This window comes from Molothrus ater, chromosome 4 (genome assembly GCF_012460135.2).
Source record: "Molothrus ater isolate BHLD 08-10-18 breed brown headed cowbird chromosome 4, BPBGC_Mater_1.1, whole genome shotgun sequence".
Taxonomy (NCBI): Eukaryota; Metazoa; Chordata; class Aves; order Passeriformes; family Icteridae; genus Molothrus; species Molothrus ater.
Genome location: NC_050481.2, coordinates 64,078,514 through 64,366,871, shown reverse-complemented (window position 1 = coordinate 64,366,871; position 288,358 = coordinate 64,078,514). Strand labels below are relative to the sequence as shown.

General features: G+C 42.0%; 4 protein-coding genes and 1 long non-coding RNA gene across 7 annotated transcripts; 1 reads left to right on the top strand and 4 right to left on the bottom strand.

Moving 5' to 3' along the window:
- The first annotated feature begins 91,805 nt into the window (after positions 1-91,805).
- NAT8L (N-acetyltransferase 8 like) lies at positions 91,806-124,630 on the top strand. The gene is made up of 3 exons (XM_036382027.2): positions 91,806-92,253; positions 93,472-93,636; positions 117,376-124,630. Exons 1-3 carry the CDS (start codon positions 91,920-91,922, stop codon positions 117,741-117,743), a joined length of 867 nt encoding a protein of 288 aa, XP_036237920.1. The 5' UTR covers positions 91,806-91,919; the 3' UTR covers positions 117,744-124,630.
- A 17,068-nt stretch (positions 124,631-141,698) lies between these two features.
- POLN (DNA polymerase nu) lies at positions 141,699-230,193 on the bottom strand. Its single transcript, XM_036382401.1, has 24 exons — positions 230,121-230,193; positions 227,332-227,393; positions 223,664-224,149; positions 223,121-223,308; positions 221,236-221,348; positions 219,182-219,339; positions 216,557-216,625; positions 215,159-215,219; positions 214,885-214,949; positions 214,024-214,107; positions 213,536-213,625; positions 211,483-211,539; positions 210,613-210,666; positions 210,326-210,391; positions 195,175-195,232; positions 193,618-193,695; positions 193,081-193,195; positions 175,578-175,660; positions 171,285-171,416; positions 168,336-168,446; positions 164,228-164,306; positions 153,466-153,533; positions 144,684-144,745; positions 141,699-141,780 (listed from the first exon to the last, which is right to left on the bottom strand). Exons 1-24 carry the CDS (start codon positions 230,176-230,178, stop codon positions 141,712-141,714), a joined length of 2,466 nt encoding a protein of 821 aa, XP_036238294.1. The 5' UTR covers positions 230,179-230,193; the 3' UTR covers positions 141,699-141,711.
- A 1,538-nt stretch (positions 230,194-231,731) lies between these two features.
- HAUS3 (HAUS augmin like complex subunit 3) lies at positions 231,732-240,587 on the bottom strand. Its single transcript, XM_036383091.2, has 6 exons — positions 240,386-240,587; positions 239,392-239,451; positions 237,721-238,753; positions 236,242-236,678; positions 234,409-234,637; positions 231,732-233,077 (listed from the first exon to the last, which is right to left on the bottom strand). Exons 3-6 carry the CDS (start codon positions 238,633-238,635, stop codon positions 232,811-232,813), a joined length of 1,848 nt encoding a protein of 615 aa, XP_036238984.1. The 5' UTR covers positions 238,636-238,753; positions 239,392-239,451; positions 240,386-240,587; the 3' UTR covers positions 231,732-232,810.
- A 2,617-nt stretch (positions 240,588-243,204) lies between these two features.
- Positions 243,205-244,077, bottom strand: LOC118685980 (uncharacterized). The gene is made up of 2 exons (XR_004980075.1): positions 243,755-244,077; positions 243,205-243,442 (listed from the first exon to the last, which is right to left on the bottom strand). It is a non-coding gene; the product is annotated as an uncharacterized LOC118685980 (long non-coding RNA).
- A 4,349-nt stretch (positions 244,078-248,426) lies between these two features.
- MXD4 (MAX dimerization protein 4) lies at positions 248,427-288,113 on the bottom strand. 3 transcript variants are annotated; one of them, XM_036381843.2, is made up of 6 exons: positions 287,992-288,113; positions 287,303-287,471; positions 277,974-278,003; positions 255,820-255,934; positions 252,620-252,779; positions 248,427-251,224 (listed from the first exon to the last, which is right to left on the bottom strand). In XM_036381843.2, the coding sequence occupies exons 1-6, from the start codon at positions 288,053-288,055 to the stop codon at positions 251,076-251,078; spliced, it is 687 nt and encodes a 228-aa protein (XP_036237736.1). In that variant the 5' UTR covers positions 288,056-288,113; the 3' UTR covers positions 248,427-251,075. The 3 variants fall into 3 exon arrangements, with proteins under 3 accessions (XP_036237736.1, XP_036237737.1, XP_036237739.1); XM_036381844.2 differs by having other exon boundaries at positions 287,303-287,402; XM_036381846.2 differs by having other exon boundaries at positions 287,303-287,399; positions 287,992-288,104.
- Between the last annotated feature and the right edge of the window lie 245 nt (positions 288,114-288,358).

Below are 288,358 nucleotides of genomic sequence, written 5' to 3'. Positions count from 1 at the left end.
AATGGCATAATGGTGTTAGTGTGGTGCTGTCTCTGGGCAGGCAAGGTGACAGAAATCCTGGTAATGATCCCCACATCTCCAGAGCTTCTCATACCTGAGCCAGTGCCTTCTTTGGGTGTAATTCTGTGTGTATTCCAAGTCAGTAGTTTTGAGCTGAGTCTCAGAACAACTCTAGGAAGACATGTCTGGATTTCATTCTGGAAATGGAAACACAGTTTATCTTGCTTGTAATGTAGAACCCTGTTAGGTTACACCAAAGCTCAATAGTGTTATTGCTAGCTGAATCTAGCTGGTGAATGGACTCTCTGGAATACTCTGAAAATCCTGTGGAATGCCCTCTCCAGATGGAAACATCATATTTAGAAAGCAGTTATGTCTCTGTACCCAGAACTGTCTGTAGTAAATCCTGGGTGATCTGAGCATCTGATACACATTCCCCATTTTCAGAGAAATAAAGTGTGGAAGTATTTCCTTTAAGAGTGACCATGTAGTTTGTGTGCCCCAGGCTGGAAGCCAAAGACAAGAGCTCCTCCTGTAGCAGTGGGACTCATGGTTTGCACACAGATCTCACCCTGGTGAGACAAAGCACTTGCTGAGCTGAAGGAGGCTAACAGGAGTCCCAGCTGAGTTCAAAGTTTAGCTCAAATGTGTAATTTAAAAGCAGAAAGGCTCTGAGGCTGTTGAGCCTTTTGTAAGGCAGAGAAGCATAAAGGATGTTTTCCCTTTGGAACTGGTGCAAGGCAGGAAATTTGCCCTTGCCCCTCTTGGGCTGCAGAGAGACCCCCTTACCTGGAGCAATGCTCTGCTCAGTCCTTCCCTGGCCAGGAGTCAGGGCATGGGAGAAGAGGGGAGCAATGTAGAGGGGAAAAGAAGCTGCCCTTTGCAGCCTGGCTGAGTTCCTGGAGATCAGGGCTCCTGCCAGAGAAACCAGAGCTGCAGCCTCCCAGGGATTTATGTGCTGAGCATGGTAAGCAGGGGCTGCAACCCCCTGGCTGAGGGCAGTGCTGCAGACAAAGTATCACAGTGGGGTCAGAGCCAGGATTTGAAAAGGGGAGCCCAGAGATGTTTTGTGCACTGGTGCAAAAGAAGGGATCATTCCTCACACTCTCATCAAGCACAGCATGTGAAATTTCCAAACTTTCCAGAACCTGCTTTTGAGAGCTGTGCAATGAAATGCAGATGGAAGAGGTGGTTGCAAATAACCCTGTGCTCCTCAGCTGGAGCTGTGCAGAAGATGGGAAGTCTCAGGGAGGCTGTGTGCTCTACTTGTTCCCAAAGAAGACATGGAAGAGACGGAAGCATCTTTTGCAAACTGGTACTTGCTGATTTAAGATTAAGGGGAAATTAATTTGCAGGTGCTTTTACCATCTAAGGAGAAAGGCAACACTCACTTAAGGAGTGTTCTTTGCAGCAAACATTAAATAGAGATGGAAAACTAATATCAATTGCAAATATATATATATATGTGTGTGTGTGTGTGTGTATAAAATGTATAAAATATTTAGCCTCACTTTTGCTGTATTAAACATTTTGAATAAATAATTCCTGGCTGCAGTGGATGAAGCAGATGGGTCTGCTAAACTTCTGAAAAGTCACCATGATTTTCCAATATCTGATTCTGTTTCTACCTTGAACTGGCCTTGGGGTTCTGTTCAGAACATGCACCTCCACATAGGCAGAGGATGGAATTCATTTTACTCCATATGCTCATGATAATTTGTTGACTGCTGAAGGAGGATCCCCCAACAGAGGGGCCTTTGGTCCCCTGTGTACAAACTTCTGTGCTCTTGCTCTGTTTTCTATATATGTGGCTAGAAACAAGTTGAAGTTATTAACTCGCTGAATTCCAGGGGGGAGGAATGAAAAACACCAGAAGGCTCTTAAAAAAAAAAATCACTTAATCATTCTCATGATTCTTGAGGAGACCAAAACACATGGTAGACTTTGCATGGTCCACTTGCCTCAAACCTATGTCATTCCCTCCATTCCCGAGCTGGGTGGCAAAGGGGAGACAACTGGGTCCTTGAACCATGTCATTCCATCTGGGCATTGTGGTATTTTCAGGGTCCCCTGTCATTGGGAGGAATGATGAATCTGACTCCATGCTCTTAGAAGGCTAATTTATTATTATATTATATTATATTATACTAAAACTATACTAAAGAATAGAGAAAGGATACAGACAGAAGGCTAAAAGATAGTAATGAAAAAGTAGTGACTCTTTCCAGAGCCTCAACACAGCTGGACTGTGATTGGTTATTAAGTCAAAACAATTAACATGAAACCACTAAAACAATGACCAGTTGGTCAACAATGTCCAAAACACATTGCAAAGCAGCAAATCACAGGAGAAGTGTATGAGATAATTATTGTTTTCATTTTTCTCTGAGGCTTCTCAGCTTCCCAGGAGAGGAATCCTGGGCAAGGGGATTTTTCCAGAAAATATGACAATGACAGGCCATTAAGCTCAAAGATGTTGGAGAGAAAAAGCAAAAGGCCCAGTGGCAGCACAGAGCAGCCACCCATGATGGAGCTTTATACACTGGAGAACCCCAGCTATCTTCTTGCCCAGTCTGTGTCCCTAGCAGATAAAAAAGAATTCACATTGAAGGTGTTCATAAATGTCCATTATTAAATCTCAGGTCGCTGCAGCCATCATCATCTTTCCTGTGCTCCTTTCAGAGAAGTCTCCAGTTAATGATGGGCCATTTGTTCAGCCTGGCATGTCTCAATGCATTCTTTGGACTCCATATCATGGTTCTACTCATGCTGAAATCATCAGAGCTGTTTTCTCAAAACTGCAGCCTGAAGTCTACCCTTATATGCCCACATGGGAATCTCCATGATCTCACTGAAAACCACATGAGGTGACCCAGGCCTGTTTCACAGGACACACAGTTTTGTTTCCCCTCTGTGCCTAAACCAGCTGCCTTTTGGATCCCCTACTGTTCCCTTACAGCGCTGTAAAAGGTTTTCGTGGACAGAGCCAAGCTCCTGTGCCCCATCCCTAGAAATACAGAACAGGGAGGGGGCTGAGGGCTAAAGGAATTTGATCCTATAAATTGTGTTTCTCAAGCTGATCACAAGCTCAAGGTTGAATATTATCCATAGTTCAAGTACTGACCATGTGAAACAGCAAACAGAAGCTCAGCCTTTTTATAGTGGTGCAGAAAGTATTTCATCACTTGAAAGCATAAAGATACTAAAGATAGATGGTGCCTGCAGCACAGATTCCTGAATATATCTGTTTTTTCTAACTGTTGGTACACCAACCTGCTTTTACCAGTTTGTACATTATAGATGGGGACAGAATGACACATCTCAAGGGGACAGATTCTCTTTACATCATATTTCATTCCATATAAATAAATGAAAAAGGAGAGGTAAAACTATGGATCTACAATTTTTTTCCCCACAGAAACACAATAATGATAACAAGTCCATCTTCCCTGGTGTTTAATTCCTTTTCTTTTTAATTGCCTAAGAAAGTGTGCCTGCTCCTCATTACTCAAGGTGTGTGTGGGAGGTGAATGTATAGCAGACTGTACAGCATGTAAAGCTCATCAGTAGCAGTTTAGTACAAGTCTGAAGAGGAATTTGGAAGCCAGCAATTTTTGAGTTGTGATATAGCTTTGCCACTTGAGTGCTTTCAGGTACTGCCCATGTTTCATTTGTCATCTCTGGCCTCCAAATTCATCAAAGGAAAAGTATTCTTTCCCTAAGAAATCAAGCCACTGTACCTCAATTGTGGATGTACTAAAGACAAACATTATTGTGTATGAAAGTAGCAAATTCTTCAAGTTACAATTGTTTTAAGGTGAAATCAGTAGGCATCATAACTCTGTCTGATTTCTGGCATTAAAGATGCAAAAAAATTATTGTCTATCTAACTATTGGCTGTTTAGCTAACACTTGGGTAATATATACAGGCAATAAAGAGGTAAGTGTTATACATTTAAGCCATTTATCAAATCTCTGATTTTCCTACTTGGAAACTAATGAAAAACTTTTTTTCAAGCTCTGATGTACATTTCTAATGCCTCTTCCTGAGCTGTGCTTTTTATATTTCTTTCCCCCAAACAATCCCATCAGTAAGATTCAATACCAAGATGTGCAAGAGAAAAGAAATAACAAGGTTATTATTTGTGAGCATTCACAAAGGAGGACAAAGGAGAAGGTTATAAATTCCTGTTCAAAGGTTAAGATGTGATGTGCAAGGCCCATCATAACATGACCTCCTCTCTCTAAATAGACTGCTGCATATTGCCTGCAAAAGAAAAGTAGTACATGCCAAATAATGCATTGAATAATTGTGATTTTGAATCTGTGAAGCAATTCTGAAGAATGGATTGTAAGGACTGCAGAATACTTCATTGTTGTGCCAAAAAAAAACACACAACAAAAGCCAAGGAGAAGTGGCAAAGTTTAAAACCTTCTTCATTGTAAATAATCAACTATTTCCCATACATACAGTTATATAACAGAAACAAACAACTTTATTATGATGTTGTTTGAGTTGGATCTGGATGTAAAGGAATTCATTTGATTTAATAAGTGTTGTACCTTGGTCAGTTCTCTAACACCGAGTGCAAAGATGCAACACTTGAGGGAAAAAACCCCAAACAAAGTCATAGCAAAAATTTGGGAAGACAGATATGATAAACTTGGGAAAATGCATTAACTGCTTTCTATTTGACACGAGGCCTGATTTGCACCATGTCCATTTAAAACTTTAATTGCACATGGCATGTGAGCAAGGTTTTTGTATTGTCTCCTCAAGATCAATGCTGTGAGCAGAAGAAGCTTTGGACTAAGTTTATTAGAGAAGCTCTCCTGTTGAGTCACAAGGTGCAGAAAGGACTCCCTGTCCTTCTAAACTCCTTCTCAGAGAGGAGTGTGGATGTGGCTGGGTCCAATCCTAGTCCCAGACTTAGTCAAATGATTTTATAGATGCAATTGAATCTTTGTACAGCTTTGTTCTGTGGGATTAAGGATGGCAACCCAATATACTTATATTAATAAGATTAATTATTTATTTTATTGATGATTCTAGTGATAAACATTAGAATAAAATACCCTAATCAGAATTATTTACTGCACAGTTATAGTTATAGACAGTTGGTAGCTAGACAGTTATAGCTACCAGCATAGTGAGCTATTTTCTGAAGCAATATTGAAGCAATGATATTAAAGACAGTAGAATAATTATTAAGTAGAGACCGGATGTTATTCTCCCATACCAACAACTGTGAGCAAACTCTTTCACTTGGCCTTGAAGAGCATCCCCACTCATGGGAGAATCTCACAAATGCTTTTAGAAAAGGTTTGTTAGAAGTCCCTGCCATTAAAATGTGGGATTTTATAGTATAAAATTATTGACTCTTGGTCAGATGTTTGTGTGCCAGCTGTGTCAGCTCAGCAGCCTTTAGCTCAGTGGTTTTAGATAAATTATCAGTCCCCAAATTTAGTTTTGCCTGAGGCATTTGGCCCTTTATGGTGTTCCCCTACCCTGACCTGGCTCCCAGCAGCCTTTAATGAAACCTCAGCCTTGTACTTTCTGACATTCATTGCTCAAAGCCACCCCTTCACCTTGAGACAGCCATACTGCAGGATTTGGGATGATCCCAGCATAATCCTGGTGTATTGTTCATTTGGAAGGAAGGAGTGGATCTAAAATGCAGTTTGCTACTGTGTTACCTCAGTACCACCACTGTGACGAAATTACATGGGAACCACTGTGTGAAAGCCTCAAGGTCAGTCACAGAATCTTCCAGGCTATTTGGACTGACAAATACAGCAGTCCAGAAGAAGAAATCATGGGATTCACACAAAAAGCATAAAATGAAATTAATGCATCCAAATTGGTTCTTTTAATTTTGTGCCAATTTTCATGCTTCAAGTCATGCTAGCTGGAAATTACAGCAGGAAATAGTGAAGAAATTGTATTAAATCTGAAAATCTGATAACTCCAGAAAGCTGAGGTTTTTAATGAGTTGCCTTTCGTTGTTTCAGTAGATAAAACATGAAGAGCCCTACCACAAAGACCCCAGCAGCCTGCAGTCAAAGGACTCCACCAACTTCCTCTGAGTTCAGCTAGTGATTAATTTATGTGGTGAATCAAAGGTTGCTTCTACATCCCACCATTCATTACATTTTGATGTAGATTTGGGTGAGTTTGATGTGCCTCATTAGGCAAATCAGATACTGGGCTCACACACACAGATGGCTTCTCAAACGCTTCCCAAGGAAGTGACTGTGGAGCTCAAGGGCCCTGGGTATGATCTCAAAACCAAATCAATTTTGAGATGTTCTGCTAAGTTTTGCTTGGGAAGCAAGGCAGGAAGATGTGCAAGGATACCTAGAGATGTGCAGAGGGAGAGAGGCGGAGTGGATGAGCTGGCTGGAGCAGTAAGCCAAGATACAGTGCTCCAGATCTAATGCTCTAGAGGTTCTTCCTGTAACTACTGCTTCAGCTCTGCACACCCCAGGAATCAATATGTGAGTACAAACAATAAATCTTGCAAGGTGCTGCAATAGCAGCTTGCTTAAAACAACATACATCCATGCTTAACAGCTTTGGAAAATTGGACCTCGAGGGCTCAGCATGGCTTGGGATTCATTGCTTAGGGAGTTTTGCTCTCTGTTCAATGGAGCCATTATTCAAGCCATGACAGTATTTTCCATTATGTATCCATGTGTTTGGAGCCACTGAGAAAAAATCTCCTCCAGATGGAAGTGTAGTGTGCAAACTACCCAAATGCTATTTTTGGAAACAGCATTTGCAGAACAATTGTTTGGGACTTTATAACAGGGCCTGATGAAAAAGTGACACTCTGGCTGGGAAAGGTTGAAAGAAACACAAGGGCTCCAGCCCATTCTTTGAGGACAATTATTTCAAAAAGACATTTGGAAAAGCAAGTTGGGGGTATAACTTGAAGAACTTTTGGGGTGAAACATTTATAGCTGAATTTTAGTAAATGAAGAGATAAGCAGGTGCTGCTGTACTTAGCAGCCCAGGTCTATCCATGAGGAATCTCTGAGAAGTGGGAAAGGGCAAGGCTTCAGGCTGACTGCTGTCAAACCTGGCATGAAGTGCTGGAAACTGGGGCTGGGAAAGGTGTGGAGAGGGGCTGAACAAACCAACAGCTTCCTCAGCCTGCAGATTTCATAGACAGAGAGGGCATTCCTTAGGGTGTCCTTAAAAGGGTCTTCTTCTAGGGACTGAAAATATTGTGGATGAGACAAAAAGGGTCTAGGCAGACCACAGTGGGATTTAAGCTGTGTTAAGCTGATATATTTTCTTGGAAAACAAGTACTCTTTGTATCATTGTAAGTTAAAATGTTGGCATCTGCACAGCTTAGCTGGAATATAAACCATTTATTTTCTTTATTGTCTGGAAAAGCATGACTAGGCTATTGCCAGTTTAGGGTCTCTTTTGGGATGTTGGGAGTGGTCTTCTGAAATGGATTAACCTTTATTATGAATCAATTCCCTCACCATGCTTCTAAGATAACTGTAAAGGAATAAGCTCCTTAGTGGAACCAGATATCTGAAATATTAGGAACTTCCAGACAAAGCACAGATACCCACAATGTGACTGCCCCACAATAAAGCACATGCAAGATCACTCAAGAGTTTGAACTGTGTGAGAGGGGCTTGAGGTTGTCAATGTATAAATCTGGTTGTCAGTCATAGTCTGGTTTCTTTTTGTTTTAGAGTGATTTGTTTTGTCAATGTCTTGAGTACATTTGGACCTCTGAGTCCTTCCTGTGCCTGCTGTCTCTTTGGCTGCCACATTTGTGTAGACAACCGGCCTGAAACACTTGCAGACAATTATTTTACTTCTATGCATTTGTTAGCTTGATGCAATTTCACACTGCCCCCTGATATTTTACTACATTTAAGTTAGAATTTGACTCTTTGGGAGTTTGAAAACCCCATTCTTACAAAGTTCTAATGGAAAATAGGCAACCAGATCTTTCACCTGTCTTTCCTTTTCTGAGTCATCTAACTTTGCACAAGGCTCATCACCATGTGCAACCTGTGAATCTTTCATTGATTTCAGCTTCTTGATCAGCTCTCATCATCAGATTTCAACAGAAATGTAAGTGCTGAGCCTGGAAGTCTGTCACAGTTGTTCAAGGCTGGCTTGTTTTTCCCTTTGGCTATTTTCTAGAATATCTTCTTATACATAATGTATCTCTTTCTCTGTAGGCTTCTGTTTCACAGTTCTCCAAAGCCTTGGCTCTTCCTTGTCAATAAAGGTTGGCACGCTTTCAATCACAGTGCTTTGGAGCTTTATTCTTTTGTGCTGAAAGAGTCACTGCTAGAAAATGCCTGAGGAAAGCACAGCTATATGTGATAAGGAAGGTTTATGTCATTAGAAAGGGAAGCTTATCTTAAATACTGTTCTAATAATTAGCTTTTATTGGGTTTTGTTGTTTCTGCCCAAGAAGAGTCTAACAGTGGTGGTAAAGACTGAACTGGAAAACACAAATGGAAGTGCAGAAAGAAAATGGCATAGGTTTGCTCAGTTTGCTGGCAAGGACATCAGGAAGTTGAAAAAGAAAATTTGGTCAATGTTTTCAGCTTTAGCAACAACTTATGTTTTCATTGAGGAATACGATTTTTCAAGTTGACAATGTTCTATTGAGTTTCTGCATAAATAATAGTTAATGATCCAAGTTAAGGTCATTAATGATCCATTATGGTTGAGGGGGAATAGAAATGCCAGTGGAGGAATGTCCTGCAAGAAATGGCATCCAAGTAACCCAGGTGCCCACCTCCTCCTGGAATAGATGGGGAGAACTCAGTGTTCAGGGAACAAAATATCAGGAGGCAGTGGAAGTGATTGAAATTCCTGTGCTCTTGCTGGGGAACAGAACAGCAGCAGTGGGACAAGTGGAGTCCAGTCCTTCAGGACATGAAGTGGGCATGACTCATCAACCACATTGTTTGTGTATGAATGGTGCTAGTTTAGAGGCTGCAGCTAAACTGGGACACCCACACAAGAGAGGCAACCTGGAACATATTAAAATCCAGGGGCATGGAGGTAGAAAAGAAAGGATAAGGAGATCACCAGTGCATTGTCCCCATGCTGCCAGTGCTCCCAGCACAGGGAGGTTGGGGAGGCAAGGGAACACTCCAAATTCTGTCAGGTTTCTACCAGGGTACAGCAGCCAGTCAAGACCATTCTGGGCTCTCCATCCTGTCCCCCGAACAGCCAACACTGACTGTACAAAAGCTGGAGAAAGGAAAAGGAAGAGCTCAGCAATCCTGTGCATCTCTGTCCCTGAGCTTTGCAGTATCTTGAGAAAGAAGGGACCAGCTTCTATAGTTTTAGAAGAGGGAGTTGTCCCCCTTGATGGTGGGGAGGAACAGCATTTTATGTGCTCATAGGTTGGGTTGTTACAGTGCTTCCCCACTACTTCTTACCATTGCAGAAAATGCACATCTTTTAAGAGCTACTCCATCTAATGCTGTCTGAGAAATGAACTAATTTTATGACACTGGCATCCAAAAATATGAGGCCTTGCAGACACCTAAGGCACAACTGCAGGGCTCAGTTCAGATCTTAGTGTGTCAGTTCCTCTAAGGCAAGTGCAGTCAACAATCCAGTTCAGCCTCTCAAAGAAGAATAAGAGGTAGGAAGAGAAAAAAATGTATCCCTTTGGCCAGCAGTGACCTCTGTGGGCATTTGGGAAGCCAAGTTTGGTCTCAATGCTCAGCCTCAGTGAGCCAGCAAGACCAAACTGAATGATAGGAGAGAATGACATAAGTATGTCTATGTGCTTTTGGATCTCCAAGCATCTTTATATAAATATAATTCAGCTGTTGGAGGCTTTCAGGACATTATTTTTCATGGTACTATCTCTTCTGCTTTTAGGATCTGTTTGATTTCCTGCAGAGGACATGGGGGGCTGTGTCCTGCACTTAGTCCCTGCTTCGGAGCCATTAGCACACTTGATATAATTATAAAAGCACTGAGCCACAGTTCAGACCTTATGACATTTATTTCTTTCACCCTGGCAGGTTTCAGACATGGAAGTACAATATTCAGCCCCACATCTGAACTCCTAGGGTGATCACTTTTTTTTTCCTGGCTGGAATGACACTTTCAGCATGATCTGTCTCTCTTCAAGCAAAACAAACATTATTGGGTCAATAGCTCTTCAATTTGCAAATCTCAAACTTTTACATTTGTTTTAAGGAAGAAAGCTGCACAAACATGTATCCCTGCCAATTGCTCACACACCACTGTACTGTTATAGCATGCTATCTTGATGTCAGTCATCAGTTATAAGTAGATTTTGGCTTACAGGAAAATGTATGATTTGCTCTTTGAATTTCTACTTCTGGCTCACCAGTATCTGAAACCTTTGGAGTTTTTCCCCCTGAAGTGGTAAAACGGATGGTCAAGGTCAGGTTTGTCTGGGATACAGTCCTGTTTGCTTTACAAAAACTGTATTTAATGTCCTTTCTCATAATCTCCTTTTTCACTGAGCACTGCAGCGCTGTTATAATTCAAGGCCTTTTGTCTACTGCCATCTCTGAGCACCAGCTCCACATCTTCTGTTCCCTGGATGAGGAGCTCTGCTCATCTGTGAAGTCAGTGAGTAGAAAGTTCCATTCAATGGGTTGCTGAACCCATAGTAAAAACCACACTTCAAATCTGCTGTTCACATTATTTTAATTCTAGAAGGGTTACAGGAAGGCTGCAGCAGAAGACAGGAATGGGAAAGATAACACAGTTGATGATTCAGAAGCAAAATTCACCACTACAAAAGATCTGTATGCATTATTTATAGGGCAGGCTGGCACTGCTTCTTTGAAATCATTCTGCCCTCGTGTTTTGGCTGCTCTTCTATAAGTCTGCAGAGAAGTGGGAGACAAGATGATGCAGCAGAGGGGACGTGTGAGAGTCTGGGCAGAAGGCCATTTAGATGGGTTGCATGAATCAAGGGGAATAAACCCTGGATGTTTCCCTGAGTGCCATTTCTCAAGGTTTACCTGAGGTTAGCTAAACTCCTGGTCCCTGCACATGGAAATACAGCAGAGTTGGACAGGTACATTTCTCTTTAAGCAGGAAGGAGCTCTGCCTGGGTCTCATGGGATAGGTGTGTCCATAAATTCTTTACACAAGAAGGCAAAGGCTTTTTACTCTTAACCCAAGGCTTGCTTTCTGTGCCATGAGTTCAACACCTGCCAAGCTCCCTGCTCATCAGCACTTTCACTGAGGTCAGCCCATTTCCTGCTGGAGGTTCTGTGCATGTTGATAGGAACTTGCTTAGCAGCTCACTTGCTGTGAGATGCACAGCCTCTGGCTCTCCTGGAAGCAGGTACCTGCTATGTGCAGTCATTTCACTCGCCCCCCTCTTTGATTCCTGTGTTGAACTCTTGGTGTTGTTGACTTGTAGCAATTACAGAGTTTTCTGCCAATTAGGCAGTGGAGATGAGCAGCAATGGGCTCCCAAAGTGCCCTTCTGACACTGGCTGCCTGGTGCACTGCTGGGCTGCTGCAGGCTATTGCAGAGCTCTTGGCACCAGCATTTTTCTTCTGCCTGCTGAGGGCTTTTGGGTCAGCCTGCAGCCTCACAAAATCTATTCAAGGAAAAATTAGAGTTGAAGCTAGTTCTTGCATAAAAGCAGCAGAGAGAAAACAGCCAAAAAATACTCACTCTTCTGTAGCAAGTGTCAGGAAAGAGGAATTTTCTCTCTACATTAAAAACACCATTATAGTTCACTGGGGAACACGATGTGTTCACTTATGTAGGGCTCACAGATACAGCTTCTGGGTTTATTAGAAGCCAGCTCAGCCTCCAGAGCAGTCTTGGCAGCACCTGTAATCCCCATGTGCCCCACTTCCCAATCAGTTGACTGAAACTCAGGTTCCCTTTTTCTAATGCCTACCTGGTTTCTCTTGGAAGCAATTTGGGTTAATAGCTGCCCTATCAATTTGCAGTGACCTGTAGGAGGAGGGCACCAGATTTCAAACTTCTGTAGCCAAACTTCTAGTTTTCAGTAATAATACTAAAATCACTCTGCTGCAAACCCCAGTACAGACCAGTTTCCTCTGATTAAATGCCAGAAGTGCTCACAGCCAGCAGAACAGAGTACAAGGGCTACCAGCAGCTCTCACAGCTACCAGCAGAGCCCTGCACCATCCTGCCTGCTCTAGGAAGTGGATGTTAATGTTACCTATTTATGCTGTCTTCCTTTGTAGTTCTGTAGTCATCTGTCACCTGACTTAACCATGCCTTTTTTTTTCATTTCTTTCTTTTTCTTCATTTTGGCCGCTGTTGACAATTCTGGTAAATCAGAAGTTTCACAATTCTTCATACTGTTTTGCCATGTCCTGCTGGAGGTATCTCTCCTAAATATTGACTGGGTTTTGTGTAGCAAAATACTCACTTTATCCATGCTTCGCTATCTGCAATTAAATCTGCAGATAAGCCTTCTTTTATCTATTGATAACTTCTGTCTTGAGACTTGCCTGAAGATATCTTTGAACTATAAGCAGGCTGAACAAATGAGGGCTGGTTTTACTAGGAAATGGCCCTTCTCATTTATCTGGCCTTGTATTTTTTAGTTATGACCATGATATCTTTTATTTAAACATGCCTAAATAAACTGATGTGTCAGTTACCATATACCAAGATTGCCAAAATTCCAACAAGGCAGATAAATTCTCCTCAATATCAGGATGGGGAGAGAGGAATAGAAGCAGAGCAGAAGGTGTGATGACCATTACACACCTTGTGATGCATAACTGAAGTTGACACACATTACAGAAAAAGCCAGCAGCTAAACTCCTTCTGGAGAGGTTAGGCACAGACTAGATAGGCTTGTGGTGGTGTGGAACCTCCCTGGGCACATCCTGCACTCAGAGCAGGGCTTCAGACTTCCTGCTGGCACTGTCAGAGCTGTGGAACTTTGCCCTCAGGCACCAAAATCCATCAACAAAATGCTGAGCTAAAAATCACCCCAAATGCATCTTCTGGATGCTTTTCCTAGCCAGTCAGCATCACTCCAGTCTTATCAGGTGCCACCTTGCCTTCTCTGATTAGGCTCTGCTGTCCTGAGTAACCCAATGAGCCAAGCCAGGGAGGTCAGAGAAAATGGAAAAGTGAAACCGTGGCACTATGAGAAAAGGCTCCTCAAAAATACCTCAAGGGTGTGCTTAGCACAGGAGAACCTTCTAACCCTGCTAGAACTGGTAATGCAAGGGTTCAAGGAAAAAGAACGTGCAACTGGCATCATCCTCCATGAGATAAGTGATGTCAAAATTAGAAGCAATAATAATGTCTCTCTAACTTTCTGTCTCCTCTAGTTTGCTTTTAGAAAGACCCTCTTTAAATTTCCTGTCATCCCATAAGCCATTTTCTAATTTATCATGAACAAGAAGTAAATGTAAAGACCTCCTTGATTTCAGTGCTCCCTTGTGGAATTTTAGCACTGACATGAATTTCAGTGGCATTGCATCTTCAGAGGACATGAGGCATTCCCAGGCTCCACAATGTAGTTTGGATCTGCTCTGATCAAGGCTGGTCCTTCATCTCACTCATCTCCATATCAGCTCACACTAGTTAAGGCTGAAGTCAGGAAAGCTGGTCCAGACAACTGGACAATTAATTGGACAACTAATCCCCATCTAAGGACACTCCTATGATTTTTTCCCTAGTTCAGCTGGCACTTTTTAATCTGTGCCAGAGCCTGCCAAAAGGTCAGTACACCCTGCAGGCAGGCTTGTGCCTGTGCACACACTTCAATCCAGCACAGTGGAAGTGTTTGTTCCTCTCTCCATGCTTAAATAATGTCTGAGCTCTCCTGGACCCAAACAGGGTAAATTATCAAGGATTAAGCACATTTATTCGATGTAAACACTCCATGCAAATAGATGTTCCTGTTTACAAGGGCTCTTGGCTTTCTCCCCTACATAGGTAAATTTCACTCCTCAGAAGACAACAGTGAAACGTGATACTAGATTTTTAAGCATTTATTCATTTTAATTTTCCACAAAAGGCTTTCACTGTAACAATCTCAACAGGAACCAATAACACATGTAATCACAAGGCCCTTGATAATGATGGAAGTAGATTCACTGCCAGCAGCTATTATGCTCATTTAGGGACTGTGAAAAACACCACACATGCTTTTGTTTGGGTGAGATAAAGGGCAGGTTTACCCTGAAAAAGGGGTGTTAGGATGGCATTTTCTTCTTCAGTGCCTTTGCTCCTTGCTCGTGTCAGATGTGCTGATGTTAGGGGGGACAAGTAAAATTGTACCACCTCAGGGTTTTAACTGCTCTCTACCTTGCAGTGTGAGATCCACTCCATGGTTCATTGTCATCCAAACTGATCCATTACCACTCTCTGCTGGGCTCCTCAGACCTGCACCTCAGCCCTCAGGAGAAGTGCAGTGGATCAGAGGAGCTGGGAAACTCAGCGCGAGTTGTCTCAAGCTACATCAGGGAAGGTGTAGGTTGGATATTAGGAAAAAAATTTTCACCAAAAGAATAATAAAGTACTGGAATGCTCTTCCCAGGGAGGTGGTAGAATGACCATCTCTGGATGTGTTTAAAAAACGACTGGACATGGCACTTGGTGCTATAGTCTGGTTGAGGTGTGAGGGCATAGGTTGAACTCGATGATCTTAGAGGTCTCTTCCAACCTCAATATTCTGTGATTCTGTGTCCAGCCAGGCAGCTCCCTGCTGCAGCCAGCAGCCCACAAGGGTTAGTGGGGTTGTCCCTTCTCTGTGCTGTCACCAGAATGAGTGAGTGTCCCCACACGTGTCAGGGACAGCCAGGACAAGGAAGGGCAGCAGTGCTCCCCTGAGAAGCAGAAAATGTGACCCCCTGCACCCTGATGAGTCATTTGGACAAAGTAACGTCCTGGGGGTGTATTAAGGGGATCAGCTGCTGGTTTTCAATGTGTACCTAAGGGCAGCATGTCCCTTGTCATCCCCATCACTCAGCTCCCTGAGCCACCTGCTGATTTTCCTCCTAAAACATGGACAGAGAGGGAAGTGCTGGTACCCATGCGAGGAAATTCATCAGAAGTGTTTGACAGGAGAACTGAAAAGTGATCATATTCCCACCTTTCTCTCTTCATCATCAAGTTCATCCTTGTAGACCTTTAAAATTAATCTGGAATGTAAATACAATTGTACAATATTTACTTGTCTGCAGTGCTCATGAGCTAAAGACATTTTAGGAACAAGATAGAAATGGAATATCAAAGCATTAGACATCATCTTTCCAAGTAAGTTTTTCATCTCTTTATTAATACATCCAAAACCCCATTAATTTTATCATCGGCCAGAAGCAAATTTATTTAATAGCCATAAACTCATCCCTAAACGTTAATGATCTGTTTTTCACATTTGCAATTTCCTTTGAATTCACAGGGAATTTTAAAAACTCAGAGCTTCAGAAAGCTCAATATATCAAATCGTAAATATTTTTACATGTAATTATTTTCTTCTGGCTTTCATTATATAAAGAATAAAGCCTATTAATTCAACATCCTTTGAGGACTGGAACATCAGATATACAATAAGGACAAAGTTACATCTAAACTCCTGTCACTTGAAGAAACTGCATATTTGAGAATTAAAACCTAAGTCAATATACATTTCTTAACATTGTGTAATTTCAATCACGAAGACAGACAAAACACCACTGTACTTTTGATGTGGAGAAATTCCATAAAACTTAGAAAGAAAATAAGAGGAACAAAGGACATTGTATAAAACCTTTCCCCCTTTCTCCAGGTATTCAGTGGAATGAAAATTGATTTGCCTTAGGGACAAAGGATCACAGTAAGATAAAATCAGAAGAGGTAGTACCTAATAATAATGTAAAATAAAAGAGGAAAAAAAGAGAGAAAAAAATCAGCAGCATCCAAATGCTGTAAGTGTATTTGTTTCAATAAACGTCACCCTGCTATTTCACATATGATGACCTAGAAGCAAAGCCCACTTCCTTATGTCTGCCAAGCCTTTGTGTTCAGGGGAGCCTTTAAATGGTTCTCACTCGTAATGGTGTGAGAGCTCTGAAAACATCTCAGCTCACAGCTCCTGTCCCACAGTTCTAAAACTTACCCTATATTGTATGTGCTGTTCTGCAGCAACTGCACATCATTATTGACAGCTGTGGTACACAAATAAACCAGCCTGGTAGTGTCTGGGAAATCTGTCAGTACAAATCAAAAATTCTGTTTGATATTGAGGACTTGTTGTATGCTGCTTGAATTACAAACTCTCTTTTGAATGTAGGGCAGGTCTTACTTTTCTGTCTCTTTACATCTCTTTATAGGACAAAATAGTGTCCAGAGGGCATGACACAGTGCCAGAGTTTGGCAGTCACTGAATCTTGACAATCTTCTGATGGTATGGCAGTGTCCTTCCTACAATAACAAGTGATCTCTGGGCAGTCTGAGTGTTACATGTATTTTCATGCCATCCGCCTTGAAAATATAAAATCTCAACCAGAATGCCACAGGGATCACCAGGACCAATGCCACATTGTGATCACCAGGAGCTGCCATGCCCACACAATATTAGGTGTCACTTTCTCCTGCTAGCTGAAAATTGCCATGAATGCCAAGCTAGTACACCCAAGCACAGGACTCAGTGCAGCACAAACACTCTCTATTTTTTTCTATAATTTAAAGCAAAAACAAAAACCTGCTGCTTTGCTTTAGAGGTGGCTCCAAGTATCCAGCTTTAGACAGCTCCAGAAATGTAAGATGATTTGGGTTAAGCTTCCTAGTGTGAACATCCCTGGCTCAGTGATGCCAAGAATCAAAAGAGCACGTCTGCAATAAAACAGATCCAACAAAGACTGCTCCTGGCGATGCTCTGCTGTCACACCAGCACCAAATATCTTTTCCATTGTGTTTGAATCAGTCTCATTAGTTCAGTCAGACTTTATTTTTTCAATGCATGGGGTCTTCTTGAAGCAAGGCACATTAACTTCATCCTGATTTATAGCCCATGGGTTGGTTTCACTGGTTTGTAAACTGAACTCCTACACATTTTTCCTTCCTTATGGTTGTATTTTCTGTCCTCTTCTCTCCAAGAGCTGCCTGTCTGATCAGCCCATGTGCTGTGTAGGCTAGTAAAAGATTAACACAGCCAAACTGTGGCAGTGTAAATCTTGAACATGCATGGAAACATAGAAAACAGTTTTGCAAAACAAGTTACACAAGCACTTCATGAAAAAGGTTTGCTCACAACATTTCTTTTTCTCTGTTTCTATTATCAGTCAATAAACAGAGGTGTGGGCTGTTGGCAATTTTACCTTCTTGTAATTCAGTGTTAAACCTAAAACCCACATTGAGAAACCACAATATGCTCTCTCCAGTCATGCCCTGTACAGGAAGGAGGGATGGAGAAATGTCTGTAAGAATTTCCCCAACACTAAATCCCAACACTGGTCACTTAAATAGCCCCAGAACATGTTTTGCAGCCTGAAGAGGATGGTCAGTCTTTGTTCTTTGGGTGTTAGAGAATCAATCCTAAATGCTTAGAGCACGACCCTATGGGAAAAGCCTATGCTAATACAAGACTCTTGACAAGGCCTTGCCATGTTTTATGGTGAGATACAAGCTTGTCAGGACTGTTAACCATGGCACTTTGGCAGCACTTTTGCACAGCCTTGGAAAATCAATTCTTCTCTGTGTAACATCTGTGCAGCAGGAGATACATCTGCCTCAACAGGAATCCCTCTACAGATGGTGGAAAACTTGGTAGAAAACTTGGGTTGAAATGAAAAAAATTTATTTTTTTATTGAGCTATTCTGTATTTTATCATCCAGCCACGGTAATGTGTCAGTTTTTGGCTTTGTGCTGGTAACCTCAGAGCAAACATGGTCTGATAGGGTGTTATGTTGAGTCACAGGAGTTGTTCTCAAGACAGCCTCACACGTATTCAGTCTGTATTTGCTTTACTTCTGTTTGCCTGCTCAACGTGTGTCAAGAATCCCCAATGATGCCAGCATCTAAATCCACATTTTTTTCTCCACTGGTGAATTGCCTAAAGTAGACCTGCACTTCTGTGGGGCTGGCTGGGACTGTAACCACTGAGCTAAAATCTCCCCCCACAGAGAGACTGGGGCAGTTGGGGTGAGTCCTATGGATTTATGTCCTACAACAGCACTGCCAAAACTGGGAGAAGCATCCATGAGAGGGGAATTGGCTGATGCAGGGACAAGGCTGGGTCAGGCTGTTTGCACTGGGTTTGCACTGTGTTGTTGCTGAGCTCCAGCTGCTCCGATAAATACAGGAAAATTCCATAACTGCAAATCCAGCATAAGAGAACCTGCAGTTTCTGCCTTTCACCTGGAGATGCCATGTGCAGGACAGGACACTGAACCACAGCATCTCCAGCAGGGCTTCATCCTCCTTGGCAGAAGTTGAGGTGGGCATGGATCAAAGGACATGGCAGGAAAATGGAGCCAACCAATCTCTGACCTCTCCTGGGTCTGGGGGCTGCTTACCCTGGAGCACTTTGCCCTTCTGGCCATCTTTCCTCTCCACAGGATTTCCACCACAGTCTCCATGACACCACCTGGATATCTGCTGCAGAACCAGGCAGTTTTACCAGTGTTGTAAGTTCAGCTAAGGAATCTTCTGCAAATTCCCAGCTTATTATACCAAAAGGGAGGATGCCAGAAGATCTCATTTTCATGGCAGTGGGGATGAGCTGTGCACCACACTGCAGAAAAAGAGAGAGGGATTGGGCAGGGATTTCAGTTCCCAAGGGCAGACTGCCATCAGGAAAGGGTAAAATAGCAGTGTACAGAGACACTAACTCTCTTCAGCACCCAGTTGGGGACCAGGTGAATTGATTTTTCATCATTTTGGGCCCTGTCAGCTACAGACAAAACAGCACAAATGTCAAAATGTTAGTGGAAACCTGCAGCTTTCCAAAAGAAGCCCACAGCCATTTCTCTGACAGTGGCAGAACAAATACAAGTAGCTTTACTGCATGCCAATTTCTTCTTAAATCTCTTCCCTCAGGGAGCTGAGTGCTTAGAAAAGATTTAGGGGGACTGGAAGCTTGCCAGATACTCAGCTAATGTAGGTCTCAGAATCTCTGATGATGCTCCAAAGAATGTTGGGCTGCATTGATGGGCCACGTTCCTTTAGATTAGGCAGAAAATGATGTTTTGGCAAGAAAAACAGAGCTCCAACCAGGTGCCTCTGGAGAAGGAGAATTTTATATTCATGCTGTTTGTCACACAAATCCAGATAGGGTCGTCTCCAGAGCTGTGTAAATATTAAATTCAGCCTCAGAGCTGACAGAAGCAGTGAGTGCCTGCAGAGTGGGCGACTCTCCAGGACGAGACAATGGTTGGCTTTTAGCACATCCCACTTTTTTATTTCCTTAAACAACTTGACTTGTGTGTGCTGCCAGTTGCTTGCACTCAAACCCCTCTTTATGTCTCTGCACTCACTGAGACTCTCCATTCTCACGGGTAGGATGTAGTAGAGGCGGTTTTCTTTTCTCTCCTGCTCTCTGCATATGGGGGTAAACTGAGACAGTTAATGATGCTGAACTTCTCAGCTGATGCTTAGGGCCCTTCTCCTCACAAAGGTACTCAGATGCTTTTCGGTGCAAAATTTAAGCAGGGTTGGTTTGATTTTTACATTACAGCTTGCTGAGACACAGGAAGGAGTAAGCTGCAGCAAGCAAGTGAAGCTTTGGTGCAGGAGAAAAAAGTATTTCCAGTGTTTCCTACTGGATAAAACTTGCTGTCCCCCTCATATGGCAGAGGTTGGCCTCCTTTGACCCCACAGGATTTTTACACAGGAAGTTTGCTTCTGACTTGTAAATGCGAGAGATTGTTCCCAGGGTTATTGCTGACAACTCCATCCAAAATATTCTCTGGTTATTTTGTAGAAGCAATAGAAACTTGGTGGTAAGAACTGATCCAGCTGCTACTGTCCTGAGAAAAAGAGCTGCTCTGATTATAGGGAGAAAGAGATACTTTGGTCTGAGTGGATTTCTGTCTTTGTGTCAGGGTATTTGTAATTTTCACTGCTGAGTGCTGTGCTGGACACAGCTGGTCACAGGGGACAAGCAACTTCTGGAGTGAAATTCAGTCTCTTCAGTAAGGAAAACATGATATTTTGGTGCCATCCAGGAAAACTAAAGAGCTGTGTGTCTGTTAGCACTCACCTGCTGAACAAGATGGATTTTGTCAGACTGAGAACACTTTTACTTATCTGACTGATGACAGATAAATCAACCCCCTGGTGATAAACCTACTTTGTGGACTTCCTTTGCAGGTATGTCCCCTGCCCCTGTGTTATCTGTCAACATTTTTCTGCTTCCAGCAGGCAAATTGCATTGTTTGTCTCTTTTTGCAGTTAGAAAATCAAAGCACAAAGACCTCAGAGTTTAAATCCGCAAAGTCACTGAGAGGTCTGTTTTATTTTTTCTGTGGCTGGAGCTCTGAGTGCTTTCCCTGCAGTTATGAAAGAAATATTCTGTACATGGAGCAACAGTGAGAGCAGCACTTCCTGCTCTGAGCATCCCTCTTCCCTAGACATGAGGGTTCCCATTCCTTTCTCATCCCTGAGAAAGTGTCATGGGGTTTCTGAAGCTCTCAGCTCAAGAACACCACCAATACAAAGACAATTAAATCCAAGCATTTTCTAAATGGGGTTTTGCCCTTTCTACTGCCTCTTATACCTCTGAGGTTCAAGGGCACCTTGTATTTATGCATCAATATCCATTTGGAACTGCCTTCACACTCTGTACTCAGTGCAGTCAGCCTGCAATCCTTGCTTGTTGCTTCCGTCCCCTCGTTGCCACCTTTGATAAGGGAAACCATTTTCAGTGTTTCAGCTCTGCTGCTTGCCTCTAAAAGGACAGTGTTGTTCACACTGAAAAGTATTTCATAACCACAGTGATTTCTACAGCTAACAGTAAAGCAGGGAAATACTTGTTTTCAAATCAATGCCCTGCTGCTGGGATGCAGTGTGGAGGGCCTGAAAGTGAGATGAACGAGAATCAAAAATGGACCTGACTCATTGATTTTTATTCTTTAAAGAAAGAGAAAATCAAACCAGAATGGAAACATCTGCCTTCATTATGTGTTTGGATATTTAAATGGGGCTGTAGGAAACCTGGCTGGGAAGGGCTTCTGGTGGCCATAGGTATGGGTTAAGGGACAAACCAGGGTCCCTGCATGGCCAGGAGTCCCTGTCACTCTCACTCCCACGGTCTAATTGAGGTGTTAGGGCTGGGTTGGACTCGATGACCTTGAAGATCTCTTCCAACCCAGTGATTCTGTGACTTTGTGACTCTGTGATTCTCTGACTCTGGGATTCTGTGACTGTGGCTCTGTGATTCTATGAATCTGTGATTCTGGGATTCTGTGATTCTGGGATTCTGTGATCCTGAGATTCTGTGATTCAGTGACTCTGTGACATTGGGATTCTATGACTTTGTGACTCTGTGATTCTGGGATTCTGTGACTCTGTGACTGTGATTTGGAATTCTGTGATTCTATGATTTTGGGATTCCAGGATTCTGTTATTTTGGGATTCTGTGACTCTGTGACACTGTGACTCTGTGATTCTGTGACTCTGTGACTGTGATTTTGGGATTCTGTGATTCTGTGACTCTGTGTTTCTGTGATTGATTTTGGGATTCTGTGATTCTGTGACTCTGTGTTTCTGTGATTTTGGGATTCCAGCACTCTGTGATTTTGGGATTCTGCGATCCCGTGGGTCAGCGCCGCCCGCCGGTCTCGGGCCCGGGGCCGCCCCGCCGCCTGCTGGCAGCGCGCGGTACTGCGGGCGCCGCTCGGGCCGGGCCGCGCGGCGGGGCCGGGCCCACAGCGAGGTTACCCGGGCTCCCCTCACGCTCCTCAGGGCATCGCTTCCTGCTCTTGGGCGGCGTTCCGCTTCCAACGCGGCCCTTAATTGCCTTCTGCAAGGGCATCCCCTCCACCAAGGCTTGCCGGGCTTCAATTATCGACCTTACACGGAATTTTTGATCTCGTGGCCGTTTTGCGGCGAGTCAGCTTAATCAGTCCTAACAGCCGGCCTCATCTCTAGGCCGTGCTTGTCGTATTAGTGCGGGTCCTGGGGACTGGATCGCTGAGTCAGCGCTTCCTGATGTCATCCAAAGTCTTCGCTTCATACATTTCAGATGAGGCTCGAAGCCTGCTGGCTTCTCTCTCTTCTGATGTATTTTTAATTAGCAGTTTGGGGCCTTTGCTGATGGAGCCACGGAGGGTGATCTCGGTGGCACAGCCTCATCTGTCTGTGTGGGGATGCTGATGGCTCACAGAGCCTGTAACACGTTGTCCAGGCAACACTGAACTGGAGAGCCGGGAGCCCACGGACAGCCCTTGGGAAGGGACTTGCTGGATGCTCCAGCACAAGATGCCAGGATACCTAACTAGAGTGGCAGAATGCCTACAGAAAGAGGACAGGGAGCCAGTAATGGGAAACTTGTTACTTTTTGATGAATTAGCTCCAGAGCATGTCAGAAGGACTGTTGTTTTCACTGTCTGCAAAATCTGTGCAGAGCATTCAGGAGAACTGCAAGCTGTCAGAATAAGCCCTCCCAAAATGAACTGCTTCATGGTGTGGTATGCATAATTTCCCATTTTTCTTACTACAGGGATGATTTAGTACCCATGACTTGGTAACAGATTTCATCCTTCTTGATTATGATAGAGTTGCAATGCATCAGAGCCACATCCTGCAAGGGGCTGAGTATCTTCTGAAACATGCTGAGTGCCTTTGGCTCTACCCTTGTCACCAAGAGTAGACAAAAAGGCTCAGCACTCCCCACCAGCATTTTAGCAAGGGCTGGGACAAAGTCACAGAGTCCTTTGGCACTGTGCAGCCCAGAAGGGCACAGAGAGGATTATGGGGACTCTTCAACCCAGCCAAACCTGTGCAAAGTCTGGCACTTTTGCTTGCTGTCTTTACAAGAGATATTGTCATTATTTATTGATTTTTTTTTTTTTTTTATTGCAGTAGCATCTTAGATGGGAACCCTTAGGCCAGGAGCCATACAAAACCAGAATAGAAAGACAACCCTAGCTCCAAAGGAGCTCACAGTGAGACAGGAGACAGCAAATGACAATTACACACAGTGGCAAGGTAAGAGAACAAGGGACCAATACTATTAAGTGGGAAAAAGAATGAATCCACAGTCAGATACTGTTGCAAAAGAAAAGTCACAAAAATAGCCTATTTTCTTGCCTGTTTTCCCTCCCTAGCTAGATTTTCTGCAAAGCCGGAAACGTGTCTGTTGCTTTCAATGTGCTGGATTTGTTACACATCTTCCTCAGAAAGTTCCTGACCTAAAACACATGGAAAAAGATGGGAGTGTTTTTGCTGGCTTCAGTGGACCATGGATGAGCCAAAAGTCTTAAATGCAGAATACTTTAGTGGAAATGAGATATTATGTTTGCAGCTGAACTTTTGTCAGCCTAAAGCCTCATGCCTCAAAAGATTTATTCAGGGACTTCCTTGTTTACTAGTACTATTAGTTTAGTAGTTCCTCCCACTTTTTCCCTTTAAATGAATGTGTTTCAAAACCAACCTTTGCCACCTGATATTGGGATTGTTTTCTGCTTGAATCAAAACATCTTGTTCTCAGGTCCAGCTTGTGGAAATTCACATACATTAGGTAAAATGCAAATAATTTCATCTTAATATCACCACCAGTCTGACAGATATTTCACATGACAAGTTTTGAAAATCTGCTTCTCCAGCAAATGTACAGTCTGAGCAAGTACCTGGATGCTTCCTTAGATGATGGGTTTGTGCATCAGCAGTAGCAGAGGATACAGCAGTTATCTGGGGACTTGTACCTTATTTCTGTTTACAGCCATAAGGGTAGAAATGGAAAAATTTTAGAAATGGAAAAATGTGTGCATTTCATGTTTTTTTTTTTTTTTCAAAAATCTGTCCTCACATATTTTGTTGTTGAACTACACTGTGCTTTGGGATTAAAAATAGAGCTTCATGGCACAGGTTCTTCTCCTTCTTTGTTCTAGCCAACCCAGAAGTCTGAAGGAAAGGTGACTTTAATTGAAAGAGCAGGTGCCCCGCTGGTAACTACCTCTACTTGCCTGCCCCCTCTGTTGCATCACAGCTAGAAAAGCAGCTTTGATGGTGACAAGAAGTAGCAGTAATCCTGCTCACTGCTGCCACTGAGCACGCAGGGAGTGAGAACAGACCAGGAACCTGGGAGCAAAGCTGTCATTGTGCCATCAAAGGGAAAAAAAGTGACACAAACCCCACTCCTTTAGAGGAAAAGGCCTATCTTAAAAAACCACTTAGAAGGGGAATCACCTGTAAAAGGAAGGGATAAATTTAACAGGTACTTTCAAAGAGTATCAGGCCAGTTGAGGGCAAGAAGATAAATAAGCAAAGTGAGAAAAATGAAACTCAGAGCCATATAAACCTTTAGTAAGTGCTACATTTCTGTGGAAGAAGAAAATATTTCTCTTCAGGTTACCACAAAGAGTCAGAAAGTCACTCTGGCAGCACTTTGGTACTGCCATGTCTAGCAGATGACTGTAATCACTGAACATGAGACTGCAAATCACATGGGAATTTCTGTTTAATACTTTGCTAGCTCCAGCAAAAGGTCTGATTTACCTTGCTCACTGAGTCATTTTTAGAAAAAGCATCTTCCCAGGCACTCAGCATTCAGTAAACTCTGCAAACAGGAGTTAAAAATAATGCTAAACCCAGAAGACTGTGACAGTTGGCAGGAGAGGCTGTTCAAGTAATTGATAGGAGTATCTGGAGAAAGAGAACAGGAGGGGAGATGGAAATTTGTGATTCAGAGAGAGGGACAGCACCTTCCTGTACTGGGAGGAGTTATGCCCATTTCTTTTCGAAGTGAGCACCAGCCATGACAATGAGAGGGCAGTAGGCACAGGTCTGTCCCACCAAGATTGCTCTTGTGCTCCCCATACTGTGATCAACCCTCAGGTGGGGACTGTGAAGATACCTTGATCTGGCATCCAGGGCTACATGAGTGGAACTCTGCTCCACTGGTGGTGGAGTTCAAAGCACCATTCAAGCCATCTGTCAGCTGAGAGGGAAATTACCTCTCCACAGCTTGAAATGGGGACTTTGATGCACACCTGTAGATGCCTAAATGTGGGTGTCATTCTGTGAGCTGAATGCCAACAGTGGAAGCCAAGCCATCAGAGCTAGCCCAGCTGGCAGGAGCTATAAATCTGAGCCTATTATTTTCCTGGCTTCCAGCATATATATGTCCTTATTTGCATTAACCAAAGTTAGCAGACACAGTTTGCTAACGAATTCACTACTGGAAGCAGGATTGAAATGATTTTACAGATCCTCATAAAATAGATTGCTAACTATTCATGAAATATTCAATTCAGGGGCTTATGCCTGGAGTATTTAATGCAGTTAATGATGCATCTTTGACCTCCTTCGTGTTTTTGTGGTTTGGCCAAAGTGTTCATGCATCTGGAATTTGGCTTCTTCATAAAATATTAAGTAAACGCAGAGTTGTCATCACATACATGAGAAATTACAGAGCTTTTCTTTTGAAAATTCACCTTCACTGTGTCTGTACTTTTGAGTAAAATGCCACATTTTAAACATCTCTTTGGATGTAACAGGACATTTTCTGGTCTCAAGGAATGTAATGCTATACTTGCTTCAAGTTGAGGCAAGAATTTTCCTCTGGCTCTGTAGTGCAATGCACACATCTCCTTAAATGAGCTTGGTTTGCCTGCAGAACCCTCCTGCAGAGCTGTGCAATGGCATGGCAAGTAATAGCTTAAACCTGCCTAGAGCAGCATCTTTTAAGAAAAAATTTCCAGCCAGTGTCACATTTAGTCAGCACAGGAGATGCTGTCAGTGCTCTAGCTGAGACTGCCAAATTTTAGCCTTGAAAATGGTAAGTCAGCCTTGCTCTTGTGTCCTGCTCTTCCCACTCCTTGGGGCAAACAGCTGGATTCACACACAACCTGCGTGTGCCGGGACATGCTGAGAAACGGTGAACTGCAGTCAGTGCTTGCTCTGAGGAAGAGGAGCTCTGGAAGGGAAAAATATGCTAAAAATGTGCTAAAACCTGCCATTTGAAGAAGATACCTCAGAGTCTGAAGAAATATGGAAAGCATGCAATTATTTCTCATAACTGTTTTTCTCTCTTCCTACAACAAAACAAACAGACTGTTTTAAGCAATCTCCTGAGGTAATGATCTGCATTTCCAAAAGGGCTTTTATGGTCCTTTTCCTGTCTTCTCTGGAGCATGGTTATATGAATTTAAAGTTTATTCACCTGGGCTTTGACACAATTTGTTTTAGAGTTCATCTCTGTATCCTTGAATGGATTTTCCTCCTTCCCTGATTCATTATAGGGTATGGGTTTGAGTTCCTTATGCAAGATTTGCTAATGGCTATTTTCTCTTTCCATCTCTTCTTTTTATCAGAGATTTTGCTCAATGACTCAGAATTTGTATCAGCCATAAGAGTTCTTTCAATTCTTGGAGGAATTTGGGGAGAATTGAACTTGGCATTTTGTAGGTTAGTTGCTTAGCTACCTAGTGTGTTCCTAGACCATCTCCTTTTTTCTCCCTCTATATTTAGCATGTCCACAGTAGTCTGAACTTTCTTCTGTGTCTCCTTTCATTTTATACATTTGCAGGCTTTTATAAAGTTTTGCTGGCTAGTTCTGTGAGAGACTGAGAACACATTTTGTGTGTGCTGTGCTGTTCCTGTAGCTGGTCTTCAGCAATCATCCCTTTTGAATTGATTTCTATGATTTTGTGGTATCATTTGGTTAAATTTCCTTAAGGAGCTGTCAGAATTTCTACTTATACTGGCCAGTTTAGACTTGGTAGGTCATTTCAAATCTGGCCTGAGTACAAACAACTCTATTGACTCCACACATAAACATGGAGCAAGTTTTAAGAGTGTCTGAATTAGCTGATCTTCTGTATTTGTCACTTAATTCTACATTGTTTCAGGAAGCAACTATAATCATTCAAAAGGGACAAACTTGTGAACACATTCACACATCACAGTATCCTGAGCTCACCATGTAACCTCTCACCAAATAAGGAGCTAATCAACATGGATAGTACCTTTGGAAGATACCAGATCAAAAATACCTGAGCTGCCTTCAGCCTGCACGTTCCCCAGTCCTGCTCCTAAGGCTCCTTCACACAGACAAAGATTTGGCTCCAACACAGCTGCCCCTCACTGGAGAGGACAAGCAGTGAATTGACTTTGTTGTCTCAAAAGAACTGAGGCTTTCCAGGCTTCCACCCATTGCAGGGCTGGCTGTGACACAGAGATGTCTCACCAATCCCACTGCCCTTTCCTAGAGCCACTCACTCAGGGGTCACTCCTTCCCTAGCCAAGTCTGCTGGACATTTTCCTCTTGCTGCTCCCTCTGACTTTCCCTTTCCACTGCTGACTGCTCCTACTTGTCATCATTTATGTGTAAGTACCTGAAGGGAGGGTGGAGCCAGGCTCTTCTAGGAGCAATAGGACAAAAGGCAATGAGCACAGGAAGTTCCACCTGAATATGAGGAAGAACTTCTTTACTGGTCTGAGCACTGGAACAGACTGCACAGAGAGGGTGTGAGGTCTCCCTCACTGGAAATATTCAAGAACCATCTGGACACAATCCTGTGCCACGTACCCTGGGATGACCTTGCCTGAGCAAGGTGGTTGGACCAGATGATCCATCCATGCTCCCTTCCAACCTTTCCCATCCTGTCATTCTCTGGTTCTGTGATTTAGTGATTTCAACTCGACCATCCACCTCACACGACCATGTCCCCTCCTCTGCCTGCTCCAGCTCCAGCATTGCTCTTTCCAACCTTCCTCATCCAAGATGTCCCTCTGGTTTCAGGCAGCCCAGCTCTCTGAAAGGCCAGCAGAAGAAAATTCATTTTTCTTGTCCCCCAAAAAGCAGAAATGTAGTTGAAATCTAGTCAGTCAAAAAGGCTGTTTCTTGCCTCATTCTTTCAGCCTGACGAGGTTTCAGAGCAAAGATGTGGCAGCCAATCAAAGATGTGGACACTGCAGATTCTCAAAAATCAAAAGGAAAGGGGAGGGCATTGATCCAAACTGATGGGCATAACAATTGTTAGTGACAAGAAATACCACAACCTCACCAGCTGCAGCTGGCCAGCTTTATGCCCTCCACTAGGTCTAGCCCTCAGCTGGATTTATTCTAACCAGATTTGTGTCTGTCTTAGTTCTGGCTGCAAATCTGGATGCAGGAGTGATGGCTACACTAGGAAAATCAGAGTGGGTGGAAGAACACTGTCATGTGCCTTGAGGCTGTGCCCAATGTTAGATCTTGCTCAGAGGCAGTTTCTGGTATTAGCTCATGAATAAAAAAATGCCATGCACAGTCAGCTGCCAGCCACTGCGAGCTGTGGGGACAAGACAAACCAGTTTTAATGAGGAGATTCCTCTCATATAATTCTTAGCTGATCCATAACATGAAATGTTTCTGTTTCTCAGGTCCGCATGCACAGAAGAGTTCTATAGCAGCTGAGGTTCTTCTCTGAGATTCAGACTTTCACTAAACAAAGGAAAAAAGAAACATTTTATGTTTCTGGCCTTCAGAATAAAACCTTCCAAGCATGGAAAGAAAGGCATGTCTTGCCTGTGCATGGAAGTTGATTGCTTTAACCACTTTAAAAGGCAGAATGGAAGACATTAGCCTGGTATAAAGCTATTTTATACCAATGTAGCTAAATCCCATATGGCAGGGAAACATATGGGCACAGCTCTCAGACACTTCTATCCTAACAGAGGACCAAGCATACTAGAGGAGGCATTTTGGCCCATGTTGGCAATCAGGAACAACCCAGTTTAACACAAGTGATGCAGGAATGCCACAGCCACTCAGACCTTGGTTCAGACAGCGCCTCCTCCTGCACAGCAGTTACACCAACCCAAAACCCAGCTGTAACCTTGCTCTGAGCAAGGCTGCTGTGCTCAATCAGAAGGGATCAGTTCCAGAAATGTCTGACCATATCACAGCATTGTAGGGCTTTGCTCTTCCTTTTTGATAGCAGAAGCCTGCACCGGACATACCTCGGGTAGCAGACAAGTCATCTTGCTGGCAGAGCTCACTGTGCTCAGGAACTGTTCTGACCTTTCAGCAAAAGAAGACTCATTATATCTGTAGAAACTGAGTTTCCCCTATAAAGGATGGCTGTGAGAGTAGCAAGTACATCTTTGCAACAGAGCACAAGCCTAAATCTGCAGCTACCCTGAAATGTTTGTTCTGAGACAAGTGGGCGCTGTCCTCCTCTTTCTAGAGGGCAAGGACCTTAATGAATGTATCATCCCCTTGATGAGCTTTTTCTGAGCAGTGTAACTCCAAGAGGCTTCTTCCAATGCTTTTTCCTGGTTTTCCTGTGACCCTCAAAAATACTTTGTCTGCTTTTCAAACACCTGGAAAAAAAGGGCTTCTAATGGTTTCTGCAGCTTATGTGAGCTCCCTGGGGCCTGCAGAAGAAAGTCCTTCTGGTCTCTTCCTCCCTTGTCCTCCAGCTCAGCTCTGCATCTCTCTGTGGCAGATGGCAGAGCCTGATTTGTCCCAGGTAACTGCTTTGTGCCAGCACCTGGAACTGTGCCTGGAGGCTCTGGGCCCTCAGGGCTCTGCCCTTGGACCTGTGCTTCCTTTGCATAGTCATCTTCTCAAACAGTCTCAGGCTACAAGAACAGCTCATGTCAGTGCTCCAGCAGCCAGCCATGGACGTGGGCTATGGTGTAGATTGTCCATACAGTTACCAGTGCAGTTCAATAAACAGGTGTCATTACAAAACCCAGGTTGGCATCCAAATTTCTTGCCTGAGCTTTTAGATTCTGAATTTGCCTTAGTCTGCCTCTAGTGCAACACCAGTATTTTTAAGATAGCTGGAAGGCAGAAGCACATTTGTGTGGACTCTCAAAAAGTTCCTTACTACTTCCAAACTGGGGATGTTAATTTTACAGTGGACCTTTTCATGAGAAATATCTCTGTCATACCTTGTTCCAGTAAAGTGTTTCCTCTTGTAGCACCCTGCAAGGAGTTTCAAAGAGAAAAAACCTCTGGGCTGCCTGATGGAAAATTCTCACTGTCTTTTCATTGCCTGAGAGGGAAATTCCAAAAACCTGTGCTTAGATATTTAGTGATGTTTCCCTTCCATCTTTATGTCTGTGGGTTGTGTCTGTGATTATTTGCACAGATATAGCTCATTGTAGCATATGCCAGTCTCTGGAGATCCAATTTTTCTACATTATTGAAACAGTATTTTCTGGATCTGCACTGCCTTAGAGATCTAAGGGAATCTTCTTGTGCTGGAAGATGTCTCTGGCAGGTACAAGTCTAAAGATAGTTGTGAAAAGTCACTTTTTGAGGATAAGAGTAGTTTATACCCCTGAACAACATCCAATGGGCTTCTCAGTCCCCAGGACACAGGCAAAGGTAGTCAGGAGAGTGAATGAAGAAAGCAGGGAAAAATTTCTTCCCTCAGAGAATTTTTCTTGACCATTTGCTAACTGAATGCAAACAGACCAGTGTTTCCCAGCTCTTTACAGATTCACCACAAGCCTCTGCTGTTTTTCCCTGCTCTGCTGCAAAGCAGAGTCTGCAGGCTTTGCTATGAGGCACACTGTTGGCACATAGCTCAGGAAAACCAGCTCTTCATACTCAGGCACATTTCCCAGGTGCCACACTTCACCTGCTGTGGCCTTTGCCAATTAATACCCCAACGTGGGCCAGCCAGGAGTGGCCCCTCCTCTCCCAGTCCCTCCACCTGCAAAACCTCATACATCAAGGGCTGAAACCCACCAGCTGTCCCAACCCTGTACTTGTGGCAAACCCTAAGGAAGGGCATAGGGCTGGATACAACAGCAACAAGGGATTTCCCTTGCCATGGCAAACCTCCTCAAGCTGAGAAGCCACCTTCCTGCTTCTTTCTAGCATTCCCCACCCTGAAAATCTTCAAGGCCATGTTGGATGAACCCTGAACAACCTGATCAAGTGAGTGTAATCCCTGTCTATAGCAGAAGGGCTGTAAGTGGATGATCTGTAAGGTCCTTTTCAACCCAAATCATTCTATGATTTCCTGACTACCCCCTGAAGCCCAGGGCATTCAGCAGCACAGCTGGGGACAGGGTCTGTCCTTGCTTTCTCAGGGCTTGTTAAACCAGCAGAGTGTCTGCTCAGCAGCAGGTGAGAGGCACAGAGGCAAATGCTGACAAAAACAGGCCCAGAGGGACCAATTTCTATAGGAAATGCCAGAAGACTGGAGTGTATGAAGCACAGTTCATGACCTTTGGTGGGGAGGGGCAGCAATACCTTGCCAGGTGTAGGATCTGGAGAGGTTTCACACTCAGAGAGGACAGTGGAAATATACAGAGCAGCTTCCAAAGAAGAATTAGAAGTAAGCTTAGTCTGTACAATATGGAAGTGAGCTTGGAGCACAGCACTAGGACAGCTGGAGGATCAGCCTGTCCAGGGAAAATTGAGCTGCTGAGAGGGCTTGAGGTGTTCAAAGCCTGGCAGTGCCTTGGAGAGAGGTCTGGTAGCTTGGCAGCCACACTGTTCTGCTCTGAGTTCCAGAAGGAGAGAGAGGTTTAGTGCAGAGTTGATATTTACTCTGTGGTACTGCTCCTAAAAGCATTAAAAAATGCTTTCCTGTTTCATTTGGCTGATTTGTTGTTTTTCCTCTCTTTTCCTTCCCAGCCCTCTAGTAGTGGCTGGGCTTTGCTCTCACATCTAGGACTGTATGCTAAGCAGGAGAGACCTGTCAGGTGGGATGTGAGCCCAGAGCAGGGACAGCACCTTCCAGTTTGTTCTAGGTATAGAGACCTTTCTGCTTGGGATCCCTAGAATGTCTCTCTGCAACTGCTTTCAAATTAATCCAGGTGTTATGCTGTACCATGAAAAATATCATTCAACACAGGGAAGGAACCCCCACAGACCTACACATTTGCCTTTGAACAAACAAGGACTCCAGAGAGATGGAAATGTAAGTGATGTGCTGCATGCAGTCAGTGGGAAGCATTAGAAACACTGGGATTACTTTGCAAATCCTTTTTCAAAGCAGAAGCAGTAGGACACAGCCACATCAGACACATATCATTTTTCTGTTCACAAATGCTTTTAGACACTTAATCATAGCCTGTGGCATGTTCACAAGAGGATGTGCATTGGAGCAAATCCTTGGTCCATATGCTCTGGAGCAATCCCCAGTTCCTCCTCAGTTACAGCCAAAAGTGGCATGAGTTTTGGGAAAAATCATCTGTCTTGTTATCATTAGGAGGATGGATGTATTCCCTGCCATATATTATAACCAATGCTTTTTTCATTATTACTGTTTAAATGAGACCATTACTCCCAAATGCAACATCTTCCTTTAATAATATCAGATTTTCAGAGCTGCTCATCTCTGCACCCAGGCATTATTTTGTTTCAGTCTGTCCTTATCTGCAGCATGAAATTTGTCTTCTATTTCTCCTGCTTGGTAAATCACATTTTTTCATAGGCTGCCACAGATCCTCTGCATGGCCAGACATCATTCTTTTAATTTTCAGCTTCAGCCAAGCACTGCTTGCGTGAGAATTTTGGCTCTTATTTGGTATGGAGACTTACCAAGGAGAGGCATATGCCTGCCACTGGCTCATGCCCCATCTTTTGAAGCTTTAGCATCATTTAGTAAGAGCCTGGCAGGTCTGCAATGTGTTTGAGTACCTGGGAGCACAGTCAGAATTTCTCCCAGACAAGTGATTCCACCAGAATCCAGCCCTGCTGCCCAAGAGAGAGGGAAGGAAGAATCAAGGGGTCAGAGGAAAAGAGAAATTTCTTAGCAAGAGATAGATGGATCACTGAACAAGAAACTTTCAAATCTGCCAAGCTACTGAGCAAACTTGAACCATGCCAGAGAGTGAGCTGAAAAAGGGAGGAGGGAAGCCAGTCTCTGGGGATGGGATAATGCACGTCTGACATCCTCACCTGACTACAGGAACACTGCAGCAGATTGCTTGGGGAGGCTGCCTCCTCCCCAGAACAGGATATTTTGAGCAAAAGCCATCAATTAGGAGCAGTTGAAGGTACTGCCATACAGTACCTGTGCACAGGAATGACTGCAGGATCTTTTGAGGGCTTTCTTGTATTGTCTTGTCACCCTCCAGCTCTTTCCCACAGAGGGCACTGACAAAATATTTGCCCTTTATAAGGGCAGGTGGCCAGTATTTGAGTCTGGTACTTACTCAAAAAGTTATTGCTGTCCCCTTGGTTATCAGCCGTGGCCCTTCAAACAGAGTTTTACACTGGATCTTGTAATGCACACACCACCTCCCCTCTGCCAACTGAGGAAAAAGCTGACTTGGAGCCAAGACAAATGAAATGTTCTCTGCTCATTGCATAAGCTGAGTAAAGCACTGAAGATAAACAAATGTGTGCCTAGAACTGCTTGGATTTACTGGATTTATATCCCAGGTTAGATTGGTTCAGTGAGGATTCTCAGGGACATTTTTAACCTTGGCAACTTTAAAGGGAGAGGGAACATGGTGCCTAACACCCTTCCCAGAGGAAGGGAAATCTTAAAAGCTGCCCATGATCAACAGCCCAGCTTCTCAAACAGCACTAGATCTGCTTCAGCCAACAGTGGCCTCTGGGGAGTTCAGATCCAATCTCTGCCTGCTGGGCCCAGGTGCACATAAAGCTATCTTTGCCCACCTTATATGCTGTAGCTGTTTTGCAGGCAGATAGTGGAGAGCAAAGCCTGCATTTGGGGAAAAGCTCTTGATGGCTCTAAGGCATTTTTCATGTTTGGTAGCACAAAAAGCTGTTTATGTCTTTATGATGTTGCATGGCACTCAAGCAGGAAAGTGCTTAAAATTATAAAACTTCTTGTGAAGAAATTCATAACCTTTCTGTGTTCATCAGAGTATGGGTCTCAACAGAAGCTTCCCCCAAAGAGGAACCTGCAAGTCAGGGTGATCTTGCTGCTGTCTAGAAGGAGGAGATGCTATTGACAGAGGCAAGAACTGAGATCTCCTTGGTGTGCAGACTTGTCTGGTACATTGTGGGTTGACCCTCATTGGATGCCAAGTTCCCATCAAAGCCACTTTATCACTCCCCCTCCTCAACTGGATGGGGGAGAGAAATCTGGAGGGGAATAGAATATGAGAAAATAAAGGTAGTATAGAAAGTAATCTTACCCCTAAGGAGTTGCAGCTGGGCCAATTATTAAAGATTAGGAGCAGGCCTGACTTTAACAGGCCACATCTGTAACCAATGAGAAGAAGAGTGTTATAAAAGAGTGGATTGGTTGATTGGGGATTGGAGTTAGTTGGCTACTGTGAGAAGAAGAAAGAGTCAGTGCTTGGAGGAGCTGCCTATGAGAAACACCAAGGAGGTATGAAACTCTTGCAATAAGGAGACAACAGTATGGAACCCCTGCAATATAATGGTAACAGAAATCCTAACAGAAGCTTCATGGGTTGAGATGTGGACAGGAAGGATCACTCACCCATTGGTGTTATGGGAATAACAGACTCAGTTTGGGAAGAATTATTATATTATCAATTAGATCTGAGTAGCATAATAAGAAATAAAACTAAATCTTAAGACACTTTCCTCCTATCCCACCCTTCCTGCTGGTTTTAACTGTGCTCCTGATTTTCCCTATCTCCTCCATCCACCTTGGAGCTGGCTGGCATTGGCTCTGTCAGACATGGGAGAGGCTTCTGGCAACTTCTCACAGAAGCCACCCTGTAGCATCCCCACTATCAACACCTTGCATATAAACCTACCCCACTAGGTAAATGGGGGAGACAGAGATCTGTCCTGGCAGCACATGTGGGCACTGAGGGGGTTTAGTGCACTGTGATGGGCACTGCTGGGAGCCAGACTTTGATGCAGAGCAATGTGGAGCTGAAACAACCCCTGTGGGACAGAGGTACCTGGAGTGCCCTTCCAGGATCAGTCACCAGCACAGCTTCATCCAGGTAGGAGGGGCAGCGTTCTCCTGTGCACAGCGTGGACAAGGCTGGCGAGGAAACGCAAGAGAGAGCACAGAACAGTGTTTAATAATGAACATATGACTCTCAAAGCACAGCCTCAGAGGCTGATTTATCGACACCGAGACAATGGACTATTGTGCTGTGTCACAGGGACCATTCCACTGGCTCTATTCATTCCTACAGATATATGAACTGCCCATCTCTTATAAATGATCTCCTCTTGTCTTAGGTTGGTGCCTTCTCACTTCTTTTCTCTCCTGCTTTTCCTGGAGGGTATTTTTGAGCTGTAATATATAAATATTTGGCACCAGTGCATTATTTCTTTCCTTGGCTGTGGTCAATGGCAGCATGTAAGAGTGTTGTCTAAGGGGGATTTTGCTACTTGTAGCAAAACCAGATCCTCTCACTACAGTTTGTTCTGCTCTTTCATATTCTGGCAGGTAATGTGACCAGGCAATCAATGGTAATTACTATTGCCTGAGGACTGAGACACCAGGTAATCTGCTGCAAACTGCAAACCTGCTCTCCCCAGGTTCTTTATGAATGGTGCCACCAAGTATTGGTGAGGCCTTGAAAATCCCTCAGGAAAATTGAATTTGCATTGTTATTGTGTAAATAGGAAAACAAAAGCACAGTCATGTCCCAACACAAATTATGAACTGTGATTCTGGGACACCCCAGTTCCTGGCTTCCCAGTGCTGATGCCAAGGGCCCCATTCTCTTGTGTTGTGAGATCTGTGTTTCCCACCAATGTAGAGTGGAAGAGAATTGCTGTTTGAGAATAGAAGGAAACATTTACTATCTTTGTTCAATTTCCATTTCCTTTGGCCCAAATAATGCAGTGAAGTACAAGACTGGAAGAGGGAAAAGTGTGTTATAAAAGCAGTCAAAACTTAGCATTCAACTAAGGAAATGTCAGCACTAATAGTGTTCGTGCAGTGTTAATTCAGGCCCCTCCATGCACATGCATTTGAAGACAGATTATAGTTGCACACATTGTTTCCTCTAGTCCCCCACCTCATTTAGTACCCAGAAAGGATGATGCCCAGTTAGTGAGCAATTAGTCAATAATTTCTTCTACCCTTACTGTTGTGGAAGGGTCTAGTGTCTTATTTAATATCCATCTTTAAACACTGCTCTGAATACAACGTTACTCAATTTCTCCTGGGTATGTCTCTGGAACTCTTTGGTGTTTGGGTACTTCAAAAACACAAGTACTTCTTGTCACAGCCTGCAAATTAATTAGTGAGATCAAGCCCCTTGTATCAGGGAGGGAACCAAGGCACAAACTGAGGTTGGAAACCATTTTTAAATTGGGATGTTCAGTGGAAAGACACTGAGGTGTTGGTGTATAACATGAGAACAGAGCTGGGGGAGGGTCTGGAGCACAAGTCTGATGAGGAGCACCTGAGGGAGCCTGGGGGTATTTTTATCTGGAGAAAAGGAGGCTCAGGGGAGACCTTATCACTCTCTGTAACTATCTGAAAGGAGGTTGTAACCAGGTGGGGGTCAGCCTATTGTCTCAGGCAACAAGCAATAGGACAAGAGGAAAAGGCTTTCATTTGCACCAGGAGTGGTTAAGATGGGATATTACAAATAAATTCTTTGTTCAAAGAGTGGTCAAGCATTGGAACAGACTGCCCAGGCAGGTAGTATAATCACCATCCCTAGAAGTATTCAAAATAAATGTAGATGTGGTGTTTAGGGACATGGTTTAATGGTGGGCTTGGCAATGCTGGGTTATTGGTTGGATTGGATCATATTAGGGGGCTTTTCCAACCTTAATTATTCTATGATACCAATGACTGTTTCCTTTGTTTCTAACTGCTTGATCCAAGCTTATGGCAGAATGACTTCAGTTTAGGATTACCACTAATCACTAATTCAGGTCTTTCCCTACAAAACAGCCATGGAGGCCTCCCTGCTGTTTCCTGTGTATGAGCTGGGGAGGTGCTGTGCTGGAGCTCTGAGCCTTGGCACTCAGCAGTGACAGGTAGACCAGGCTAGTTAAACATGGAGTAAACCCAACAGATCTGCTCTGGCAGGTCCTGCCAGACAGAGCAGGAGAGTGTCTGAACCCTGCTGGCAGAGCTGCCAGGGCAGGCCGGGAGCCAGCAGCCTGGGCTCGGGCACGAGCGCTGTGCTGGGCAGAGACCGGACACACGGAGCAGAGCCTGCTCTGGGGGCTGATCTTGCAGAGCAGTACGGGCACAGCTAATACAGTCTTGGCCTCAGGTTTTCAGGATTAGAGGCAGCATTGGTGCTGCTGGAGCCAAGAGGAAGCATCAGTCTTCAGAAAGTGTCCCCCAAAAACTGCAGGCCAGTTTCAGAAATAATCTGCAAGCAATTTGTCCATGGTCATATGGGAAATCTGTGGCAGGCTGGAAATATGATGCAGACATCCATCTCCAGCCCAGTGTTTTAATAACAAAGCTGTACTTCCCAGATATCACCTACTTTGTTATTTTTTCCTCTGTCAGAAACATTCCTTATACATGTCTATTTTTTTTCCACAACAGCTTTATCAGGGTGGATCTCTGTTACAGACCATTTTTTTCACACTGAACATTGAGGATATTCTAATGAATTTAGTTGGTAGAGCCCTGTGAAAATATTTTTGACGATTAACATTCAAGCACTCCAAATACATTTGCTAGCCTGCAAGAACATCAAGCAGCAAGAATTTAATTCACCAGTGAGATGCAATGTAGGGGTGCAGCCAAAAGATACTAGCATTTTAGGAACCACAATCCAAGGGGAAAAATGCTATAGTGTGTTGTATTCCAAAATATCAGTGAGTTGGGGTAAACAGAAATGCTGTTCTGTAAAGTGATGCTTAGGGAATAACTAGTCAAACCTTTCCGCTTTGTGAAATTAATACTTCCAGGCACAAAACTGATCCCTTTGAAACCTTTTAGTCTTTTACATCTTCTTGTTAGTGTTCTTCTGTGCAAGTTAGACAAGACTTAAGCAGCTAATTTCAACTGGTGCTTAATTTTTGCAGAAACTGGATACCTGGTGACTCAGGGGCTGAGGTCAGTGAAAGGATCTGTCCAACCATTTGTCCAGGAGATGGTAAGGCCAGAGCCTTGTGGTTGTTCTTAACCAACTTAGTCAAAGATTGATGTATATCAAAGAAGACCACACTTCCCTCCACACTTCAATAACTAAAAAAAGAAATGCAGTTAGCTGAAAAGGTTATTGTGAGAAGCCCTGTTTAGACACTCGTTACTGTGTTTCTTTACCTGCATGCCACGGAGACAGTTTAAGAGCAAAGTCATCCTCTCCGCAGGGTGCAGAGCTCTACTGGCTATTTTAAGACACAGAGGCAGCAGGAGAGGAAGGACTACTGATGATTTGAGAAATGATAATCACTGTGCAAGGGCAAGATGCACAAGTGCCAGTGACTCAGAAAATTGTGTGCCAGCCAGAGGGAGGACTGCAGGGTGAAGGGGTGGTGGAGGAACAACCTCTGCACAGCCCAGGCTCGGGAAGCTGCTGTTCCTTTCAGGCACAAGCGTTCTATGGTGACTCAGTTCAAAGCTACATCAGCCAATTGTGAGATATTTCTGAGCAGTGAATTGTGAACAACTTATTCCTTCCAAAGCCTGCATCCACCTCTTTGAAATCACATTGCTGAGATTTTTGTGGTGCCAGAGTTCTGATTTAAGGACAGGTTCTGTTTTTGTGGCAGGGGATAAGAAGGGTCATTTCTGGAGAGTTGTTTGTGTAAGCTGCAGCAGTGAATTAATGATTAGATGGGGTAGAGCAAACTAAAAAACCAAGCCGTTAAACCTGTGGATATAGTTTGGGCCCCAGATTCTTCCTGGATTAACATTGGTTACAAGCACCTAAAGTAGCAAGAGACAAATCTGGTGAAATAACTACACATGGGGAAGTCTCCAAGACCATAGAGGGAACATAGCCAGGGAGGGTATCTAACTTGGACATCTGAGGTTTGGTATGATGCCATGAGATGGAGAATGTGAGGTCAAGAGGACCCAGGTGTCATTTCCTGATGAGGTGAAGGTGGGTCTCTGTGTTGTACAGAATACAGAAGCCTTTGCATAAAATGTCAGAGAAAATTCAGGAATTCAGATGAGCAACTGCAGAGATGTTTGGGAAGTACAGTAATACTTTTGATAATTCATGAAAAGGCTATTGCTAAAATATAGAGGCAGAGACAAAGATGATGAGAAACAAACCCACAGGCTGAAAAATGTTTTCCAGCACTATGAAACACATGGTGTCCTTTCAGCAGCAGAGCATGGGCCACTTCAATACTACCCAAAAATGTCAATTGCCTAATTGTCCTGTGCAATTCCTCATCCCAGTGGGGGCCTTGCCCTAGGTTCTTCACATCTCCCAAGTCCTGTCATTATTAGCAGTATGTGTGGCTTCTGGATCTCAGGATGAATCTGAAGGCCAGTGAGACCCCTTGGCTTCTTCATCAGTCTTTCAGCCAGACAGGGACCAACTGGCCTTGGTATGAGCCTGTGTCACTGCAGCCAGCAAAACACAACACTAAAACATGAAGGGCTTTCAAAAAGAATACTTGGGGGTTTTATTGGCATATTGTCCACGGGGAAGTGGGAGAGAGAGATTTGGAAGAAATGTTAGAGAAGTGTTAAGAAGCTGTCAGTGTAATGCTGTCATGTGTTAATTAATGCAGGGGAGAAGATGATTATACTGAAATTATACAAATAGCCTTATCTCAGGTTAGCAGCAATTGACTGGCATTTAAATCATTCACCAGAATTAATTAAACATTGCATCCAAATGCCTCAGAAATTATCATGGTGCAAATCATCCCAGAACAATAGCAAGCCTCACCATTAGTTGGTATGAGTTGGTTTACTCCACTGACTTCAAAATACCTTATCAAACCAGTCAAGCAATAGGAAACAATAATCAAAGGACTTATTTCAACCACTGAACAATTCCAGCAGCAGCTCAGAAGAAGAGAGGATATTGTTATCAATTTTCCCAGCACAATGTCTCAGACCAAAAGCCATTACAAAGAAAGAAAAATATCACAACCTGAGGGGCTGCCTCTCTGCTCCTGGAGAGATACTCAGAAACAGGCCAAATTTACCACTTTGTTTTGAGGCAAACTTAGCCACCATCTCCCCATGCACAGTAGGTCTGTGGATATTTGCCCATGTGGTTATAGAAGCCAGAGAAAATCAACTTCATCCACTCCAGGAGCAGTTGGGTGGACTTAGTTTGAGGTGAGGCTGTCAGATCACTAAGAGAGCATAAGTCACAAAGTTTTTTGAGACATCTGGGCTTCAGTAAGCTTTGGAGATCCCTCAGCTTCTGAGGTGACAAAAAAGTTTCTCCAAAGTTGGTGAGATTGCTCAGGGTGGAGAGCTGTATGTGTGGGAATGTGAGCAGTCCAGGAAAGGAGCAGTTCTTCCACCCTGCTGCCCACTTCCCTTCTTAAACCCCAGGAAGATATGTGAGCAGAAAATTCTTAATCTTACAAGTTAATCTGAAAAGCTTCCTGTAGCTGTAAAAGTAATTCCAAACTGCAGATGTTCACAGCTTGTAAATCTTATGACTGCATGCAAACAGAAGTAAAAGCACAGGAAACCCATGCACCCATCACCAGTGAATAAATTCAATTAACATCTAGCTTGTTACTCGAGTTCTTGTGCTACAAACCTGTCAAACACTCATCCCAGCAGAGGCAGAGGTGCCTTTTGAAGTGGCCCTGTGAGCCTCCAGCTGAGCTCGTCAGCTCAAATAAGCAAAGCCTTCAATCCTCTGCCCACCACATCACAAGCATGCCCTTCTCAGCTCATTGGATTGCTCTTGCTGGACTTTTTGACATAAGCTGCCTCTCTCCAGCTCCATTTTCTTCAACAGTGCCTAGGGATTCTCCTGTGACAACTGATGATAAGGTGAATTTGTTCTACATGAATTACAGTTGCTGTTTCTCCCTTCCCTGGGGAGAGCAGTGATTATTTCCCTCTCAGGAGTTGTGCTGGGTTTCTGGCATTTGCACTCTCTGGCATGTCAGTAGGAGATGGTGCAAACCTGTGTGGCTTCCAGTGCATCTCTTGGCTGCTGGACTCCCAGCTACTGGTCCCAGTCCTGTGGGTCTGGTCCTCAGGATATTGCAGGATAAACAACAGCCAACAGTCAGCTAATGCCTCTTAAATTAATTTTTTTTATTGTTACTCTGCAAACAGTGTATTAAAGACAATTTGAGTCAAGGAGGAAAGTCAGGATCACAATGACTTATTTTTTGATACAGGGCATATCCATGGCTGCCATCTGGCTGGGTTCTCTCTGAAGATCCTTTAGCTTCCCTCTCCTACTGCTCAGTGCTTGTGCTGGGCAGCATTTTAGCATCATGGTTTACTCCCTGCAAAGGGTTCATGGACTGTTTGCAAGCTGAGAAGCTTTCCTCCACCTGCAGTGGGGTTCCCCAGACACTCCCACTGGAAGTCACCCTCTTGGGGGCTACCTGGGGAAACCAGGCCCCTTTGCATTGCTACAGGGGTCTGCAATGCAACAGGGGACACTGTAGGGCCAGGGACTGTCACCTCCTAGCACTCACATCTCTGAGGTGCCTTTACTCATACTGTGGCCACGTGTACAGCTCTCCAGTGTACTCAGAGCTGCAGTCACAGCCCCAGGGTCTGCCCTAGAGGCAGTCAGGCAGGGCAGCTGCTGCCACACTGCTGCATTTCAGAGAGGCACAGGGAGCAGCCAGGGCTCAGTCATCCCATGTGTGCTTGTCAAAGTCAACACAGGAAGGCAGCCCTAAGTGAAAAACAGCCTTCCTCTTCACCATTCACCTTTGTCACCTCTTCTGCCAGTGATCAAATTCCCAGCTTTGCTCTGGAAACCTTCCAAAACTCCCCTAATCTCTGCAAGTTTGCTGTCTACCTTTTCCTATCTTTGTGGTGGTTGGCAATTTTCTCATCCAGTTATTAAAACATGATCCTAATATGCAAGGGGCACCTACAGAAACAACAGCAATAAAAAAGATGCTTTATGCATAAAGAAATGACAGCCATAATCTGGTTGGGGGAAAATGCAAAATTTTAATTGCTATGTGAGTGGCACACAGAGAAGGACATGGTTTTCACATGTGTTCAAGAAACCAACATATTTCTGATATAATTACAGACAGTAATTCTGTAAAAACCTGTAAATTCTGTAAAAAATTCTGTAAAACTGCAGCAGTCAGCAGTGTTAGGAAGTTTAGAAAAAGGAAATGTGATATCTAGATGGCTACAGTTCAGAATAATGCACCAGACAACAGATTATTAAAAAAACCACCCATATGTACCCAAAAATGGAACAGAAAAAGGAGTAGACAAAGCCACAAGATCATCTGAAATGGAACCAGGTAGGAAAACTGATGAGATCAAATCCCTCTGAAAATGGTTTTGTTTTGGTGCATGGAACTTACCTACCAGGAGGACAAGATTTGTGCAGCAGCCACTGCCCAGCCTGATGCAGGATGCCCAGGAGCATTTCTAACCTCCCAAAATACAGCAGAGCACAAGCCCTTATCCCAACACAAGTCTGAGTGCAAGCCTTGGTCTGCCCTGTCATTTCTGTATCCATAAGGTGAGCAGTGCCTCTTGTTTTGCTTATACTGTGGGCTGCTGTAATTGCTTTCATCAGATGCCAGACCTTGGTAGATCTCATTTAGGTTTGGGGGCTTTTTTTAGTAGCTGAAAAACTGGAAGTAAATTGGATTTTGTGTTTGCTCTGAAAGCTCTCCAAATGTTCATGTAAATGAAACATCTTTGTCCTCTAGACTCCTATGGTAAATAAAATTTGGGGTTTTTTTAATTTATGGTAAGACAAAGGAGTACAGCAACAGTAAGTCTTGTTTCCAATGATACTGGTTAGAAAGAGATGCTGTGATGCCAATTGTATTTCTTGTGCCCTGCAAGGCCTGCTAGTCTGCTGCAGTGTGAGTGGGGCTGAATGATGTGGGGAGTCCTGGATGGAGCTTGAATACCTGAGTTTCTTTTACACCTGCCCTAAGCCACACAAAGGGCAAAAGCAAGGTCTGTTTTCAGCTTTGGTCTTTCTTTTGACCCAGGCTTGGCAGTGGGGTCAGGCATCTGTCCTTGACAGGAAAGTGCTGTGGTGAGTTTTGCCAGCAGTCAGTGGTGAGCAGCAGTGCTAAAGGTTTCCACATCCATGAGGTTCAAGCCTCTCTCAGCAGGATGGATGCAGCATCTGCCAGTGAAAGAGATTACACTGAAAACACTTCTTTGCTCTTGACTCACCTTTATCTCTTGTGCAAAATACTTCACTTACCATACTGCCGCCATTAATTTATACAGAAACAATTACTTAGCAGGAAATACTGACTTTTCAAACTAGGGGGAGAGGGAAAAGAGAGTCTCTGGGCTCAGAATTTCCAGCAGTTTTTCACCTGTCTGCTCAAACACTGCAGGGAGCTGTACAAGTCCTCAGCAGCTTGGCCATGGGCAGACTCTTTGGACCAGGCTTTGTTAAAAGTTTCTCCCACAAGTAACCCCAGAGGATGTCACTATGGACATGTACAGCAAAGGTTGTTTAAGTTCCTCTCTCTGCCTCTGAGTGTTTCCTGTCTCAGGAGTGGGGATGGAATGAGCTTACATCAATTTCTCTTCGGCAAACGTGGAAGCAGCCCTGTCAAGGTAGAGTGCAAATATCCCTCTGTACGTGCCTTCTGTAACCAGGAAAAAAAGCAGCACTCATGACATCTTGTCAGGTTCCATAATATTGCTTGACTTTTCACTTCAAGTACCCTTTTCAGATGTTTAAGCCCATGTGAGAAACGTTTCATTCATCAAGGTACTTGGAAATTGTTAAGTATCAAAATCAATGGAAGTCTTTTGTTGGCTTAAGAGGAAGGCTGGTGGGTCACCTGTGATCCTGCATGTGGGACAGCTCAGTACAGCTCCTCCATCAAGTATCACAGGCTTAGCTCCTATTCAAGTGATTCTAAAGTCTTCAGGAGCAACCAGCAGGTGAACAAGCAGCTTTCTGACCTTGCAGACATTTGAGTGGCTCTATATCCCTGAGAAGCTTTGGCCAACAGCTCTGTTTCAGTTCTGTGGTGTGTTACCAGGCAGGAGGAGGCACAGAATGGATGCACCCCTGATACAGTTCATTCTGTTGGCAGGTGGGAGAATTCTTGCTTTCCAAAATGCAGGGAATAGCACATAAAGCCTTGTTCATATCTCCAGCTTTCTTTGATGCATCTGAAAAGAGACTGAAAGTTGCCTTTTCTGGGATTTACTTCCAACAACCATTAATGGCACTTTGGATTCAGCCTTCCTTGGTTTCCCTTCCTCAGACCTTTCCAATGTGCTGCCCATCTTGCATTTTATATAGTTTTAGGCAGAGACATGCCTTGGAGGAAGATGTTTTAAGAACAGCTTCCCTGTTTTTTATATCTGTAGCAATAAATCCTGTTCACAGGATAATGTGGTGCCCACTAAGTGCAGACCATTCTGGAACAGCAGTTTGCTGCAGCCTACAAATAAAATGGATTACTTCAGTTATTTTAAGGTATTTCCAGTCGCAGTTATTCCTCAACAACATGGATGGATATTTTTCCAAACTAGGACACAGCTGGTTTATATTATAGCTGCACTCACAGCATCTGAGAAGGAGTCAGATGAGTCATCCCAAGACCTTTCAGATGTGGGGTGGGAAATCTATTCATGTATTATCAGAAGCTGATCCCATATCCAACAGTCTGTTACACAGAGCAGATAAGCAATGGATCTGGTGAGAAAAGCTCAGCTTCTGATGCCCTTTCTCTCTTTCCAAAAAGAGAGAAAAAAATAAGATAGAGCCAAGCTTGACTGTTCAAAGAAGAGATATTTGGTGTGTTGCAGGGAGGAACACAGCACAAAGTTAAATCAAACTTCCAGCAAAACCAGCAACAGGTTTCAAATCATGTCTGTGGAGGTTGGAAGGGTTAGTGTGGGTGCTGGCAGAGCTGGGTGCTGTTGGGACATCTGTGCCACACCCTGCAGGGAGCTGCCAGGCCACCTGCCTGGCTTTGGGCACCAAGAGCCTGCTGGGCAGGAGGAGGTGTGAGGCCACCCTGACCAGCACAGGACTCAGCCTCCAGGGAAGAGGGAGATGCAATGGCCACAAATGAGCACTGGAAACCTGGCTGGTGACTTTGACCCTCAGTTGAAGGCCACCAGAGAATGTCACTATCATGCTAATTCATGCATCTAACCTGTAAATAAAAAATTCCCTGTGGCTGCTGTATCCTTCACCTAGGGAGAGGATTTTTGCAGGCCTGTGACTGACTATCTGCAGAGCCTTGGGGGAAGAGCTATGGAGAGCTTGTTAGTGGGCACTGCCTCCCTCAGGAAGTGAATGAGAGGCTGAGTGGGACATAATGTAAAGGCAACTGGGCAGATGAAAGCCTGGATGCTGCTCATGTCTTACAGCTACTGTCCACTGCCTGTCAGAATGTGTCTAGTAGAAAAAGGGCTTGGCAGACTAACAAGAGAAATGCCATGTTGTAAAAACACAGGCAAGACCTCAGCTTGTCTGTGTTCAAAGGAGACCAGGTCTCTTGTAGAGGATGTAAATGGCAGCTCCCATCCCTCAAGGGAACCATGTGTGCCCCTCTGTGTGGAAATCTCTTGTTCACTGCTGGCCTAGGGAAAGCAGCAAAGGTTCAGCAGGGGCCAGAGCAAAGGAAGCCTCCATGGTTCATGTGTGCAGCAAAGCCAGAGGATGGAAACTCTTACGTGGTGTTGCAGCATGACAGAAGTGCAGGTAGTCTAGCACATCTTCCCTTCCAGCTCCCCTGGAGATTGACTGGGGAAAGTGATTGGAGGAATCACCTTTCTGACATTGTATCCTTCTACATTATGGGATCTGTATCCTCTGGTCCAATGGAAGAAGGTCTTTGTTCTTGGTATATTATTTAAAAGTCCTTATTTTCCCACATATTTTTATCACACATTACCAATTCTTTAGGCTTCAGAACTTTGCATTTTATTAGCTCTGATCTGCTTCCCCTCTCTTTCTCTGTCATATGGTGCTTTTCTATTTCTGATTGGAGCCTTCACTTTGCCACAAAAACTGGAAGGGATTTTAGCCAATGTTGTCTTCTTTATTGATTGTGGGAATGTGATTATTTTGATATGAAAAATTGTTGCTTTCCATTAGCCTTCTGTCTTTGCCTTTCCTCCTGTTTGCTTATAATTTTCTTAGTCTGGAGGAATTAGCCCTTCTGAATCATGGCACTTGGGTGTCATTTATTAAGTGGGATTGTCCTCTTTCCCCTATTAAGCAGTGAGACTGTCACTCAGTGTCTGAGGTTTTGCAATGTGCACAAAACCCCAGGACCCAAATCTCTCCCTGGATGTCAGCAGCACCTTTTTGCTCCCCTCTTAAATGTGGTCAGACTTTGTATCTGAAGCCTCATGGTTTTCATGTCTGAGCTAAGGTGAAGGCCTGCACTGTTGCACGAGCATTTCTTAGCTTGAAATTACCTAAGAGATGTCATAACCCTGGGGAAAATGTATATTTACTAATTTCAGCCCTAGGGAACTGCTCAGCCCGTGGTACCAGCTCCCAGGTGAGGATATTCACATGATGCTGCACTCCTGAGGAGCTTTTGGGCCCTGCACAGGCCCTACATAAGCAGAGGCTACCTAATTTCACAGCCACTGTTTTTCAAACCTCCTGTACCCTCAGGGGCAGAGTTTCTTAGTGCTAGAAATTGTAATATGGTCTGTGGGCAGAGCAATTATCCCAAGGCAGAACTGCATAGCTGGAGCAAAGAAACTTTATCAGGAATCTGCAGAGCTTCTCCCTTGTGCCCAGAGATGTGGTGCTATCCCCACCCTTCATCCAGGACAGCTGAGGGTCAGGCAAAGGTTTTAAATGTATCTGCAGTTTAGACATAAGAAAACCTTAAACACATCTGCAGACAGCCAACACTGAAGGTCAAGCACAGAACAAGGGGAGTCTTGCTCAGAGCTGGCCCTGTGGGCACTGAGGGAGGATTGGCAGTGCAAAAAGCCCTCCAAAAGACCAATTGGACATGAAGGGGGCACAGATGCTGCAAACAGACTGAGGCTTCTGCAGCAAGCAGCCAGGTCTGAGCTTGACCCAAAGCTGCTGGAAGTGGGAAGGGTTCCACAGCATCTGCTCATGGTACCACTGGCAGCACACTGGGGCTGGCAGAGGTATCACAATCCTCCCCTCGACAGGCTGGGATGCTGGGCAGAGCAGGAACAGGAACAAACAAGGTCTCATCAGCTCTTTTTATTCTCACAAAACATTGTGTGAACCTGTGGGTTTGCAGCCAGCTTTGGCTGTAGGGCCACAGTGCCAGAGGCACAGAGATGAAGAGGGTTTGTGCATTCAGGAGTTCAGGGAAGGGAGTGGCTGAAGGCCAGTCACATCCTGGCAGTGAGTGCTTGGCTAGACTCAGACAAGCTGCAAGTGTTTCAGTCAGGCTTAAGTTACAAAGAATGAAATGGGGGGCAAAATCCTGGCATATTGTGAATGTCTTGACATATAATGTCTGCAAGCTCTTGATGCAATCCCTGCTAAGGAGATGATGTGGAGTGGAAACAGCATGGGCACTGCTGTTTAGCTCATTATTTAGACATATAAATGCCTCATGGTGCCATTGACTGTGCTTACACAGCCTCATTTTTTGAGGTAATTAGTTGTTGGATTAAACACAAATCAACTGTAATCTCTCTCATAGGAGAGAAAGGGAAGATCTTTGCATTGGCCACAGAGAAAGTAGGAGTGAACAGTAACAAAGGAGTTGTGCTGTCAGCAGAGAAGACCTGCTGGAAAAAAAATTAATATTTCAGAGAGGAGAAAATTTTCATATTTTTCTTCCTTATGGGAAGATATGAAGCATACCAAGGTTTGCAAGAACCTTGAATGACTTTTGTGGATACTTTTATAAAAAATATTATTACAAAGTCTTATTTACTAAATGCTTACTGTGTTAATAGACAAATTTGTGGCTAAATAAACATATTTTTCAGCAAAAAGGAAAAAAATATCTTGGTAGCTTTTCATTTTTTAAATTACTCTTTTATTTCCCCAAGAAAAATAATGAAATTCCCTGAATGCTGGCCAGTTCCACCTGGGCAGGACTGTGGGAGGCTGAGACTGGAAGCTGCAGGAATAAGTCACCTGCTAAGTCACACTGCTAGGCAAGTGTCACTGCCAGGAGAGGGTGAGCAGGGGCATATGGATAAATACCATTGTATACTGAATAGCAAAGCAAAGGAGACACTGGAAGGAGAACAGAAATGTTTATTTAGAAAGGGATGTGAATTTTCTGGTACAGAAGCAAAGAACACAGAAAATTCAGTCAAATGCCTGATATCTGCATCATCATTGCATTTTAAGTACTTTTGTACATTGTCTCTGCAGTAGAACAAAACTGAGCTAGGTCCAAGGATGAAAAAAGAGTATGTAAGGTCCTGTGCCATTTCCCACAGAGAATCATAGACTCAGAATGGTTTGGGTTGGAAGGGATCTTAAAGATCACCTTGTTCCAACCCTCCTGCTGTAGGCAGGGACACCTTCCACTAGACCAGGTTCTCAGAGCCCCACCCAACCTGGACTTGAACACCTCCAGGAATGGGGTACCTGCAACTTCTTTGGGGAACCTGTTCTCACCACCCCCACAGTAAAGTATTTCTTCTGAATACCCAATCTAAACCTTCCTTCTTTCCGTTTAAAGCCATTCCCCCTTGTCCCATCACTGCATGCCCTTTTGGAAAGCTCTTCTCCAGGTCTCTCGTAGCTCCCTGGTAGTGATCATATCTCAGCTTATCTCTGATGATCACTCTGATATAGCAAATTCACCATCTCTGCTTTAAACCTACTTGTATTTGTCAGGTGGAAGACACTTGTGCCCTCTCATCCCACAGATTAGGTAAAGGAGTTTGATGAGTAAAGGAATAAGTGATTTATAAATCTTTGGTTTGTGTTTTTTCTTCCAACTCAGTACCTGGGCAAGGGAGTTTGAACTTTGTATATCTTTGAAGGTCAGTTCTGAGGATCAGTCTGCTAATTAGATAAAAATACAACTTCATCATTATTGCAGCAACCAACATACACTGTTACATTTAGCAGAGAGGGGTTTCTGCTTCATTTTTTCCTTCACAGAGCTACATTGTAGACATAAAAGGTAATATTTCCAGCCTGGGAGTTGACTATGCGAGGGTGAAAGCTCTGTGGTTGCAACCTGGGTCTTCTAAAATGTAATTAAATCAGGGTTTTGAGCTCCACTGTATTGCACTAAAGCATGACAAACAAAGGGAAAGTTTAACAGTCAGAGAAGATAGAGAAGTAATGAGATTTGAAAGCTAAATTTGAATAGAAAAATGGATCAGAATAGAATGGATCAGAAAGGTGCCTTGAAATGTAAAGAATTAGTTTGCTTTCTTGGTTCACTTAAAGTATAAAAAATGTGGGTTTTCCCCCAGGAAGATTATTTAAATCCAGTATAATGCCAAATGGCATTAGTAACATGCTGTTTAATTAAACTTAATTTCATTTCATTTCATTTCATTTTGATGTCCTAAATACCCCACCTCAGTCACTGAAGATGTGATGGAATGGCTCATCCTGGAATCCTGTTCAGCCTTGAGAAGAGATGACTGAGGGAGGATCCTATCCATGTCCATAAGCATCTGAAGGGAGGGTGTCAAGAAGATGGAGCCAGGTTCTTCTTGGTGGTTCCAAACAATAGGATGAAAGACAATGGGTAGAAACTGGAACACAGGAAGTTCCTCCAGAACAGGAGGAAGAACTTCTTTACTGTGAGGGTGACTAAGCACTGGAAGAGGTTGCCCAGAGGCGCTGTGGAGTTTCCATCTCTGGAGATCTTCTAAAGCTGCCTAGACACAATTGTGAGTGATATGTCCTCAGGAGCCTTGCTTGAGGAGGCAGGCTGGACTAGAGGATCTTCAGTGGTTCCATTCCAAGGCCAACCATTCCCTGACTCTGACTCTGTGATCCTACACAGGAAGGGGCCCTCTTCCCAGCATGAATCCCTACAGTGCTCCAGTCTGACACACTGGGCTCAAAACCCATCCGCACTGACTGAGGAGTGCTGGTGTGCCCTGGTTATTTTCAAGGATGTGGCATGGTAGCAGCATCATGTTTCATGATGGCAACAAAGGATACCTACTAGTTGTTATGTTTGTCATCATCTGAAACAAGATACTGAAACACAAATAAGAATTTTGCCATGGTGCAGCACTGCCTGGACAAGCCCAAGGAGACTAATGGAAGATGTAGTTCAGCTGATTTTCCACTCCTCCAGATTTCCTCATATGCCAATACAAGCTGGAGGGATGAGATCAGTAAAGGCATTTAAGACACAAGAAGAGAAAACCTGGAAACACAGACAATCAACAGAACTTGATTTTCAGTCAATCACATTTTGGGACAGGATATTAAAGGATATAAGCCAGGAGAATTATTACAAGAGCATGACAGGGGGAGGATGGTGACATGTATGGAGGATTTGGATGTCAGCCCTCAAATAGTCAGAGAAGCTTACAGTCTGCACTGTCTACAAATGACAAGACCTGAGTGTGGGATCAATACAAGGCTGACATGCTAAATCAATGTAAAAGAGTATTCCTAAACCAAGTGTCACAAATCACATCTAAGTACAGACACTGGAAAATAGAGAGGCAAGTCACAGTGGCTGCACAATTACATTTCAATCTGATCTGTGTTTACTTACAAAAACATTTGTGCATGCTCCTACCTGCTGTGTCAAGTGTGAAGATGAGGGATTTGAAGGCACAGAGCAATAGAAGCATGACATGGACTGACACAGTAAGTCTGTGACCTCTCTGTGGCTAGTATTGAAATTGCAGCAGACTCACAGGCCCCATCTTCTGCAGACTGAATAGGGGCAGAAATTCACTGAAAAGAGTAAGACAAGAGAAGGATTTTTTTTCTTAGAAAAAATCCAGGGGTTATGGAGAAGTGCAGGGCCCTGGGCACAGAGGTCCAGGCTGAGGGATCTCAGTACTGTGTAACTAGTTTGTGGGAAAAACTAGAAACTAATAACTAGATTGTGGGAAAAACCTTGGTGAGAAAATGCCAGAATCTGCCAATTTATCCCTCTGAGGAGGGCTTTTGAAGTAAGGATATGGCAACCACAGCCTTGGTATTGGGGCAGCTGAATGCCTGAGACAGCACCGAGCATTGGCCCATCAGCCCAGCACAGTGTGTGAACACAAACATCTTCTAACATCAGCCTGAAATTATTGTTCCCTATGATGGCTTCCTGCTCCATCCAAGCAAGGATGCAGCTCTTCATTAGCAATTCCTGTCCAGTGGCTAACAACATGCTGAAGGAAGGGTTTAGCTTAATGGTATGTTGGTGCAACAATATAAACACAAAAAATTATAATAATTAGAAAAGGAAAGCTGGGTCAGGAAAATACCTATGGTCTGGACTGCAGCCAAAAACATTTTCTCCACTTCTGTTATGGTCTTCTGCTTCCAATTCTGCACAGTTTTGGCCTCATAAATGCCATTGTTAATTGTTATCTAATCTCTGCTGAGTGCATGGTTCATGGCCTGAGCTTCTCCTGAAGTTCCCTGACCTTGTGATAGCTCAGGGAGAGCCATGCCATGGAGAGCTACTCTGAAGATATTCATAGGGCAAATAAATTCCTATCTGAGTGACAGAGTTACAAGAATAAGACATCTATTGTCTCACTCACCAGGGGAGGCCAGGCCAGCTGCTCTGCATAAAACCTTCAGCATCCGAGGTGGATAAACACTGCCTCTTCTGAACAAACACCCACACTTTGCATCCTCTCCATTTTGCATAACATCTGCTGAAATCAGTGTTTGCTGCTTCACATGGGAAAATATGCACCTATAAACAAGGGAGCTAGAAGAGAAATTATTTCCAAACTGGCAAGAATGGTTTGCATCCACTTGCCTTTAGCAAAGGTGGGCAAATACCCCTTCAGCTCTGCTCCAGAGCTTAGTGGTACCACCAAACTTGCTCAGTCTGGTGGTGCCGTTTCCTTTGGGTATGCTTCACTGTCAGCTGTAACTGACAGAAGCCTGTGAAATAATGCACCATTTATTTCAAGATCAATTTTGAAAGGAATTTTTTGGCTCAGTGTTATCGGCTCAAAAGAAATATCTTCTCCAGAGAATGCACTTCCTCAAACCAGGCATCTTGGCACATGACCACCATGAGACTGATGCTTCTTTTTGTGGTAACTGAACACTCAAAAGAAGCCATGACTGGAGATCTGAATGATTTCTTTATTCATTTTAGAGCAGAACCTGGCCATGTTCAGGCTTCTAAGGAGCTCCAGTTCTGCACGTGCACCGTGCATTTTAGCAGTATCTATTTCAGCTGCATGCTGTGAGGACAGCAGTGTGCCTCAGTGCCAAAGATCAGCAAATGGAAATGCAGTCCTATGGAGGCACCTATCCAAAGGCCTTGTGGAGCTGTGCTTTCAGAGGAGCAGATTGCCCACAATGTCAAACTTCACCACAGCAGAAACAAGAAGCCTCTCAGAGACTCCCCAGAGCAGCAAGGTAACAACGAAGTATTTAGGAGCATAAAGACCTTTACAGCAGAGTTAAAGGATTTATTAATATCAGTCTGCACCACAAAGAATGCTGGGAATTATTGGCCCCAGATGTATTTTTTCAGGCTCAAATTGTAGACAGTGAGATGTTAAAACATGAGGTGTTGAACAAGCTAAAGAGCCACAAGCTGCTAGGAATGAAAGGTATATACCCCAGGAGAACTGGAGGAATTTAAGGAAAGAGGAGCTGAGTTGCTAACAAAAATATGCTGCCTCTCATTTATGTCATATCTGTGTTTTAGAGAGAGCTGATCCTAGGATGGGGGACCAGTGAGCCCTTCTCCAGTGCCAGCTGCATTGGCTGAAACTAATCAAAACCAGAAGTTAGTTGGATGAACATGACAGAATGGGGACGACTCAGTCTGGATTCACTGAAGGGAAATTGTCTCTAATCTACTAGTTTTTTTAATACATTGCCAGAAGAGTGGATGTGACTTTCTTAGACTTCCAAGAGACATAGGACAAAGTCCTCCACAGGAGGCAATCTGGGAAAAAAATACCCTGGTATACGAGACCAAATATTGTCACGGACTAGAAATTGCCTAAGAGAAAAAAAAGATAAGTTACAACAGGCCAAAGAATGTACATGAACCTTCCCCTACAATATTCTTCATAGGACTGATGTTTAGTATTTTTAATAAGGAATTAAAGAACTGAGAGGACTGTGAGATGTGTTGGATGTGCTGAAGTCTGTGAGGAGGGTCCCACCATTGGGTGTGCTCTGTCTCCTGCTTGGTGGGGTTTGGAAATGCTCCACACAGAGCAGTGCCACTGAGCAGCTACTTGCAGGTTTATGTGACACCTGTGTTGAAGAGACAAAATGCCGGCACAGCAGTTTTTGAATCCTTGTTTTCAGTTGCTTTGTAACTGAACCTGGTTTAAATTAGTTTTTGTCATTTCTAGGAATAACTACATCTTGCAGCCCTTTCTCAAAACCGGTGCCCTGTTAAAATCTCCATGCAGAATTCACCTTTCCTGCAATCCCATTGACATACATGTAATTATTCCATAAAGGACTGCAACCCAGTGGGGTAGCAGGATCAAGCTGTGATTCATCTCTTACCCCTTCTGAGCTGCTGTGCAGCATAGTTAACATTACAATTCCTCAAGCTCACTGTGTGGTGCTGGACATTGCATGATTCCCCATCAGTAGCAAAGTGGTCCTTCATCTGAAGTTTTTTTATATTTCTTCCATCTGAAAGATCTTGAGAACCAAGCATTAACAGAGCTCTTGTTTAGGAAGAGGAGCCATAATTTAAAAGGATAGGAAAACCTCCAAGATGTGTATCTCCTTATTCAAGATTGCTTATTTTCCTATTAAGTCATCTTTGAGTTGCATATCAGGTTCAGTTTCTTGATAAGGATTCTGCAGATGTCATATCTCCTGTTCCCAGGCACTTTTCTCTACACTGTGTTTTGTGTCTAAAGGCCTTTTTTCAGGGAGTATCTTGCTTATAGTAGACAAACAGCCACAATAAGGGTTTTTAAGGTACTGATTCTGTTATCAGCTAACTTTGCCAGTTCTTACAGTCTTCTACTGTTCAGACATACTATATTATTCCTTTCATGGTATCTCCTTCTCATCCAGAGATACTGGCAAATTAAAAAATGGCAGAAAAATACCCGTAATGAAACAGATGACTACTTTTACCATGGTTATAAATACATTATTTTAGCAGCTAAACTGCTCTGGAAACTTTTCCTGTGAAGGAAATCTAAGATTCCTGAGCCATTAAGCAAGCAGAAGAGAAAACTGTATATTTATGAAAGAGTAGCCAGATTCCACCAAGTTTTTTATTTGTGAGCTTTGACAAGTCAATTTGTATTCTCACTGAAAAAAAACCCCAACCCTGTAACCAGCCAAGTGCTTTAGGCCAAACAACTCATTTCATGTCTAAAATACAACTTTGCTGACCAACAGTATATAAAGAGAGATCATAGAATCATAAAATATTTTGAGTTGGAAGTGACCTTTAAGGATCATCTAATCCAACTCCCATGCAATAAACAGGGACATCTTCCACTACATCAGCTTGCTGGGGCCTCTATCTGATTTTTCAATATAAAATGCCTCTGAAGAATGTTTTTAAATGGACCCATGGATGCATTCTCAGCACCTCATCAGCACCAGCACTGTGACTAGACAGAAAAGGACCTTAATATTTTTAAGATACTTGTGTTTTCCCTGGAGATCTTCAGTGAGCTCTGATACCCACCACTCACCAGCTGACTTCTCACAAATATTTAAATTAAGTGGATTAAAGAAGAGATTTGGTTTTATTTTGCCTAATGCTCAATCACACACACACATCTACAAGACTTAGGCTCATATAGTTAAATTGAGTAAGGCCAGATAAATTTCTGTTGTAGTCCTTCCCCATTAATTCCCCACTCTTTGTCAGTTTACAAGGTACCTTCTTTTTTTTTTTTAAGACTGAGTCATTGATAAAATACTAAACTTGATGAACTCAAGAGAAGTATTGTTATCAGCATTCACAGACTTAGGGCACCTTATATTTCTGTGCCTCTTGCAAAAACCCAGGCAGTTTTGGGCAATGGAGATGATACTCATTACAGACGCAGAACCCTACCCAGCTGGGTTTTCAGATCTCTTTTGCAATAGCAGGATTGTACAGGAGCCTTGCCCTCTGGTCCCATAACAGGGGTGGAGATGAGTGAAAGGACTGTAGTTTTTAAATGTGTTTATCTCATTACAAAGGGTCACTTATGGTGCAAGAGTGCAAAGGTTTGCACTTCAACCATCACTCTTGAGTTAGGCAAAAGAGCACGTTCCCTCTTATGCTGTCAAACACAAATCATCATGAGAGGGCACTAAAGAGCTGTCAATAGCAACACACTTTGAGACAAGGGTTGTGGTAAGAGGTAATTGTCAAGTATGAAATCATTAAATATTTCCACTGAGATCTGAAATTGTGTGATTTCAAAATGCCTTCAAAATGCAGGGAAGCTGAGCCTTTCAAGATCCTGTTCTCAAACTTGAGCCTATGAAATATGTGGTGTATCAAGATGAGAGGGGATTTGAGAAAAGTGGGCAAGCTCTTTTAATGATGAATTTCAAATACTTCCTGTTTTGGAAAATATTCTGCTTGGGAGACTAGAGATATCATGAGGCCTTAGAACACCTGGCAGCACAAATGAAAAATGAATGAATGAAATGCAAATTGGACATCTTGACTAGTAAAGATGGACTATTTTCCTCCAAACACTGAGTTGTGAATTGAGTGCCAAAGCTGGTGCAGTTGGATTCAGCAGAGTCAACCCTGACAAATTGTAAAGAAAATCCCCTATCTCATAGACAAAGCAGAGGATTTTCAAAATTAAAATGGGCTGTTTCACAAGTGACTTGTGAGCATTCCTGTGGGACAGTGCTGCTAACAGATGTCCTCAAAATTCTCACAGGCCCCCTTGAAATGGAATGCACATATGGCACAAACTGCAACCAGACACTCGGCAGCAGAGTGCAGCACTGGCTGATCACTAATTCTGCAATCCTGGTTTAAATCTAAGCAACTGACTCAATGAAACAAGGTCACTTGACATCTCCCAAACCCCAGGAAAGCCAATAAGAATGTATTTGGGATTTAGATTAAGCATAGCAAAACCAATATCTGCTTACTTGCAAAATTAACTTTCCTTCTTAGACATTTCTATTCCTCTTTAGGGAACATTTGAGGGAAGAATAGGAAGATGATTCCAAGACAGGGGCATGCAAAGACATGTTTGATTAAAATCCACACTCTAAATTTGTTTCTCATAAGGCCAGAACTTTGTGACCCTAGTCTTCTAGTCCAACACCTCCCCAAAGGTGAGATGTGAGCCTTCTCAGAATTCTATTCCAGCAAGACTACCTTCTTAGAAAAGAAATCCCTTTCTCTTGATCCAAAGACTTTAAAGACAAGAAGCAATGAAATATGGAACATGTTTTTTTGTAAACTGTTCTAGTTGCCAGTTTCTATTGCTGGTAGAAACCTTTATTCTGAAGTTACCTGGCCTCAACTCCTCATGGTTGGACACCTGCACCTTTGTCTATAAAAATTAAGTCCTTTGGTTATCAGACTTCTGCTAGACAGTGATCAAAAATCTCAGTCACCTTCCATTTTTTTCATAAGTCACAGAGATGGTTTTTCTTATTGTTGCTTTTCCAAGCCACATGCTGAGTCAACTATTCCTGCCCAAATTTATTGACACTTTCTTGAATTCTGGACCCCAAAAAGGAGGACATCAAAAAGCAAGAGACATCTGGCATGGACATGCAGTCCCATTTGCTTTTCTAATCACTGCATCAACCCATAGACCATGGCTGGCTAAGCAGCTACTGCTACTTTTTAATGCTTTCCCAAGGCAGTTTTCCAAAGAACTGTGTCTTGGGCTGTGAAAATTTCTTAGAATCTCTCACTCAAAGTACAGTATTTGCATTCAGTCATGGTAAAAGTCATCTTATCCACCCAATTTCATGTTTGCTCAATACCTCCACTCTGTGGAGGTGCTTCTCAGGGCAACCTGTGCCAGCACCTCACCACTGAATGAGCAATAGAAACACATAATAGCATGGGGACAAGCCCTGTGCAGCCTTGGTAGAAATTTACTTCATTAATTATGATTCTTGTAATTCTGAGATTTTCTTGTTTAGCCAGTTTGCCTCCCTTTTTGTGTATGCTGAGTAGATTTTTTTAATCTTTTCCTCAAAATTTTTAAAATGATCTTTTGTTTCTATTGTCAATTGAAATTGTATTTATTCAAAAATGAACAAATTATTTTGCTTCTCAGTGAGGTTTTCAGAAGTTCTGATTCTTGAACTGCAGGGTTATGAATATTTTTTGACCATTTTAAGACAAATCTTTAAAAGCTTGAGCTAACAATCATATTTTCACATGCTTCTTTCAAAGTTATTTGGATTATCACTGTTTCCATTTGTAAAACACTTCTCTAAGGGATTGAAAATATGGATCAGTTCACTACACTAATCATCTGGGCTTCATTTTGCCTGTATACAAGAAATCCAATTAAGCATAACCATTTGTATCAAAGCCATCACTAAAATTAATTCTGTGGTCAGTTCTTCTTAGACTGTCAAGATGAGGTTTAATACTCAATTTCCTGGATTAGATGTAACAGTTTGAGTAAGGAGATTAACTTCTGCAATTTTTAGAAATTCTAAGGCTGTTTAGTTTTGGCAGAAAAATGCCTCCAGCATGTATTAGAATAAGGATCCCCTCCCTTTCCCTCCAGCTACATTTGATACTTGTGAATTGTGTATCTACAAGCAGATAACTGAAGTGTGAATGGCTGGTGTGTAGAAGACACCAACTGTTATCCTCTTTACTGGTTAGGACACAAATCACTGACTGTCAAGGACTTCTTTCTGAGCTGTCAGAAAGATCCCAGCAGTTCTGATCATGTCATTGCCTCTCCTTCTCTTGGCCACTTAATCCTTTCTCAATATAATTCTTCCCTTTGTATCTCTGATAATTTGACTAATTCAATTCTCCATATTTTGATTTTCTATTAAATGATTGCTGACTGTTTCCTCACTGCACCCTCTGCTTTTGGGTATGAGTTTTACAGTTAGTGCAGTCAGACCAGTTCTTAGAAAACTGCTTGTCTTCTTCCTTCAGTCTGTTCTTTGGATGAAGGATTAGCTGCTACAGTCATGGCCCTTGGATTTCTAACACTGGCTTGGCCGCTGATTCACCACCAGTTCTTCTCCATCTTGTATTGTTTACAGGAGAGAGAGGCTTTATGACATCTCCAGGTATTCCTGTCCATTAAGACCCTTTCAAGTTCCCTGAAGTATTGAGAAAATTTTCTCCCTGTTCTATTCTAAGGATCTTGCAATTTGGGGGAGTTTTGAAATCCCTCTGCTTCCTCCTTTCTGCAGGCTAGAGGGAGTCCAAAACACAGGTGGGAAATGAGTGTGATCTATCAAAAGAGGCCTGTCCTTTTAACCACATCATAGAGAAACAGAGTTCAGTTTTACATTTTCCTGCCATCAGGAGTGCCCTCACATCCATGACGTTCCCTCAGCAGCACATTCACTCATTGGTATTAGCTTAGCACCAAACCAAGGGCTTTGTTCTCTGTCTCTTCAGTCTTTTCATTCACAGAGCTAAAATTATAGTTTTGTAACTATGAAAAGTCCCACGAGGTAGATTTTGCATGATTTACAGGTATTAAATTGAGTGAGTTCAAATGCCTTCACCAGAGTAGCCACACCAGGTATAGTTCTGAAGATATAATTCTGATTTCTCTGAATTTTCCAAGCTCCTTCCCCACAGCCATGATCCATGCCTACTTCACCTATCTAAGTCTTTGTTGGCTGCCATGTCTTTAGTATCTTATAACCTCACTTTTCCTTATTCAGTCTTCCTGTTATTTCATAGGGATATAACTCAGAGCAGTCACTGCCAAGGACATTCTGATTTTTATCTATCTCATTATAAAATTATATTTGTCCTATTTCTTTTTTCTTCTTATGCACACTTAATATAGAAACTAGTAGAAGAACCTTACAATTAGCAAGGTGAGATGATTAGGTTGGTTAAGGCTACAATAACCTATTATTTTGGTGATGGTTGAATGATGCTTTATTGTAGATGAGGAATATAGTATTTGTTCAAGCCACGTGGAAGAAGTGGTCAAGCTCTGCTTAAAAAGAGCAAATTAATACAGCCTTTGGGCAGTCAACCCCTACAGCTAAAGTCATCTGTCATCAAGTAACATTGTGTTGTGTGGTTACAAGCCTTTGACTCCAGATTGGATCTAAATGCAGGGAGTTTGGCATTTTTCAAATACTTGAGTGAATGAGGAAGAGAACTAGAGGTATAAGTCACAGAAGCTGATAGAAAAGTCAGAAAAACTAGATATTTAAAAAAGAACAGTCAGAGAAGCTATAGAAGGAAATCTAAGAGATGTTGGTGGCAGACTTAAAATCATAGTTTGGAATATTGGCAGCTGGTGTATGTCCAGGGTATTTTGTGTGTTCATGTGCATTAACAAGATTATCCCATAGAAGGTCTATGTTACCCCATGGAGAAAAGCACCTAGGATCCCATTTATAAGGTATCTGCATGCATCAACAGAGTCATATTCAAAGAAGAACATACTTTAAAATATTACACATAATTTTGTCTGGATAATTATTTTTTCCCTCTAATCCTACATAGCTTCAGTTGTGGTTAGACAGTTGCTGTTTTTCAACCCAAATTACTCCAGCATCATTGTGAATAATTCCCATGGGTGTTGGAAGCTTTCCAGACAATGCTGCCCCAACTCTTCCCAGACATTCTCTGCTCCCAAGTGTCAGAGTAAGGTGCAGCAATGACTGAATGTGGTCGTACTGCTCTCACAGAAAAGTGACCCAAAGTCTGCCTTTGTTTGGGTCTGTAGGTGACTCATGTTCCAGCTTATGTTTTTACTCCACATTTTCAAACTGCTTCATGAACCCTGTGCAGGTCATGGACCCTGGGTGATTCTCACCTGCTCCAGATTAAAGAAACCAACACTGTAAACCAAAGATTACTATTATTAGCAACACGACTAATTAGTAACATATGTCATTTCCTTAGTGAGCCTTTCCAAGGGGGTTATAAATGTCCACAGAAGATGGCACACTATCAACCTACAGGGCTTCACATATTTTGTCTATGCATATATGATTATCACCATGCCTTTGGCATGATGTTGATTCTAAAATTATCCAGGCATTAAGGGGTATAAGGCATGGTAAGATGCAATCAGAGGGAGCAGAACCGGGCTAGTGGGAGAAGAGGCCAGGAAAGAGAGCAGGGAACATATTTCACATATCAGCATTCACTTGATCCAATTTAGGAACGAGCATCACCCCGCTGTGGTCATGGTCATACAGTATTTATAGAATGCCATCTCCTGCCTCACAGACATCTAATGGCAAATAAGCATTTACTCCAAGAGTAAATTTGAACCAGCTGGCCTTTGGGACCAATGGGATATTTTAGAGAAAATCAAAACAATTTGTTTACTTGTGTGATCACCTCCAAAACCAAGTGTTTAATCTTTTAGAGTCATTAATGGAAAGCTCATCAAAATCAATATTATTCCCTGGCTCAGGTCCAAAAAGGTACTTAAGTGAATACCAAACTTCATGTATGGAAATAATCCCACTGATGAGTGTTCCTGATGAATTGGGACTTTCATTTTAAAATACTTACCACTTTTTCACTCTATGGTGCCCGTCATAGCATTATTTAAGTCACAATTTAAATTAGCATATACATTAAAAATACTGCTCTCTATTGCATGTACTCTATATAACCTTTAGAAGAAAAGGAGATTGTGATTGCATGCAGGTTTTTGTGAAAAGCAACTAGGTATGCATGTTAAAAATTAATCTTCAACAGCATCTGGAAACATAAGCCCATCAGATCTGCTAGGCAGGCTCACAGTCCAAGGAAGACATTTCATTTTCAAGCATCACATCACGTTGTTTCAGAACTGCCATTTTCCAAGAATTTTCAGCTCGTGAAAAGCTTCAGACAGCTATAGCTTCAGCACACTTCAAACCACAAACTAATTTCCAGTGAGAACATCAAGGTCATTTATCATATGCTAGAAATTCTGCTTTCACATATGGTCTGGTATTCCAGGAGCAGCCCAAGGTCTCTATTAAGGTCAGAGAGACAGCCAGGTGGGACTAAGCATCTTTTATACCTTCTACAGCTAAGTCTAGCTTTTGGGATCATATTTGGGGGACACCTGAGATGGAATTAACTGGGCAGTTTTCACCAGCATTGCTCTGCTTCCTGAGGAGGTGAATACCCATACCCTGTGCCATGGGACAGGGTGACCCAAGGCTCTGGCAGGACAGTGGCCTTTGCCTGCCAGCCTCTCATTCTGTGCCCTGCAGAGAACTGAACACCACCTTATGAAGGTGCTGAGCATGCAGCTCTTGTATTTTAGTATTACCTTTTCATACGTACACATCTTGGCTAATATTTTTGTCTTCTTGTTCACCTCCTCCGCTGCTCAGCCACTGTTGGTCTAGGGTTGGTAGCAACACCCCTCCTGTAAGGGATGAGGACTGGCTGAAACACAGTCCCCATCCTGGCCCTCCCTTGCACTGGCTCTTCACCTGGCTCTGAGCACACCCCAGGAGCTGCTGCACAAATCAACACCAGTGCAGACCTGAAAAAAGTCTTCATTCTGCCCAAGTGCTGTTTTCCAGCTGTGGCACTTTCCTGGGAAAGCTCTGGTTTCTTGCAGCATGGCTCCACGCAGGCAACAAAGAGCACATTTAGGCAAATGCTGTTTGAGAGACTGTGGTTTTGCTCTGCAAAGGAAAGCAGGAACTAAGGTCCATGCACTTCACAGAAGTTATCTCTGTCTTCTATTAATATCTGTTCTGTTGCTGTTGGATAAAAATATATTGCACTCTGAATATTAAGTGTACCCTCAACCAAACCCACAAATTTACAGGATAGTCATTGTGGATACAGATATGAGATTTTGTGGAGAGGGACTCCATAGAGAGAAAATGAACAAAGCTACAAAACATAAAATACTAGAAATACTTGTTATCCAATGCAAAGCAGGATGCCATGTGATGCCTTTGACTGAAAGAGGTAATCAATATGATGGGTTTTTTTTAATCTGGTGGAATTACACTATCTATGCAATATCTGTGTCTACTCTTTAGGAATCTGGCTGGGGGAAATACAAATATAAGCACAGGCTAGAGGTTTCATACTCTCACATAAAATGTGAGAGTATGAAACCACTGGTATGGGAGACACAAGCACCAAAATATTCATGGTTACAGATTTCAAATTATGGTGCACCAAATTAAAATATTTCAAAATCATGAATCAGACTTCTCTAAAGCTTGTCTCAGTGTGACACTGAACAGTTTATGTGGAGGAAATCACCTATAATTTTAAGACTGACTTCAAAATAATGAGAAACAGAAAGAAGCATTCTTCCAATTTATCTTACCGTTCACAAACCATTGGGATATTTCAAATCTGAGTTTTAAATTTGTTTGTAACCCAGAGGACTAGAAACTTATTCTTTTGAGTAAAATGTAACTTTCTCATGTAATCAGTTGCCCTGGAAGCAAGATCTTTAAGATAAATGCTGAATTCTATGAAGCTTCTGATCAGCTCCTAAGAATTGGAGTCACTAAATCAAAGAATACAAAATGTAATCACAGGGTCATACTATAGGGCGCGTGAGAAGGAATTGAGTGATGTTAGAAAATCAAAGAAACAACTTCATCTTGCAAAATGACAATTATGGGTGCTTTCATCCATACAAATTGTTAAAATGTCACAATGTTGCAAGAAGCTTTTGAGATGTTGAGTACCTTAAAATGTCCTTCTCTGAAAATATTCTTATGGAGCAATTCCCCTTTGGAAAGAGTCAGTTCAGGTGACCACTGACAGACTTTTCAAGCCATTTGGGTGATTAAATTATGGATAATTATCATCCATCCATTTGTACAGAGGCTGTCCTCCAGATCAAGCACAGGAGTCTCTCTGTTGTGGTGGTCTACACCTTTTCTGACAATTGCACCAGAAGTGCTGGTGGTTCTTTTTGCAAGCCTGCTGACTTTGTCATTCTCTGTTATTCTGCCCAAGAATGAAAAATTGAGATGGTAAAATAATTGGTGAGGTTTTCAGCAATCATTCCTGAAAGCTGAGGGACTGGCATGAAGGATGACTGGAATGTTTTGGTGTTTTGATGCCACACATAGAGGAGTGCTGACTATTTCAATTTGCACTGGACAGTCTACTCTTCCTCTCAAAGTATTTTCCAGACTTGAAGTTTAGCATGACTGGAGAGGCTAAATTCAGGCAGGCATTATTGAGTGGAAAATATATTCTGGTCATGTATCACTTTCTTTCCCAGTTAGTTCCACACATACTTAGCTGGTTTCATCATTCTAGTGTGCTGACAGCTCCTCACAGGAGTAAAATTATTTGTCTGATCTAGTGCCTGGGCTGATTAATTGGTTCACTATGCAAAATGGCCCTGCTGAGATCTGGGTTTATTGAGAAAGAAAAGGAGGCTCATTTTGTCCCTGTTTCTGCAGCAACAGATTTCTACAAACACTACTTATGGTGTTGGTAGAGAGATTCAGAATGGTTCCTGCATCATTCTTGTTGGAACCATTTCCTTGGACGTTTCCTGAACCAAAGTGAGTGAAAATGCTTCCCTGTGGATGTACCAAGGTGGATTGGAGCTGCAGATTCCCAGCAAAGTGCTGTTGAGAGTTTCTGGTGCTATATCTTCTGGCTGTCATTTCCCAAGGAGGTCTTTGGGGGTCTGGAGAAGGCCAAAAACCCTGCTGGTCTTCACAGGGTGAGCCCATCGCACTAAGTTGGTGGAAGAGGGGTTGCCTCTGTGAGATGAGTTGAATGCACTCAAGATTGAAGATAATTCAGTCTGAAAGGGACCCCAGGAGGTCTCTAGTCCGACCTTCTGCTCAAAGCAGGGCCAGCTATGAGGTCAACCTGTTCCTCTGCTGTCCTCATGACAAAAGAATTTTTCCTTTTTCCTGGTCTGAACCTCTCTCATATCAACTTGTACCTGCTGCATCTCATCCTCCTTGCATGCATGGCAAAAAGCATGGATGTAGTTCAGCTGAAAGCTGGCTTTGAAGTGTACACAGAGCATAAGGAGAGCAAGTAAATGTAATGCATAAGGGAGACATTCAGATATTCAGTATTTCTTTCTCTGTTTGCACATTACTATTAACTGTTTTGTTGGCTAAGGAATGATAAGGTGCTCTCTGTCAGAGACTCATAATAGGCTGAGGTGCAAACACAGAACAAAACCAGCATTTTCAAAAATCTGAACCTATTTGTCAAATACAGAAATATGCAAAAGTAATAACTGACATTCTAGAACTAATTGACTGTAGTTTGGAAGCAAAATATGACTTCTAGAGTTTGAAATATATAAGTGCTTTTCCTAAGCATACAATTTTTTAACTACAACAGCTATTATTCCTGGGAGGACCTCACACCTAACTCATTACCTTGCCATGTCTGAGGTCACTGAGCTGCTGACAGGACCTCCCTCTCTGTCTCTCTCTCTCTCTCACCAACCTTGTCCTGGTGAGTGGTTGCTCACTGCCCCTTACGGAAGCCCTGCTCTTGCTGCTGCCTAAAACAATCTGAAATTAAAAAATCTGATTTTCATATGCAAATACCATATTTTTTTAAAAAATCAGCTGTTTGTATCTAGTGAACCCAACCTGACTGGTCCCATGCTGTTGGGCAAGAAATCTTAGATTGAGCTCAGAGAGACAGACTGGATGTTTGAAAAACACTTTGTTTTCTAAAAAATTTAGATCTGAGGATGAAATCTCCATCACTAAAGGGTTTTAGGTGTAGGTTTGACAGCTAACTGTCAGGAATGCATTAAGTTGCTTTTGTCCTGGCTTTGGATGAGGGGATGAACCCTTCTGGTATATTTCCTTTTGGTTATTCAGTCACTATGAGGCAGTGTCTACCTCTTATTTGACTATAAACAGAGACAAGGAGTGAGACTCCAAACTTGGGACCACAGTTCAGTGCCTGGAGCTAGGTGGGGTGAGCTCAGATTTTAGCTGCTCATCCTGAGCTCATTCCTTAGCAAGTTACTAAATCTGCCACTTGAATGACTTCTGGTAGGAACAAGAGAGACGGTGTCTGGTGACAGCCATTCATATTCAGCTCATGTTTGAACTTTTCTGGCTGCATCTCTGGATGATCCAGCTCACCAGCCTGTTTTATGGATGTCAGTCCGGCTCATTGGGATGACTACATGGACCCCAGGCTGTAACTTTCAGCTCTATTATATGAATATATTGGAGAATAGGTGAAGGCAGGGGAGGAATAGGACATGATCATCAGCCTTAGGTTCTGCTTTAACTTCATTCTCTGCTAATTCAATAGTTTTCCAGTTGATCTCAGAGAGAGCAGACAGAGATCATGTTTAAGAAAAAGTCCTCTTGCTGATGTTTATGACAAAGTGGAACCTCTGGTGGTTAGCTGTACCCAACCTATGTAGTTCATCTCTCCACTTCAAAGCAAATCTCAGCTGTTTGCAGAGGCCATTTTCATCATGCCCTTAGCATAGAAGTGACAGGAAGTTTCCTGTTGTATGTGTCAGAAAGCAAGCCCAGTTCCTCTGACAATACTTGATCAATCTTCAGAACTCCATATTGATGCTACCTGAAAAAGTGACATTGCTATTTATCAAATTTCTGCAGCCTGCATAACACAAATTGCTGGAAGACCTTAATACGTGAGGAAACCCATCTGAACCTATGGGGAAGCAATTTGTCTGAGGTTTCTAATAGCAGGGAAGCTCTCAACTTTTGCCACTTTGCACTCACCTAATTACCTCACTTTGTGCACCTAATTAACTTGCAATGCTGTCATCAAGGGAATCCATGATATTTCCAAACAATTTTGTGGCAGCCACAGATAAGCCCTCTGTAGAAAAGACACAATCTGCTTTTTAATTGTTGTGTCCATTTTTCTCTATTCCCTTTCTATATTCTCTTTCAAAAGAATCAGAAGTGAAGAGAAACAAAATTGAATGAAGGGCAGAAGAAATGCCAGGTACTCCTAAGACAGCATTGTGTAACACTGAATCCTAAAGAGATCATATGTACATGAAATGTAGGTTAAATTCCCTTCACCTTTCATTGCAGCAAACAGCTTTTCATTATTTAGCTTCCCTTTACATCTGATGGATTTGACCAGGGCATATGAATTTTCACATCATTTTTCCATCCTTCCAAGGATGGTTCCTGAGATTATGTTTTCTTGCCTGGCCAAAACATTTCAAGAACAACCTCCACTTGACATCTTCCAGGTCACTTATGGAGTCTTGTACTTGACTATAACATTGGGAGTGAGGAGTTTTGGGAACTATTTCTGTCTCTGGCACTAAACACTAGAGGAAGGACTCAACAAAAGGCTCTGACCTTTTAAAATACAAAGTTAAACTCAAGTTTTCACCTAGACCTCCCCTGCTGAGAGAAGGAAGAGAAACATGCTTGTAGATGTATCATTCCACACCAAATAAACATGTTTAAGTTAAGTTAAGTAACTCACCTTCAAGGTAAATACTGACTGTGGTAGTGCCTCTTTACTGCAGTGATATTCCATGTGGAATGGAGACAATAATGTTGTAAGGTATGATATGAGGGCAACCATGAAATTTTAGCTGCTAATTTATGACATATATTTTTAAAATCCTGTTCAGGAAGCTGAATTGAATTTATTGCCATTTTTACTCAATAAAAGAAAAAGCAACAACCTGTGCAAAACTTTTGTCCAATGAGAGAGATTTCCAGAGGAAAACTGCAAGTACCTCTTCTGAGTCCCGACAGTGATTATTCATTTAAGCGGGGAGCAGGAGGATGGAGAGCTCTTGTAACTTATGCATAGCTGTGTAGGCTGTTCATATTCACTCAAAGGTCTCAGTATTGCCTTGCTCCCATCCATTGGTGAGCATCAGGTGTTGTGGGTGGCAGTGTAGTTAATCCAAATGCAATGCTCTGTCACGCTCTCTGTGTCACTTTCCTTTTCCTATTTTCACTTTTTCAGCATTTTAATTCTGGTGCACTGATTTTGCTGCCCATGACAATGGCTTAATAAGTGTTTGTTCTGTCCTCTCAGCATTAGTCTGTATTTTTCTGTCTCTGCCACCTCTTTGCCTCTCACACCAATCTGCCTTTTTACTCTCGTCATACCTCTTAAGACAAGCTGGATGATAATAATTCCTGGCAGAACTGGATTCTTAAGTACTTTTCCCATGGGTTTGTATTAAATCTCCCATCCTGAACATTTTGAGCCAACGTTTTAGCTCCTGGCTGGGCAGCGGTAAGTAAACACAGCATCAGTCTGCAATACTGTCCTTGCAGCTATCCATGATTAATCTCTTTCCATGCTAAGAATTGCCCATTTGTTCCTACTCTTTGCTCCTTATCTCTTCTCCAGTTTTTAATCCATGACAAGATTTTACCTTTCACCCCTGGCCAAGTTTCTCAATAGGCTCTTGTGCAGGACTTTATCAAAAGCCTTTTGAGAGCCCTTTGAGTCCTCCCTGCTCTGCAGCTTTGTTAACCCTTTCAAGGGATTCAAGTTGTAAAAGAAGAACATGAGAGAAGGAAGATAATGGCTCACAGGCATTTTTCTGGTTGGCACATCTATCATCATTTTTGTGTTTTCTTGGCCAAATGGATTCCAGTTGCAGGAGGGATGTGAATCTGCTTTTATATGAACCTGCTTTTCTTGGAGGCAGTCTGGCTGTTTGCTCCTTCACCACATTTTGGGAGGGAAAGGCCACTCAAGAGTTTATTTCAAATCATGGACTTATTTTGGTCTCTAGGTGTTCATGTCAAACTCTGAATCGACTGTTCAGGATCCCCAGTCTTGGAAACAGACTTGTATGTATCCTGTCATGCCAAGTGTGTATCCAGTCTAAAGGCACAATTTGGCTGTTTGAATGTGGCCCAGTGCCATTTAAGATGGCAATGGGTAAGTGGTTGTGTGCATCATGGAACAGCTATGTAGGCAGGTACCAAATGGGCACCATGGGAGATCTGGCAGTGCTGGACAGACAGCTGGAAGTGGGCATTTCTGCACAGCCAGAGTACAAAACTTGCAGCTTGAGGCTGGGCAAGAGGCCTCCAGAGGTCCCTTACTCTACTCCATTTTCTTGCATATGCTCCAATACAGTCTTGGCAACACTTGGCACTCCCTGGCTCCTTGCCTTCCCTCCAAACCCTTCTGCAGAGGCGGCAGCAGCTCCCAGGCCTGCAGGGCCCTTCCCATTGTGCAGCCTCAGCGGGTGACTGGTGGGGTTGGCAGAAACCAGGCCCTTTTCTCTGTTCAGAAGCTTCTATTTGCAGTGACTTGCCATTTTGCATAATCTTACCAAGCCCCTCCTGTACCCTGTTTCACCAGTGCAGTGTGTTCTTTACTGTTACCCTGTAGACATTCCACTGATAACATCCTGTTTACTGTTGTTGTCATTTCTCTGCTTCCTCTGAAGCAGGCCCCTGGTGAAATGTCCCCAGCCCCACATGAACTAATCCTGGTCACATTAGTGTCCAGTCCTCAGTCAGCCCTGAACAGGGCTACCCTTCCTGCATGTTTGTACTGCCTCTGGCTGGGCCTTTGGAAGCTTCACCTGGCAAGATGTCCACTAAAAAAAAACTGAAAACTCTCAAATCTACAGCACCACCACTTCAAAGCAAGCTGGGTGCATTTACTAACTCTCAGGGCATAACTGACTGATGTCTCTGGCTTTTGCTTTCCTTTTTACCTGCCATTTTGTCTGGATTAACATCATCACAGCTGGACCTCTGTTTTCACTTGATATTGTTATCACCATGAAACTGGCTGACAGAAGAGAATATAGGCAGTAAGAGACTCTTGGTAGGTCTCGCTTTGCTCGTGAGAACCATGACCATTTCCTTAATCCCCTGCAGCTGTGATTCTTCTGCACTTGCTTCCTGCATCCATGCTCCTGGGAGTTCAGTCATACATGCTACAGAAGTATTCCTTTTTTGAAAAAAATACCAAAATTGTAAGTGCATCTAGACAGCATTTTGCTGGGTCCTTGGGGCAGGCAATGGAAATTTCACCATTTGCTTCCTTGATTTTTTACTTGATTTATGTTTTATATCTACTCCTGCATGTAATAGATACATTTAATAATTTTTTAAAAAAGTATTTTGACTACAAATAAATATACAGTTTTGCTTTCTGTATCACTGTCACCTTACAATGAATATAGCAGGATTTGCAGACCACATACTGAAATCTCTGGCTTTTGTGAGGCATCCCACAACTCCCAGAAGTAAAAAACTTTTTAAAAAAGGAGAAATACAATAACATTTTTCAGTCACTACCTGTAATCCTTAGGGGCATCAAAAGACTCTGGAGGGATCTGCTATATATACTGAAGACTCTGAAGAAATACTGTCATCAAGAAATCAATTCGCAGCTCGTAAACAAGCAGATAAAAGTTCGCAAAGGAACACTTTCAACAGGGATATATGACAGTCCTACAAAGACAGCTACCTCTCCTGAGGCAGCTGCATTAAGAAAGCTTTAACCCCTCAGGCAGTGATCAGAAAACCCAGGCAGTCTTTGGACATGTTTTTGTTAACCATTTTGTCTGCTTAGAAAGCAAACACCATAAACGTATTTCTTGGGAGAGAGCCAAGGGCTTGCTGAGGACAATGATTTTTATCCCAAAGCTCTTGTTCAGGACTCAAAGAAACACTGATGTTGTGTAAACACCATTTAAAGTTGCCACAACAAAAACCCTGAAAACCAGAGACAACATAGTATAATATAATATTCTATTATATAATTGCAATGTAACAGCAATAATAATATAAATGCAATGTAATGCCCTCCTGTTGGGAAGAAGGCAAGATGTTCAAATCAGTGATGTCGCTGCTCATTCCAGGTTGATTCCCTGAAGAAGAGCAAATCTATTATCACCAGAGCACAGGGAAATGCCCTCTACAACGCGACCTCCTTGTTCCTTTCACCTTTTGTCAGAGTGTGACAGCTTTTTATTAAATGTTGGCACTTAGCTAAATTCATGTTACAGCTGCCTTGCCTTTCTGAAACACTGCTGCTGACCAGGGGTACAGCAGGTCATCGATTTTGCAAAATACCAGAATTTTTGGTAGGATTTTTTTACAGGAAGTTTTCTGACAGTTGTAAAAACAAATTGTTCTGATTATGTTCTGTATTAACTTTCCTAACAGAATCAAAAGGGTTGATCTGAAGGAGAAGATTTGAAAGACTGGAAATACACTTGCATACCACAGCTTCTTGAAGCCAAGAAAGAATTAAACAACAAGGTATGAAACCTATAATGCTGTACTTACCCTGGCCAGTGAAGATTAGGAAAAAAGTAGGTAACATTTCCTGGAAGGGGAAAGGTTTTATACACAATGGGGAAACCAACCATCATTTCCTTAAATGTCAGCAGAGTGAATAATCACATAAAATAAAACTAAAAAACCCCAAACTCTTCTGCACCTGAAAAAATAGAATACTGCTGTGGGATTCCTGCAGGAACCATATGACTTAGGGTTAAATCTGAGTAAATCAGATTTTGCTCAGCTCAGCTTCAGAGCATCCAAAGAAAAAATGTGCTGCTTTTTTTTTTTTCCATAAAAACACAGATTTTCTTCTATTTAATTTTGAGACTGACAAAAGGGGAAGATTGTATGAGTCAGAAGTAAATTGCTTTCATATGAAATAATTTTTGTTAATCTCACTCACCTCAACTGTTTTCATTTGGCTTCCTTAAGTGTAGCACAGGGAAACCTTATCTAACCTTGATGCTCTGGTGTCCCAGGGATTATATATCAAGCTCATTTTAAATCACAGATTTAACACATCATGTGTTATCTTTCAGCACCTGATAAATGCTACGGTTTTCCTAATGAAGTTGCAGAACTGGAACCACCAAGCCATTGGTTGTCCAACTGTTGTTTGACTATGTGGCATTAAAGGCTGAATATTTTATTAACAAAAGGAAAACCACCCTTAAATTAAAATAAAATCCTCTACTCAAAAGCTCAGCTGCATAATGCTCAACCTCAAATCCAATTTGTGCTCCTAGCTGGCTTCAGAGTACACAAATTGGGTAGTTTTAACAACTAAAAGGGTTTTCTAGTGACATACCAAAGATGGATCAGATTCAATCACCTGCTACAATCCAAGGATGTCTTTTTAAGAGGAAAATAATTATAGCAAGATAAATCCAGAAGCTAAAATTATTAAATGCTGAACCTGAGTGGAAATAACCCTAGAACTATGGACACAGTGGCTGGAAGGGAGCTCTGGAGGCCTCTTGCCCAACCTCCTGCTCAAAGACAGACAACTGACAGCTCTAGATTAGGTCAGATGTGGCTTTGCTACCCAGATTTTGAAAATCTACAAAGACAGAGGCTGAGCTCCCTCTCTTCAACCTGTTTCAGTGCTGCACTACATTTCTCATGAAATTATGTTTTTCCTGCTGCCCTTCCCAAGCTGCAGACTGCTCATTCCCCTCTCTCACTGCCCTGTGCTCCTGAGAAGGTTTTGTTTCCATCATTTATCATTTACCATGTCTATCAGGAGTTGTGAACAGCTGCTGAATTTCTCCTTTCACTCTCTTTTTCCAGACTAAATGAGCCCACAAGGGCAGGAGGTCCCTGACCATGTTACTAGAAATGTGTTTTGGCACTGGGGACCTAAAGAGGTTCCCATTTGGAATGCAGCAGGCAATACTGGTTTAAGTCATGGGCAGAAGAAGATCTCATAGTCCTTTGGAGACCTGCCCAGGATGAAAACCTCCAACAGACCAAAAAAAATTGCACAGCCTTTTCTGCAGAGCAGGAATGAGGTTGCTTAATAGAGAAGGGGAAGAGGAGGGTTTGACAAGGCCATCTCCTCAGGAGAAATTGCCTCCTGCCAAAACTTTCATTTCTGTGAAAGCATTTCAGCCCAATTAGCTTGTAATTTAATCTCCTGTGTTTCATCTCAGGGTGTTTCAGCTGCTTGGGTTTTATTTGCACATACATGGTTTGTAGTTAGAGGGATGCCAGCTCTCTCTCTCTGAGAGGACTGAGAACCAGCTGAACATTAGTCTGGTGTAGGCAGGCACCTGCAGCACAATAAATGCATCCCCTGATTTTCTATAACTCCCTCTTTCATTCCCTGCTCTTTCCTCTTTCCTCACTAATTTTTCTGCATTTCTTTTTCTTTTTCTTTTTCCTGGCTCTGTGCTCCTCTTTTACAAACAAGCACCTCTTTTTCCATTCTTGGTTCCTTTCCCCATCCTCTCTGCTCCCTTCCTCCACAGCTGTGCATCAAGTCTTGGTGCCAACATTTGAGCCAGCGTGCGAACCCGTGCAGCTTCACATCCCAACTGCACTTGTGAGCCACAGGAAAAACTCCCACTCTCTGCAGCAAGCCTGTCAAGCTGAGGTGGATTTATAAGGAAGGTCTATGAGAGCAAATGACAGAAAGCACTTGCTACATGTGCACAAAACATCAAAGCAAGGGGAGGGCAGCCAGCTCTCCGTGTTCCTGGGGACGTGCTCTCTGTCTCAGCCATGGTGGTATTTGTAGATTGCAGCACATTTGTCCATAATTTACACATGTCAGGCAGCCTGACTGGGGCAGCCAATCTTACCAGGCAAGCAGATGTCCAGAAATCCTGACATACCCATGGAGCATGGGAACATCTGTGCTGTAGGGTCAGAGCACTCAGATGAAGGTTCCAGTAAGCCACGTGGGACCTGGGCTGTGGCAGTAACATCAGCTACTGCATGACCCCAGTGTGGAGGGTCTGGAGGGCACATCCCAGAGCTCCTACAGCCTTTTGCAGCTATAACAAGCAGACAGTGCCAGGGCAAAAAAGGAGACTGAGGAGATTTTGTCTGTGCCAGAGGCTCGTCTTGTTACTGTGGATGTCACTGCATTTTTCGTGCCTGGATTTGCTACTCTGCATGGAGATTGTGTTCCCTTTCTGCTTCTCTATTTAGATGATCAACAGTGATCCTGAGAATTTCTTGGTGTCCCTTAGCCCAGCAGAGACATAATCTTCAATTGCACATCCCCAGAGTGATGAGGGAAACCTGCAGCACAGTATGGAGGTACATGACATTCCTTATTTTTTCTGGACTGAAAATAAGCAGGTTTATTCATATAGATCTGAGGTTTTTTAACCATTGTGGAGGAAGAAACATGTCCTGAGTCTAAATTTCACCAAGTCCCAAGTAATTGACACACAACAGAAGCAACATGGTACCAAAGCCTCAGGATTGCTCTCAGAGTCAGTGGCACTCACTCTTCCTGCTCTGGTGTCCTGGCACCAGCAGCTCCTGTGCCGCAGGATCCTCAGTCCCTGCCCTCTCAGTCCCTGCACAAAGCACTCTCCCATCTCTAAAACCAGAAGGTCACAAAGGAGTCTTCATCCCCATCCTGTTCTCAGTTTTGACTGAAACTTTCAGATGTGGGGATTAGGATATGAAAATTCCAGTACTGACACTGATATCACATTACAGGATCTAAGGCAGGGCCAGTCTGCAAGGCACTGTGACATATTTACCCAATAGCGACAGCAAAGCAGAGGAATCAATGCATTGTTACCCTGTGGCTTCCTGAGAAGAGTCATGATAGTAATGGTGACATCCTTACAACCACTTCTGTGACAGCACACCAGTTACATAAGCTCCCACCTACAGAGAGGAAAGGAAACCTCTGGGAAAAGCTCAAGGAGAGCAGATTTCTACCTTCTCCCTACAGGAAGGGGAGAAGGGGAACCAGGCAGCTAGGAGTAAAACTTCACCATACAGCTGACAACACACAAGGAGCAATGCCCACCCCAAACTTCCTAAATCCAGCAGCTTTGATGATCACAATGGCTGTCACTGGAGAAGGTGGGAGACAGACCATGGCAAGGGCTAGGGGACACTGTTTCAGCCTTGCCAAGTGTTGTCACAGGCCATGTGTATCTCATGCTGTCAACACAAATCCAGTGCATTACAAGGCTCTGGGTTAGACACATGTCCAGGACAAAGAGAGACTGATCAGGTCATCTGATGCTGATGCCTCTTCTGTGATCTCATTACTGGCATCTGTCAACACCATACTCTGGGAAGTCCCTCACTGATTAAAGGTCTCCACTCCCATCATCCTTCCCAGGCCAGATGTGGGGAATCCAGCCTCCCCAGACTGGTTTCCTTGTTTAGTCTTACTGCAGTGGAAGAGGCTTTGCCTCCTCAAGGGAGCACTGGGTGGCTCTCCTTAGGTTGAGGAGCAGCCAGCAACTCCTAAATCAGAGAGAGCTAAAAAAAATGGCATCTCCAGTTGGAGACAAGCATTTATGTTTTCTTACCTGGGCCTCACAGACAGGTAGGATGCTCTGCCACTGACATGTAGGGCCCAAGTCTGATCCAGCTAAAATTCTCTTTTAACTGGCTTAAAGAAAATGTTGTATTTATTATAGATATAGCTATAGCTGTTTTTATTGTAGATGAAAAGTTATGTGTAACTTTGCCAATGTGGAAAAGTAAACATGACTTTGCCCAATTTTTTCTCTCTGCTTTTAATAGTCAGCCTTTGTATTCTTTTAGACTCTTGGAAGAAGAGGGAGTGGTTGTCCTGCATTGTGTCTCCAGCGTTTTGTGATGGCATCCTCTGTAGCATATTTGGGCCTCCTTGGAGGAAAAGTATCACATGAAGGAAACCACCTCAGACAGGGCTTTCAGAAAGATAGATGTGCCACTCTTAACAATGTCATATTAATAAATAGTCCCTTCCCTTCCTAGTCCCAGGGAAGAGCTCTTTCCTAGATGGGAAAGCAGCTTTCCGTGTCACAAGCAGAAGATCCAAAATTAGCTGAGGGGTTTGAAGTCTTTGCCAGCAGTGCTCAAGCAGCATTACCTCCTGGCAGGGTGCCTGGGCCCTCTCTGTCCCTGCTGGAGACCCACAGCTGGCAGGGGCTGTAAACCCTTGAGGCCATCCCTCAATCCCCCCACCAGCATGGGAAGTGATGGGGGGCCTTGGCTGGAGAGGTGGGCCAGTGTACACCTCCTCCAGTTCAGCAAAGCAAAGTGCAGGGTCTTGCATCTGGGTCATGGGAATTCAAAGCTGATAAAGGACTGGAGCAGCTCCCCTGCAAAGACAGGCTGAGAAAGTTGGGGCTGTTCAGCTTGGAGAAGAGGAGGTGCATGGAGATCTCATAGGAGACTTCCAGTACCTGAACAAGGCCTGCAGGGAAGCCAGAGAGGGACTTTTCATCAGAAACTGTAGTGATAGGACAAGGAGTAATGGATAAAAATTGAAAGAGGGGAAATTTAGGTTCGATATTAGGAAGAAACCACTTAACATTCTATGATTCTGTGTCCTCAGTCAAAGCCAAACCTGCCCAAGGAGCCCTGTGGAAAAAAGTTAAGCCACAACAGCTCGAGGAGCCCACAGAAATGCCAGGTCCCAGGAGGCCACACCAGAGCTACACATTCCTGCTGCAGTCAGAGAGACCCCAGAGGAGAATCAGGTCTGTGCTGCATTATGTGCTTTAGAGATGCAGTCCAGGGAATTTGTCATCCCAAAGACTTTAGCATTCAGGAGGAACTTATAAGTACTGCTGGGATCTCAACTTCACTTGATTCTTTTTTTAAGGATGAGGATTCTCCCCAAGAAGCATAACTTGAGTCACTGAGTACATCCTCAACAGCAACTAGAGATTGAAGGAGCAGTGGGAATACCTTTGTTTCTCCCCTTGCAGAGATATGGTTGGGATCTTTGCTCTTCAGCTCCCTTGGCTCAGTCACTGTTCCTGTCCCCTTCTGGGACTCTCTCCATGACTCTTGTGCCTGGCAGGACACAGGGCCTGACTGCCATGCACAGACTTCCTCCTTGCCTTGTCTCCTGTTCACTGTTCAATAATGCTAAATATTAACTCATCCCAGGAACTGATTTCATTCCATGCTTGACTTCACATCTCAGACCCAGGAGAAGCTTTGCAGGTCTCGAAGCTCATCAGAAATCCATGATCCTTTCAGATGCCTAATAAGAATGACTGCCTCTGTCTTGTTCCCTGACCAGACATTTTCCTCATGCACCAAAGTTAAATGCTCCCTCTAAAATACATCTTTATGAAATAAACTTCCAAGTGCCACTAACTCCTCTGTGCTTCTGGTTCCCCCAGCCTTGCTGTCCTCCTCTGATGTCTCCTCCTGCCGCAATTGCTGCCACAGTCAGAGCAGGCTGGTGGAGGTGTTGGCCTGACACTGCTGGGCAGGCAGGTGGGCTGACACAGACACTTCTTAGCCCCACTCCTGGCTCCCTTTTCCACACTCATCACAGTGACAGGTTGATCTGGTGTGGGTGGGCTGGGAGACAGCAGCACAGATGGGAGACCCAGACAGCCCATTCAGGAGCACAGCAGTAGGGCAAGAAGCAAGAAGATTCCTGAAGAGTGTTGAAACTGCAGGGGAACTGCAACCACAACTGGGAAACACAAGTGAACTTGCATAAATCACTCCACACGCCACATTTATTCCTCTAGTGCTCACAGAAATGGCAGAGCCTAGCTACCCTTTGGAGTTTATTGGATTGCTGCTGGGCTAACAAGATTCATGGGGAAATTAAAAATTGATCAGATGAGCTAAAAACATTGTGTTCTGCTGGAAAAAAAAGTTGGCTTTGAGTAATTTTGCAAGTTGGAAAAGTATTTTTTAAACCACACTTGACATTGTTGAACACATATTGTTTTGCAGCTGGAGTGGGGTGACAGGCAATTGCTGCATTCTTGAAATGGAAGTGAAACATTTCAGTTGCACATACTGGAATCTTTCTTCAGGTTTACAGCTGGAAAACACTTTGGTGATTGTGGCTTTTCATGGAAACTCATAACGGATTTATTATTCTTTTCTTTGACACCCTAACAAATTTCACAGGGAGAGAAAACCACACTCTGCTGAGCTCTGACTACACACACTTGGGGGTCAGGCATTGTTCTGCAGGGAAGGCTGTAGTGTGTGCAGCGAAAACAAGGGCTGCCCAAAGCCCAGTTGTGCAGCTGCCTGTTTAACCCAAACAGTCACAATAGCAGTCAATAATCAGATCAACTGGAGCTGCTCCAGTCTCAAACAAGGACATCTCGGAGTCTGGGTACAAGTGACCCCACCAGGCACTGCCTACCTGCACCAGGGTCTGGTTTTGCAAAGCAGAGCCAGCATGGGCCCCATGCAGCTGCCCATGCAGAGGCACAGAGCACCACTGAGGGTGCTCTGCAGGTACTGGACCATCTGTAGGGGAGTGGTGGCTGTGACAGGGGGCTTGGGGCAGGTTCCTCCCCATACAGAGCAGCTGGAAACCAGGTAGGCTGTGAAATGGCCTTACCTTCCTCTGTTTAGGCAAGAACACTATACTGTCCTCATCTGCTTAAAGAGAACATATTCTCTACCCAAATGTTACTGGGAGAATGAGATCATGGCTGTGTTCATACTCCTGCTTGTAGAGCTTCTCCCCACTGCTGAGGCAGTCAGGTCTGGAGGGTGGATCCCAGCCCTTTCCTGACATTAAGCACCGTGATTAAACTGGACACTTAATGTAAGACCTCTAAATTCAGACCAAAGTTCTTGCAGGGCCCCAGCACCTCAACATTCCAGCAGCAGAATTCAGTGGCTGACAACTTGATCTCCCCCACACAATGAGCCAAGGCTGGCTCAGGAGGAGAGGCAAAGGTTTGCAAAGTGCCTTGGGGTGAGAAGCACCAGCAGTCTTGGAACATCCCCTGCAATGGCCACCTGCCCCTGGGCTGAGGAGGTGGATGTCCCTGCAGGAAGCAGTACCCAGCATGATATTTACAAGGATTTACAACCAGAATTTACAACAGAAATTGCTTCTGGTAGAAAAAACTGAGCATTATTAGCAGTACAGTAAAATATTCTGGGAGTCTCTGAGGATCAGAGCAGGGCACAAGGGAGGCAGGGTGCTGGGTCCTTCAAACAGGTCCTTTTCTGTGAGGAGAATTGGTTTTTAAAATTGAGGCACTGACTTGCATTTGTCTCTGGACTTTAGCTGGTCAGAGCGACCCTGAGATGCGTTAGGAAGTCTCTTTTCCCAGCCTGGCGCTCGTCTTCAGTTCTTGGTTTCAAGGTTGTTTATTGTATCTTATCTATATCTTATTCTTTCTCCTGTCCAGCTGAGGTCTGCTCAGCAGGACAGTCCAAGGCACTCTGCCTGCCCCAGGGCGGTGTTATCTTTTTATACTAAAAACTACCTGTACATTATTTACAATTACTTTCCAATACCTATCACCTATGTTAGACAGTGAGCTTCTACTCTAAACCAGTCTAAAAGTGCCAACATCACAGCAGAAGATGGAGGCCAAGAAGAAGAAGGAGAAAGGCTGGACATGCCCAGATTCCTCCATCTTGCTCCCTGAGCCCCCATTCTAAAAACCCAAAAAAATCTATTTTTTTCACCCTGTGATAAATTCACTATCATTCTACTTAAACTGTCATGGCTTGCAGATCTTCATCTAAGGTCGGTAACTTGCTCCACGGGTCATAATCAAAACCACAGGCATCTTGGGCTCAGTGCCAGGGTCTCTGAGCCCCCTGGCAGGGCTCTTGGCAGTCCAGGACAGCCAGAGGGATGTCCTGAATTCCGACATATTTGCTCTCATCTGAGAGACTTGCTGGAGTGGGTCAGTTTTGGTTTGATCTGCTGGAAGGGCCAGGCAGGCTGGGACAAGCTCTGTTCAGTCTTACTCATCTGGCATCTCGCTATCGTGCTTCTCTCCTGGCCGGACCAGCTGTTCCCTACAATCAGCCCCTCTGAGATAGCAGAACGAGCCAAACGTGCTGTTCCCAGTGTGTCCCTCCAGCCTACAAAGTGCCTCATGCCTGCCACAAGTGATGGAGGGAAGTCCCTGAGCAGGATGTGGATTCCCCTTGGGGCCTCTGAGACATGCAGGGAATTATTGAAAGCAGCAATGAAGTGAAACTTCTCAAAACTTGTCCTCAGCACAGGGGACCCAGAGGGGCTTCAGTGTAGATCCAACCATAAGGAACCCAAACCTCACTTTGGTATGGATGTGGTGTCTGGGGGCTGACTTGCCTTCTGTCCTTCTCCTGTCCTCCTTTTCCCAGAAGGTGCAGGACATCTGGCCCAGGTGGCCTTCTGTGACAGCACACCAGTTATATAAGCTCCCACCTACAGAGAGGATAGGAAACCTGTGGGAAAAGCCCAAGGTGGACAGATTTCTACCTTTTCCCTACAGGAAGGGGAGGAAAAGTATATCCAGGCATGTTCCCTCAGAAAGATGTACTACCAGCCCAGGCTGCCTTGCCCCAGGAATGTTGCACAGGCTTTTGCACTGAGCAAAGACAAAGCAAAAGCCTTGAAGATTCTGCTCCATTTCCTTCCCTGTCCCCAGCACCAAAGCAGCCAAAACCACCAGCAAGTTCAAAACCAAGGACACAGGTTCAGGTTGTGTCCTTTCCTTAGAAGCCTCCTGAAGAAGTTGGGACATGGTACTGCCACTGGGAACCAAGGCAGACACACACTGCCAAACACAATGGTTGCAACAAGGAGATGAATCTCTGGGTTTCAGAAGGGTCTTGGCTTGTTTTGTCTAGAAAAGGAAGCTAAAATGCCAAAAGAGGATAATCATCCCACATGGAAAAGGTTGCTGTAGAGCTGGAGATGGTCAGACATTGTCCCTCAGCTCCTGACAGGAGAACAGATAATATCCAGCAAAAGTGGCTCAAGTTAGACAAGTAACTAAAAGGAGACAGACACCAGACAATAAAAACAGAGATGAAAGTACTGAAGAAAGCTTCAGACTCCCCATCTAGAAAGGTTCATAATGACAGGTCAGACTAACTTTGCCTAGAATAATATGGAAACACACTGTGCTTGATGAAGGAAATCTTCATAAACTCTGGCCTCATCTCAACCAGAAATGCTGTTTCAGAGGCTGAAGATGGGCAAAGAGATGAACAAAAATAAAAAATAAAGCTACTTGGAGAAATCACTGCCCAGAAGAGCAAGCCTTTCTAGGAAATATGACATCCCATCATTTTTTTCTTTGCTTACTTCCCATCTCCTATATTGCAGTTATGTGTATTTGTCAGCCACTCACCCTGTCTTTCTATCCTCCCCCCTTTCCCCAGCCCTGGCCATGCTTTCCCCCAGGGCTGCTACATATTTAATAGGTATTTTTAGTACATGCATCACTATGGCATCTCCTCCCACCAAACGAAGCTGAAGTCAGTACCTGGTCATGCTGTGATGTGAACCTGTAGTTCCCAAGAGTGGGGGAATGAGCTGCTGAGCTGCACATTCCAAATGACACAATTTACTAAAACTTCAGGGCTAGACTGATTTATGGATGCTTCCTGAAGCCTGCAGGTATGGCAGGGACCTTGTGCTGATAGCAAAGGCCAGCTGATCTTTCAAGGTGCTCACACTTGAAACAGGTGGATGAAATCCATCCTCACCCCAGCAGAATAGCTGTAAGCACTGAGCCTGTTTCAAAGTGGCATCCAGTAGCCAAGGGCTGAACCAGCTGAAAAGGTCAATAGCATATCAGCCAGAACAGCTGGATTTAATAGAAAATGAGTCAAGATGATACATAGCTGGCATTGCAGAAATAACAGATGTCATCTGGGTCGATTGTACCAGCGTGTTGATGTGCTAAAACAACTGAAAAGAGACTCACATGACCACAGCAAATCACCCTCTTCCCAGCCACTGAAACTGAGATGACCCACAGATGTTGCACACAGATTTTCTGGAGACCAGGTTTCTGCACATGGCATACAAGGCAGATCCCATGGCAAAGCATGGTCTTGAGAAGGGCTCTTTGCAAGGAGGGATACAGAGATGGAGCAGATTGCAAGGTAACAGATATCACCCGCAATATTAACTTACATTAGGACTCAAGTTTTCAGCCCCAGGCAATACTGCTGCCATCCTAGATCAGGCATACCCAAACGCCACATTTTCCATTTCACCTTCTCTGCTAGAGTTGAAGAGATGGTGATGTTTGCAGATTTAAAAATAATAATAGTCATAAAAAGCAGCTGCTTAGCTCAGAGCATCTTTTATTGTCCAAATTACACTCATGGGGGCTCATGGGGGCAAGGTGAGGAAAGCAGGTTGCAGGGAGTGAGGCTGAGAAGCCAGTAAGCCTTTCTGGGGGCCCTGCGATGCTGCACCTCGCTCCCAGAGCTGTAAAAAAAGGATTAAGTTAACAAATTTAGAAAGAAAAAGAAGGCTAAAATAGGAGTCTAAAATAAGAATCAGAATCCCTCTGGTAAATTGCTGAGTTCGCTCCCTGCTGTAGAGAGCCAGTGGTGTCGGGGGGAGTGAGCTATTTTCTGGAGATGTACTGGAAATAGCACGGGGTAGTCAGGGAACAGCAGAGGGTGAGCAGCAGCAAGGCAACTTGTGGACACTCAAAAGTTTTCCCACCAGGTAGGGGCACCCCAGAGTACAGTGGGAGGATACAGCAGGGACAAGGTGGAGTGGGATGGGATGGGATGGGATGGGATGGGATGGGATGGGATGGGATGGGATGGGATGGGATGGGATGGGATGGGGAAGGCTGTTCACTCAGTGCTGCTGATTCAAGGCTCCAATCCTCAGCAACCACAAGGCACTGAGCCTTGGTGTGCCACACGTGGAGTGAGTGCACGGCTGAGTGCAGGGCATGCTGACCCAAAAGCATGGGGCTTCTTGCAGCCCGTGTGACTTATGGCACTATCCCAGCACCACATCCCAGCTGCTCTGGCCCCCCAGCATGCAGGCAGTGATGAGCAGAGAGTTGTCTGACAAAGCAATTACTGCCAGGCCCAACATGCCACTGCCAGTGCAGAAATTGAATTTTAAAGCAGTCAGCAGCACTCCCCAGGGAGCACCAGCAGGTGGATGGGGGACAGCAAGGAAGGAGGTTTTTCTTACCAAGCTTCAGTCCTCGCTTGGACATGCTGAAATTAGACACTAAGCCTTGAACTCAAATCCTCTGATCTTCCCTTTTGTGTTCAGCACAGCTCTTGATTTTCCCTTATAAAACCTGTTTGTTGTAGCCACTCAAGATACCTTATTGGTATCTAAATAATTTGTCCTGAATTTTGAGATGATTCTGCCTCTTGCAGAGGGCATGATGGGAAGGTGATGGACAACAGGAAAATCAGAAAAAGCCATGGAGGAGACTGGGGCTAAGAAATTAGGTTAAGTAAAACCAACCGTGTGGTGCAAAGGGATCACAGAAGAAAAAAGCCTCAAAGCTAATTCCTTGGTCATTGTTAAACCCAGGAAATCATCACCAAACCCTAGGGGTTTGTACTGCTACTTTTTTTCCTCGCAGGAGCAGCAGACTGGCACGTAGAGCACTACCTTGTAAATGAGTAACCACTCTTATGGAGGTGTTTACAATAGAGGCACATGAAGAAGTGGTGGTTGTTAGAAGGGCTTTGATGAAATCACATGAAGCTGATGAGTTCAAGCCTTGTGCCTGTCTGGATGAGAACACCAGGAGGGAGGATATCCATGGGAAAGCCCCTCTGCATCTCAAAGAAGGAGGGAGTAAAGGGGAGGGAGGGAAGGAAGCCTGGAGGCACAGAGTTTCTGTACTGCACCCGTTCCTGTGGGTGGGAGGTTATGTGTGATGCTTGTCCCATTGATGCATTGTAAAGATCCTTAGGGCAGACCTTTTCTGGACCTTCAGTGCTTCCCACTGAGCATTCCCAAGCCCTGGTCCCTGGTTGTTTCCATATGGTCAAGTATGGGAAACGAAATCCCTGACTGTCTCACCTGCTCTCAGGTGTTTCCAAGGAGCAGCAGGGGCTGTAAGGAGCTGAGCCCATACCAGGTCCCAGAGCCACATTAGGACTGGGCAGGTTTATCTGCAATTCCAGGGGCCTGTCCCTGAGAGCACCCTCCCTGAGAGCACTCTCCCAGAGAAGCTGCAGGCTTTGGGCCTCAGAAGTGAGATGGAGCCAGGGCTGCCATGGGGCAGTGTCACACAGTGCTCCACTGCACAGGCACTGTCCTGTCTTCTCCCTGAGACCCGAGGCACAGCCTGCAGCCTCAGCTAACCTGATTTATTTAACCCTGAGGCACTGGCCACTTGTTCGGGATACAGAGTAGATGAGGTCGACTGATGAGGTGATTGAAGATGGTTTATTGCAAAATCAGCCCCATGGAAGGGTGAGACCGTAAGGTTGTTCCATCCACTGAAGCAGGGAGGACAGGAGTGGCTCCCCCATGTCCCTTTGCTTTCCTACAGGACCCCTCACTGTGCACATGAGCTCTTGTTCACTCACTTGCAGGGGCGGGGGAAGAGGCGCCTCAGGCGAGGTCCCCGTCCCTGGGGTGGCGGTGACAGTGACAGCAACAGTGACAGTGACAGCGACAGCGACAGTGACAGTGACAGTGACAGTGCCGTGTAGTACTCGGGAGGGCCACTGGAGGTCTGCGTGCATTCGCTGTCTCCTGTTCCCCGCAGAGCGCGGGATGAGCCCCGCTCGCTGTCCCTCAGCCCGGCCCGCACAGTGCGCGCAGCCCCCGGGCCAGCCCCGTCCCCCGGGGCGGCTCCGCTCCATCCAAGCGTCCCAGGGCAGCCTTGGGCTCCCTCTGGCTCCACGGTGGGGCAAAAATCCAAGAGCAGAACTCGAACGTGGGGAGATTAGCTCGTCTGGCTGCTCTCCACGCAGGAGGCACTTTGGGCAGCTGAAGCTGCACCGGCTCTCTGTTTCCCAAGGAACTTCTTGCACCTTTCCCGAGTTCGGAGTGAATTCATCCTCGGGCCAGACCAGCACGAAGCTCTCTACCTTCAGGACAAGAAAACCTCCTTTCTTTCCCTGGCTGGTGCCATTGACTGGGTGATTTTGGTATTCTCACAGCAATGCTCCTTTTTTTCCAGGGTCACAGGCTGCTATTTTCTGAAGACAGCTGCTGTCATCCAGCCCCTGCAGCTCCAGCCCTGCACCTCTTGCCTGTATCCATCATTGCTTCCCTGGCCCCTGCTGCATCTGATTTTGTTTTTAGTCAAGTTCAAATTCATTTGTGAGCTTCAGGATAATGGCATGAGTGTGTGTTTGCACAGTGGTTTCATTCTAGGAAGGTGCTCACCACTTTCCCAGCTGGACAAACAGACAGGCAGAGCAGCTGTCTGACACAGAGGGAGCAGCTCAGCGCCCACACTGAGGATGCAGGATCACAGGTGACTCAGGGCTGGCTCACTTGGGCTGTGTTTGAGCCCAGTTTTATTCACCCACAATGGCAGGATGGCATCTTCCCTGCCCTGGCCTCTGCAGGGTGCCAGGCTGTGCTCATGGCTCTGGGCTGTGGTGACATGGGAAGGCACTGTATTTTTTGAATTTGCCCAGTGCATTCAACATAACAACCTCACCACTATGAAAATGCCACCAGATCTTTCAAACTTCACAAGCTTTTAGGACTTCAGTTTTAAAGGAAATAGGGCACACAAGGATCAAAACATCCCCACTGCAGCAAAATCAGAGCAGAACACACAGAAAACCAAACTGGACTTCTCAGGAGAGCCTAGGCTGAAGCTGCTCTAGCTTCATCTACACAAGGAAAATGGGGACTCCTGGCTCTCTGGGCAGGTCTGCATCTAACACTGGAAACCAGCGTGTGAAACAGATTTATGGCTGTGTCCTCCTCCAGCAGGTCTATTCTCCTGCCCCAACAGTGAATTTGGGGTGGAACCTTCCTTGAGCAGATGTCCAGAATGCCCTTTGCAGGGGCACATGTGATCCCTGCTGCCTGGCCTGTGGCCAGCTCAGAGTTTGCCCAGGGCTTCCCCAAAACCTCTTTGTGGACCCTAACTGATGATGCCCAACACCTGTCCCCATGCTCAAACTGTCCCTGAGGAGGATGCTGGACTCCTGGATCTCTGTAGAGAAGAGCACCAAGCTCCAGGCAGCTGTGGGAAGTGTGATTTTAAGAACTTGAGTTCCCCAGACAGAGAAGGGAGGATCAGTCAGATGCCTCTCTCTGTGATAGGTGTTGCTTCTCCAGGTCCCTGTGTCATGTGGGGTGAGTGTCCCCCTGGCCCACGTACAGAGGGAAGGGGATGTGTGGTCCTTGTCTTGCAGCAGTGTGGCTTGGGGGCATCACTGAGCAGGAAAACTGGAAATACCTGAAAATTTGCCTCAGTTCCTTGCTGAAAGGCATTATGAAAGGAAGGGAAAATGCCAGCCTGGATCAAGTGCTGGAGAAACCAGTGTAAAGTCAGCTCTGACATGAGCCCAACTCATATAGGGGATGATCTATATTGCCTCCCCTGAGGCTACACACACACTGCTGGGGCATTTGCTGGACCTTGCAAGCATTACAGGGCAGCCTTGCAGGCCAAGCTGAAAATGTGACTTTCCTTTGCTCAGCAGCAGAACTGACTCTCAAATGTTGCCAGAAAAACTTCAAGTAACCTTGCCACATCTTTTCCTGCCTTATCATTGCAGAGCTCATCTTGAACCAGGGCATTTAGTAGTAGTATTTTGAGGTTTTTCTGCCTGTGGTTAGTTTCAAATCTAATTTTCCTGTCCTTGCTACAGAATATCCTCATGCCTTCTCTGCTCCAATTTTCTTCCTGTTTTCCTTTTAGCCTCCCCTTGGTCCTTTTCAAACTCCTTCCCCCCTGCCTGCTGTCAGGCTGCTGCAGTGTCTGCCATGTGGAGAGTAAATAGGATGCTCCTCATCCAAGTCCAATCATAAAGCTACAGCTGTGCTTTGGTGATCATTAGTTAAAACAATCATTGTTTAAAACACCAGCAAAATAGCTGTTGGTCAAAAGTACAGTCAATAACCTCATGTTCTCCCCTTCTTCCTTAGCAAAGATGGATACACATTGACAGAGTAGCTCATGATACAGCAGATTTTGTAATAATGCTACCCTGCTGACCCAAGCAGGTAGCCAAAATTCAGGTGGCTGGAGGTTATTTACAGCAAAAGAAGGAACTGACTGTGGAGGAAAGGTGATTTTCCAAAGTGGTGCTGCTAATTTACAGAGAAGGTGCAAAGTCCTGCACTGAAAACCCCAAGAAAAGAGCATTTCCTGGCTCACACCACCTGTGCTGTTCCCACGTGCATAAGGGCTCTCATGCTCTCAGCTTTTCTCAGGACACACATTGTCCTGTCCCTTCCTTCGTGGCTTCATGCTCCCAACACAGCCCCTGGACAGCCTCCCCCATTCATCACAGAGCTTGGTCTGCTTGCACAGCTCTGTCTCCTACAGCTAATTGAAGTGAAAGTTTCTGGTAATGTTTGGGGGAAAACCCAACCTTCATTTTAAAAAAAAAAATCTAAGCTTGCAGCAAAATATAATAAGGAAGAAAGATAGGTTGTCTCCCTGGGACTTCATATCCAGTGCCAGAAAATACTACTCCTTACATTAAAATGCTTAAAATCTCTACAGAATCATGGAATGGTTTGGATTGGAAAGGACTCTAAAGACCATCCAGTTCCAATCCCCTGCCATGGGCAAGGACACCTTCCACTAGACCAGGTTGCTCAGAGCCCCATTCTCTCTGAGCTTGAACACTTCTTTGTTGGAAAGTATTCTTGATGGCTGCACTGAGATGCTTTAGATAAATCTCCAAGTAATTGCTACATGGCTCAGATTTTAATGTTGCTTTGATCTAGAAGGGGTTTTCTTCACCATAGATGTTATTGTACATTTAATGTACATGCAAGTTCCAAAATCCCCATTCGACAGAGGATAAAGCCAGCCGTGGGCGTGCACACTGTTTGGGAAACATTCGTATTTAATTCACAACCCACAAAATTCTTTCAGCCCAAAAAATTTGTAGGAAGAGATTAATCTTCAGGGATCCCCCAGGGAGACTTACACAGCTAAGCTAGTCACCCTTAACTCTCTTTTATATATAAACTCAACTGCTTTTAGCACATGATTCATTCGATCTATTTGAGATCCACATTGGGTTGTGGGGCTCCATGACTCCAAAGGAGCCTGTTTTCCTACTTTGCTGTGCCCAAAGCAAAAGTCAGCCAGCTCCAACACCAGCAGAGATCTGTGTGTGTCAGCAGATCCCACCTCTGGCCCTGGTTACCAATTCATGGATTTTTACCAATTGGAAATAATTCAGCATGTCAGATTTATACTTATTCACAGCACCCAGACATGCAGGGAAGGAGGGAGCCTTCATCACTGCTGGGATGGGTCACAGTGAATGGCAGGACTGGGGAAACCAGGATGTGTGTGTGGTTACTGCCAGACACTCACACAGCAAAGGAGCTGCTGCCAGTGTTGGCTCCTGAGCAGGAGATTTGTGAATCCTCAGCCCTGGGGGTCTGTGCAGCAGGAAAGGGGCCAGCAAAACGCTCTCAGCAGGAAACCAGCGTCCCTAAGAGAAGGTGCTGCAGAGCTGCTGCAGTCAGAGGGAGTGCAAAGAGAAACCTTGGGATGCTAATTAATCCCCCTTTGGGAAGATATTTATTAGGCAAATGCCTCACATTCATATGCACATCTGCAGTCAACAAAGAGGCTTTTACTTTTCCCCCAGCCCAGCAAAGCAGAAGGGTGGGAGTTTGCTGTGACCAAACAGCCAGAGGTGCTGGGGTGCTCAGCCTGCTCTGGGCATCTTCGGTCAAGCATAGAAAAAACAGCTGAAATTACCAAGGTCCAGGTTAAAGGAGTACCTGGAGGCAGTTAAGAAGATCTTTAAACCTGAATATCTTCTCCCCTGCTCACTGATAGAGACATTGCAAAGGACAGGGTGGGAGCCATCCCTGATAGACAGCCTCATCCTGCTGGGATGAGCTGTTCCAGAATCACTGCATTAATATAACCTGGGGCAGCTTTTGCTGTCAACCAGTTAATTGCTGAGGTTGATAGATACAGCCCCTAATGAGCAAAGGATTGTGGCTGCTTGCAGCTTTTGCAGAAGAGGCAGCAGGGCCTCTCCTTTTCCAGCAGACACTGAGCAGTGGGTCACAGAGGTTTGCCTTGGTGTTCCCCACTCCTTAGGTATAGGTGCTTTGGGAGAGCAAAAATTCTTCCTGAATTGTTTCCCTGATCTGCAATCACACTGATCTCACTGCTTCAGGAGTTACAGTAAAATCTGGCTGGAAGATGTTTCAAGTCATGCAAAGACCAGGGTTGCACAGAAAACACAAAATTTCAGACAAAGAGCAGGGCACGATCTTGTCAGCAGGGGAATTGGTAATTCTGTTCTACATTTTCTGGGTGTTTCCTAGGGCTCATGGGAGGGAGTGACTCCCCTTGACCCAAGATGAGAGATGCTGATTTGGGAAGGATAAATAATGGCATTTCCAAGGCTTACTGGTTTGATGTGCTAATCCAAAGCAAAGTAAGCCTAAAGCAGACCTGCTGAAGGCAAAGCATGTTTCTTACTGAAATACTCAAACCTCCTCAGCCCCCAGAGTCACACAGCCTGCCCTCATTATCCCAGGTTTTTTCCCCAATGTACCAATGGATCAAACATCTGTACAATCTCCTGTTTTACACTGAGCAGTGAGAGCTGCTGAGAGCACTGGCACGACACTCAAACTTTAAACTGTCCATCTTAATTAAATTAGTTCTATCCGTGAGGTTCAGCAGTCGGTCATGGCATGTGGGAGATTTACCCTCAGGTCCTGAAGGAGCAGAAGTAAACTCAAGAGTAAAATCCTCAGTGACTTGGGATGACAACTGTGTCTTAAAGACTAAAAGCTCCTGGCAGAGCAGTTGCCTTGCCAGCAAGCTGCTGTTAACAATATCCTTTTCATTCCAGGGACCCAAATCTGCCGTCTGTGAACCTGACTGGCTTTTGCAATGGATTTCAGAGAGGCCCTTAATTTTCACTGACATTTGCTTCAGTCAGTCACAGCTTTCAGCTCCTCCTTCCCTCCTCCCCATTGTGCAGCATCCCCAGAACCTCCCCTTCACCCCTATTTACAGAGAAAGCTGAATCCTGGCTTTGCAATAATAAAGGCAAAGTTTGGCATTCATACAGTGAGGAAAGGCTCAGGAAATTTGGTCCAGTGCTTTGCGCCTTCTTTGAGTCATTGCATGATGGTGCACAAATCACTGCGTCCCTCTGTGCCTCAGTTCCCTTGCTGTGGCCAAGGATGAAACCCCCTTATCTCGGGGGAACACGAGATATTTATTACTGCTCATAAGATGCTCAAATGTGGCAGCATAAATAGTAAACAAGTATTTAGTACTTTTCTTAAGATTACTAAAGATTACTGCAAACCTGAGTGTTTGTAGATTACTCATCTGCAAACACTCAGGTCCACAGCCCAGAACTGGGAGCTCCCTTGGCTGTTACATAACTGCAGTAGGTTGTTTTTATTTTTTTTTTCTTAAGGAATGAGTTGTTATTATTACTGTAGTAATTTCATAAATAAAGAATACATCTGACTAGAAAGGATGAAACAAAAATAAATGCCTGCTTAACCCAGGCATATGGGAACTAAGCATTATCTTAATTATATTTCTGAAACAGCAACCTCCTATCTTTGGCCCAAAGCTTTCAGAATTCAAAGGCAAACACTGCCCTAATTTTTCAGCTTTTTTCCCCCATCCACAGACTCTTTGTGTAGGTGAATTTGGAGCTGCCAGGTATCTCCCAAGTGCAGGAGTCCAACTGCTCCTTCCTTGCTGAGAGGAGATGTGAGGGGGGATGCAGGGGTGCCATGTGCCTTGTCTCTCCTCATTGGGGTGATCTCCCTCCCAGGGGAGGCTCCACTTTAGAGCAGGAGATGCTCTTTTGGCCAACTCATCCACTATTGTACCTGTGCCACGATGCCTTTTATAATCCCGTGTTTTGATCTCCAGTGCAGAGGCTTTGGGACCTGGGGGTCTCTCTGGCTGCAGTTGCAGGTGATGCTGGTTAGAAAGGGGAGCTCTGCAGTGCCCAAGCAGCCTGGCAGCTCTGCAGTGCCTCGCCACGAGCAGGTCCCACAGCCACCCGAGGAGCGGCTTCTCACCAGGGATGCCCAGTGCAGTGCAAGCCTGTGGGGTGCTGGCACTGCTCCTCTGGGTGGGAAAGCTTCCAAGTCCTTATCTAAACCTTCCTCCCTCCCTCCTCTCATACTCCTGAACTATTTTTAATAGAAAAGTGAAGCAGTGAAACCACTATGAAATCATCACAGTGAAATAAATCTTTAGCTTGAAGCCAAGATCCAGTCACTGCATCTTCCTGAGGACCAAAGCCTGTGAGCTCCAGGAAGGCAAATCCCGCAGAGTTCCAGTGACACAGCCGCACTCCCTGACGGCAGAGTGCACCTCTCAGGACATGCAGGGACAAAACTTGCAGGGAGGGTGCCCGGGTGCATCTCACAGGGACATGTGCACCTGGCAAGGGGACACAGGGATGTTAACTGCACGGGGGGTGCACAGGAGCACCTTACCGGAGCAAGAGGCACAGATGAAACTTTGGTAGGGGTGTACGGGTGCACCATGAAGGTGAAGGCACGGCTGAGGCTCGCAGGAGTTGCAAGTCCCGGGGGGATGCACAGGTGAAGTTTGAGGAGAGGCACAGCTGCTACGGCTGGGGGCTGTCACCGGGCAGGGGGAGGCGCAGACGGAGCTCTCGGGGGATGCACCTCACGGGACCGGGGGGGTCCGGGGCCTCCCGCCTCCCCGCCCAGCATCCCCCGCCCACCCCGTCCCTGCACCGGCCGCACACGGCGCATGCCTCGGGCAGATGCCGGCCGGTTCCAACCGGGAGAGGCCGAAGCTTTTCGGGTCCTGCGAAGAGGAGGAGCCCGTCCTCCTCCCTGCGCATCCCCCTCCCCCTCCATCTCTTCTCACCGCCCCGCGGAGGGGCGCGGAGGCGGCTGGGCTGGCAGCGCTCTCCGCACCGCGCAGTGGCGTGGGCACGGCAGGAAAAGTTACTGACCGGGGGGCGCTGAGGGATGGAGACGGGGATTTACTTGGGTTTGGGACGAGCCAGGGGCCGCGCGGCTGCACCCCCCGGGCCGTTCCGCCCCCGCAGAGCGTTCCGGGCGGGATGCCGGAGCGGGGGCGCGCTCCGCGCCGGGGCCGCGCTCCGCGCCGGGGCCGCGCACAGACGCGCCGCCGCGGGGAAGGGCTCACGGCGGAGCAGCCGCGCCGCAGCCCGCGGGGACGCGGTGCGGAGCCCCGCCGGGACGCGGTGCGGAGCCCTGCCGGCCGACCCTCCCTCCCCGCGGCTCCGCGCTCCCGCAGCGCCCTGCGCAGCTCCGCGCACCCGCAGGGACTACTCCAGAAATCTGCTGAGTGCACAGTGCGTTCGCAGCAGACAAACAGACACATAAAAAATAAATTAATAACCCTCTTCTCGTGCACCGATGCATGCGGGCAGGGATGCACGGCCCCCGTCTCACCGCGCAACCCCGCGCCGTAGTAATTTGCAAGGGGCGGTGCAGGGATGGGGGGGGGGGGCAAGGGGGAGGTGTCCCGCCCCCCCGATCACATGGCGACCCCGCGCAGCCAATGCGGGGGGCTCTAGGACCCCGGGGACCCGCGGCCCCCCCGCCCTATAAATGCCTCTCCAAAATGCAGCGGGGCTCCTTCCTCTCGTCCCGCCCGGCCGCGCTGCTCTGCGCCCCGCTGCCCGCGGGTCTCCGTGCCGGCTCCGCGCCCCGCTCCTTCCCCCTCCCCTTTTTCCTTTTTTTTTTTTTTTAATCTTATTTTTTTGTTAATTTTCTGACACCTCCCCTCCCGTTTTTCTCCTCGCCCCCTCCCCGCGGCCGGTTTGCATGCATTGTCTGTCTCCCAAGATGGTTTGTGAGACCAAGATTGTGGCGGAAGATCATGAATCAATCCCGGGATCCAAAAAAGACACGATCATTGTTTCCTCCTCCCAGATGTGGCCCTCTTTGGCGGGCTCCCCTCCCTCACCCCCACCTCCCCTCACCCCACCAAAAGAAGACCCCAGGCGCGACAATGTCTATATCCGCGAATTCCACCCCTCTGAACAGGAGGTGGTGCGCCGCATCTTTTACGAGGGGATCATGGAGCGAATCCCCAACACAGCGTTCAGGGGGCTGAAGCAGCAGCCCCTCACTCAGCTGCTCTACGGGCTGCTGGCGGGTGAGTATCCGCTCCCTTTTGGGGAGGGGGGCGCCGGGTTTATTCGCCGCTGTGGGTCTTCACAAAATGGTCGGAGAGGCGGGAGGCGGCGGGACCCGCGGGCGCGGTGCGGCCAGGGAGCGCCGCAGCATCGTGCGGGGCGGCCGCGGAGCCGCAGCGCTGCGGCGGGGCCAGGCGGGCTGGGAGGGGAAGCCTGGCGCCGCCGGGGATGCGCGACCCTCGCGGGTGGAAGGGCGGGCAGCCGTGAAGGGGAGGTCGCGGCGGGGGTGAGGGCAGATCAGTCATTGTGGTTATTGCAGGGCTCGGGGGTGCGCGGAGGGGAGCGGAGCGCACCGCGCTCCGGCCGCCCCCGCGCAGCCCGGCGAGGGGGGCACGGCGTGCCGGCGTTGCCTGGAGACAGCCGGGCCCGCCGGTGAGCGGCCCCCATTCCCCCCCGGCGTGGGGAGGGGGTACCCCTGCAGCCGCACCGAGCCGCGGGGTCACCTCACCTCCCTGAGTTAAAAATAGCGCTTGCAAGGTGTCCCCTAGGCCGTGCCAATAATTAATAACGCGCGCCCCCCGCCCCGAGAGGGCTTTGGGGTGGTCTCCTGCCCCCGGCGGCTGCAGGCTGGTCGCACCCCGTGTCCCAGACACCGGGGCGGACGGGATCCCACGCTGAGGGGGACCCCCGGCAGGCGTCGGGGAGCTGGTGGATGCAGCCGGTGGCTCTGGGCCGTGCCGAGAGAGCCGCCGGCTCAGAGACACCCGCAGAAGCCCCCCAGGATGGGAAGGGGCAGGGTGGCTGCCCGGGGAGTCGGTGCTGATGGAAATAGCACTGCCGCAGTGGCGAACACATGGCTGCGGAGCGGTGCCCGCAGCGCGGCTCCTCCACCCGGCCGCGTTCCGGCCTCGCCGGGGACAGCAAAGGGGGCCGGGGGCGTGCGGGGCTCTCGGGGTCCCCACGGCCCCGCTCCGGAGGGGCTCGGTGGGCCCTGGCGCGGCGGCATCCTCCCCACCGGCTCCTTCAGGACCTCATAAACTTCTCCGGGTTGTCTCGTCGCGATACGCCGTCCCTTAACACGATAATCTCGAGAGCGTGAACTGTGTGTGTACTGCAAATGTAAATTTTGACTGTGCTTGTTTTATTGATTTATTTTTATAATGAGTTTGTATTCCGAAATCAACACTAAATTCTCTTTTCTGACAGGTGTCGTTTATTTCTCTTCCTTATCTCCATAGTAATGTGCTTTGTTGTGACCAAGTCCTTCCTGCTGACCTGCTGTTTGCCCATCTTTCTGATGGGCATGAGGTACTACTTCAGTAGAAAAGTTATCCTGCACTATCTCGATTGTGCGCTGCACACGGACATGTCCGATATTGAGCAATATTACATGAAACCGCCAGGTGAGTACGAATTCCCCGAGGGAGCCTTCCTCCCCCAGCCTGCTGGGGAACATGGCTGCTCCCTGCTGCTGGCGCCTTTTCCTCCTGTCAGCAGCACTGAGCAAGCTCAAAAGTCGCCAGAATGCAGCTCTTTAGCCACACCAGGCACAAAGCCATCTCTGGCTTTGGTTTGGGTTTGGTTTTTTTTTTGCTGATTTTGGTTTCTTTAATTTTTTTTTTTTCATTACTCCCCCTCCCCCAAGTGCCTAGTCATCCCAGGCAGGCTCTGTCCACCTCTGGAGCACTGTGCAGCATGCTGGGTCCCACGGCCACCCCGAGGGCTGGGCTGAGGTGCCTGGGGACACTGAGGCTGGAGGATGTTATTCTGGAGGATGCAGGTTATTCCCTGCAGCCTGGGCCCACCCCAGCCCTTACATCCTCAGCTCGGTGGATTTTTTGCTCCATGCATTTGGTATTAGCTCTGACTGTAGGAGGAGAGGGAGATGAAAGGCCTTTTAGCCCAAATGCTCAGAGGAGCCCATTTTAGCTATTGAGCCCATTTTCCCATGTCATTCAAGAACATTCCTTAATGCAGGTGTTTTGGAAGAGGCTTGGATCAGGTATGTAAAGGGCTGCTGCCACATAAGCTTGCCCTGATCTGGGTTCATCCCTTTGTTCCATATATGCATATAATTAAAAATACAGCATCCAATCATAATATTACCTTGTTAAGCTGTAAAAGATAACTTAGGTCATTAAAAAAAAAAAAAAGGGGTCTTTAGAACCTCTCAGGTGCTTTTTCCCTTTCTGTAGGCACAAATCCATATTTAGGACAAGAGCAGGGGGATGCCTGGGCAGTCAGTTGGGGTTTGAGGTTTGCTCTTGGTGGTCAGAGAGTGCTAGTGGTGAGCTGGAAAAGCAAGGCAAGGATGGTATCCCACCTGAGCTCCATCTTCTTGGGGTTCCTGCTCTCTTCTTGGGTACCTGCTGTGTTGTTTTTTCACATGACCATATTTTTGCTGTATCATTTGCTGTATCCTGTTCCCCAGGTGTGACAAACTTCTCCCTGGGCACTTCTAGAGAACTGCTAGGAAGTGTAATAGCCACAAGCCTTCCCTCACTTCTAATATGCAATGTTACATTTTGCTAAAATGTTGCTCCTCTTATGAAAATCGTTAACTAGCTTAATTTAGCTGTCTCTTCCCATCATAGTGCTTATCTTATACAGATATATCTATACATAGTGCATATCTTATGTGCCATCTTACACACAGAGTGTGTTTCATTTACAGAGCTTGTTTTTGTAAAAATTAAGTGATGTGTATTTAAAAACTCAATCTTCATTAAAGGTGATGTCACAGAAATAAAAGGGTTCATAGCAAAACATTTCTGCACCTCTGTAATGAGGCCTAGCAAAGTATTATGCTGGAGAAAAGAGCAGAAGATTCCAGTGGAATAAGAATGTGTGATATGGAGTTAATAGGTGAGCTGCTTAGCTTGTTAATGCTCAGGGCTCGTGTGGTCACAACTGAGAGGGATCACAGTGCCTGTGTTTATAACACTTGCAGACACAGAAAATAAAGGAAAGAGACTCAAAGTAATGCCCTCAATTTGTTTAGGGTCAGTAATGTAATTTAGTTCAGCTGTGTTGCCAACATGTCTTTGAAATGTTAGCATTGCTTTTATTTGGTACCTGAAAGAGCTAATTGCAATTTTAGAGCAAATGTGTGGGCTTTAATTTTTGACAGAATTTAATCATGTAATTAGGCTTCTGCCATGCCAAAAAAAGCAGATTTATGGGATTGTTGGTGCTTGTTAAAGGTTCTTGATGATAGTGGTGTTGGATAAAGGGACCAGGGAGGCTTTGGGGTCTGGAGAAGGGTGTCTGTGCATTGGAACCACCACTGTGTGCCCTAAATCTATGTGGTGCTATTTGGTGTCGCTGGCCACAAGGTATTAATCCAGTGGTTTGCTCCTGTTTCCTCCAAAAATGCAGTTGGTGGATTTTTTTCCTGTGGGACAGCAGTATAAACACAGTCATCCTAGAAAATGCCAGAGTTTTGTGCACGTTGAAGGCTGGCTGGCTGAACATCCAGAGGAAAGCAGCAATGTGTCCCGCTGGCATTGCCCGTCCCACCCAAAGGACACAACAATGGCAATAAAACAAATTCAAGCCCCAAGTTTGTCTTTTATTTGCCTAGTTTACAAATTAGCACCCAGGCAGAAATTATTGCAGTGGGAATGAGAAGGGCTCGTTGTATTGTGGCAGCTGAAATATTTGTGAGAGCTTTCTCAGTGAGGTGTTAAGAGAAGAGTAATGGGGTGTGGGGACAGGGTCCCAGAGAGGTTGGAGATGGCCAGAGCTTGGCCAGACAAGTTAAACCCAACTTGATATAACTGCAGCTTGGCCTGGGAGTATGACCAGGCAGCTTGCTGCTCCTTCTTTAGAGAATCCATGTTTTCCTCCTTCAATATCTTTTTTTTTCTCAGTACGGAAAAAAGAGAAAGGGACGTTTTTGTGGTGGGGTTATGAATTCCTCTTTCTCAGGGTGATGAATGCAAAGGTAGAACTGGGACATGGTTTTAAGGTCTTGGATAAAGATGTTGGTTGAGATTTTGCTGAGGTTTTTGCTCTTGGAATCCAAGATACCCAGGCACAAAAACCTGTTGTCTGCAGCCAGCTCTACGTGGTGCCTAGAGCTGGGGTACTGTTGTAGCGAGTATCTACAGCAAACAGCTTCTGGTGAGGCAAGCATCTACAGTGAGGGGATATTTTAACTATTAAAAAGGATGATTCTTGGTGGTATTGTGAAAGCATCTACAGAACATGTGGGTCAGTTTTATAACCAAGCCAAAAGCACCAGGTTTGCAGTGGGATACCGTGAGCACCCAGGTTAATGATTAGTGTTGAACAATTCCATGAGTTGCACCATATTAGGGCTTTTCTTCTGCAGTTTTTTGAACCTCTCACCTCCAAGTTAGTTATTGTTTGAATTTTCTTCTGCTGGATTTTGTATGAACTGAAAAATATGTGTTGACAGTGATTTTGCAGAAGTACACTAGCCAAAATTCAAATCTTTGTTTTCTATTGCCCTCCTACACTTATGCCAAGGGTCTGGCAGAACATTTGGGCCAGTGCTTAACTTGGAGCTTGTACACAGCAGTGTGACTTGAAATTGCTTTCAATGTGAAAGGAGTTGTTTGTGTTGTGCATGCTGGGGTCTTAAAACAGAAGGTTGAATGGTTCAAACACCTTCTTGAGCTCTTTGTAAACTCATATTTTTCATTTTAAAATAGCACTTATTGGAATTCACCTTTCTTTTTTTTTTCCTTCTTCAAAGGCTATGAAAAAAGACTAGTGGAATGATGAAAAAGAAAGGAATTGGATAATGGGCTTAATTGTCAACCAGAGTAACAAGCTCTAGTAAACAGAAAAAAACCCAACCAAAACCAACCAGAAAAAAGGAATTAATTTTAAATAGAGCCCTGCCTCTTGCATTTATCCACACAAAAAAAAGATGAGCACAGCTGGGAGCTTCTTTTATGGTCTGATGATTTTGATGACTAATCAATTTTACAGTGTCTCTTCAAGCTTCTGTCCCAGTTGGTTGTGTTGTATGTTTTTTTGCAGTGGTTGGTGTGTTAGAGAGATTCTTGTGAGGCTGAGGTCTCAGCTGGAGAGCTTATGGAAACCAAGACTCCTTGTGTCCCATGCAAAACTGCTGCTCCCCAAAGTGAAACTGGAACTGGAGCTTTGGCTGATGAATTTATGAATTTCCCTGTCTCTGTGGTTGTTCAAAGAGCTCCTGCTGGCTGTCCTGGCAGGGTTTGCTGAGGTGTGTGCATACCTGACCTGGTCCTGCAAAGACCTGGTGGTGGTGGTGGTGGCAGCTGGCCTGTGTCCGGGTTCTGGGAGCTGGTGACAGCTTGGTGGCTGCATCGCAGTGCCCAGTGCTGCAGGGGAGGGTGGACAGACAGACAGCACAGATGGGCACCCTGGGGAGCTGAGGCTGCAGCACCTGGGGGGTGTTGGGGGCCCTGGTGATGCAGCAGCTGAAGCTGCAGTGCTGCTGCAGGTGCTGGGTCCCAGCAGCCACCCACGCTGAGGGCTGTGGCAGCCTGCACAGCTCCAGCTCCCTCTCCGTGGGCAGCCAGGCACCTCTGGGTGCTTTGCTCTCCTGCCTCCATCCAGGGTGAGCAGAGCCTTCCTGTCCCGCTGCCCTTTGTCCCCTGTGTGTGACAGTGCACAGGAGGAGCCTGCAGGGACATCCTGACCCCCCTGGGGCACAGGGCCCTGAGGCAGAGGGACTGCAGGGGGGTGGCTCTTTAGGGTTTGGTTTCTGCTGCTCTTGGGTGGCACATTCCTCAGCTGAGCCCAAAGGGGCCATGTCCTGCCCTTCTTGGCAGAGGTTCTGGGATCATGCCCTTCTGCCAGAAGGACACCAGCTGAGGTGGGTCCAGAGCTGGGTTGTGAGCAGGTGAGGTCCTGTTTGCTGCCTCCACCTTTTGAGGTTTCCCTCACCTGCAGTGAGGTGTCTGTCTGGGTAACAAGTGAATATTTGTGTCTTGCATCAGGCCATTTGGCAGTGGGTTTTTTCCCTCTAGCACGAGGTTTGCAAGGTGAACAGCTGCTTGTGAGTCCTGTGGCTCCTGCTCCCTCTGCTCCATAAGTGCTGAGCCTTAAGGAGGCTCAGAGGTGAGCACCAGTGACTTTTGGGGTGCTGGGAAAATATAGGGTCTACCTTGGGAGGAGATCCTCAGCCCTGGAGCTGTGGGTGCTCTGCCATGCCTAAACCCTTCCAAAGACACAGGCAGAGGGGGTGGGAGGGGATTTCTCCCCACTGAGCCCCCGGGCAGAGAGGCAGCCACAGAGCCCAGTTCTTCCACATTCTGGATAATGCTCAAGCTGCTAGATAAGCAGGAGTAAAGCTGCCGAATGATAACATTGTTTGGGAAGAATAGAGCAGCTCTTGCTTTGCCATGAAACTGCTCAGTTACCTGAGCCAGAGAGGGCTCGGGGCTGCTGCTTCCCAGTGGAGGAATGTGTTTTTGGAGAGCCCTACCCCACTCCTGGTGCCCAAGGGGCAGCTGGAATCTGAAGCATCCCTATCTGCAACATTTCTTGCTGGTTCATGCAGTGCCCTGACCTCGTGTATCTGCCAAAGCCCTCAGCTGCCTGTCCTGTGTTGGGGTTTTCATGCTTGCCCTTCCCACAGTGGGGTAGGGTGGTGAGGAGTTCTCTGTGGGGCTGGGAAACCCACAGGAGAGGCTGTGTCCTTATCTCCTCCTGGGTGTTTCCCAGCTCTGCTTCCTATCACTGCTGGGAACTGAGGTTAGGTCTCCTCAGCAGAGGAAAGTCTGTCCTGTGAGCATATCACTGCTGGCATCTCTCTGCAATTCCATGAGAGTGCTTCCAGGGATGTGACCTCCATAGCAGAGAGATCCTAGAAGATTAGGATTACAGACTTTTAATACACTTTATGGTGGGAGAGTATTTTCAAAGTATTTGCAAAGCTGACCTCCTGCAAGTGGGACAGTCAGGGATTCTTCAGCTCAGCAATTTTTACTGTTGATTTTGGGTTTCTACAACCTAGCAGCATGAAACTGCGTGATTTGGCATCTCTCATCTCCAGTGCAGAGTTTTTTGGGAAGCAAGATAAAAACAACTCATGTTTCCAGGTGTTAGGGATGTGCTTTGTCCAGCATTTGTAATGGGCTGAAATATTTTGGTTTTATTTGAGTAATGTAAAATGTCTTTAGAGTGGGATTGCCTCCCAAACCCACCTCCTCTCACACTGGCACTCCATCACTCATGGCTGCCTCACTTTGCTGTGCTGGAGCCTTGGCTTTTCCATCTGGAGGCAGCCCTGTCCTGCAGGTGTGGGGCATGGGCACAGTGAGCAAGGCAAAGAGCTGCTGGCACCAGCCCTGCCCCCTGCACCTGAATTCCCAGAGCTGGCCAAGGGCTGTCCTGGCCCAGCAGCAAGCCCCATGCAGAACCCCAGTGCTGCAGCCCTGCTGATAACAGCTGGGGTAGATTGGGACCTGACACAGCTTGGGTCCCTTGCAGTGCTGAGCCACGTGGGCCGGCTCTGCTCAACCCACTGGAGGGCCTGCAAGGTCTTTCTACCTCACAAAATATTTCTTTTTTTTTTCCTCCCACTTCTGGGGGCTCAGGTAGTACAGAGTAGAAGTGCAATGCTCTTGGTGAAGGGCCCACACAGGAAAACTGGAGTTGCCTGATGAAGGGAGCAGTCTGTGGATTCAGGGCTGTGTCATCCACAGCCAGTGGAGTAAACATGTTTATGGGCAAGCAGCTGCAGCCTCCCCCCCTCCCTATTTATTTATCACAGGAGCAGGAACATTTGCAGCAAACCCATTACTCACTGTGCATACCCATGACATAAAAACAGCTCTCCCTTTAGATCCACAAGTTTGGCACAGTCCCATGTCAAAATTAGATGAAAATAGATTTTATAGTAAATTTTGCAGAGTAATGCATTCTGTCTAAAAGTAGCCAGTCCCTCATGGACATGACCATCACTCAGTGTTTGAGTTGTAGCCGTGACTGGGTGGATGTGATGCTGCTGAACCTGAGCTCAGCCTGCAGGTGTTGAAGATCCTCAGCACATGCCAGTGCTGGTCATTAATCTTCAGTACAAGAGGTAACCAGTTGTGTAAATTGAACATCAGTAGTTTTTTAGGCACAGTTAACTTCTCAAGACCAGCAAACACACCACATTAGGATTTAGGAATGTGATGGAGTCAAGGACATCAGGTGTTCTGGGTTTTTTTTCCTAGCTTTGAGTAATTTTTTTAATGTTTTCTCCAGTATTAAATGTTTTCTGGCATGGTTGTATGCAATTTTTCAGGACTGTCTTAGTGAATAAACCTAAACAGGTTCTGACTCCAGAATTTGTTCACAAGTTTAAATGCAAATTTATTACTCTTATAAAGGGGTTTTGGCAGCTCTTTTTTCCTCTTGCTTTCTTAGGAATGACCAAGATTTAAAACAATTGCCCAAAAGTGTTTCAGTTTAAGATTTCATAATAGCCTAAATTTAGGCTCTGTGTTGGATATCTGACTAGTGGCAGGAGTTTTACAGGTACAAAGCTTTGAGCCCCTCTTGACACTGAATTTTGGATGTAGGGACATGAACTGAAAAATCTTATTCTCACATTTTTGTATTTATTTATTATATTCAGCCTCCTAGGATTATCCTAGTGTGGTCATGTTGCTTCTCAATGTGCACCACCAGTGGTCTTAATACTTTAGAAATTGCCATGGGGGATTGCTCTCTACCTGAAGACCTCTAAATCTATTGAAAAAAAACTGGTTTTATGTAAAAGTCTAAATGCATGCCCTGATTATTCAAGAAGGCGAAGCATTCAAAATCTCCCTGAATTTCAGAGTAGATTTCTGAAATTCCTTCTGTAGGTTTAGATCTTGATTCAGGCAGGTTATATTTAATTTCTCAGGATGGGAATGACTGTTGGGGTGGCTGTGAGCCCCTCAGGGACTCTGGGAGCTCACAGAGTTGTTTGCTGGTGCATTGCAGAGTGCATGGCTTTCTTTTGGCAATGCACTGCTGGGGATCTGTTACAAATAATCACATACTTGGTGCTGCTCCCTTCCAGGCTACAGCAAAAAGAGACCTGGAGTGTTTTGCTGGTATCTGGTTCTGTGATGAGCTGAGGGATGTATGAGCCTTTGTTGTTACTTTCTGCATCAGCAAAACAGAGAGCTTCAAAGTGTATTTTTAGATTTTCTTTTTCTCTTTTCTTTTTTTTCCGTTCTGTAGAAAGCTGAGGCATCGTTTTGTTATCCTGACAGGTGGCTAATGAAAGGAGTCTTAAAGAATATCCAAAGATAGCAGCATGTCTTACCTACTTTCTATTGACAAATTTATTTCTTGTAACGAAATAATAGAGTTTAAGGGGGGGTTGAGGGGATTTTTTTGTTTTGTTTGGTTTTTTTTCCTTCTTTTTTTGTTTTTGTGTTTTGGCAAGGGGGGCACATGCAATCACCAAGAAGCCTCATGTCCTTTATTAAGGATGCATCAAAAATTAGTTCATAGTGGTCTGGTCAGAGCCAGGTACAAGCTGTGGTATCTGTTACAGATGGCTTTGAGCCATTCTTTTAAGTCATCTATTGACCCATTGGACCCCAGCAATCAATTAACAATTTATGACAGCACAGTACAGTATCATTCATTGTCTTCTATAACTGTTTGAAGAGTGTTTCTTTCAAAAGGAAAAAATTCTATTTCTTACAGGATAGTTCTAAAATGTACACCTGTACACCTGTAAAGCAGAGGCCCAGGGCTTAGTGCCAGGCTGGGCCTCTGCTTTAAAATGTGATTCTGGGAGTGAAAGGAGACATTTCAAAATTGGTAATGGGAAGCATGTATTACAGTTGTGTATTACACAATTTTTAAGTGGCTACATGAGATATTGTTATTTAAAGTGGGATTTGCAACAGTGTAAATGCTAATGGAATAATGCAAGGTATTAGTCCCACCACAGTGTGTCCTGCTTGAAATTGTAACTAGCAAGTCATATTTGTCACTTAAAATTCATGTGTTGTTTCTAGGGCTTATCCAAGTGGCAAAACTGAAAAACAGGTTTTGTGAGAAAATGATTTTTCATTTCAGGAACTGGAAAGTAAAAGGAAGGATAGTTTTGGTCCAAAGCAAGCTGATTTATTACTCCCTCTGTGTTTTTTCACTGTGATGAAGCAAGGATCTGTGTTTAGTGGGAGGGTGTAATGCTTTTTTCAGCCCAAAACAGAATGGTTGGTTGGCTGTTAGAGCTTTCCTTAAGAAGCACAGGTCAGACCCAAGTGCATACCTAGGAAATGCTGATCATGATAGAGCCATGGCATGGTAAAGTGTTTGTTACCCCTCAGGCAGGTCCTGCTTTGCATGGCACTGTTAAATCTATACTGAGTCAGTGCTGGCATTTCAGGCATCCCAGGCCCTGTTTGAATTACATATTGAGGTATTTTATACGGGTGCAGTAGTTGAAGAAGTGCTGTTGAGGGGTCCATCTCTGAAGTCCTGGCTGCTGGGGCATCCATCCCCTGTGATCCTTGGAGCACTGAGCTGTGTGCCTGTGTCCTGGCCATCAGTGCTGGGGGATGAGCTCTGTGCAGGACTTGTGGCAGCCTGGCTTTCCTCTGCCTTTCATTGTCCACCTTTGGTGATTCAGGACGAATGTGTGAATTGGTTTGCATTGACAAAAACTGCATTTTTAAGTAAGCTGCTTGCCTAGATTTACCCTCAATCACCAGTAATTGCTATACAAGCTGCTCCCACTCTCCCTTGCCAGTGTGCTTGAGTCCTGACTTGGAAGCCAGCATCAGCACTGCAAGTTTGTTTGCTTTTTACAGTTGCAACTCTTGGGCTCTGTGCTAGTGCTGCTAATTGAAATGGGGGTGCTGGACCAGCTGTCTGGTCATGTGCACCTTGCATTCAATGCTCACTTTAACAGGTATCAGATATCATTAGTGATTCCTTGAGTTATTTTTTCTTCCCATTTTTTACCCCTCTTCCATCCCCTAGCACAGTAGTTCTGTATCCCACATTTCCAGTCTTGGGTCTAACTGCAATACTTGCATTCCTTTGAGTTCTGTTCACCTCTCTTATCCATCCCTGTGTTGAATTCTCCAGTGATTTTTGGTCTGATCTACTTCTTGCTTTAGTCATCACTTCTGGCATTTCCCGTGGGTGGTGGTCCCCTACCCAGGATCCCTCTGTATCTCTGATTTTCCCCTTCCTTCCACCAAACTTTTCAATTTATGTGCCTTTATCTAATTTTATTATACATGTACTTTTTTCTCTTCTTAGTTTGTCCAGATGTGTGGTGAGTGCAAGTAAATACTTGCAAGTATCTTTTGGTAGAAGAGTGAGAATAACAAAGATGAGAAAATGAATAGAAGTCAGCAGCATGAGGATATTGTGTCTGCTAAGCTGCAAACAGTGCATAAACCCACATGTCACTGGTGGGGGGAGAACATTTTACCTAAAGGCAAATGAACTGCCAGCAAGATTTCTTACACCTTCTCAGAGCATCTGACCCACATCACTTCCAGATGTATCCATTGATCTTTTCCTCTATAACTTTTCTTACAAACCTAATCCTTCCCATTTTAACAATATATATAAAATCCTTATTGCATTCAGAGCGTGCAAGAAAAAAAATCCCAAATCCAACCACTTCATTTTCTGAGACCAGGGTTTTTTGTTCTTTTTTTGGAGGTGCCAAATCTGTTCATCCTCCCTGGATCTAGAGAACAGCATCAGAAACACTGTGTAACACTTCTGGTGGGAATCCAGGGAAGACCTAAATCTGTAGTCTTCCAATTTAAAATAATGTTAAATAGTAGAACTGAAAAGAGAAGCTTTTGAAAACAGCCTGGTTTGGAGCACCTGCCATTTCCAAGTGCTAATTCAGATGATGGTTAGTGAGAGGCAGAGCAATGAAAGCACAGCAGATACCTGGCTGCTGAGCAGCACTGAGCATCCTGATGAAGTCTTCCTTGGTGGAATTACATTGTTATTGTGGGATTTGTTAAAAAAGAGAGAAAGCAAGCAGTGAAAAAGTTACTGTACAATAGGGATGCTAATGAGAGGGTGTTTTTTTTTTAATCCAATCTGTTTAAAATGGGTATTTGTAAAACACCTTTTCAAGCTTTTGCTGCTTGTAAAGTCAATTAGATTCACTTAATGTCTCTGAAAATTTATGTCTGGTGGGGTTTCAGAAGCTGTCAGTGTTGAGAGGATAACATCAAGCTGTGCCTCTTGGACAGTGATTTTTGTCTGGGAATAAGCCATCGTCAGGTTTTACGGGGCTTTTTTTGAGCCATCAGTAGTCTGAGGAACATCAAAGCATCTGCAAGGATTCTCAAGAAGTGGGAATATTTTTCATGGATAACTCAAATAGCTAAAGAGGATTTCAATGAAATTCTAAAAAAAAATCTTCACATAACCCCCCACATTGACTGAGACTGAACTCTTGGGACAGTTTGGCTTAAAGATTCAGTGGAGCATTTGCTTTAGCTTAATCATGGGCTTAAATCCCTTGTCTCTTGCTGGGAGTTTAGCATATACTTAGGGGCAGTACAGGTCCAAGTGCTCTTTGGATAGTTACAGGGGATCTGTGACATAAATGGTGGTAAACCTTGGCTTTGCTGTATGTGCTATCAGCTGCCTGCAAGATGAATTTATGATGCTTTAGGGAATACTGGTGCACTGGAAAAAGGAGTTGTAGTTGTGAACCTGCCCTTGGATATATTCATCCTGCCCTGTCCTGGCATTGTGTGTGGAGGTTTAGTGTTGTCTTTGTAGATGGGACAATCCAACAGATCCTCAAAACACTGCAGTTCTACCCAGTCTTGTGTGGATTTGCATCTCCTGTGGCTCTGGTTGCTGTAGTGCAGGTTGTATTCAGTTTGTATTTGTAAGCTGATCCCCTTTCCTCAGGTCCTTTGTGAATGAGCCTCAGTGTGAGGGGGCAGGCACGGAGGTGTCTGCTTTCACCAGCCCTGAGCAGCCTGAAGGTGTCTGCTTTCACTAGCCCTGAGCAGCCTGCCCTTCATTTGCCACGTGTCTTCCTGATGGAGTGAGACATGGCCTGTTACTCACTCCAGTAATTCACTTCACAGATGTCTTTCAAATCCCCAGCTCTTGTGACTGGTCTGGAGGCTGGGGTTCACATGAATGTGGGGTATAACATGCTGATAGGTGCTTATCACAGGAGATATGGATTAGGCTTTTGTAGGGACTTTCTTGGCCTGAATGCATGGCAAAGGTTGGGGTTTTTTTTCTTTTTTAGTTTTAGAGATGTAGAGAGTTCCACATGTAATTTTCATTTTCTGTTAATGCATCATCCACAGCACATCCATTGTCTGTGCCCAGCCTGACAGATGTTTGTGTATTTATGGATCTGGAATTTTCTTGTGCTGCCACGTTCAATAAATGTGCTGGTTTGAGTCTGGGCTAGTGGAGCTGTACCCAAGGCACATTGGCTTTGATGTGCTGGGAGAGGGATGTAGAAAAATGTTGGCTTTCACAAGAGTGGCCATCCAGGTGTGTGCTTTTTTCTGCACCATGGCAGGCATTGCCTCACATGGGGCATTGCCACTGGTTTGCTGAGTTAAGGGTTGAAGCAGTGTGTGGTGATGAAGGCTCCAGCTGCTTGGGAGGTCTTTCTGGGGTCTGCTCTATTGAAAGATATTCCTTCCTATGGCAGGGGATTGGAGCCAGATGATTTTTAAGGTCCCTTCCAACCCAAATCATGGTAGGATTCTCTGACTTGTGGCAGAAGGAGGTGAAGTCTGAGGCAGTGTTTGCCCTCCTTGCTGTGAGAGGCTCCAGCAGCAGAGTGGGAGTGGGGAGCCCTTTGCCTTGGCATACACAGGTGAATGTGTGTACACACAATACACTGGAGCAACTCACCCCAGGGCTTTGTTTGGCTGAGTTAGGGATAAATATTGCAGCCCCCAGGGGTTACACATTCACAGTGAGGCTGCAGAAGTAAGAGGGCTGCAGGCCAGAAAGGTGCTCATTTACAGTGGGAGCTGTGCTGGGATGGCCATGGCGAGGTGGTACCTGAAGGATGGTGGGTTGCCTTCTCCTGCTGTGTTTATTTTCAAGGAGAGCTCTCATTGCAGTAGTGCCCCTGGCAGTCCTGGCTGTGCCAGTTGCTTCAGAAGGGCTGAGTACCCTCAGACACCATCTCAGGAGGGCTCAGCATCTCCCAAAAGCAGGCTTTGCAAACACAGTGGGATGAGAAAGCAGTGGTACCCCTGTCTGCTGGCTCTGCCTGGTCATGGAAGTCACCACCCACCTGGTTGAGGGCTGGGTTGAAGATGTGGGAAGTGCAGATAACCAGGAGGTGCCTGCAGCTCTCAGTGGGTCAATCCAGCCCCAGCAGGACTAGGGAACACCTTAGGGTGTGGTGGGGAAAGGGCCTCCTTCCCTGCTCTTCCCAAGTGGGATGAGCTGGTTGGTGTCCTGCAGGGAGAGGGTCATTGCTCCAGGAAGTCCTCCAGTGTTAGAAGTGTGATGCTGCTAAAAGCACATCAAGAATACTCAATGTTTGCTTCCAGAGAGATTTGTTGTTATTTATTCATTTATTTATATGGGTCAGGAGTTGGATTTGCCACAAACTGTAGCATTAGTCCTGTTACTTCCTCTAGCCTCGGATGTCAGAAGTACATCAGACCCCATTCTGAGGGAAAGACTTGGTTTCATGGCATGCTGCAAATAGAAATTGCTTTTTTTGCATCACTGTCCATGACAGGATGAGCACCTCTGCACAGAATGCATGCTGCCTTGATGGGAACAGGGCAGAAAGCCTGGGGTTGGTTGTCCAAGCCTGTTCTCCTTACCAGTTTGATTATCTTTCCCAGTTTCCCTGTTTAGCCACATACTCCTTCCCCAGAGCTTAGGGGAATAAGTTTGCCCAGATGTTTGGGGGGGCTCATGCAGGTCAGAGAGGGTTGGTCCAGTGAGAAATGCCCAAGTGAGAGCCCTTGGTGAGCAGCTGGGCAGGACAGAGGTAATGAGCCACTGCTCACTCCTCACCTCTTGATCTCTTCCCAATCCGTTGTAATGGATTTTAGGGGCTCATCTGGGTGTGGCAGCTGGTGACAGGGTGGGTTGGTCCCAGCTGATAGCTGGTGTCCTTGTTGGAAGCCTGTGCTCTGGAAAGGTTGTGTGTGCAGCACTATTTCAAGGTGTTACACTAGAAATAGGAAATATTTATTGCTTGCAATAGACTTAAGGAGATCAAACCATCTACCACCTGACTTCAGCCTGTAGTTCTTTACCAAATCTCCACCCTAAACCTCTTATTTTTTCCTGATGTCTTCCTCAATATTGAGTAATGAATTCTTCACTGTGGTTTCAGAGAGAATATGACTCCTTGTGGTTGCTGTTTCACTCCTATAGGTTATGAAAAGCTAGAGGTCAGGGAGGTTTGATTCATTGTGCCAGCAACAAGGGAGGATTCTTGTGGAACCACTGTTGTGTGCAGAAGGAAAGGCTCTGAGTGCAGCAGAGCCATATTTATTGTGGGTGTTAGGAGAGTGTCCTGGTCACTTCTCTTTGCTGTGCAGGCTTTGGTGAAGTGCAAGTCCCTGTCTGTCAGATCCAGTTTGTCCTGGAAAGGAAAGCAGAGGGGATACCCTGGGATCTGAGACTTTTCTGGTCCAGAGAGGTCCAGAAAATTTGTTTCTGTACCACAAATACTGCCTTGTCATTGTCACTCCTCGGCTGCTGTGGTAGGAAAGTCCTCATTTAGAGACTCCTGAGGGCTGCAAGAATGTGGCAAGGGGGCTAACATCATGCTCAGAAGCACTGAAACATGCTGTGCAGCTTGTTTTGGTTAAATACATGCCAATATATATAGGGTATATATATGAATATATACCCTTTACTTGACTTGGCCTGTTGTGGTTTCTTTTCCTGGGTGTGTTTTTCTGTTTGGTTTTTGTTTGCACTTTTTAAATATGTAAATATTCTTAGCTGCTCCCTTTTTTTATCTTTTAGGGGAGGCACCTCTCAGCCTTGTTTTTGACTCTGATGTAAAGAGGTTGAATGCACAGATGAGTTATTCTGTCCTGATGCATCATTCTGCCATATCCTAAGTTTGAACTTACATCTTGGCTGCAATTCATCTTACCTAAGTTTCTCCTGACTGAAAGCTGTTGTTTGCAGTGAGCTCTGTAGGCTTGAGCTGTGGTCTTTGGCAGAAGAGGGGCTCTCCTGAAAAGTGACTCATCTCAAAGGTTGTTGACCTCACAGCAGCATAAAACCCCCTGGAAGTCTTTGTACAGCTCAGAATTATTTAACCTTAAGTAAATGAACCTTAGTTTCTCCCTTTGCTGTGAAGAACTTGGTGCAATGCCTATGTAGATACAGGCACTTCTGTTGAATAAAGGGAGTCTTGGCTAAATTTAGACCAGAAAAGTAGTGATGGATGGTACAAATCAAATTGATTCTGCCCATTTTCCCTGTTTGATTTATGGCTTGGCCAACTGCTAAGCTAAAGAAAGCCATTCAATAGTTATTGCTCAGTCCCTTTTTACAGTAAAGCATATAAAGTAAAAGTCAGCCACCAAGTAATGAATTCTAGAACATCCAATAATTGTAGATTTCCCAGTTTGTTCAATGTTTGGGAGTGAAAATTGCTGCAAGGCAAATTCAGTACCTTTTGAAAGCAATAAAGCCATGTAGTGAAAGATTGATGTAGAAGATGGAGACCAAGCCTTAACAATGTCCTTTTAAGGAGCTGGCTCAAAACACAACCAGCAGCACATTTGATCTTGTAAACCAATTTCACTAACAAGGAGCTAATTGTCACATCAGTCTTTTAGAGCTGGCACAAGCTAAGCTAGCAAAGCAGGCAGAAGAGCTTGATTTCTTTTGTCCTTAAAACTTCTAACTAAAACCCAGTCTAAATTCTAGAATATAGGCTTACTTAAGGCCTCACTCTGCAGTTGATCAGCTTAGTGTGTATTTTTCATGCATAAGGAGCGTCTACCCTGAAAAGTTTAAATGCTTTTTTCTGGTTTTGTCCATTTGTGCAGACCAGACTGTTCTGCTGAGCCAGCTCCATTGCACTGGGACTCATCACCCAGCCAGCCTGGAGGACAATGCCCAGCCAAACTCACACATCCCAGTCTCTATCTGCTCCTTTAAGCTGTTTCATTCCTTGCTGATCGATAACAATTGCTCACATGCCAAAAGCACAGATGCTGCCTCGTTTCTCAATCCCTGCTTTCCCCCTGGTGACCCAGCAGCAGGTAGACCCTGGTTGCTGCATCTGTGGTGTTGTCTGTGCTTTCTCTGTGTCATGTCATCCTATTCAGCAGCAGAGAGCAGAGCCATGGGCCAGGCTACATCTGTCCAGATAACCAGGCTGCTTCTAATCCCCCACAACTGCTTCTGCAGCTTTTGCTTGAGCAGTTGTTATACACTGGCTTCGTTACAGTCTTTGCTTTTCAAGGTGCAGCATGGCCAACAAAAAGAGCCTGATAGAAGATTTTAAAGTCCTGCTGTTACACTTCTTAATATAGCAGCCTCTGAAATGTGCTGGACAGGCTGTCTTTATCCCATCTGCGGCATCACCTGGGTTTCTGGCTGTCTCATCAAAAGCCTGCTCCTGAGCTGTGCCCAGCACTTCCCGGGGCTTTGCTGAGCACCCCCTCGGGTGCTGTCACACATGGTGACACTCTGGGCCCCAGGGGACTTAAGCCTGTTTGCAAAATCAACCAGTGAAGTGCTGACATGGGGCAGGGCCATGAACAGCTTGCATTGATCTGGGCTGGGCGCTCCAAAGCTTTGCCGTGAGTAAGGTGCGTGGGCAGGAGCTCTTGGAAAGGTGCTTCACAGGAACAGGGTGAGGCTTAAAGCAAAGGTTTTAAGAAGATTAGAAATGCCTGCTGGGTTATGTCCCCAGCAGTGACAGCAGGAGATGCGGTTTAGGACCAAACCTGGCCACTTCCTGAAGTCCCTTTGCTGCAGAATGTGTTTTTCTTTTTTCCTGTCAAAATATGAGAGTGAAAGTAAGCTGTAGTTAGCCATTAGTATCTTAGGGGTTTTCTGGGGGCTTTGGCACCCCAAAATGGAATACCTGTGTTGGAGTAGCTGGGTGCTTTTGAGGCTGCACCAGCTCCATCAGAAAGCATGGAGATGGCACTGATAAAAGTTTTCAGACTGTTAATCTAAATGGCAACACCACCACCCTTTCCACCCCCAGGTGCAGGTAGAGCTGCAGTGGGGCCATCACCTTTGCAGCATGTGCTGCTGCTCCAGGTTTACCAGCACTGGCATGGTACAGCACATACCACTCTGAATGCAGACGTGGTTTGGGGTTTGCACTGGTGCTTAGGGCAGCAGTTCCTGCAGTCCAAAACCCATCACCCATCTCTCATTCCATGCTCAGCTCAGAGGCCAACTCTGCACTCCTGTCTCCTGGGGCAGTTTGAGACCCACTGCTGTGCTGGATTGGGGTCACAGTGTTTCTGGTAGCAAATGTCCATGGATCTGCCCTGTGGCTGTGTTGCAGACTGAATGCTGGATGTCACTGTCATCCCACTGATTCCCTGCTGCTTGCAGCTCCAGAGGCTTTGGCTGAGCTTTGGGGTTGTTGCAAGTACCTGCAGCCCTTGGTAACAACACAGGTGAAACCTAGCAAGGATGGAAAAGGAGGTAGATGGAGAAGTAGATGAAGTGGTTGCTCAGAACCAAACCATCCATCTCTTTTCATGCTTTGTAGGTGATCTCATTGCCTGCTGCCCAGAATCTTCATGAATCAAGGGATGTCACCCACCCTCAGCATATAGATGCACTGCCCTGTGCTCTTCCAGCCAGGAATTATTTATAACAGAGCAATGTGTCCTGCAGTGGTAGATTATGTGGGGTTATTTATGGGGAGGAAGGTGTCCCATAGCATTTCTCATTTCATGCATGAATAATTCCTGTGTCCCTGATGTATTTTGTTCCCCCACACCTGGGCCTTGTCTGGTGCAGAGGGATGCTCATGGATGTCAGGAGTGTTGGAGTCAGGATCTCTTGCATCTCACTCAGTTTTCATAGCCATAAACTACACTAAAATGCCATTATTTTGTAGGACCCTTCTAGGAAAGCCTTTTAACTGAAGTCCAGTGTAGAGTTACTCGCAGAACTTGTGGGAGCTGTTATGCAGCCCTGCCTGAAGCCAAGGGAAACTAGAAAGGTGGAAAGGAGAGAAACTCAACACATGGGAAAGATGGAGGGAAGGAGGGATAATAGGATAATGGCATGCCTCATAAACACAGAGATAAATCCCTCCCCATCCTGGCTAGCTGAGCAGTTGTAGTCAGTGACAGGGACAGCTGCTGCCTGTCCTTGGTTGGTCCCTGCACCCAGGCTGCCTGTGTCTGGCTGGGTGGCAGCTGATGTGCTGTGTCTGTGCCCCCCTGCCAGCAGCATTCACATCCCAGCAGCCAAGCTGTCCCCAGAAGAGCCTCCTTTCTCCCCTGATGCTGATGTAACTCGGCTGCTCTGCCCTGTGTTTCACCAAGGATGAAGGGGAAGGAGGAGGGAGTGTTGCCTCGAGTGCTGGGTGATTCCTCTTCTCCTTCTTCAAGACCCAGACAGGGTAAAAGAGCAGGAATTTAATCAACATCAGCAATACACAGCCACAGCACAGCCAGCTTTGGGCTAAGGGCTCTGTCCCCCTGCTGCCATGTCCAGCTTGTCTCTTAGAGTGATGTATCTAAATAGTGCTGGCAGGAGGAGAGCCCAGACACTGAACTTTGGGGCTTTATAACAGGTTACTGGTGAATTGGGAAAAACAGCTCTGCACTGGGTCCTGATTCCCTCTGCACTGCCCTGCTTGGGCCCCCCCCTGCTTAGCACAAAGAGCTGCTGCTCTGGCCAAAATCACACCAAAAGGTGGCACAGCAGGCTGAACAAGTGACTGCAAGGGCAAGTACTCGAAGCTCCGTGATGTGACAGCATGTTGTGCCTCCTCTGTGCAGGTGTTTCTGTGTGGGGGTGCCACACCAGGCTGTGCTGCACCCAGGGGTCACAGGGAGGAGTCAGGAGGGAGCTTTTGGATCTCTGGGCATGAGCAAGCCTGTCGCTTTAGGCAAGCCTTTGTGTAGGTATATTAAGGGAGCATAGAACACAGGCAATTGCAGGCTCTGTCCTATGGCAAGTGCAGAAATTATTTTGAGCTTTTTGGTATTTGGATTTTTTTTCCTTCCCTTTGCCCCTTCATAGCAGCCTGGGGAAAAATGTAGGAGGGGGGTTTGCCCTGTGCAGGATGCTTTCCTGCCTCTGCTGTAAGGATGCAGAGGAGCTGGTGCTGTCCTGGTGGGTTCCCAGCAGCGGTGATGGAAACTGCCAGTCCCTTCACTGGATGATGCTCCAGGGACATCACCTGTGACAGCTTTCAGCCAGCAGGGGAATTGCTCACATTTGTGTTGTTGTGACATGCCAAAGCAGAATTGAAAGTCACAGTCTGTGCTTGAAGGGATATTTTCTTAAGTAGTTGCATGTCTGTCTAGAAATTATGTTCCATGCATAAGCCTCTAAGAATTAATGAGAGCTTGGCTGCATAGATAGCAGTGCCACCCCTGAAGAAAAGGAGAGGAGACTGGCATGCCTCTGGGCAAGATTTCCATACTTGCCTGTGCTGAGCTTCCAAGGAAAACTCCTTCCCACAGGGATGCATCCATGCAAAATTAGCACCAACAGGCAGTGGTGGCCGCAGGAGCTGCTCTGTCCACTCCCCAGCCCTAAGGAAAACAGGGATAGGTTTTACCTGCCTCAGCCCTCACCCCACAGTGAGCAGGTGCTGGCACTAGGGAGCACCCAAGTGTTGGGGCAGCAAAGGTTTGCTTGCTCTTGTGGGAATGCTAGAATTTTCTAGAAAACAATGTATTTGAAAAGAATGTGGAAGACAGAGCTTTGCCTTTTCAGAGCAACACAACTCTGGGGCTTGGGGCAGTGGCCCCTGCCTGCTGAGGGCTTAAGAAAGCTGTTGGATCCTGCAATAGTCAGTCATGTGGGACTCATGCTGGTGAGGAAGTCTGATGTCCCTGTCCCCCCTCCCTTCTAGCACTACTCTGCTATTGCTTTTGGCTCCAGTCTTTCCACCCATCCACCCACCGGCCTTTTATTCATCAAAAGGTGTAGAAGAATTTGCAGCAAAAATAAATGAATTTATTTTCACCCACCATCCATCCTCGTCGGCTGCGTGGGGGAGAGCTGTACAGCTCATGACAGTGGAGGAGGGTGGGAGAGGAGGCTTGCAGGCACAGCCAGAGGATTGCATGGCATCCTGGGCAGGAGGGGAGGATACGTGGCCAGCGTGGTGCCACTGCTGTGGGGACATCCTTGGGATGTGGTGTCAGCAGTGCTGTGTGGACTCTGAGGGCTGCCCTGAGCTGTGGGAGTAGGGTGGATGGATTAGAGAATACCCTCTTTGGTCTTCCTCTAAATTTAAGGGAACCATTCTTAAATTTAGAGCAGAAAGACAGTGCCATCTTGTGTGCTTTCAGACCCTGGGTGCCATCAGCTGAGCAACCGTGTCTGACCTTGCTGTGAAGCATGAGCAAGCTGAAATCATATTCCTTGGCAGGCACATCACAGCCATTTAGTGCCTTTTTCCATAGGTGTGTGCATCACAAGGTGGTTTTTTTAATAGAATGGTTTGGGTTGGAAGAGACCTTTCAGGACCATCTCGTTCCAACCCCTCTGCCATGGGCAGGGACATCTTCCATCAGACCAGGTTGCTCAGAGCCTCATCTAACCTGGCCTTGAACACTTCCAGGGGTGGGGCAGCCACAGCTTCTCTGGGCAGACTGTGCCAGTGCCTCACCACCCTCATGGTAAAAAAAAAAAATCTTTCTTTATTGTATCTTTAGTCTGTGATGTGAGTTCCTGATGTCAACATTGTGTGGTGAGGCAGCAAGCTGAAGAAGTGGAGAGAGCTAAGGAAGGTGGTAGGGGGTTTTCCATGGCTGCTTCTCCTCACTTTTGCTTTTGGCAGCCCAGGAGTCAGGAGGGAGTGCTTGGGTTTGGCTGGGAGCCGCTAGGACCTCTGGAAAGTGCCTCCAGTGCTTCAGAGTGGTGTTCCCAGGGCAGCTGTAGTTAAATGGAAGATGTCCATGAAGAACAGATCCTGGAGTGAGCAGGAAGGGCTTTGGATGACCATAGTGATGGGTTGGCAGAAGGTGGAGGCAAGTGAGGGTGAAGGCAAAGATAGAGATGCTGCCATGAGATGAGTATCTGGAAGGGCAGGGAGAGTTGTAGCTGTCAGGGTCTGTGTTTATCTTTGCAGCAGTGATTATTTTCAGATAGCATGTGAGAGAGTAAAACGTCAGCTCCTGCTAATAATAGCACTGCAAACAAGGCTGTTGCTCATTACTGACAGCTGAGATGAAGTTAGTTTTGTTTCATCCTAGGTATGAAAAAGTGCAAAAACAAGCTGTGCTCTGAGTCAATATCCTCAGCCCAGAAAATGTCAGGAGGAGACCCTCTCCCAGCCCTGGGGTGTGGCAGTGCAGGGTGGTTTTTCCAGGCTCCTTCCACACTGTTCCAGAGTTAAGTGCTGCTGGAAGAGTGGGTATGGTGAGGAGCTGCAGCTGGCTGGCATTGTGGAAAACGTGCAATCATAGGACAGGATAGTTTGGGCTGAAAAGGACCTTTAGAGGTCATCTAGTTGAGCCTGGGTGAAAATCAATCTGAGGACCTTCAGCCTTCTTGCTGTGAAAGTGGAGGTTTTTTTCCCACAGGAAAACACATGCCCAGGGTTGGCAGCATGTGGTGATTCCAGGACAGCTTTCAGGGGCAAGTCTCCATCCCAGTGGAATGCAGCTGCCTGGAGGAGGGATTTGACAGCCCCATGGGGGAAAGCTGTTCCTGGGCTTGTAGCCACCTTTGGGAGCTTGAGGTGTCTTTAGTAGCCTGAAGGAACTGGCTGCTGGTGATCCTTGGAGCACACACAGGCACAAGGGAGATAGCAGGGTAGAAGTCTTGGGGACTGATGGCACTGGCGTAAAGGAGAGCTGAATACAATTCTCATTGTTTGAGCAGATGTGTCCTGTCTGTGGCTAATTATAAGTGTTGTGTGCACAAAACACACTGGGACATGTGCCAGATACTATTTCTTTTCCTGTTGAACTCAAAATCATTATAATTAAGCTTTAAAATTGTAAGTAAAAACTAACAAGGAGTGCAGGTTTGCTGTCATGCTGCTTGCAACCTGGTCCAGTCCCTGCTGGGAGGGACAGGTGTGGGAGTATGGACAGGTGGTCAGAGGGCTGGGAATGGGAAAGGTTTGGTGGCTCTGCGGTAGCAGGGTGTGTCCAGATTTGGGTTTTAAATATTCAGAATACCTCAAAGTACCAGAAACGTGCCATTTTACAAATGTGGGAAGTGTTGCTGAGCGAACTTTAGCAGCCTCTCAGGTTTGGTGGGCACAGAGAAGAGGTGCTTGCTGAGAAGAGAAAATAAGGAATAAAAGTGGGAAGCAGTCGTGGAAGCAATTGTGTAACCTCGGGTTGAGAGGAACCCAGGTTGTTTCTCTGCTTTGAGGGGAAATGAGGCAGACTTGCTGAAGAAGCAGCTCCGGGAGGAGTTGCTGTGGATGGGGCTGGATGAGGGGGATGTGACAACTGTGCCACCAGCTGCAGCCCAGTGGACACCAGCTGATGGCTGCTTCAGGGCACTTTTGGGGGCTGCCCCAGGAGTGGAACCCCAGGGAAGCATCCCACCCCTGCTCCCCAAGTGCGGAGAAATTCCTGAACCTCCTTTTTGGAACTACACTACAGGAGTGGTAGCCATGCATGTAGGGGGAGGATCACTGTGGCCCTTATGTTTGGTGTGCTTGCCGTGTGGCCAGAGGTGTGATGGATGGGCTGGGGAGTGAACTGGGCTCAGCCACCACGTGATGAGCACTTTAAGACCAGCAGTGAGCTCTCTACCCTGCAATTTGTATGCAGAGGGAGGGTGGCTGCTTGATTTCAGTGCTTGTAGGTGTTCGTCTGGGGTCGTGTCTGAATAAATCACGTTCTGAGATCCAAGCGAGCACTGGGGAACAAGTAACGCTGTCAGCACGGCAGCGGAGCAGAGACATCTCCACTGCTCGTGATAAATGGGTCAAGATGGGCCCTGGTGTTTTAAAAATTAGCTGTTGACCTAGATAGCAGCGGCATGATGACTTGCTCACAGTGGGAACAAGAGTGAGCATCGCTGGAGCTGCACATTCCTCTGAATGTGAGGATGAGCCCAGTGTGCTGAGGTGAACCTGGGCTGGTTCCCTGCCCCTTGCTTGTAGCCAGCTTTTCCTTGGAAGCTGAGCTGTGCCACAGGGAAGAGGGGAAGACCTTGGGCATCTCTTTTGGATGGCTTCATGGAGTCACAAGGTGCATTTTTCCTACAGCAGCTGCAAAGGCACCTCCCACCACCCCTTGCTTTGCTCTCTGCCAGTGACAAAGTGTAGTGAGCTGTCTTACTCATGTTTCCTCTGTTTTTCAGGAGGGGTGATCCTTTGCCCCCCTGAGCACCCTCCTGGGCTGTGTAACTCAGGTCTTACAGAGATGTGCCGTGCATTTGGGTTGGAGCAGTTGGGAGGGTTGGTGCAGAAGATGGAGCTGCTGCCCAAGTCAGGTTCTCTCTGTTTAGCAGCTGGGAAGAAGGCCATGGCCTACACCTGGGGCTTCTCCTGTCACGGAGTCTTCTTCTTCTGGATGAAGACATATTGCTCCAGAGCACTGAGAGTAGTGCTTTTGATCTGGGCAAGAGACCTCTCAGTGCCCATGGTTGGCTGCTGTATTGAATAGTGGCTTTCTTGGGTGATAATTAAGCAACTGGTCAGGCAACACTTTGAGTACTGCGTCCAGTTCTGTGATGCTGAGATGTTGGAGCACATCCAGAGAAGGGCAACAAGGCTGGTGAAGGGTCTGGAGTGCAAGTTCTGTGGGGAGCTGGAGCTGGTTAGGCTGGAGAAAAGGAGGATCGCAGGAGACTTTCACATATTCTCATACAACAGGAGGTTGTAGCCCCTGTGCATTTTCCTTGGGAAAACCGCATTTCCTTCACGCTGTCAGGGAAAAAGAGTGTTTGTTCCTTATTTATGGAGGTCATTAGTCCCCAGATGTGATGTGATTTTGGACCCCAGGCCCTGCTCCCAGATGTGTGTTTGGCAATGGCCACTTGTCCATCAGGGGTGACTCCATGTGCTGCTTTATCTCCCACAGGCTCCTGCTTCTGGGTTGCCGTCCTGGACGGCAACGTGGTGGGGATTGTGGCAGCGCGGGGCAATGAGGAGGACAACACGGTGGAGCTCCGGCGCATGTCCGTGGATTCCAACTACCGCGGCAAAGGCATCGCCAAGGCCCTGGGCCGCAAGGTGCTGGAGTTCGCCATGCTCAACAACTACTCCTCCGTCGTGCTGGGAACCACGGCCGTGAAGATGGCAGCCCACAAGCTCTACGAGTCCTTGGGCTTCAAGCACGTGGGTGTCGTCGAACATTACGCCCTGCCAGGGATGACGCGCTCCTTACTGGAGAGAATGTTTTTCCAGGTCCGCTACCACCGCTACCGCCTGCAGCTGCGGGAAGAATAAAAAAAAACCCCCCCACCAACCAAAACAAAACAAAAAATTATTTTTTTCCTCCCTTTCTCCTCCTTCAAAAATAATAAATTATCCTTCTATTTCTCATCACCATTGATTTGCCAATTTTGGGTTAGAGTTTTTGTACCCTCACGTCACGTTTTGGTTTGCTCCGTTCAGCTCGATGGGCCGGCCGAGCAGTGCCCCTTCCTCGCATGCTGTAGGTGGTGGTGCTGGGAGTCCTGCAACCCAGCGGGGCGGAGCGGAGCAGCGGCCTCTCCTTCCCAGGTACCTCTGTAAAGCACAGAAACTTACTGCAAAATAGTACAACTGCTCTGGTGTACATAGTCCTCTCCTTTTCCAGGTGTAAGATAACATAGTGATGCATTCATAATAGTGCAGAAATATTACTTGAATGCAGTTTTCAGTATTTCACGCACCAGTAAGTAGAATATGCATTCCTCTTACCGTAACCTACTGGTTAATAGTTTTCAGAGAAAAGGTGGGGGGTGCACCCTGCCCCTCCGCCCCAACCCGCTTGCTACAATGCATGAAGAGGGAAGCGCACGCACTCAAACACATCGCACTGCCACCACGGCACTGGTGTTGCACTTTTTTTGGATGTGCCTCATTCTGCCAAATGTCTGAGAGACCCCGGGTGCATCCGGTAACCACGACTCCGCTCCAGCTCCCCCTCCTTCCTAAGCCAGCACAGACTCGGACCGGCTGAACTGAGCCCCATTGTACCATAGTGTGAAGTTAAGATCAAACCTAAGCATCTCCTGCGCTGTTCCGTAGCCACGCGTAACCTGCAGTCCTGGGCCAGACTCCGCATGTGCGTTGGACTTTCTCTTTGCTGCCTTTTGGGGTTTTTTTTTTGTTTGTTTTCATCTTATTTTTAAGGGTTATTTTGTTGTTGTTGTTGTTGTTGTTATTTTTAGTTTTGGCTTTTGCTGAATGGTGTCGTTGAGGCGTAATGGAGGCTGCAGTTCCTATGGCAACACATTTGCACATTAATGTGCGCACCAAATCTCACCACTTCAGAGAAGCAACGTGTGACAGATAATAGCATTTTGGGGAGCACCAGGGTGGGGGGAGTGTACTTATTATCTTAACCAGCTGCTTGTTTGATAAATGTAGATGGCCTCACTGCAGCCTTCCATCAAAGGTAATTAACTGCTTTAATGATGTCAGATTTGTGAATTGTACAATGCAAAAAGCAATGCAAAGCAGATTCGGCATGTGTCTGTACCCGGTATGTATGTACAGTGCCTGCCAACTAAAGAATAACCAAGACTACAGCTTCTTCTAGCCTGAGATATCAACTTTTATAACTTATTTAAACAAATAGCAACTTTGCATGAATTACATCTTGGGGAAAAAGAAGACTGGTAGGTTTTAATTTTTAAAGCGTGGTATTAGAGGTATTACAGAAAACCATTTCTGGCTGCACTTAGTTTCGGGTGGGTAGAGGGGTTTGGCTCTGCTAATACATTTGAAGGGAAAACCCCTTTATTTACTGGGAAAAACAATTATAATTTTATGAAGTATAATGTGTGTGGTGAGGGGGGAACCCCCCACCTCACCGCGATGAAGTTGGTGAAGGGGTAGAGCATGTGTTAACCACGCTTGCAAAAACAATGGAAGAGTCAGCAGGAGAGCTGCAGAAGGAAGGAGCCTTGGGGTGTGGGGAGAGGACAGGAGCCCTGGGGCAGATGGGAGGACAGACAGCACAGACCTTGGACATGGGCTGCTGTCTGTCCCACTCCTACCAGGAGCTGCCCTTTCCTCTCCAGCCAGAAGCTTTCCCAGCACTGAGATGGGGCTGGTGGCACTGATGGAGAGCAGGGGGCAGGGGGCTCAGCCCATCCCTGCCAGGGCCATGGGCCAGGCACTGATGCTGGGCATGGAGGAGCCATTTGGCACAACCCCAGCTGCCCTCTCATTGCTTGGCTTGCGCTGGGTCCAGCCTGTGAGGAGTTGGAGGGGCAGAGTCCCAGCGTGTGTTCCAGCAATAAGGGGTAATGAGGATGGTGAAGGACACTGTAGCAAGAGACCATGAGTTTAATTAACAAAATTTCTCTATGGGGCACTATATTTTTAAAAGTCTTTCTATGCTGTACATTTCTCCTGAAGCTGAAATAATGTACTGTTGGTAGGGGTTCTTGTATAGTGTACAGAAATCGGCAGAATATTTTCTTGCTGCATTCAGTGATTTATTAACCGAAGTAAAACAGACAAATATGAAGTGTTAGCAAAAGTTGAAAGAAAAAACACAAAAGTTTGTGCCTTTTTTAGTTTATTTTTCTGTTGCTATATAATCACTGCACTAAAACCTTTCCAGAGGGGTAAAAAAAAAAAAAAAAAAAACAAAAAGCAAAAACTAGTCTCTTAATAAGGGAGGAATATGTAAAGTCTAAATTGAGCATTAACTTTTTTTATTAGGCTATTTAATTAAACTAATGTTGCTGGTTTTATTTGATACCTGTGCCTTTGAAATAAAACTCCACATCCTGTCAGAAAATCCAAACCTGGAATAAATCCCACCAGATCCCACAGACACAGAAGTACCATCAGGTTTACCAGTATTTTCTTCTAAAATGTGTAAACTTCACCTGATGATATTACAGTATCTGATTGTAATACCTGTTGAGTTTCCTGGGGAAGAGGTGCTTTGGGAAGGTGTGGCTTTGGGGGTGCTGTCTGCATTCCTCCCCAGCACACAGAAATGCACTGATAAGGATTGAGTTGTTGCCACTTGGCCGGTAGCTGCCAAGAAAATTTATTCCCTTAATGCTTCTGCCAGTTGCTTTGTGACCAGGCTTTTTGGAAGAAATCCAGCTGGTTGCTCCCAGCTCTCCAGCCAGGACAGCTTGTTTCTGAAGGAAAGGGCTGGCTGCCAAATAGGCTGGGATTTGCTCTCCTTGGAAGATGGCACAGGCTGCCAGAGCTGCATCCCTGGGAGCTGGGACAGGGGTGCTGCCAAGGTTGGGCTTAAAAGCACCACATGATACTGTTGTTCTGTCTGCATTCATGGGAGGTTTCCCTAAATGCCATAGCTCAGGCACAGCTCTGGGGTCAGGGGTGCTGGGTTCTGCCCGTGCCAGGCTCACCTGCTGCCAGGGAAGTGTGTGGGCAGACAACAGTGCAGCTCACAGGGTGACACGGTGAGGTTGAGCTGCCTTGGGCAGATCCATCCCTCTGCTCTGCACCTTCTAGGGTGCACTGGTTTAAACAAAGTGCTTGGAAAAGATCAGGGCTGGGTGGGTGAGGAGCAGCACAAAGTGGTTGTAGGATTGGTCCCAAGCAGATGAGGTGGTGATCTGGAACTACTGCCAGTCCTTGAGTTTTGATTCCAACAGAGGCCCACATCAGTGTGAGATGGGAGGGGATTTTCCTGATTGAGTTTGGGGGTTTCTCTTTCCAAGGACAACATTGGCAGGAGTTGTGTGGAAGAGTGGAGCATGTCTTGGGTTTGAGCCCAAGGTTGGTAAATGTGGTGGTGAGGTAAGACCAGTTCAGATTTAGGTGGAGGGTGTTTGAGCCATGTGAAGGCATTTCCCACACTGCTCTTGCTCTGCAGTGCAGGTGGGCTCTCACAGCCCCTCGTGCTGCCTGCAGCGGTGCAGTTTCCTCACCTGGTTGCTCTCTCTTAGACTGGGCCTTTTATTGCTAATCCCTGTGCAGGAGACACTGCTCAAGTGTCCTTTGCTTGGAGGGGCTTAGGACAGAGCCCTTGCTCCCTGAGGAAAGCAAAAATTAAAAAAAAAAAAAAAAAGGAAACAGGAAAGAAGGGAAAATTTGCATTACTGTGGCTGAGATCCACAGCCTTGGGGTTGCCCCAGCCCTCCAGCACAGCCTGGGCCATTCCCTGTGGAGTGAGTGGGAACTGCCTCCACATCCTGAGCAAACTGGCATCTCAAGCACATGTCAGATTTGGCAATAAGCTGTCTGGGAAGCTTGGCCCCTGAACAGATCCAGGCTGATAATGCTAAGTAATCAAACCAACGAAGAATGTGGTTTCTAGTCTGACTTGAAACCCTTACATTTGTATTTGTTGTAAATTCATGCTGTGTTTTCCCTCAGTGAAGCAGACAGCCCCTGAAGGTGCTTAGGAATGGCACCTGTGTCTCTGCTGGGAGATGCAGAAAAGTCCAGGGCATTGCCATCAGTGGAAAGCTGTTCTTTTCCCTCCCCTCTGTCCCAGTGTGGGATGCTGTCTCTGAGAAAGCCTTTACCTTTCTCCAGAAGTGATCCTGCTTCTTGGTCCTGTGCATGGGTGCAGCCTGCAGGACTCATTTCAGAATTGCCTTTCAGCAAATGCAGGGGGCAAATGGCCCTGGGGACATCTGTCCCTGGGGCTGGGACCTGGGGTTGTTCTACCCTGTGTTCCTCCCCATGGGAAATGAGGATGATTCTTCAGGCCATGATGTCAGAGTTTGAGTCCCTGGGGAGGGGAGGCAGGACCAAGGGTCAGCAGTGGCTGCTGGGGCTGGGATGTGCCTGGTGGGGTCCTGGTGCTGCTCACCTGCAGCAGGAGCAGAAAGGATTTGGTGCTGGGACTGTCCTGGGCCCTGTCCTTGCTGTGGCCACCTGGAAGAACAGAAAGTCCCATGGTCAGAATTCCCAAGGGAGCTGTGGCTCCTTGTCCCAATCCTTGCTGCTGCTGTTGCTCACTGATCCACACCCGTATGTGATGCAGGTCTGCTGCCTTTTAATTTGCCAGATTTGCTGGCTGAGGTGCAAATGGATAGAAACTGCAGGGACTTCCAAATTGCCAAACACATGAAGGCAGGAACCAGCTCTGGTTACCTCTGAATTAACAATCTCACTTTGGGTGTGCTGGGGCCTGTGTTTCATTAGTGCTGGTGTGATGCTCTTGGTATGCACTCTACTTAAAGCTTAATAAAGGCATTTTAATTGGACACTAACTGGAGTCTTGCAGTGGAATATACTGCACCACACAAAGAAAATGAAGTAATGCTAAGTGTTAAGTAAGCTTTAAAATGCAAAAGGAAAATTTTCTTTTTTTTCTCCCTCAAAATAGATCCACATGGAATCTTGAGGAAAAATTGGTCTGCTCTTGCATCCCTCAGTCATAGAGACTATGCAACAGAGCTTATCCCACCCACCAAAACCTGCTACCTGAATGGTGCTTGGGAGTATCTTTCATAGAAAGTAAATCAGGAGATTAATTTGGATAACTGAGAGCTCAGTCAAAACACGGTATTGTTTAAAATAACAAGCTCCAAGTCAGCATTTGGAGTTTGATCACAGTTAAAACCACTGTTCAGTGCTGTTTTTGTATTGCACAATGATCACCTGTGGGAGAGAACATGCTTTTACAATCTAAATAGTAGAAGACAGGCCTAGTGAGACCAAGAGCATAACAAATACATAATGCAACTGTAAATTTATTTACAAGTAACACATTTGAATGCAGAAGCAGCTACTCCTATGTAAGTGTAATGAACTTACAGCTAATATTGTTTCCAATTTCTTTTCCTCCAAAGCTTAATCCTTTTGCCTTGTAATATGTATATTTGATTTTTTTAAATGTAATTAGGTTTAACAAAGCATCAGTTGCTTTGTGAGTTGTACTTATGATTGTGCTGGGCAGTTAGCTTTAAGCAGTTTGTGTGCTTGTGTTATTTTATTAAAGCAAAAGTCTTCTTGAGACAAATGCAGTAAAGGAAAAAAAATAATATTTTTGGTAGTGTTAAGCAGATGTGTGGTATGCATTTGGAAAATGTCCAATGTCAGTTAAAAAAAACAAAAACAACAACAAACAGGCTAAATTGCTTCCCAGAACTGCTTGTGTTTAAGGCAGTGGCTTACTCACTCATGTCTAAATAAGAAACTTGGATTCCCCCAAACAGCCTCTTACGCTGCATCTCCTCCCCGTTGTACAAGACCAATGTGAAATGAGTCTTGTGTTTTCTATGTTCAGCATAGTATGTACTGTATCTGTAATGGGAAGTGGCTACAAGTCCTCAAAGAAAAACGAACATACTCTAAAACAGCAATAATTACCACTGTAAAGCAAAAGAGCACGTGGGGGAGAGCCCAGGGAGATGGTTCATGAAGGTGATGCTGTTAGGAGCACACCGTGTGTGTGTGTGTTCCTAAGGGGTGCTGCTGCACCTGGGGAGCAGGATGAAGTACAGGGGAAGGCCATCAGTCTCTGGAGCTGGGTGTCACCTTGGCAGAGAACCTGCCCATGTGGGGTCCCTAGAGCCGGGGGCATTGCCAGCCCTGATGCAGTGCAGGCTTTTCACCAGTTAAGGGTGAGTTACTGCAAATACCATCCCTGGTGGGAGAGACAGACATCAGGAAGAGCTGTCAGAGTCACACAGAGGAAGGTGAACACTTGTTGCCACAGTTTTGTACCCCAGCACACTCTGCTACTGCACTTCTGGGGCTCAGCAATGGCAGAAAACAGAATCAATTGCTCCCATTTCCTGTGGAGGAAGCAGGAGTCAGCTCTGTTGGAGGGCAGTTTGCATACCATCAGGGTAGCAATGCAAACCAGTCCCCAGGCGTGGCAGGTGCTAGGGTGGGTACAAGTTATCCCTTGATGTGCTTCAGGCTTTGAGCTGCAGCCTCCCCAGCGTGGTCCCCACGCAGCCCCGGGAGCCAGGCAGCTCCCCAGGGCCAGCAGGGTGACCTCAGGCAGGGGCAGGCCAGGTGCTCTGGACAAGTGACTTGTAGGTACTTAAGTTCTGTTCCTGATGGCCGCTGTAACTGTGAAAATTAACCAGACCTGCTGTGATAAATTTGGTTATATAAGGTTTATTTGGTTAATTTTTTTATAAGTGAAAACTGAAAAGATGAAAGAGAATTGTAATATGAAAGCAACTGCTGTAAATAATGTACGAATGAATAAAATCTAAAACTTATGTCAGTTTTTTCCTAAACTGTATTGCTGTCAAGTTACTGATGTGCAGATGGTGCCTGCATCTTTTCCAGCTCCCCAGCTCCAGATGGACAGACATCACTCATTCCTGCTTCCATTGATAAGAGGGATATCTTTTGGTGCCTCATGCTTGTCCTTAGATTGTGTTTCCATGCTATTCCAGCTCCTACTGCCATGTCCAGAAGCTGCACTCAGTAACTGTGGAGACAGCCCTGCCTGGGACCTGACTGCTCCAGGCACCAGCACTCACCCAAATCCCCCCAGGGGTCAGAGGTGGCCCTGAGGAAGGTGCCACTGGAGCAGAGGGCACAACAAAAGCACACAGGTGTCTGCTCTCCACCACCAAGGCCATAAGGTGATGGGGTGAGAGTTATTGAGGAGGATGCTTTCATGGTGGGGGTGCATCCTGGGCGTTCCCCAAGCCACACAGGCCCCTTTTTCTTGCCTACACCTGTGCATTGCCTTAGGTAGAAACCCATCAGAGGGCTGTTCCTTCTGTTTGTTTGTGAAACCTCACAAGGCTGTTTCTGACCCTCTCTGGAGCACCTCTGTGAGGCCAAGAATCACTGACCTCCCTTTGGTCATGGGGGGGGAATGGGGCTCCAGCCTCCAGTCACAATGAGATGCATTTGAAATAAACTGATTGCTGCTGGAACAGCCTCTGGGCATGTGTGTTCCTGAGAACCAGTTTCTGGTGGCAGTTATGGATGCTGCAGGAGTGCCCTGCCAGCCAGCAGCAGGTCCCAGCACCATGGCCCTGGCAGCCTGGCTCTGGGTCGGGCAGGCAGCACCCCCAGGACCATCATCCCCCAGCAGTGCAGCTGTGGGATGTGCAGGGTTATCTAGCTGAGCAGTCAGCAGCCATGTGGAGCATAAAGTTAATGCATTTGCCCTGTGGATCTGGCCCCTGTCACTTCCCCACCCTACCCAGAGGTGCAGAGCCTGATAGCTGTATCTCACTCTGAGGAGGTGAACACAAAACACCTCCTGGGACTGATAGCAACGTGCTCTGGGATTCGGCCTGGGGACAGAACAGCTGTAAAATCAGGCATGTGCACAAGCTTTATTTTATATCAGAGCTAACCAAAAAACACCTCCACCCTTAAAACTGCTTTAGTTTAGTTTTTAATAACAGAGAAGTGGCAACAAGAGCTGAGTTGGTTTTAGAAGCTGCTGCAGTGTGGGTATGCTGTGTGCCTTAAAGCACCTCAATTAACTGCTAATTGGGTTCAAACTCTCTACTAGCCACACATGGCCACATCCCTGTCCTGGCCTCTTTCATCTTTAGGGGTGAATTTCTTCAGATAAAAAAATTAGAATTCATGGAGACAAGGACTCTGCCTCCATGCCCTGTGTTCCCAGGCACACATCTCATGCTCTGGACCTCGTGATCCCTTTCCCTGTTGCTCCCAGCACAGCCACCATCTATGTACACCTTGGTGCCTCCTAAAAAGCCAAACAAAGCAGCACCATGGGCCCACTCCAGGCTGTCCCCTCTGCCATAAGCATGGCCTCCCACCAGGGGTTTGGTGCTCTCCCAAAGAAAGGAGGAAGGCTGAGGCTGGAACCAGCCAGGGAGGACCTCAGGTCCACCAGCTGAGAACATCCAGCCCACAAAACTGCTTTTATCTTGGCCAAACACCTGCAAATATTCCATCTGTCTACTTACCTATCCAGCTAGCTACATCTCTTCCTCTCCCATCCATCCATCCATCCATCCATCCATCCATCCATCCATCCATCCATCCATCCATCCATCCATCCATCCATCCATCCATCCATCCATCCTTCCATCCATCCATCCAGGCCCACCTTTTGCCAAGAGACACTTCTGCTCAGCTGTTGCAGAGTCTGCTTGGAGTCAGCTTGAAGTTTTCTTCCTCTCCCCAGTCTTTCACAGAGCTTTCTGTGACATTTCTCTCTTGACTCCCTTAAGCACCTCCCTGGTTGACAGCCTCTATTTCACAAATGAAAGTACCAGTTACCACCTCTTCCATTTTAATAGATAGGAAATCCTTATGAGGGTGAAGGTGAGGGTGTTTTGTCACAAAGATTATTTTTATTGAACCTATTTATAACACTACTGGCCAAATTTGTCAGGGAATCAGCCTATTAATTTCTCCATGATACGTTTTCATTCTTTTCTGTGCTTGATTGCATTTGCAAAGTCAATAAAGTAAATCCAGCACCTGATATCTGTTATAACAGAAGAGGAATGAGCATTGTAGAAAGATGAATCTTCTCATCTGGACATCAAAGGCAGGGTCAGGTGAATCATGCTCCAAAAAGCACTCATTTCTCTCCATTAATAACCAGTCCAAGACATGTCTAGACTACCCAGCAGTAAATGTCTATCCCAGAAATAGTGAGATAAATCCTGACATGATGCTTCTGTAGAGAAGCTTAATTGCACCTGAGAACTCAGGGAAGCTGAGGGACAAATTATAATTTCTTCAACAGATATTCATTTGGGCTTTAAAGGTAAATGGTTGCATTCAGTAACCAAAGATTAAAGACTTAGCAGGGAAATATATTCCTGGTTGTTAAAAAATCAAAGGTTTGATGCTGTGGTAAAGACAAATTATTTGCAAAATCTCAGGTGGTCATTAGTGTGGTCCAGCTGCACTGGTTATCTGCACTGTGGTTCCATCTACTAGAGAGAAGTGTGAAAATCAATTGCTCACCACCAGTACTTACATTAGAGTCTAATGACTTCAGTTTTTTGACCTATACAGGAAAAAAAACTGATGGCATAGGGAAAGAATAAAGAGCTGCTTTGTGTTTTTCTGCAGAGAGAGAAGTGCAATGGAAGAAAGGAACACTACACCAAACTGAATTATCTTTCACTCCTCTTTGTTTTATGCTGTCACTCATATTTTACCTTGCAGCAGCCCTGAATAATAGCCATTTAAAATCAACATCAGTTTTTCAATTCTGTTGTTTAGAGGCCATTTTGATTTAGAGCTGCTGGACTTACTTGTAAAAACAGAAGCTCCTACATCCTTCTCAGCTGAAGAGGCCATGTTTCTCAACAGGAAAAGCTGATCTGTATGATGGGATTGGCTTCCAAGATTAATTTTTTGTGCTTTTTCCTTTGTGGAAACGTAAAGAAAAAAAGACAAAAAAAATAAATGCTTAAGTCTTACAGGTTGTGACTTCTTTAGGAGCAGTTTAAGGAACAGAAAGAAATGCTAGAAGTCAGTGGACCATTAAAAACACCTCCAAGTAATGTGCATTAGGAAGGTATTTGGGCAGAGCTTCAAGGGGAAGAGGATTCAGTACTGGACCAGGAGCCATTGCCAGGTGGGAAGGGTGGCTCTTTCCCCCACCCTGGGAAGTGTGCAAACATCAAGGAATGTTTTAGAGAGGGATGACTAAATGGTTACCAGTGCTGCTCTTGGCCTTTGCCAGGTGTGGAAGGTGGAGAACTCTCCAGTCCCACGGTGCTGGACTTCTCCTCCTCTTAAAGCACGAGGAGTCTCAAACCTGCTGGAGAGTCATTACAAGGGGGAGGCCCAGCCTTGAGACCCAAAAAGATCACCCCAGGAAATGGATTTAGGATTGGATGCTCTCTTTACATACTGATTTCCTTTTTTTTTTCCACCATGGATAGAGGAGCTGAGCAATCCAAGAGGTGTTTGTAGGGTTTGGATTGCTTTGGCCAGACAAAAACCCCGTGCCTTGAACAACGACCTCATGCAGAATGTCAAACCTGCACTAAGAGCTGGATTTTCCCTCCAGCCCAGCAGGTGGGTGAGAGGCTCCAAGCCCAGGGGACTTTGTGCCTCTGAAATGCAGGGGTGGGCAGGGCAGCAGGGCTCTGGGTGCAGCTGCCACTGTGGGCACATCCCCTCGTGGATGTTCACAGACACAAGGGCACGGCAGAGGAGCAGCTCTTCCTTCCATTTCAGGGCAGCACACCCAGAGAAACACCACCAAAATTAACTTCAAGGTTAACCACAGGGGAAAAAACACACTGTGATTCTGCTCACATTGCAGAGATTAGCATTCTTCTCTAATGCAAGAATGATGTCTAAAGCATCATTATTAGCCTGTATGCATGTCAATTCATATAAAAACTCAAATATAGATATATTTCTGTAATGAAGACAGCTTTTTTCCCTCTTAAGAATGTATCTTATACACCCAGCTCCCCACTGAGTCCACTGTAAGAAAGAACCCAGCTGGAGAACTGGAGATCCTCCTTTGGCATTGCTAAATGTGGTGAATGGAATTCAGATGACAGGGAAAATTATACTGACCTATCCCTCTCTTCATTGCCATTAAGTTTTGTAGGGGTTAATGCACAGAAGAAAAAAGGTAGCTCTGTTCATCAGATTCTGTTTCAGATAATGTTAGATGGGACATCAGTGTCTTGGGAAAAGTGGAGAACTGAAAAAAGGGTGAGTAAATAAAAAAAAAATTAAAAAGAAGGGGAAATGAATGGAAAATATAAAAAAATCAACCTGTAGCTAGTTTCTGCAAATACAATAGTGTGAAAACTTTCCAGTTTGGTTCCCAGACAGGAAAAATTAGTATGGCTGGCACTTGGGTACATTAAACTGCAGAAAATATCCATGATAGCTTATTAAATTTTCACAAGGCTGAGGTGTTTCTCACTGATGCTAGATCTGAACTTTTTATTATTGCAGTATTAGTCTCCTAAATGTCAATTAATACACCTAGGATTATCACACACCATCTCCTTCAGTCTGGCCTTGGGGAGGAGAACTGCAATTCCTCTTCATGCTTCAGCTCTATTGCAGTGTTTAAAACCAGTATTTGGGATTTTGGGCAGCCTGGCAAGATTCCCTCCCTGTGACTTGCAGAAATTGTGCATTTAGTGAAGGCAGATGCTGTTTTTTTCACACTCCTCACAGAAACAATAGATTTTGATATGGACAGCAATGCCCTCTAGAAACACAAAGGACATGATTCAGCTGGATAAACATGAGGATCTACTATCATTTTAGATAGCCTGTGTTTAGATGTTTGAAGTGAGCCCAGCCAGGCAGTGAGCAGTGCTTTGGGAGAGTTTACCAGCTGGAGAGGTAAGAAATATTGTTGTCTTCTCCCTAACTCTTGTGCTGAGTCATTAAGATTTATTGAATGCTCTGTTTGCATGGCAAACGTGGACAAGTCACACAGATACCTTCAGCACTTGAAAGTTATGAAGGCTAAAATATAAATATCCTTTCCCTCTCTGGGATTGTTTGTTTTCCTAGACTCTGAACATCTGAGACACACAGCTTAATCACATGATTATCTATTATTTCTATAGTAGCCTTTTAATTAATATCAGTGTCATAACACCTCTGGTCCTAAGAATTTGCTATGCCTGTGCCTAATTGAAAAAAAAAAAAAGAAAGATAGCTTTCAATAGGACAAATAATAGTGAAATGAGCAGGGTATGTGATAAAAAGGTTTCTTTGTCATTCACTTAAGCAGAAGTAATCAAAACACTTCACTATGCTAATAAACTGCAAAATTATTCATTGAGATGGCTTGTTCCTTCGTCATGTCAGAGTCTCAAAGGATTTGTCACCAGAGCTTCCACAAGATTTTCAGTATTTTTTGCATATGTAAAGAAGTCTTAAGGGAAAACAGCACAGAAGCTCAGGCCCTACAAAAGGCTGTGTCAGATGGGTAAGAACTGTGAACTTCATACACTTCCAGCATGCAGGTATACAATAATTTATCTAAGTGTGTCCTGTACTCAAAAACTCATTCTCAGAAAAATATTTTTAAGAGTTTTGTGTTTAAACTGAAGAGTTATTTTACCATGGGTGTGCAACAGCCTCCTGCTCCCTGGATGCTAAGAGCTGCACAGAACTGGAGGCTGTAGAGCTCATTCTGCCATCACTCAGGGGCTGCCCAGAGAGCTTTGCCTGCTCTCATGTCTGGTGCTGTGGAAAATCTGTGTGAGCTGAAGCACAAGGTCGAGGTAAGGAACAATGTTTAATCTTGTTTCTTTGTTCCCTTTCCACTAAATTAGAGAATGTCACACAAATCTCTTTACGTTCATTCTACAGCTAATGAGTTTGATAAAGATTGTGTGATTCTCATGCTGCAGAGCTGACAAGTCCAAGGCACTTTCACTGGTGGCTCTTGCTCTAAACAAGATGCTCAAAGCCAGCCTGGCTGCTGCTGCAAAGCATCCTCAGCAGGCAGCTCCCAAACATGGTGGGGTCACCTCTGCCCACTGCAGGCCTTTTAAAAGATGGACCACGGTATCTTTGCCCCTCTTTACTTCAGGAACACCCACGGAGTGGGCTTTAAAGGAATTCCTCTGGGTCTGTGAGTCTGTAGGAGGCGTTAGGGCAGGGCAGTAACAGAGCAGAGCTTCCCACAGCACCTTGCCCAGTGCTCCTGCAGCCCACACTGTGCTCTCTGCTGCTCCACCATCACTGAGCCTCCCAAACTGCACTGGCAGGGAGTTCCTGCCATGGCTGTGGAGGCATTTGCTGAAACTCAACACAGTAACCCTTGGTCAGTTTATTGGCATGTGAAGCTCCTGGAAGGGAAGTACCTATCAGTGTTGTTTTGTAGGGGGATACAGTAGGGGTAAATGAAGGTGGTATAGAATGTGATCTTACCCCCTAAAGAGTTGCAGCTGGACCAATTAAGGATTAGGAGCAGGCCTGATGTTAACAGGCTGCAGCTGTAGCCAATAAGAAGAGTGTTATAAAAGAGTGGATTGGGGGGAACTGGAGTCACTTGGCTGCTGCAAGGACAAGGAAGAGTCAGTGCCTGGAGGAGCTGCCTACAAGAAACATCAAGGAGGTACAAAACTCTGGTAATATGGAACCTTTGTGATATAATGATATAGAACTCTTGCACTATAATGACAACGTTGTTTTCCTGGCAAAATGCTTTAATTAAAGAAAGCCATTTAGTTCCTACTTAATTATTATTTCTGGGAGTGCTACCAAAGTTAGACATTTAAATTATAAATGCCAAGCCTTTTGTCTATCCTGCTCACCTATTTATGACTTCTACACACAAACTATCCCAATTATTACAATGCCAGGTCTTCAAAGGGGCTGGTTTGATTTAGTTTACAAAGAGGTGAAAAATCTGTGTGGCTCTGGCACTGGAGGCTTTTGTGGGGGATTGTTAAAGGCCACGTTCTGTGCAGGTGACTCAAGATCAGCTTTACAGACAAGGCATGTCAGAGTCTAAGGAAAACAGAAATAAATAGACATTCAAGACACTTCCCATGAAATGTTTGATACAGCCTGCCTTGGTAGTGGTTCCATGCTTGTGTCCTGACTGGTAGCCCTGCCAGAGGCTGTTTTCACAGTCCTGTGCCATTGCCTTAGGGAATAAGAGCACCACTGACCATTCCAAAAGGAAGTGATCTGACAACCTTATTTCTCTGTAAGCAAAAATTGAGATCTATCCCTCCCAGCTGTGAGGAGGAATGCCTTGGCCTGTAAGCACTAAATTGTCTGGGAAAGTAGTGGTGGACAGATGGCTCAGGTGAAATTTCAAAGAACCTGAGGGAAGAAATCATGATGCACTTAAAGATACACACTGGGAGGGCTGCTCTGAGCTGTGGTTCTTCTCTAAACCTCTCACAGATGCTAAAATTACAAAGCAGGCCTGAGACCTTGGCCCCCTGCAGTGGTGTCCAAGTTCAGTTATCAGTACCAAAGGGTTCAAAACTTTCCTGTTCCTTAATTGTGGGAAGTAGAAAGGCAAAGGCTTCTTCAGGGCCTCTCCCTACTTGAGTCTTTTCCATGCAGGTTTCCTTTAGGCTCAGTTTTGTCTCCTGAATTCTGTCATTTCACTGGTTTTTGGGGAAGAAAACTCACATTTTTTCAACTGTATATCAAGAAGTGTTTTCAAAATTGACTTTTGGTCCAATGGCTTTATGAACCAGGCAATTTGATGGCTTATTTCCCTATTTCTCCAAGGCAGGAAAAGGAAGTATCTGAAGATTAAACACTTAGCCTACAATGTGAGGATCATGTAGGCAGTAAAGGGATTTCAATTCCACAGTTTCCTCCCTATGACTAATGTGTTTGAATGAACCACAAACAGGACAATGTTTTAAGCTGGCAGATTTGGAAATAAAAAAAAAAAACGACAAACCCACAAGTGAAAAAAAAAGACTTTGCTGTTGCTCAGGATGAATGTCCTTGGAGTAAGGAGTAAAAATAATGTTATTGGCAACTGTTAGGCACAGAAGTATCAATGAGCAAAAAAAAGGCAGGAGGTAGAGTGGGATGGGGAGCGAATAACACCTGCTGCTAAGATAATCTATTGAAATAACTGAAATATGAGGAATCTAGAAGGGAGTTTTAAGGCTAAGAAATCACATAAAAATAGCTGAAATGCCCACTCTTGAGTCAGAAGATGATGGAGGGGAAGCAGGGACAAGAAGGCACATTCCTGGCTCTGTAGCACCAGGGTGGAGCTTGAAGAAGGACTTGGAGGATCCATAATGCAGGAGTGATGAAAAAGGTGGAAAGCCCAAGGGCAAAAGGAAGGGATTTCACTGGGATGTACCTAAGGGCACAGACATATTTAGAAACATGAAGCATTGCTTGGATTGAAGACTGGAGACAGAGGCCAGGCTTTTCTCTTTTCTGTGGGATGCAGTAACTTGGAGGATGGACAGCCATGCCTTTTTTTTTAATTATTATTTTTTTTTTCAAATATTGACTGGTTCAAATGTAGTGGCCAGCCCCAAGAGGGAGCACAGAAAGCTTCTCAGCAGAACATCCTGTAATCTGGTGATTTGTGTGTTCCTGTGGGTGGTGGATGCTGAAAGCCTTTCAGGGAGAAAGGTTTCCTACACTTTGTAGATAAAAGGACAGGAGGAGCTGCAACATCCATTGCTCTGACTGCCTCTTGAAGGAAGGAACAGCCTCTCAGTGCTGCAACAAAAAGCCATGGATATCAGTCACAAGGAAGTGAATCCCAGAAGCTGGCACTTAAACTCCAGAGGGGCAGAATCAATCACTTCCCTGGGCACAGGTTTTGGGCTGCTTGGTTATTCAGAGGGCTGGCAAACAAGGGGCACGTCTTAGGTATTTTGTGGAGTGCTGAGTGTATACCTGGTCCTAAAAATGCTGTGTGACACCAACAGTCTGCCAGCTCCTGCTGCTCTTGTCAGGCTGAGTAATCCTCACACCAGCAGCTGATGAAAAGAAGGGTCAGAAGTTCATTTGACCCAAGCTTGACTTCCAGATAAGCAAAGATAAAGTGCCCAGCTCAGCAGGTCCCCTCCCTGCATGGTAAGGATGGACACACCAAGAAGGTGAGCAGGAAATGGAGGGTGGTGCTGGGATAGACAAACACTGAGTTTTGGCCAGCCTCAAGGGTAAGGTGCACTTATTACACAAAAGCCACCACATTCCTGATCATGTCTGCCTAGAGCTGAGGCTTTCAAAGGACACATGCTCCTGCTCATCTTTGAGTAAGTCACAGATGTGTGGGTTTGCTATTTTCAAGCTCCCAAATGAACAGACAGCAATAGTTCTGAAGAGAGTGTTCAGGCAGAGAAAACCAACCTGTAGATGCCTCACAGTGATGAGCTCTTCTAAATGCACCAGAAGGAGTATTTGGGACTATGAACCTTTATGCCTATTTTGTGCTTTGAGCTTGCAGAGGCAGGTCTTGCTCAAAATTGAGCAGAGCGAAAAATTACCTCTGAAGTCAAAACTGTGTGCCTTAAACATATTAAGATACATGAAAATAATATTTTTCATTAATTTAAAAATTCAGGTGTTGCCCAACATTGAAAGAAATCCAGTAATTTCTCATGGAAGACTGATGAATACAAACTTTGGTCAGTCTTAAGGAGCTGTCTGCAAATCAACCTGGCAATAGTGTTTTCTGTCTTAGGACTTACTGATCTTGTATGTTGTTTCAAAGACCCTAATTTGTACCCTAAGTGCTGTGTTTAAACAACCACAGAGTTATGTATATGTCATATACACATGTCACATGTAAAAGGGATGACCTGGATAGGAAATGTTTCAAAACCTCAACCAGCTGAGCAGCAAGTCACCTACAAGGATACAGATAAAAGTTGTATCAAGTTTCAGTTCACACAGCTGAAGGTGCTTCCCTAAGAAGTATGGAAAAGGGTCCTGTCTCCAGTCCTCAGCCAGTCCCAATGAAGATTGCTCAGCAACGTTGATGCAGAGGTTCCTTAACATGTTATCCATAAGGAATTGGCAGTAAACACTGGCAGGCAGGAAGATGTGTGGGGAGAGAGCAAAACAACAAAGTCTGCAGAGTTTGAACACTACTATTTTTTGCTTGATCAAAAGATCAAGATCCTTTAAAGATCAAGGGCAGGTCAGAATTTAACTATTTTGTTTCAGTATGAAGAAAAATCCGTCTGCGCTAGTTGAGACAGACTTCTCCAGAAAATCCCAGTTTTCTCCACACCAGTAAAGCTCCAGTGATTAAAAACACCATGATGGGCTCTTTCTCTGAGGCAAGTAAGAACCTGGCAGTGTCATGCAGGCAGACTGCAGAGCAGGCCCAGCTGGGACTCTGGCTGGGAATGAGCCAGCAGGAAAGCAGGGTGCTCCACCTCTGCATTGGTGTGCACTCACAGAACAACTGAGGCTGGGAAGGATCTGAGCTGGTTCCTTCTGCTCCTGTCCCCAGGGCCAGCTTCACAGAGAGGAGTGGCAGGGAGCTTTGTTTGCTCTTACACAGTACAGAGTCTGCCCAGAACCTGTAACACACCTTGCCCTGGAAGCCCCCTCATTTTGCATTGGGATGGAAACTCAGGGTCTGCTTTGCCAATGGCACCTTTTCTGTTGCTGTATGTGCATTCTCTGAAGGCTGGAGGGTTGGAAAGGCTCAGCCTCTGCCCTTGGACTGAAGAAGGATCAGAGAAACATAAGTATATTGTGACATGCATTTGTAAATCCTGCTCTAGAAATGCATAGTGATAAATACCTGAAAGCTCAATTCAACTCCCTCCAAATGTTCAATTATAGCTAGCATTCTTTTTAAAGACTTGCTTAACATCTCCCCTAGTTATACCTTGGTGAAATTTAAGCCCCTCTCTTCTCATTCTATCCCCAGGGGACCTTTGGAGCAGTTCACTGCCACCTTTATGACAGCCCATCTCATACTGGATGAATCCTTTTAGATTTCTCCTCAGTCTTCTCAAGGTTAATTGACTTAAATTCTTGCAGCCTTTCCTCACAGGTGATATTGTCTATAGCTCTGATCACTCCTGTTGGTCTCCTATGGATTCCTGTTGCTCCATCTATGTTCTGAAATGCACTTCTGAAAATTGGGCAAGGCATTCAACTGAGACCTTGCTAGGGCTGAAGTGAGTGGAGGGATTGGTTATTTCTCTCCTGATCCTTCTACAAACACCTTCAGATCCCCAGGTCCTTTCCTGAAATTGATACCTAACTAGCTGTTCCCCACATTTTAGGAAATATGTTGCCTACATTTGGGTAGCTAACTGGTTTTGCTTTTGTGTGAAGCTTTGCATTTATCCTCACTCCTTTACATCATCTTATACTAATATTCCATTGTCCTGTTAAAATCCTTTTGAATTATAAACCTTTTGGCCAGAAGGATTTAAAGCAAGATTTCAATTGTACAAAAGCAATATAAACAGGATTCAAGAGCTTCTCAAAGAAATATGATTCTTTGCAGAAAAATATTTGGTTTTTTGTGCAATGATAAATGTCTACTCAGACTGGAGGCGTGGGATGAATTAAAGAGGTTTTTATTAACCCGATTTCCAGGGAAGGGAAGGTGTTAAAGGATATGGATAATGCCAGGAGAAGGTTAAATTTTAGGTCAGGTATGAGAAGAAGTGAAAGGACTAAAAACAAATCAGCTCCAGAAGAAAAATCAAATCTATCACAAGCCACAGTATCAGAAGCAGCCAGAGAGTTTGACTACAGCCCAACATTTGCAACACTTTTTTAACCTCATCTGAGACCCACAGAGCCCTCAAGGGAAGATGTTGACTTCTCCCAGCTCATGTGTTACAAAAGCTCATTATATTTAAAGGAAAACCTCCCTGGGAAGCTTATTTAATTTACCATCACGGTTCAAGTGAATGGATGGGAAGATAAACAGAGATGGGGATTGCTGGCAGGAGAGTAGGGTGGCTCAGCTTTCAAACTGCTGCAGAATTTATTCATTGTGAAGAAATGAAGTTCTTATAGGTGTCTTTCACATGCAGTTTGGAGTCAATCATCAGCCTGAACAGGCTCTGGGGCATAGCTTAGAGTTTAAAAAAAGGGGAAAAAATATCTGGTGGAAGTCCTGAGGGTACTTGCCTTCTTCACCTAACCAGATACCAATAAACATTTAGGATAAATCAGCAATTAACTAATTTCTGGACTCAGCTGGATGTGGACAAATGGATCAGTGCAAAGAAGCCAAGTAACCCAGGGAGATATTTAATTTTGTCTCAGCCAGTTCTGTAGAGAAAGGCAGCAGCCACTTGTGGTGAGGATGGAGGTTGATTCTCAGGAGCCTGTAACTACAGTACTCTGCTTAACCCACAAATTGGAAAATGGGATTGTAATCTGATGCATGCCACTTTTGAATAATTAGATGTGAGAAATTCAGTGTGCACAGTAGATGAAACTGCCAAAAATGTAGGGGGGGGGGAACCAGAGAGGATTTCTACAGTCAATTTCTGATAGCCTGGAAAAATTGATCATGAAATGAATAACAGTAAAAATATAGTTAGCCAGAGAACAGTCTCCAAAATGCCATAAATGCATAAATGTCATACCAAATGGCAGAGCAATAAACTGAGGGCACAAAGATTAGAGGTAAAAATAGAAGCAATTTTTTTGAACTTGTGGACAGTGGATAGGGAGATTTTTACTAGAAATAATAACAGTTATCTATGAGGAGTGGGAGGAAAGGTTAGCAGCGGAAAATTGTCAGTGTAGGAAGCAAAAGTTGAGGAAGAAAGGAGCTAAATATTGTCCAACTAATTAACCTTGAATGGAGAAGGTGACATGGAAAAGTGCACAAAAACTGTGCAAACATTGGCTGGAAGCTGGACCTCCACAATTCAAAACATAAGCAGACAGCAGAAAAAATTGCCTGGACTTAGAGCAGATAATAACAACTTGCTTGATGACAAAAAAGGGACTTCCAGAAACAGGTGGTAGAAGTGCCCTTCAAATAGGTCTCAAGAGAACCAGCTGACCAGTGAGGACAGTCTGGCTGTTGTCTCCAGAAGGGATGAGCTGATTATTAGGCTGGGGATGTTTCCCAGCAAGGCAAAGACAGGGCACAATTGAAACTTATTTTAAAGCCAGAGAACTCTCTACTACAACCACTGCAGAATGGCAGAAAAAACGATTCCTTTCCACTCCCTGAATGTTTCTGACAACGTGCTAATACCAAAAGGAAGTATGCCAGCCAAAAGTGAGCCTGTGAGCCAGGGAATATAGTAAATGCTGACACAGAATGAGGCAACACAGGTGGGAAGGCAAATTCCAAAACACTTCTGGAGCTTCTTCTGGAATGGCACTATATACTTAATGTGGTGCAGCAGAATGTTTAAAGGGAATTTCTGGTTTGTTTTCCACCCAAGTGATTGCTGTTATCTAAGGAATGACACAAGACCAAAAGTCAGGTTGGATGGGACCTCAGGAGGACTCCAGTCCAACCTCCTGCTCAAAGTAGGGTGAGCTATGAGGTCAAAAAGAGGCTACTCAGGGATTTGTCCAGTCTGGTCTTCTAGTGATGAAGCAAGAAGAGATGTTTCAACCTTGAACCTTGTTCAACAACCTTGAACCAACCTTCTTTGGCCTCCTCTTAAGATCAGATTAAACAAAAAATGAGAGGAATAGATTTTGTTAACTTCCAAAAGATAAAATTAGTTTATTTTTAAGGGCTTCTTCTTAATCATTAACATGAATAAAACTATGTCCTGAGTGATCTAGTAGATTCAATCTCTTAATCTACTCTTACTTTTCAAAAACTCACGCTTTTTTCCCCTCCCCGTGTTTAAGATGTCTTGCTCACATAAAATCTGAGGTCAGTGTGTGACCAGCACTGAAGATCAGAGTCCTGCTGTCCCACAGTTGTGTGTGGACATACCACGATTTGCAAGCAGGGAAGTATTGGTCATGGCATCCCAGGCAAGCACCAGCAAACAGCTGAGCTGCTCCATTTCCCACAGACACTGAACTAAAGGATTTTCAAATAGTGCTCTTTCCCCACTACTTCACATGGCAAACAAAGAGATTTGCAGATGAACTAAAGGAAGATTCAGGCCATCAAAGACAAGCCTGAAATTAAACCCAGACACAAATCAGTTTAAAAGGGTGTTATTACTGTGTTCAGAGAATCAATTAATGAAATTCCTGCTCACAAAGGATATCTGGAACTAAGTACAACCAGCTATTTCCCCCTGCCCATTTATTTTGTGATTTCCCATGCTCATTGATCAGTACTTTTGTAGGGTTCTGCAATTCAAACAGAAGGTTTTGTTTCTTACTCTCCCAGTGCCTCTTTGTAGGTGGTGAGGAAAACAGAATCATTTTAGAGACCAAACTGAGAGCTTAAAGGATGTAAAAGTGCTTTTATGATTGTTTCTGCTCAAGCCTAACCATGTTTTAAAGTCCCTTTCATGCAGAACCAAAATAACCTGACAAGCTGGTTATTTATTATAATAAGGGTCTTGAGTTCTGTGGTGTGAAATTATTGTGCCACCCAAAGGAATTCAAGGCAGTCATCAAATACTGAATATTTTCACCTATATTTATTTGGGAGGAAATCTGTGGTCAGGACTGGCCTTGCTTCCTATAATGGCTCTTTAGATTCAGACCTCAACTAAGGTTTGGAAAAACTGTACTGCACAGATTTTATGATTATACATAGATCAGCACACAAGTGAGCTAAAACTGATGCCTTGTCCAGAGGACCTCACTGGGAAATGAGTTGCAAACACTACTCTTTCTCAAATGGAGAAAGCTTCTCAGTTTCTTTACTGGAGAATTTGGAGCACTGATATCTCAAGTTCATGGTATGTATCCTGTCGGCTGGGGGGACACAAACTTCACCAAATCTTAAGACTTGGTCAGCAACAATCCTCCAAAATTATGCCCCTTTGCCTTTTGCCCTCACAGCAGCACACACAGAATGAGCCCTTGGACACGTGTGATAAAAGTGGTGTTTATTGCTTGGCCTTTTTCCTTCTGTTAGCTGATTCTTTGGGAATTTAAAACCCTGAAGAAACTGTGACACAAGGAGAATAAAATATCAACTTTGCCTCTTGTATGACAACCTACACAAAGTGCACATGTCTGGGGAACTGTGACTGACAGTCATTTGTGAAGGGCTCTGTTTGAAAAGTTGTGTGGTGAGCTCCGCAGTTCTGTAGCTGCAGATTTGAACAGATGTCAATTCACACAAGTGGATTGAGGTTCTTTTTGTTCTTAAGTGTATTTTTGGGTTTTGTTAGGCTGAAGGGGCTTGAAAAAAAATGCACCATCCATCTAATTGTAAAGTATGCATCCTAAGAAAAATGCACAAGGTGAAAATCAGCTGGGAAAAGTACCAAAATTATTATTTGCTCCATATGGTAGGAAGGTTAGCAATCTAGTGTTACAGAAACAGGGCTTAGTTAGTAGAGGCCTCCCAAAACCAGTAGATCTTCAAGAGGAGTGAAAGAGATGAGACAGTAGAACATTTCACACTTATTCAATGCCACTGCAAACACAGAGGGCTTGAAAATTGCAAAAAAACAGAAGGAAACTTGTGCAACCTCCTCTCTGCTGGAGAGGTGGGATCAGGGCCCCTGCTCCCAGCACCTGGCACGGTGTCACAGCCATGCAGGCTGGATCCCCCTGCCAAAGCTGACCCCAATTAATGTGCAGCAGGTTCTGACTTTGCTTACCTGACCAATGCCAGTTTTATAAGAATCAATTTTTAGAAACTACTGACTCAGGTCAGCTGACAGGTTATGTATGATTAATAAGCAACATAAGAAAACAATGTTTAATAGTTTAATGGCTTTAAGTGCAAAGTAAAATTAATTAATTATACAAATTAAAAATGCTGCAAAGTCTTTACAATCATACAGATCTAGAATTTAAATTGTATTATTGTGATAATTTGAAGTCTAATGCTGAAACATACTGAACAACTCTTAAAAGTTTTGTGCTTGACTTTAACTTCTGAATAATTAGTAGACTTCAAGGACAATTTCATATTCTACAAGCACAGAGATAGAATTTGTAAAACACTAATGTTATGAAACAAATCTCATTTGAAGAATACACTCTACAGAAAAACGAATTATTAATAAAAAATCCAAACATTGAAATAAAAGCCTGAATCCTAAAAAGGGATAAGGCTGAATTCTAAAATTTATCTAAATAATATTTGTCATTATATCAGTAATAAAAATAATAGATAGGGAAAACTGTCATACTTTGTCTAAAGTATGCTAAGGCAACGGTGCAAACTCAGTTTGAAATTAATTGAATGGACAACAATCTCCTTATTTTTAATACCTTTAAGCTTCTATTTTGTTTATCTGTTTTGCTCCAAAATTCTAGACAAAAATTTAGTTCATTAACTCTTTTTCTGAGTCTGAGGAATGGGACAGTTAATATGTGATGAACACCAAGCAGTACATTCTACTCACAAAATACAAAATAAGCTGAACACAACAGTCAAGCATCTGACACAGTTCAAATACTGACAGCTTATAAGTATTTCTACACAAGCACTTCACAAAATATTTAACAATAAAGTCTAAACATCTGTGTAACTCAAATATATTTGTGATGCTCCCAAAGGGTTAATACTGTCTTGTTTCATTTCTTACATGTAGTAATTTAGCTGTGAACAAAAGCAGCTCCCTGCTGGATACCTTGGCTAAAGGAAACACAATGAACTGGTAAAAACCAGTTTTATCTCACTGCTGTTGCCTAGGGCTACAGACAAAATGAAGTAAAAAAATTCACATGCAGAGTATTAGGTGCTTATGAAAGATCCAGCAGCGCTGTTGCCTAGTGATTCAGCCAGGAATCAGCACAGGCCAATGAGGTGTTTGGGTACTGAATAACATCCCCAATGACTGCTTTACATCTCCTGCAATTCTGTCATACACCCCCATGATTTCCCAGTGGTGAGAATCACTTTCAAGGGAACCTGTCAGGGAAAAAAAATAAAAATTTAAACAAATAAACACATCACATATAGCAAGATTATTATTTTTGCTTTTCCCTTTGGATACTGCTCCAGATTCCATGCCTATCCAGTGTGAAATGTTTTTCATTTGTATTAATACTCAATTATTGCTACAATTCTGATAAAAATACCTTAACAATTTAAACTAACCTTTAGTTTCCAAATTGCAAATACATGTTAGTGAATTGCAATGAATACACTAAAGCAAAATTCATCTCATGCTTTCAAAAGAGCTACAAATGATGATTTTGATGTTTATCATCAGCAACTTTGTCAGCAATGCATAAAGATACTAGGGTTTTTTACCCCCCACTTTTCAAGTTCTGAGGTATTTTTATTGTTGCTTTGGCTTAATTTCAGTTTGTTTTGCAGTTCCTGGTGCTGTTGTACACAGTAGATTTGTTGACATGAAAGCTGCCTCATTAGCATGGACTATATTTTGGGAAAAAAAAGCTACTTCAAAGATAAAACATCCTTTACCTCAAAGAAGAAAAAGAGATCTCTCCCCATTAAGACTATATGTGTGCTCTACTTTAGTGACATTTTGTCTCCATATTAAGAAATAATATTCATATATAAGGGAGCACATAATACATATTTAGTTAAAGTCAGTCTGCTGAAGGGGAGCAGGAGCATTTCACAAAAATCTTTTCATCTTCAACATCTCTAATCCTAAAAGACATTTTCCTACTGTATAGAAGGGTAAACAACGTAAACAAAACACCAGACTTTTTTTTAAAGATCACTCTCAATTTCTTCTCTGAGATCAAACTTTATGTTTTCTATGTGGCCTCTGTCACTGATCTCTCTTTGAGGCTTCAGAGGAAGCTGAAGTATCTCCATGATGGATGTAGTCTAACCTGCACAAGCAGAAGTATGTCAGGACTGCCACAGTAATTTGCTTTAGGAAAAGGAGACCAAACAAGGGTAATGAAATGTGTATCTCCAAATACTTCTACTGCCTACTAAAAAGTCCTAATCTCTGAAAGCCCCAGATAACTATTTATTGTCTAAGAACGTGTTTCTTTTCACCTATTAAGGCATAGTTGGTGTTTAAAGGAGAATTACTGTTCTCATGGGAATGACATCTTGAATCCATCTGTTTAATGCATTGAGAAGGATTTGCCAGGGTGTGACAGTAAAACCCCTTAGACAGAGGTGAATAACAAGGTATGTCCCATTTGTCCACAGGACATTGAAACCTTCTGCCACTTAATGGTTAGTCTGAAAAATGTAACACTAAAATGATATTCTACCCCTGCAACCAGGAACACTCTCAGTAACCATGTAAACATTTGTCTTTCTTAGAAACCTTTTACAGTGCTTATATTTATTTCATGACCATGACTTCCTCAGACAAAGTATGAACATTGTTACCTCTGAAAAAGGCACCAAAAAGTCTCCTTAAACTTTTCCTATCCAGAAAGGACTATAGTGTTGCTAATCACTTTATATGCCAGCAAGAATACCATATTTGATTATTTTTAAGAACTTTTTAGCAGCATGAATGCCAGGTATCTAATACAGTAATTAAAAATATTTAAATTTAATGTACCTTAGAAAACACTCTGGCTCTTCTTCTCCCCCCCACCTCCCCTTCCCCCAAGGAATTTACAAAAGAAGAAAGGCAAACACAGGTGTACAATGTAAGCAACCTACAGAAATGCATTTTGCAAAGCTTGGGATATCAGTGTAAGAAATTTATAATCCCAGTGTGGCCAAAAAGTCTCACTGGACTTTTAACATTTAGTTAACAGGAATGTAAAATCTTACAAAGGTTAAGTGAACAGTGAGGAGGGAAATCAGTATGGGAACCAGAAAGAGTAATTTGGATCTTGGACATCCTTCATTATCCTTTCTCAATTTTTATGGGAGGATGGGCTCCCTAAGGACCCATAAAGGGTCTTGTAACTGCAAGACCTCCAGAGAAAGCCTCACAAAGTGGCTGGAATTCTGCAATAGATACAGAAGATCTGCAGGAAGAAATACAGGACAAATTATCAAGTAGTTTTCTTTTTCAACTGTTTCCATGAGTGCAAGGCTGTATGTTGCAACCATTTCTGAACTAATTAGAATAAAGCTGTTTCTGTCCCTGAATCTTGTTGAGTATTACTGCTGAATGAGTGACCTGGCAACACCAAGTACTCCATTTGTTAGGACACTGGAAACCCTTGGGCTGTGGCTCACTGAAGTTTAGGGATTCCCAGGAGCTTTAGCCTTTTACCAAGCAACAAAAGCTGAGCAGTAGGCTACAATGACAGGTACCAGTTTTGTAGAGAGAAAAACATAATTATTTTATCATGTAATTACCATTAGGTCCAATACATAGATAGCTGTGTAGTTACTGACTCACTTTCTACAGATGCTGGTCTGGCAGATGATGTCCTCTACCTTTAGCAATGGCCAGTGATTTTGTTTGCTTTGTGTGCTAGGCATCCACACAGAAATGTTAAATAGACCCATTTTCTAAGTGAAAATTACTGGAGAAAGATCTTTTGCACTATTTTTTCAGCAGTAATGAATGCCTGGCACATGTAGAAAGGCAGACACACATTAAAGGGACATATTTCTCACTCTACCACACCCAACAGAAGTTTCATGGCAATGAATGAAATAGATTTTTAAATTACCACATGCATTGCTACAACAATCTCACTTTCCAAAAGGGACTGTCCTTTCTTTCAGTTATTTTCCTTTGGAACTTTAAAGTAATTTGAAAAAGCAATTACTGCAAATATGAAAATTAAACAATTGAAGTAAAAAGCAAAATAGTTGTTTCTAGATTCCTAATGTGATGATGATGATGATGATGTACAAAGCTAAGCATGCCTGAGAAAGAAATGGAAATTCAAAACTGTCCCTACCTTCAGTGGCACTTCCAAGGCTGTGGTTTGCTGTAGGGACTCCATTATTCTTTTTACCAGTGCTGTAAGGTAAATTTGAAAACCTACGGCTTTATTTTCCATGTTAGAATTGTTTTTTATATATATATATATTAAAAAATAGGTTTTTATATTATGTTACATAATACCTGCATTTCTGCATTAAAAATTATCATTTACAACTTTTTCAGATTGTTTTAAAGTGATATTTTATCTCTTGAGGACAGTTTAATTTCTTTTTTTAAATTGAATTTTTGGGTAAAATTTGCAGAATGATTTAATTTATATAGCCCATATATAAAGAAGTACAGCACTCTACATTACATATAAAGGTATGTAGAGCATGTGTGAGTGCTCAGTTTTCAACTTCCCTACTCATAACTATCTGTTTGATGACATTTTATATATTTTAATTTTCTAATTTTCTTGTGCAACCATAAAACTCACTTTAAAAAAGAAGCTAGGAAAAAAGCCCACAAGAATCTGAACTTTAAAAAATATTTTACCCTTCAAAGTAAAAAGATCAGAGCCAAAATTTTTAAAAAATTATCCCTTTGGGGTAGTGGAACTATCAGGACTCTAAACAATTAACTTCAATATAATTCATGTAACTTAACAACTCATCATGCCATAACACTGTGCTCACTATTACTGTGCAAATGCATCTATAATTATTCCAAAACAATCATCTGGGATCAGATTTACCATCACTGGTCCTGCTAATTAGTGTTTTGCTTGATAAAGATTGCTGCTTCAACACATACTGTTCTAATAAAAAACAAGGAGAGGATCAACAGCTTTTAAAATGGAAGATATTTTTGGCTAGTGAAAGTGAAGCAGGAATACCAGGTGGCCCCAGAACCTGCCCTGCTCTGACAGGATGGGGGACTAAATAATGGATGTGGTCATGTGCCTCAGAGGCCTGAGAAGGAGCAGGGGCTGTGATATGAGCTGCCAGAGCAAACCCACATGATTACTGAGCAGCTTCCTTTGAAGACATCCCTCACTGCACATCACAGCTCTTTGGCAGCTGAGGTTAGAGGCAAAGGAGTGACAAGAACTCTAAGAAGCTGTGGATGTTCTTGCTCTGGCTGCTGCCAAAACCTTTTCTAATGATGCCAGCAATGAGGAGCAGTCTGTAATGTTTCATGTCGTGTCACTGACACCAAGGCTTGCCTGATAATAATGATGAGGATAACCAGCCTCTGCCTGAACAGTGATCAGACCATGCTGGCTCACTCAGATTTGTGTGCTAATGAGCTGTCATAAGCTTTTCATGAAGTCCAAACTACGCAGTAACTCAAAGTATCGGCAGATCAAGCGCCAGAGCTGAGGAAACCAAGACATTTGTTGACACATCTATGTACAGCTACACCTGTACACTTGCTTCATGTCAGCTTTGAGGTACTTCATTGTCCACTGTGGGAGAGAATAACATTTTTCAAGAGCAGAAACAAACACTGCAATCCACAGATTGTGAAAAGAGAAGTGCTGGCCTAAATAATTACTCATTTGTAATCCAGTCCAAGTCAACATGGCTATTAATAGAGGAGTGTTGGACTGCCTCTGTCTTGAGAAGCCCACTCTGAATTTCAACAAGCTGTCAGCTCCAGGAGGTCAGCAATGCAGCAGGTGCTGGGGCACCCCAGCCAGGTGGGATGCCTTCAGAAGGCTCAATGTGCTGTCAGTCAGTCCTGGATAAACATTTTTTCCAAGCTGTGACTACACAAAACTCTTGAGAGGATAACACCTGAATTCTGCACTCCTCACACAGAATCACTCAGCTCTGTGTGTTCCACCAGACACTTATGAAGGGCACACTCAACTCTGAGCAGCTTAACATTTCTTGTGTTGGTAGATAAATAAACAGCAGCAGAGCCTTTGGGCAAGGAGAGGAATAGGTCTTGACAAAACGAGTTCCAACAGACAGTAAAAGATGGAGCATGAGTCAGCAGCATCATTTCTGGGATGAAATAAGTGAGGGATAGATATGACAAAGGCTGCTGCCTCCTGTGCACTGAGTTAGACCTGTTTCCCCCAAGTTCCTTAGACCTCTGAACTGGACTAGTTCTGTCCCATTTAGCTGTTATCCCCAAAAGGGGATTCATGATGGCAGCAACGACTGCAACAGCTTTCTCTGTTGGTTCACACACTTTTTGCTCTAAGGCATCTGGCACTACCAGAGTTCTGCTGCATTCTTAAATACTCTTAATTTTAAAATGCACAGATTAAAGTGGCCACATCAGTGAACAAACCCAATGGTTCCTCATTCACTTTGACAACCATTAAAAACCTCTCCATGGGTTTGCTTCATTTTCTTCTTTCCTTTTTTTCCTGTCAGTTCAGCTCCCTGTTCTCTTTCTCATGTCACACTGACTTTTCTCTACCCAGAGTTCAGTAAAGCCATTCATTTCAAGCAATCTGAAGTTGTTGTGTCTGGATTTCAGCCTTTTGAAACCACTCCTTTGCAAATATCAGGAAAAAGCAGTTGGATTGCCATTTCTGTTCAGTGGTCTGCTAAGACTGTAAACAGTGAAGAAGAAAGAATTTAAATACATTAGAGTCTTTGCACAAAAATAAATAGGTATAGTGGCTGAATACATTTAGGCTGGAAATTTAAAGTTCTAGATTTTGGAGAGGCAAAATTCTGGAATAGTCCTTAGTGGGAGTAATTTTTCATATGAAGATGATAATTTATAAAAGAGACCATATGGCATGGGGGTATGTAATCACAGGAAAGGCTCCCTTTAGTCCCATGTACATAATATCTGATTCTTCCACTATTTTCTCAAATCTCCTCGAAAATTTCCCTCTTTCTCAAGGCTCACAATAAATAATCAAACATACACAACTATATCTTTCTTATCTTGTATATATTTTAGAGTGTAGTCACTAAAAAACAGAACCACAGTGTCTAAATAAATCTGTCTCTACCACTCTTAATTTTCTGTTTCTTTTCTAAGATTTAGACTGGAGACTTTGGGGATAATGATTATTTCTGTTCAGTCAAGAATCTAGTATATCTAGGGCACATAAATTATTAATTTTAAAATGTTCCTTTACAGCCAGCCATGTACTGCAAAGGCATCTGTAAAATGCTGTTCTCCCAATCTTTGCAAGTTATCTCTCAAAACCCATAGTCAGCAATTAGGAAAGCTGTTGATTATACTCATCTTGAAATGCTTTGTAAGCTAAGTATACATGCTAAAATATTGTGTATAAAAAATGGTGACAGCAAAGTTAAAAGAGTATAGAGGAACTGAAATTTTAACATATGTTTTACTATATATTAGATTTTCTTGATACTGACCAGAATAAATATGCTTATTGAAAGTGCTGTGAATAGGAACAAAGATAAGACACGCGTGCCTGCTGTGGAACAAAAGCTTATTTGTCCCTATCAAACTGAAGACATTTTTCAAGTGCACTCACCTATGAAATTATGACTCTAGAAACATGTCAAAGCTGGCCAGACATATGATCTATGGAACAGGGATTTTTGCAAATTGAAAGCTATCTAGAGGCATCTTTAGTTTACGCACCAGTGTTTTCCATGCTAGAAAACAGCATCTCAGAGGACAGAAAATGTCACTAGCTTGTGATGACCAGTTCATTCTTTTGTTCTTCTGTTCCTGCAGTCCCCTTTTGAACATGTGCACGTTTTTATGCAGTTGCCTCAGTACCAAGTAAGCATAAAATGGCAGCAGAATAAAGTGAAATTTCATGTAATCTGTATGTGAGCCAAAAATGTGTACTGGCAGATGTTAAAAAAAAAGTCTAAGATAGTATTCTTTGGGTAGCAAGTGATCTTAATACCAACATAAATAGGTTTAATTGATATTGATTGTTGTTTTGGTTTTTCTTTTTGGTTGTGTTTTGTTATTTGGGGTTTTTTTTTTGTTTTGGTTTTTTGGTTGGTTGGTTGGGTTTTTTTTGGTTTTTTGGTCTGGTTGTTTTTTGGTTTTTTTTTTTTGACTGGTCATTTCTTAAGTGTTCTTAAATTTAAGGTAAGAACTTCAGCTGAAATGTTTCATACCCGGTAAAGTATTAGAAAAATTGTTTCAAACTCTACATTGTACATGTATCAAGAATACAAACAGATGCAGAAATTCTTTAATTCTATCAATACTGCATAATTATAAATGAATTCTAAAAAACCCCCTTTAAATATTACTCTAATGCACTTTGATATTGAACACAAAGCACTGGAATACATCTATTTCCCCAAAAAGATGTTATTTCAAGTACCAAGTATCTTTCATTTAATTATCACTAATGGATGCAATCAAGCAGAGAGAAAGGCATAGAAGAGTCCACAGTAATTGCCATTGTCAAAGTTCATGTTTCAAACTCACCAGCTATTTATGGAACGCACATTAGAAGCCAGATTCTACAGTTGTAACTACAGGTATCCCTGGACCGTAAAAAAAAATAAATTTGGCTTTTCTTCCTCACAAAGTGTGTTCCCCCTTTTAGCTGTAATGCATTCAGCATAATCCAAGGCCAAAGAGGCAGTTCAAACACAGCATGGAGCACCAGTGTCAGAAACAGTCTCACAAAATGAAAAATTGAGTTCTGCCAATCCTAAATACTCTTCCAGAGTCTCTACACAGACTCACAGTCTGCCTTGGGGACAGACTGACTACCTGATTACACAGACTTCAGGACTCAGAGACACTGAGCCTTCTTAGATCCAAGAACCCAGTTTTTGGCATTCCCATAATATCATCTGCCTTTCTGCTTCCTGGGCTGCTGGAGAGCTCAAGATGTGAGGAAGCCAGACAGGCAAGCTGGCCAGAAACCAGGCAGATTATTGATGGTAAAGCTGAGAGTCTTCTGCCCAAGCAAAACGAATTTCTGCCAAATGTTTTGATTTGAACTTCCCAAGCACCCTCTAATAGGAAATTAGGATTTTAAAAAGCTCTTTTGCTGTCATGTTCTTGCCCTAAACAGAGAATTGAAGGATACAATATTCCATATCATTGATGAAAATTGCACTATTCAGAGTACTATGTGCTTCATTGTATTTCAAAGTATGTCAAAGCTTGGGTAGTCAAAACCTTATTATAAATAAATGATGTTCTGCCTTGTCCATTCAGAGTGAGCCACATGTGTACTATAAAACTGTGGGCAATGGAATCTTTTTGAAGAAGGTATTCTTCCAAAATACAGATGAGACCTTGAGATGACCCACCTCATGCAGTACTTTGTGCAGAAGTAGATCAGAAAAAAAGAACACTTCTTTGCTTGTTTGCTTGTCCTCTTGTTTATTAGATTCAGAAGATTCCAAATCATTTGTGCATTATTAGATGCACTATAAATGGCATTTCTGTATATTGTAAAGTCCTGGGAATTCTCATATGAAGTCCTATGCAAGACTAAAGAATGCGCCAATACTACAATGCCTTGTGGCAATTTTCAGCTGCCATTCAAGAGATTCTAAGAAGCAAAAGGACATTTTAATGTTGTGAAGCAATTCAAAAGAGACTCTTCCATCAGGGAAATGCTGCTGAGAAGGCTTATATCCTGCATTATGATCTTATGAAATAATACTATTTACCTTTATGTTCTTAATTTATAAATCTTAAAAATATTTTAAGTTTCATATTCATTCTACAAACAAGAAAAAGGAGACATATATTTGTTGATGCTTTCCTGAAAAAGTAGATCAGAAGCATGACTGGAATCAGAATGCAAGCATGCTGAATAGTAGACCAGTACTTCTTGGATCACATTAAATGCAGGAGAATAACACAGCACTGAAGTGTAATCCATTAAAACCCTCCAACACTGCTCTTTAGCTTCAAGTCCACGTCCTTCCCTTTACTGAGCTTTGTGACTGTACAACTGAGATTTCTCTCTGGATCATTAAACTGCTGGCTGGAAACTGCAAGTCAGCAGATTCTGTAATTTAAATTTTCTGAATGGACAAAAGCTCATTAGATATGTAAAGACAAAGCTGACAGCTAAAGATTATTGGCAAATAAAAGCAAAAAGAGTAAGGATTTTTAAAAAGGGTGAGAGAACTTTAGGTAAAGAGATGAAAACTCTATTTGGACTTTCAAAGCACTTATGTGAATTAGGAACACACATCCTACTGACTCCTCTTTGGTTTAACTCTCAGATATCTAATCTGTTACCTTACTTAGCAGCTCCTGAAATAATTGGAAAATATTAGGAGAAAAGAGTGTTCCTATTTAGTTTCATCTGAAAGGAATCTAGGTCAACTGTTCTCAGGCTGCTCTGTGATGTGAACTGAAACCATTCCCACCAAGGACTGGGACAATAGGGAGATGTGCTTCAGCACTGCTGCTGGCTGCAAGTGAGATGCCAGTGCAGATCCACACTTTCTCTGCTATTCAGATCAAATAAAATCCTCATTAATGACTGAAGAATCACCAGATTTGGACCCTTTTAAGACACCTTAGATTAGTTCTTCTACCAGTCGCAGAACTACTTGCAAACCATGGTCAGGGAGGTTGAAAGGAACCTTTGGAAGTTACCTGGTCCAGCCCTGCTGCTCAGAGGGGGCACCTCGAGCTGGTTGCCCAGGACCTTGTCCAGATGGCTTTTTTACATCTGCAAGGATGAGACTCCACAACCTCTCAGGGCAACTTGTGCCAGTGCTCAGTCACCCTGAGAGTAAAACAGTGTTCCCTGATCTACAGAGGGAACATTTTGTGTTTCAGTTTGTGCCCATTGCCTCTGGTCCTGTCACTGGGCACCACCACTTCCTCTATGCCCACTCCCTTAGGATATATACATTAACAGGATCCCCTGAGCCTTCTCTTCTCCAGGCTGAACAGTCCCAGGTCTCAGCCTGCCTTCTCCCCTAGATGCTTCATCATCTTTGTCATCCTTTGTTGCACTTGCTTCAGTCTTTTACTGGGAAGCCCAGAACCAGATGCAGTACTCCAAGTAAGGCTCTCCCAGTGATGAATAAAAAGGAAGGAAATCAATATCTCAGGTTGGTCTTTTGTGTAAAGAATAAGACAAGTTATCATTCTTCTGTTCTGACAGGAGTATATCTGAAAGTTCCTGTAATGCAGAATTTCCTTTTTTTCTTTGGCTCTTAGGGCAAAGTGGAGACAAATTGAAAAGTCAGTCTTCAATCAGCAGAATGAAACAAACTTCCATCTTGAACACTCAAGTTTGGCAGCCTATGCTAAGTGCAATGACAATTTCCAAAGTATCTCATACCTCAAGACTGCCCAAGTCCATTTTATAAAGGTCATCTTAGCAACTTCAATTATAGGATTATAACTTTGAGGGACAAGAAGGAATTTACAGGTATGTTTGTTCTGCACCCTGCAGCTAGACCTGGAGATCAGCAAACTAATTACTACACAGTCTAAACATGAGTATTTGAATTGCACTCTTTCTGCATTTTCAGAAAAAAGCCTCCAGTCATCATGTTTCCATAGTGGGATAATGTATTACTATTATTCATATGATAGCTAGAGGTTTTTTCTGTTATACTTGAAAAGTATTGATTTTTCTGAACTTGCTACAAATTCAGACTACTAATGGAGATCTAAATTTGACCCAATGGGGGCAGAATCTATGATTTTCTATATGTATAATCAACCATGAATCATTTTTATATTTTGGGTATAATATTAACTCTATGCTTTATGCAAATTGATGCAAAATAAGATAATAAAAATCCTTCTATGCTGTCCTACAGATGTCTTTCAATGCACTACACTTCCTAACTCTGAAACTATGTCACTTTTAGACATTTTCTGAACAGATATTGCAATCTCCTACAAATTGTATATATTTTTATAACTTTAAATCTGATTTTAATTCCTGTATTTAGAGGTCAAATGTTAATATATTAACTTAATTCATTACAATGCCCTGAATATATTGAGCTGAAATACTTCCCAGGTAGTTTGTTTAGATTAGATAGAATTTTAATGCTCTCATTCTGAACTAATATTCACAAGAGGGATCAGTGATGAAATGAGACTAATATAGCAAATTGCACTGTTCAAATGAATGCAGCACGGGAAGGTGAAATTAATTTTTTATTAAATGCTTGTGCTATAATGGAAGGTATTTCTTGTATTGGTTAATTTAAAACAGTTTTGGTATTGGCTAATGAGTTTAGCCAAACATTTTGTTGAGCTTCAAACTAGGCCAATGTTTGTGAACAAACACTTGGTGCCTACAGGAATAAATCCCCAATTTACTGGAGAAGAGACCCAGCAGTCTGCTATGTGCCCTCACTTGCTAAATTTGTACCAGATGCTGACACAAACTCTGGCTTAGGGAATAATGTCTGGAAGTAAGCCAGATGACAGGATAGAAACTTAGGCACAAACTTTTACTAACCTTAATCTTCAGAGTGCCATCATATAGGTTTCTTAATATAAAAAAGCAGTAAACTAACTTAGAAATTACAGTGTTGTATAATCTTACATGAAGAATGGAATGCTTCTTTATGTAACAGCCCCTAATCTAAAGTACTTCAAACTGGTTTATTTCCCTCTAAAACCTTGGAGGAAATACTATTTACTTTTACAGGATTCACACAGTGGATGATGAAATCTTGATTAAAAAACTAAATACAAATAATCATGCTAATGAATTCCAAATGAGTATATCACATTTTATCTACATACGAGCCAGTGGTGGAAGACATTCAGAAAAATCTGCTTAGTATACATTTTCTTAATTGTGAGAAGCAATGCACTTCTTCTCACTACATTAGTTCTTTATTCTCTAAGAGGAAAAGAGCAGGAGAGATTGTATTTACCTGAGAATTCCTGGATTTGAGAATCTTCTACTTCAAACAACAATTCGTCATGGATCTGAGCAATTAACCTGAAAAATTTCAGAGATATCAGATAATATATGCAAAAAAAATTTAACAGTGCTTTCCATTCATGGGTAAGTTAAAGTGAAAATAAACATCCAAAGAAAATTTAAAAATCATTAATGGACTTAAGAATTGCCTCTCCCTATATTCTGGAAACATGAAAGCCGTAGTTGTAAACCCAAATTGTGCTTGCCAGCTTATAAATGTCATTCAGGGATTTGATGCCATAACAAGGTATCACTTAAAACCAACCTAATTTGCAGAAAAATACAAGAAATTATGGAGACAGACAATGTTTTGTTAATATAGTTTGGTTTTTTGAATCAGATATAAAGAAGTTCTTCCTCATGATGGTGGTGAGGCACTAGAACTGGTTGCTCAGAGAAGTTGTGGATGCCCCACCCTTGGCAATGTTCACAGCCAGGTTGGACAGAACTTGGAGGAACCTGGTCTAGTGGAAGGTGGCCCTGCCCATGGCAGGGGCTTGAACAAGGTGGTCTTTATGGTCCCTTCCAATGCAAACCATGCTGTGATTCCATGATTTAAATTAAATCACTTAAGTCACTTGTAGACTTTTCTTAATACTTTTTCTTAATAATAGCAGTTATTCAAGTAAATAATTCTTTTCAAATGGCTGAAACATCAATATGGTTATGACTTATAACTTTTCACAGCTTCTTAAGATAGTTTCACACTGCCTTAAATTACAGTGTGACATTGACTAACAGTGTGGTGAGCTCTAATAATAGATCTTAAATTATTAGTCACTTACAACACAGTCAGAAGCAGAATGAAACAGATTAACATATTTTTAAAAGGAAATTAGGACACAGGACACAAAAAAAGAAATAGATGAAAAGACCAGGATCATCTGTAGCAAGAGAACACAGTTACATGAAAAGTTGTAATTTCTAATTCAAGTAAATTAATTAAAACAAGAATATCCTGATAACCATTGAAATGACATGCAAAAGGTACAAATCAGAACAGTGAATATTAAAGATGAATAAACAGTCAATCAATTGAATAAGTGAAAATAATTGCATTTATTAAACCAGTGCAATAAAAACACAATAGAGAATTATTGTTTGTCCAGAGTAGTGTCTCATGCCTTCAGTCAGGATTAAAGCACCATATATTCTGAATATTTGGTAAGGAAAAGTCCTTTCTTAGAAGAACTTACAATATACATAAAAACTTAATTATAAATTTTTCAGGATTTAGGAATGAAAGAATAGGATTTTCAAAACATCTCAGCATTGTAACAACTGATCACCTCACCTCCATGCTAAAAGTAAAACAGGAGGAGCAGGTTTGGACCAGAATTAAGTGCTATCTTATGTATGTCCAAAAACCTGTGGAAGCAATGTAAATTACCTGAAATTTTCTCTCTGGACAGCAAAATAGACTTGACACAACTCTACATGCTCCAGTTCACCAAATGAATGCAGCCCAGCTCCTTTAGCTTAGCTCTCCATCGTGGCTAAAGGACATTTCTGTTTCTCATGCACATCATCCTGAACATCACAGCCCATCAGCTCAGCGGCATTGCCAGTTAACTCAGGAGCTGCCTGGAGCTGCAGAGTTGCATCTGCCCCATCTTACACATCTAGAGATTCATTTGAAGTTCAGGACCATGTTCTCTCTGCTAAATACAGAACTAGAAGTTGGCATTGCTGGTTCTCTGTCTAGCTCTGCTGCTCTCCTAACCAATGCCTTCAGTTAGAAAATGGGAATAATATTTCTGAGATCTAAGGAATGAGTATTTCTAATACACTTCTATTTTCAAATGAAAGATATTACAGAAGATTTAATTAACACTAAACATGATTTCCTAGACTGATGCCAATAATGAAATAGTACACACTATTTCCTCCTTAATCTTCATCAAACAAGATAGATAATTTTGATGATGTTTTATCTCTTCTTCTTACATGTTTCACAGCAAATAATGAGTTCTGGTCTTGCAGTACAAGGCCACCTGCATTTTTTCAAGCTTGCTTAAGTAATAACACTTTCATGCAATATGCTGTTCCACAGAAGGAAGCATTCAATGTGACATCAATAAAGATGAAAGAAAAATTCAAAGCAATTTGTACATTCAAAATTTACAGTTTTCACCATTCCTCTGCATGCACCCACCTAGCCATTGCATAGTCTGAGTGAAAGAAGTTTGAAAAAGCTCCTAAACTTTTGCTTAATAGCTTAATTGAATCCTCTTCACTTTGAAGGAATATTGCAATAGCAAGCTCCTCTCATTATCTTGTGCTAAAAGCTATGGCCAACTGGATTAGAAACTGCAAACCAGGCAGACACTAGTACATTTTTAATTCTACAGATGTTAAGAATGCCTTTGATTTAGAAACTAGTATTTTATTAACTATGTTCTTGCCTGACTAAAAATTAGGCATCATTATTGATGAGTACACATATGATTTCCTTTACTGAGAAACATGACTTGCATCTGAGCATGCCTGTAGTGTGGAACTAGAAATAGTGCTACAGCCTGACCCTTCAAATGCAGAAATATTTATGTGAGTGCCAGTCTCAACATGGTTTTTGACACCACTTTAGTGTGCCCAGCATACAACAGCCATCTTAAACTATTACGCTGCACTATAGGATTTTAAAAAGAAGATATTTTTCATTTTCTTAACACTACATTGATCATTCTTCCAGTTTCCTATAAAGCATTACAGAGACTAAATTCTCAGGCTCCAGTGGATCAGCCCAGCCATTACTACTGTATCATAATCATATTAATAAATTATATATGCCAAAACTAATTAAACTGTTCTCAATAGATTTTTTTCATAGTATTCTATTTATGAAGCCATATTGTTAGAGCAAATCTTTCTGTAGTACCAGGCCAGCTGTCTAATAAAACAACTAATGAAGATTTTGTTTGTTACTGGAAATCAATATATTCCAGGTCTGGACTATTCTCTTCTGAAGTACAGAATTGGAAGGCTTTCCATGACTACTTCAAACACCTAGAAATTATTACACTATTGAACTGATCTCACCAAAACAGCTGTTACCTTATTAGTGAGCAACTGCATTTTTCTTTATCAATAAAAGAAACAACTTTCTGTCTAAACTCAAAAGAAGAGCACTGTGGCATGACATGCTGCAGGCTCCAGTGCAGGTATGTTCACTAGAAGAGGCCAGTGTAGGAGAGGGGAAAAAAGAAAGAGAGGATTATCATAGTAGTGTTCATCAGAAGGAGGTTTTTAACAGCAACATGCAGTGCTTCAGGATGTTGGAATGTGCCAAGAGATGCTCAAACTAATTAAATTCATGATTCTTCTGCAGACAAGGGACTAAGGCTGGTTCTGACCTAGATGTTCTGAACTCACACTTGGAAAACCCCAGCTCTGTGTGGTGGCTTTGTGGCAGTGCCACCTCCCAAAACAGTTACCTGAAGTTAGGCAGAGATTAACCCTCTGTACAGTTTTTATATAGTTTTTGCATCACTGGGGAAATTTTTACTGCTGTTAGCAACACACCAAAGCATAACATGATTTAGCTTTCCAGATTGGCCTGTAGAAAGATAAAATATAAACCACCAACAGTTTAGTGGTGGAGTTGGCAGTGCCAGCTTAACAGTTGGACTCAATGACCTTAGAGGTGTTTTCCAACCTGACTGATTCTATGATTATTACATTGAGCTGTCTGTTTTAAGAATTTGAATAGAAAATAAATTATAATAAGGTTTAAAACTGGGCAACTGGAAAAGCTTTAAAAAAGAGGGTTTGATCATCATGCACAACATAGCAGGACTCAATGATCTTAAAGGTCTTTTCCAACCTAACTGATACTATAATTCTGTAAGGAATTGAGGGCACCTTATTCTCACCAAGAGCCTTCAAGCTGAGAGCCCAGACTAAAGTTTAAGATGGTTCCTGCTGGACACTCCTACATCTTCAGAAAAAAAGTGGTGCAGGACAAGGTCACAGGTCTGATTCTGAACTAGAGCACACCAATGTAAAATTTCCACAACATATGACATATTTTAACTTGAAGAGATACTGAAAATTAAATCATATTTGAACAGGAGATTTCCTAAAACAAAAGGATGGTCTTTGGAGAAGGAGCGAAGAAGATTAATTATTTGAAATCCATTATAACTTAATGGTTGGAGTAAAAAATTCTAGTGAATAAAAAACTATAATAAATCTTGAGAATTTAAAACAATGTTAGCAGTTAAGTATTTATATATGAACAATAAAAATATAAACATTGAAGAGTTACTAAAAGTACAGCGCTTTAAATAGGGCATTAATGATCACTTGGTAGAATAAACTTTGAAATACTTATGTTTAAAATATTCTCTAAAATATTTTTAAATATTTAAAAAATATTTCTAATTTTCTATTTCTCACAAGGTTTTCATCTCATTTAAAAAAGCACTATGTCTCTGACCAGTGAAATGAAGGTTATACAACAGTATCAGATTTTATATCCCAAAGATTACTTTGTCTCTCATCCTATGATCTTCCCCTTTTTTGATATAAGCAAATCAATCAATAAAATAATAATCCAACTAGTAACACCACATTTTTTGTTTTGAATTTGAAACCTATAAATGCCTAATGGGAGACTTCAAAATTGCAGATATGGGAGTACACAGTTAAAAGCTATGTGTACAAAGTTTAAAAATAAACCCAAAAAGCATAAAAACTGTTAAGTGGTTAGGAAAAAAGAAAGATTAAAACAATAAGGTATTTTAAAATCAGACAAATGGGGGAATATGGAAAAAAAATGAAACCCAATCCATCAAAACCAAAAAACAACTGGAAATACGTTTCGTGTTTTTTAAAGTAAAAAAAAATTAATCACTTGAAAAATTGACACATTCACACTTAATAAATTAATATTTAATAAAATAAATTTTTAATAAAATAAAATATTGACTAAAAAGGCACGTAATGAAATACTTTGCCAGAAAAAGCCAGAATGGTCACTCATTTAAAAAACACTTGCATGGATGTCAAGAATATTTAGAATTATGACATACAATGATTTTGGTGGAAGGCTTTTAAATCCTACATTTCAGAACTTAGACTCATCCCCACAAGCAGAGGAAGATGAAAATCTGCAGACAGACAGACAGACATCTGTACTCTCTACAGATCTTACACCTCCCTCCTGGAGCATCTGTTACTGGCCACACTCAGTGATAATGGACCAGATGGAAGCTGGATCCAATTCCTCTCAGAAATATCCATGCTCCCTATACTGTAACACTCATTTATTTTCTGATACTACTAACACTACCTGTTGGGTAATTGTGCCACAGTTTCCCCACAGAAGCCCACAGATTCCAGGGCACACAATGCCTATTGTCATGTAAGAAAGGAACAAGATTATTAGCATATTGTAATATTTTGTAGAATTTTCCCTTTTAAAAATTTTTTTGAGGCTGCACCTATGTGGATTCCTAATGTTGTAATATAAAAGCCATAGCTCAGGATACATCATGCCTGAATAGATGTTACTTGCATTAACTTTAAGCTACCTCTCTCAGTGTTTTCATTATAAAGACCAAATTATTTTAAAATTTTTACCATAAAAATTCAGCCAGCCTGTGAAATGGGTTTTCTCAGCAGCTACATCATGAAGAGTAGGAAACTGAACAGATGGCTAATTAAAGATAATCGAATTTTTGCATGTATCCAAAATGTTTGAAAACATACAAATCTAAAAAGTGACCTACAAAAAGGTTTTATAAATGAAATATATTTATTTGTATTGAATGTCTTACATAAAGGAATAGTGAAAAACCTGCTAAATCATGCGTGTCCCTTTTGGCTGTGATATTTCAGCATTTTAAATGTACTTGGCTCTTTCTATAAAGAATAAATTAGTCTGATTTGCTCTGGCTCACTGAGCATGAAGTGTTCAGGTAACAGCTCACCATCTTGTGGATAGATGCAAAATACTGCTTTGGTTGCTTGAGGAAAGTGATGATTTTTTAAAGTTACAGCTTGCATAGAAATTCAATGTTATTTGGCTTCTTTGGGAGGCAAAGAGCTACACATTAGACAACAGCTATTGAGAGTGCAATATGACCTCAGAAATTTCCTTCTGCTACAGAAACAAAAGCATTTGTCTGTGAAACAACGATCTTATTCTCCTCTCAAGCAGAATCCAGAATTTATTTTTTCCTTGTACTTCAATTTCTCCAGTATCAGGCTAAGGATAAAAGTTAATCATCTTGCTACAGTTAATACATTAAGGAAGTTTGGGCACATACTGAGTGGGAATTGTGGGCAGAACACCAGAGCAAAAAGCATTTATTTGAAAATCCTGGTTAACTGCAAGAGAAGAAACATGAGTAAAAACAGTTCTTTCACTCCTGAAGAAACAGATAGATGGATGTAATTTTTAAGCCCAGAATTAAAGACGATCAACACACATAGCAGCAGCACTACGAATTTTACTTCATTTATTTGTTTGAAACTGTGATGCAATCAGGAAGTTGGGCTTATTAATATGCCCTTTTGTATGAATCTGAGAGATTATAAGCAGTTTATAAAGTAATAATTATTGAATCCCTACACACCTTATAAAAATGCTGCTAGATTCTTGTGTTGTACTAAAACTGAAAGCCACTTTGAAGAAATTAATCATTTTTGATTGATCACATGACTTCTATCTGAAAAAATCCAGGTCACATAAAACAATACTTGTTACTGGGACAATAAGAGCTGTTTCTAACTAATTTAGATATCTGTAGAAGTGAGTTGTATTTACAGTTCACCAGCACAGAAAATCATTAGCTTGATTAAGGTGTTCCTTGAGGAAGACATACAAAACTCCAACATCCACTGCTATTGAAAAGCAGCTGGGATCAACCAAGAAAATAAACCTTTTCCTTTTATTTGCTGATGGTTTCTCCTTTTCAGATTACTCATTTATATTTGGCCTGTGGTTGAACCTGTCTCTTTAACTGGGCTCCAGACATGCTGAGAAGTAAAGCTGTGTGTTTGTGGCACAGGTCCAGTGCTGAAGGAACAATAATTTCGTGCAAAAGCAGATTTGGTGGATTCACACCAAATTACTCAATAGTTCTGTAGACTTGTTAAAATTCATGTGCATGTTGTTGAGATACTGAGAAGTCCATGTAATATCTGGTAGACTTTGGGTAACATCAGTGCTTCTTCAGCTTACAAAATGATAATATGTACAAGCAATGCTATAGGCAGCAATTCTTCCACAATTTGCCAGCACCCTTCTTTCTCAGTAAGTTTCCCTGTGACTCTCACTGCAGTGATGTTTTAAACAGAGAAAAGAATACAACTGTCCATATGAGTTCACCAAGTTCACCTTTGCACTCTCATCAATTCCACAAATCTTTCTTTCAGCTGCTACTGTATGCCTTGATCTTGTTTCAAAAGTTTCTCTGCTATCATCTGCCTGCAGGAAACATCATGAGGAGGTTCTGTGGGTTGCATCAGATGGGTAAAAGCTGGCACTTCAATAATTTATGCTAGCAGCACATTTTCTGTGAGCAACTTGGACAGCAGCAGCAGAACATATTAAGAAAGATCTAGGTAATACAGGAGAAGTCTGAAAACTTTTGATTACTTGTCAGCACCACACAAAATGCAGAGATATTAACACTGATGCCAGTAGTCAACCCACACTAATATTAGATCTGTATCATATATATTACATTTAATACTACTTTTCCTGATTTCTGTAAAATTGCTTCCAAGTAATTGATTACCTTGTTACTGTCAACTGCATAAGCTGCTAGGCTAGTATTTGAGTTAGAAGATAAAGAAACATAAAGAGAAAAATGAGATTGTTAGTTGACAGAATTGATCACACTGTTTCATCAAGAACACCTCTCTGATGAAGCATCAGAGAGCATCACCTTCCCTGACTTCCAAATACAGTGTCATACGTGCAAACAAGAACTAAAAATCTACTGACTGCTAGTCACACAAAAATGAAGCTTCACACTATTGGGTCAGAGCTTGCTCACTGCTGAACAGCCTCCAGCACAGGAACAATGAATGCAGTGTTGAGAGTGAAAACTGCAAGCATACCTGCAAACTAACACTAAAAACTGTAAGAACTTATTTAGAATTATTTTTTCTCTATTTCTAAGGTAAGGAAGACAAAATGTTGAGTGTTAGCCAAAACGTAGCTATGCTTAATAGAATACTGTCTCCCAGGGTAAATGTTCATAATCACTTCTAAAGCATGTAAAAATGATATTTCCCTTTGATATGCTGTTCAAAGTGAAAATCCTGTTTCCAAAATTAGAAATTCTAACAGGGAAATAAAGACACTTACAGGGGTATGAAGATAGAAGAAAAGATAGTTGTGTGCTGTCTTTGGAATGAATATGATCTGATGGAGTGATAATTAGAGATTGATTATGTTTCTTATTTTGGAAGAGCTACTGTACATTCCCACTGTTACAATAGCACCAATTATGTCCACACTTCCTTTCAACAATATTTTTCAAAAGGCTTTATAAAGGATGTTAGAATCATTATCCTGACCTGACTGATAAGAAAATCAAGAAACAGACCACTGGAAAAAACCAACTGAATGTCACCTGGCAGACAAGCAGAAACACAATATTTCAAGTTTCAGTCCCATATTCTTTTGGCAAGATCCTTATGACGTTTTCAAATGCCACTGTCCAAGGAGGGAAGTGTTTACAGAATTTACAAAGGCATTGATTGTGCTTTTCTGACAAGCCTGGTCTGTAAGTACCTACTAAATATTACAGCAAGGAGCCATTATTGACTACTAAAACACTCTCCTCTAGCAAAGCCATCCAGTTGTTAATGGCTGGCAGAAGTTCAAAAACCCTGTTTAATACAGTCTATCCTTTTTAAATGCCCTTGCAGTGTTGGTCTTTCCCAGCTGTGACATTTATGATAGGAACAAGCAGGATAGGCAGTGATATTTTTCTGTTATCTGGTGTAGCCATTCCCCTATGCTTTCACAACACCAGGAATTTCAACATGTACAGCTCTAATACTTCCCCATGTCTGTTACCTCCTTAGCCATTTGGTGACATTACTTCTTTAAAATAAATAATTTTAGGAAAGAAAACCCCAAGTAAAATTTTCTGTTGAGAGAAAAAAACATTCACAAGCTTAATCAGACATGACATTAGTAGCAAAAAACTTTGGCTTTCTCAGAATTACAACAAACAGGCAGCTGCTGAACCTAAAGATCTGTGTGCCAGGCAGGAACTACAGAATGTAGTATGTCCTTTGCCCTTGCACCACCTCCACTTGCCTCCTCCACTAAAAGCTGTTGGCTGTTCCTCTATCACTCATCTAACTCAGTTATGCCTGCTACTGCTACAGAAATTTTCATCCATGCCACAGCTGACAGATTCTGGGCTCTTCATTCAACTCAGGTAGCAAAATGAATTATAATCAGTGCAGGCAATCTGCCTGGCAGTGTACAATGCAATATGTGATAGTGCATCATCCAACATTTAATACATAAATGTATCATTGTCTGAGTGCAGGCAGGATCTCCACCAAAGAACAATTTCCCTTTTCAGATTTGTACTAGTGGGTCACTTACTTTATTTTTTTTTAATAGTTCAATGGTATTTTGCTTAAAAAGTTGCAAGAACATTTAAGAGTTATTCAGAAGTTGTTGTGTTTTTAGCATAGGAATGAATCCAACTACTTTGAATTCAACAAACTGAACTTTTATTTGTAATTAGAAATTGTATTTTCAAACACTGATCAGATAAGACAACGCTGCTGTGTGTAACTGATACACACACTAATACACACAAATTACTTATAGGATTAGATAATACCCATAAAAGTACATTCAGAAGGATAAACCCTATTTCTTTGTACTGAGCTACACACTTACAGAAGTCCTCAATGCATGATTGCTACAGCTAAATTGTTATCATCCTTTCTAGATTTCAACAGAAACATTGATGTTCTGCCCTACTTGCACTACTCTGCTTTTGTCTGAACTTCTACTGCACCAATTCATGTTCTACTGGATTGTTTGCTACAAAATCTTTGCATTACCAAAGATGAGAAACCACTTATTTGGAGTTTTTTCTACATATTTGACTTCAAAGTCTCTTTTTATTGCAGCAAATAATAATGTTCAGTGGCTGTCTGGACCAGCTTCTCCACAGGAAAAGTAGACTTCATTATTTCTGCTACTGGCATAAAACTCTTTGAGGACATTCTGTGATCTCCCACCCAACTCTGAGCAGTCACAACAGAAGAGAATCATGATGACCAAGCTTTTCTTTAAAGAAAAGCCATCTATATAAGAATGAAAAAATGTTCATTTATTTTGCTTGAGCACTGGTTTCCTGATTCCTGTTTTTTTTCCCAGCCCATTGAATGTTCGATTCCCACTGTACAATACACTCAAATACAGGAAGGATATGATCAGTAGGCTTGATTTCAAAGGTGCAGAACTACCACTGAATTCGATCTGACTGAGCTTAAATGACCCTGGGGCACTTCAACGCCTTGGGATGCATTTATAGATCCAACCATTTAAGCACAAAGATATAACTTTAAATGTATAAAAGCATTCTGCATGTCCTTGCTTGTTAAAAGACTTGGAGGTACACATGGTAGTCCTAGAGCTGCTTAAAATGCCAGAAACACATTCATTTAAACCAATTCTGTTTTGAAATCAAGAAGTTTTGCAGTCATTCATTACTAACCTGGCTGTTAGAGTTGGAGAAATGACAACAGAGGCAAAAATCTTCACCATAGCCATTTTACAAAGATCAGCTGCAGAGCCTACAAAAGCAAGTGATCTGGTTTTAATTTAAAGCATGTAAAAAGAAAATGTTCTTTTTGAAACTATGGCATAGAAACAAAAAAAATCAGAAGATTCTGAATAATAAAAATTTTCAAAATTAGCGGATCCAATTAATACAATAAGTGAAACATTAAGATTAATAAATAACAGAGGAAGTAATTACATGTTAATTAAAACTAGAAAATAACAATATGACATCATGTGTTAATTAAAGGTGAATTTGTCATTCACGACTATAGGTTGAAAAATTACTTTCTATAAAAAAAGGTATGAAATTATCTATCTCTAAGCTTTAATTAAAATTTATCTAATAATCAATTAAAGTTTAATGTCACAAAAGGTCAGAACATTGTTTCAGTGCTGCATTTCAATTTGGAGCCTTAATTTTACACTTTTTCATATTTCCATGTATATGTAAAGTATATTCATTACATTACAGTGTTAAGAGCAGTGGTGCATAAAACAGTGTCATGGCACAAAATAAATGACATATTTCTGGTCATCAAGACAGAATAATTCTCCAGGTCTGCAGTTTGGTAAAGGGCTTTGTTCTGATCCAAACATTTTACACAAAAGATTTATCTGATAAAATATAGAAACAATCCTTTGAGTAAAGAATGGAAACCATAATCCTCCTTGTCCCATTAAACATCCTAAATGTCCTAGATCATGGTCATTTTTACAACCCTGTAAGTCGATGAATTCTGAATTTTTTCTTCCAAATGATTCAACTTTCAGAATAGGGGCAGAGAACAGCCAGGTAGCCAAGTGACAAGGGTACTCTGCTGAGAGGTAATCAGAGAATCACAGAAATCTCCAACCTGAAGGGACACACAGAGATCATCTGTGGATCCATGGGACAGAGAAGGAGAAACAGCAAGCATTTCTCACAGCGGCTTGTGAGAAGTTTTAGGGAGCTGGAAAGATGTGATAACTTGTTGAGCTAGAACAATTTGCAGGTGGTGTTTTTCTACTTTATTTTTCTACTCCTCTCAAGGACAGTGTGTGAGAAAGGTGTTTCTGTTAGTTAGCCAATAGAACAGAATCTATCATACCACTCTATAAAAACCACACAGGTTCTTTTGAATGAAGCCTTCTTTGCCTTTGCTACGATCCTGCCTCTCGCCTGTTCCTGCCCCGACCCCGGCACAAGAGTGACAGTCATCAAGTCCAACTCCCCAACTCCCTGCTCCTTGCAGGACTCTAAATCTGAACCATATGACTGAGAGCATTGCCCAAACATTTCTTGAACTCAGGCCTGGGGCTGTGACCACTGCCCTGGGGAGCCTGCTCAGTCCCCAGCCACCCTCTGGGTGAAGAACCTTTTCCCAATATCCAACCTAAACCTCCCCAGCACAGCCTCCTGCCATTCCCTGCAGTGACAGGTCCTACAGCTGTCACTGGAGAAAGGAGCTCAGCACCTCCCCCTGCACTGCCTCCCTTGAGGAACCTGTAGGCAGTGATGAGGTCGCCCCACAGCCTTCTCTTCCCCAGGCTGAGCAACACAAGGGACCTCAGCTGCTCCTTGTAAGTCTTGTCCTCAACCCCTTTCACTGTCTTGGTGACTCTCTGCACAGTCTGACAGTTTGATGTCCTTCTTCTATGGAGGCACCCAACGTGCACACAGGACATGAGGTGGGGCCACACCAGGGCAGAGCAGAGTGGGCCAGGGACTGGCCAGGGAGGCTGCGCCTGATGTCCCCCAGGATACAGTGGGACCTTTTTTTCTAGGGAAGAATATCCAAGAGAACAAGGACAAAGGCTTAACATCTCTTCCTTCTCCACAGTCATCTATGACTGCCTCCTCTGGATCTCATGCACAGACTGTTTTGCTCATTAACTGCACCCATGCAGACCCTCAGCTGATGATTGAGATGGCAACGTCTGACTGTAGGTTTAGCCTGAAATACCTGTCTTGTTTTCCTGTTCAAATGATGTGGCAAACTACTCAACACGTTACAAAAAGGGACAACTGATATAAAAAGTAAGAAAGGCTGTTTCAGCAAAGGTCAGGTAAATATCTTCTAAGTGATTGTGAGAATAAAACTATACTGAGCATTTAGTCCATCACAAGAGATACGTTCTAGATACATTCCTTATGAAACATTGTAGAGTAATAAAATTTGAAAGGCTTCTCAAAATATTTTTCACTGAAATATGATTTTTAGAGGTAGCCTATTTTAAAAAGAAAATAATTTTCCTTTTAAAAAAGAAATAATTATAAAAAAATAATTAAAGATAAAACAAACTGTTTGCTCTATAGGAATAGGTGCAACTGAAGAATAATATGCTGTACAATGGTGAAAACTATTAAACTGGGAAATATTCAAAAAAAGAAAAAACACTATGAAAGAAATGTGAGAAACCCAATTGTAATAATTCAAAGCTGCAATTTTACATTTCTCTCGATATTGTCATGCATCTGAAATGTTCTGCTATCAGTTGCTGATATTAAAAACAAAATGTAAACTACTTAAATTCGACTATTAGGCATAAATATAAAACACATATGAAACGCAGTTTAGTAAACTAAATGTGATAAAAAGTTTTATAATTTTGAAAGTTTTTACAAACTTCAAGTACTATCTTATAGCTGAAATCGTAAAATTAAAACATCATGGTAGTCTAAAATTACTTTTTTTATAAAATTTGAGAATACTGAATATTTTAGAGTTTTTAATCCTTGCTTCACCACACCTTCTAACATTCCATTTTGAGTAACAATTACACTATATTTTCATCAGATTTGTCCTCCAGTATCACTTGAACTGACAGCAAAATCTGACAATCTCATTATTGGAGCTACATAGAAGTGAGTGTTCCATAGACAGCCTTGCTCCAGCTCTTGGGACAGATGGACACAGCAAATGCTGCTCAGGGGGCTGTGTCTCTTTATCAGTGCAACGCTGTGTGCACTGCAGGACTCACAGAATGAGAATCAGAATTAGAATTCTAGACCTGTAGGTATCTTTGCAGAGACAGTACTCAGACTGTCAAACATGACATAAATACTTAAGTCATTTTAAAAATGAAACATTAAAATGAATAATATTTGGAGAGAAAATGATACTTTAAGGAAAAGGAAAATTCAAATAACTTTAGAAGGAGCATGCCATCACCATGTCTAGAAAGCACTTTTTCCTTGCCTGTAAATTGTACACTTCCAGGGTAACTTAAAGAAAACCCTGTCAGCATCATCCAATTAAAGAAATAATTCTTCTAAGTGACACCAAGGTAGGAGGGATCTCAGTCTTGGGCTGACAGCTCAGGTTTTTTTTCCTTTGGGTGGCTAAATTCTGTACACACCTGAGCTCCAAGTGACCTAACCAGAATATGTTATTGCATCAGATTAACTAACACATGAGCACAGAATGCTGACTTTTACATTTCCAATCTATATGTAAAATGGTTTCCTGTGGAAAAAAAATACCTTTTTTCTTGCTCTCTACAGAATTATGTTTGAAGTTTCTGCAAAGAATGGGCTGGATTTCAAAACAAATAATAGCAATGCACAATTATTGTAACATTCTGTATTTCTGAAACTAAAGCTACCTTGCAAAATAAAAGCTGGAATCTGTAAGAAATCACAGAAAGAATCAAAGAAAGAATCACTGAAACCCTTCTGGAGTAACAAATTATAAGAACCAGAAAGGAAAGTGTCTAAAGAAACAATACACAATGAAGAATGGAATTCTAGATATTCTCTCTATACATAGTTTGTATCAATACCTATATTTTACTATCACAGAGCACTGTAGTGAATTAGGACATTTATACTGTTGCTGTTATTAATATTATCATTATTATTATATTATTCTGTTTTCTGGCAATTTCCAAGGTAGATGGAATATATAATTTTAACTTCTTTTTCACAGGCAAACTCACGCCTACTCTAGTAGACTACTGTAATATTCATTCTTCTGAGATTATCAGAGTTGTTGCCTACTAAAGCCAAGCAGGGATAAAGACAGGTGGGTAGAGAGGAAGGTAGGGAGGCAGATCTTTACCTTGAACAACAAAATTTACAGCCTGCCTCTCTGCTTGAGTGCGGAGTTTGTAATCCTGTGCATTGATGTTGGCCAGGGGCCTTTTGCGTCCCATTATGGAAACCACATAACCTTGCAGGATTTAAACAAAAATTACTTTTATGTGATACAGAGTGATTAAAATCAAATTTCAAAACTAATTTTTGAAAATAATACAGATATTTGTAATTATGTGCTGCCTGAGTCAATTTAATATTTTGTTCACTGAAAATAGTCAGAGCTTACTTAAACACTCATTTTGGTGTAAGTGTTATTTAATTCAGAGAATTGGTACATGCTATACAAGGAAAACTTTTGTTCTTTAAGGCTGTTAAATTTTTATTAGGAATGTCTACTGATAAACCAGCAAACTCTCTCTGTGGGAGATGAAACTATAAATACCTAGCAGAATTAGCTATCTATTAGCAGCCATAATGAGAGCTTTCCACACAATGAATAGTTTACTTGGGAATAAAAAAGAAAAATCAATTTGTAGAGTAATTAAATCAGTAATTACTATTTCCCAAAAATATAAAATAGGTTTTTTTGGGAAAAAAATATTTTTTTTCCCCAGTTTCTTTATATAGTATTTCTGTGCTCCTGTCACAGCCAAACCTCCTTAACTCTCGTGTGGTGGGAATTTTTAGTTTAAAATAAACATAGTTAAAGCTTTATGTTAGGCCCTATGATGTGTTTTCCTAAAAAAACTCTATTTGGAGCACAAGTGAGAGGAATTGAGATAGGAAAAGAGATATGAGGTTCCTCTTGTCAAAATAACACACACAAACTTAGCTTATCTTCAAAAATAAACTTCTATTCTTATTTTAAGAAAAATGAAAAACCATCCATGTTAAAAATGTATCTTTTTCTTTATATTTCTGATCACCTTGACTACCCATGAATCGCTGTTAGATACCATGAAAATTCAGACTGACATAGTTTCATCTCCTCTGCTGTGCAAGCACAAGCGGTGAGGAGACCTCTTCAAACAAAAAGTTATCACTTTATTATGGACAACACATACCCAAGCTTGTGTGCAGAGGATGAATTAATTCAGCTTTCTGTGAATTAGTGCATTTCCAGGAGGGCTGATACCAAAAGTACCAGTTTTGAAACAAGAAACTGAATTATCAGGAAGTTAGGGTATTCTTTGGCAAATCAGTCTTCCCAATTTAACTAACATTTTCCATGAAAAACAGCATTTAAAGATGGAATTCTTGAAATATTGTATTCTTAGGTAAAATCAGATTTGCTGCAATATCCTGATTCCTGTGAGGAGTGACTCCTCATAACTGAGCAGCATCCCCAGACAAGCACCATCATTTATGTAACAGTGGCAAAGAAGGTGCCTGGTGTCAATGATTAATCTGCAAATGCATGCCTGAATGAGGCCTTAATGTGGTCTTTTCAATATGTCAGTAATTTCATAAAAACAACAGCAGGATAGTAATATATACACTAACAAATATCTTCCTCATAACAGAACTATTTATATGCTTTTGTTGTCTACAAGGAGCATCAGACATTCATAACACTTAAAAAATATTAGTCAGAGCCGTGCTGCTCACCCTTGAACTGCAGATAAGTTAAGAAAAATCACCTTCTAATGAACTCAATAGGTTAATAGGTTGGAATGTTTTTTGGGTTTTTTTTTGAAAGTTAGAATCCAAGGTGGATTAACAAGAAAAATATTAAATAATATTGATCTGCTGCAGATTTCTAAAGCTTGTACAACCTAAACAGGTTGCCCTTCTACCATTAATGGTTAAAATGGTTGATAGGCAGGAATGTAAGAAGGAGTAAGAAGTAATTAGACAAGGGTGCTGTGATGACTTGAGAGTATTAGTCATGATGTTCCTGTCTACTGAACTCATAAAGGAGATTCTCTTGCCCAGAAGTCTGTTCATTGAAATTCACTCACTTTAAAGAAAAGAATGCTAAATTATTTTAAATATATCATAAATATATAATAAATGTGTAATATTTTACTAAGTATGTTACGTTTGGTTTAATTACAGTTAAAAATGGATGTTGAGTAACTTCACTTTTCTTGATCAATATTAATAAACAAAGGAATGCAAATGTGTTACACAATGACAGTTCATACTTCCAGTAGATTTTGAGAACCTACAAAGTACAAAAAATTAATACTACCAATTTTCATGACTGGAAGTGAATTATATGTTTCTGTCATGACACTCACCCATACAGTGATGGGTAATATTATATTGCAAATTTACTATTTATTTATAAAAAATGTCTTAGTACTGCCTGCCCTTTTAAGAAACAAAGAACTCAATTTTGACAGTTCCGCTGATTAGCTTTTAAAAGACAATATTTCAAGCAGCTATGTTTTCTCTTCTCAAATTACTGCACTCCTAGGATTCACTAAATATAAATGAATATTTAGACTAAAAACAAATTTGGTGCAAGAAGAGTTTGCAGCTGCTGGCTCCAGAAGCACTCTGTGCACATCTGTCACTACAGCTACCACCTGAACTTCAAGAACATAAATTCTGATTGATGCAAAGAAAAAATAAGTTTAAAAAAATGGGCTGTGTAAATTGACTGAACTTCCACGGTCCAGCAGCCATGTACCCAATTTATTAGGTAGAAGATTCCTTGGGCTTTTTTTCTGTTGGAGTACATTATATGTCAAAATGATGCAGTGTAACTTGACATTAAGTGGGGTTCATTCTGAGAACAGATGTCTTATTCTGTTAGTGTCTTTCTGAGAAAAGGCAGACTTAACCAGCTCCTTTTAGGGCTAAAAAAGAAAAAAACCCCAAACCTGATTCACCAAGAAAGGATATTCCATCTTTTTCTGTTGTCCTGTAACTATCTGAATTTGGGTCAAGTTGAATCTTTGTCCTCACCACTGTCACACAGCGCAGATCAATAAACAAAATATGGTCACAGACTTTGGATTACCTTTATTCCGGCACTGCTCAATGGTTTTCTTTGTAAATTCATGCACTTTCTTGTATTTTTGCATAAAACTCTCTATAAATTGACTGGCTTGAACAGGAGTAATTCCCAAGCAGTCAGCGAGACGTTCTTTACCTGGTGGTACAGAAATTATCTCTGTGTGCAATAAAGCAGAACAGAAAACCACTACATACAATAGCACTGTTTTCATGCACAATTAGTGGAATTAATTAACTTTACTTACCTCTATGAAAGAGGATGGATCTGATACACTAAAATCATATTGCAGCAAAATAAATGTTTAACCCTGAGCTTGAATGTTTTACCGAAGTTACTGGATTAAGTATATAATTAGTAAGAAATATATAGGAAGTATGTAATTAAGAAATTCCTAGTTAAAATTTATACCTATAAAGTGGTTGAAATCTCTTTTGTTCACAGAGCAATGCTGTTGCTTTAAGTATCATTTTACTAGATCAGTGTTGCAATCTCCAAACTTTGAAGAGCAGATAAAGACTTGAAACTAACTTTTAACAAACACAAATATATTGAAGATCTAAAAAAGGTTGGAGATGTTTAAATTTAGCTAGAAGCTTTAGAATTCAGTCAGAATTTAGAAAGGATGTTTGGAGGCTGGGTCCCACAGATTTCAAAGAGTCCTAGGCACCTCAATGTCAGTAGAAATTGGGGTCCAAGTTTTGAGATAAAAGGGTTGGAAAAAGAAAAAAATGGGAAAAGAAAAAACAGAAAACATGTTCCAACAGAGGGAGAAAGGAATAATAGCTTTTGGACAGGATATAGGTGTACAATATATGTTATGCTGGATCTAAGAGCATTTATAAGAAAATGTGGAAAAAACCTAAAGATATTCCAGAGTGTTAAAATACAAACTAAGAGTTACCGTTTAAATCCACTTATAAATCAAAAAGTTCCAGTAAAAAATAAAACATACATCAACATTACTCATATGAAGTTTGAAAGACAGATATATTTATGTCAGCTGCACAGCAACACAGAACCAGCACTGTCTGCAAAGAGCATAAGCTGAGAGGAGACATCTCAAGGCACTAAAGGCACGGAATAGTCATTGTCACAGTAAGACTGTCAAGAAAAATTGTCTGGCACTTTAAAAAGAGAGAGGATTGCAGCCATCTAAATGCCATCACTGTCAGGCTGATGTGCATTTCAGAACAATTCTTGTAGCATTTTGTTCTCAGTCACGCCAGGATCTGCACTGAGCTGCAAGAACACCAGTCTGGACAAGGTGCTAGAGGAAGAAATTCACCCAGACATCCAGGATGACATTTGCTGAGCTACTATAGATTTGTTCTCTTTTTTTTTTTTTTTTGACATCTAATTAATTTGGGTTTTCTTCCTGGGTCAGCAAATGACAAATCTATTTGATAAAGCACACGTTGCTAACAGCTAAGAGACTACTGTAGCTTCCTTAGAGAACTGTAACATCTAAGTTTGTCCATGTTATCCATTTAAAGAACTATTAATATACAGAACAATTGCATAAAACACTAGGAAAATTAAAGCACAATATTAGCAAGGACATCTGGAAGGTCCCAGGGAAATGCAGTTCCCAGGAAGCAAAAAGAGGGGAATGAACAGCTACCTAATTGTGTCAGATCATGCTCCACAGTGCAGGAGCACAGGCCACGCAAGGCAAAGCCCAGGATGGACTAAATCTTCCCTGAGCACTCCTCTTGAGTTATCTGTGCCAGGGTAATTATCAGCAGCAGCCTGTGAGCTTCAGTGTTCTCCATTCTGCAATACCATCTTTCAAAAATGAAAATAGCATTAGTTTTCATTTAAACACTGTGATAGCCCTCTGTGTCAGTCCAGGGCTTGAACATACTGCCATCGAATAGAAGGAATTCCTTATTTTACAGATGTTTAAGTTGCCTGTGTTTTAGTTCTACAAGATGACTAAGGCAGAAGCAGGTGAATTGAACTGCTCCAAACCAACCAAAAATACTTAAAGAATCTTCTGAGCTGGAAAGGACCCACAAGGATCAATTCCTGGGCCTGCACAGGACACCCCAAGAGTCACACCATGTGCCTGGAAATGTTGTCCAAACGCCTCTTGAATTCTAGTCAGGCTTAGGGCTGTGACCACTGCCCTGGGGAGCCTGTTCCAGGGCCCAACCACCTCTCTGGGTGAAAGCTTTTTCCTAATTACCAATCTTCTTTTTCCTTTATTATCCTTCAGAATTAAAGAAAAGACCTTGAAAGCATGAACCAAGTGCAACTTAAGAAAACAAAACATACAACCTAAGAAAACAAAAAGAAAATAAAAAAATTACTATTTACTACATGAAAGGGTTTTATTAGCTCCTGTAAGCATAATACAGGCAAGCTCCTCAGGGAGTGTTTTTGTAGTTTTCAATCCTAAAAGAAATATTATTCACACTCTTCAGTTGTATAAAAATGTCTCATTTATGAAAAGTGAGATGTCTTTTGAAGGGAGACAAACTGTGGGTGGAATTCAGACCATCAATTTCAGGTATCTAACAATTACTTTTTGTCAGCCCAGTTTCCATCTAAGTGGTTTAATGATATCATTTCATGTCTTAATTAGGATCTGATCACACTTCTAATGAACTGGAAACTTCTTATTATCTTTGAGGTCCTTCAACAGCCCTTGTTTGAGAGAGAGGGACACAAAGCAAACAAGTAAATGGAGACACTTATATCAAGCACTGAAATCTTTAGTGCCTGGTTCAGAGCAAGTGAGGGAGTGCCAATACTGTGCTTAAATGTAAACATTAAAGTTCTCTATAGGTTAGTAGACAGACATAGGATCCACTGAGCCCCAAGAATTGAGGCATTTCTGACTATATACAGAACTACAGGGCATTAAACTGGTGGAGATTCTTCTGATTACATCTGATATCTGCCTGTTCCACCCACAGTGAAGGGAAGAGATAGGAAATGTGGACCTTTTGCATGGACCAAGGGGCAGGGGTCACAATGCTGCCATTTTGTAAAATAACCCAGTGATGAAACTATTCAGGTGGGAAATGGAAGGTTTGATTCCAGTCTCAGCACAGACAGGTCTAAATTTACAGTGTAGGGTACTAATGCTGGGCTTTTTAAATACAGATTTTAAACACAGAGGTTTCAAATGCAATACAGCTTAATGTAAAAATGCAGATGTGTATGCATATGTACACACACACATACACCCCTAAACATAAAATAGATACTCAGGAGAGCTGAATTTGATGCATTTGTTCCCAACTGAATACCATAAATGATAAATGGAATACCCTGGCTGATCCTGCCTTTGGTTCAAGGACTCAGTGCAAAAGATGGCTTAGAAAGCATTCACAACCAGGAACTCAAGATGTAGCATTAAGTGTTTCCAAGTTACATAAAGTTTGCAGCTCAGGGCTCTGATTTCCTAAATGACTTTTTCAAGAACTCATCCTCTGTAAAGAAAGTTAGTCAGGTGCTCACTGAAACCAATTCACAAGAGCTTCTAGGCTGATGACATACATGCATCTGTCTCCCTAGAAAAGGTAACTCAAGGCATGTAGGAAGTATAAGGAGAGTTGGGCATCATTTAGAAATAGCAGGCAGTTTTGGAAAGTGTGAAGAACATCTTGACTTATCTAGGACCTGGTCAAGACTTAGGCAGAATGGGTAACAGTGAATTTTTGCAAATTTTCTGCAGTTGTGAAGAAATGGCAGCAAACATTAAGACTCAAAGTAAGGAAACACTTTTACACTGTGAGAGTGAGCAAGCACTGGCACAGGTTGCCCAGGGAGGCTGTGGAGCCTTGAAGAGCCCTTTCTCCAGCCCTGAAGACATTGAAAATCTGGACACAGACCTGGGCAAACAGCCCTGGTTGAACAGGAGACTGGATCTGATGACCTCTAGAGGTCCTTCCCAATCTCTGCCATTCTCTGATTCTATAAATGTGATTTCAAATAATAATGGAGTTTTAAAAATTTCATTGCAGTTATTCTCATCTCTGTCTATATAGTAAGAGAATTAGTTATTTCTAGTTAATTAGTTAATTAAAAAGTCCACTCAAAATTAGACATATGCTTCAGTTATATCAGCAGTAAATAAATACAAAACCAGACAATCTTTGTATATGGCAATGCAACTACATTAATTTCATAATTTTTATACTGAGTAGATAATTTAATAATACTGGTTAAAAATATAAATGCAATACTCTTACAAACTTTTACTCACCTTTATAATTTCATTCTACTTATATAAATGATGAATAAAGTATAAATTTACAGTGGTTGGGTTTTTCGATAAATGCCTACCTGCTCCATAAACCACAGAGTAAACGATGCGCTTTGCTTGCTCTCTATCAGCATGTTTCACTTGTTCAATTGGAATCCCTTTCCTAAACAGACAAACAAAAATCATACATTTTCTCTTAAAATTAAGTAGTTATCCCCAGAGAAAACTTATTTAAAGTCAATAATAATTTAATAACTACAAAATGGTAAGATATGGGCTTAAGGGCTTCTGTTTTCAGCCAGGAATGCACAACTTCTTTACAAATGTTCATAGTGATAGTCCATAGGAAATTAAATTATTAATTTTAATTTTAATCTTCCCCTTTCCTTTTCAATTAAATTCTTGGTTAGGAAAATCCTACTACTATATTACTAGTTTTTCAGATTGAGGAGGATTTAATAGTGAGAAAAGTTAATTATTTCCAGCAGCAGCATTTCTTCAAGATGTGAGGGTCTAGAGACTCAAAGCAGAAGTCTGACCTAAAGCTTGTTTAAATAAGATTATTATCAGGGCTTCACTAACAGAAATATCCAACCTTTTTTCAAGAAATGACTGATAGAAGCAAGCATTGCTTGCTCCATATGCCTTACAGAGCTCCACAATAGCAAGGCTCCATAAAACAGCAGCAGTGGCTGATTCTGAACTCAAGAATGCATCCAGATTACTCCCAGACAAGTGTCCTCCATCCCAGATCCCATTCTCTCCCCACTGACATAAAACAGTCCTACAAAAATGCTAATGGATTTAGCAATGTGAAAAATGAAAAGCTATGACTCTGCAATCAAGTTTGTGCCACCTATAGTTTTCCTTATCAAAATGCAGCTTCAGAAAGAATACTGAAATTATTAACAACTGAAAGCACTGAAGAATATTGATCATTTGGTTTAAATGGAAGGGTGTTGGGGGAAATCATACACTCACTCTCTGAAAAAAATACCTACAAAAATTGTTTTTGAAACATGGAGATTAATTGCTATCAGAGATACTTGATGATAGCTGCACCATTTGGGAAAAGTCTCCCCATGAGACTGTCAATTTTTTTCATGAGTCTGGTTGCATTTTTAAAACTAAAGTTTTCTATGCTTTGCTATAAAAGCTTTTTTGTCATTAAAGATGTCTTGTTGTGAAGGTTTTAGCTGAGGAGCTTAGAGAAGATGGTGTATTTCTCTGAATCTTCTTCAAGGAAAGTCTTTCAACACTATTAAGATATTCAAACTTCTAGAAAATCAGCAGAGCCACAAATTTTTGCTTGCTTACCTCACACACTGATTTTAGCCAAGCCTATGCTCAGTGCTGGTATAATTAGGCACTCTGAATGAGAAACAGGCAGACACTGGATGAAATCAGATTTAAGCAACTCTTTACAGCTGTACAGATTTTTGAAGAGGAAAAATAAAACTGAATATAATTTCCAGCCTTCATTGGACAAAAAGTCTTTGGTTTTGCAGAAGCTCACATTGTTCCTTTGACTACTACTAACTGCTCAAAGATAAAACAAAACTTTTCACTGTTCAGTTTAGTTGAGAAACAGGAGTAATTTAATAGTGTTTCCACCTGTAATGAAGACTGTTCCCACTTAATCATTCTGCTAGTTTGAGACTCTCACAATTTACTTTCTTAGCTGTGGCAGGTCAAAAGTTCATGGATCTTTTTGAATACAATAGGTTGAGATTCCCAGTTGTACCTGAATACAAGGGCAAAGTGGCAATAAGAGCTAATAAGTGCAGAATTAGGAAACTAGACATTATTAAGGATTTCCTGAAACAATCTCCAGCAGAAAGACTCCAGGAATTTCCTGAAGAACCTGGCAGGGAACTACACAGACACTTGAGAAAGCATTGATCCCAAGGGAAAATAGAATCTGGTAAGAGCAAATATCACCTTTCTGACATGCAACACTAAGACTGGGGAATGCTGAAACTGGGGAAACCCTAAAAATGTAATGCTGCTTTCCTAATACTGCATAATTTGAACTAGAGGATTGGACAAGACAAGAAATGGGAGAACAGCAGCAGAATTTACTTGCAGATTTACCGAAGTCAGAGGCTAGAGACAACTGAGGGCAGTGGGTACATCAGCTGCTCACTTCTCTGGAAAAGAAGGGCTACAACATAAAGGACACAGTGGGTAAGAACTGTGGAGACCTGTAGGGGAACATAGATATTCATCAGGCCATGGTGCTGAGGGAGACACAAGGTGAGATTTGTTGGGAGGGACTGGTGCCTCTAGAGAAGTTTTAGCAGTGAAAGAAGACACCAGAACTGGATTTGTGCACAATTGGAACTGCTGCTAGAACTTTGATAATGATTTTGCATTACCCAAGCTTCAGCTTGGAGGGCTGACTGGAAAAAGCAGAAATAGTCTCATTGCTGTAATGATGACTGGCAGGGTCAGCAATCACAATAAAATCTTGCCTAACACAGTTATTGGTGCAGATGTACATGCATCATGTAATCATGGCAATCCAACAGTCACTTAGCAATTCCTGGTCTGTGATTAGTCATGAAACACATGGAAAAAAAAAATTTCAGAGCCTTATCTTAAGTATTTCCTTCAATATAATGTTACAACCAAAATGGTCAGTCAACACCTCTGAGCATGTCAGTGGGAAATGTGAGCACTGGACAGAGAGGCATTACATCTACCACTCTGAGTATTTGCAAATTTATGTACCACATGAAAGAATACATAATTATAAGGTATGAAATTGCCATATAAATCAAAACTGCTTGAGCAAACAGAAGTCATTAATCATAACTATTCTTTTTTCTTCCTAATAAATGGGTTTTTTCTCTTTGTATTGACAATTATTGTCTTCTACTAGAGTGTTTGATTCCTTCTATAATTCAGAGAGGCATTCCTACGTTTGAGGTGAAGGCTGTTTATTCCTTTGAACAATAAAATTAAAGGGGAGGTGTGCAGTTTCTCAGAACTGCAGCAGCCATGTTAGAAATCCCCAGTGGGCTTTCTGCTTTATCCTGTTTCCTTTACAAACTAATTCAGGTTTGTGATAATTGATTTGTTTTAATGGGTACTGTGAGAAGCTATTTCATGATAAAATCTTTATTTTGCCTTTGGACTCATCATGGAACACCCATAATATTGATAAAAAGACATTGTGATCTGCATAATTGCATAAGAAGTTTTTAGCAAGCCATCCAGGGCATGAAAATATTCAGTGCTGAAGTGTGGTATATGTAACATAGATCTTTTGTAGAAATGCATTTTTTTAAATAGACTTGAATCTGAAAAAGGAAGGTGAATGGGCATAAAGTAATCTTAGCTGCTGGGCAGTGACACTGAGGCTGTGACTCCAGCCCAGCCAGCACTCTCTGTACAGCTGGAGTAAGAAGAAGACTGTAAATGCAATGTTATAGAAATTGATACAGACAAAAGCTTAGGAGGAAAAAGAATTTGCTGCAGATTTTGTTGTGGAAACAGCAAAATTCCTGAAGGCCTGCAGGAAATAAATATGCAGTTACTAGTTCTAGCATGAAACATATTTTCCCATTTTAGTATACCCTTCTCATTACTCTCTCTCAAATATGCTGGGAAAAGTTCAAGCTCATAATCAGTATTTTCACCATCTTCAAATCTTCAAATGTGCAGTATTTCACCTTCTGCATTCCTGTCCTTGCCTGCATATTTGTCTCAGGCTATTTCCACATCTCTGATTTGTTTGTCCTTTACTTTGTTTAGCACTGATTTGCAAGTACTTTGCCTTACAGTATTTTATTTGATAGACATCTCTTAGGCTGAATAAAGAACAGCCCTCAGTGCTGGAAGATATGCTCAGGTTGGCAAATCTCAGTATCCTAGGAAAGAGTTAGCAGAGCGAAACAATCTGGGAAGGTCTGTAAGAGCAGCAAACAACTTGCAGACAAAAATTGTAGTATATCTAACAAACACAGTGAGAGTACAGATACACAAAGTCTTTAAAATTGTGGCTCTAGTAAGAACTGGACTGTGTGTCTAAAAGTGAATAGCTGCCTAATTCTGAGAGTAAAAAACATGGAGAAAAAATTTTCTAGCAAACAGTGAAGAAGGATAACATGAAATTATGATTAAGATACAAAACAAAAGGAAGAATATATAATTTCTTACTTTTTAAGAGAAAATACTTTGAATATTATCATAATTTCTCCAAAATTCACTATACATTTTTATTTATTAATGGGGTCTAATGGACACGTCAAAGAGTTTCTACTGAATTCAGTCTTAAGTCTCTAATACATATGAACACCAAGTTTCTTTATACCCAAAAAAGATACAGCAATCATAGCTGTAATTTTAACAAAGTTTAACTGCAAACTGGAACACCACATTTAATACAGAGTAGACATCTCAATGGATTAATTTTTTACCTGTATGGAATACTAAAAAACTAACATGAGTTTTAGTATACAGAAATGAGCTCACACAACATAAACACATAAAATACCCATTAAGATTAAAGAGGCCACAGGGCATAATGTATGAGCAATGGCAAAATAAAACCTTGAGAACAGGTAGAAATGGGAGGAAATCAGTCTTAAAAGAATGCGATAAGACATTCCAGAATTTCTGGGAAACGCTGTGTGGGGACGGAAGGCAACTGTTTATGCACAGGAAAAGGCAGAACAAACTCCTCAAACACAATATCTGGCAGGCATGTGCTGCCTTGATCTGCATTACACTCCAGCCAAGCTATGCTCACTCATAATAGCCACAAACCCTTGGCTGCTCTCTTGCATCTGCCAATTCATCCAAGTCCAAGCTGTGAATTGTTGGTGTGGGAAATGAGATGGAGTGGCATTAAATTCATTTTATATGCGGTCATTAATGTCCAATGAATGAGTCAATGTATGAGTGAGTACACATTTGTTCATCCGATGGCTCTTACAGCTTTTTATGTTTTCATCAGTGAACTATATAAATCTCATTTTCCATCACCTGTTGCTGTTTAATAGCAGATGAGAGTTTTATATTCTGTAAGTTTGTGGCTGGAACTTTGTGTTGGGATATGAAATAGGTATGGAATTTTACGTAATCAGAAAAATTAGAAAAGCCCAGTTTTACAGCAGTAGCACCATTGGGTACATCATGTAAATTCTGAAAGTTCACTGTTTCAGTTTAGCAGACCTTATATCTGAGACAGTCAGAATACATATACTCTGTTTCACATATATATATTTATATGTATATAACAGAGATATATATATATAACAAAGTATATGAGTATTCAAGACATACAGAAAAAAAATTGGCTACCTGTAACCCAGCTCATCCACTGCTAATGCAATGAGCAAGAATAAACAATTTTTTTGAAAGCTGCTATTCCATGACTCATGGAAAATGCTGACAAGGCTCAGACATACTTTGTCTCAGATATTTGTAAGGTAATATGCAGAAGCTAACTTGGAATTACTTTTGCCTGGCTAATCTCTGCTACAAAATACAGAAAATGAAGAGGCTGGGAAACAGTTTCCCTGAAGACATTGTCATATCAAAATATATCACTACTTTTGTGTTGTATCAATCAAGAGCTAGACATAAGATATGTAAAATTAGCCCATCTTTTTTCATACAGAAATGTAAAATGTATGGTTTCTATGCTTTCTATAACTATGAGGCATTTACACAACTATGTTCAAAAAAAAGTAATGAGATTATCTTTCACACAGGAGCATGGAGACAGCAGGATGAAAAATGAAATTTTTCTAGACTGCCCAGAAGAGTGGAAATACAGCTAAGATACTTTTCTAAAAATATGAAAGAAACCTCTCCACAGAGAAGCTGTGGACTCCCTATTTCTGCAGGTGTTCACAGCCAGGCTGGATGGGCTCTGAGCATCCTGGCCTAGTGAAGGTGTCCCCTGTCCATGGTAGGGGGCTGTGACTATATAGTCTTCCAGGTCCCTCCCAACACAAACATTGTAGGATTCTAGGATTCTATGAAAAAAAGCATCTACAAAGACTAAAATGCAGACTAACATCTTGCCAGAAGGGAAACAGCAGGACAAGAGTAACAGAAAGATAAACCTTTCTGTTGTAACCTAAGTATATATTAGTTCTTTGTTGCATTTTTTATCTGTCACTTCTAAACACTTCTCATGTCTGATTCAAAGGTTATGGCAAATGCCTGTATTTGCAATTTTATCATTACCTGGTTTGCATAAGTGAGATAAAAGGTTACAGAATAACACCAAGAAACTCCTCACAGCATAGGACACCAGATCCCTCACATCTCTTCCTCCTCACCTGAAGGGCAATACATACTATTACATAGTATTACATTTATATCCATATATATTTAACCCTACCCTGGCATCAGGAGAGGCAGAGCTGTCTTGCAGGAGCCACTGCACATGCTGGAGGATCTTCCACATAAATGTAAGGGTCATGTAATCATGGGTCAGACGGAGAGAGTCACAACACACAATTCAGGAATTTAACATTGTGTTTCATTTAGTTAAGAGGGTTTTTTAAAAGTTTTTATTTGTGTTCAGCTTCTTTGAATTAAAGACTACAGCTGTCAGCTTGATGTCCTCCTTCCCAGACTACAGCAAACTCTAAAACATTTTTGTCATTTTGTCTCTTTTCCCTTTGGGTATGCCACCCTACCAAATTGTGGTTTAATTTCTTTTATATGTATTTAGCACCAGAAAATCTTTATAACCCCTATAAAACACTTTTGCAAGAATCCAGAAGCACTTTAGCATTTTAAAACTTCTTCCAGTAGCTAATCATAAAATAATTTATTTTGTGTGAGTAGCCTCTATAATCCACTGCATGAAGATTTATTTCATGAGTCCTCAGCCTCCTTTTAAAGAGCATGGTATCTAACTTTCATGTATTTTAAAGAAGATAAAGACATTACTTTGCAGTTTTGCCAAGAGGGTCAGGAGTCTTCTGTTGTTACATTTTAAAGTAGCAGGGAACCAGATAAAGCAATTGCAACAAGGTTATGTCATAAATTATTGCTATCATCAGTAACAACTTGCTGAAAGATTAATCTGGGACTGAAGAGATCCATTATCTTTATGAAGATATTTACTGGCATGTTGCTGTTTCAGGTATCAGATACTGAAGAGATAAATTAGATAGCACTTATTTTCAGTGCTCTTCATTAGAAAAAGGACACTTAGAAGATTTTTCTGTAAAAATGCCCGATTCTGGACATATGTCAGCTGGAGCAGGAAGTCCCTGACACTGACATAGAGCACACCTTTACCCTGCAACCTTCACCTTGTCTCTCCTTCACCCCTATAGGAAAAAAAGAAAAAGGGCTTTCACCTCACATATCCATAGCCTTTTTTTATTTCAAAGCCATGAAGGCAGTCTTATTTTAGGGTCTCTCTGGGTCTATGAGCACAGAAGAGAAGGAAGTCAGGGTAACTAAGTCCTCACATCAGGTGCTGGTGTGAGCGTCAACAGTGATGGGCACCATCACTGAAAGAACAAATAAATGTTAATGGATTAAGAGGTCTATGCAAACTGGGATGGCATAAAATTTCTCAGAGGCCATTTGTATAAAACAACAGGGATCAAATGCAAATTAATGCCCTTGGAGTTCTTTCTTTACTTATCACAAATCACTTTTAAAGCTTTTCTTCAAGCAGCTTCAAATAGTTAAGACAGAACAGCAGCCATTTTGGGAGATGACACAGGCAGCTGCAGCAGAGCATCAAATAATTACACATCTTGGACCTATCAAAAGTCTCAAAGAAAGAGAGGGACTTCAGAGCAGCCTTTAGATAAATACTGGAAAAGTGAAACAGAAAGAACTGAGTTCTTAACATATAATCAAAAGATGATTAATGCCATCTCAGATATTACACAGAACAAAATATAGAGTTATCATATTGTTCCAACAATGTATAGCTTGCTCAGGAAAAATAGGCAGGGGAAGGAGGAGATGTCATATTACAACAAACTGCATCCACAAATACAGAAAAAAAATAAGACACAGACTTTGAAACATCTTGGCCAGGCAATCAAAAAAGGAAGAAATCAGTCATGCTATATATAAGGGTCTTGAACAAATTCTGCAGAGACGGATAAGAAACTTCCTATCCCATCTTTTTCAATCTTCTCTATAAACACCTCTTTCAGCTTAAATTTCTGCTATGCCTTGGGTCAACACTGAACTAAAGGCAAAAGTAAAAGTGAAGAATGAATTGCCGTGACATTCTTGATTTCATCAAAATTTAGCTTGGCACTAGAGTTGAAGTTGAGTTAAATGAAATAAAAGAAATATTTTACTGAGCTCTGGAGTGTGCTCATAAAACAGAGCATTTTATCAAAGTCACTCTAGAAGGACATGACTGTTTGCAGATAAGTTTCATACACAACAAAACCTTTCTATGAAATAAGCAAAGCCAAAAGTTATCAGACACCACAAAACAGCTGAGGACTATCCAGCCTCCTCAGAGCTTGCTTTCTCTCTAGTTTCTGTGTTAGTTGTGGTGGTGGCAATTGTAAAACTTTATTTTTCATTTACTCTAGAAGGCTAAGAAGGCATTTAATGTGCAATAATAATAAGCTCCCAATGTGACCTAAAATTAAGCTGTCTGCTTAAACTTATAGTTAACTGCCTGATTTATTTAAAGCTGCTAAAACCAAAAGCCATTATGCTTCTTGAAGACTTTATTCCCTCTGCTTCATCTGCCAGTCTAAACTAAAGCCACAGTTGCACTTTTACAAGGCAGTGTAAAGTACAAGGTGAAATTTCCACAGGTTGTCATACAGACTGTCAGAGTGCAAAGTAAGACAAGTGTTAAATTTCATTAATATCAAGTATTGCAAATGAGCTTTCAAAACACATAGAAATCTGTTTGCTGCAAAAGTGACACTGTTAAAATATTCCCTACCAACACTCATGAGGTGTTGAACTTGGAGCTTAAAACATTTTAAAACTCTGATTCTGAGAAGGCAAAGTGAACATCTTCCCCTTTTACCACATACAGCAGCTGCAGGAGCCGCAAGTGGTACAGCCTCACTCACAACTTCTTTACCAAACAAGTTATTAAATAGCAGATTCATAATGAAAAGTACCTGTACATAGTACCTGTCCCTGAATTTGTGACTTGATTAGAAAGAGCATGCCTTCCCATTCAAACTGAAATTGTGTCTCTCTTAACAGCATATAAGAAAAAAATTACTGATTCCACACTTTTTATCAGTATCACTCTAAATAAAGGTACAAGATGAGAGATATCTTAGCTATTGATCAGAATAGAAATTATATATATATAGCAAAAAATGCTTCTTCAGAATCTGTTTCACCAAAGGAAAGTAAGTAGAAGCCTTGAAACTAACTAAAAATTGTAACAGGATTAGAAAGCCAGCCAATTAAATGTTAATGAAAGAAATGTTATATTAAACCTTAGTGAGTGTCCTAGAAGGCAGCACTGAGCTTAGCACCTCCTGATTTACAGTGAATCAATACAGGCTGAGTTACAGAACCAAACTTCAGAGCTGAAGGATCACAACAGTCACACACTTCTAAAGGGAGACTTCAGCAGAGATGCTCAGTTACACTTATTTAAGGGGGCTGCCATGTAACACACAGGAAAACTTTTCTCCACTCTCTTTAAAGGATTCTAGAAGTACCCTAAATACTCCCCAGTAAAGAGTAGACATGATTGTAATTTGTCTTAATACTGCAAAAGTTCCACCATTTTATATGTACTCAGTGGCATGGAATGTCTCTTCTTCATTGCAACTCCAAAACCAAAGATTTTGCCATTTTGCAATGGATAAAGTGGAATGAATTAACTCAAATTCATTTCAGACTTGACATTAAGTTCATAAAAAGGGAAGAAATGAATGAATCCAAGAGACCTCATGTCCTAGATTAGAAGTGTATGAAATAGCAATTGTATGAAATAGCCTGGATTATCTAAAAAATCTTTAGACAAATATGGGGCTCTAAGAACCCTAAACTGGTATAGCTCATTATTTAGACAAAGAACAAAACTAAAGAGCTCTGCTTGGGGTATAGGGAGCTGTGTAACCCTGTGGCTGCAGCTTGTAACTCTATGTCTGCTAATGGGGACAGGAGGAAAGCTAAAGCTCTTCCTGTTTCCTTAGTAGAAATCCACCTGGATAAGCATGATTATTTAATTATTCCTTAATCACCTAACAAACACACAGGTGACATCTCTTGATTAATAATGACTCTGTTCAAGCTTGTTGATAATGTTTTCATAAAATTAATATAGAAGGACAAATACTCCTATCTGTTTAAAAACCATTCAGCTGCAGATGTGGTGTTCACTTCCCAGAAATCTATTTAACTTATCCCTGATTAACTGGTCTTTCCTCTTGCTATTTGAGTAGGCAGCCCAACTGAATTCCATATCTGCTATACCATACAGTTATATGACTTAACCTGAAAAAATACTATTTTGTGGAGGATTAATCTTTAATCTATTTAATACAAAGAAGGTATTTGAAACAAAGTCATATGAAATGGATATGGGCAGGTGTGTATATATTTAGTCAGCCTACCACCAAGCCTTTGTGCATACCTGACCTTATCTTTTCCAAACAGACCCAGTTATCTTTTTGTACGATTCAGCCCATGGGGACTTATTTTGATTAATTTCAGGAATATTCAAAATACCTCTGCCTATTTCCTGTGTTCTTCAGAACTCAGCAGGGCATCAGCAGATATAGAGCTATTGTCAGGAAGTATCCTGAATTGCCAAGAGGCTGGAAAAACAAGAGTCCTTATTTTGTCCCAATTCCTACCAGACCAACTGCCAGTATGCAACAGTTTGGCTCACCTGGCCATCACTGGATATAATCAGCTCTGTGAGCCCTCTGTTTTGCAGGTGGTAAAGAAATAAAATTCCACACTTCCTGCAGGAAGACATTCTGTGAACAAACCAAATCTTCCTACACTGTTGTCTTTCTATACAAGTATGGCTGAACTTATTAAAAAAAATCACCCAAAAACAAAACAAAAAGCCTTTTCTTCTTTCAATATGCTAATTTCAAGTAATTCTGTGCTTTGTTTCTCTCTAGGCTTTTTCTTAAGTAATTTCCAAAACCAGCATGTCAGTCTCTAACAAAACAGTTCAGAACAGATATCACCATGATACCACAGAAATACCAGCTGAGGAGAGATGGACTTTCATGCTCAGAACATTTCATAAACAGTTCCCAAGCTTATTTGAAATGTTCAAGTTCCTCTCATTGTGGCATGGATAGTATAAGCTAAAGACCTTTCCATGTCTTAAAAGCATCAGCCAACCAAGCTTACACTATAAAAATGGAAATAAATGTTTTTCAAAATGATTGGTGGTAAAGAATTTATAAATCCCTTGGAATATTTACAGGATAATTACACACTTCTTTATTTTAGATATAAACTGCTATGGCTACAAAGACATAATGAGATATATCCTCTTCTCTGGAGCCAATTTTTTAAACTCTCTGAAAGCCACACAGACTCAGGTGAACAATTATTATGTCCAGTACTTACTAGAAGGTAAATTCAATACCTGGAAGAAGCACAGGTATTCATGCTGCTCTCCATCACCACACAAAAGAAAGCACTAATAGCATGATTATGAGGGAGCAGATGACAGATGAGAGAGAAGGGAGTATTTTGTGGTTTGGATCTTACAAAACTCAGATCTCAATGTGAAACAGGAGCAACTAGACCACTATCAAATTCTCCAGCCTTCTTTCAAACACTGCCATGAGTGTAAGCTTTGCACACAACTGCCACAAACCATCCTTTCATTGGTACAATCAGAGCAAATATCACCCTTAAAGAGTATGCACTAACTACCTTGTTACTTTAATTCACTATCAGTAGTTAATGTGCATAGGTTAAATTACAGTTCAGAGCTAGACTTTGATACTTTAAAGAGGATGCCCATTTTCATACTGGAATGGCAGCAGGTATCAGATTATTATAGCTTTTAATACACAACACATCTGTATACTGAACAGTATTAGACCTACTCCTCTACTATATAGTAACGTGTAAGTATTACTATATAGAGATTATTTAAATTTTTCTACTCCCCTATTCTTTTAACTTTTAGAATTTAAGGAAAACTCGCTGCAAACAGGCAAACTTTTTGTGTGTTCTCTGATTTCCATACTGAAAAAGAGTTAGAGTACAACTGTTTAACAATGTTATCTATTAAAGGCATTTTTCTGAGGCATAGACCAACTTGGGTATCATTACACTGGATCTACAGAAAATCTATAGCACAGAAAATACCCAGGTAATTTATCACGGCATGGGAAAGTTTGTGCACAGGGACAATTATCTTTCTACTCTCACACAATTAAACACTCACCATTTATAGCAGTAATAAATTCATGCTTGCAAGTAGATCATACTGTAAACAACTTACTAAATATCTTTGTTAATTTCTCCTCTTCTCAAATAGCAAATATCATCTAAAGAAAATGTATATTTACCATGAGAAGATAGCAGTAAATCAATAAAAACAATCTAGAAATATTATTAAATCTCAGAGAAGTAATGTGGTCAAGAGAATGTTCTTTGTTTCATATGCTAGTATTATCCCTAGAGACTATAATTCACCTGGGTATTCCCTTTCCTAAATTTCTGGATATGGGAGTATTGGACTTTCACTTCAATCCATTTGCAACAAATCTTCTTACAGGGTCTTTTCCTCTGAACCTCTTGGTTTATGAGAATATAAAGTCTACATGTTTTACCATCTTAGTTCATAGTTATAGTTTAGAAAGGGCAAAATGGTCTCATAAATCTGCTAGGCCCTTTATGACAGACACATCAGTGTTCTATTTCAGGCTTGAGAACATAAAACATAGAGCATAAATATACTTTCCAGATATTAGGAATATCTGCAGCAAATAATGGATCACAGTGACAACATCTTCAAGCTTAAAATGACTAAGCTTGTTCAGAGCCATAAATAACAGAGTTGCATTTGTATGGCCAGGCTGCCCTCAGGACCCCTAATAGAGGGCAGTACTGTGCTCTGCTGGATGCAGCTGAGCTTGTCACTACTAGGGATCTCCAGTTGTCAGAGACAAATTCTAAAGAAACAAAGAAAGGACTTACCCAAATATTTTAAGTATGAATGAATGCTCCAATCATAGCAACTCTGAAGCAGTACTATCCTAACTTAAAAAAGCACTCAAGCAGTAAAGTAGGCAGAAGTCAGATAGGATGAAACACCTATATGAAATACATCATACTATGATGTGTTTAAGTGCTTAGCTAAATCAAGATACTTCTGGTTTTTGACTCAATGTTGCCAATATGAGTATATACTGTGATGGAGGAACAACATCCTACTGAGAAGGGTGACAAAAGAACAGTTTGAAAGAGACAGCTAATCATTACACCAGGAATTACTAAATTTTGCAAAGTGCAGATTAGCTAAAAGACTAAATTTATTTTTCAGCATCTATTTTTGAAAGTGGTTTTAAGATATGCACATCAACAGCATTTTAAATACAATTATTTATTTTTCATTTATTTTGTAAAAGCTAAAGAAGCGAGAGAAAGTTCACACTGAGGCTTGTTGTCATCAGGATGTCTAATGGTAGTTAGGTCTCTTGGCTGGTCAGACAGCTGCCAGGACAGCTCTCATCACCTTCAGCATTGGGATGATGATTTGGATGGAAAAGAATTATGACTGTCATAAGGCATCAAGGCAACATAACGCAAGGTGAACTTGCAGGTAGCTAGAATCCATTATATCATGAATTTTTAAAAGTTTAGGCAAGCCTTGAAACTTTGCCAAGTGTTCAGTGTGTCATTAACGTAATGCACTCTTGGTGTTGTTGTAATAGCAGGTGTTGACCTGTCTTTAAGGCTTTTTCTTTGTAGGACATAACAGAGGACTCACTGTAAAATAATTTGGTAATGCCTTACAATCATCATCACAGAAAACAGGGGGAAGAGCACTAAGCATATACAAGTGAGCATCAAAATCTCTATCACCTTAGTTTTAGCTGGGGTAACTACGTTAGATGACCAGAAAATATATTGGCTGTACAAGGCAGAGATGAGCAAGCTGGTCTAGTGGAAGATGTCCCTGCCCATAGCAAGGGGATGGACTAGATAATCTTTAAAGGCCTCATCCAACACAAACCATTCTGTGGTTCTGTGGAAGTTAACTGCAGCTTCTGACAGTTTTAGCTGAATAGCCACTTCAAGACAGTTCTGCCGAAGGGAATACACAACACTTCAAAAGCACTCTACAGCAAGCAGTGTCTCCAGCAAACAGCTGAGCCCAGAGCAGGGAGGCACAGAATGCTGGAGCTGAGTTACTCCTGAAATGAGCTGTCTCTGCAAGCTCACCAGAGCAGCACAAGATCCCAGCCCAGCCTGGCAGGAGCCTTGCCTCTCACTGGGGTTGGTTTGGGTAGTGTGTTGCACATGAGTGAATTTTAGCTTGGCACTCAGCCCTTTACTACCATGTACAGACACAGCCTGGGCTGACACACACACACCTCTACCTGCTCTGCTGACCAGGGTAAAGATTCCGTATGAATGATGCTCAGCAGAAACATGGATCCAACAGGGTTCCAAGAGAAATGCATCTCTAAGGCACCAGTGACAGGCTGAGTCACAGCACAGAATACCAAAGCAAATTGTGAAAGGAAAGCCTTTATACATAAGAGATCTTAATTTAATCAGGAACTCATAGAGTTCACCTCTTTGCAGAAACTGCCCACCCATGTGTATTTCCTGCCAAATGCTATAAAAAGCCTGTGAAAGTTTTTTAAAAGGTTGGATTTCATTTGAAGGCAGCTGAAAGGCAGCTAAGGACCAGAGTCATGTTTCAGTGAAGAAGCTATGAAGTTTAGAAAAAATAAGTGAATAAACTGATACAAAACTTGGCTGGACTCTGGAGTGTGGCTCAGATTTCTATCCAATAATGTATTCTTCTCTATTTATGATTTAATATTTATCAGACTAAGGATTTTTAGATACAGAAAACCTGCTAAAAGATACTACCTGACATGCATTCAGAGGCTGATATGCTACTAGATACTAACACTAACCTAATTTTTTGTCCTTGGAGAGGGAGCTCCAGAAACCAATCCATTCTTTATAGATCTGGTAGAGAAAAAACATTCTTTTGTAAAGGTTTTTCCAATTGTACAAAATATGTCAGGAAAGACTTACAAATAGTAACAACATGCAATTCCTTCAAACAGAATGAAACTTTTGCTATGGCCATTGGTGTATCAGTTGCACAGATTTTAAAGGATTAAGACCCAGAGAAAACCAGATGACCAAGAAGAGATAAAAGATTTGTTGTTTATTTTGTTCTTCTCATAACTGATTCTAATACCAGTCAGTAGAATCAACTACAATAAAGTCAATTGACTAATTTTTGGCCCTAAAGATTTTATTTATCAATAGCAGACTATGAAAGATGAATAGATATCTGCAATGAGAAAGCATTTGTGAAGCCTGTAATTTTATATCTTCTCTTTGGTGCCAAAGAAATTAAGGACAACATTCAAAAATCCAAGCTGAGTTCAGCAGGAACTGACCCAACAGGAGGAATTCAATTTGTCAGAACAAATACAGATGCCCACATTTAAGCTGGCCATGGCCACCCAGACCTACTTTGTTCTCAATGGTGAGAACTCAACACTTTTATTGTGCAACTGATCTTATTACATAGGGCATATCAGCAGTCTGCCAAATGAATCTCTCCAAGTATGTGACAGATGTCCAAGGTTAGATGAGATTAAACACGCCCTTCGTGTTTCTGTGATTCATAAGTCATCTAACAGATTCAATAGGAAGTTTCTTCCAAGCATTAGCTTTACTGAAGCTTGAGAGTAGAGTCAGCAGAATCATTATGTAATGATTTTGTAGGCACACCATGACAATTCTGTCTGATAAAAATATTTGCCTGTAATTCTTCATTAAATTTAAAGTTACTGTGTAGCAACTGCAAGAGGTTGACGGCTGCCAAGAGCCGTGAGATTGCTGAATAGAATGGTATTCTGGAGCTGTGCCCAGAGCTGAGACAAAATTTGACTCATCTTCATGCATACATTTCCAATAAATCATCAAACTAAAATAAGGATTTACCTCCATCATGAGGTTCCAGCAATACCGTGTTAGAGCTAAGAATTGATTACAGTATCAAGAGAAGCTTCTAAGAAACTTTAAAAGAAAGGTGATCTTTCCATAGATATATTTGATGGAATGTTTGTGGTCTGGAGTTTTGTTCTCCCAGAATGCACGTGTCTCAAGCACTGATTCAGTTGTTGGCAGCAGAATAAATAAAATATGAGCTCCATTTTGTTTCTTTGTACAAATTCAGAGCATATTAACAAATATGCCCCAGCCCTGGGTGCATTCAAGGCCACTTTGAATGGGGCTTGGAGCAACCTGGGACAGAGGAAGGTGTCCCTGCCTGTGGAAGGGGAACTGGAAACTGGTGGTCTTTAAGGTCCCTTCCAACCCAAAGCATTCTAGGATTCTAAGATTCTGTGAACTACGGAAGTGTGTAGGAAATACCATATTTGGGAAGACTATGCCTGCAAAAATTTAGAAACTGTAGGATGAGAACTGAGCTCAATCAATCATAGGTATTTTTGCTTGCATTTTCAGCTAACAATCATCCAACTAAAATGGAGATGAAAAGATAAAAGAGAGGGGGAGACAAAGAAAATAAGTAAATTGCAAACTATTTACCTGAACTTCATTTTGTTCAAACAGCTTTATGTTACAGCATTTTACTCAATCTTTTTCTGACCTATCTGTTGAAACCAAAAGTTTCTTGACATCTATCCTGGCACTTATTGAATGCTCATGCACTTTTGAGTGCAATGGAGTAGTAGTCTCAAGTGAGGATTTTAGGCATCACCATGATATAAACAACAATATAAAATACCTTCAACAGCTAAGTGACGAATATTCTATCTTTTTTGATAGTTAATATTTTAATTGGCATACTGAAGAGATCAGTAAACAATTATATAGATATGGAGATTTTTTAATCTACCTTTTTTTGAACGATTGGTGTAGCACTTTTTCCAAATCATTCCAGATTATGGAAGCACTAAACCCTATTAGTTCAAAAGAAATCCCATGAGCTTTAGTCTCTGTTTCTTAAGTACATATAATTTGATTCCAATACTTCTATTGGATATCTAAATAAATTTCAAAAATGCTTGTACATCTACTGAGAAAAGCGGTTCTGTTTTTTCAGATGGATAACCTCTCTAAGTGCTGCTCTGGATTTTTTAAAAGAATTGGTTAAAAATGATAAAAGGAGGAAGTTATCAGCAACCACTCTTCACAATATTTCATTGCATCAGCTTTAGCCACAAGGCTCATACTGGCCAGTCGGATTGCAGCATTTTGATATGTAGAGAACAGAAGGCTCAAAAAGACAGAAGGGAATTCATAGTGTTAAAATAGTATGAACAATAGATACTGTAACAAAATACTGTCTTTTGTTATCATTATGCAGTAATACAATAGCTTAGGTTATTCTTAATATTTTGTCTAATTACTATTAAAATATGCAACATTTAATCTTACCACTGAGAAGCCAGTGTAGTAAAGATATCAGTGATTTCAGGTTCTTGGAACAGTTTCAGAAGTTCTGGTTCAGATGATAAGTCAGCAAGGATCCTTAACTCAATATGGGAAAAGTCTAGAAAACAGTGTTAAAATGTATCTATTGCTCTAAAATAAAAACATACCTGCATTTTAACCAGTCTATCGCAAATTAAAATGTAAGCCTGGAGTAGTCAATCATTTCTTCATTCTCAAAAAAGGCAAATGCCTGTAAGAAGCTCATCCTGAAGATGCTATATTCCAGCTATGGATCACAAAGTGTCTCAATCCTTCATTATCTTCATGTGTCAATTAATCTTATTAGCTGTTTCTACTCACAAGGCTAAAACATCATCCGCTTCCAAAACATAATAAGGAACACACATCACATAACAAAATTAATTGTTACTCAGGGATTTGACAGCCTTGTAAAATATGTCATCCAAAGGAGAGGGGAAAAAGACATGAGAGAACTGTGACTATTAATATGTATGAGAATAATAATTCACTCTCTCTTACCTGCTGCTAAAAATGTACATCCTTTTTTTGAAACAAACAGAGTTCTTGGGGAAATAGTTATTATGTCCTCTTCTTTTCCTAGAGAGGAGATACACATTTAAATCCCAAACTGCAGTTCAAAAGTATTGTGCTGCAAACCGTAGGTTTTATACCAAATACACAGCTGACACCAGAGAAATGGCAGTGTAAGCAAACTAGCAGAGCACCAACTGCCAGCACCACAATTATTTCACTGTATCAGTCATGTACAACTTTACCTCCACCATTCTTTGCAGCACTGCTTACTTCCTTTCTCAAATCAAAACCTTTCCTAAACACGAGCTATCAAATATATACAATAACTAAAATTATTCACAGATCACTTAATAAAGGATACACTCATAAAGAATGATCTAGAAAAATAAGTAAAAATATGTATTTTTGTATCTTTGAACATGCTGCAGCAATGTGATAATAACCAAATTCTGAGATGGTAGGGGAATATAATATTGAGAACATACAGCTGTCATAGGCATCCAAACTGTAATGACAGAAATCCCCAATAATATGATCAAACACTAACACAAGGTACTAGAAACTGAGTGCATCCAGGGAATATCACTTGACATAGTGTAGGGAGGGATAGTGGTTTGAAATGTGACAGAATCTGGTCAGCATAAAAGTGAAGAAAATAGAAAAAACGTGTCTTGATACAGGAAAAACTTAGAAATTCATTTTTGAGAAGCATATAAGATGATTAACAAAGTCTCCAGAAAGTTTCATATGCTACAGTTATGTCCAGCACCTCAGGTTGATGCTGCCCCTGCTGACACAATTTTTAATAGCAACTTTTAAAAAATACTTATAAAAATGACTCATGTAGATAAAATAAAACTGCTGTCAAAATTTTACATTATCTTCCCTAGCCTCCTGTTTAATGACCTGTATTATTTCCAACACAGGGAGTGAATAGCTGTGAAAAGGCAAAGCTTGCCCTTAGCAGAGAAACATTGAGCAGCACTGGCCAGCTGTGGCTGCAGGCATTCCAGGAGGAGAATGTGTGTTCCAAAACCTTTCTCATATTTGAGTCTGCTCCTGTGGGCTTCTCTCTTTATCGCTTGGCTCATGCTTTTCTAGACTTCACTTTGATTCTCTCTGAACCATCTGCCTTAAATCATCTGCCTTAACACATCTGTTATCAAAAACAACACATCTGACTAACTACTGGTGTTTAGTTGTGAGTATGATTAAAATGGCCCAGCTTAAACATTGACTCAGGCAAAGCCTTATGAGCTAAACACACAAAATCATCCCTAGGATATTTAAGATGTATCATTTCATTTGGAAAAAGTGAGGGAAACAAAATAAATCTAAAAGCTTGTAACTATTTAAATCAGGGCTAAAACACCAAATATTTTTTTTTCAGGAACAACCAGAAAAAGTAATTGGTTTAAATGTTAATGTAATTGATCATCTGATATTTAATGCTGGACCTCTCAGCTTGCTTCAAAATGTAATACCACACAGTAAAATAATTAGATAAAACTGTCTTTTCACCTTAATAAAAATACAGTTTACCTTTTATGTACTGTTTCTTTGCAATTGTAACTGGATGTTTAGAGATACCCTGAATGTTCTACAAACAGGAAGAATAAAAATGCTTAGTAAGTAAAAATTCATTAAAATATGTTTAGGAACAGTTTATTACCAGCATTAGTGATACTAGTGCCAACAACTTTTCCCCATATAATAAGAAAGATTAACCACTTTGCCTTCCAAGGAATCTTCACACTCTGCATCTGTATACACTTTTGAACATTTACTCTTCCATGAAAATTGGAAGGTTCTAAGAACAATTACTCACTTGTGGCCATTTCAAAGCCTAATCTCTGGATGCACCATAGAAGATAATTAGCAGTCCAATAAAAAAGAATTTTCTTCTTGTTTTAACCTGTGTCTTTTAGTTATATTGCATTACTTCTGAGAAAAGAACACATGTGAATCTTGCCTGCAGGCTAAAGGAGCTGAATATTCTTCAGCCTCTAAGATTTTTTCTGGTATCTATTTCTACTTTTTTTAAATGCATGATAAATAAGGAGCCATTTATTGTCTACATCACATCAGTACAGGTTAAAAACTAGAGCTAATTTTATCAACCAACATGCAGGTCTAGGATCAGCAGCAGATTTTTTTTCATGATCTGGGTTCATACACCTCCAGTAAAGCATCAAAGATGCACACAACAACTCCTTGCTGTTATTTTGTGTCATTATGCCTCTTTATCTAGAAAAGCAACACATGGCAAGAGAATGTGTATCAAGCTCTGATTTTGTCATTCCATGTAATTAATTTGCAAGTGGTTCAGGAATTAGAGGAACATATTAATATTATGTAACACTGAAAGTTCAGAGAGTGGGAATAGTGCTATATAATTTCCAAATCAGAATGATCATTTTCTATGCAATTTTCAACTCAAAATTGTTATTTTAAACTTAAGAGGGATGTAATCAGACAGCAAAAGCTATTGAAATCTAAAGCAGAAGCAAAAGAACAAAACCCCCAAACCACAACAGTGCCATTCCTAGAATTAGTAGCACCCTTAAAGATGTACAATTAAATGTATTCAAGTTGAACACCTGCCACAGCACCCTACAGAGAGAGAGAGGAAAATACCACACAAAATACAGAATATTTTCACAGCATGGGTAAAAACTAGCAACACTGCTCTCAGTCCATCAATACTCAGAAGAAACACTTGCCAACTGGAATTTTTTATTATCTAGAAACATTTAAAAATACAGTTGTGTCAATGCTTATGGTAATGCATATTTTAAAATCATTTTTTGAAGCAAGCAGTTATTTAATCTGTACACAAAACTAACACTCCCATTGGCAGCTATTGATTTCCAGTAATGAGAAGCTGGGGAGAAGCAGTGCTCATTCCTATGAATAATATGCAGTCCAAGTGGCCATGGAATTTAGTAGATCCTCAGAAACTGAGAAAATTTAGTCCTTTACTATGTACCTGGACATGAATGAATGTGGGAGCCTAATTTTACACACATTAAAATATATTTTAACTCTGATTTATAGAACCATTCTAACAGAGGATGGAGAGGGGGTTTTCATTTGACTCTACACTGGTATTGTGACATGTACTTAATCAGGTAATTTCCAGCACAGGTTAAAATTGTTTCTAGTTACTCTCACTGATATTTTTCCTTGTCTCATTAGCTTCAAAATCCTGAACAAAGTGAATTTAAAAAAAAAAAAGGATTTCAAAATCTATCAACATTGTAAAAATCAATCACTACATTGCTATCTTATTTACATTGAGGGCATATGAACAAAGTCTACCTTAAACTCAGTTTTAAAAGTGTCATTAATAATTCTGGAAAACACCAGTAAGTAATTACAAGTGCAAAATGTCTTTTCACTTGTAAATTAGTTAACACCTCATAATTTGACTAGATCTTTGGAAAAGAGGTAACTCAAGAAACATGAGAGTTGTAATGTTCATCTTTAAGCTATTGGAATAGTTTAGCACATCCCTCTCGTCTAATTTTAGACTAATTAATTTTAGGCAAGTTGCTGGTTTAAACAGGCTATGTAAAATCCCTCTACAGCCAAGGATTCTACCTCTACTGGCTGTTGAGGGTAGAATCTACAGCCAGGACAGGAATCTCCAGGTGGATAGTTCAACCTATCTGTATAAGACAAATACTGACAAGTTGTTCCTAAGGTTCCCCTGAACGTGAGGTATTCTGATATTTAGATCAAATTTTATTAAATTAATTTACTCCAGACATTTAAAGGAATAGAGAAATAAGGAGACAATCTCACAAGAGTCTTCTAAATATCAAGATTTCCTCTGCTTGAGTCAGGTGACTCTTTTACTGTATCAAAAGTGGAAAATTAATGTGGTTTGGGCACATGATCACAACCACTTCGGGCTACATAATATAACCTGTAGTTTTGTTTTTATGTGTACATTTCAAGTCTTTCTGCAAAAACTTCACAGATCATCCAATCTGAGATGTGAATGTTATGCCCTATTGTTAAAAAAGGGTATCCACATCTTGTTAGAACATACAAAGAAACAAAATTGCCCTCTCTGAAAAATCATGTTTCAACAGACAAGAAGGAATGCTTGAAAAGGTGTGGGGGAAAAGATGGTTGTGAAAGTTAACTATTATAATACCTCTCTTTACTGTTTCTGTGTAGGGGTTAAAAAAAAAGATTAAGCTATTCTAGTAGATAATTAACAAGAAAGTCCTAGCATTATTTTTAAAAAAATTAAAAACATATAAAAACAACACTCTAATCCAAAATTAGCTTTCAACTGACAGAAGGATAGATGAAGCCCAAATCCCAGATTCAATAGGTCTGAAAGGCTGTGATGATCAGAGGAGATTTCTGAAGAAAGCAGCTGTCACTATTATCTTCCACAAGGATAAGAAGGAAGATGCAGAAAACTACAGGCCAATGAGCTTCTCCTCAGTTCCCAGGAAGATGATGGCACAAATGAACCTAGAAAACATCTGCAAACATATTAAAGTCAAGTAGATGATCTGGGGTAGTCACCATGGATTTAGAATGGGGAAATCATGTTTAAGCAGTGACACCTTGTGCAATGCAGAAAGCAGCTCTGTGGATGCAGGGAGAGCAGCAGATGTTGTTTATCTTGACTCCAGCAAGGCTTTCAAAACACTCACTCATAAAAGCCTCAGAGAAGCTGCTGAAGTACAAGTTAGATAGTGGACAGTGAGGTGGACTGAAACTCAGCTGAACTGCAGCTCCAAAGGGCTTTGGTGAGTGGCACAAAGGTGCAGTCACACAGCTCGAGATCAGTCACTGCTGGAGCAGCCCAGGGGCAAATAAGGCCCAGCAGCCCCATCTGTGACCTGGATCACAGGAGCGATGCAACCTCAGCAAGATGGCAGGCAATCCAAAACCCTGAGCAGTGCTTGACATGGCAGATGAGTGATTCAGAGGGACCTCAGGCAGCTGGAGACACAGGCTGTCGGGGTCCCACAGGGTTCTCAGTCTGGAAAGCAGCTCTGCAGAACATAACCTGTGGATCATGGTGAAGAACAAGCTGAACGTGAGCCAGCAATGAGCTTTGTACTCAGGAAGGCCAACAGCACCCTGGGCTGCATCAGGAGGAGCATCACCAGCAGGCCAAGAGACTGATCCTTGTCCTCTCCTTGGGGTGCCTGATGGGAGCATGTAAAGAGGATGAAGCCAGGTTCTTCTCACTGATGCCCAATGACAGGACAAGAGGTGACAATCAGAAACCATTACAGGAAATTCCACTTGAATGTAGGAAAAACTTTTCTGCTGTGTCAGTGGTCAAACACTGGAACAGGCTGCCCAGAGAAGTTCTGAAAGCTCTACCCTTGGAGATATTCAAATCCTCAATAGACAATCTCCAGCAGTCCTGGCAAGGAGGCTCAGAACTGAAGGATTTTGGCTGAAGCCTGACAAACACAGCTTCAAGCCTCAATAAGCAATGCTCTAATCCATAAGGAAAGTTACTATATGCAAGGAGAGTAGAATTACCAATGAAACAATCCCTAATCAAAATCAAACAAGCAGTTCCCCAGTTTTATGAGTTTCTTCTCAGTCAGTTCAACTCTGCTGAGCTTTCTATTTCTGGTATCCAAAATTCTGTATCTTCATTTGCCACTGATATTTTCATTCCTTCCTAGATTAAAACCAGTATATTATTTCAGTTCCTTCCAAGGACTACAGTATACAGACATATATTAGATAAATTACCTTTGAAGTCAGTGAAGTTAGATTTCACCTAATCACAGAGGCTGGTGGTGCATTTTAATTCTTACTCTACATCAAGTAGGGTTGTTGTTTGTATTTCCTATACTCTGATTCCCCTTTCAGTTTTTTATAGGGATTCAGCTAACCCCTACATCTCTCCTCCTCCCCATTTACATTATTAATAGCATAAATTGTTATTTTGAACAAGTAACCTCAGTCAACCCTAGTGACTCTCAGAATACACATCCATGTCTGTATACAAAGGCATCAATAGTTATAAGCTTTTTTTCTTTTTACTGGAAAATGGCTCACTAATCTATAATTACCCAGATCTGCATTTCTAAAGCTTTATGGAATATGTCATTCTGGAGCCCTACAATCTGCAGGGAAGGGAACAAAGCAATGTAACAGGTAGTTACTGAAATAAATGGGCATGCACAGAGGTGGCTGCTGACTATTCTGTGGGCATTTGATTCTAATTCCCTCACTGTTCTAAGAGCTTACTTAAAAATAAGAACAGAGACAAAACTTCCTACTAAGATAAGAATACCCATTTATAAATGTATACAGAAGGGATGTGTCACAAGGGAAGTTAAAAAATAGCCAAGGAGTTAGACCAAACAGATAGAAGGAAGGAGTTGGACAGGTAAAGTTATGTACATATCCTTTGATGTGGTGACCAATCCACCTGCTGTTAGTGAGGCACAGTGCCAAACACCAGAGCAAAATAAAGGAATTAATTATTGTTTTACAGTGGCTACCAGTGCCAACAAAGAGCAAAAGCTAGTTGCATTTCTTGTAAACAATAACATTTACTGGGACTGTGATCTTTTAAGATTTAATAGCTCTAATAGATGTTGCTTCAGGAAACCAATTATTTCCTCATACTTGAGAAATACACAGATTTTCTTTTCCATTTGAAAAAAGTTCAGAACAGCAAAATTCTAGTTTTTCTCATGAAATATAGCACTCCAGCAAAAACTGAAGCATTACAAGTCAAAAGTTCCTGTGATTTCTATTAGCAACTTCTTCTCCAGAAAGTTTGTTAGAATAATTAGGCCACAACTATTCTCTTTGAACACCAACTCAGCTCTACACAATGAAACACAAAGTAAGCTTTTAAATCCACAGCATCTGTTTGATGACTAGCACTGTAATACTTTTAGAGCAGAAGCAAGACTTTGGTCTGTAAGACCAGACTTCATTACAATGCTAATAGATAGTTGGATGACAACTCCTTTGAGCTTTACATTACACATTTTTATCTGCTTCTTTTTTTTTTTTTCCAATTGCCTTTTTTTTTTAAATTCTTGTTATTCTTTACTCTTCCCTCTGGTTTATTTGCTTCTTCAATATTCTCTCACTCCTTTTCCTTCTTTTTCAATTGTCTTTCATTGTTCTAAATGGGACCACACCTGGTGATAAATTGTGCTTTCACATCTCATTTAATCAGTTTGAGAAGAAATTTGAGCATAGGTTCAGTGAACTGCTTCCTTGACCATCAACACTTCACTTGCTCCATTGTTAAAGGCCAGAGGTATTGGAGAACTAGCAAGGAAAACTGCACCCTGCCTAGAAGAGCATCTTTGCAATGCAGAATGAAAAGACTGAGTCCTGAGGCCACTCACAACATCAAACTCACTCAATTTATCTGGCACCTCCAAAGCTGGAGGCAACTCACTCATGAGAAATTACACAGCAAAAATAATTTAAAAAAACCTTTTGGAAAATTGCCACATTTAATTATTGCCCACACTAGCATTAATTAATAGTTCTAAAGGAATAAACAGCTATTTTTATGACTTCTATATGAAACACAATTTCAAGACAGTCTGAAGATCTAATTTTTAAAATATGCCATGGATCTCAATAAACACAGAAAATAGGAAAATGAACAAAGTCACCATAGCAATGCCAGCCTGGTATGGATGGGTACAGCAATTCCTTAGCAAACTTTGGCTTGTCTGTAATCGCCATCTAGTGGTTTGGGGAAAATTAAGGACATCTATTTTCCTTGTCAAAAACCACAGAATCACACAGACTTCTGGAAAAGGATTCCTTCATTTTTGGTACTAGTTTACACTTTTCAGCAGAGAATAATCAATTGAAGGTAAGGCACTACCCTCTTGCCTTACCAGCAGCAAAGAATTATCAAGATTTTTTAGACATCAGACAAGTGGGAAACTTAGAAGTTATTCATCCCCTTCCCACAAGCTTAATCAGCTTTGAAAGATGTGATCATAAGGAAGGGAAAAAGGGCAACCAAAATTCGTGACTTCTTACTGCAGAGAGTAGGCTCTAAGAATAGTGTTTGATTTCCTACAACTCATTATCTTTCTGCCATATTCCTTGAAATTTACACCTGACAATGATCTCAGGTAATAAAGATTTAGCAGCACATGAAAAAGGTTTTGATGAGTTATTTTTAAAATAAAAAAAAATAAATTACTCACTGATTTGATTAAAATCTGTGTTCTGTAACAAATTTTCACCTTTGCACAGCAAGCAAGGAAGTTTGTATATACACAGCTCTTTGTATCTTTCAAGAGAAAAAGACTGCTTGTTTCCCATATACAAACTGACTATATTTTATTACTTATTTAATTTTATTTTCCTGAAAGAAAATTATACACAGGATACTAGCTCTGTTACAGTAATATTCATTAATATGGAAAGATCAAACTCTGGGATGAACCCCAAGGAGATATGACTTGGTTTTGGTGGAAAAAAACAGTGCTAAGGCTTAGAGATAACTCCTTGAGTGGCAGCTGGGGATAGTAAATATTGTATAGTTTTAGATTAGCTGCATATTATAGCTTTAAAGCAAACAGTGTCAAGGGAATATTGTCCATAGGTACAAATACCAGGCCTCTAACCACACAAAAAATTACAAGATTTCCAGGTTGGAGCATTTACTGTTAAAAGCAAAGATGGAACAGTTGTTTTATGAAAAGGGTAAAATTTAGCATCTCAAACAAGATTGTTCCACATATTGAGGAATTTACTGACCATATGTTAGCAGGGAATTCCTCTTAAAAGGCTGTGAACAGGAGGCTGGTTGAAGGAGTTAAGGAAACCTAAGTAATGTCTGTTTGCTTCCAGTGAGGGAAGGACAGTCCCTGACTTTACAGAGGTGGCCCTTAACTGTAAATTCCCAAGAGTCAGAGGATGGTCATGCTGGGACAGAAGAACAATGGACAGCAAGGCCACAGGGGTGACAGCAAGATGAACTCTGTCCTATTCTGTCCATCTTCAGCAACTGTTATCCAAACCACTGGTTTTTTCCACTGTTGTTCCCAACTTGAGAGAGCACATCCATATCCAAAACTCTGCACAAAGTTTCCTGAGGCTTTATGAAAGGTTGCTGAGGAAATAAAGAATGGGCAAATTTTCCACTTAATGGAAAATTAATGACACAGAAATAAAAATGATTGTCAGCAGAGAAAGATGAATATAATAGGAATGTAGAGCTACTGAGATAATTTTCCTGAATTTCTTTGGAATGCCAATGACAAAGCTTTGGAAAATCATCACTGTGTGAAACCTGGTCCATCCAAGACAAGAAGTCTCTTTCAATCTATGTAACCTTTGATCTTCCCCTATAAACCATTTTTTAATCATTCTTCATTTCTGCTCTTGTCAGACCTCTCAGATATTTTAATTTTTTCCTAGATACAAATTGGAAGACAGTTGTACAGTAGAAGAACACTACAGAGCAAAATAAACTATTTAAATACTTTTCCTCTATTCAAACATGAAATCTATGCTGAGATGGAGTTAAGACTGTATTTTGTCTTTGCAAACAGGAATGCAGCCATCAGAGAAATATAGTAACACTTCCTCCTTTTGAGAGCTTGTAAGACAAGACATAATTTGTGTGTCTGAGATTTTTATTTTAAATGTCCTGTCAGAACATAAGTCTCCAAGCTCTGAGTAGTTCCTACAGTGTATGTCTAAAACTCCCTCTAATGGAGTGCTTCATATGAAAACCAAAAAAAACATCAGGCAGAATTTCTAAAATCTTAATCAATTCTCAAGAAGTTCCAACATAAAACTTAAGAACAAATAGACACAGAGATATTTAATATAAGGATCACATATGTATTTGTGCACATTGCTGAAGATTCAGCAATCTTATGTCTTATGGATGAGGACAGTAAAAATTACCTCAGCAGGACATGGGCTCCATGCAACTCCTGAGAGCTTACAGAGGCCCAGTGACTGTGACCAGTGGGGACATCAGGGGATGCTGCACATGCCAGCCTCAGGCACTAGAGAAGTGCCCAGACAGGAGTTGAAATATGAATGGATAAGCAGCAGCAGAACAATGACTATTACAGACATCAGTGAATGACGCTAATTGTTTCTTGCAAGCTGAACTCCATGCTAATATTGCACTTCAACTATTCTCAGATTACATGGAATCAGACTTAATAAAATTCCAAGAAACACCCCAAAGTGCATAGACTAACTCATGTAACAGAATACTTCCAGTAATAGATATTACTATAATGACTTTACATTAAAACACCTTTGAATCTGTAAGGTAGTAAAAGCTACATTAATCAAAACAAGCTTTTTAGCAAGGATGATTTTAATTCTGATTCTCGTTAGCTCTGTGCTCCAATCATATTATAGAGAAAAATAACCTGGCAGTGGCAGTAGCTTTATTCCAAGACGAATTTCTAAAACATGATCACAGCTTTGGCTTTTACCTGGAGCACTCCCAAAAGATCACTGGCAAAGGTCATTTAAAGGATAAAATTAATCAGCACATAATCAACAACCTTAGCAATGCCCACTCAATAGAAGTAAATGGTCAGTGCTGACAATTTAATTTATACATACTGGATTGAAATATATTAGCTTCTAATTTTAAAGAAACAAGTGGAAGTATGCAGTGCTGTCATCTCTCAAGCATAGGAAGATTTTAGAGGAACATTTTTTTCCCCCATTTCTACAAATCTAAGCTTCTGTGAGAATTTCTTTTGCCAGAAACTAAAGGATGGTGAAGGAAGAGTTCAGCCTCCATATCAATATTTCATAATGTGCTAAAAATACTCTGGCTGATATTTTTCCAAGTTGTATAGAATCTTTCATTTCTGAGCAGCCAATTTAATTGCTCTGTTTATTTCTGTGCTTATGTTTAGTTTGTAGAAGAAATAATGACAGACTACCTTATCCTGCATAAACAAAATGCAAGTATCTTTTATGCTATTACTGCAAGGAAGCAGATTTATACCAGCTGCACATTACCTTTCTTTAAATAATACACAGAACAATTATACATGCAAAGATGATCCCAAACAGAAGAGAAGAGGACAGGATTGAACTGCTTGTTTTAAAGAATGACAGCCCAGATGATGCTACAAGCTTTAGTGAGCCAAATTATGCTATAAAATGTTGTCCATGTATTGGATACACCTACTCACGATGAGGTAAATGAATCTACACAAATCAGGAGCACTAGAACAAAAAATGCCAAAGATGTGCAAATATCATAGAAAAGGATGCTGAGAGAACAAAGAGCAAACCTTGTTTCTGCATTTGGGTAATAAACCAAGACAATGATGTTCTGGAGCATCAGATATGAGTTTTACAATGTGACCAACAGTGACTTTCCACACTACAGCTGCCACAGTGATACCTAAGAACTTTCTATTGCAATGTTAAGGTAGTGTAAAATTTCATCCTGGAAATGTCATTGGACCAAAGTCTTGTCAACATGCCCATTCACTCATTTTTAAGTACAATTTTCCTGTACTTAAACTGTACATAGAACTTCAGCTGTGATGAGTGAGGAAGAGGAAATAGAGAACTTCTGTCTCCAAAACTGTAAATGTAGTTTCTTGAGGCCTTCATTAAGATCACTTAAAAAAAAAAAAACAAAACAAAGCAACAACAAAAGTGGCTATAAAAACATCATAACTCTACTCATAAAATGAGATACTATTTTAGTGCTATTAGTGCAGTAATAACCACCATATGACTCAAGAGTATTGGAATAAACATACTGAAAAGAAATATGGCACAAAAATATGCTCTGAATGCAAAAGATGCTCAGAGAACACCAATCAACCACAACAATCAGCAAGCACACTCTGGCTTTCTCTAACAGCACATCAGCTCATCTGAGTGACAGGGGTTTGTACTGACTAGAAAATACAACATTAAATTGCTTTAATTCAAAGGCCCAAGAAAGAACAGACACATTCTCATATCTGCTAAGACAACCCACCCTTGTTATAAGCAAAGCCCACATTAGGGAATACTTAGCAAAAACTGATTTTATTAGCCTAGATGACACTATAGAAGTTTTAGACAATATGTTTTATATGAACCTGTAATGTGTCTGACATGTCTCTATCCCCAGTGCTTTCCAATAAACATACTTTAAAAAAAAATAGAAAACACACTCCAAGATCAATGAAAAGCTAAAGCCCATATCATTTCTTCATTTTAAGTAAATAATCTTCTCAGTTGGACAGTGCATTTGGAAAGCAAATGTTTTGGAAAGCAAGTTTACAGAAATCTTATTCCTATCAGTGCAGTTTCAAAAGCAGCCAAGGCCTTGGCTCATTCTGGGGAGAGGGTTAAAAAAAAATAAAAATATTCCTGCTCCCAGACTTGGTGTCTGATTCCTCACATTGCACCAGCTTCTGCCAAACCTTCTAGAAGCTGAGAAAGAAAGGGGCAGGGATAAAACAAGACAGCGCAGAATCACATCACTATTGGAACACCTTGCAGAACATCCTGTTTCTGCTGGAATCCAATTGTAACCACAGACTTCAAACTTCCAAAACGAATATTTATAGTAGCACACATCAGCCTGCAGCCTTAATAAAGCCTTGGACAAAATGCCTGAAATTTGGAGCTGCCACAACAGCTTTGGTAGCACAATTCTGTCAGACCACCCTGCTGGGAGTGCACATGTGGGGATGCCAAAATGGAAAACCTATTGGGATTGTGCTACAAAAGGGAGACAAACAAGCAGCATCCCATCCACACTGTCCAGAATCCCAAAACTATGCCAAAACCACATTTCCATTTTATCTCAGAGAAAATTAGAAAATTTTTCACTCCAAAAAACAGCCCAGAGGGGAAATAACACGGATACAGTATGGCTAATCAGAAATACTGGTTTGCTAAGTTAATTGAGAGAACAGACTCATTTTGGATGGCAATTGCTCAGAGGGGCCTCTACTTCAAGGGAGTCTCTCCCCTTAGAATGAAAACCAGATGCTAAATTCATTATTCATATTCCAAACACTACTTGCAACACTCATTTTCCAATAAACAAGCATGCAATTCTCTATTGTGCATTCACTGCCAGAAAATCTTATATCTGTTGAAGAGATTGAGATATATGCAATATTTCAGGTTCTTTATGATCCTTCCTTAAGCATGTTAACATTTAATATGCCCTAATTAGTTTCCCTTTCAAAATTACATTCCTGATTTCCAAATTATAGGCTAACATGTTTCTTTGACTGATAGGTTATATTATTTCATTCCTTTGCCTTCTTGGACAAGCTATAAACGTATTTTTCCTGAGGAAAGGCAGGAATACTTTTTCTTCCCACTTTCTCCAAGAAGGTGAAAATTTTTTATTTATCTTCAGCATAACTTTTTGTTACTAAAAGGAAGGAAACGCTCCCTGAAGCCCACCACTTTGTGCTTTTCAATTTAATGACACAAACATCTTCTGAAGTAGAGAAGCATAAACTCATTAGCAGCATTTCAGTTCTCTCTGCTGCAGAAGCCTGGAGGAAAGAAACCTTAACACAGAATATCTGATTCTAGCACTGAAATTTACATCTTAAACCAAATTATAACATCTAATTTTATGCAATCTTTATATCTCAAGTTAGTATTTCTCTCCTTTCATTCTGAAAGGGGCTTGATCTTAATTGGGTTTATGCTTTTCCACTTGTGTCTTGACTTATTTCTGCTTTAAAACATGAGAGACTGAAAAGAGATATTTCCAGGTGGGTTTGGAGAACATAAACAAGCTTTTATGAATGACATAAATATATATAAGAGAAAAGTTATCTATGAGTAATATAATCAAAAAGCACCCTAATGTAGACAAGACTAATACATTTATACAAAAACAATTTGAAAATAACACATTCAAATAATAAACCTAATGAAATTCCCCTAACAGTCATAAGCAATCCATCACAGAGAAAAAAAAACCCAACAAACTAGCACATGGATACATTAGAAAATAATTTGTAGGGTTTACAATTACTTTTAGGTTTCAGATACTCAAGTTTTCCAAAAGTAGCAAATAGACATCTACAATGCAGTAACAGGAGACTGCAAGATCAAACGCAATAATACATGTTATTGTTTAGCAAAAATACATTAACAGTTATTTGTGAAAAACACATGATTTATACAGCACACATTTTGTACAGGAAGAAACCAAATGAGAAGAAATGAAGTGTAAAGTTAAACTAAAATAGATGAACACATGGAGAGCCACTGAAGTAAAGTGCTGCTAAGAAACCCCCTCTAAGTTGTTACAACACAAAAGTCATAAAAATTCATGTGAATAAACTTATCTATTGAGAAAAACCCACATAAAGCCAAAAATATACCTCATCCATATATCAAATGTGGAACTGTCTGAAAGAAGATGACAGAGTTTATCTAAAAAAGAAATTCTGCTCTGTATCCAATGTCTAGTCATTTCCCCTCAAACCTACAAGTAAATCCCTCTTGGACTCCATTAAATGGCTTAAAGGACAGAGGACAGATAGATCCATCCTCTTTACAAAACAAAAGAAAGATAAAGAAATCTTTGTTAGGAGTCCAATCTCTCAGAAGCACTGCAGAATATGGGATGTTTTTCCATTTGAATTTTCAAAGAATGTGATTCACACTTATCTTTTGCTTTAATCACTTATTAAAGCATTTTAAAACAGTTAAAAATAAATTGCCTCAGCAAAAAATTCAGCTAAAATTTGACATAATATCATAGTAACCGTAAAAATATCTCCAATATTTATGATTTCTGGCAAGAACCTTACCAATCTTTTAACACTTAGCAAAGTGACTGGGCACTGCAGTATATCTTCCATATCAATAAATTATTCAGAAACAGATGGTATAAGTTCCATAAACATTTCAAACAAAAAAAGCCATGCCAATGTTTTTCCTTAGAAGGAAAAGCCAGCCTTAGGCAACCCTGGATGCTAACTTTAGCAGCATTATTTTGAACAAAAACAACTTTTAAGAAAAATAGATTTCATGTCCTTTTTACTATGATGGGCCTAAGGTCACTTTGTGTTGTATGCGGTTTTTCAAGACAGCTGTTTGTTCAGCTCTGACTTGGAAATGCCTGTGCATCACTCCAGAGAATTCAGCAAACTGTGACCTTCATGATCATCTCTTCCTCTCACTTTTTCCCGTCTGGGTGCATGAGAAATGAGAGCAGCAGTAACACTTCCCCATTCTGTTGTTAATTCAGAATCCTAAACACTGATTTTTACTCAGCAAAAAGCATAAGCACTTCCTATAAATTGTTTGATGACAAATTGTGTGGAAATATGTACCATGAGGGTAGGAAGATCCAAATGAAACATGAACTGTGAAGACAGGTGAAAGAAAGCTCAGGAAGTCACCAGTGTGGTGAGGGTGAGAACTCCCCAGAACAGGTTTCTGTCAGAAACCCAAAGTCACCGTTCCAGGCAGGACTTGCCAGGAACCACACCAGCCATCCATGCAAAGTGCTCACAAATTAAGGTTAAATCTGTGCTCCCACAAAGAGCTGTGGAACACCATGGCTTTTCTCCAAGCCTGCAGAAACCTCCTAATCCCATTTGTATCTGTGAAGCTTAAGGTTGGGTCCTGCACAGAGATAAGCAGTACCCAAATCTGCATGGATAGGAACTGACAACACTTTGGGGCACAAGTTAAAAGGATAACAGCCTCACAGATTCCCTCGAGCCTTTATTGAGACAAGTCCCATCTCTGCATCTGTCCCCAGTCACCCACAGGGACAGAGGGCAGGTCTTTGGCAGAAAAGGCCATGGTTAAACCAAACAGAAACTTTCCCCAGATGGACAGTCACTACTTTTCTTCTGCTGTTCTCTCACCTATGCCTCGAGCCCCTGGAGCTCTGCAGCCCCAATCTTGTCCCACACCAGGTCCTGCACTCTCATCCATGCAGCCATGGGTTGTGACAAGAGGGGAACACAAAGGCCTTTGACCGACAGCCAGTGGTCAGTGGGTATCATAAACACCAAGAGAAATGGGATCATAGAACACATTCAAGTAAGCCCTTGAAAGGCCACTTTTGGAAAGGAAAAAAAAAAAAAGAAAAACAAAAAGTAACCCAAGCCTGTAGCAGTCCATATAGTCAAATAAAACACCTTTCAGGCATGTACATGGAGATACATTTGATATCTATATATTAACTATTATCTATATATATCTATATATTAACTATCTATATAGACAAGAGAGGAAGCACAAAGGTGTCACAGCCATATAAGCGAGACTTCCAGAGCACCAGCACTGCCAGCTGAGCCCTTTCCTGCTATGAGGCCTGAAGCCAAATTCCAGAAGAAGAGAGCTTCCTTTCCTCTCTGTAATACCCACTCTCCAGGGCTCACTGATGCTTTACAAGGAGTGCTTTGTGAACACCAGAATTCATGACAAGAAATATCCAAGGTACATGCATGGCTCTTGTACTCCTCTACTACAGGTAACAATGTTAATTCTAATCACAGACACCACAAAATATGCCTAAGAACAGATGTCCCACAGTAAAATCCCCTTTTAATAACCTTTTTCTGTCCACCATTTAGATACAATACAGCAACTGCTAGATTTACATGAAAACAAACATTTCCTGTATTAAAGATACTACATATTTTGTACAAGTAATATTTATTTCTCATTTCAATTAAAATGCAAATCTTCCAATAACCTCACTTACAGGATGTTTGGCTGAAAGTCTGCCAGTCACAGTTCCTGTTTGATTCCAAGTAGAGGAAATGAATCCCTGTAATCAAGTAAAGTGAAAAACAGAAAAAAATAAAGAATGAAGACATAGAACTATATCTTATTTAATATAAGTATCAGTAATAAAAATTCACTGCAATCAAAACAAGAAAATACAAAAGAAATACTGTTAAGTTTTCCATGTATAAAAGTTCTTAAACGGTAAACTGCAATAATTTCACATCTTTTTAGGATTTTACAAGTTATTTTATATATTTCTACCTTTTTCATGCACGTTCGTAGTCCATCCACATAAGTTGATTTCATCTTATGAACCTAAAATACATAAAATTTAAGATAAATGTTTACTTACAAAAATAAGGGATTTTTCAAATTAAAGCTCCTAATTTCCAAATGCATTCTGCTTGTAGCCTTTTTTTTAAAGACAGCTTTATCCAAGTAAATAATGGATTTATACTCACTGACAGCTTAACCTACTCCTGTAAGTTAGGTAAGTGCTTGGTTGTAATCTAAAGACAGAGCTTTGCAGATACTATTAAATGAATTATTGGAATTTATTATTTTATATCTTATGTCCCCAGGTCAACAAATTACATGAAAACCACACACACAAAAAACCACAAACAAATTAAAAAAAAAATCAAAACCAAACACAAACCCACAAACTTTTAAACTTTTTTTTTGTTTTTTTAGTTCTTGGAAGCTCATTCACTGACAACCTAATGATTAAGTGTGGGAGCAGACAAACTAGTTTATTTAGGATTTTCAGGAGGCTTGTCATCCCAAAATTCCCCATAAACAGTTATGTCTCTCACTTTATGCAAAGCATTTCTTCAGAACTCAAACAATAGACATTTTGCCCTAAGTATGCTTTATAGCACTACACAAATTTAACAGTGAAATTTTCCAATTGTCTTTGCAACGTTGTACAAGTTGTTTGCTAGCTATAATCTAATGGAGCAAGCAACTATAACCATTAAAATTTAAAATTCTTAAGAATACTGACTTCAAATTAGTATTTGAATGAAGTTTCACTAGAGCCAACATATTTATTTAACTATGAATTTGGTATCTGTCTTGCCAAATTTTGCTTCAATGCAACTACCTTCTGTGAAAAAAATATCAGCTCACCTGGCGGTATTCTAAAATTATCTTAGGCAAGGGATGAAGATCTTGCAATTTATTTAGCTGCAAAGTCAAGAATGAAAATTACTGACATATTTTTCTTGAAGTTATATTATTAAACAAACTTTAACAGAATCCATTTTGGAGGAAGAAATTTTATTGACAAGCTGAATGGACAAAATACTGGCTGAAGGATGATGTCCTTCAAGCAATCCCAGCCCAGGCCAAGGAGGCTTTCATTAGGAAGGATGGAGGTTATTCCTTCTCATTTCATTTTCACTCCTGTCCCAGACACAAAAAGACACATAGACATAAAAACTTTTCCACAGCAACTTTGAAATGTGTGTGTATTATTTATGGCCCTTTGTTTGTTTTTTGTGCTATACAGCACCAATGCAAGAAAGAACATGATGGAAGTAGACAAAATAATACATATATACACATGTACATATTTATATACACACAATCCAAGAGGAGAATTTCTCCTGTTCATGCCTTAATAAAAGTTCCAGGAAAACTTCAAGAGAAATTCAAACTGTCAAATTAAAAACCAATAAAATAAAGGATATTTCTGATTACTTTGATTGGAAATGGCCAAAAATTCTGTTGAGAAAAAGAATTAAATTATTATTAAATTGAGATTGGATATTTATAAGTACAACAAAAAAACTTCTGGAACTACAATTGCCCAGGATGAAAAACAGATGTAACTGTACTAAAAATTATATTTAAAATATAAGGTTTTTTCTTGCTATGAGGGAGAAACTAATATCTTCAGATTTATTGTCTACTATTTATCTCCTGCAGTTTCATCCTACCTTTCTCTAAATAACCAAGTCTCAGCAGTTTTGGAAAGAGAATACTGGACTACATAAAAGCGTTGCTTTGATTATAGCTACAAATCCTATGTTCCCACAAAAAGGTGACATGAATTCTATTTTGCTGATGCCTCCCACTTCCCAAGGCTCTCTGTCACCCTCCAAGATTACATGTCTGATCTATGAAACCTCCTTCTCCTTGAGTACTGTGTGGGTTTTATGGTTATACTGTTGAGGTTACTGGAGATCATATTTGGTAGTTCAGACACTTGACTGAAAGTGGAATTTCCCTCTTAAGAAATAAATATTACCCTTCCACCTTCCCCAAAGATGTTCACGTTCAGCAATGAGTTGTGCACTTTACTGTAATTCCTATATAACTAGAGCAATTCAATCATGGCACCAAATCAGAAACAGGTGCAGCTGAACAGCGGCCTTTTCTCTTCTGAGAAAACTCTCCATTGCTATTATTATCTTCACAAAATGATTTTTTAATGATCTGACAACAGGATCAAAGCACCCTCAGTCAGTTTGCAGATGACACCAAACTGGGTGGAAGAGTTGATCTGCTGGAGGGCAGGAAGGCTCAGCAGAGGGATCTGGACAGGCTGGATCAGTGGGCCCAGGGCTCTGAGGTTCAACAAGGCCAAGTGCTGGGTCCTGCCCCTGGGTCACAGCAACCCCTGCAGTGCCACAGGTGGGGCAGAGGGCCTGGAAAGGGCCCCGTGGAAAAGGACCTGGGGGTGCTGGGTGAGAGTGGCTGAACATGAGCCAGGTGTGCCCAGGTGGCCAAGAAGGCCAATGGCAGCTGGCCTGGATCAGCAGTGCTGTGGCCAGCAGGACCAGACCACTGTCACTCTGTACTCAGCAGTGAGTATTGTGCTCTGTTTTGGACCCTTCATTTCAAAAAGGACATTGAGGTGCTGGAGCGAGTCCAGAGAAGCACAGCTGAGCTGGAAAAGGGTCTGGAGCACAAGTCTGATAAGGAACAACTGAAGGAGCTGGGGATGTTTAGCCTGGAGAAAAGGAGGCTCAGGTGAGACCTTCAGTAGCTGGTTTGTTTTTCCCCACCATGAAGTGCAAGTCTCTTTTCTGGCACAATAACTGTAGCACAAATAGTACAATACAAAAATAAAGCACAAACATTAGAAAAAATCTAGAAAAATCATGATTTCACAGGAATATAACTTAAAAGTTTTGCTAAATCATACAGCTGATTTTAAAACCCTCCCCTGTCTCACCACAACTTCTGAGGTGGATACGAGCTGTTGTATTTCAGTTCTGTGAAGTTTCTCACACAGCGTATGCAGCTTTAACTTATCAAATAGTACCTAAGGTAAGAAAAAGACAATAAATCTTTCAGTGTTTCAAGTGTTGAAATAGAAAGGAAAATTATTGGGTGCTTGAACTTAAACAGAAAACAGGTTACAAGGTAAATAGAGCGTACTGTAGGAAAGAGAACTAACACAGAATTGAAAATCTTTCTTTTTGAGCTATTGAAGCACTGACATTACTAAAAAAAAAGCATAATTTATGTACATACATTCAAATACGGATTATTCAACATTGCCATATTTATCAAAAAACTGATATGTCCTTCATTAAAACCAGAAAATAATTAATATAGAATAAGTCAGAAGTGGTAAGGATATATATGCTTTACAGTTCTCCTGTATCAATAAATCTCTAGAACATACACCTTAAGTAGAAATAGCAGAACAAATGATACCTCTCGGAGCTGACAGCTGCTGGTCAGAAGGAATCGTTCTCCAGCAGCCTCATGAGCTTCCTGTTCAAGCTCTTTGAGCCGCAGCTATAAATTACAACATCAAAATTATTCTGCTTGCACTATTATTTTCTTCAATATCTGCTGCTTCCAAGGTTAATGAGAATATTGGACCTTTATTTAAAAATGGAGTACTTGATATTGTGTAATCATTGCTGGCTATCAACATTTGGTTGAGTAGATTGCTTATACACTACTTAATTTATATTGCTTTGTGATCAGGGAAGGGGATTTATTGTAGTAAGAAGTACCAACATTTGTGGTTAAAGAATTCAGGTTACTGAAGCCTATAGAGATCTGTGAGAAACACAGCTATACAAATTATTCTGATAAATTAGTAATCTGTGACCAGTATGATTATCTAGTCAAATTTTATGTTACAAAATAGGATCTCTTGCAGCTATTTTTATCAAAGAACACTCATTTAAAGAGTGTATTGTTCATCAAAAGAGGAAGAGGAGTCTATCACTTCTCAGGAAGATGGGTACTGAAAACCGTAGGTTCAGAAAGAGTCACTGTCATTTTTACTCTACAACACATAACCCAAAAGGACCTGCGCATTTTGCAATGCAATTTCAGTTCTGGGGTAAGGCTGATGACTCAAATGTGTCTTTTACTTGTGCAAATAAATAGGGAAGTATCCTAAAATGTAAATATAATCCTTTATAATGATATACTAAAAACATCACACTGTTACATAAAAAGTGACAAAAGTTCCTTCTCTTTTTAATTAGTTATTCTCAGTAAAAGCACAAAGATGATGCTATATAATTTTCAAGAAAAAAAAATTAATACAAAATTTACCCCTAGAATCTCTGATGTTTTTTTCAGTTCTTGTTTGTTCACATATATTTTGTGTGTTTCCATCACTGTAAATACAATTTTAGGTTAAGAACATTTATAATTCACAATTTCAATCTTATATTTTTCTTGGTCTATAAAATGGAAACTCAATCTCACACAGCTGTTATGAGGCTAAGATAACATTTCATATTCAGAGGAATTACATTCTACTTGAGCATAGTCAGCAGCTGTGTGAAAATAGTGAAGATTCATATTTTAACTGAACTTTTCATACCTGCCAGAATTTTGATAAGTGGAAGCTCTAATGTGCAAAATAAGTTCCACAAACCTTGAGCCTGTAAAGTAAGTTATAAATACATTTTTCAGTATTTCCCAGTGAGCAGTATTTCACTTTCTGTGTATTCCCTTTTTACATGACAACACGTGTCAGTGGCATGAAATACTACTTAGTGTAAATTATAGTTTCTAAATGCTGTCACTTCTCTTTGTGGGGAATAGGAATTTTGCAATAGTAACTATTTTGTATAAGAATGCTAGTAAAGAAATATATATACATTTTTTTTCTAAACAGTTTATTCTTAAAGCAAGCTTCATTATAATAGGACACACAGTTACCCTTTTTCCTTTCTTCACTTGAACGATTAGGCAACCATTCATAATTCATAATTCTGTTTTCATTAGGGAGAAAATAAGAGTTGAAAGGGTCATGTCCCCAAACTACTTACAGAGAACAGAAAGTCTGATGTTTTTCTAATCACTGAAGCAACCTGACTTGTCTAAAAACTCTTGTGGGCTCAGCTTCAGTGTTCCTGGGCCTTTGGTGTTTCCCTGCTGCCTCCCTTCATGGACTGCTCACCACACTGCTGATATCCACATTAACATGGCTCCATGGTCTAAGCCCTACACCTGCTACCAGCAACCCCAAAAACAATCCCAGGGAAACTGTGATGCCTCTTCTACCAGAACCTGGGTGTATCCCTAAATTCTATCCCTGGATTCTATACCTGGAAACCTACTTTTCACACACCCCAACAGATTTCTTGAGAAGCATTCTGGACTGCAATAAGGGGTAAAATAGAATAAAATAGTTCACTTGGAAGGGACCTACAATGACTATCTAGTCACATTGCCTGGTCAATTTAGGGCTGACTAAAATTTAAAGTACATGATAAGGGCACTGTGCAATTGCCTCTCAAACACTGACAGGATGGGCCATCAACCACCTCTCTGGGCAGCCTGTCCCACCCAGCATGTGACCAGTGCTTGGTTAACACAACCTAGAACAAAAGATATGCTGAGAGTTTTCATAAGCAAGGAATACATAGAAAAAAATAGCTAAACGTTCTGCCTCTTTTAACACTTTTTAGACAGTAATATATAGATATCAAATACTAAAAGAAAACTCAATATTCTGAACCTTTCCTGCTCTCAGAATCTTCATTTAGTTAAATGTAGCAGAGGAAAAGTTTCTCCTAAAGATTAACCTGGACACCATCTTCTTCTAGGAAAAATGGCAAATTTGATGGGCAATTTATTTTAAATGTTGACTGCCAATGTAAACCACTAAGGACTGAAGCATTCTATTATTCTAATTTGAATGAGAAATACATCATCAACTCTCTTTAATTCAATACTTACATAGTTATTCCTGAGCACATTCTTTTTTTCTTACCTTTAAGCCATGAGCAAGGTCCATCATTACATTATAGAGTTTCTCCAAGTTCACACCTAAGTCTTGATACTGATATAAATAAATAAAAACAAATCAATAACTTTATTGCTAACAATACTCTAAATATTTTTAGCAATATATCTTTTCAAAAGGTATAAATTGTGAAAACACACTTTTCTACCTTCTGTTAACATTTCAGAAACATTGTTAGATCTCTGTCAAACCCAAATCACAGCACTAGATTATGAACACAGCACTTTTTTTTAATTAAGAACATTCCAGATTTTGCCTGTTCCTGTATTTACATTTTGCATCAAGTACAGAGAAATATAATATTAATAAACTGCCTTTGACACTGAAGCCAGAGTTCCCTTACTACTTTTAAAATGAGGAAAAATTCCTTTCATTCTTTTTCTCATATAAGTACTGCCACTCTTGTGCCAGAACTGTTCATTTCCTTCCTTTCTGTTCCAGAGGTGTTCCACACAACACCAGGTCACCTCCTTCAATTGGCTAGAATACCATTTGAAATGCATACAAATACTGAGATTGTTAGCTGCAGTAACATGACCATTAAAAATAAACTTAATAAAGACTGAGAAACAACAGGCCTGGAAGGTAAGATGCAGGGGCTCTCTTCAAAACTGAGATATGCAGATCCACTGGTGATGATCCTTGCTCTAAAACAGTCTAGTACATACTGCAGTGAAAAGTCACCATTTTGTCTCCAGGAAACCTTGTCCATACCAACTTGTTCTGGAACAAACGAGCTGTCTGTGAAATACAGACAGCTTGCTTGATCCCTCCCTGGAGGTGGAAGAGAGGCCAGTGACAGGCTTCAACTGACACCAAAATTCCTCAGCAGTAAATGCAGCGATGACAAGACCAGCAGAATGTTTAGCACCTGTTCCAGCAAATGTTTCAGGGAGTGTGGACCATGAGCACTTTGGCACAGCACCAAATACACAGACAAGCAGCAAGCAGCACATCCTTGTGCTAGAGGTGTGTGGGTGAGCTGTGGGCTACAGAACAAACCAGCAGTCATTCCAAGTACTGTGGTGGGTGGACAAGACTAGCACAAGACAGGGAGCTCCACTGAAGCAGTGAGGCACAAGATGATTTATCACTTACCACAGATCCCTCTGGCAGTATAGACAACTGTTGGGAATCTACCAGTAAAAACAGAGCAAGAAGATTGAAGAGATAAACCTGGCAAAGAACCAGGAGACACAGGAAGAACTGGAACTCACTGAGCAAAGAGAGAGAAGCCAAAAAGGAAGTGAGAGAGTGCAGGTGACAAATTAAGGAATAAGGAATGGCGGGGGGGAATAGTCACAGGATGTCACAAGGAGACATTAACTGGGAATTGAGAGAACAAGTCACTGGAGATGGCTGTGGCAAGGAAACAAGCTAGACCTGAAGTAGGACAGGAAGGAAATAAAATTTCAATATTTAACTCAGAGCTGGAAATCAGGATAACAAAGTTGAAAAATAATCAACAACAGATGGGACATCTGAAGAACAAAAGTCTGAGTCAAGCTAAGGGAAGAGACAAGATTAAGGATGCTGACTCACAGCAAGGCCATCACACATAAAAGAACCATAGGTAACTTCTGTCTATTTGCTTGTCTATTCCTACACTAATAACTTAATTCATGAAGTAGCTTCTGAACAAGTGCAGTTTACAGCCAATGCTTTCAAGTAAGCTGCCTCTGCTTTTCTCAGAAATGTCTACACTGATGGGTAAGTGCCAGTACAACCAACCCCTGCCTATGCTCCAAGCCCACTTGGCATCTGCAGATTTGTGTCCTACAAGTCTTACAATCATTGTACAATACTTGGTCTGAATGAGCAAGGCCACTGAAAAGTGAATGGCAGAAAAAAATCACATTATTTAGGTTCTTCTACATCATCTTATCCTTCAAACAACCTCTGAAAGCTAATGTGTCCACAGTAGATCCCCATAGCCCAAAACAGATACAAATATTTTATAACATTCAGGAAATACATTTCAGTAGAAATACAGAGGACATTTGATACAATACAGGAAGATCTTTCCATAGTGCAAGGAAAAAAACTTCATCATGCATTCTCTCACATTCAGAATTAAAATTCACAGATTTTTTTCATACAAATGCTTGAAGGTTCACATTTGACTCCCTGCTGTTTCTCAGCCTATGATGTGGTGTGTACCAGCTGTGAAATTTAGCAAAATTGTTAATAACAATCAACTAAATACAGGCTACAAGTGCACAGGAACTGGAGAACAAACACAGCATTAGATATTTTGGAGATTTGGAAATCATTTCACAGGAAGGTAAAGAGAAAAAATATAAAACTCTATACTAATTCATGTTGATACTGAACTTTACACTTTTAAAGGAAAATTTTACAGCTGTTCCTGGAGAATGAGCTCCCATCTTGGTAGATGTAGTAAAACCTCCCCTTCTCCCCCTTCTTTCAATTTCCAACGTCACATTAATAGAATATTCTTTCCATTATAAAATCTTCCATTATAAAATCTGTCCATTATCCATCTTCTTTTGCAATATCTTCTAAGAAAAAGTAATTCTATTATCATTCCCATCCCTTTTTAACCCAAACAATTGAAAACAAACTACTTACAGATACATTTCTCAAAGTGCCTGTATCTGTATTCTCTGCTCCCTTTGAAAAAGGCTTTTCAAAATACTTCTGTATTAAACACTCAAAGGAAGGAACTGTGTCACTGGGGTTTATCAGCCATGCTGCAATCCTTGGATCTAACACGACACTATTGGCAACTACAAAAACAAGTTATTCAAAATATTTAAAATACCTCCCATACTGAAAAATAGCTCTAAAGTTTTGCCCATCTTTCCTGCACATACACTCTACAAAAATATTTACTCTATGTATTTACTCTACAAAAATATCAAATATTGAATTCACAGCTGTAACACATAGTCAATAACATGACTACACAGGAGGAAGTGTAGTATTGCACATTTTTGGAGAGTGTTGTTTTGTGAGGTTGGGGTGGATTTTTTTGGTTTGTTGATTTTTTTCAAGTTTTCAAATATAAGTAAACTTTTGGCTCCTTAGATTTACTGTAAAAACTTTCATTTCTTAGAACTGAAAAACTTCAAGCTGAAGGTTTTTTTACGAGTCTTCCTCTGGTAGTTTTCTTATTGTTGTTAACTTGACTGATATCCACAAAATTGCTGTTGGGGATCAGGGAGAGACTTACTTCCTAGCAATCAGACCCAGACTGTTAATGTATATATGAATTCACACATGGGTGCACAACGCCCTGTTGCCAAAACTCAGAACCTTTTGTCCTTTAGCATCATATGTGCTTACACTGCACCCCCATGCTCACACAGATGGATAGGATGGGTCAAGCCCAGTGCTGTTTCACTTTCCTTTGAACTACAATCTCAACATGTGTCCTGCACTTCTACAAAGAACAGGAGAAACTAATAACTAGACTGCTTTGTGATATGTTCAAAAATAAACCTAAGTATCCTCTTCAGTAACTCCTAACTAAATTCAAACCATGACCTACAGGGACATTTATAGAGAACTCCATGCTACACAACCTTGTAGACTCAGTTACCTGGAAGCAAATTGTCATGTCCATAATGCAGTTACAGCTACAGGACTACTCTAAAGAGAATTTTAGGGGTTTTGTTTGTTTTGTTGGAGCTTTGTGTGCTTGTTTTTTTCATAGCAGAAATAATGTGTGAGGAAGCATGAAGTTTCAAGTTTAAAAGCCTAAACAAAAATTGGTTTGGTTACTAGAAACTTCAGATTCAAATCCCATGGATCAGGTACTATCAAATACTTCCTGTGTGTACAAGTTATTAACTGTCACTATTGCCAGTCCCATTACAGCATTTCCTTTCCACCTTTGCCATTCCCAGTGCTGGATTTTGTACAGACCCTCACTGTGATTTAATGAAACTTTTCAGATGCTGAACACAAGCTGATGATTCTCCATAGAGACAGCCCTTCCTGAAAGGTCACATGTACTTTTGTAACTCACTCAGCAGTAATTTCACAGAATTCACAGAATGACTAGGTTAGAAGAGACCTTAAAGATCATTGAGCCCAACCCATGCCCTAACATCTCAACAATTTGATATATGGAACCAAAAATAAACAAAAAAATCCCCAAAAAAACCAAAACAAAAAAGACATTATATTGACATCTTATGCTTGTTGTTAGCAATTGCTTTTAAATCCACAGAAAAGAGTCTTACTTGTTTCTATCAAAAGAACATGGGCCCATTTAAGTGATTCCTAATTCTGACAACTATGAGCATCTCTGGGATTTATTTTAGCCCTTCCTTTTAGCAGAAGTTTTTTCCTAGGAAATATGAAACATGAAGTACTTTGACCTTTTCAGCTATAGTCAGGACTGTGTTGAGAGCTTTTGTTTCCACTGGAAGCTATCCTTAAGTCAATGATTTAATTCCTACTCTGAGAAGAATCCATGAGCTTGACATGCCAAGGTCACAACCTCCTCCAAGAAAGGTGTTCTTTTGTATCATACTAAACTCTGTTTTTCAATATATAACTTAATTTAGTAAGTAATATATTACTTAGTAAATTTAGTTATTTCTACACTCAGTGATTTTAACAGAAACACCAATAGCACAGAGATGACAGGATGAGATCATAGATTCAATACTTGCCTTGTTTCCAGCTGATTTCATTACCATAAATTTGAAGTAGAGTCCTCAGGAAATCTTTTGCATTGAAGCAAATTATTGGAACTTTGCACTGCAGCATTTGGAACAACACTTCCCTGCACAGAAGTAGTTCATTAACACACACTATACTGCTCCTAGATTTAGTCAATCTATTTACTTTGTTTTTTTAATTAGCTCCTAATACTAAACAGTTAACCCAAGACATTTCCTTATTCCTGTAAGAACAGAATACTGCATGTGAATATTAAATTCTCAATTCAGTAACCCTCAAAGCTATGCTCTATAAGAAATTAAAACATCCTAGCAGATATGCTTTATCACATGTACATAAAGAAAACAAATCCTTGTTCAACTCTTGAGGTGCAACCTTAATCCAAAACACCAACTGGCATCCCTGTAGTGCTCCAATATACCCAAATAAGATCACAGAGGATAAACTGACATAGCATTATAAAATGCTATGTCACTGATTTTAAAGTTACTAAACTATTTAAATTGCCAAAACTGCCCTGTGTTAATATGCTGTTTAAATTCAAAATGTTTCATCTTTGTAAAGTATTTCCATACCTCTTGAAAATGTCTATAATGCCCTCATTCATGATCTTTTAAATAGATATTACCAACTACATATATATTAGTATATAGATTTACCAACTATGTGTGTAATTTTTTTAGTAAGTTATATTTTGGGCAATATAGAATACTAGTAGTTTTTATAAAGCATTTTTAATGGTATGAGACCACAGCTCCAGGGTTTGGACATATTAGAAATCACACAGCTCACAAGGTATTGCTGTATGCATTATAGATCCATTTTTAAACAATTGCACTATTCTTACAATAAATAATTACCCATAGGTTCATCTAAATACTAATACTCTTAATCAGCTTATCAAATTTTTACTGTTCACATGTACATGCTTTACTGATATGTTATTCTCAGTTCCCAACAACCTATATTCAAGCTGACAACATGTTATTAAAGTACTTGTCATGTAACCCCAATATTACAGCTGGAGAAGCAAAGCCATGCCTTGTTTCATGCCACAATTTCAAGTAGAACTAGAACTAAGAACCAAGTCCTGCATCTTGAAATTAATGTTTTGTAATTTAATAATCCAAATTTGGCAGTTTACAATAAGACAGCAATCACTGAAAGTCATAAAATATTCTGATGGAGTTTTAACATGCTAGAGTATTACACCTAGGAATCAGATTCAGTTCTCATTTTTGCCTTTTTGGGTTATGATTTTCAAGTTAATAGGAATAAAAATGGACTTTGGTTATAATAACTGGAAGTTTAAAACATGGTCCAGCTTTTTATTAAAATTTAGTATAAGTATTAAGCAGATACACAAAGCCTTTACTTCCAAAATTATATTGTATTATTACTGAATATTAGTAAAACTTCATCTGGAATGTCAAAAACCATTAAAAAAATGTGCTAAAAAGATTTAAAGTATTAACAAAGCTCAGAAAGGGTGTTTATCACAATAATGTCCATCAAAAATGTAGTAGTTAAGAAATGCAGTTCAGGAAATGGAAGATAAAATACAAGATAAACCTGGACAAAACATATTCTTTGGTGCTGTCCAGCTTTAACAGTTCATAAAGGATTTGCAGGTGAATGTAAACAGTTCCTCCCAGGATCCTAACCTAGTTCTGAAAAGGCTGCAGTCAGTGATATGCTGAGCCCAAAGGAATTGTTATTTGGTTTCCATTAGCCCAGACTTGATACAGAACTAACACAGCCAAAATGAAATTCAACGAGCCTGACACAGAAAGATCAGGCCTGTGCTAGGTAACCAACATCATTACTGCTGAAAGCATAAGTAAAACAAGAGTATTTTTTCCTTCATGCTCTCACCAAGAAAATTTCTTGTGAGCTGGTTCTCGTTCCCAGAGAGATGACTGTTCAGTTTTTAAATAAATTAATTTATCATTTTCATTTGCAGCATTCCAAGAACAGCCAGTTGAAGTGTGACCTGGAGGACAAGGCTGATCAGTCTGATTCTTCACCAGCACAACAACTCCTTTGACTGATGAGGTAGAGGCCTGTTAAGCATAATTACAATAGTGTTTCCTCTGACAGATTTTGTGCAATCCTATAAAGAAAAATTCCCAAGTATTTTACAATAGGAAATCTATTATGTACACTACAGTTACTGCATACACCATTGACACAGTAGAGGAGCAGGCAAGTGTTTCAGCCTTGAAACAAAAATCCTAGTAGTTTCATTTTCTCTAAGTTTTACTTGGTAGTTGAAAGTAAAATGTAATGTAAAATATAATTTTTGGTATGTCATACACAAAAGTGTTGCCAATGAGCATGGGTTTGTGATTATCACTCACATGCACATTCAAATGGTTCTACAGCAGTGACTCTAAACAAAACCCATCCTTCACTAACCTGCTCTGAGCTGAGCTGGGAAGAACCATCTTGAAATATCATAGTAGTGATAAAAGCTGCTGCCTGTTCTATAGTGGTAAGGAGTTTGCTTTTTTCTTCACATCCTAAACTGCTGATATCACAAGGATACTTTCCAGAAGACTTTATTTGTCCAGGAGTACAGCTGTATCTTCTTTCATGTAACATGGAGGTATTTACATGCAATTTTCTTGTTTTCTCTGAACAAGATGTAGATACATTTTGCTTTCTTTTAAGAGGAATAACTATTTTGTTTTTCCCATCCTTCAGGGTTTTTTCTTCTACTGAAAGACTCCTTTCTTGATATTCCCATTTTGGGAAGCCTGAATCCTGGTAACAGCTCAATATTTGGGTATCTTGACAGCCAAGTATTTCATCCATATGCACTGTCCTGACCATCTGACCAGCAATTCCTTTTTCAGTGCTGACAGTTGTTTTTAATGTGGCAATTCTGGAATCATAATCCTCCTGGGAAAATCAGAAATTTTTAGCAAACCAACTATTTGACTTACAAGGAGAAACTAAAAATTGCACTCAGTTACTTTAGATAAGCTTTCAAGAAAGCAAAATTCTATGAACTGTTGATATTAACAAAACAGAGCCAGTTTAGGGGAACCACATTACATAAACCAAAATTCAAATATGTATCAGTAGAGATTTTGTTGACATACACCATTTGCATCCACAACCACTTCTTTTTTAACCTACTATTAGTCCAACACTAAAAATGGCAAATTAACAACTGTAAGAGGTATCTAGTCCAGTTAGCCTGTCTTCCATAGTGACAAGGTTATTATTGTCTGAAGAGGGAAGAGACCCTTCATCTTTAGCTTCAGCATTCAGAGCACTTTTCAGGACAGTTTCATTTGTTACAGAACTTTTGGCACGGGACTTTAATGACTGCTTTAGAATCTCAAGTATGTGAATCAGCTGAATCCTTTCAAGCAACGTACAGGATTGCAAGACATAAAAAAGACATAAGAAAGTTGCACTGCAGTATTATGAACTGTATGAATAAATATTGCATTCTATTCTGTTTAATCCACTATACCCAGAACAGTTTTTCCTACTCCAGACAGTCCCTGGATCCCTCTAAAGCAGCATGCTACTAAACAGCATTCAGCAAGATGCTGCATGGTAGTGCTGGAATTCTACTCCTCCATCCTTATTTCCTTCAGAAATTTCCTTGCAATGCTACTGGCCTAGTGCTTTCTTACTATTTATTTTGCTAGTTTCTTCTACAAACTCCTCAGCTGAAATAGATCCTCTGCCTTGATTTTATTTCTCTGGAATGGCAATCAGTGACCCTTCCAAGATTCCCCAAGGTAAATGTGTTTAACTATTTGCAGATGTACAGATTTGCATCTTCCCTCGATCCTTTTTATGCCTCAATCACAAATAGGCCTTAGAGGAGCTGGCAAGATTTCTGCTCCAGAGGCATTTGAAAAAATCATGTATTAGTGATGCATTTGCAAGCTTTTCCTCAAAGTTATTTTGAACTATGCCATTGTATATTTCATTGAACTTAGTCAATTCAGGCAAGTATAGAATAATACAAATTCTGCTTAGCTCACATTTTGCATGATGCCATTTTCTGTAGTCTCCTTCATACTGCCTCTTAGCCATACTACTTTTTCCAGACACAATTTAGTATTCATTTCAAATCATCAATATTCAACTTTGAATAAACCCCTATACTACCTACAAATGTTCTGGATTTGGAGGGCAATTCCATATAATTTCTTTTAAAAGCTTCTTCAATTTTATATAGTTTTCTTGTTGAAAATTAATCATTACTGTCTTACCTATCTTCCAATGCCTCCAAAAGATTATAGTCTCTGTAAGAGCACTTGTCAGCAGGGAAGCTTTTGGACCTGATCTCACACAGAATCAAATAAAAACAAATTTTTCTCATGAGTTCTCTAACTGTTCCACAAAGCAGTTGTCTCCTAATTTTCTGTTGGAGCATCATGCATAAGCTTAATATTCATCAACTCCACTGGAAAGTAACTGCAATCTCTCATAATTACTGTATTTTGGTCTCTTCTAGCCCAGCCTCATTCAGTTCATCTGCTGTCATTACCACTGCAAAAACTGAGACCTCCTCCCTTCAAAGAAGCACAAAGTCCTCCAGTACAGGGCTGCCTCCAGTCCCCAAGATGACATTTGTCACTGATCAAAGGCTACTGTCCACCTCCATCCCATCTGAATTGATTGAGCAAGCCAGAATGACAAAGCCAGTAAGTTTGGGGCTTTTTTAGGGTTTCACAATATCCCTCAAACCAGGTCCCATATTCCCAAACCTTAGAACTATAGAGTCAAGTGGTGAAAAAGGCTTAAGACTGCTTTAGATCATACTTCACAAGATCTACTCTAATTGTACTCTAGCAAAAGTACAATTACAAGGTAATTCTAACACTCTAAGTAAACAGGAAAAGGAAGCTAATTCAGCTTCTGCTACTACCAAAATGAATAGTAGCTGTTCCAAATGAAGACAAATTATTGGATTTTTGCAATGCTAATCAAAAGGTGGGCACTATAAAGTTACCAGAAGGTGAAAAATCCTATCACAGAAGGGCCAAATGTTTAAGAGCCATAGAAAGACAACTAATTCTCTCAAGTGTATTCTCCAGACAAACTGCAAATAGTTTTATCATTTAACACAGCAGAATTTAAATTAGGACACTCTAGTAATTATAGAACCAGGAATAAGCAATTCTCTTTTAAAGATTCAAAAAATATAAACAAAGGAATTTAATTATTAAGTCAGAATAATACAGCTGGAACTGCAATTAACCACAGAGAGAAACAGCAGCTTCTGTGAAGAACTGACCTTCTCTTAGAAATAATGACATGGCTGGAAGTAGAGAAAATGACTCCCAGGATGTAGTTTCATAATTTATGTCAATGTAGGAAGATCTCATTAAATGCAGCAAGTCAAAATTAGAGTGTCATCATTACAAAAAGGAGTTCCACTCCTTTCCATGTGCACCCACAGCTGCCTGTGAGCCAGTATAATTTGTAGGAAACTATCTCATTCCACACAAGGCATCAGTTTTCTGCATCCTGAGCAACCTGAATGGAATTGAAGGGTGCAACATGGAGCAGAGTCAGAGTAAGGAAGGTTGTGAAATTTGCAGCTGGGATTAGTTGCAGCATCTGCAACTCATCAATCAACTCGATGGATTTTACAAGCAAAGCCTGGGCTGGGGCTGCCACAGTTACCTGCTCCCACTCCTGCACTGGCACTCACTCACATGCACACCAAACCAAATTCAGAGAAATGATTAAACCCAAAATTAAGCTTCCTAATACAAAGTAATTTTTCATACAAATCAGCTCACTTTATGATTGTTCAGTAACAGGAGTCTGAGAACATTTCTAAACTCTGCTGACTGTCTGAATGTGGCAACCTCATTTCTGATCAATCGTCACAAAAGTCCAACTCCTTGTAAAAAGGGAACAGAAGTTGGGCCCAGACTCTCATAGGTAAATATAGGCCAAGTGTAAAATAAGACAGAGGAAGTTACCTGAACTATGACTGCATAAAATGTATCATGATAAAGCTTGTTATGAAAGAACCAATCTGTAACTTCAAACCTGCTACAAAAGACTGCTTTTAGTGGTTTTCAATCTTACAAAATGCTTGCCTTTTCATTTCTCAGATGTGCATCCTTATCACCTAGTTTATTTTCCTTTGTCTTCTCTATACCTTTAAAAAAGAAGAAACAATTCACAATACAAATCAGTCTGCAAGTAGCCCATATATCTTAGGTTTCATACAGGGTTATATTACTGACAGTTATACCAAACCTGAAAGAAGTGTAAAAAAATTTCCCTCAACAACCATTTATCAAGTTAGTATTCATGCAGACAGGAGCCTTGCAGGTTCCAAAATATGCATATTTAAAAGACTGTTCTGTCACAAGTAAGAAAAAAAATTATTTAAAATTCACTACAAAGCAGAAAAACCTTTTCCATGGTATTCAGAGGAATACCATAATTATGTGAATTTGCCTCTTTCAAAGAAACACAACTCATTTTGGTCATAGTAAAGCTAGGGGTATGAGCACGAAGGAAAAAAAAAAGAAAAATCCAAACTCTAGAAACTTTACACAGCTTAACTGTTTTCTTGGAATTCAGCAGTATTCCACAAAACTTTTGTTCTATAAAGCATTATTTGTATCTGAGTTTAGCACATCATGCTTTACAAACTGACCATGTTTCACCTGCAGGGGGTCATTTTTTCACATTGCTCATCTTGCAACAGAACAGGCATGACAATGAAACCATTAGGACACGCATTTCTTTTCTGCCTTAACACTGTCCACAAGTCCCAAGAAGAGAAGCAAGTGAAGCCTGGAAGGAAGGAGCCAGGGGTAACAGGCTAGCAGTAATTATCTCAGTGGGCACAGAAACAGGCACCTCAAGCACAGGTCTCCCCAGAGCTTGCAGTTAGGATTCCTTTATCTCTTGATTCTCCATTGCCCAGCCAGAAGACACCTCACAGCCAGAGTATGTGTTTTGTCTCCCCACACTGGGTACAACACCAAACTGCTGCTGTCAGCTATGAATTGGCATTATCAGCAGCAAGATACTTTCTGAAACAACAATGGTGTTAACCAATATCAAAAAAAGCATAAGGTAACCTATTTCAATTTACTAGAACTGTTTTTAAAAAAACACTTCTCTGGACAATCAAGACCTTTGTCTACTGAAGAAAATAAGCTTATTTATGCATGTTGGTGTAAGTGTATAATCAGACATTGAGCTCCAGCTCAAAATTCTAACCTAAGCTGTTAGAACAGCCAAAATGGCACAGCTGTGTTTGTAGCTTCAAACATTTTACCTTTGCTTTCTCAACACTTTCTACAACAATGTGAATGATAGTATTACAACATTAAGAATGATAGTATTTGAGTTTACATTCAGTGCTTTTAATTGTTTTACAGCTAGACACTTTTCCTTGACAAATCCAACCCCCAGAGAAGATGATGAGCATTACATTTCTCTCCTACAGCACACAACAATCAGTATGACAGGTATTGAAGAGATCTGCAACTTCCAGTTTCTGAATTATGCCAAAGTGTCACCAGATGGCAGCAGAAACCCATCCCTGCCTTCCAACTCCTCAAGGCTTGATGGAAAGATTGGAGCTCCACAGCCAGGATAACCACAGAATTTCACCAATTAGGTCAACACTGCAGATATCTTTTCTATTTGAGCCCAATATTTACCTTCTAAAGACAAACATTTTTTCCATTAAGTAGAATTAAAAATTTCAAAATCTCTCTATAAAATACAGTTCAATGCAGTCTGAAACAGACCACTAACATCAGAGGTTTGCAGTTGTTTTTGGTTTTTTAAGAGAGATAAACTTCTTTTTACAGACCCACACCAAAGCTATATATACATATATATATATAAATATATACGTATAGGCAATGACCAAGGTAGCAAGGGAAGTAAAATATCAAGCTGAGGCTAAAAAGAGCTAGAATTTTCTTTAAAATCACCTGGGTTTTGGTCCCAGAGGTACCATATACAATGCAACATTTTATATTAACTCATCCCACATTTCTTTAAATGTGTATCAGTGATTTACACAGTGATGGACTATTACCTTTGTCACTGCTACATCACCAGGCTCCACTGATCCAATATTTTACTGAAAGAGGAGCCTGAACCACAATTGATATACAACAGTGGCTGCAAAAACCACGATGTACACAGAATAAATGTTAGATTTAAAGCCCATTGATCAGATAATATTCCAGGATCTAGCTGTCAGGAGAAAACAGACAACTGAAAGTAAGCAAAACTCTTAACTTCCTACTTCTTTCCAGAGCCATAATTTGACTGCCTGTGATTTGCACAGAACTGAGAATAAAACCTGCACCTTGCAAAACCTCCTTAGTGCCCACAATACTCTGGAACTGCTGAGGTACTTGTAACATTGCCACATTTGTTCTTTCACTGGGACTTTTGTTCACTCTTCCCCCTAGAATTTCACAAGGAGCACACTGCTAATGAATATGTGTTTGAAGGACAGACATGAGTCTGGAGAGGTTTCCTGTTAAGTTCCTAGTACCTCCAGTGATCTTTAAATATCTAGTCCAGAGTCAAGTTAACATATGCATCTAATTTACAACATTGTAGTACTTAAGGGACAGTCTGAAATTCCCATATAATTCTGTACGACATAGGAGAAACAGAAAGAGAAAACATTAAACTGATGGCACCATTCCTTGCACTCACATAACATTATTGAATTGGAAAAGTCCCAGCAAATGTCACAGTCACAGCTTAATTCCTTTTCTAGACCTGTAAACCTGAAGTCTCACCTTTTCTTGTCACCTATTTAAAAACAGGGACTAAAGGTTTGATACCGTTGTGTTTCAACTTTTCAACAGAAAAACACAGGCTAAGTTTTACTCACTCTGGTTATTTTCTCTGTTAGTCTGAGCTTCTACAGGAATAGACTGCAAAGCTGTCATAATCCTCTGAGCAATATTAGATAAAGGCACTTTAGAAATCTCACATCCTATGTACCGCTCCATTTCTAAGGTTAACCTAAACACAGAACACACAAATTATGAATTAATCAGGGCCATGAGTAATCCTCACTTATATTCTGTTGAAATTGAAGACAAAATATAGTGAACATGTTTAGCCATTCATTCTCAATGGAAAATTACATTTGCTCTCAGACATGCCTATCAGTACTGTATTTGAAATAAAAATATAATTTATAAAAACAAACTTCTTTGAAATAGTGCTTTAATACCCCAATTAAAAAATCAGCAGTCCTAAGTACAGTTAACTTGTACTGAAAGAAAATAAAATCTGACAAATAAAACAAGTATGTATGTCTGAGATACTTTTCCCCTGCCAGCATCTTTAAAGTAGTCTGTATCTAGCACATGGATACATTTACTGTCACTAGTGCTTGGACTTCATCAGGAAAGACATAGTAAACTTTCCAGTAATTGCCAAAATTAAGCCAACACAAGATTAAAGAAACAAGCAACACTATCACAATATACAGCCATTGGTTATGTGCTGTTTCAGAAAATATTTATCATAAAAGACCTCTACTTTTTTAAATTTTGTATAATTGATGCATTCAAATACTTCCATATATTAGTAACTTTAAAATAGCTACTTGGTAAATTAAGGAACTGGTCAGTAACATTTATAGTCCCTACAAGCTTTGACCCCAGCTACTGTTGTTGTAACTGTTATCCTTTTCTGAACAGGAGCTGGTTTTCCAGCTGACCTGTCCATATTCTCTAATACCTACAAAATGCTTGGCAGAATCCCTAGGTACACCACACTCTGGAGAATCACAAGTAACAGTGTCCCTGCTGATGACTTGTTGTTGTTTGACAATTAGAGAGAAGAACGTGTAAAACTTGTCACAAACACAAGAGAAATATCCAACATTTTAAAAAGTACTGCAAGGATCCAAGCTGTACAAATCGATCACTCTAGCAAAAGCTGCTGTTGCTCAATTATTCCCATACAAGTGGGGAGCTGGAGTGCTGTTACTCTGATCTTCTCCCACTGGACCCAGTGCATGAACTGACTGTCAAACTTAACCATCAGCAAACAACAGTCCCTCTGCCTACACGGAAATATTTTTCTTGGCTCAAGACCACAGGTACCTTGCAACTTTTAATACTTAAAAGTGCAAATATTTGCATCTAATTCAGAGGAACACCCATCACTCTGCATGAGCACTGGCTATATCCATCGAGTTCTAATTAGAAGCATGTGAAGGAAAGAGTGAGAGGTGCAATGGCTTTCTTTTCCCTGACATTCCAGGAGTCAGAAGTACAATCCTTCCCTGCACTCAACTCCTCCCAACTTCTATGCCTAAGAGCAACACTTCTTTCCTACAGAGGGTAAAGAGCTCCCTGCCTTCCCAAGCTGGGAAGCAGCAGTCCCAGCCCCAGGGGCAGATCAAAATGAGACTAAATACAAACAAGACACCATGCCTGAGAACAGGCCTAGAAAAACTCACAAATATTAACCACACTGAACTGAATTGATAGAGTTTGGCATTTAATAATGTACACAAAGTATAGAGTTAAGAAGCATGAAATCCAGACATAAAGATACCCAACCAGTAAGTTAAAAAAATAACACATTTAAAAATAAGTTATAATCACATAGAAGTTAAAAGAGTGCCATCAAAATAGTTTTAAGACTACTGGTACTGAATTTAAACAAATATACTAACCTTCATCAATATGTACAGTGCTTGAAAGCAAGCACAGCTGATCCCATCAAAATATAAAAGACTGGAAGTTATCATACTATAAAAGCCTATTTAGTTCCATTGGTATATTAGGAAGCTATATAAAAATTTGATAAACGGGCTAACAATGCACATGAAAGCACAAGTATGAAAGCATCAGCACTCTGAATTGAAATGCCTATCATTATAAATTATAAGGCAAACTCAGAAGTACAAAAGATAAATTTAAAATTCTTGTTCATTGACAAGCCACAATAAGTATAGACTGGTTTCAATGGAGAAGATAGGCCTTAAGTTAAATTAAGAGATATTGGAATGGTCTTGAAACAGATGGTCTTGGTAGTTAAAACAGATTCTGGTACATATTCCAACACATTTCTAACAAAACCAAGTCTTCTTAGAAGAACTGTAAGGGAAACAATCATGGAATATCTGCTGCCTTTGAGAATTCTCCTCTTCAGTATGAGCACATTACATCCTTGTTCCAAAATCTGGAATGCCTTCTCCACGTTCATTTTGCAGTTCAAAAAGTTCTTAGCACGCAGAAAGACTCAAGGGTTCACGTTCCTATTGAAGCTATGCTGTGTGCAGAAGAAATGAACACACAGGCCAGCAGAAGAGCAGCCTGAACACACTTCTTTCAAACAACCAACAATTACTTCATATCCAAGAGTTCTGACAAAACAGGGATTGAATTCAGGGGGCAGAAGAAGCCATAGAGCAGCACAATCTCAGCTGGTAACAGTGGCAGTAAGAGTCACTGCAGTGACAGGTAAGTGTCAGCCTTGACAAGCTAATGCTTATTATTCCATAAACTCGTAGACAGTTTACATTAACATTTTCCTTTCTTAAGAGTACATTGCTGTTTAGACATTAAGAACTGCACTGGTTGTAAAATTCTCATCTTCCAGACCACTGGCTTTGGCCTGGGACTGCTGCTCAAGCCTCTCCACCATCTCTTTCAATTGCCCTTCATCTTTGAAAAAATACACATACAAGTCTCTTTCCATCTGAAGCAGCCTATTGGACTCTAAAAAGCTTCTCTTCGACTTCAGATCAGCAACCAGATCCTTAAGGAGATTATTTAGTTCATCTAAATCCAATTCCAGTTGGTGAAACTGCTCAGTAAGTTCCTAACAAAAAATAAAAGACAAAATATTATTACTTTTCTATTATTAATATACCAGCTGAAGTAGAAATATGAAAGGTTTTTTGCTTTGGGAAGCCATTTGTTTGTAACCAAAAAATAATAACAAAAAAACAGAAACAAAGACAATAAGGGATTCCATTCAATGTATATCATTTTTGAGCTCCGTGTAACAGAACTCATATTGTATTATGCAAATGTAATTTCATTTAGTTGTTGACCAAATGAGTTAAGACCACAAGAATCTGAACCTGACCTAGAGACATGAGTGAATTACATTTTCTATCAATTACAACTCTTCATTGCTAGTCAAATCTTAAAAGGGAACAAACAAACAGAAAAAAAGCAAAACAGAAAGCCAAATCAATTTTGCAATTAAATCATTAAATACCAGCTACAACTTTCCCAGCTGGCATTCCTGTAATAGTTCAGTATAAGCAGAGTAATCATCTACTTGCACATTATTCCCTTATTAAAGGAATTACTTTCCTTGAGAAACAGTAGCAGTAGAACAAGATGTCATATTTTAAGAAGTAACTTAAATCAATAGGAAGGTATTTTATTTAATAATGTGCAATCCCTAAATACATACTGTTCCAATTACAGTCTCATTTTTAAATAAAAACTGTTCTATATGCTGTAAATTCATTTGACAGATGAATGTTAAATATATTTGTATATAATTAACCAAGAAAGTATTATGTAACAGAAGATTTCCCTTGATGCATTTTTGAGGTATCTACAAGGACTTAAAAACCATAACAAGGTGCATTTAACAAATCCTGCTCCTATTTAAAAGATGTTCTAAGCATAATACCTGAGAGGTGTGTAGGAGGATTGTCCTACTACAGGTGTCCTTCAAAATTCTGGTATTTCTATTTTGTCCAAATGACCAGCCATGGCCAGGCTTTTAAGGGGCCAAACCATACTACTGGGGTCTTACAGGTAACAGGGCAGAGAGCCCATATGAAATAAAGAGCAACTTAAATGAGTTTTCCAGTGACACCCTACCCACTCAAAGGATCCCCCACACCACAGACTTACAGGAATACAGGACTGCACATGCCTTTGAAAGAAATTCAGTTAGATCCAACTGTTTGCTCAGAAACCAAAAAATTATTACCTGCCAGCATTTATAAAAACCCAACATTAGCCAAGAACAATGTAAATGTTCAGCATCCATCATCATTATGTTACTAAATTTGTTGCTAATAAGTGGGGACAGTTTTAATGTCTAGAGCCTTCACACTATCCTTTTATCAGTAAAAGAACATGACAAACAATGCAGTCATTTGAAAGCAATCATTAAGGGCTCACTGGACTGCGGAGCTGGATCCGATTTGTTCCACAATAGAGAGCACCACGAAGGGCATCCACATGGCCCTCTAGGCTGGACAAGAGGAGAGACTGCTCCTGAGCAGATGCTGCCAGCTGATCTTCCACTGAGGCACAGTCCTGCTTTAACTTCTGAGCCATCTGCTCCAGGCTTTTGTATGTCTTAAACAATTGTTGTTTTTTACTTCCTCCTTCCAGGAGCTGATACAGCCTGTAACAAGTGAAGTTAGACACACAAATATTATAACTTTCCTAAGCACTCTATCATCATTAGTTAAGAGAACATGTCTGTGTTGAGAAGTCAGAGGATGAGTAAGGTAAGTTCTGCTGAGGGCACTTTTACAACACTACTTTGTCTCCCACGGATTTCAGGATTCCATCTATATATAGCAGTGATTAATAGGAATCCAAAATATTTCAATATCAAATTAGTAGCAATGAAATATTAAAGTAACAGTTAGTAAGTACATCATGAATGCAAATAGAAGTTGACAGTGTGCTTTTGCCAACTATTTCCTGACACTTCAAGAACAAAATAAGATGGGGTTTTTTTAAGTGCTGAATGAAAGCAGACTTAACAGCCAATGAGAAATAAGAACCATCTTTGTAACATTTTCAAGCTTACTGAAGTATTTCCTGTTTTCTATCTCTCTATGAAGAGACTGCTAAGAAATTCTCTAATTAGTTACAAGTCATGCAAAAGACAGCATTGCACACTACAGCAAAGTGTACCCATAACTGTATCAGGAATGGGCTCAGTAAGATTACAGACAACTTGACATAGTCAGAATGTTACTACCACCTCTGCATAACAAAATCTCCAGGAGCTAATCCCTGATATAAAATCAGACTGGCTTTATTAAGAGAAGGAGCTATATTTCAGAAGTAACTGAATGTCTTTCAAGTGTCTTCTGTTTACAAAGCCTATAAGGTTTTTAAATCTTTCAACTTAACTGCTCTTTATCTAAAAAAAAAAAAAAAAAAGTAGCCAGAAATATTCAGTGATTTGGAGACTTTATAATAAACCTGAACAAAAATGTAACAAGCTGACACAAACACACAATAGGAGTAAAATTAATGCTGCCTAATTCTTCCAGTTATTCACTGTGCCTAACCATATTCAGCTATCACTTATCAATTATTGAAAAAAAACACACTTAAAGCATCATTCTAAAGAAGGAGGAAAAGTCTGACAGTAGCACACCTATAATTATACAATATATCACATCAAAAGGTTTAGTCTTGATAGAGGAGCAGCACAGCACACATCCTTAAGTGTATCACCTGAACTTTAAGGAGACTTAATTATTTTGATGGTGAAAAACCAGACTCCTGCATGGGTACCAGGACACTCAAAGCAGATGGCAAATCAAGCAAAAACGAGCTGAACACGTCACAGCCCGAAGGAGTCATTCCTCTCTCCTACCACACGGGGGGTTTTTGCCGGCCGTGCACACAGCCTGGGAAATCACTGCTATTAACATCTACGCCTCTAGAGTTATCAGGAGGTGCTAGATAAGACAGGCTTGGGGTTAAACATTCTTCATGTTATGGATATTAATTAGGAATCCTTCAGCAATATTAAAAAGACTGATAATTGAACGGTTTTTCCTCAGGCAAACCTGCAAAGAATTTCAAAGGACATGCAAGAAACAAGTTTCACATGTTGAAAGCTTCAGTTCTTGAAAAATTCAAAATTCTAATTAGCTACAGCAAGTAAGTAAGAACTTGGCAGCAGGCAAGGCTTGCCTTGCCTGAGCCTTCATGTCCCCAGTATTATTTCAAAGAAAGCCCAACAGTGACTCTAACACTTACCTGCAAGCTAAACCATCCTCTGGGCTAATAGTGCTCCTTGGCTTTGCCTGCTCACTTTGTTCAGCCATCGCCTGTAGTCTCTGCTCTAACTCATCAGTGCTTTGTTTCAGAGATTCTACCAAATTCTCAAGCTGGCAGCTGAACTCCTGGTGTTTCTTCATCTCCAGTTCACAAGCCAGCTGAATAAGTTCAAATGATGTTTTCTGTCTTATCAAATGCCTGCCTATTTTATCTTGAATTGCAGCATAACAGTCCTGCCGAGCAATTTGGTGATCTAAGTATTCTTTCACCACTGGTGCAGTCAAAAGCTGTGCTTTCTTCTTAAGAAGGGGAAGCAGCTCTTCATTATTTATCCGAGCTATATCTTGTTTAATTGCTGAAATTTCAGCACTTAAACTAGATATTTTAGCATCAAAGTTTTCCTGTTGTCCAATATCCTGCATAAAACAAAATATTTGTGAATTTCTTCATGGTTCCTGCCAAGCCACATCCCAAACATTTCTTCAGTTCATGTAAGATTCATGTATTTATGTTACATTTAGCTACAAAATTAAATGATAACTCCACAGTAGTTTTACGGAATTTTACAAAATAATGCAAATACAGATTAACAAAGTAGATAACAAATATATTTCAGTAAAAAGTAATTTCATTCTATCACAGGGTCAGGAAACAGTTTATTGTGTTAAAAATAAAAGAGCTGCATTTTACCTAGCACCTGTTTCAAGCATGCCTAACTGAAATCTCACAAGCAAACATAATTTTTTATACTCAGTCAGATATCAACACTGCTGGCAGAATCAATCTTTTCCAAATTACCCTAATCAATCAAGTCCTATATACTAGTCATCCATAAATGAAAATATACAAACTGACATGATGCCTCAAATTATTCCATGTCTGGCATAAGCAAATACCTTTCCTTTCATTATGATTTCTTCACAAATTCCACTAACCACACCTGCCTGTCACTCACTTGTTGAAAGACTTCTGGGGCTTTAACTCTCAGATTCATTTATTTGGTACAAATACTTGAGTTGTCAGAGTGAATGAACTAAAACTTTTTAAGCTTATGCTGTGCAATATAAACAGGAATACATTTATCATATTGGCTCCCTGATACCACAAAACTGCAACCAAAGCTAAGATTCTGGTTACTGTACAAAGAGCCAGGTCTAATTTGAAAATTCAAAGTTAAACTAAACTAGAAAGGTACTATAAATTCTAGGATTTTAAAGGTAGTAATGCTGAAAAATAGAATTAAAGGTACTCTACCACACTGAAGAACTTCTAACTATGGAAATTGAAGATATTTCACAAGAGCAGTTTTGTGAGCAAGACTAAAGCTTCATCAAAGTGCAATTTCACTACATAAAAACAACTGAAATAACAGTCACTCAGCAATTCCTTTCACTAGGTCCAGTGGAACTTGCCTGTCTGTTTAGAACTCCAGCACCTTGTATCACCTTTTTACCTTACCTTGTCCAAGGACTGCAGCAGGCTCTCTGCACACTTGATAGCTGAATTGATGCCTTCCTCTTCAGCCTGCAGCTGAATTAGCTGGTTCTGACCACAGATATACGATGCCTGGAGCCTGGCTATCTCTTGCCTCTCTTCACACATTTCGTTAGCCTCATCAAAAGGGACTTGCTTGATTAAATCTTCAAGCTGAAAGATGTCTTCATGTGACTTTTCAGCACATTTAGGCATACCTTCATAAAAAAGCTTTTTTAAGTGTGATGTAAGTGCTGCAGTGTTTTGTTCTTCCACAGACAAATATCTGTCCAAAGAAATTTGTGAAAAAAACAGTGGATGTGCATCTGACCCTTGTTCTGAATCTGAAGCAGTGAAGAAAGAGGCAAATTCCTTCACTGCAGCTATAAGAGACTGCAGTTCATTGTCAATCTTATTATTTGCTGCAGTAAACACTTCCAGTCCTTCTTTCCTTTCCTTCCGTGCTTCTTCCTCTCTGCTTTGGAACGTTTGTAACAAGTGGCTGTTTGTAGCAACCAACAGCTGGAGCTTATTATGCCGATGAATTTGAAGGTTTTTTAACTTCTGAAGAGTCTGAAGTTCATCCTCTAATTTCTTCACTTCTTCCTCATCTTCCTCTTGGCTACTGCTTGTTGAACCTGTGGGCTCCAAGGTTTTAAGGACATCATCCAGTGCATTTCCTTCCAAAACAGCCTTACCATGCTGGAGAAGATTATCAAAATCTTGCAGTTCTTCTTCAGGTACCACGTGCTGCCCATTTATGTTTCCACAAAACCATTCCAAAAATGATTTGTCTTCTGAAGACTCAAACATCCAGTCAAAATCTTCTCCATTAAGCTCATCAGCCTTTGGATATCCAATTTTTTTAAGAGTTTCCACAAAATCCTTTCCACAGCTCATGATGGAAATATTTTTGTAAGCAGAAAAGATCCAAATACATGAAAAAATCTGAGGTATTATTCCAGCTTTAATTTTTTTGCCATTTAAAATGGATATTCAGTATTTTAATAAAATGAGTCTGTACAGGAAAAAGGAAGTGTCAGATCACAAAAAAAACCCAAAAATCAAACAAAAAAAACCCTGAAGGCTGTTTTGGACTAAAGTGGCTATTCAAAGACTTGACATCAATTTTAATTTCAGATATCTTAATATATTTTGTTGGTTAAATCAGGACATATTTTTGTATCAATTACATCCCACATCATTGCAAGCACCTATGTTTTTCCCTAATTCACATAAACTTATTATGGAAACAGTATAGTATCATTAATTTAAAAGCAACAGGTGTTAATACTGAGCAATTCATTGGCCTGCAAAAGTGATTTTACTTATATGGTTTTCTGCATATTCATTTAAAAAACCACCCACAATTATTTTAAATCTTCCAAAATGATCAGGGTTTTCAGTTTGTTCTAAAAACAAAACTACAGTGATGTTGCACAGCATTTCAACATCTTGGCTATAAGGGTTTTTTTACCCCAACAGCAAGCAGAATCTTGTCTTCTAAACCTTTGGTTTAAAGTTTCCTCTGAAAATGGAACAAGAAATGCTTTAACATATAACACCTCAACATAAACTGCAGACTTTTTTATCAATTATAAAAAATTTAAATTAAAATAAATGTAAAAATACCCTTGTGAAACGGTCACAACTTACATGAAAAGGGAGTTTGCTGCTTTTCTGTTTCTTAGCAGACAAATAATCAGCTTTGGGATCCTAAAGTGTGTGTAACAGACAGCAAAGAATATTGGATAAGTTATCAACAGTCAGGAGGCCTTGCCTGCAATACCCTAGTAACACTAAGGGACTTTTTTTAGTTTGATACTACCTAATGCTTTTTTTCTAAAACATACATTCCCCCTGAGAAGCCCACTCTGCCAGCCTGGAGAGCTGAACAAGTAAAGCCATTCCTCTAAAGCTCCCCATGTGTCTGACTTAGCTCAGACACTGCAGATGCCACAGAACGTTGTGCGAGTCCCGTGTCACAGGGCAGCGCCCCAAGCGTCCTCTGCCCAACGTGCTTAAAACGGCTGTCCTCAAAACACATAAATATGGGCGCCAAGAGGACGCCGCCACCCTCTTTTCAGTGGAGCCCACTGACAAGGAGTAATGGCTATAAACTAAAACACAAGGAGTTTGACTTTAGCATGAGTTCGAACTTTACGCTGAGGGTGGCAGGGCACTGGAACAGGCTGCCCGGAGAGGTCGTGAAATCCCCCTCTGGAGACATTCCAAAACAACGTGGACGCGTTCCTGGGTAACCCGCTCCAGGTGACCCTGCAGCAGGGCTGGACTGGATGGTCTCCAAAGGTCCCTTCCAACCTTACTGATTCTGTCATTCTGTGAAATAATGGGCCCCCACACAGCCCTGTGCGCAGCACGCTGGGCCACCGCGGCACTGCCACTGCCATCAAACACCACAAACAACAGCTCGGCACCCTGAGGGAGCCCCCGCGATGCCCGGCCCCGCGCGGGCCGCACAAGTGGAGCCCTCAGGGACCACGTCCCGCCCCGGGGCAGCCGCGGCCTCCGGCCACACAGGGACCCCGGCCGGGAGGAGAGGTCGGAGGGGAGCGGGGGCGCGGTGGCGGCGGCTGATCCCGCCCCGCCGGCAGCGAGTCCCGAGCCCCCAGCACCGCTCCATACTCACCCCAGAGCTCTGCTCCGCCGCAGCGGCGGCTCGAGGGGAGGGGAGCGAGGCGGGAAATGGCGGGAAGGCTGAAGGGAGCCTCAGGGAGGGCTGAGGGAAAGAAGAGGAAAGGCGGAGGGAAGGCTACGGGAGGGTTGGAAAGAAGCTCAGAGAGGGTGAGGGGCGGCGGCGGGAAGGCTGAGGGGAGGTTTCAGGGGAGGTTCAGGGAAGGCTGAGGGGAGGTTCAGGGAAGCGCCCGCAGCTCGAACCGCCCGCCGCGCGCGCGGCGTCCCCGCCCCTCTCCCTCCACCGCGCTTGCGCGCGCGCCCGCTCCGCCCACGGGGCCTCCCGCGCACGCGCGCAGCTTTCCGCCTCGCGCGCGGCCCGCTGACCGGTGACGTCATGTGGGCGGGGCTCCAACGGATGAGCCGCCCTTCCCCTCAGGACGCTCGGCTGGGGCGGGATCGCTCGGTGCGGTCCCTCAGCTGCCCTCGGGCCCGTCCCTTCCCTCTCCGCGGCCCTTGCTCGCTGTTTTCCCTTCCCAGCACACGGGAGGGGAGGATGGGGCAGACGTGAGCGCAACTGATGTCGTCCAGCCTTGACCGCTGTGCCCTTCAGCTTCCTTTGAAGCCCAGACATGGCTAGCGGCGAGCACTTTAATATCCGTACCCAGCGTTGCTGGTTTTCAACCCTGCTTAGTCTTTTCAGTAATTCATGGGCTCAAGGTCCCTGGATTTGCCTGGTGCCTTTTTGAACATGCTCATACATAACTTCACAAGGCAACATCCCAGAACATCATTAAGTGCTCCTTGAAAAGGCACTTTCCTAATTGTTTTATAGCTCTCTCTAAAACCCATCAAATGATCCTGGTACTTGCATTTCAGGATTTGGTCACTGCCACTTCTGCATGTACCTTACCCGTGATATTCATGGCAATTTACAAACCCCCAGAGCATTTTCCTTTAGCTTTTTCCTCTCCAGTTTGGACAGTCCCAAAATTTAGCCTCTGTAGAGGCAGTGCTCCATTCCCCGCATTGTTCCAGTGCTCCATTCCCCGCATTGTCCCCAGCAGCTTCGTCTGAACCTTTCACAGCATCGCTGTGCCTCGCTCAGGATGCTGAGACCAGAGTCCTCAGGGCATGGGTGTACCAAGGTTTCCTATGGAATCCTCATTTCCAGTGCTTTCCTTACAAAGCTCCCTGTTTTTTTCCTGGCTTTTTGGCTGCTGCTGCCCATGAAGTTACCAGAACGCTCTGGCCACAGATTGCAGCACCTCTGCATTGCAAAGGCTGGCTCTCAAACGAGTGTCATGTAAACTTGTCACTAACGCTCTGAGCATCCTTTATCAGCCACTCCTCGAGTTTAGCTGCCTTCACTTCCTCTTTACATTTCTCATGCCACGTTTTTCTGGGCTTCCCCATGTGCCTTGCAACAGCCTCCCTAAAGTTCTCATTGAGTCACACAAGGGGGGAGGAGGTTTACGCCATGTTTTTTTATTTATGTCAGACATTTTACCTTGGCTTCTAGAACTGTATTTTTAGCCTTATGGATGTTTGCAGGCTCCTTGGTTTGGAACTGCTCATTTAGGGGTTTTTTTGGCATTTTTCCCCATTTTTGCATAAGTCATTTTCTTAAAATTGAGTATCTATTTGCTTTATTTGTCTTGCATTCATCTTAGTGTTAAGTTTAATTATATTGTGGTTGCTACTATTGAGCAGCTCACCCACTAATAGCTCTTGAATTAGATCCTCTGCACTGCTGAAGACTAAATGCAGAATGGCATTTCTTTTTGTTGTGGTTCATAGGGCCAGTTATTCTAAAAAGAAATAATTTATTGTATCCAGAAATGTTATCTCTACATTTCACCCTGATGAAGCATTGACCCAGCCCATATGTAGGTGGTTGAGCCCTCCCACTACTTGTCCTAAATGTCCAGCTTCTCTAATCTCACTTAATGCAATTGTTGAAATGAACCAACACAGGGAAATGAGCAATCTTGCAGCTTAGCACAGCTAAGGCAAGCTCACGTTAGGCTTCTTTGATCAAATTCAGCACCTGTATCACTTGCAAAGTGCAGAATGTTGGTTTCTGGTATAATGTGGTCTGTGCAAGACCTTTTTAGACTAAACCCTGACCTGGCAGTGAGTTCTCATGGGCAAAAAGAGCTGTAGTGTTGAATTCCTCCCCATCAGATTACAGTCTGATCTGCAGCTGCAACTTAGGCTGGCTGAATTTTTAAATCATCTTGCAGATAGAGTGCATTGTGTCTGTCCAACAGGGAAGGAACAAAAACATTCACCAGCTTATTTCATAATGCCCTGCTGTTTCAGTTCAGTCAGTTACTTGCACCAAAATGAACTTCTCCTACAGTGGTATTTTGCAGACTTGTGCTTTACAGTGTTGTGGTTTGGGGTTTTGGTTTGGTTTTTTTTTTTTTTTTTTTATAAATATCAATGTAACTCATGTAAAAAAATGCCTGCACAAAAGCAAATTTTAAACACCTAGAAAAATTCCTAAAATCCTGCTGTCCAAAGGCAGCTCTACCAATGAAGTCCACAAATACATCTGATTAAAGTTTGCCTGTCTTTTGTCTGTCAAATTGTCTGCCTGGATTGCTGCAACTGATGCCTTCAGTTCCCTGTGTGGCTGCTTCCTCTCCCTCTTTCCAGACTCACACAGCTATGATGTCCCCCCTCCTTTGTGGCCTTTCCCAAACCTATGTCCCCATCTGTTCACCTGGGGAAGCAGCACTACATCTCATTCTGGAGCAGGTTTGGAGCTACATCCGTGCTGGCCAGTGGCCACCTCTTGAAAACAGGGAAGAGCTCAATTTGGCCATGTTCAATGCAGGAAATAATAATTTATTTTTCTTTCTACCTAGACATGGGAATTTCCATTAAAGTTTTCATCATGGATTATTAATTGCAAGGCTCCATTCTATCTCTGCTTTGTCAAATTTGGTGAAAATTAGCCAGAAGGTTCAGAAGTTATCAAGAAAAGGAGGAGGGGAACAGATGGACGAAAGAGGAGTTGACAGACAGCATGATCTCATAATCCCCGCTGGCATAGGAATTCAGGCTAGAATTGAAATATTTCAGGTCAGAACACTGTGCACTTAAAATTCTCGTTTTGAAAGAACAAGCCTCTGAAGAGAAACAAATTTTCATCTGTTAGACCATCCATCAGCTCTTAGGGCAGAGATTAAACAACAGCTTTCTACAAATATATCATCAAAATTTCTAACAACCCCTTTCCCCACCCAACCTCAGACCCGTGTCCTTCAGCATTTGCTTTTGCAGCTCCTTTTGGGTCAAGATTGTTTTCCTCTGATTCATCTTTTTTTTTTTTTTTGGTTGTGTTCAGTCAAAACATAATTAAGGCTTACCTTACCCTTTTTTTCCATTCTAGGAGCAGTTGTTTTGCATCTGTTTCCTAGAACTGGAGAGGCTGCTTAGATAGCATATTGCCTTTACAAGCCATTTTATGGTGAATTCCAGCAGATTAAGGCATAAACATTTCTGGAAAGATGTCTGCAAGCTCTGCAGTATTCCATCCTTACCATGTTCTGTTTGTTCCACTGCAAAATATGACATCATTGTGCCTGACACCTCAGAGAGGAGCTCTCGGTTCCCCATCGTCTGAGGCTGTCACAGCAGCCAAGGAGTGCAGTGCCACCACACAGGCATTGCACTAAACCCTCCCACCGGCATACATCTGTCAGGTGAAAAACTCAACCTCGTTTGCTTGTTACTGCTTTAGGGGTTTGTTTTGGTTGTGGTTTGGTTTTGGGGGGAAAAAAATCAACACAGAGGAGGCAAGGAATTAGGATTTTAGCTGGTGAACTGCAACTGTACAGCATTTTGATTTTGCATCACACTGCACATCTGCTCACAGCAGCAGGATTGCAAAGGTCCCTGCTGCAGATTGTTGGAACAACAATTGTTCTTTGGAAACACCCTGTCCTAAAATGTAATTCATTGCTTTGAGCAAAATTGTATTCTTGATTAGGCACAACTTTAAAGTGCCACGTGAACTTTTATTATAACAAAGTCAGAAGACAAGAATTTGGCACCAGCTTGCTTTCTTTGCCAAGTGCATGGATCTTCTCTCCAGAGGAATGGTAGATTTCATTCTGAGACCTTGTATTCCCAGAAAAGCAGGTCAGAGTGATTAGTTTCCTTCAGCTTTGTTGGATTCAGTACTTTAAATACACAAGAAGCTCCTACATGTTCAGGCTACCACTCCTAATGCATTTAAAAATATAATGCACAAAGGGATATGTTCTTTTTCCTAGAAAATTGTTTGTTTACTCTCCTGAACCTGTTTTGAATGAAAACCCTGATTTTCATCCTAATAGGCAAGGCAAGCCTCTGAATGTTAAGTATTAAATTTGAAACATCCATTATTAGCAAAATGAGGAAACTTATTTTTCTTTTAAACAAATGGTATGATATGACAAATATCATAAACAGACCTGTACAGATCATAAACTGTACAGGATTTACAAAAATAGTGCCACCACATTTATAATATTTTTTTTTTACCCAGTGCAATTCTTGTGCTGAGAAAACTGGTGCTGTCACAAAGTACAGCACTGCTAAAATCTTATTACAGCTATTTTTTTCTGTTGGAGATTAATTTATAAAAAGTTATTAAGTGCTAGATTGTATTTTATATTTGTTTTGTGATAATGTTAATTGCAAAGAAAACTGTGATAGAAAAATTAGTTTACTATGCTTTGCACATGAGCATCTTACTGATTCAGCAGCTCAGCTTATTCAAATCAAATATAAATGTATCAACTAGCTACTGGCCATGATTTCAATGTAAAACTACTATTTCTGTATTTTTAAGGTACCACTGTATTTAGTACCAACATGCATGACAAACTGAAACACAAACCAGGGGATGTCACACACGGCAGCTGAGAGAAAACAATGTAATCTACAGAAGGGTTTCAGCTCCGTCCTTTCTCTCATCTCTCATCAGCTAAAATGCTTGTTTTTGTCTGGCTGCACATCACTTGTGATGTGACTTTCATATTTGATAAAATAAACATGCAGAACTTGTAGGCTGTCTCTTAATGCTTTTTTCCCTGTCTTGCACTGAGCTGAAATTATTTCAAGTATAATTAGTTAGAACAGACACTAATGCATTTCAATTTGCACTTTGCAAACAGGTTAGTTTGTCTTCAGAAATGTAATAGTGGAAATTTATACAGCACCCATGGTTAGAGACAAATAAGATTAATGACTGTTGGGGTTTCAATGGGCCAGTGTAAAAGAAGTCTAAGTAGCACCCCAATCTTCATACCATGCTATTAATTTGAATTGCTAAAACTCAGTGAGCTCCTTATGAAATAGCTGACATGAAATAAGCTGACATGTAAAGATTTGCAGTATGTAAAGAACTGCGAAGAGAAGAAACACAATGCACAAAAAACAAGTGATGAAAGTTTAAAAAAAAAACCTGAGTAACACAACAAAAAGGTATAAAAATTTGTATTTATATAATGACGAGATAATGATACAACACAATACTCCGTGTGCTACGGAACGTAGCAAGCGCCATGTACGTGTGTACAAATGAATCTGTATAGTACAGTCAAATGCATCTCACAGACTATGAACCATTCCTTTGGCTCTGGGACCCAGAGGCTCTGGCACAGAACCCCCCCACTAACACCTTTAGGTAACAATTGTACCACTAAGCAGCAGAAGGCTCTCAGTCAGTGCTTCACCTGCACCAAAATTTCATCTTAAACATCCCTCCTGCACAGACCCTTCCAATGCCATAAATCCTGTGGAACCACAGTTTATGCCTCTCGTGCAAAATGAAAGAAAGGAATTGTGAACTTGAGGCACCTTCACTCTGCTTTGCCAAGAGTCAAGCCTCTGGCTGACCATGCCTCCCCAGGAATCCTTTCCTGGGCTTATTTACAATACTTCAGGCAGAGAGAACAGCCAAGGTGACCAAATGGTCTTTTCTGTTTCATATACCCCCTGAATTTTAATTCTGGGTAGCTACAGAACACACTTGGATGTTTTCTTTACAGCTACCAATTAACAACAGTGCATTTAGACAGTCACTTAAGCAAATTGGTTCATTTCATTGCTGGCAAAATTAATTTCTGATGTGTTTGCCCCGTTAGTATTTGCAGGGAGTACAGCTCTTCCTTAAAGGGTTCCTAAAGGGTCTCAATTATTCTTCCATCAATTTTGGAAAGTGTAAGTTAATGGATTAAATATCAGCACTGTTACTGGCTCATACCACACACAACCGATGGCCTCTACCATTTAAAAACAAATTTAACAGATTTATGAAAGAGTAATTTGTTTTGAAGACATTCCTTTATCAGCAGCATCATAAAATTAAATGTATAAAATTAATATTACTTAATTAAAAGCTGTGATGATGTGGTTCTTTTCAAAAATGTGTTTCTTTCCACATGGCTGATCCACAAGGATGAAAAATTTCACCACTAATTACCAGTCTGCCAAAAAGCTATAAAAATGGTGAAATAATCACTTGTTCAGGAGGAGAGATTGCTGTAAGTACCTCCAGGAAAAGCAGAAGTACCCACCCAGAGCAGGTTTGCAGGCAGAGCCCACACTTGTAACTTCACCTCTTTCTGTTGCCCTATTCTCCTCTTTTGGTATTTTAAGTTCACCCACTGAAATGGGTTATTCAAAGTGCACAGTCAGGTGCTCAGAAAACCGGTATTTGTCACTGTAACTTATTTGTAGATCAACAAGTAACTTTTTTTCTATAATTATATGCATGTGGTATAGTTGAACCTATACTCATCCATGTCAAAAATATAACACCACTGAAGTCAGTCTTAATTCTGTAAGTTAGAACAAGTTAGATGTGTTAGATTTTATGTCGTTTTTTTCAACTCCAAATCTTATACTAAGAAATTAGGATTGAAACTCATCTATAAACAGCACATGGAAAACTGTCATCCTCATGGATTTTTGGGAGGCTTTTTTATTTCTGTTTTAACCTGCTAAAACTCACTCTGAACCAAGTTTGTTCTTTGCAGAAGACAATACAGGGTCCAGTCTCTGGTTAATAATGTGTTGCAGAGCTTCTACTGCCAAACCTGCTCTATTCAGAAGATAAATAAATCAGCTGCAATGGGCCTGGCACGGTACAAGCTGGGCAGAGAGAGGATGGATGCGAAGGAGGATTCATCCTCTGAATTGCAGCAGAGAATATGCAGAAAGAGCTAACAATTTTAGGCTGGTTTTTTTTGTGCCTCCCTGTGGTGATGCCAGAGTGCAGGCAGGGCGCTGGGGAAGCACTAATCCAGGAGCAGTGCAGAGGCGTGCATCCTCTGACACCTGCGTGCTGCAAGGGAAAGCCCTTCCCTTCTTCTCCCCCAGGAAACGGGCCAAACCTCTGCGTCTCCAGAAAAAGAACTCTGCGATGACTTCATCTCTCCAGAGCCCCTTCCACAGAGAAAACGACCTAGCAGCCCTGTAATCTTGTCCCTACTCCTTTTCCAGTGTGGTAACTGCAGAGGAAATGGATGAACTGAGCAGCAGCACCTCCTCGCCTGCTAAAAGCGCGTCACGACAACACCACAGAGCTGCCAAGGTGGGGGCAGGATTTCATCTTGCAGCAAAGTTTGCTTTTTGCAGCCCCACTGTGGGCACAGGTACACTTGTGCACACGCACGGGGCACACACACAAGTGCCCAGCTGAGAAAAAATAATAAAAATAACGCTGCATCCCAGGTGCTGTGGCCACAGGCAGTGCTGCACTGGCTGCTCAGCAGCAGAACCTAAAGAATGTCAGAGCCCCGACTGTCCCCACTGACTGCAGCTCTGCTGGGGGGACAGGCCAGCCCAAACCTGACCCTAGGATCTGCTGTGCCCCTGCCTCTAACGGGGCTGCTGCTGTCCGGGGGCTGTGCCTGAAAATTCCACCTTAAATTGGGCTGTGCTCGAGGGAGAATGACACAGGCAGTATGGTGTCATTTTTCTTTACCAGCGTTAATAGCTCCCAGCTGTAACAACTGAAAAAGTAAAAACAAATAAACCCTTTTTATTTCCACTCAAGATTATTCGAGTAATTTTTATTGAAAATATAAGATCTACAAAGCCATGGATACCCAGCGTGGAAGAACTCATTAAGTTAGCACATTCATCTTTAAAAGGAAAATTTCAGGTTGACCTAAGGTACAATAATGTTCAATTTAAAGTCTCGTTTTTCCTTCTGTAAGTTTCAAATCTCTTTTCATTAGGAGGTTCTGTGCAAGAGCTGCTTGTCATGAAAGGAAACACTTTACAATCCATGAATGTGTTCATTATATAATAAATGAACAGCAACAATATACTAGCCTCTTTTTTTTTTTTTCCTGTTAACAGTCGTGTGTTAAAGTAAACTCTTATTTTTTTTTCCATGATTTGGAAATTAGTTACATATGCACCAAAGGAGCTAGTAATTTCTGCTGTTTGTCAGCTACACACAATGAGTATATTGCTGTGTGCTTTCCCCAACAATGAGGATTTTAGTAATATGCAAGGTGTATAGAATGTAATACCAAAACCTGCATCACAGAAAAGGTTAATTGTTTTCTTATTCAGCTGCCAGAGTTGATAACCTTAGGCCCCTCCCCAGAGCCAAAGTAGGGGTGGCCATCCATTAGGTTATGTAAATTAAATGTATACGTTTCCTTGTTGGCAAGTTCCAAGCAGTAAGCGAGAGTGCAAACAAGGATCTGTAAGCTGCCACAAAATGTATTCATATTTCTACTCCGTGTTGTAAGAGCCAAAGGGAGGACACGTATGTCAGATGTTGAAAGAACAACTGAACCTTTGCTTTTGATCATTATGGTCAGTCTGTCATGAGGTCTTGTATCTGAATGCTAAAAATGGCACCACACTTGGACATCCCATAGCCTTACACAGTACATTTGTGTTTCCCAAGCCACTGAGCGCTGGTCTCACAGAGACCCTGACTTTATAAGCTAACAAAAAATAGATTTGGGTGCTGAAGAATCCAAGGGAGGGCTCATACAAAGACAATTAACCCTCGCACCAAAACCTAATTTCATGAATTTACTTAAAGCCACACTGAATCTGTTGTGAGAGGGTGAAGATATAAATACACCTCTCTGCTTCATCCGTAAGAAGGTGGACAACTGACCATTTGAACAGAGGGTCTTGAAACAAAGCTTAGTTGTCCTTTAAACAATGAGAAGGAGAGGCATACATAAATGGTCACCAAGGCACAATATGACAAAGGTGAAGAGTCCCTGAGACTCTGGTCTGGGTCTGTACCATTCCCCTCCTTATACAAGTAAATGAGAACATTTAGGAAAATATAATACAAAATCTCTTACAGGAAATATAGACTACACTTGCTAAAATCACTTCCCTAAAAGTGTTTATAGCTTTTTTCTTTTTTTTTTTTTCAATTTTTTTCTTTTTTTTTCTTCTTTTTTTTTTCATTTTTTTAAAAGACCTTCTTTAAACAGATAATGCAAAGACTGGTCCATTTTTTTCTTACCCGGCAAGCCAAGCTCTAATGACTTCACTAAGCAGAAGTTGTATTAAAATACATCTTCATAGTATTGCTACAATTTGGGTAAATATGTTCTGAACAGCTTGATGAGTACTAAATAAACTTTGCTGTTTTACAGCATACATTTTAATTTTTTTGCACTTTTTTAAGAATAGAAAATGCAATTATAGTGTGCAAAAGAAAAAAAATTAATTATCTTCTAGCTGAATACTGTAATTTTAAGCCATGCCTTCCATAAGAATGTATTGACATGTGTAAATAGAAGAGAAGAAAAAAATACAAGCAAACAGAGATTTCATTTCCTTGCAAGGAAAGATTAACTATCACAAACTGGATCACTTGAGTTCTGTATTCTTCAGAGAAAGAAATGAAAACAACAACCCATAAAACCACTGAAATGCTTCAAATGTCATCCATTCCACAGTAACAGGTTAAAACTGCCATGTTGCTTTCTACTGCTCCCGTTAACATGGATAGAATGATTTGCTGCTGGTTGGATATTGAATACAAAAAGCAAAAGAAAGTTGAGATCATCCCACATGAAGTCATTATTAGAGCTGGCTTTTCCCCCATTTTGAAGTACAGTAGTGACTTGTAAATATGACCTTTTCTAAAGATCATTTGAGATTTGAAGATTTATCTGCCTGCTTCACCCAAACAACAACTGCTGAAAGAATTTACTCTATGGAGCCCACTATACAGCATTCAAAATGTTTTGGGTTTGGGGTTTTTTTCATGAAAAAATACCACAAAAAGTAGTTTTAGGTTTTGTATCTCTGAATCACTAACACATTGTAGATTTCATTTATTCTTCCATGTTTGAAATGGTTTCTGCAAAATCAAAATAAACTGTCAAACTCCCTTACGCCATGCTTCCAACAGTTTGAATTTAATACTTCTTGAATGGAACGACATAATTTATTTCCTTTAATTTGCAGGATGGCTACATCAAGCTAGCTTTAAGTCACAACTGTACCTAACCACAGTTCTCTGCAGCAAACCCATGATTTACAATATCTAATATTGTGGTTACAGTGCAGGGAACCGTGGGTAAGAAACCTCCATGTCAGAGTATTGTGGTTGGGGTTTCCCGGAAGAGTGGCAGTTGACACCTCTGGAATATTCATATATAAGTGCTTCAGTCAGATGGTCCTGAGTTGAGCGGGTAACTCAGGCACTATGAGAGCCTGGCATTCAGTCTGCGGGAATGTGTGTAACCTCCGTCACTCGAACCGCTCTGCAAACTGTAGTGGTCTTCAGCATCACTGGCACTTCCAATACTGTCCATTTCACCTGGAGTAAACTCCATTCCTTCAATGTCTACTTCTAAAGAAAACATAAGAAGGCACATTTTCAGAAAGTTGTAGCGACTGGTCATGGGCCAGTGTCAATCAACACCTGAATCACACTTCAGTTGCAATAATTATAAAAAAAATAAGAACTGGCACAGTAATTCCTGAGGAAAGGATCATCTTGTCCACCTGAGAATTAAAATCCCTTCTGTCCTCAGCCACATAAATATACTGCATGACATCAATACCTGTAGCATTCACATTCTCTGAACAGAGAGAGACATAATTGTCTCTCTCAGGTTTTTTCCTGGAGAAGCACAGAGGGAAAACAATTTTTATCTCTGCTTGCCGCTCCTAGTGTTTTGCACATGTAGAGTGTGTTAAGAAAATTGTTTACCTAAAGAAATTTAGTAATTAGATTCTGGTAGAAATTGTTTAGGTTAATGACCCTATCAGGTCCAAGCTGTGTGGACTGTCAGTCTGCAGACAGACATAAGTTTTTCAATTAGTAGTAAGTATAATAGTATAGTATAGTATAGCATAGTATAGCATAGTATAGCACAGTATAGCATCTCTCTTTAGTATAACTGTAATGTAATATAGTATAGTTTCAATAAACAATTGTTCAACCTTCTAAATCAATAGAATCAGATACCAATCATTCCTGTGATGGGGGCACCCTGAAACTTTGATAAATACCAGATGTTTTCCCAGAACTGTTCCAACCTGCACACAGACACTGATTTAGAAAAAAGCTGGCCCTCAGAGGCGGTTGTACTGCAGAACTGTCCATGGTAATTCCAGCCATGCAGGTGTTGGCTGCCCATGTTGTGACCACCTGTCCCCAGGTTACTGCCCCAAGGCCAACCACTCAACCCCCCTGGGCCCAGAAACAGCCAGCCTGGGCAACTGTTCTGCCAGAAGAATGTCCAAATGGGAAAATAAGAAATGGCAACAGCCAGCTTGACAAGCTGTCTTAAATGAGAACCAAATGCAGAGAACCCTTGGTGATCATTGCACAGAAAATGTTTTAAAATTTCACAATAAATTATGTGGAAATAATTTTTTTCACACAAACTAATTAGGCTAAGTACGATTTTTTTTTTCCATGGGAAAATATTATGCCAGCTTTACCAATAATTACACTAAAAATTCAAAATATTAAATGGTAATTGTTAAAAAAACTGGCGAAAACACATGCAGGATAAATAGCTTTAAAAATACACACAGTATTAACAGCTTCAAAAGTGATTAGGAAAAAAAAACCTTTTTCAAAGATTGTGAAAAAGATGCCTTAATTTTTTACTTTTCAAACTGCATTATGGAATAATTTTGTCTGGGTTTAGTTCTAAATGACATTTCCTTGTTTCCCTACTTCCCTTTTCCCCCGTGCTGCTGCAGGCCCTGTGGGAAGGCCTGGCTGAGTTACCTTGTTCAGAGTCAGTGGATATTGTTGATCCCATGCTGTCAGTGCGGATTCGCTCCATGCCCTGCACGGAGAGCTGCTCCAGCCTGCGCTTGAGGTAGCGGTGCTCCCGCTGTAATTGTTCTTTAATATTTAGAGCTTTTCGGTCCTGTTCTTCCAATTTCTTAAAGGGAGAGAAACACAGTGAGCTGGCAGTTTGTACCCATGTCAAAGCATAAGTGACTTAAGGTCTTCTCGTAAACAGTAATTTGAAAGCAATTTAAGTATTTTAATTAATCAATATAAAGTTAAATCTAAAATTTCGATTTTTTAGTTAGCATTCTGTAGAGGTCAGTACAATTTTAGCAGGCTGAATTTGTTTCACGGTAAGATAAATGGTTACAGGGGAAAAATAATAATAATTAAAAAAAAATCCCTCAGAGACTCTCTTGCCACTAGCAGACGTTTCCTGGCTAAGACCAAATTATTGTTGCCTTGGTTGTGGGGAGTATTTAAATCATTTTATCAGGCGAAACCAGCATCATCTTTGATAACTCGAGCACAGCTCAGGTTTCAGTGAGAACATAATGCATCTTTAGATGAGTCTCTTATTCCACCTATCACCATAAAGAAACCATCGTGAGCCTCTGAATGTTCTCCCTCCTACCGTAGGCTATGGAAAATTTTAGCATTTAAAGTGCTTCATTAACAATAAGCAGCATTAATTATATATAGAAGGAGGAATTTACTAACAACTCTCTTTATTCTTGCTTTTTTTTTTTCTTGAACTTCTCCAGAGCGAGTATGATAATTCTGTGATATCATCTACAAAGTCGATGGTATTAATTCAGAATTTCTCGGCAAACAGCCTGTGAAAGGATCCTTCACATATCTACCTAAAATCTCCCCTCTGACAGAATAAAAGCAGGTATTAATTTTGCAAATAAAAAGAATGCTTCACACCCGATAAAATGTGCTGCACTGTTGGTCCAAATACAGTAACAGGAATAAAGTATCTTTTTGTATTTGAACTGAGCCCTTCTCCAAATCACTGCTAGCCATTAAAAAAAACTGACTGCATAATTAGGGAAAAATTTGTAAGAGTATGATGGGATTAAAAGCATGAAGGATACACAAATCAAAACACCTTTTATAATTAAAAAAATTATCTATCTGATGCAGTAAATTACAGGTTGTAGTAGTAAAAGCACTCATAAGAGTGAGCAGATTTCTCTGTGAGCTGTGTTTACAGGATCACTGAGATTTAGGAGATGTGCAGAGAGTGAATACAGCTGCTGAAGTCTCCTCCCTGCCATCTGAATGAACCTAGCCTTGGTTTTCTGAGGAGAGCAGGCTGGGACAGTGCACAGCAAAACACAAGCAAAACCCTTTCAGAGATCTTGCTGTTCCCATGCAAGCCTGAAATAGAAGTGTTTGAAAATAATTGACACCCTTGAATGGGGCAGTTTCCTGGCTCAATGAAATCTACCTTCTTCCACCACATTTTAAGCCCCCTCCCAGGCAATACACTCTGCAGATAATCATCAGAGGTGGATACACAATGTTATAATAGGAAAAGGGGTTGGTACATCCATGTACACAACAAACCAAATGTGCCCAATTGATCAGACTTCCTTTTCCTGTATTTTCCTGGCTGCAATCCTAAACTCTAACAACTACTTTAGGAAAGAACTCAGTGATTCATATCCAGGAGACTCAAAACCATGCAGTCTTTCAGAGCAGATCTCAATATATGGGGGGTGTGCGTGTGTGAAAAGTTGAGCACTAATGACTGTGCTCAAAATGCCAGCTGGGCACGGGCAAGCTCTGGCAGGGCAGGGGAGGGAGCTGACCTGACAAAGGGGAGCAATTAAATGCTAACCCAGTTTGGGCAGGTTCAGTTAAAATCTTAAAAAGAAAGTTAAACTTCAGTCTGGGTTTTCAAAAGACGAGTACTTGGTGCTGTGCAAGAGAGATCTGGAAAGAATCTGTTCCCAGCTTTTTTTATCAGCAGCTGAAATGGTAACTGCAGGGCTAATCTCGCACACTCGCCACTTGTAAAAACACTTCTTCAATTTGTATGCATAAGCCCATCATAGGGGGGCAGCCCAAGACAAAAACCACATGCAGTGCCTTTCATGCATGTTAGCCTGAATTATAAACAAGAGGCCAAAATCTCAAATGGTAAAAACAGGGGTTGCCCAGCTGGAGTAAATGTGCTTAGAAGTGCTGAAAAAGTAGCTCTGTAAACTTGTTCACAAGAATGGTTTTGCTTAGATTAATCTTTATTTCTTCATATGAATCACACCCACTTCTGTAACAGCACTGAATCTTAAAGCTGTGCATCAGCAGGCTGTTCTCCAAAATATTCCAAGATTACTGGCAGTGTTCAATTTTGCCTGACACTTTTCTTGACCTGTTTCTCTGTAACACTGAAAAAATGCCAGATGAGTAATTACAGTCCTGGACACAGCAGCAGAAACCTGTTCTTTAACTTTTACATTTAAATACCTCTTTGTCTTATTTCTGCATATAACCCTGTTCCCTGAAAACAATGACAATGAAAATGGGAGTGAAGGTGTCTTTGGAGAGAGAAGGCCTGAGGAGTAATTTCCTTTGAATTACTTGTGCAAATGTAGAACCTGCACTGCTGCTGGATCATAGGTGAGATTTAAGGCTGTTTTTTGTTTTAAACTTGTAACAAGGGGAGCAGCAACTAACAGGAGATTGCATTTAATTTTTTGTTTCATTTAAATGAGAACCTGGTCAACAAAATGTTGATGGGATATGGCTCACTAATAGATAGGATATTTTTGATTCCATTTTTTTTTCATCATTAATGGACCTGGCTTTTTTACATTTTAGTAAATTCAGTACAATTCTACTTTGCTTGGTTCTTAAAAATAAATATATTAATTAAAGAACAGCTTTGATAGAATTTTTTTAATTATAGTGTAAAATAAATTAAATTATAGTGTATTAAATACACTAGTTAGCAACTGAGAAATCACAAAACCACTGTTTTATATATCTGAGATGCTAAATTGCAAAACACTAAACTTTGACACTGTGACTGAAATCCCTGCAAGTAATAAAGGCCAATAAATCCAGAAGATTGGACATATGGATATGGATTTTGTGTGAAAATTTGTTTCCTCTCTATGGATACACATTCTGGAAGATTCTCCCTTGAAAGAAATAAAAACATGGATGAATGTTTTTACCTTGATATGCATCTTAGCTCTTTTCAACAGACTTAGAGTGGTGTGTCTGGTGCTGTCCGGCCCGAGAGGCACAAGCTGTTTTAGCTGTTCCAAATATAGCCGGAGTTTAGCCCGCCTGCAATCATCAAAAACCAAGAGTTGTAGTGGAGTTGCACCCGACCAGAATCTCCTATATGCAAACACCATCTGTTTGCAGGATCTCTGCTCAGAGCTCGAGTCAACCGTGGCTTCCTTTCCCCTCCCTTTGGCAGGGTTTCAGACTGAAAGGTCACTTGAAATGCAGTAATGCTGCTTGGCACACTCACACAGGAGGCTCATACCTGTGTTTCAGAGCACTTTGCTCAGCCTGGTCAATCCCATCTTAACCAAAGGGGAGTATGCTCAGAGATCTGAGACATCCAGGCAACGCTGCACACAACCTGTGGCTGGGTAAGGCCAAAAACCTGGGATTTTGCCTCCAATTCAGGGATTTCTGCAGGCATAGACAGAGCTGTGGGCAGCTGCAGACCCTGATCCCCCTCTCCCCATTCCTATCCCTGCCTGCTGCAATAGGAAACACTCCAGCTATGCAAGCCAAGGGCATACATGCAGCTCCTCACAGCTCAAGAGCTGTTTCCAGCCATGGTTTATCAATGTATTTTAACAGGGAGGTCCTGATGTCTCTTCTACTGACCCACAGTCCCCTCAGAAGGAGACAGTTCTTCCTCTCACTGCACTGTGTTTATTATAAACACACGAGAAGAAACACTTCCAGCCATATTCCTCAACAACAGGGTCCTGCTTTCTCTGTCACTCCCTTGCAAGTATCACTACTGCTGCTCTCAACAACCTCTCCTGTACTACTACCATATCTATCAGTAAAAAGAGAATGAACAAAGTATATTTCTACAAATAATTTCCAAACTAGAAAGCAGCTGGCGATACAACAGTCCAAGGAAGAGTTGCTTGACCAATCCAAAACAAGGCAGTGGCCAACCAAAGAACTGCATGGGAGCGTGTTTCTGCAGTTCCATCCTAAAGAAAATCTCTCCTGGTTTTAATTCACAGCCCTTAAACAGGAATCCACACGGTTCTGCAATGAGAAATGGATGTGGAAGCGCTTCCATGAATAACTGCTATCCTCCTTTCTGCCAGCCTGTTACAGGCTGAGCAAAGCCATGACCTGGAGCTGGCATTGCCCTCACAGCCATAAGAGGAAATGAAGCAGATCCCAAGAGTGAGGGGAATAATCATCTTTTTCAAATTTGCTCGATGCTGCATGAAGGAAACAAACACTGCAGGGAATTCAACACGTCTGGTCAAGAACGAACTTTCTTTTGAACAATGAGTTCAGAACCACAGTCCAGCATCAGTGTTTGAAATGGACAAACACTCTGGGGCACAAACACTCTTCAGCAGGTTTTAATATGCACCAAATGACAAATTAAATGTTTATAATTGGAATTATTAGTGCAATGTGAAAACAACCTGAGAATTAACATTGATAAAACCCAAAGCAAAACAGAATTAATACAGAACAGCAGTGACTACATACTCACATATGTAGTTCTGTCTGCCTATAAATCAGCAGTGTACTAGCTAAGAAACCACAAAGCATTTTCAAAAAATTTTACATTTTTTCTTCAAGCCACTTAGGGAAAAAGGATTTTTGGTAAAAATCTGATTCACAAGAGAAAACTGCTGACAGACTTCTTGTTTAGGTCTGGGGTTTGTTTTTAAATACAAGGTTCTAAACTTAAGCATCGAAATGCTTTTATTTAAACAACACCAACAAAGATTGGCTGAAGTATTCACAAAAAGAGCCCAATCAGATCCCCTGAGGCTGCTACCTTAAACTGGAATATCAATCTTTAAAATGGTGAAATACCCAAATTAGGGACCACTGATATTTATACAGAAAATCTTAATGAGGCAAATTTTTATTTCTGCATCTGTAATCTCTAACAACTACCTGGGGTAGTTGCATTTTAAATACAAAAACTGTGTCAGAGACTAAATTCAAATAATCTTCTTGTTTTCTAAATGGCCTCTGAACATACCCACATGAGCCTGTTTCACTCAGCCCAACCTGGATGCAACAGTACTTAGACTGATGACAAGAAAGTGGGGACTGAAGATGAAGGAGCATATGGGAAGGAAGAGGAGAAGAATGGTACCAAATAGTAAATAGAGAGGTAAACACCTAGAAATAGAATGAGCAATATACTTGGAGCAATTAGAAGTCTGATAAGGAATATACAGAACTGTTGATGTGATATTTACTTAGTATTAATTCTGGAGAACATTAATGAAACCAGACTACATACTGAACTTGTCTGCCTCTTGCTATTTGAGGAAAGTCTGCTTACCACAGGGAGAAGAAAGCAAGGCTTTAGAGCACTTCCTTGCCATCAACTGGGAGTTCACAGAAATATCACCAAAGTTCAGGGGCATGGCCGTGTGCCTTTTTAAAGCACAAACTCTCTAATGTTACCTGCCAGCCCAGTAGAGCAGGACTTTACAGAAGTGCCAGGAAGAACATGGGACTGAATCTAAGAAGAGTATTTTTAAATGACCAGTGAGAAGAATTAAAAGGGCTGAATAGTAACAAAACTGCTTTAAGGCTTTTCCAGTACTACCAGCTGATACTGATAGCAGTTAATGTGCTAAACACACTTGCTGAAAGACCTCCTCTAACTTCACTTTTTTTATCTTAAAAGGACTTTTTCTTTCATCTAATTACTCAACACCTATGAATCCATTACAGATTTTAAAGCATAAGCTTTGCATAGATATTTACATAAATGCAGACATGTTTATTATGTGACTAATTCATTAATTATAATCAATAGCATAGATTGTGAAAGTACAAAAAGAAAACCAGCCCACCACAACTCTTCTAGTACTGAGTAAATATCCTCACGTTTTTCATCTTAGAAAAAACTGTAAGAATGTAAGAAAACATTTCAGGCATGTTACATTAACAGATCACACTAGCAGGAACAAGGGACTCAAACTTCACAGCAGATAAGTTGTCTCGTACAGACTCTGCCAGCATTAATTTCTCTCTTTTTCTGCAGGGACCTGACAGCTTTTGCTTTTCCTCAGCTGCCTGTGACCACAGGAGGAGGGAAAGGCACTCACAGAGGTAATCACAGCCAGAGCTGCTTTGTGTTTTGCAGCTCACGCCTTAAATTCCACCTAAAAAAATAACAAAAAGAAAGGAAAAAAAAAAAAGCAGCCTAGTGTCAGAGCAACAGGGTAACAGTCTCTGTGCATGAAACATGGTTGAAGTTGGGTAATTACACTCTGCTCCAGCTTCCAACACCAGTGTGGATCTGCCTGGACACCAGAGCTGACAGAAAAGGGCAATTTCCTCACCTCAGGTGGATGCACAGAAATATCCCCCCCCATCACTGATACTGATTTCATCTGGGAAGGCAGGGATATAAAAATGCCATCCAAAATCCAAATCAAGCCTGCAGCTCTCTGTTTTGGGTGTAGCCCCACATATGGAGAGGTGCATGGGTGCCCAGGTCTGATTTACCACATCGTCCTTTGTGCCAGATGATAAAGGGGTTTCAGATGTTCAAGACTCCAGTGTTTCCCCATAAGCAGGTTCACAGCAGGGTCCTCTGAGTCTGCTTTACAGCTCCTCTAGTGCTTGGTAAGCCCAGGCTGGTCAGCATTCCTGGGCAGGGGCCATGTCCAGCAGCTGTCTGGTGGTTCCTCACATTCACATAAAGGACAAAGCCACCTGCTGACAACTGACCCAAAGGCTACCAGCAGGAACTGCCCTAAACTGGTTTTGAATCCATGTAAGCCATGATGGGCAGTAGAGGCAGGGCTTTCAGAGCCCATGGCAGAACCCTGGAGCCCCACAGCATGGAGGGACAAAGAAGCAAAAAGGTGGTATTAAGACTTTTCCTACAGAACAAGGACATCTACCAGACCCTCACAGGAAGACCACTCACTGACTGTAGTCCTTGCAGACTCCAGTTTGCTCAAGTGTTTGGCTGTGAAAAGGCAAGTTCACCACTTCTCAAAGAAAGGGTTGCCATACAAAGACATATTAAGATCTTTGACCCTAATCAATTTCATAATTGTGTTAAATGAGTCCATTAAATAATAGTCAATAAGCTTTGCTGCATATATGAAATCCCAGATGGAAATCCAAGCAGTACACCAAGAAATGGAATACTAAGATGCAGAAAAAAAATAAGAAACAAGAAAGTCCATTGTTCACCCTGGATAATCTTCATTCCAAGGAAACTGCAACAACTCCAAGAAATTCCTAAAACTACTTGACAGGCGGTTGCAATGGGAACAAAATACTTCTCTGTAGGGCTAAATAATGCAACAAAAGGCAATGGCTGTGGATTCAGAAGTTCAGGATAGGCACAGGGAAAAAAATTTTTTATTGGGGCAGTGGTGAACAACCAGGATAGGTTGCCCAGAAAGGCAGTCCTTGGAGGTTCTTAAAGATTTACCCAGACAGAGCCATAAACCTTCACAGACACACATCTGTGTCTATGAACGTGTAAATACAAAACTGCCTGTAACCCTTCAGCATCTGACTGACAAGATTGCTCCTATTCATGTACCAGCAAAACATCCCCAGCTGTGTGGCTTGAACCTGTGCCACTCTGACTGACAGACTGCTGGTAGGTTTGTGGAGTGACCTGATCCACTGCAGCCTTTCCACAGGGGCTCTCCAGGGCTTTGTCAGGTCCAGCACAGCAGAGAGAAATGGCCTGCAGCCATCAGACAGCAGATAGCTGTTCAAGCAGCAATTGCACAGTTTTTTGACAGCAGCAAAGGTGTGTTTCCTAAACCATTCAAGTATAAATCTACTGGCTTTATTTAGAGGCCACTGAGCTGCACAAAGCCAGCTGCAAAGGCAAGGTGCATATCCCAAATGAGCTGCTCAGTCCTCAGCATGGCATGCCTCAGCCAGGCCCTGGTGACATTGAACGGCCACAGACACTCATGATCCAGGGTGACATTACTGAGTTCCTGTGAAATGTGTGCCTGTCCATCCTGCCACCCCAGCTGGGCACTCCCTCCAGACAAGCTTCCAACAGCCCTCCACGTGTTTGTGGTGGGTAGCACGGGGTGGGCATTTCCTGGAAGCTGCATCCAAAGATAAACAGTTCCCAGTGCTGGCATCGTGTTCCTGACTGCCAGAGGTCACTTGCTGAAAGTGTCAGAAGGGCCATGCTCATCTGTTTCTGAACAATTGTGAGCAAGAGCATAAAACTCACTACGAGAAGTCAAAATCATGACAAGTGTTCACCTTGCACATCCTCCAGGTCTCACTCCACTGCCCCCATGGAGCACAAGAATGACTCCCCCATGCACCCATTCTCTGCTGACCCAGAGCTGGCTGTGGAAAGGAAGAAGCCATTCTATCAGCAGTCTGTCATCCTGTGGGAATCCCAGAACAGTTCTGTCTGGTCCGCACCTGCTCCCTGCTACTAGCAGACTCCCAGTCTGCCAGTGGAGCTCTCCTGGCCATACTGGCATCTCAGACATGCAGCATCTCCAGCTGATGGAGGAAGGGTGCAGAAGGTTAGGAAATGACCAAAAAGCCACTAAATGTCTATATTCCCAAACTGCATGTCCTGATCTTCCCTTCATGCTGGCTCCAGCAGTTGGCAGGGTTAGACATGATGTTGCTTCCACATGCACAGCCCATCATACCTCTAACCACAGTGCACCACTGAAGCAGGCAGGAAATAATGCTGCCCTCACAAGCAGGCCCTAACTGTGCTTTCTGTAGGGTACCTTAGTGCTAAAAACACTTATGTGACTGAACAAACACTTGTGTGACTGAACATGTGTCTGTTTCAGATGTCCCAATTTTACTCCACTAAACTGGCTCTGTGTACAGGAGGTTGACATACTCTCAAATCAACTGCTAGATACGTTTGTTTGGTGCTCTTCTGAAAAGAAAAGGACACTATAGATCAAACTCAAGCAATGCAATCACTACAAGCCACACCAGTGAGAATAAGCAATAGATTTGAAATAGATGTAAAAATTAAAAATTTGTCATTTCTGTACATTAACCATTTTGATCCAAAAACCAGACAGCATCACGCCCTATCACAAAGCAAATTCAGTACAAACTTAATAAAACTAAACCCCAACTTCAAAGAATAGAAACCTATTTGAAATTAATCTAGAAGACACAATATTACAAACTGGACAGAGTCACCTAAGCCATTCTGATTCCTTCTCTAATGTTTCACTTTTTTTTCCACATTCTAACCTATCCTGGTGCTGTGCAATGAAGTTAATACACAAAGGTTTAAATATAGAGCAGTTACTAAATTTTTCATTGTTGCATAAGGACTGTGTAATCTGGCTTAATAATGTGCATAGGGTAAAGTCAGAGAAGAATCTCTGCACCAAAAATTCACTTCTGGAGTCAAATGTTATCCAGATACACTATGAACCAAAACAGTCTGGCCCCAGCCCACAGCTTTGGGTCAGAGACACTGTGAACTAGTGGTTGTGTTCCCTCCTTAAAGCAAGGTGAATTTATCTCCCTGCCAGACATGAAATTCAGCATAAAATACAGAAGTGCGCTAACTGCAATTGTAAGACAGTCATGTTTTTACAGGAAGACTCTTCACAGATTTATTTATGAAATGCAAATACCTGCGTACAGAGAACACTCAAGTTTTAGACAGAATCAGCAAAGAGAAGCTCAGGATACTTTGTGACATGCACTGGGTCAGGATGAACACTGACAGCATCATTACTCATAAACAACATTATTTCAAGTTTTTAAAAAATGCAGAAATGTAGCAGTAAAAACCTCCCTAGTGTGACTTCAGGGTTCACCTGCCACCAAGGTAAAACGAGGGCGAGAAACTCTGCCTGTCCTCTGATACCAGCTTCAATCCCTTCTTACTGGAGCTTGACACAGCAAGGCAACATCTTTTAAGGGCTGCAGCTCTTTTTATTCTGTGCACAGTCACACTCTGAAGTGGTGACAAAATTTTGCTGCAAATTGTTTTAATGGTACTGAAAATTTAATATATTCATATTATTTTGTGTAGCCCTGGATATCATGGCCACATATGCAATGTTGGTAATCATGTAATTATATACCCAACTCTGCTTAGTGGAAGCTGGTACTCAAGCATACTTGCCTCGCTCCTCTTTAAGCTAACACTTTAATGAAAGTGTCAGGAATTACATATTTACAGCTTGACAAGACTTTTTGTAAGCTACCAAAGATGACTCTGTACTAATTAAAACACATTTGTTTACAAAGGCATTTAAAGAGATTATTTATAAGCTTCCAGCTTACGAAATCACAGAAATTCAATCAGATAAATGGTTCTAAAGAAACCTGTTTATTAATGATTCAGACAGTATTTAGCATATCTCCAGCAAAATATTAAACATAATGGAAGATAACGGCCCTCCACTGCAATAAAAATTCCTGTTTCTTTCAAATTTATTTCACTCAGAAACACTTTTAATACTTTATTCTCTACAAAGGATACCTTAAATACTTTTTTTCTTAAGGATGCTCTAGCTCACACTTGAGCTGCTCAATCTATTTCAACTACACAACAAATATGCTTTAGTGAAAAGGAAAGAAAACCTCTTAGTATTAAAGCACTGTACCATAGCAAGGCACCCAGTGTGCAGATTGCTCCGAGATGTGTGAAAAGCTTGCTCACAGCTGAGTGCCTTGGAGTCAAACCCAGAAAATGCAGTCTTGCTCTTACAGCAAACCTCTTGGCTTTTTATTACCCAAGGAAAGATAAACCAAACACCAGGAAGCTGAGGGTCCTTTTCATGGTAAAAACAAATGCCTGAAGTTTGCCCACTGGTGAAGATTCATCCAAAGCATTTTTTGTGTGTGTCTAAAACCTCATAGAAGCCCTGCAACTAAATTCTGCAGTAAAGCCCACATGGAAACTAACAGGGAGGAAGAGCAGCGAGTGTCTAATTGCAGTGATTGTTAATGAATTAAATGCAACAATCCTGCAACCACCCACTTTATTTACTGTGATATTAACTGTATTCATCCTCAATATGCATGTCCAGCATGCTGAATACTTGTGTGCATCTGCTCTGCTGAACCGAAAGCAGCCACCTTGGAAGTGTCCAAACGTGGGATAACAACTGCAGCAAGCACCTCTTAGCATCACAAGCTTTCAGAGAGTCAGTGCTGCTCTGGACTCATCTGCAAGTTTTCACATGAATACTGCTCAGCAATGTCTGGTGCTGTTCCCAATGCCAAGGAAATAGAGAAAACCTCTGCTGCCTGTTAACACAGCCTGTGATTTCCATGTTTTGCACATTTTATCACTCTGAAAAATATTTTGGTTCTTTTACACTACATCTAAATGCACATTTCAGCAGTTACAGTGCATTTTATTTACTTTCCCTTAGTGCCACTTCAGCTCACTAGATGAGTCCAGACTCCACACTTGACCTTTACCTTTTCACCTTCCAAAAGATGCCACTTGTTCACATTTTAGAACATATACCTGGAACCAGAACTTACTCCTACATCTTTCAGTACACATAAGTTAATGGAAGCATCTGCAGTGCCACAAATGGATGCATTTTTGGCCAGTTAACAGAAAGCTAGCTGGAATGCAAGCTGGGAACAGGTGACTAGTAGCTGGTCTGTGAGAGGGAAGCTGCTGACTCCTAAAGAGGGAATACCTGGAGACCTTGCTGCCCATGTTGCCTCCTTTGTCTCTCCCATCATTACTCGTCCCTCCAGTAGCTCTTTGCTGAATGCAGTGACAATTGCCTGTCCTAAGTTACAAGAGCATTGGGCTACATCAACATCTCCTCATCTCTCAAAATTCCCACAAGGAGATTTTGATGCACTTTGTGCTCTGGTTCCCACCAGAAGGTGAGCTGTGGTCACCCATGTGCTGTATAACCTGGGAACCTCAGCTAAGAAGGGCAAATGACAGCAGCTCCCAAGGCTTGCTTTGGGCTGGAATGACCCTGCAAAGCAACCTGGACAACACCAGCATGAGAGACCTGACCAGAGCCTCAGCAGCTGGTGGCTTGCCAGAGTGCCCACAGGGCTGTCCCTTCAGGAACCCACCCAGCAGCAGAAGCACACAGACTGATGCATGTCCCACAGTCACATCTGACTTTGGCCACCAGAAGAAACAAAAGCCCAGTGGCACAGTTAGTGCCTGTTGCTGCACTGCTCCTCAACCTTCTCCCACTGGAGCTCCCCTGCCTGCAAAGTGAGCAGGAGCTGTCTGAGGCGTGCGAGGTGCGACAGGGATGTGTCACACGATGGTGCACGCTCACCCACGTCCCCTGCACCGCCCCCAGGCCCAGCCAGCAGCCAGGAGGGGCTCAGAGGAGCCCTTGGGCAAGGCAAGCACAGGCAGGAGCACCTCAGCAAGGACTCCAGTGCAAGGGGAACACCAGCAGCTCTCACTGGTACCTGTTTTACCCACTGGGGAACCAGAGCCTTAGCCCCTGCAGCACTAAGAGCTGCAGGACCATCATCTGACCACTCTCCTCTCCTCTCCTCTCCTTGTTTTTATCTAGACTCATCCCTGCAGGCAGGTTTTTCCTCACAGCTTTCCCCATGCTTCAGCCATCGCGCTGTCTTAAGCTGCTCTTATCTGAAGAGCAGCCATGAAAGGTTTAAAAGCCCTTCATTGTTCTTGTGTCTCGGCAATAACTAACAGCAACACACAGAAATCTGAGATGTACTTCATGTGAAATGTCAACAGGAATTTACAAGCTATACAGGGATTCTCAAAAGCATCACAAGCAAAAGTAGTGGCAGCTGGATATCATTTGTCTTTCCTGGATGGTATTCATCATAAATTTACATGTATGAGATTCTACATCCTTTGACCATAGGCAATAAATCTCTGACCTTGCAAGAATGTGAGGCAACAGAAATCAAACGTTATGCAAACAGCTGAAACCCATTGCAGTATGTTTTTGCCCTTGTATGGATTTCTTTTCTTCTGCAAAAAAAGGAAAAAAAGGAGATTCCAACCTATATTTTAGCATTTCAGCCTTTAGGTTGTGCTCATCTATAAAGAACAGTTTTCTGTATTTTAAACCTTCAAAGTCAACATCAGACAAATAGGAACAATTCTTAGAACTATAGAAAAGGAATTTCTTTTTCAGGTGTCTTCTATTTTTAGCCCTGTTACCTACTGATTGTCTTTAACATTTACCCCTCTAACACTTTTAAGCAATGGCAAGGGAGGTGTCACCTGGCACCACGAGCTCAGCAACACACAGTACCAACCTAATCCAGGCAGATGAACAACAGTGCCTTGTAGAGAAATACATGAGTGATGGAAATATCATCATACATACTGAAAACAGAGTCCACAAAAAACTAGTCAGCCATGCTTTTAATAAACCTATTTAATACTTCGTTCAGCCAGCCACCCATTTGTTTTGCACATTAAAATGTGCACATTGCAATTTAGTAGTCCTCCTAAATTAGACCTCTCAAACCCATCTGTCTTACTGGCACTCAAGTTTCTTAGATTACACTGCAGGGAGACTCAAGTTTGTCTGCTACCTCAGAATAGTGTCAGACCCAATTAGATAAGGAAAGTGCTGCCACGAGATCATGCCATTACAGGATCAAGCAGTTGTAATTCCCACTTGACGTGACATGGAGGCACACACGTACTCACACGCTGCCCATGGAGCCCCAGCAGTGGGTCAGGACGTGCAGCAGTAAAACTTTGGCCCTCCCTGGCAGTGGAGCACCATAAAGCAAATTGGCACAGCACATCCAAAGCCATGGTGTGAGTCTGCAGACCTGCAACAGGTGTGTTGGCCTTTGCCACCTTTCACAGTACTCTTGGAAGGAATTTGTCAAGGACTGTAGAGTGGGTTAAAGAGAATTACACTCATTTAAACAAAGAAAAGCTGTGTAGCAACAACAGGTTTGCACTGGGTTTACACGCAGAGGGGAACAGGATGATAGTGATGATTTTTCACAAATTAACCATTCACCACCAGGTGGCTGGAGAGGATGCAGTCTGCCTCCCCCAGAAGTGGCTCCTGGGAGCTGCAAGTCCCTCTCACATGGGGCTCCAGGACCAAGGTGCAGCTCAGCTCTGTGCACATGAGCTACACGTTTATCGACTGACAACACCCCAGAGCAAGTCACTGCTTACAAATCAGCTCATGGCTTGAAACCGGCTTTAATTATCAGACTGTTTCCCCACATCAAAATGCTAAGCAAGAACATCGTGTCTCAGGACAGCTGCCAACAGGAAGGATCTTAAAAAAAAAAGTGTGGGGGAGACTACAATGCTTAAATAAGCCTAGAGAAGTTGAGCTGCAGCACAGCACTAAGCCAAGAGAGCACACTACTGGGCCTAGTGAGCTTTTTCTGCCTAATTTTAAACCTCCCTATAGACCTAGTTATTTTGTACGTGTGTCAAATGAGGGGAGAAATGTGTTCAAGTTTGGGGTTTTTTTTAATACCACGGTATGATGCCAAATTAAAGGAGAGGCAAGTCAAGTTGAATTATTTTAGCTAAATTAAAAACATGCATTGCTGTCACACACTGAGCACAAGGCCTAGGGATAGCAGACAGCCAGAATTAAGCAGCCTTTTCCTGCATCAACTTAAATGAGTGTGAAGCATTAATATTTGCAATACTGGATACCTGTGACTGTGGTTTTATTGTCTCTTGAACCTCAATATCCAAATACCAAGTATTCAGTTTAAGCAGCCTGACAAATGCTGTAGGGACTCCACGTTCCACATGCACAAGGCACCAAAAGAAACAACAGCAATTTACACCAGTTTTAAAACCTCATCAGAGCTAAGGCAACTCTGTCTCCAGTTCAGCATCTAAACAATTACTTGCTCCTTCACAGTGGTAGGAAGTTTTAAGCTCTGATCAGGAAACTATCAGAAAGAGATATTTAGTGCTATGTGTTACTTTCATTTTTGCTTCTGCTATTACTTCCTCGGCACATGCACCTACCAAAGCCTCGTGGCCATCTTAGAGGGAGCAGCTAATGATGGCAGCTTGAGCGTGCACAAGTGAATTGACTTGATTGGGGAAGGAAGTGGTGGGTGTTGCTTTTACCAGCAAGTGCAGATACTTGAGATGTGTTCCAGTGAGACAGCTGAGGTGCCCTGGGACAACAGCAGGGTGCCTGTTCCAGCCAGCTGAAGGCTGGTTCAGACCCCAAGTGAGAACAACAAAGGAGAGAAGAAAAGAAATCACACTGAAGTAATTAAGAACACATGTCCCCAAATGTCTTGCTGTATGTCTCCAACTCCCTCATTTAAACCTTGTAATTAGAGGTGAATGGAAGACAGTGAGGTGTATGTATAAACAAATTTAGGGGAGGGATTAAATGCACTGACTGTAATTAAAGATGGTCACTTCCAAGGCTGCAATGGGTACTTTTACTTTCAGGTGAATTAAAAGCTGAATAACACCTATTTCTGCTGCCACCCCTCCCCCAAACAAAAAAGAAAAAATCTGACATCAAGGGACAGTGGAGACTTGAAGATATCTGACAGTCCTGCCTCCAAGTTTAGATACAGCTTGCCACAACACCAGTAGTGCCTTGTTTATAATTTAATTTCCAACCTATTTCCCTTTCCATTGAACAGTATAAAACTAGTTGTCTCTGAGCCTGATAAGGTGCAGCTGAGCAGAATCTGAAAATGATCCATCTGGGGATGATAAGGTATGGAACACCTTTCAAAACTCTCCTTCCTTCTTTCTACCCTGCAAAATTGAGCTCAGATTTCTTAAGTGCAGTGTCCTGAGGTTATCTGGCAATGGAAGGAAGCGCCAGAAGTTTGGACTCACTTGCCATGTGAGTATGTAAAGTCAGACAGTGGGAACCAAGACACCCAACAGTCTATTTAAAACACCTCTTAGCACCTACACCCAATAACTGCTTCTAGCAAACATACACAACAAGCTCCCAAATTTCCCTAGCAGAAATTATTTGCTCCACCCATGTTGTTCATTGCAGCAGTCAACACAACAGCACTTACCAATCGGGATTAAGTCAGCTTTCTTGGGGAATTACAGGGTTTGCTACCTTTATGTTTTGTAAATACCAGCTAATGTGCTATGTAAGACACAGAGTGTCTGTGCAGCTGGTATTTGCAAACACTGCTGGTATTCCTAACTTCAATAGGAGCTGCTGAGTCCTGACAGCAATTACATGCCAGGCAGGCCCCTTATTTAGCACCTTGTATCTTCATTTAGTTACCCAAACTGAACCATCAAGGAAAGAAAAGCAGATAAATCTGTTAGGCATCAGTCCCAAGGAGGCAGCTGGGAGAAGAGGACTCACCACTACAACTCCAGCCTTTTACAGGCACTTTTCCACCTTCAGATGTAGTCTTTGACTGTTACACAAATCTGCTTTGTTGCAATAAGGTAGAACCTAATAAAGGCTTTCTTCATGTAGGGCATGTAGCCTGCAACCAGAGTTATTAGTTTTTCAAGTCAGAAGCATTGCAACATGACCTCATGTACATACATCCAAGCCCACACCTCTGCTGTGTCGGCTGTGCCAATCTCCACGCGCTACAAAATTAGTCACGCTAATTTATGTAGAAAAAAGCTTGTGTAACATAAACTAGCATTAAACAATAATATTAGCCAATTGACATCCTTTGACAAGTTCTGTCACTCTGCTGTAGCCTAGAAGGATGTACATAGCTCAGCATATGCATTTCCATCTCAAAAGGCAGCACTCTATCAAAGTCCCAAAACACCTCTCTCCTTCCAAACATAGGGAGGGGTGGGTAGAAGGAATATCTTATCCATTCTTGGGGATTGCACAGTTCTTTAGGACAAGAGGAGTCAGTTTTTAACTGGATCCCATGCACAAGGAAGGGGATGGGGCAGGGGAGGAGTTGGTTTTGGTTTTGTTTTTCTAAAAAAGGCCCAAATTAAACTTCTGTGAAGGAACAGCATTATGCTTTTTCACATTTATAATCTGCTGTTTAAATGCTCATGCTCAGTACAGTTTCTGGAACCTTTCTGCATCCTCTGCAGCTGCCTGGATGTGATGCAGGGTTCAGCCTGCAGGCAGGCACAACTCCTACTGAAATTCCCTGGGCATGAGGCAGAGTTGGGCCCACAGTCTGCCAGTGTACCAAGGGGAAAAAACACAGATTAAAAACTACTTGACCTGCAAAGGAATTCTGTGCAGTAAATCTAAGCACAAGTGTCTGCTGACAGAGACCACGAGGGAAAAGGAGCATGAGCTACAGCAGGGCAGTACACACCGTTCCATTCAGAAAGAGACATTTTGAATTTGGGACCAGGCCATGGTATATCCAATACCCAAGTGAGGTAGTCACTCCAGGGAAAGGAGTGCTAAAAATAGAGCTACAGATGCCAATACAGCATGGAGGCAGGGAGAGGAAGGGACAGGACAAGCAACTCACAGAACACAGCCACCTCCTCCAGCTGAGGTTGATTCCTTTTTGTCTACTCAAAGCAAGGGCACTGGGACTCAGTGAATGCTCGTGACATACTTGGGAGAAAGAAAGCCAGGCTCCTGCAGATCTGGTGTGAATCCTGAGTGCAGAGCCAACCTTGCCTCAAAGAGCTGGAGCTGCACTGCTGACTTTCAGGCACATTTGCTGCTTCTTCAAACCACAGCAGGTACCACTTCTGTATATTGGTCTGTGGGCTTCCACAGACCTGACTGGCTGGGATTCAGCCAAGGATTCCACTGCATTATGTAAGACTCATTTCAGAGGCCAGCTTCTTAAAGTCCATTAGCTGCCTAAATACCTTTAAAAAAAACAAAAAACAAATTCCAGCTCACTTGTCCAGATGTAGCTAAGCAAGCTTAAAAAACCCCTCTTTTTCAAAATACCTAATTCAACTTTTTTTTTTCTCCTCCAATCAGGAGAGCAGCCACCATCAGGCCTCTCTTGCCCTATATGCAGGCAATCAGCACCTAACTGTCCTGAAAGTACCAGAAAGTCTGGCCCATCCATCTCTACTTTGTACAAGTCCAGCCCACTTTCTCTACCATGCTGGATGAGAACTAGCCAGGTCAATTAGCAGATGCTGAAAACAGAAACCACCTTCTAGACAGTCCATTAGAGGCTGACACACAATGGACTTATGTTTGAAGAGAGGGATGAACAAATTCAAGTGGAAAAAAATGCATGCACTTGGTTTCTCACCCATCTGCTCCCTGCTGGCTGCTTGGCTGGCCAGGAAGCACAGAGCTTTCTGGAGCCCAGACCCAGGACTCCACTCATGCTCCACAGTCCAAAGCTGACTTCAGCAGGAAAAAGGACATAATAATTGAGTCCAAACTGTATTTTAGTCCCATCTTTCATTGCAAAATAGCAGCTTTGTCCAAATCATGAGTATGTGTACATCTCTGATACCTGTAATATAACTTCCTGAGCAGATTAATTTTCAAGCTTTGTCTGCTTAATATATTCCTCCTGTCCAAATTAGCAGTGTAGGTAGGAAGACACATTTGTTGGGAGTGCATCATCAGGTGAGCTGCTCTGTGCACTGAAAAGACAACAGTTCAGTGCATAAGTATCCACAGCAGCTACTGCAGCAGGTACTGCAGGACAAGTCACAGGTCCAGACACTTGCTGACTGCCCAGAGATGGGGCAACAGTGAGGAAAGAACAGCATTTAAGTACAAAGCTTTAAACCTTCCAATTTCTTTAATTCCACAGATCTGTCAGACTCAGAAGCATGGGTTGCTTCAGCAAAAGCACAGGATTAAATCTCAGTTCTGCAGGTCCAGTTCTTTATAGACTTTGCTAAACAAGCTCTGCAAAAAATATTATTACAGAGATTTTTAACACCTGGTAAGAGGGGCTTTAAGCTGACATTCAGCCTTGCACTGGCTGAGGCAATGCCAGTCACCTGCTCACTACAGCTGGAACCCTCAGAGAAGTAGTCATAGCTGGGGAGGGGGAGCAGATGCCCAAACCAGGGTGGCTTTCAGCTCACAAAAGTCAAATCACACTCCCAAGACATTACCTTGCTTAAGGAGTGCAAAGGTATGTTTATTGCAATTCACTGGGATTGTAATAAACCACTTCACACCAACCAGAAGGTGTAAAAAAAGCTCTTTTCTTGACAAGAAAACCAGCAGAAAGACCTAGTACAGAGGTTCAATTCTGCTAGCAAGACAATGTGGCTCCCACCACTAACACAGCAGCCACATTATCTGAATGGTTTATGTACAATCTGGACAGTTCCTAGAAATGGTAGCAATTTTTATAGACCCATTATAACAATGAGATCTTTCCCAGGTCAGTTAGACCCATCCAGCACAGCACTTTCCAGGAAACAGCAGCCAAAACTGGATGCTTAAGAAAAGCATTAAACTGACAGAGAAGTGAACTGTAACTGCTCTGTACTGTAAATTAACACTGTAAATTAACATTGTCACTCAAAGAAGCCATCCCACCCTCTCCCTGTGACACATCAGGGTGTGCCTGTGACAGTGAGCTGCCTCAGGACGGTGACCTGGCCAAAGGAGGAAGCTTCTCCCCTCCTGCTGTGCTGGCAGGAAGCAGGACCCAGGAGCACCAGTGTGCAGCCAGGGCTGGGTTAAATTCCTGGTGGAAGCACAGCAGTAAGACACTGGGTGATCCTTCCCTGGAAGGACTGTACCTCCAGCACCAGTTCAGGGGTTTCCTCAGTTAGTGGTGGCACCACAGCATGATGGATCAATGCAGTTACAGCTTTATGCTGCATAACACTGCTAACCACAATGGTAATTTGTGATTTTGAAAAGGCAGCCCATAATAAAAATAAACATTAAGCATTGTTTTGGTACGCTATTATTTCAATGACCTTTCAGTTCTGTTTCAAAACTTCCAAGTGTATCACCAACTGGCAATCACATGCTTTTCATTAACCCTACAGTTTACTAACGTGAAGAGCCACAGAGAAGATTTCAGGACTTCCATCTAGGCATTCTCTCAGCTTATATAAACTTCAAACACCAAGCAGCTCTGGTGGGTGACACTGATGTACCAATGAATATAACTGTGCTCTTGAATGTGCAACTCCTCCATGAGAAAACCATCTATCAGGACTTAACTTCAGAGGCACCTGCTCTGTTTTCTGTATCAGCTAATGTTGTACATATTAATGCTCCCATCAAAATATATATTGCTTATCAAAGCCTGTGTTTCTGTAGGGATACCCATTCATGTACACAATGATGCAATATAGAAACTTTGTTCTGGCAAGATTTTAGCCTTAAGGACTGCACAAAAATTGCATCAGTATTACCTTCTGTGCACAAGGGAACACTTTCAGTCTCCCCCAGTCAGCACTCTACACAACACATACATTAAGCTCCTTTGGGAAGAAAGAAAGGTTTGGGGCTTTTTCCATCTTTAAGGTTTTGCAAATCACTGTGTCTCATGTATTCCCCATTCTCTTCTTGCACATCTGAAAGTTCAGGGTTGTCTCACTCAGTTGATCCAGGCCAGCTCCACAGCAGTCTCAGCTTGAACAGCAATGCCTGGTTTTTACCTCCATCTGGCTCAGCTCACCTGCTTTTGTCAAATCTAAGCCTGAGGACGTGGGACCTAGATCAAGCCATACCAGGGTCACACAGCACTTCCTCAGCTCATATGGTGCCAGTCTGGGGAAGGCAGCAGGTGGCTTGCTGATTTTGAGGTACGCTTATTCATTTCCTCTCTAATTCTTAAAAGCTGTTCTTTAAAATCATCAACTTTAATGAGCTGTTTCCAAAGACTTTTCCAGGGGAAGGGCAAGACCTTGAACCCTTCCTGCAGCAGAGCTCCTCATGGCCAGGCAGGAGTGAATGGCACCAAGGAAGTCCTGATGGGTTGATCCCAGTATCCTCTGTCAGGGCTCCATGTGCTTTCACTGGAGGTGTCTCTTTCCTGCACTGCCCTGCACAAGCTGGGGAGAAGACCACAGTGAACAGCCAAGGGCAGGTTCTCCCTGCCTTCACAGAGCAGTGTGGAGATCTCAGCACAGTCTACAGGGCATACACCTTGGCTTTTACCTTCTAATGTAGAACTAGTATAAATTGATGCAAATAAATGAGATTATGCTTTGTCTTCTAAAGAAGCTTAAGTCTCTTACGAATTCTTAGGTGTTTTTTTTACTCTATGAAAGCTGAATTCCTCTATACAGCTGTCAGGTCGATTTAAAAATTTCCTTGCAAAAAGTCACAATTATTAATTTACTTATTACTTATATTGCTCTGTGAAAGCCTACAGACCTAATGGTCTGGCTGGAAACAGCAAAAAATACCTACATGAATATACACGTTTGTCATTAGGAGCTAGTTACATCCAAGTGCCACTCTGACTAACCTGTCTGTAATTATTATATCTTCTAGGACCTCAGCTGTCCCTAGGATAGAGGATTTCTTGCCTTCCTGCTCTTTATTTAGGGGTTTTCCTGTTTCATGGCTCCAAGATGCACACCTTAAATGCACAGGACCAAAATGAGACTGCCATTAGAGGGACGAGTCCTTACAGAGTTTCCCTGTAACAAACCCACACTAAAGTTCTGAGCAGGGCATTCTAGGGGAACATAAAGCAGAGAAAAAGGAATTTAATGTATGAATCACTGAGAAACATTTTACCATAAACGTAATCTGAATTCTATCATATAATGAAATTTTTTTCTTGCAATTACATTTCTGCTTTTGTCTTCCTCTGAGCACCCCCTCAAGAGCACACAGAAAAGAGACCCAGCAGTACCAAACACAAAATAAAGTGGTAGAGCCAAATGGCCAAGCCAGCACACACAGAGGTCAGCCACTGCCATTCCCACCAACATTGAAACCAGAGATAAGACCTCTGATGTGCAACAGCAGTGCAGAACCCAAAACAGCAGCATGTACATGAATGGCTGCCATGGCTTTCCAGTCACCAGCATCTCTGGCCATGCTGAAGCAGGACAGGAGAGTTGTGTACATGAGGAAGCCATTTCCCTGCCCTCCAGCACGAAGGGCAGCCTCAGACACCACGTGAGGGACTGGGCAGGGAGGAGGACATCCTCTCCTCCTCCTTGACAGGCTGCTGTGAGATAATCCAGTGTGCCTTGCCAGAGCAGCATCATGGCAGTGCTGAGTCAAGGCACTGGTCCTGGAAAGGAGACACCTCCAAAATCAACATCCAGGGCTTCCCAGCTGGCAGGGCAGGGCTGCACTGGAGGGGGAAGGCAGGCTCTGCTGCAGGGAGACACCACGGCTGTGAATCTTCCATTAAAGCGTGCAAGACACTTCATAGATCTTAATGTAATTTTAGTTAAACAGAGTGAAAAACACTATGATCGGTATTATCTGCTCATACACCCACAGTGCTGGAGGAGGGGGTTGTTAAAAAGAAGAAAATAGAAATTGCAGGAGTCCTTCACACCAATACACCAGGCAGCTAGAACTGTACACACCTCATCTGCTTTTGTGAGCACCCATTTGCACATACAAGGATCTTGCACTAATTTGCAGGTTCTCACCAGGAAGAATAAAAATCTGGCTTCAAGTATAGTTTAGCTGCAGGAGGCACAGCAAGCAGCAGCAGTTAGAAACATTAGTTGTATAATCACAAGACATACTGTGCAGTTTACCTATTTTGACCTTGAGATGGCAAAGAAAGAAAAGGTAGCGAGGCAAGTACTATATGGTCCATCTACTACAAAGATACAACACAGAACTGAAAGTGAGATCAGTGATTGAACAATTAATAGATTCTCCTTCTGGCCCTGCATCTGCTGCAAATGCTGCTGTGCCTCATTTACTGTGCTGCTTAAACACGTTAAGGCAGAGCAAAAGGAAGAAGAGGAAAATAACTGAAGGAAAAAGAAAAGGAATATGCAGATAAAAGTAAATTCTTAATGATGAAGAAGGAGGAGAGGAAGAAACTGAACAGAATGAGAAACAATCATAGTTGGGGGCAATTTTTTTTTCTTTTAAGAAGTGTGACCAAAGGACAGAATTTTACATGCAGTTATTTCCCTGAAGACTCTATCAGCAGAACTTCTGCCCTGACGATGTCACTGCCTTAGCCAGTGCACTGCATTCTACTGCCCAGGCTTGTGTTTGTGAGCTTGAGCCTTCTCCAGTTCCTCTCATCACTAGGATGACCACGTGCCTATTAGGCACAGCTATAGTTTACTCATATTGCAATTGAACTACAGGAAAGCATGTAAGCATGCAAGGGAAGTGATGGTCTAGCTCCTACACAACTGCAACCACAGAACAACACACAAAAAAACCCCACAAGTTCAATCTTGTTGTGCCATCAACCACGTTTGAGGTATTTAGGAGCAAACAGGTTTAAATCATATCCACATACACCCCCCTCGCTTTTACTGGATTCATGAAACTCGAATGACCACAAGCAACACACAAAAAAAGAACAAAAACCACCCGAACGGGCGTTTATCCTGTTGCCTGAATGGTGAGTGAAAGGCAGAGGCCCCGCAGTGAGGGTGCCACAGCGGGAGCGAGAGGCAGAGCGAGCATGACTGTGGTGTCCCTCTGTGTCCCCTCGGACAGGCAGAGCCAGCACGGCCGCGGTGTCCCTCTGTGTCCCCTCAGACAGGCAGAGCCAGCACGGCCGCGGTGTCCCTCTGTGTCCCCTCGGACAGGCAGAGCCAGCACAGCCGCGGTGTCCCTCTGTGTCCCCTCGGACAGGCAGAGCCAGCACGGCCGCGGTGTCTCCCGGTGCCCCTCGGACAGGCAGAGCCAGCACGGCCGCGGTGTCCCTCTGTGTCCCCTCAGACAGGCAGAGCCAGCACGGCCGCGGTGTCCCTCTGTGTCCCCTCAGACAGGCAGAGCCAGCACGGCCGCGGTGTCTCTCTGTGTCCCCTTGGACAGGCAGAGCCAGCACGGCCGCGGTGTCTCTCCGCATCCCCTCGGACAGGCAGAGCCAGCACGGCCGCGGTGTCTCTCTGTGTCCCCTCAGACAGGCAGAGCCAGCACAGCCGCGGTGTCTCCCCGTGTCCCCTCAGACAGGCAGAGCCAGCACGGCCGCGGTGTCTCCCGGTGCCCCTCGGACAGGCAGAGCCAGCACGGCCGCGGTGTCTCTCTGTGTCCCTCGGACAGGCAGAGCCAGCACGGCCGCGGTGTCTCTCCGCATCCCCTCGGACAGGCAGAGCCAGCACGGCCGCGGTGTCCCTCTGTGTCCCCTCAGACAGGCAGAGCCAGCACGGCCGCGGTGTCTCTCTGTGTCCCCTCGGACAGGCAGAGCCAGCACGGCCGCGGTGTCTCTCCGCATCCCCTCGGACAGGCAGAGCCAGCACGGCCGCGGTGTCTCCCGGTGCCCCTCGGACAGGCAGAGCCAGCACGGCCGCGGTGTCCCTCTGTGTCCCCTTGGACAGGCAGAGCCAGCACGGCCGCGGTGTCTCCCCGTGTCCCCTCGGACAGGCAGAGCCAGCACGGCCGCGGTGTCCCTCTGTGTCTCTCGGAGCGATGCTCCCGGAGCCCTCCCGCAGCCCAGGGCCCAGCTGCACACACACCCTGGCACAGTACAACACCCCCTGAATGAACGCTCCTCCGGAACGGGGCAAAGCAGAGCTCCGCACCACGCACTGCTCTAAGCTCTCTCCTGGCTAAGCCCGGCTTTTCCCGGCGCTGCATTGGCCGGAGCAGGCTCGGCTCAGGCAGTGCCCGCTCCTGCCCCAGCTCACACTCAGCTCTCCGGACAGGACACGCACCAGGCAAGGAAACGGACGGAAGGGAAAAACTGATCTCTAGGTACTGACATGCAAGATGAAAATTAACTGCACTTTAGGCATACTTTAAAAGAAACATAAAATAACCCTGTGTGACACATTGTTCCCGAAAATCATTCACCTTAATCACAAAAATACTTTGTACTTACAGCATTTAACACCTCTAGCAAACAGTTGCTGCAATCAGATTCTTTGTTAGTAACAATTCGGTTAACCAGTTACAGCATTAATCAGTCCAAAGCTAACTATTAGGGATGTTTCAAAAAGAGCATACCAGACAACAGGGGGGGAAAAAAAAGCCAAATAATACTACAATTATTAGATTTAAGTTGATAAAAAAACCAAAACCAACTTAATAAATTATTCACTGCTGAATCAAAATAATTTCAACAAAATGTTCTTCAATAAACACAGTAATTCAAATGTCAGCCATACATCTTTTAATTATCTTTTTTCAAGACTTACCTATGTTTTTCTAGTTCGTTGTGTGATGACCTATTAAAAAGAGAAAAGAAATATTAGAGAAAGGATAAATAAACCAAGATTTATAATATTTTAAAGACAATACCTGCATAAATTGCAAAAGAGTTCTCTAAAATACGTATTTAACATGGATTATGAAACAGCTTTTCTTTTAAATTAGTTCACTTTTAGATTCTTCAGGGTATCAACTTAATTTCCATGAGTAAACTGAAGGTTTGGGGGGAATTATAATATATTTGCATTTATTAGTGTTCTATACATTCAGAGACAGAAATGAACATTAAAAACTGAGCAGGTTAGTAATAAAAACAGCCCACGAGATTTTTATCAGTGAAGAAAAATTATGAGGGGGTAGAAAGTGTTCGAAGATCTAAATGGTAACAGGCAAGAGCAAAAAGCACCCAAAAAGCCAGCTTTCAAGCCCATGGAAAAGCAGAAAGAAAAATCAGCAGCTAATCACTGCTGTTGTTGTTGACATCTTAATGGCAACAAAAGAGGAATCCTCTTAATTCTTCTCAGTCTACAAAGAGAAAATAAAACCCAAAAAAATCATAGTCCCTGTACTGACCACAGCAGCATGTTATCCTTTTCCAATCTACTTGGATTAAAGATTTTTTTTTATTTCTTCAACTGATGCCTCGGTTTCTTTGCCATTAGGAGGCAGCCCTAAATTCTTGGGGGATTTTTTTTTAAACTGATTCAGCTAAAAATATTCGTTTTATTTATTTACACAGCTCAGATTAAAAACATTCCTAAAATGAAGTTACTGTCGCTGCCTCAGAACCAGCAATTTTCCGTACTTTCAGTTTTGTCCCACTGAAAACATGCCCAGCACGTCAGGATCAAAAGATGCAGAGGCGGTGGCAGCTTTTAGGGCTGGCAGATTATGTCAGAGCAGCTCTGCTGGAGCCTGCTGCAACCCCAGCCTGCAGCTGGGCACGGGTGCAGAGTGAGGTGCCTTTGTGCAGGGCAAGTGCACAAAGGTCCCTCCAGGGAGCAGAGCCATCCCAAGGGGACGAGGGAGCCCTCCTGCACAATTCTGCCTGGTGCCCAGCTGTCCTGCTCTCCCTGCACACACTGAGCTGCTTGATGCTGTGCCTGGGCGTGACTGATGGCAGAAAATCACTCCAGGCATACAGAGGGAAATAGAAAGCAAAGCTCACACAAGAAACATCCAGTGAACAAACCCACGAGCAGCTGATCTCAGGCCAGTGCAGCTCCTGATCCTGCAAGGAACCAAGTGAACTGCTCCTCTGCAGGTAAAACTGAAATGCATACAAGGTTCAGCACTGATGCTAATCCTCTCTCACCAGAAGGCATCCCACTGTTGGTACCAGGACATCAATTATGTCAACCATTACCTGACATCTTTTTCTCAAAAGCCTATGAATTCCTCGTGTATTTTTGTTGCATCAAGTGAGCCATGATCAAGTAGTGTGTGTATTTCTACAATGCCATTTAAGTGCTCCTAACCAATGCAGCAACACCACAAGTGTTAAACACATTTTCTGTTCTACATTAATAGCGCAAGGTGGGCTTGGTCATTTGGCTATCTTAAGATGATTTTGTTTTTATATTCTACTCCTACTCTCTACACAGAGATCAGACTTTCTCCACAATCATTTCTCCACACCAACGTTCACAAAAATTGACAAAGACCACGCTAAATCCACCAGTGTTTATGAAAACACATGCAGAACAGAAGTTCAGTAGGGAACCATTGTCCCCAAACACCCTCAACAGGACCATCAAAGACACTGTTTGTAGGGAACTTTGGAACCAGAGAGGAAATATAGGCTGGCCTGGATTCATCCCTATGACATGAACTCCTTGACATTTCTGGCAATTAGACACAAAGGTGAACACAATCACTCCAACTGGCCCGTTCTGAGCTGCCAGCTCCCAGCAGCTGTGGTGAGCACACACAGGGACTGCATGGGAACCACGGGCCAAGGAATTCTGCCTGCATGGAGTACTTTGCTGGGCTGAGAGAAGATGCTGTGAGCAGCTGGCAGTCCTGCACACCTGTGGCACATGGAGGGGACCCTGGCACTCTCCTGAGGTACATCCTGCCAGGGCAGCTCTGGAGCACGCAGCCGTGGGTGTGCCAGCTGCCAAAGCCAGCAGCAGTGACCATGAGCCTCTTGGCAGAGCTCTTGGGGACACAAAAGCCCCAGCAACGCCTGCAGTCTGCAAACGTGGGCACCAGCCACACATTTTGGGAGGTGTCAGGAGCCAACTAATGCACCAACTATCAGACCCCAGGCAGGAACCAAACCCAAGAGTCAATTTACCTCAGAATTGCTCCATCTACAGAGAAAGTTGAATACCCTATTACAAAGCATGAAGGGATTTCTTTGGTTGGGTTTGTTTTCAGAAGACATGAACCTCTCTTGAAATACTGGGTTTTATTTCCTTCACTGTCTGCAGCACAGTATATTGCAAGAATATCCATCTCCTGCTGTTTATGCAACCTAAAGTGAGGGGAAAAAACATAAGAACTGGTCTCCACACAACCCAGTACCCTGTTTCAAAATGGAGTCTTTTACTACTTTAGTAAAGATAAGATGTAGGTCACAACTAATAAGATATATGTATATATGTATTTATAAGAGAGAGACAGAAATACGACTGTGGTTTGCAGGCAAATGGTCTGCAAACCTTTCAAAAATGGCTTCAAGAGAAGGAAGACTTCTGGTGTCTAACTTAGGTTCACTCCACTGAGTTTGTATCTCCACAAAAAGCTTGAGGAAGTTGGGGGTAGCAGTGAGGAAAACAAAAGGTTCAGACAAAAATAAAGGGAAAAAGCCAACAACAAAAAACTCTGCAAAATCATAGATTTTGGGATAATGAATGCTGGTGCTTAGACTACACTGTTGATCTGAGACAGCTCTAATATCCCTTTAGCAAATGCCAAGCAGTTCACAGACTATAAATTTTATTCGTGAAGACATTATCAAAAGAAGATTTGAAAGAACAAGGAAGAACCAAGCAAATGCAGCCATTGGTCTGCAAGATGCTGTGCTACTTCTCACAGACGTCCCCAGAGCCATCCCCGTCTATCACCTTCCTTTCCTCAATTCTAGGTATTGGATTTCAGCTTTTGGTTGATTCAACATTCAGCAGACACACCTAAGAAATTTGGACAGATTCTAACTGAGATTGCAAGACTAACACAGAAAAGGCAAGGGCCCCTCCACCTCCACTGCTGCCAGTTTATGGGTGAGCCAGCAGGATCTGGTCACATGCAGGCTAGGCTGAGATTTCACTGTATGCAGGATGCACAGCCTGTTTCAGTATTCAGACAGCTTCCCTACTCCTCCATCCATCCATCCATCCATCCATCCATCCATCCATCCATCCATCCATCCATCCATCCATCCATCCATCCATCCATCCATCCATCCATCCACTCCACCAGAAGGGCATCTGCTCAGCAGGAAGGCAGCAGCTCCTGACAAAAGCAGGGATGTATGGCAATGCTGTTTACTGCCCTGTATTAATGGCAGCAGGTCTAGACCGTGACTCACCAATACACTTCCAGTTGCCAAAGCACTTTAAAGCACTGTAGGGAGCAAAGCAGGGTACTTAACCAAGTGCTTGAAACAGTGGCAGCACCTTACCAGTGCCAGGGCTTTCTGGTGCAGGCAGGACTGCCAGGGTGTGATACAGCCCATGTGCAGGATACAACTCCACCTCAAGTCATGCAGCCACATGAACTACACTGCAAGCACTTCACCTTTTGTCCAGGACAAAAAAGTAAGAACAAACAGAACAGGAAGCTTTACAAGGTGCTACACCTTAAGTGTCTGCATCCAGTTCCCACTCCCCAAAGTGCAGGTGTGTAAAAGCACAAAGCTTACACCTGCAGCCTTGTGTGAATGTGACTGCTGTGCAGCTTTTCATTGAAAGGATCCAGATTCATTCTAGGAAATTCCCTGTCCACATACCTAACCTGCTGTGGAATGCACCTGAAAATACTACAGTTCACTCCACAAAGCACAGATAAACCTGAACATAAACACATATTCTGCCTATTATTCATAGCTTCTGGGTTGTTGGTTTTTTCCCATTTGTTTCAAACTGGATGCATTGCTTACAGCCTGTCAAAGAAACAGCCTGTACCAAATTAATCCACTAAAAATTAATTTTGCATTCTCCTCATAGCAAAATTTAACCGGTTTTGCAGATTCAGCTGGGATCTGGGAACCAGGCACACTGGCACAGCCTTGATGCAGAGTTCTGGCTCTGGGATCATATTCAAGTTGGTGCTGCCACATGTTTGCAGTGGCCAGGTCTGAATGTGCTTCTAATACGGTGGCAATTTGTTTTCCTCAACTGCACAAGCAGTGCAGCTTCCAAACATTGCAGACCTACTGCAGTTCCTCAGGGGGCACAGGTCCATTGGTGAAGTCTGTTATATTGGGACTAAAATGCATTATTTTGAAACCAAATGTGGCAATATCAATTGCTGTCCTAGCTTCAGGAAGGCAAACTGAGAAAGATCTATCGAATTCAGAAATCCAGGTGAAAATTCAGCTGTGTCTGCACAGTCTGCTTTGCAGTGTTTTATTCCTGGCCTCTCACAAAAAAAAAAAAAAAAAAAAAAAAGTAAGGAAAAATAAAACAAAAATCAGGCCCCAATCCCTAAGCTGCTTAGTGTGGGCACAGAAAAACATCTGCAGAGAGCAAGGGGCTCGCTCTGCGGGCCACAGGTTCACCCTCACCATGAGCCAACATCAACAGAGGAATTTGGACATTAGGCTCTGTTTTTATTTGAAAATCCAAATGCCGCTTTCATCTTTTTCTGCATATAACCCTTTGCCAGAACACAGCACGAAGTACATGTCTATTTATATAACATATGAGCAAAAATATTAATTAATTAATGGACACAGAAGATATATTTATAACCCGGCATTTATTTTGCTCCCTCTCCTTCAATAAACCAGCTCCTAAATTAACAGGCCAAACACACTGCATCACCGACATTCAATTCCTTTCTCTGAAAGTAAATTTAACTGTGACCTCAGTAGACTGGCATCTAACACTAAGATTTTGCTTTTCATTTTACCTTATTTCTGACCCTTTCACGGCGAAGCAGCTGCCTGAGCTCCCTGGTGCATGGGCAGACACACACCTCAAACCCACACACAGCTCAGGGTACCCAACACCTGGTGAGTGTCACTGCAGCCAGGGCAGAAGAAAGCCCAGTTATCTGCAGGGTTGCCTGTTCCTTCGTGAGAGTGCTTTGCCTTGTGAGCAAACGTCACCAAATTTCAGATTTGTGTCGCATTCCTCCTCGGCACATCACACATGTGTCACCTATCTGTTTCTTTAGAGCAAAAACCAAGCTTGACTTTTGAATATTTGCTATGAACATTTCCAAGGTACAACAGCAATAAATCCGGCTCTTTGTTTTATGCCTTTTTTTAATTCTAAGTACACCTTAACAAGAATTATTAGACTGCATGGTACTGCTTTAGGAACTACATACAGCCACTGCTCTGCGGAGACATTTATTATACTATAGTCAAGTACCTGATAAGTGTTATTGTAACAAGATGTGACCCAGGTTTACCCCCCTGCAAAAGATAATATTGTGGCTTTTTCTAATCTCCTGTCCTCTTCGCAAAACAAGAATCCAGTTTCATTTGCCAGAGGATTTTGGTCAAAATTATTGGGGGGAAACAAGTCTGAATCTCAGCTGAGGACATGGTACGAACAGCAAACCAGAAAGAAAACAAAGCAGTTTGGTTTGTGTGACATGGGAAAGGGCACATCACAGGAAACTGAGAAGAAAACATGTAAGATCAAGACATTTGAATGTGCAAGTGAAACAGAAATGGCTAAAAACTGTGTCTGATTGCTACCAATAACACCGAGGATATTGTTTATCAACAAACTGCTAACAACCACTTTCAATTTTGATTCAAAGCTAACAGTGGACAAAGCAAAACTGTTAAATTCCTACAGTGGACAGAAAGCTTAGAGATTTTGGCTAATTAAATGTAATTCTGCTGGTGTTTTTCCCTGCACAAATCAAAACCTGCCAAAATCACTTCTCACTCAATTGCAGTCAAGAGGCCAGCAAGCTTTTAGCCCAGACCTGACATCCTGTCCGAAGGGCTGGCAGCCTCCTGCCCCTTCTCCTGCGGGTCTGGGCTCGCCAGCCATCCACAAGGGATGGAGGTCTCATCCTACAGTTTCCTACATGAACATCACCAGCACCTCGGCAGGGCAAGGAGGGGTCCCTCAGTGCCCTTGCTGAAGCCCAGGGCAGCTGGAATCCATCCCTGCCCATCACCCAGCCTGCAGTGCCTGGCCAGCACACCTGTGCCACACGGGGTATGCTCTTCCCCCCACAGGCACGCACACAGGGGGGAAAACACAGAACAAAGAAGAGTGCAGCACGCCAGGCTTCCTCACATCTGACAGTTTTTCTCCTCCTCCCCTCTTTTCTGATTTTCCAAGAATAAGGAGATGTTTTTCATGCTTTTCTATATGTATACCTCATAAGGCATGAAAAAAAAAACAACAATGTATGTGCATATATACATCTCTCACTTTTTAATCTGATCAGATGCTGCAAGCAGCAGGATACAAAAATAGATAATGGAAACAACAATGCCCCTGCAGATCTGAAATGTGCAGTTAGCTGCTCCTTTCCTACTCCTCCAACCTTAAGTATGTCTTTTTAATCCAGAAAAACAATTAAATAATAAGGCATGAATTTCAGACATGTATGCAATCCCCTGTATGCAATCAGATGCCTCCCTGCATCTAATGCTCCAAACCCAATGAGTCTGGAAAATGGTTAAAGTGGAACAACATGGACAAACACTGCTCGGTGTCTCACATCGCCCACGACCACTCCAGATCCTCTGAACTTTGGCCAGTCGTCTCCCTCTGTTAATCTTTGAGTTGCTTAGGAAGAATTAACTGTGTTTCCAAAAATCCACTCTAGTCTGGGGCTCGACCCCTATAGCCTCTAAGCGCCAAACAATAATAAAACAGTGATGCTGGTGTACATCATGTATTTTGCCCTGCATATTTAAATGCGGGAGTAATTTCTCCCCTGCAAATCTAAGCGTGCAGGGAAATGTGAGCAGCGATTGCTGGGCGTGGGTACAAAGCCCATAAGGACAATGCAGAGGTACCCACAGGGCCCTGCTGCTGCCCCTCTGTCCCTGAAGGAGCAGGGAGCTGCATTAAAGCAATGTCCCTCTGCTTCCCACACTGGCCAGCAAGCCTGGTACCCGTGCTGAACCAAATCAGCCACTGTCCCAGCCGTGTCCACACTGGAAACCATTCCCTGACAAGCACTGTCCTGTCCTGTCCCACACATGACCCATCCCTCATCTCATCACTGCAGCTAGAAGCAAACAAAGTGTGAGTAAATGTACACATTGCAGGATGGCATTTTTGAAGGTTGTCACTGCTACGGAGTGAGAATCAGAACAACAAGCTAAACAGGTAAATAAATACAAATCTGCAGGCAGAAAAAAAAACAGGAAGATAACTGCAAGTGGATGTGTGTGCCTCCACTTCAATAACACTAGCAAATTTGTAACCAGAAATCTTTTAATTCTGCTGTATTTGATAGATTACAAATCCTCTCCTAAAAACTCCTGAAAGCAGCTTACAATTCAGACAAATAACTATTTTGCAGCGGATGACAAGAGCCCTAAGAACAGAAACGATGGAATAATAGCTCTGTAAGTAACACAGATTTCTTGAATGCAAGAGACACACAAGAAATCTGTACGACTCAAGGAGCAATTTACAGCTGGAAAACTTATGGAATGTGTTTTGAATTTTTTTAAAGGCAGTGAACATACTTTATATGAAAATAATTAAAAATCTTAAGGAGCAAAGTGTCTCAGGACACAAGACACTCCTCCCACTCCTGATGACTTTCTCTTTTAAAATCAACTGACTGTCTTCTCATGCTCCATGATGAGACAAAGAATTCAACTAAAACTAAAACCAAAGTAGGAGTACTGCAATTAACAGCCCCCAAAATGGTTGCCTTGCTCGGAGCAGGGGCACGGGGGCACAATTTGCTCCCCCTCAGAAATCTTGGAGACACACAGCTCGGCCGCAGCAGGCACCACCAGGGCGCTCAGCAGCTCGTGTTTTTGCTCAAGGAGGGAGTTCGTCAGCTTTTGATTTCGGTTTGCACCTCCGGTGTCCCACGAGCAGCTCCTGGCCGCCTGCCGGGCACCTCCCCAGCACCATCCGAGCCGGCCGCAGGATGCCCGCCGGAGCAGCGAGAGCGGGCCCGCCGAGACTCACTGCTCCTTTGGAAAACAAGTCACGTGCAAAGCAAGTTCATTTTAGGCTATTCTACAGGAGCCACCATCCAGCATGACCATGCAGAGCAGAGCATCGCTGCCCCGGGACGAAGCAGGCCCAGCAGGGCACGCTCCTCGGTCCTCTCCGGAGCAGCCCTGGAGGAGCGGAGCAGAGCGGAGCAGAGCAGAGCGGGCAGAGCCCAGGGCCGGGCTCGCTCCCGGGCAGGGGCCGGCAGCGTCCCCGTAAGACAGCCAGCCTGCCGCACGTACACAGCCCGAGCAGCAAACAAAGCTGCGGAGCCTGCGCGCAGCCGCGCTCGGCTCGTGCCATCGCAGCGCAGGTAGCGGCTGCGGGGCAGCACCAGAACCGCGGCGACAGCCGGACAAACAACCGCCGAGCCGCGCACCCCGGCCCGTCTGCGTGCGCCGGCCGGGCGGAAGGGCTGGCGAGCCGGCGCTGCAGCACAGCCCGCGGGCAGGTCAAGCTCGCTCCGGCACCTTCCCGGCCCGCACCTCCCGGAGAGGCCGGAGAGCGGGCGGAGTGTCCCCCCCCGCCGCCCCGCACACGCTCCCGGCCCGGAGCCCAGCGCCGCCGCAACCGGAGGCTGCATCTGCTCGGGCTGCCATGGGGGAGGCGGCCGGCTCGCTGCCTGCGGTTCATAAATGAATGCCGGGGGGGAAATTAGGTGCCATGCAAAGAGAAATCTGGGTGGCGATTATGGTGCTTAGGTCTGCAGCAAAAGCCGCTGTCGGCGAGCGCGGAGCAGAAGGAGCGATGAGGGCGGATGGGTCTGAAGTGCAGTGAGTACTAAGGAGATGGTGTACGCGTGGCAGTGTTTATATGAGAGATCAAAACAGAGCCAAGCCCATCCAGGGGAAAAATGGCGACTACCGGGATGGGGAAAACTGAGACACTGGATTAGTTATTATTTTTGATAAATGTATGCACTGCACATAAGCTAGACACATTGGAAAAGCTGACGATTCATTCTGAAAAAGCGGTGCGTCTATTACCTGTTATTCTGGGATTTTCTGGCCATGGTGCCTGCCTTTGTTTTCTTTCTGGAATAGTCACTATCGAAGGGTAACACTGATGCATAGCCATGTTCTGCTTCTAGGGACAAAGTCAGCATTAGTGGCAATATATTTTTTCCATGCAATTTTTTCCTCCTTTGCAGGAACGCTAGGGTAAAGAACAGAATTTTTTCCGGTTGATTTGTTTGGATTTTATTCTGGCATCTCTTAAAGAAGAGAGACAAAAAAACCCATAACTCGGTAAACCAAAGGGAAAAAAAACAACACCGAAGTGTCGAAATTAGGAGGATTATTGGAGTGCACATTAAAAACGAGGCGGATCATGCAAACCCTTGTCACGCTGCGCTGGGGGAGGGGAGCTGCCATACAATCACCGACTGCCACACACGGAGCGGCGAGAGGGATCCTGAGCGCTGCCACACGCACCGTCCCCATCCAGGGCGGCACAAACAACCCCCTTCTGCTTTGCTTGGGGGGTTTTATATTAAAAAAGCCAAGATCCGAGCAGCGATGCTCCCCCAGCGCGATGCCGCTGGCGCAGCCCGGGTCCCCCCCGGGCAGGTGCGGGCTCGGGGCCGCTGCCCCGGCCCGGCCGCCGCACAACAAAGGCCGAGAGCGGCTGGGAGCGCCTGCGGGTGCCTGACCGACTGCCCGCCTGCGCCCTGTACCTCGGTCTCTTCGCTCCAAGTACTCGGCCGCTTCCAGGAGGATTAACAGGGAGTTCAATTCCATGGCTGCCCGTCCCGAGCCCCCCGCGCCGAGTTCACGCGCGGGGACTCCCGAGCCCCCGGTTTTAAGCACCTCGCTCAACCTACATTTGACACACAGGGGACGGGCAGCCCGCGCAGCCAATGGCGAGAGGGGAACGCGTGCGAGGCGGGACGTAAGGAGGTGGCCAGGCCAATCGGCGACAAGAGGCCCCCCCCCCGTCGGGGCAGGGGATGTTGACAGATCCCCGCCGACCGCGCTCATTGGCTGCCCCTGTAGTAACAATTTAGAAGCCGAAGCTTAGCAACAGCACGTGGTGGCCCGGCC

Coding starts and splice junctions, on each gene's coding strand:
- POLN (XM_036382401.1), bottom strand. CDS start 230,178: ATGACAGCTTTGCAGTCTATTCCTGTAGAAGCTCAGACTAACAGAGAA. Junction 153,534..164,227: donor TCTCCAACTCTAACAGCCAG/GTTAGTAATGAA, acceptor GAAATTTTTCAG/GTTAATTGCTCAGATCCATG. Junction 141,781..144,683: donor CCTTGGAAGTGCCACTGAAG/GTAGGGACAGTT, acceptor TTTCCCTGACAG/GTTCCCTTGAAAGTGATTCT.
- HAUS3 (XM_036383091.2), bottom strand. CDS start 238,635: ATGAGCTGTGGAAAGGATTTTGTGGAAACTCTTAAAAAAATTGGATAT. Junction 236,679..237,720: donor TGCTGCAGTCCTTGGACAAG/GTAAGGTAAAAA, acceptor TGTTTTATGCAG/GATATTGGACAACAGGAAAA. Junction 233,078..234,408: donor GGATCCAGCTCCGCAGTCCA/GTGAGCCCTTAA, acceptor ATTTTTTGTTAG/GAACTTACTGAGCAGTTTCA.
- NAT8L (XM_036382027.2), top strand. CDS start 91,920: ATGCATTGTCTGTCTCCCAAGATGGTTTGTGAGACCAAGATTGTGGCG. Junction 92,254..93,471: donor GCTCTACGGGCTGCTGGCGG/GTGAGTATCCGC, acceptor TTATCTCCATAG/TAATGTGCTTTGTTGTGACC. Junction 93,637..117,375: donor ATATTACATGAAACCGCCAG/GTGAGTACGAAT, acceptor TATCTCCCACAG/GCTCCTGCTTCTGGGTTGCC.
- MXD4 (XM_036381843.2), bottom strand. CDS start 288,055: ATGGAATTGAACTCCCTGTTAATCCTCCTGGAAGCGGCCGAGTACTTG. Junction 287,472..287,991: donor CTTGGAGCGAAGAGACCGAG/GTACAGGGCGCA, acceptor TCTTTACCCTAG/CGTTCCTGCAAAGGAGGAAA. Junction 255,935..277,973: donor AACGAACTAGAAAAACATAG/GTAAGTCTTGAA, acceptor TGATGATTGCAG/GCGGGCTAAACTCCGGCTAT.